Below are 286,946 nucleotides of genomic sequence, written 5' to 3' on the forward strand. Positions count from 1 at the left end.
AAATATATATATTATTTTTTTTATGGCTCACTTTTCGTGCTCCAATGTTTACAGCGTCTGGGGCACACCCAGCCTTTAGGGGCTCCCCCAGGCTGGGTGCCGAGGGGGGGCTGCTGCAGGGCAACCCCATGGGGACCCCCAATTTCCTAATGCAGAGTGGGGGGCAGCAGCATCCTAGAGGCACAGCGGCGGCAGGGGGGGGTGCGACACAGCCACAACCTTTCGGCAACCCGAGCCGCCGCTTGCGCAAGGCGGTCGGAGATAAATATATATATATATTTTTTTTTTCCTCTCCCGGAGCGACACGGTGTCTAGACGCCCACGTGATGGGGCCGGGGCCGGGCCGGGCCGGGGCTGTGCCGCTGCGCACTGCGAAGGCGCCAGAGGGGGGGGGACCGGGGGGGCGTGCGCGGCCGAGCGCGCAGGCACCGCCGCTCCCGGCTCCGCTCCGCCGGGGCTCCCCCGCAGCAAGGGAAGACGGAGGCGCTGGTGCGGGGAGGGCGCCTCTTCGCAGCCAGCGGAGGGAAGAGGAAAAAAAGGAAAAAAAAAAAAAAAAAAAGCAGGAGGAGGAGAAGGAGGAGGGGAAGGAAGGAAGGAAGATAGAGGAGGAAAAAAAATAATAATAATAATAAAAAAAAAAAGAGCCAGACGCGCCGGCAGCACGGAGAGGGTTCCCATGTAAGCACGGCGCCGGGGGAGGCAGCGGGTGGCAGCGGCCCCCCGGTACCCGCGGAGCAGCGCGGAGAGCAGCACGCTGCTGGGGAAGGAGGGACACAGCCCCACTTTTTTTTTTTTTTTTCTTCTTTCTTTCTTTTTGTAGCAGCCGGATCAAGACTCTGTGTGTGCGTGTGGATTAAAACCTTTGGGAAGAAGGAGGAAAACCCCAAACCCCGCATCAGGACGACCTGGGCTTTCAAAAGGGATACAACACTCTGGATGCGCTTATTCTTCTCTTTTGTGACAGATGCTTAAATCGATTCCGACGGCCGAATTTTAGGGTCGGTGGTGTGTTTTTGTTTTTTTTTTTCCTTTTTTTTTTTTTATCTCCACCGTTTGGGCTCGCTGTTTTCTTTTTAATTCATTCGTTCTGCCCCGCGTCGCATCCCTGACGCCCTCCACCCTTCCCAAGGTGGCGGCTTGATGGGAGCCGCAGCACCGGGGAGGCCGAGGATCCCCCGCGGCTCCAGGCGCTCTCCGCAGCCGCGTAGGGCTGCGCGGCGCCGGCCAGCCCAGCCCGCCTCCCCCCGCGCGATGCGCTGCGGCCCCGCGCTCTAAGTGGCATTTTCGCCTTCTTTCCTTTTTTCTCCGGGGGGCGAAGCGAGACAGAGAGACGGCTCCCCGCTCCTCTGGTTCTCTCGCTCTTCCTCCGTTTTTTGTCTCCTTTTCCTCGCACCCTTCGCGGCGGGCGGCGGAAGAAGCCGGCGCGGAGCCTGGCGCATGCCACAGCCCTCCTCGGCCCCGCCGCCTCCGCTTTCCCCCCGCCGCGACCCGGCTGCCGGCCCCTTCATGCGCGGCGGCCGACATGCCCGTTCTGTAGCCGGGGGCCCCTCCTCTCGTCCCGCATGTTCAGGACCAAACGCTCGCTGCTCGTCCGGCGGCTCTGGCGGAGCCGTGCCCCCGGCGGCGAGGAGGAAGCGGGCGAGCCCGGCGGGGCGGCCGAGGGCCGGGCGCATGCTGGCGGCGGGGGGCGCGGGTGCTGCCCCGGCAAGGCGGGCAGGGGCGGCCGGGCGGCCGCGGAGGCGGAATTGAAGGCGCTGACCCACTCCGTGCTGAAGCGGCTGAAGGAGCGGCAGCTGGAGGGGCTGCTGCACGCCGTGGAGTCCCGCGGAGGGGCGCGCACCCCCTGCCTGCTGCTGCCCGCCAAGGGCGACTCGCGGCTGGGCCAGCACTGGTACCCACTGCCCGTGCTGCTCTGCAAGGTGTTCCGCTGGCCCGACCTCCGGCACTGCTCCGGAGTCAAGAGGTTGTGCTGCTGTGAGTCGTACGGCAAGGCGCACCCCGAGCTCGTCTGCTGCAACCCGCACCACCTCAGCCGGCTCTGCGAGCTAGGTGCGGGACGGGATGGGATGGAGATTGGGATGGAGAAGGAGATGGGGATGGAGACCGGGATGAAGAAAGGGATGGGGATGGAGACCGGGATGAAGAAAGGGATGGGGATGGAGAAGGGGATAGGGATTGGGATGGAGAAGAGGGTGGGGATGGAGACAGGGATGGGGATTGGGATGGGGTAGGGAATGGGGTCAGGGATGGTGATCAGAATAGGATAGGGATAGGGATGGGGATGGGGACAGGGATTGGTATAGGGATAGAATAGGAATAGGGATGGGGATGGAGATGGGGTTGGGGACAGGGATGTGGACAAGGATGCAGCCACACGCCCTCCCTGCCCAACCCCCCCTCCTTTAACACCCCCCCCCCCCAACTAACTAACTGGGCAACGCGGCATTTTCTTTTTCTTTCTTTTTCTTTTTCTTTTTCGGGTTTGGGGAGGGGGCGGGGACCCCCCCGGCGCTGCCTGCCCGCCGCCCCGCGCGGTGCCGGGGGATTAGGGGCCGCCTGGCACAGCCGGCCGGCCCCGGCGCTGCCGCGGCTCCGGCGAGCCAAGGAGGCCCCGATCAGACAGCCCGAGCGGCAGATAGCAGGGAGACTGGCGCCAGACGGCCCCTTTTGTTTATCTGACAGCTAAATATCAAGGCAATCACCGCCTCGCTGCCCTGCCTCCAACCCCCAGAGCTAAGACAAACAGTTTTGCTAAAAGAATGCAACTGTTATCATAAGTTCCTATCTTTTTTTTTCTTTCTCATGGCTCTGCCTTTATTTTTCTCTGTACTTTTCTAATTCCAGAGTCTCCCCCTCCACCCTACTCCAGATATCCAATGGATTTTCTCAAACCAACGAGTAAGTGGACCTTTTTAAATGCAGGCTGCTGCCTTCAGATAAAAAGGGAGAACAGCCCTTTCTCAGGGAAAAGGTCTTTGTTACACTGATGCATTTCGCTTTTGGGCTACTTGGGTGCCGGGGCGCCTTCCGATCCCCCCGGAAGAACTGAGGTGTAATTTGTCTAAGAGAGGCATTGCACAAAGTCTGATTTTACGACTCTGCCAGGAAACTCGAGGAGGGATCATGGTGCGGCTCAGGCCCTCGGGCTGGCCTCGGGAGCGAGTGGTTTGGGAAGGCTGTGATGGGAAAAACACGAGGCTGGGGCTGCTGCCGGCTTCTCCCAGTCAGCAGCCCCACGGGGGCCATGCCCAGCCACGGGTGGCTCGCGCTGGTAATGGCAGTTGTGCAGCTCGCTCCTGTGCCTGTCCGGATTTTGTAGGAATTTGGGAAACGGTGCAGTTCGTGCAAGCAGCTCCTTGACAGCTGGGAGCCCAAATGAGACCTGACAGCTGGGCTTGGCGGAAATCTTGCTGTGTTTTAAGGGAGCCTAATCCCATGTTGTCAGGCTGAGAAAATTAGGAAGGGGTGTGTGTGTGTGTGTCAGAAAATTAGTATTTTTTTTTAGCACCATTCTGCATGCCTGTTGATTGTAACTGAATGTCAGGGTGCCAGGGGAGAAGCCCGTTTGAGGCTGGCACCAGCTCTTTTGCGGTTGTCTGCATAAACTCTCGGTTGGCAACGAGCTCGCCAGTGTTAGATAAATAGGGCTGGCACAGGGCAGGAGGAAAGGTGGGGAGAGTTGGAAGTGGGGTGAAGCCAGAGAGGGGCAGCTGCTGTCTCCCCAGGGATTAGCAGATCTGGAGCGCGGTGTCTTTGGGACAGTGCCCCCCTGTCATGCCTGGCAGCTGGGGGACAGCAGGGCAGGGAGTCAAAGACAGATGTGTTTCTGCAGACCAGCTCTGGGTCTTTTTTTTTTTTTTTTTCTTTCTGCCAGAAGAGCAGTTTCCCTAAAATTACTGCTCTGCAGTTTCTCGGGACTGTCTGCTGCTGGAGTCTGGATGAGTCCCATGGGACCGCCTCGGTGGAGTAAGTCTTTTCGTTTTCAGGCTGCCCTCAGTTGGTTCTTAAAAAAGGAAGGAAAGGAACCCCAAAATTGGGGTGCCTTCGGATGTCTGGGGTACCGTGGTGGGGTCCCATCCTGCCCAGTGCTCCCTTGGAGCACAGTGAGGCAGGACGTTGTAACACTGTAGACTTTTCCCCTCTGCAAACTCTTAGAAACAATAACAAGCCTCTCTATGCCATGTGGAAATAAGCAATGCTGTTTAATAAATGATTGGGTTGCAAAGCATGAAATATTTTGCCTCATTGTGAAAAAACACAAGATAAAGTCTGACGAATGAACGAGGGTATCGGGAGGAGGCTGAGCATCCCAAGCACGTGCTGCTCGCTGCTGGGTTGCAGAAGGGTTGTTCCGTGACAAGCAGTGAGGCCCTGCTGGGTCTCAAAGATTGGTGGGTTTGGGCAAAATTGTCATTATTTCACCTGCATGGTGGCTGGACAAGGGGGTGGTCACCCCAAAGCATGAGGTGTTTAGATTTCTTCCTTTGTTGCCCTTGTTTCTCCCCGGAGATGATCCCGGCATGGGACGCAAACTGCTCTGCAGAGGGTTCAGAGGATGCCTGCAGAGAGAGCTGCAGGAGAGAAGGGTTAACGACTGCCTTCAGCTTCCTGTAAAGATGTTAGGATAAATCTATTAGCAGGGTTTAAACATCCAATCTGCCTTTGCCAGGACCTCATTTTCAGTTAGTGGAGTGATATATTTATTCATTAGCAAGTGTTGACATAAGGTAGCAAAATGTGTGTAAACAGAAAAGCCGCAGAACATGAATGTGCCATTTCGAAAGGAAAAGTTATTCGGATCAGCCAATAGGAAGTGATTAATGCTGCCAATCGGAAACGCAGAAACAACTGGGTTACTCACCAAAAAGTCCTCCTTTTTTTCCTTTTTGAAAGACAAATCCATTTGGCAGTTAAACTGACTACCGGGGCGTGTAGGGCCTCAGCAGGCACCGCCGGAGCCTCTTGGTCTGTCAGCGCAGGTAACTTGCACAAGCTCAGGCTTTCCATGCACTTCCTCTGCAGCCCGTGCCGAGGCGGGGAGGGTTCCATGTCTGAGCATCCCTTCCATCCCCATGGCAGGGCAGGCAGTGCCGTGTGACCGACATTTCCCACCTGTACGTTCAGTAATGCTAGCCACGGCTGGGAGGGATGGTAGCTGGCGGTGTCCTGGCAAAGTGGTATGCTGGCAAAGTCCTTCACCTACCCGATGCATGCATCTTCGGATGCCGGTCCACCCCAGGGACCTTGGGTAGGAGCAGTGCCTCCACTTAACTTGGGCGACTTAGGAAAAAATGACAGTGCCAATGGAGCTGGGAATGTGCACCCAGTAGGAAACTTGTATTTTTCTATCAAACCAGATAGTGGTAATAAAAATATTTAGGTGCCTAGTGCCATGTCTTATAAGTGCTTCATGTGAACAGCCATACCTGTGCCAGCGCGGGGTCCGGCAGTGGTCACCAGTGTGCTCGGTGAAATTATGGCAAACGTCTTCTGGTGGCAGGGTGCTGGGGAGGCTGTGCCATTTGCCTGAGGAAAGCAGGGTGCTGGGGTCTGCTGCGGCTAGTGAAATGCTTCCTTGGCTTCTGTGTTGATTTGATGTTCGTATGCTTTTGGGGTTGGACTAGATGATCCTTAAAGGTCCCTTCCAACTCAAACTGTTCTGTGATTCTGATTCCCTGACTTTGCACAGAGCACAAAGGTCTGCTCTTGACAGACGTGTTACCTGCGGGCAGGCTGTAGGTGTGAGCCAGCTTGCTTGGATACATTCATCAAGGAGAAGCTGTAGGTGAGGACTTTGCTTGTTCCTTACCTGGGATGTCCCCAGGGGCTGGTGACAGTGGCTGGCATGTGGCTGAGCCCGCAGGGCAAAGCTGAGCTTCTGGAGGCGCATGGCAGCTCAGCGTCCCCTTGCCCCTGCAGGGGCTGCTGCCTGTGGCTGTGTTGGAAGTGAGAGGGACAGTGGTGCCCTCAAATAGTTCAAGCAGATATTCTGACCCACTGTTAAGTGGGACAGGAGCTGCGAGGGGCTGTCCCCGTAGCTCACTCATAGCCTTGCTGAGCCTGGCTCAGTGCTGGTTCTGCTGCGCAGCCATCCACGGCATCCTGTGGGCAGCTTTGGAGGGGCTTGGGCTGGGCTGGTGCTCACATGCTGTCGTGGTGGTGCCGGAGCATCCGAGGGCAGGAAACCTACTGAGGTTTTGCTTGCAGAGCCAAATGCCCACCTGTGGCATTGATTTTCATGGGAGTCAGAGGTTTGGCAATTTCCAGGAAACAGTCGGCACCTTGCAGGGTTGGGCTGGTAGCCACCAGGAATAATTGGACATCTCCGCAATGGTTTTATATTGCAGTAAGGGAATTGGGAGAGGAGATTCACAAGCAGTAGGCTTGTGTAAACCTCCGATCCGGCGACCTCTCCAGTGCCGAAAATAACACAAGCTTGAGTACCTCTTACTAGCAAGAGCCCTTGGCTAACGTGGGTGATAGGAAGAGTGCGAGGCTGGAACCAGCTGTGTTTTAGTACAGCCTGCCAAGGATTGTGTGAATTTTATGGAATTTTCCTCTTGCCTTCATCTCCGCTCAGGCACAGCATGCCCCTGAGCTCGTGTTGCATGCAGTAGTGACCAAAAAGCTGGAGTTTGCCTGTAGGAGCAGGGGACCGGTGGTGGCTTCTGGCTGTCACCACCTGGAGCAGGGGAAGCAGATGCTTGGGTGGCTTGGGATGGAGAGGCCCAAACCCTGAACCCAAAAGCTTCTCGTGTGTCACGGGAAACTGCGGACGGGACAGGTAATCTCACCCTGTCCCTTTGGTTGGTGGTTGGAGGGGTGGGCCCCATGGATGCACGCTGTGCTCCCAGGGGTGGCCAGCGGTGGGTGAGGTCTGCGGCAGCCGGTGGTGACAAAAACTGAATGGGGCAGTACAAGCTTAGACTGTTTGTGGCAACAGGGCAGTGAAGAGACTTTTCCGTTTCATTTCCCGTTCTGGTGAGTACAGGTGTTGACTGCATTAGGTGCATAAAGCTGCAATTTAAGCATTTTGGGAGCTCTGTCAGCTCCGTCCTAAGGAGGACAGCCTTGATTTCATTACCTGGTGACTTGGATGGAGAGGTGGCAGCCAGTCTGTAATATTTGCCGGTCTATAATCAGCCTGGGCTGGTGATTAAGTGCAGCACGGAGCCTTGACTGAGGCGATGAGTTAGGGTGGATGCATCTTGATGAACTACCATATTAATAATTGCTTCCTGTTAAACGCTTTGGAATGTGTGTTCCGCTCATGGTGGCGCTGGGAGCCTGCAAAGAATCGCATGTATACTGATTTCTTCTTCTTCTTTCCCTCCGCTGCAGCAGATTGTCCAGACTCTGTGCCTTCCTCCACTGAAACAGGGGGAACTAATTGTCTAGCCCCTGGGGGGCTTTCAGGTAAGACGCCTCTCGTTGACCTTACTTCTGCCCACAGGTCTCTCCACCGCACCCCTTTGGGTCTCCTCGGCCGAGGGTCCCACCTAGCTGAGAATGGGTGCGGGGGGGTTCAGGAATGCAAGTCGCTGAGAAAGGCATGCTCAAAGGGGGAGTTGGATTTCGTTTCAGTAGCAGCTTCGCTCACAGAGGATGTCTTGAAATCCCAGGCAAAACTGTCCCTCCCCGAAAGCCTGTATTTCCTTTGAACTCCAGCCTTACGCTCCATTAATTTCGGAGCGAGGCAGGAAGAGCTGTGTCGGGGAGGGTTGAATGATGTTGGCCGTCAGTTTGGTCGTATGCGTGGTTTATCGGAGCAGGTGTGGGTGTCCCTTGCAGAAGGGGTTGATGTCGAGCTGTCTGGCCCGGTTGGCGGCGGTGGCACCACTGTCTCATCCCTGGGACAAGAGCTGTGCCTGGGCACTGCTTCAGGCTTTGCTGGTTGGGGTAACCGGCACCCAAAGTTTCATGTGTGAGGCTCGGCTTTTAAAGAGTGTGCTGCATTTCCCTTGTTTTCCCACTTCCCACCTCCTTCAGCCATCATGGGATGGGGGTTCGGAGGGTGGCTTCCCCACCCCTCCTTGGGTTTTTCCAAGGTGCAAAGCCTCCACCAGCCCTTCTCCCTCCCCGGCCAGGTCAGTCCTGAGGCTAGGCTCTACGCGTTGGTGCTGCCAGGATGAAAGCAGTTGTGCATGCTCACTGAGTGTCTGAAACCACGTACCTGCATGTACTCGCTGATGTTGGAAGGTGCTCTCTTTGTTGGCATGTCTCCCTGATTTATGGTTTGTGAAGCAGTTATGCAGCTCATTGCCCTGAGACTGGAATTTCAGAAATATGTCACCAGCAGCCATGCGTGCGCACGGGTCTGCATGTCTCTCTCTCTCTCCAGGAATTGCATTTGGTGTGGATGTCTTTAAGTGAGCCTTGTTTGTTTTTCTTTCGGTTTAATATATACCTTGTCTGTTATTTGAGAGGGGAGCATAGTGTTTGTTCAAAGGCCCTAATGAGAATTAATCAAAGGGAGGGGGAGAGGGAATGGAGCAACTTGTTGCTGCGCCTTTTTTTTTTTTTAGCATTGTGGGATGTTGGGTTTTCCTTTTTTTGCCTTTGGAGCCTCTAGCTTTAGGGAAGGCAGGGAAGAAAAAACGGACTGGAAAAAGAAAGGAGACAAGGAGCAAAACAACACAATAAGGATGTTGTTAGATTTATTTTTTTTTCCTCCTGAAATATGCCCGTTGCAGAGGGGAGGAGAGAGTTCAGTTCCACAGGATACCACATGAAATACGCAGAGGAAGTACTCGCTTTTAAAAGGGGGCTTTCTGAAAGGTTCAGGCTATTGATAACATCTCGTCTGTCTGCTCTGCTTCTGAAGGGAAGGAGGGAGGTGGGGGCCAGGGCTGCAGGAAATCAGTCAGCTCGCTCCGAAGGGCGGTGGGAAGGGAGCTCCAGCGCTGTGCCTTGGGGCCAGGGGCTGCTCCGAGGAGCTGCATGAACAGAGCCCCCCCTGCCCCCAAAAGAAAGCACCGTCCCCCCTCCAAGGGCATTTTTTTTTTATTTCATGTGATTGGATTTATTTTTCTTCTTTTGGTTATCAAAGGTTTTCCCCCCCCAAAAGCCTGGAAACAGAACCTTTTATGATCATTGACCACTCTTTTTCCTCCACAAATGTAATTGTAGCCATTTAGTTTAATGAGGAGCTGATAGGAGAGTTGACTCACGGAGGGATACGGTTAGCTACACAAGCTATGAAACAAAGCCAAATGCTTCCACATGAAAGAGCATTTGTTTTGAATTTGGTCTGATTTACTGGCATCTCCACTCCGTGCACAGAAGTGCAGCGCTGAAAATTCCCAACTGGAGAAACCCAGTCGAGAAAGGAAAATAAATGCAGTTTGCAGCATTTCTCTAAAGCTAACCTTCTCCTTTTTTCTTTTTTTTTTTTTTTTTCCTGGCATATTTTAGTTAGCAGAAGAGTGCATGTGAAGAGGGCATTAATGAGTCAGGGTGTGCTTGGAGCGCTTCACCTCAGGGATGGGCGCTCATCTGGGTTTGGGAAGGTGCGGGCCACAGAGGCCTAATGGAAAACCCATCCTCCAGTCTGCCTTACAAAAGCTTTAAGAAAAGCCACAAGACTCCCATTTCTGTCAGTTCAGAAGCTGAGGAGGACGTGGTGGAGGGATGGTGGCCGTGTAGATCTGTAGCACCATGGGCGCCTGGAGTGGTTGCTTTGGGCAGCAGATGCCCATGTTGTAGTCACGTTCAGAACCAGTAGGCTTGGCCTAGCTTCTCGAAGGCAGACGGGTAGGTTTGGTGAGGCAGATCACTATCGACACGGAGAATTTGGGCAGCAGGCCAGCCCAGGGTCGACATCCATTCTGGCAGGAAAACTGCATGGGGCTTTGAGAAGACGAGGGCGTTGTCAGAGGAGCATGAAGAAGGGAACTGAAGCGAGGATCCTTTGATGAAGGGAGCCGCAGGTCTGGCTGCCGGCAGGGCTGCTTTCTCCTGGAGGCCGAAGGCAGTTTCATTAATGAATACCAGAGGTGCTGGGAGAGCAGAGGCAGGAGGAGGTGGGAGGGCATGTGGCATGGCACAGCATGGCACAGCATGGCATGGCCAGGGTGATGGATGGAGAGCGGCATCTGCAAGTGTTTCCCCCGCACAACCACCAAGCTGAGCTGCTCCTGCCCTGCCTCCATGAAAAAAAAAAGGGGAGGGGAGCCTAAAGTCAAAATGCAGTCACGGGGAGTCCCCCACAAAGGGACGGGCATCCCCAAAATGCTCGGGGTGACCTCCTGTGTAGTGGAGTTGTGCTTTGACGTCATCAGTGACAGCGTGTGGAAGGGGGCAGAGTGCGAGGGATGGGGACCCAGCCACACGACACCTCTGTGACCTAGCCGGCTTAGTTATAAATGGGGGGGGAAGAAAGAAAAAAAAAAAGGGTGGGGATGAGGTTTGTTCCAGAGGTCAAAATCAGAGCAGAGAAGCCCATGGAGCCTGCATGCAGCTTGGCTGGATATTAATGCAGTGTCGGCTCATCCTTGACCCTGTGCCATTCCCCTCGCCTCTTCTCAGGGCACCTCTGCTGTCTCTCCCCATCTGTCCCATCCTCCAGCTCATGTCCCCCACCTTACTACCACATATCTCTCTTTATTGTTATCGGTGGTCACTGTGTGGGTAAGCCAGGGTGTCGCCCACTGAGGTGGTTGTGTTCAGGTGCTACCAGCCCAGGTCCTTTGTATCCCTGATGTGGTCGAAGCACAGAGAAAAAATATCCCATTGGAGATAAAAATTATGTCTCTAAATAGGAGACAGCGTGGTTTTTCCTATGTTCTGAGCTGACCTGTTCCCAGCAGATGTGTTTGGTTATGACTGTGCTTTCAAACAAGCAAAGCCGCACCCAGAGAGCCCGGGGGTGGCCAGTTGTGCGATGGGTACAACCCATGGAGCAGCTCTGCTCCAGGAGCCATCTGACAGCGCTGGCTGGTAGTGGGGTGGTGCTGGGTCTCCATGGGATGTGGACACAGCGTCCGCCTGTCCTGGACATGGACATCTCCCTCTTCCAGCCCTGCTGGTGGCTCTTGGCCGGCGCAGGGTTGTGGTGCCCATGGTGGGTGAGAAGGCAGCTCTCCTGCGGGACAGCTGAATGGTGCTGGATCTGCCAGCAAAAAGAAGCTCTCCAAGAAACCCAGACCGTGATGCAGAGAAAGCAAGATGAGCTGGCTCGTATCCTTGCCACCTCCACCGCTTTTTTTATATTTTTATTTGGGGTTATTCATAAAATACCAAAGGCAAGAGTTTACTCAGCCTTCAGCCTGCGCTTGGCAGCGCCTGTTGACTCGCCCGGACTTTGGAGTCGCCTCAGAGCCTCCCGCAGCCAGCGGACATCACGTGATGGTGCTGGGTGGGTGCCAGCCCAAGCCTGCCGTGGCTTGAGGCTGGGTGAGTGCAGACTCAACCTCTCCCTCCCACCTCCTCTGCTCAAGGAGTGCGCTGGAAAGATGGGGAAAGACCTGGAAAGTTGGTTGGAGGCTGGAGAGGCACCAGCGTTGCTCACCTGGGAACGGACCGTGCCGGGTCTAATGGGCCGCTTTCACAGACACAGACACAGACACAGACACAGATTTCTAGGTTGGAAGAGACCTCAAGATCATCGAGTCCAACCTCCGACCTAACACTAAGTACTCCACTAAACCATATCGCTAAGCTCTACATCTAAACGTCTTTTAAAGACCTCCAGGGATGGTGACTCCACCACCTCCCTGGGCAGCCCGTTCCAATGCTTAATAACCCTTTCGGTAAAGAAGTACTTCCTAACATCCAACCTAAAACTCCCCTGGCACAACTTTCGCCCATTCCCCCTCGTCCTGTCACCAGGCACGTGGGAGAACAGACCAATCCCCACCTCTCTACAGCCTCCTTTAAGGTAACTGTAGAGAGCGATAAGGTCGCCCCTGAGCCTCCTCTTCTCCAGGCTGAACAAGCCCAGCTCCCTCAGCCGCTCCTCGTAAGACTTGTTCTCCAGACCCCTCACCAGCTTGGTCGCCCTTCTCTGGACTCGCTCGAGCACGTCCATGTCCTTCCTGTAGCGAGGGGCCCAAAACTGAACACAGTACTCAAGGTGCGGCCTCACCAGAGCCGAGTACAGGGGCACAATCACTTCCCTAGACCTGCTGGCCACACTGCTTCTTATACAGGCCAGGATGCTGTTGGCCTTCTTGGCCACCTGAGCACACTGCTGGCTCATATTCAGCCGACTATCAACCAATACTCCCAGGTCCTTCTCTGCCAGGCAGCTTTCCAGCCACTCATCTCCCAGCCTGTAGCTCTGCTTGGGGTTGTTGCGCCCCAGGTGCAGGACCCGGCACTTGGCCTTGTTGAACTTTTCCTTCAGGTTTGATTCAGCTTTGCTGCAGAGGCACTGCGTGACGCTGAGTGACATTTCATTATGGAATAGCGGGCAGGCCTGGAATGTTTCACTGTGCCTCTGATCCCCGCTGGTATCTGCTCGCCGGGGAGAAGCACCTTGCCTAAACCCACAGTTATTTGTGAGCAGGTCCCTCCGCTCCCCCTGCTGCAAGCAGGATCCCGAGTGGCTTCTCCGGCCCAGCCATGGCTGTGCTTTCCTGTTCCCAACCCAGTCCATGCTTTCCCATTCCCAACCCTTCTTCCACCTCCCTGTAGTACAGAGTTTATAACCTCCTGTGAAATGCCTTTATTTACAAATTGGCATCCTATTATAATCTGAAATTGAGACATCTTCCTGTGTAGCTAGGATTGTATATTTGTTCCAGGGATAAACAATTGCTTGGGATTTTTTTTTTCAAATCACTTATTCTGGGTTTATTTTTGAGCATATGGCCCTTCAATTTTTTTTTGGTTGCTTCCAATGCCTCTCGCCGTTGCACCCTTTCCTTCCGAGCCTTGCTGCGGAGCAGTTTGTGAGCAGCGTGAGCCATCATGCCTGGAGCAGCTCCCCAAAAAGCACATCCCCATCCTCCGAAGGACAAGGCTATCAGGGGTTAACGCATGGATGACAGTGCTGGAGCCTCTGGAGCGGAGCAGGCTGCCTGCCAGACTAGGAGCCTCGCGGCTGCCTCGCACATCATCTGACCATGGCAGAGCATGGCCGGGCCAGCGGCACGGGGAGGGGGGAACTGGTGCTTGGCAGCAGCCCCACGGCTCTCGGCCCCTTGCCTCCTGTGGGCTTTTGAAGTGGGCTCTCACCCTGGGGGCTGCCCAAAAGAGAGTGGGACCTGTTGAGTAGTTGCTTTGAACTGCTCCGGGGCCCAGGGAGGAGTTTCGGTGCTAGATGTTTAGATGTTTAGATGTTGTCCCAGGAGGGGTTAAAAGCCAAGCGATGGCAGGAGCCCTCAGCCCATGTCACTCCATCCCCCTTCCCAGCAATGATCCCTGCTTGATCCATTTGCGTCGGCACCCTGGGATTTTTCCAAGCAAACGGTGCCTTGGGAGCAGTCGGCAATAAAATGCAAAAGAAATCCCGCCGCGAGCGACGTCTGCGTGGTGTCCGGGGAGGGTCGCTGCCTCTTACCTTGCTCGTCGTTGCCACACCGAAGGGGTTTGCGGCTCATTTCAGTTTCAGGCAGCTGGCTTTTGGGCCACTGGGTTTTCTCCCGCAACCTGGGGCTTTTGAGGGCAGGAATGAGAGTAGAAAGGTGAATTTGGAAGCTCGGTGCCAGGGAGGGGTGTGCCTGCAAGTTTGCCGGAGAGCAATCCAAACCGCTATCTGCTTGCAAAATAAAATGTACCAATAAGCGCCGGAAACCCGATCACTGGGGACATTTAAAACTAGACAGGACAAAAACACTCGTACGGGAGCAGTCCTGAGCTGGCAGAGACGGGGCCTGAATCTTTTCCATCTACGCTGTCTGTGATCGGGTATCAGTTACACTATAGGAACAAGTAATATTAACCACATGCATTTACCCACTGTGGGGATGGGGGGACACAGCGTGATGCTGTTTCTAAATACGGAGCCCACGAGCACCAGCATTGGAGCATTGTGGTGGGGGGAAAATGGGGTGTGCACCGTCCGGGGGGGACAAATACGGGGAATATGGGATGCACCGGCCCCCCTGGAGCCGTGCAGGAGGCAGGTGGGCTGACGGCCGCGCTCGGTGGGTACCATATGAGGCCAGGCGTGGGTCAGTGCCAGCCCCACCACTGTCCCCGGCAGGACTGAATGACCCACGCCACAGCCTGGCCACCTGCCTACTGTCACAAAGTAGCTTCCTTTCCAGTTTATTTTCAGCGCCAAGATATTATTAATTGCTGATGCACGCTCTCTGTTTTAGTGGCGGCGCGCAAAGAAAGGCGAGTTCAAGTTGACCCCCCCCGCCCTTGCTTTTTGACGAAATCCCTTTGTTTTGCCTGCACCTGGCTGAGGATGGGCTGCATGCCGCCAGTGCAGTGCTGTGTCCCACCGCTCTTGAGGAACGGGGCAGCACAAGCAGCGCGGCCTCATCCTGCGTGGTGCGGGGTCCAGCAGGATGGGAAGGTGCTCAGCATCGCACAGGATGTGGCGAGGGCTTGTGATTAGCCTTTTTTTTTTTCTTGTTTTTGTTTTAAACTTTTAATAAAAACAGCGTGCTGGGTGTGTTGGGAAAGCGGTGCTGCCCATCAGGCTGGGGGGCGGTGGGTGACCATGGTACTGGCAGCCAGGCTGCCACTTTCTCCACTGATTAATTTATTTTATTTTATTTTATATTTTTGGCAAGAAAGGAGCGGTGCATCCTTGCGCAGGGAAGGCTGGGGCTTCTCTCTGTGCTCCAGACCCACACAAAAGCTGCTCCTCCCGGCCCTGCCTCCCGGGGGACATGCAGGTGGCCCCTGGTTGAGGAATGGAGAAAGAAGGTGACGAGGTGTGCCCCAGGATGCATTGCTCATGGCCAGCCATTCTCTCCTGTTGCTTTTATTTTTATTTTTTTAACCCTTTTTTAGGTAGCCTTTTAAATCTGTGGTGATAACTTTCACCCTGTTAACAGGAAACATTGGGACAAGACAGGAAATTACATCAGTCTTTTATGAGGAAAGAGCCAAGAAAAAAAGAAAAAAAAAAGAGATACAAGAAAATGTAGTTTAGTGAAGGGGAAGAAAGTGCCGGGGGAGGAGGAGAAAGAGAAGAAAAGGAGAGAAAAGGAGAACCCCCCCCAATCTTGTGGGGTCCACCTTTCAGAGGGAGGCAGTTCGAGTGCTTTATTTTATTTTTATTATGCTGAAAAATATTTTAACAGCAGGGTCACCTTTGCCTGAACGTTACGCTCGGCCGTGCTTCTTGACTTACTGAAGAATCTTTTCATGACTTTTCTCAGCTTCCTTCCCCAAACTGTGAGGCCTAGGAAGCTTTTGGCTTGGAGACTAATTTTGATTTGGCTGCTCAGCCCTCAAAATTGTTCCCCACCCAGTGTCATTATCCTGGTTTTAGCTTGAAAAAAAAAAAAAAAAGAGCAGCTCTGTAAGGGCTGGCTCAGCCCTTCTCTACCCTTTTAACCTCATTACACAAAAAGTGTCGCAGCTCCAGCTCCCATCCCTGTTCCCTGGCTCCTGCCATGCCCCGGGCTCTTTCAGGGCTGCCAAAGCCCCGGGGGGTTTGCAGGATGCTGGAGGTGTCCCCGGGTGCAGGGCTGGAGCGCGGCTCCCTCCCTTGGGGCTCCTGTCCCCAGTGGTGCGCAGAGACTGACCGTGGCTCATTTCTTGCCCATTTCCCCCCATTCCTCTTCAGTCTCCTCTCCTGGTTTCTGCTTGCCACTGTGCATGCCCACAGCCACCATCATGCCCGTGCCCTTCTTCATCCTCGAGGACAGAGCAGGTGCTGGGTTTTGGCGACTGAAGGCTCAGTTGCCTCTCCCTCACTTTCTAGTGTAAATCACTGGCCCCCAGCATGCCCACATGGCTTTCCAGGGCTTTTCCTTCCTATCGGGCAGGTGGGCAGGCAGATTTCTGCATTAAGCTACTCGCTCAGGAGCGCTCCAGCTGCTAAGCCTTCGGAGTATTGTTGCAAATATGTACATATATGTGTACATAATAAGCGAGCAGGAGTCTATGAATGGTAATTTTCTTTTTGAATAGATTTTGTTTGTAGAGCTGCCAATGCTGATTAAATAAGCACTGGCTCGCAGCGGCGAGCGTTGCGGCGGCGTGGCTCCATGGGGCAGAGCTGCCCCACACCCCGGCAGTGCCGCCACCACGCCCATCCCTGCTGTCCCCTCCTGCTCAGGTGCTCCTTAACCTCCAAAACGGGCTGATTTACGGCTGAGAAACCCAGGTACCGGGGAGGTGGTGAAAGTTCAAACATCCTCTGCTTTTACAACCAGTGGAGTTGGCTCCGGCCCTGGTGACTCGTGCTGATGAAACCGATGGCTCTGGCTTAGAGATACTAAAAATTCCCGGGCTCTGCCACCGAGGGGGAGCTCCTGCCCAGGCCACCCGCGCTTTGATGTCTGCCGTGAGGTTGGCAGTGCAGGGAGGTGCCGCAGCTATCTGCAACAGGGCCTGCAGGAGAAAAGAAAAAGGCAGCCCCGCTGCGGGGCACTGAGAAAGTGGGGGGCGAGGTGGGGTGCAGCTCGGCCGCCTGGTACAGCCACTGGGAGCCCCGCGGCTGGGTTAGGGCACCCCGCGCCTCCCCAGGCCAAGTGGGTAAATAACCCCATAAAGCCGTGCTGCGAGTGGCAGCACGGGAATCGAGAAACAGCAGTTTTATTTGAAAAAGGAGTCGGGAGCCTGAAGTTGCATCACTGTGTTTGAACTGATGAATTCATTTTCTTTGGAAGCCAGGCTGAGACTTTTTAGCTCATTATAAGGAACAAACTCATAAATCTCAGCACGGAGAGGCCTGTGGTTTTTCTGTTCTCTGTCACAGCCCCGCAGAGCGAGCGTGGAAAATGTGTCGCGGGTGTCACCAGGCTGGTGTCACCTGGGACGGCGCAGCAAGGTGATTTTGGGGGCAGAAAGCAAGCATTTTGGGCTGGGGGAGATGCACCGATGCGTGGCAGCAAAGCAGGGCTTCTCCTGGGCTGGTGAGGATGCTGCCTCAAGTGTCCCCTGTGCCACCATGCTGCTGGAAGAAGCCACCTCCTCCAGGAGCAAGCAGCTTTTTGGAGCTTTTCACCTGGGTGTTGCTTGCTTTATAGCTCGGGGCAAAGCGCCGAAACCTCCGATGGCCCTGGCGCTCCGTCTGCGAAATGGGGGTGCCAGCTCCGCCGGAGCGCCGTGAGGGTTAATTACTTAATGAACGTAATATTCTCTATAACTGCTCAGCATTATTAATCCAGAGCAAAGCGAGAGGCGAGGGGAGGGGTGTGTGCGTGACGGGGCAGCTCCTCTCTTGTGAACTCCATCCAAGTGCCCTTTGCCGGCCCTTGGGCGCTTGGCTTGCGCCCTGCCTGGGGGGCACCGGCCAGGGGGGACTGTGCCGTCCGTTTGTCTTGTCCACGGCGATCCAGCCCCGGCATGCCTGCGCGCGAGTAGGCTTTGCTGCATGCTCTTAGGAATAGGCGTGATTAGATTATGAAGGCAGACAGAAGTAATGATTAACTTTTTCAGTCTGCATGCTGTCTCCAGTCTGGCGCTGGGTGTTTTTTTTCCCCCTAAGTAGGCCCTGGCCCCGAGTCGACAGGGTATTAGGTTGTAAAGAAAGACAGAAGGAATGAAGGCAGGGAGGGGAAGGGAGGGAAGAAGGGGGCGCGTTTTCCATCAGATCCGGGAATGGAATTTATTGGCAGGAATGCAGTAAATGCTCCAAATGCCATCCCAGCTAAACAGTTTTCATAATTGTTATGGAGTGGGGCCGTGGGGGGCACATTGGGCATGAAAAGGACTTTTGTTCCAGCCGTGCTTTTCCATGTTTTACATCCCTGCGAGAAGCCTTTCCCTGCCCTCCAGGAAAGAGCTCTGCACAGGATGGGTGGTGGTCTTTTTTTTTTTTTTTAGGGAAATGTCTGTTTTTGGTCTTGTAATAGCTTTGGGGAGAATTACAGGTCAGTGTGTTGCAAGGAGAGGATTTTTTTTCATTATGGAAATGAGAGCGGCAGTGATGCCCCGTGTGTGTGTGTGCGCAGAATGCACTTAGGAAAAAATCGTAGCACACTTCTGGGTATTAGGTATCAGTTTGGAAATACTAGCTTAGTATGCATCAGTTTTTATTAAGGCCTTTACAAGCCCTTTAACATGTAACCCACATAGCTACATGTTGTCAGTGGGGAGAATAAAACGTGGAGAGCCGTGGCTTTCCTGGGGGCTGCATCCCTGCTTGCTGGGGCATCACCGGGACCAGATGGCAGCGACCGTCTTATTGGTTGAGCTGTGCTTTTATTTTGAATTGCAAAAGCCTTTCAAGGTCTTCATCTCCCAAAACTGAGCTCTGAGGGCTGTGTTCAGGAGGGCCGTGACCCCGCAGCTTGCGGGACCTGGTGGCCTCTGATGGCTTTGGTGGCAGTGGTGGTGATTTATCCCCACGCTGAGAGGGTGATGGGCAGGTTGCTGTCACCGGAGAGGGGATTTTGGCAAGCTCAGCCTCGGGTCTGCTTTGCGTGGTTGTAACTCGGGAGCCCTTTGTGTGCTGGTTCCTCCTTCTCAGGTTTCTGGTTCAGCTCTGGGGTGAGCTGAGGTGGAGAAGGGGTGTGCCCTGCTGAAAGCCAGGCAGGGAGGCGTTTGTTCATCACCACCGCCATCTGGGGCCGGGACCAGCCCTGAGTCACTTGGCGGGTGCATGGCACCGCTAAGGCTTGCTGGGGTTTCCTGTGTGTTCAGGAGGAGCCTCTGAAATCTCCTGAAACCTCCCTGATTGTCCTTAAAATGGGATCACACAGACTTGTATGAAATGCACGCAGACAGGGTGCAGGGACACGTGGGAGCGAGGGCAGGGGCTGTGGGAGCATCCAGGAGCAAGCTGCTCCTCCAGGGAAGTGTCCCTGCCACCTGGGAGGAGAGCAGTGGGGATGTGTGGTAAAAAAGGGGTCTGGGAGGGGTTTGCATTAGGACTTGGGGGGCTCCGCATGCAGCATCTGCGACCTCGTGCTTAACCACAGCGCACAGCCCACCCGGCTCCCGCACGTTGGGCAGGATTTCTCTTTTCCTTTTGGTCTTAAAATCCCCCAGGATATTTCCCCCCACCCCGGGAGGGGTCTCCCCTGTCCCCCTGGAAGGCCTCCTTCTTCCCACCCCATCACGGGCAGGGCTTGGTGAGGCGCAGGGGGAGGGATTCCCATTCTGCCGCTTTCTGAAAAAAGGGAAAAGTTTCCCACACCTTTGAGGGGTGCAGAAAGAGAGGCAGATAAAGAAGGTTCTTTAAATTAAAGCTTCAAAAATAATTAGACTGACTGTATACTAAACAACAGCAAAGAGGCCCATTTACTGTAAATATTATGAATGGATTTGGCTGGCTTCTTCATCCCCACCCTTCCTCTAAGGCTTTTCTCTGAGCTGAGCTGAAATTCGGCCTTCAGACAGCACGGTACTCTATAATTTGCATGGCTGATGAGGCCCAAAGCCTGGTACAGAGGAAACTGGAGTCAGCTGGCTCCTCTCTAACCGCTGGAGACAGGCTGACAGGCATTTTTGGTGTGTGCATGTGTATTTTTTTTCCCCCTTGCAGCTGCAGCAGACTCAGACGGGTGGCTGCAGCCTTGCTGGCTTTTAAAGAAAGTGGGCACAATAAAGGTTCTTCTCTTCTTGGGTAATTTTTAGCCGTGGTAATTGATTAATCACCGTAACTAGACAGTAGCAATGACTAATAAGATGTTTGTGAATCAAATTTCTGGTTTGGTGAACTCCATGAACCCAGCAGTTTCACTTCGGTTCTTTCTTTCCTGTCCCCGCTCCCCACTGTCCCATGCGTGTCCGCACCTGGCTGCGAATCACGCTGTACTCCTCACGCCTCGGCTGCCCTCCCAGCCCTGCCTTCCTTCTGCCACACCGCTGCCCACCCTCGGGGCTTTGTAGCAAACCCTTCCTCAGTTTGCTCTTGTGCCCCATCCATGAATTAAGCCCCACGGTTTGGGGCTGGGTGCCAGGTTGGGCACCCCAGGAGAAGGCTGGCCCAAGGTGCCACCATGCTGGGCTGGAAACCGTAGGGGATGTCCTCGGGGACCTGCTATCTCCTCTTCTCGCCATCCAACCCCACCTCATTTTGGTGCTGATTTCACAAGGGGGTTTTGCAGCCCTGCTGGAGGTGATGGGAATTCCTGCTCGGGTCCCCAGAGGATGCCTGGACTGAGCAGAGCACTCCCATTAATGCAGGGGAGAGCCACATCAGTCACTGCTAAACGGGTCTGAACCAAAGCCCTGGTTACAAACATCAAACACCATTACAATCCCGGACTCCTTCCCATGGTGGCTTCTGCCAAATTTTATCCCCTGCATCCCCATCAGACTCAAAAGACTTCAAATCTGTTCACAGTGACTCGGCTTCTAGACACCAGCCCTTAGAAAAATGGACGAACGGAGTGCAAAGGCTTTCCACCCTTCCCCAGGCAGTGAAGATGGCTTGTGATGGAATAGAAAGTTGGGGTTTCACCAAGAGAATAGAGATTTTCATTTTCCAGGCAGGGAGATTTCGTGTTGCTGTTGGTGCCAAAGTAAAGTTTTTGGGGAAAACTCAGGACATCAATTTTTACTCAAGGTTGACTTATTTTGAGGAGCAAGGAGACATCTAAGTGATTGGGTGGGCAACTTGCTAATGAATTAAAGAAATAATTTTAAGGCTCTTTGGCCAGCATGGTTACTGTATAGGTTGAGTAATAAGAAACTGCCTAATTAGACATAGACACAAAATTAAGGTCTAGCCTGTCGATCCGCAGATTAAGGACTCTGTAAGTACCTACTGACAGGATGGGCTGTAATGGCTCCTAAAGAGATGTTATGGTCTATCATGTCAATAATCCACAGATTAAGGGCTCCCTAAGCAAGTGTTGACGTGACCGACTGTCTTTGGAGGCTCTCGTGCTGGCAGGGGGCACATCCCTGGGGTTATTTTCTCTGCAAACAACAGGAGTTGAGCACTTGACGATCCCCTAAATTAGCCTTTCAGAAATCATCCGAGCCATCAAAAGCAGGGGAGCGAGGAAGCCGGAACTGTCTCGCCCTGGTGTGCAGTGAGATATAAAAGGTTTGGGGCAAACATTCCCATGGGTGGTGTCTGCAGGCTGCCCACAAGCTCCAGTAAAGGCACAAAGACCCTTTTCTACAGCAGGGTACGCCCTTTAATTTGGATTTTTCTTTGCTTTTGCAAGGCATACCCGGAAATCTGGCTTTGAAGGTTTTTTCTGGACTTGTTTTTTTTTGTTTGTTTGTTTGTTCCCCCACCCAAGGACCCTGTGAATTACCCAAGAGATTAGAAGGGAGGTGACATTTCCCTGTTTCATGCCTGTTTGTCTTCGCTTTGATTAGCTCTGTGGTTGCACATCATGCTCACTGTTCTCCTCACCTTGATGCAGTTCCTGGTCCCTTCTTGAATAATAGTTCAGTCACGTGTTTTTCCTGAGATCCTGCAAAAAGGTACTTACAGTGACATGAGGGGCAAAATTGCAACTGCAGTGCCCCGAGCTGGTCTGGGAGACTCTCAAGAAAACACAGAGGAGCATGCAAAAACCTGTGCAGAGCCAACATGAACCACTCCTGGCATTTTTTAAAGTGTATTTGCTCGTAAAAGGGGAGGCTATAATCAGTTGTGGCAAGTACATTTGCATCCAGCTCGTGGTGCTGCACGCAGTGAATTTGTATGTGAACCATGAAAGCCTTGCACCTTTTACGCAGGATTTACTGCCTGCTTTTGGGTGTGTGGGAAGAGATCTTGCAGGCAGTGGCCGCCTTTTCTCCGTCTCCATCTCAGTGAGCAGAAAAAGATGGGGGGCACGGCTCTGCCCCGCGCTCGCAAAAGCCACTTAAGGTCAGCCAAGAGAGATTACGGCGCGAGATGCGCTGAACTCGGTCTCAGCCTTGGCCCTTCAGCGCTCGGTGCATGTGGACTTTAATTTATCCACCGCCTCTGCCTATTCACGCTGGGTTGTCAGTCATGGATGCAGGGTCACCACCGCGAGTGGCTTGGCGAGGGTACCCAAAAGAGGAGCCCTTCATGGCCTTGCCAGGGGAGGTGATGGCATGGCGAGGTTGGGTGGGAAATCCCAGCCCAGGCCTCCCAGAGGAATGAAGGAGGGGAGGACATGTGATGGTGGGAAGCTTAGGAAGAGCACCAGGAGACCCTGCAGGGCGAAGCTGCTGTTAAAAAGAATCAAGACATGTAAATCTCTGTGGTTAAAACACTTCTGCAGTCAGATAATTTAATTTACTTGTAGTCCTAATATCACTGATAAAAGATCCAATTACAGGCATTTAAAAATCTAATCAGGAGCGCTGTTGTATTCCCATTTTCAGCTAAGAGCTGTTCCTGTCACAGATTCCAGTGACGATCTAGATAGCTCCTGACTGGATCAAATGGGAGTAGTCCGGGTGGGTAAGATAGCGCAGTGTGTGCTCAACTTGCTGTTTTCCTTAGAAGTCGGTTGATTACAGGAAAACCTTTAGCTATGTCAAAACAAAACAAAGCAAAACAAAAGATCCCCTTCACACCTCCCCCCTGATGTTTATGAACTTGGCACCAGGACAAGGCTGAGATCTGAAAACCCGCGAGAGGCTTTGCTGGCCGCAGTGTTGCTGCCTCTGGGCAGAGCCTGGAAGAAGTACACAACTTTTGGAGGAGAGAGAAAGGGGGACCCGCTCTTTCTTCTCCTCCACTGCCAGGCAAATGCTGTGAGCAGCAGCGAGTGCTTGGTCTCTGTCTTCTGCAGGGCTCGGCTTTTGCAACGGCTTCTAGCACTCCTAATACCAACTCAGAGGGTATTAAGGGCTGGATAGATGAACTGGAAAACATGAAAACATCTAGTGATGAACAGGAGGGATGGAGAGGGCCGATGCACATTTTTAAACCAAAAATTATGTTCAGTGTATTTTTTTTCAATACAAAATGGCCTTTAAAAAAAAATCAGACAGAAACCTCTCCTGAAATTAGCTGAAATGGCTCAGTTCCTGAATGAAAAAGAACTTTTTCTTCCTGGTCCCCTCATAAAACTGACAGAACTCTGAAAGAAAAAGTACAGCTGCAGGTGACACGGTTTCATCATCCCGAAGCTGTTGATGTGTCGAGGAGCAAAGCTGCTTCACAAATTCCTTGCTGCTTCCAGCGCAGCTGTGATGTGAGGTGTGAGTCTTCTGCTGCATCTCGCAAAAACCAAGCACAGGGCTCTTCCTGGGGCACTCAGGTCCCTCTGTGGAGTCAGTCTCCCTCACCCACTTTCCTCCATGGTGCCAAAGCAAGAGAAACCCTGGCTCTGGCCTTTCATTGAGCAGTTTTAGGCAGGACTTGACAACTGCGAGTGTCAAGGCAGGCGGTGGGAAACCTCACAGTCTGTCGAACTGGTTTGCATGTTGGAAAGGAGCTGGGGTGATGCCTTCGTGGAGCAATGCTTCCTTCCCCTGGGATGGGCTGGTAGAAGTCAGGATGGCCCTTCTGGAAAGTTTAGAGGGTGTCATCTGGCTTGGTAGAATAAATGAGAAAAAAATGTGGTTTTCCGTGGGAATGTGGTGCTGAGTCAACAAAATCTTCTTCAAAGACATCGGCACCAAACTGCTGAGAAATGTTGCCCCCAAAAGTCTGGGGTGCCACACTGTTGCCTTGATTTCACCCCTCCATGCAGAAACGTGCTCTGCTTCAGCCAGTGGTTCTCTGTAGACGTGACTATGAGTGATCAATATGACTAATTCTCCAAATTCCTGCGGGCAGAGGCTAGCTTTCTTTTCAGTTATTTTTTCTTTACAATAAGTTTGCACAATGCACTGGGGGGCCCTTGATCCTGATGGGGCCACTAGGCAGGCTGCCTTGCAAACCATAGAAATAATAATAAACTAACGATAGCAGCAAATGGAGGGGTGCTTAATAAGAAAATAATGGTGCGCATGTTTCTAGCATTAAGCATTATCATTGCTGGGATATGGGAGCGCTCACAGCTTGCTGGGACTTTTCCAGGCATTTAGAAATGGATGTGTTTGCTCTGAGGAGCTCATAAAAACAATGCTTTTAACTCAAAGTTAGAATCCCAAAGCATTTCTCAGCCGTTTATGTACTGACCCACGCAGTGGCCCTGGTTCAGCCGGTGCACGGCACGCTGGCAATGGTAGCAGGTGGCCCATGAGGACATGCTGCGGGAGATGTGGCCCCCAAATTTCCCAGGATCTGGGGATTTGTGCAAGTTTGCAGCAGGGCTTTCTGCGGGAGGTGGCACGGGACCATGAGATGACCCTGACAGGACGTTTTGGGACTTTTTGGAGCATTTTGCCTCATTTCTGTGCCTAGCCCAGCCTGTGGGCATTGCCATAAAGTGGAGCCTTTTGGGGAAAAAATTTCCATGTCCGCTGGAAGCGTGCCTGCGTCACTTTTTCCTTCTCTCCTGCAACTTCTTCTCCTGCCTCCGCTGCCCAGGCAATGCCACTGGCTTTTCCCACCCATACTCCCTGCTGATGCCAAAATGGGGGGAGTGGGGGAGCTCCGCCGGGGTCCCAACAATCGTGAAAAGCGGCTTTGGTGGTGGCTGGCTCACCAGGCTGGCAGGGAGGCCTGACCCTGTTTATCCAGGCTCAACCCATATATTCTAATGGCTTTTTGACTAGACATCCAGTCAACAACCAAATCTTGCAAACAGAAGATGCTCTGGCATATTTATACTGTGCGCTGGCACTGGCTTGTTTAAAAAATCACGGATTACCTAAGACTTGTCCTTGAGGTCTGGTCACTCCATGTCATTGAAAACCCTAGTGGGATTCATTCATGAACTTCCAGCCCTCCATAAAGGTCTGTTCATTCATAGCCAAGGCAGTTTTCTTTTTCTTTTTGCGTTTTTTTTAACATACTGGCAATTAAATAACTCTTTGTAAGTTGCAATGAGCTACTTGTTAAGTGGTCTTCACTAATGCAAGCACAAACATGAGGTGAAAAAAGCTTTTTTTGCCACCCCCCCCCCCAAAGGGATGCTTTAATGTTAAAGAAAATAAATCAAAACTTACAGGAATTTCAGCAGGGTTCAATGGCTGTTGCTGCAAAATTCCAACTGCTGTAAAGCAAAAAGACCTGCAGGCTCTAGGCATTGACGGCAGGCTCTGATTAGGTGGGTTGGTTGCTTGGGTTGTGCTTTTTTTTTTTTTTTTTTTTTACAACCTAGCTTTACTTTCACTAGCTCTTTAAACAAACAGCTAGTTAAACCATCTTTAGAAAAAAAACACAAATCCACTCCTTTCTCTGCGCATGTACGCAAACGGCAGTTTTGCCCCCCCCGCCCGAGCAGCACGATGCCTGATGCTTCTCTGGGGGGAGGCTCCTGTGGCTGCCCCCAGCTTGCCTCCAGGACCAGGGCTCAGGGCCAGCCACTTTTTTAACAATTAACTTTTTTTCTGCCATCAACCAAGCTCGTTTCTTTACTTGGGCAAAACTCCCGCTGGCAGGGAGGGTGCGGCAAGGCGGGGGGGGGGGCGCAACACAGCGGGACACCCGGGCAGCTTGCATTACCCCCAAGTTGTGCTTTTTTTTTCTATGGGAAACGCAGTCCCAGGGGTGTTTCTTGATAAACACCCTCTTGGGGCATCCTCTGTCAGCGGAGGGAAGAGGGGTGCTGGCACCCCGTTCACTTAGGGCCGAGGTAACCCAAGCCGGGCCACCCATTCCCTTGCTCGTCCCCTTTCCCCAGTGGTGCCAGGTTTCAGCAGGATTGAGTTAGAGGAAACAAAAGTCCTGGGAGGCACTGGCAAGGGGAGGTGGATGGACAAATGGTGGCACACCTCGACCCTGTGGCGTGATGCTCTGTGAAGCTGTCCTCCCATGGACCCCTGGCCCTGCTGGCTCTGGGGGCTGGTGGCCGAGTGACCCTCCTGCTGCTGGCTGGGTGCGCTCAGGCCCAGTTTTAATAACTGCCTCCAGCAACTGCAGAAATATTTTCCTTGCTGGCACAGAAATGAGGAAATTAAAAGTGTGCGGCTGGAGGTATTTTTTTTTTTTTAAGAGCACAGTGCTGTGCTTTAAACAGGAGGCCAGAGGAAAATGCCTGTGCTGGGGAAGCAGGTTTATTAATAGCAAAAAAGTACAGAAAAATACAGAAAATAAGGCGGGGGGCTGAGTCGGCACTGTGGTGCCTCACAGTGCTTGGCTGGGGAGGCCTCTGGGTGCTGCCCCCTGCTCACCAACCCACAGTCCGGGCTGGATTTTTGTATTATTATTATTTTTTAAAATACAATTATAGAGATTAATAGTTCCCAGGTCTTAATATGCCTGCGAAGGCTGGGAGGAATTGCACTGGGCTGGTACAGATACTCCGTCAGGGAAAGGGGTTTTTCACATTTCTCAGCCCCCCCACCCCATTTTCCTCCTCTCCCTCCCGTGCTGTACCCTCGCTGCTCGCACAGGGTTAGGCAGAGAAGAAGGAGTTGAAAAAACGGGTTAAGGGAACTAACTTCGGGGCTGCTCTTGTGGGTTTTTGTGACCGTTTTTGTCAACAAACGCAAGGCTTCCGGTCTCCACCCTGCCACTGCAAGCCACTGTCTGCCTGCGCTTCCTGCAGGCTGCCTTCTGCTGAGGGCCCGGCCTGGGCGTCCATCGCCTGAAAGAGCCCCCCCCAAGTGGGGCAGCCTAGCCCTGGGCCCCCTGTTTCACTGGGGTGACCTTCCAAGTGTGTCTGTTGGGTGCAAATAAAGGTTTTTAGGGCACCTGGTCCTGCCGGACGCAGCTGGCCGAAGCAGGAAGGGTGCTGCTCGGCCCTGGCAATCCCACCTAGGGTTTGGGCGAGGGACGGAGGCGCTGCGGGTGCTGCTGGTGCCTCGAGCTGCTTTTGAGGAGGGGGAGCTGGTGCTTTGGGCCCTTGTCTCCCACCAGAACCAGGTGCTGAAGCATCACAGCAAACACCCAAAAGTGGGTGAGTGTAAACGGGCTTAACTGTGGCTGTCACACATTGCTTTCGGAAGCGGTGGCTCTGCTAGGAGTGCTGGTGCACGCATGGAGAGCATCATGAAAGTGAGAGCAGGCAAGCAACCTCATGGCATTGCATCACTTTTGGGTCATATTACCCCTGCGGCACTCAATTTCTCCTCTTCTTCCTTTTTTCTCACCTCCTTTAGATTCCCAAGTTCTTCAGGAGCTGGGGGATCAGTCACACTGGTGCGTGGTGGCATACTGGGAAGAGAAAACGCGCGTGGGTCGGCTGTACTCTGTCCAAGAGCCCTCCCTGGATATCTTCTATGATCTACCTCAGGGGAATGGTTTCTGCCTCGGACAGCTCAACTCGGACAACAAAAGCCAGCTGGTGCAGAAGGTCCGCAGCAAGATCGGGTATGGCATCCAGCTCACTAAGGAAGTGGATGGCGTGTGGGTGTACAACCGCAGCAGTTACCCCATCTTCATCAAGTCGGCCACACTGGACAACCCCGACTCCAGGACGTTGCTGGTGCACAAAGTGTTTCCAGGTTTTTCCATCAAGGCTTTTGACTACGAGAAGGCGTACAGTTTGCAGAGGCCGAATGACCATGAGTTCATGCAGCAACCATGGACCGGATTTACTGTTCAGATCAGCTTTGTAAAAGGCTGGGGCCAGTGCTACACGAGACAGTTTATCAGCAGTTGCCCGTGCTGGTTGGAGGTTATTTTTAATAACCGATGACTCGAGACAGAGTGGACTCATGACATTTATACTACTTTGCTGCTATTATTTCCTTCTGAGTGCTTGCTTTTCATGCAAACTTTTTGTTTTGTTTTCCTGTTTTGAGAAATAGCTTATGGAAAGATTTTTGCCTTGGTATTTTGATAAATATATATATATTTTTAAAGTGTGAATGACCAATAATTCAGAAGGGCAAGAGAAGGGTGCGGGGGGTGGGGGCGGATCGCATACAATAATTGTTTCCCACCTCTGAAAGGATTATCCTATGCGATCGAGGATCGGGAAGCCACTTGCTATTTGTTATGGCTCCTTCTCTTGGATAACACGACAGGAGACCCCTATTTTTCACACACCACCTTCCCCTTGCCTCCGGCCGTCCCCAGTGGCGGTGACACCCAGCTGAGACCCCTTCCCCAGCGGTGCTTACCCCACCTAGCCGCAACCAAACGATGGTGCAAAACCTTCCCAGCCAAGTCTTTACCCACCCTTGTCGATTTTTTGTTGTCGTTGTTGGGCTGGTGTCTCGTCCCTGTGTTCATCTTGTCCACCACAAGAACGTGGGTGTTGGGGGAAGTCTGCCCATCCTTCCACTGCTTTTTTTATTGTCATGGATTGATGCAAGGGGAGAAAACAACCGTGAAGAAACCATGCATGGCCCGTGTTTTACAATTTGAGCTGAGATATGACATGACAGAAGCATAAGCTTAAAAAAAGAAGCGAAGCAAACAAACAACAACAACAACAAAAGAAAAACAAATGGGGAAAAAAAGAAAAAAAGTGTTCATGATAGTTGGTCTGTTATAACCTGCTTAGATCAGGTTATCCCGGTACCATCGTATCTGGAAATGCAGTTGTGCTTTCATTTCTTCTTGAATTCATACACAAGTATGATACTTTTACACTGTTCTTAGCTCAATGAGCATGTTTAGACCTTAACATAAGCTATTTTTCTAAATATAAAGGTCTAAATGAACAAGAGAGCATTCTCATTGGAACTTTAGCATTGTAGTGCTTTGGAAATAAAACACACAAAAAAGGACTCCTTAAAAAAACCCTGAGATTTATTAAAGAAAAAAATGTATTTTATGTTATATATAAATATATTATTACTTGTAAATATAAAGACATTTTATAAGCATCATTATTTATGTATTGTGCAATGTGTATAAATGAGAAAAATAAGAAAGATGCACTTTGCTTTAATATAAATGCAAATAACAAATGCCAAATTAAAAAAAAACAAAAACAAAAACCCCACAAGATTGGTGTTTTTTTCTATGGGTGTTATCATCCAGATGAATGTTTTTTCTAAAGGAGTTTATGTTCCATTGAAAAATAAAAACATACACTTGACCGAGGCTGTGCAGAGTGGCTTTCTTAGTGGCGGGGAGGAGGCAGGCAGGAGGGATGCTGCTCTGCGCGGGTCTCGTGCAGGGTACCCACCTGGCCCTTGCTGGACAAAACCTGATGGGCTTGTTTTTGTCGGTTATTCCTGTTTCATATAACTCTGGCTTGAGCAAACTCCCGTGCCAGCTCCCATCCGACACCACAGCAGTGCACGTGCCCTCAGCCAGGGAGATGGGCCCTACAGCTGGTTCAGCTCCTGCCTCTTCTGGAAGGAAACCTTTCTGGAGTGAAAACCACCAGCGTCCTGGAGTCCGGAGGCTTTGGAGATTTACCGTGGGCTTGAATGTGACTTCCAGCCTCTTCTGCCCTTCATGTGGCTGATGGCCCTAGCAGTAGATGAGGCTTTGCGAGCATCTGGACCAGGTTTACTCGACACTACGCCTTTCTGTTCAGTGGAGACGTGCCTTGCCCAAAGGGATTTACTGAGATACAATATCTGGTCTGCTCTGAATGGACTGTGCCTTCAGTTGGATTCATTCCACTGAGCGCACAAACCAGCTTCAAAATGGCTTTTCATCACATGTGAGATTTGCATGTGAGTTTCAATTTCCAGCCTCTCAGCTTCAAGTGGGAGTCAGCACCAAAAGCTGAGGGTATGGTGGATGTACCTGCCCTGTTCTGCTTGATGTGCACTGAATAGAGAGGGCAGACATCAGGGCAACTTCAGCTACACTAGTTTGGCTCCTTTCCTTTCCATTCTTTGCCAGCAGCCTTGAAATATTTAATAACCACCTCACATCTCCATGGGCCAGCAGTCGAACTAGCATGGATGGTTTATGTTGGAGGCTCAAGGAACAGTGCTCCTGAGATGACCTTGACACCCACCCAGAGAACACAGCACCAAAGGCCCTGCAGATGATGGATAAAGCAGACAACTTTATTGCAAAACTAACTCAACTCCTCCTTTTGTAGCACTTACCAGCAGGAGCAGGGCTGTGCAGGGACCTTGCTCTGGAAGGATTCCTCCAAGCCCAGGAGCCATCGGGTCGAGGGCCACGTTAGGCCTACAGTCAGTTGGCTTTTACTCTGGAGTAACCAAAGGTTACTTCTCCTTCTTACTTCCCCCCCCCCCCGCAAGTCTCCCTGCTGTGCTGGCAGCTGGACATGGGCCTTCACCCAGAAGAGCTGAGATGATGGTTTTGTCCCTGGTTTGTCCCTGGTTCAAGGTAGCACCAAGCCATGTGGGCACACCACAGGACTCTGCATTTAAGGGCTGTTTTGCTGATGTTTTTATTTCATTGTGTGAGGTTCAGCATATCCTGGAGGTTAAAGCCCAGAAGCCTGGAGATTTTTGTTCTTGTCCTTGCTCATCAGGCAGTGAGTGATCACCAGATCGTTTAACCTCACTGTTTCTCAGGACTTCCACTTGTGAGAAATAGAGGATACAAACTGTAGCTCCTCCTGGGAGCGGTGCAAAGGAGAATGGAAGGACTGTACCCCTAAATGAGCACACCTCACAGCAGCTTTCCAAAATACGTAATGCAAAGGGATAAAATGACCCAGCAGAGCCCAGAGGCTGCCTGTGGAGATATCCCCATAGGTGCAGCACTGGTGGGTTTGGCACTGCTCACCAGGAGCAGCAAGGGTCTGCCGGGGCCAGGAAATTATCTGCACACTCCATGTTACCCCTTGTCCTATGAGGCTGCCTCTGGCTTTGGCTGGAGACATGTTGCTAAGTTGGCTGGCCCTTGGGCTGGACGTGGCTTGCCAGGTTGAATGCTACGGTGCTCGGCTGGAGAGTGAGCTAAAATGCTTCACGGAGCGCTTTATTTTATGGGGTCTTTACTTGCATTCGTCTGTCAAAATAAAAGACCAGGCAACACTGTTTTCAGTAAGAAGGCTGGGAAAAAATCTGAAAAACTATGGCTTTTCAATACTACTGCAGCTTTAGCTAAAACATTCCAGACTTCACCTCCTGCTGAGCTAATTTTAGCCCTCATTCAATGCAAAAAAAAAAAAGGGAGAAGAAAAAAAAAGAAAAATAACATGACAGAAGGATGCTGAGCACTAGCTCATCTGTGTTCCCATTCACCCAGAGCTTGCTCAGCTCTAGGACTGGTAGATGCAGGTGGTGCTCGGGTAGGAAGCAGTCTGAAGGCTAAAATAGAGCTAGGAGGTTAAAGTGAGGAAGAATTTCCTCTTGGCTGGGGTTTGCCAATGCTGTAAATCCATTTGTAGGGCTCAGAAAGGCTGCAGCCACATCAGGCAAGGTGCTGACCTGGTCCTATTTGCTCCCGCCGGCGCCATGCGCTGTGGCCGGAGGCTTCTCCTGGTCATATCCCTCCTGCTTTGCACCCGTCCTGCTGTGGCTGGCACCAAGCCAGACTGAAACACAAATGCTCACATAAAGCCCAAGTGCTGGAGGTAATTTGTCAGAAATGCAGTTATGTGGCTGCTCTTGATCTGGTCGAATTTGGATGATCCAGTAATGCCCAGATTAAGGAGCAGAACCACAGCCCGGACCTGCCCTTGGATGGAGGAGCTGTGAGCAAGGGCAGAGCCGGCTCCTTCCCAAAAGAAGACGTGGATGTCCAGCCTCTAGGTAGCTCCTGACCAGCAATATGATGTCCTTCTTGCTCCATGCCCACTCCTTGCCACAGCACCTCCCCTGGGTATGAGCACCCGCAGCGCCATGCAAAGTGGCGGTGCAAATGCATGCATGCCGCATGCTTCCAGCAAAGTGGCGGTGGCCCCGGAACCTCATGTATCATCATGCTCTGCATGGCTTAGCTGCTGTTCCCACTCTTGCCTCCTTAGAAATCACCTTACCGAAAGCTCATTCACTTAAGAGGCTCAGACATGAGCTGGCTGAGACAGTCTCGAGTCCTGATTTCCCTGCGGTCCGTGTCTCCCTCCTTCCCTCCCTGCAAAAGGATTTCTCTGGAAATTTGGGATGTCTGAAATCAGTCTGTTCCAGTTAACTGTAATCTTGCTTTGTACCATGGCTCCAGCATAATCGGTACTAAATCTTCTAATGACATACTGCAACACAGTAAATTACAGCACGGTTGGGCCTTTTTTTCCGGTGTTGCTGAGCGGTAATTGAAGAGTGCAATAAAGTAGGGTCAAACCATGTCACTTTTTGATGATAAATCATACGTGAAATATGCTCAAACTGTCAACTGCTGATAAAAGATAGTGTCTACAATGTCCAATGTACTGCAAGGGACAAAGGTGAACCTCTACCATCTTGGGATCATAGGAACAAATGGTTTTCCATGGGGCAGAGCCATGACCCCTGTCTCACTTGGGTGATGCTCAGCATCAGACTCGTTTCCCATCCACCCCAAGGCATCTACAGGCTCTCATCTTGCAGGCTGTTTGAAAGTCCATGAGGTGAATGGACCCCTCTGTCCACGCAGCCCTCAGGATGATGGGATGGTTAGGGGCTGGTGGCTCCACACCATTCAAAAAGTGAGGCCTTGGAAAAGTATTTGCTTTATGCTAGTTGCACTTTGCTCTCAGAGTTTACCAGTGGAAAGCTGCCCTGGTGGGGCTTAACTCGGTGTGAAAGCAGTAGCTCGGCCACGTCTATGTATATGTGCATGTCTGGGTGTTGTGGTTTAACCCGGCCGGCAGCTAAACACCACACAGCCGTTCGCTCACCCTCCTCCCTCCCTCTCTGGGATGGGGGAGAGAAACGGGAAAGTGAAACTTGTGAGTTGAGATAAAGACAGTTTATTAAGACAGGAAAATAATAATAACAATAATAATAATAATAATAATAGTATTAATAATAATAATGTGTACGAAATAAGTGATGCACAATGCAATTGCTCACCACCCGTTGACCGATGCCCAGCCTATCCCCGAGCAGCCGGCCCCCCTCCACCCCGGCTAGCCACCCCTATATATTGTTCAGCATGACGTCAGATGGTATGGAATACCCCTTTGGCCAGTTTGGGTCAGCTGTCCTGGGTCTGTCCCCTCCCAGCTCCTGCTGCACCCCTAGCCTGCTCGCTAGCAGGACAGAGCGAGAAGCTGAAAAGTCCTTGGCTTGGTGTAAGCACTGCTCTGCAACAATTAAAACATCAGCATGTTATCAGCGCTCTTCTCATCCTAATCCAAAACATAGCACCCTACCAGCTACTAGGAGGAAAATTAACTCTGTCCTAACTGAAACCAAGACACTGGGTTTGCAAGGGCTTCTGGAGGCAAAGTAAGGAAGAACTGGCTTGAGATGAATTAATAAAAAACACCTGCACATGGAAACAGCATTTGCTTTGCGTTGTCTACACATGCTTAAAAATATGTTCTGGTTTACCGGGCACAAGCTTGGAGGCAAGGTGTCAAGCTGGGGGTAGATCCCTGGTGGTTTAGGGGATGGGGGTTGAACAACTGACTGGGGGGAATGTGTGTAGTACGAAGCGATGGATGGAGCTACTCCTGGCCATTCTTCTGCATGGTCATGGGGACACATGTTGGCCTGAGCCTTTTGGGGCCAGGCATTGCAGAGGGAATTACGTTGTCCCAAGTAATGTGGGGATGACAGCAAGGCCAGGATCAGGCCTGTCCCCCCTGCAGCCCGTGGAGAGAGGGGTCTGTCCCCCTGGTCCTGCTGTGCCACCAGCCCTGACACTGCAGCATGATGGGCATCTGTGCGTTGGCACAGCAGAGCCAGAGGGACATCCCTGGGCACTCCAGTGAGTTACAGCGTAACTCTTTGGGCGGCTTACAGATGAAATGAAACAAAAACCAAAACACTTGAGAGGCTCAGATAGTTCTAGTGGTTAGCAGGGAAGTCACCACTGTGTCACGTTTACCAGCCGAAGTCCCTGACATCAGCCCTGGGGGAAAACCCCAGGATGTTTTCCTCTTCATCATGTTGACTGGACCAGCATCATGGCCTGCCAAAGGACTCCTGGCAATGAACCAGACCATCCTCTTTTTTAGCACTCGTTTCAGAAAGGCGAGAGGCTCCAGTGCTCAGACGTCAATCTGTCTGTCAGCACGTTGAGTAACTCCTGAACCTTGTGACAGCGTTAATCAGACCTGAAAGCAAGGTGGAAATCTGAGAGGGAATTCAGTTTGTGCTTTCAGAGAAAAACAGGAAGTTGGGTGGAGGGAGAAGACCCCGATTAGCAGCTGCCCTGGGGCAGAGGCAGGTGGAGCTGTGCCGTAGTTCATCCTCCTTGAGGGTACAAGTGTGAGAAACAAAATTGTGTTTTTGCAATAGAAGGTGTTTTTGCAGTGGAAAATTCCACTAACCTTGCATATTCAAAACTGATTGTGCGGCACAGCAGTGGGGAGTATGTTAAGCAGATAAGGGAAGGTCCCACTGTCCCAAAATAAGGAGGATAGCTAAGGAAAACAGGATGAGCAGTACAAAATCAGTAAAAACAAAAATCATGGGCCCTCTAGTCACGAGAGAAGAAGGGAAAAAAAGGAAAAGGAGAAATTAACGGTTGGTCAAATCAAATTGTACATTTATGGTACAGAAGTGTGTCGAGTAGGTAGTGAACCTGTAGTACTCAGCCAATGAGGAAACGGGAGAAATCAGGTGTTGGGTAATAGGGAATATAAGGTTATGATAAACTTTTACTGTGCGCTCCTCCTTGCAGGATGCCCACCATTGCAATCACGAATAAAATAGCTTCACAGAAGACCCTGTCTGAAGAAAATTATTGAGATTTTTTTTTTTTTTTTCTCACACAAGGGTGGGCTTTGCTGCCCTGGGCTGGGGCACTGGAAGTAGCTGAAACACGACGGGGTCCTCTGATGTCCTCCACTCACCTACAGCCCACAGCTCAGGCCACGGGCACCACCAGGAGATGGGACTCAGATCTCCTCCAGCCAGCAGGAGCTGAGCCCCGCCGAGCCCAATGCTGCAAGCAGATGCTCGGAGCTCTTGGCTCCATCACTGCTGAAGGAAGGGAGATCCAGGCTTGTTGGGTGTTTCAGCAGCTCTGAGAACAAAACCTGGCTGGTCTTGTTGGCTTCAGTGGGGGACAGCTGTTCGCAGTGTTTCTTCGTATCAGACGGGAACACACCAGTGTAAGACAGACGACTGACTGTACGGGTGCTGCTGGTTACTAGGGTTACAGCACACACAAGGAAAAGGAAAAAAATCTCATATACAGCAAGCAACTAACTATTAATTTTGCTGGAGAGGCAATATTTAAGGCTGTCATTACTCTGGATGTATTTATATGTGTATGCTCTGTCCTGTAGAAAACACGTACAATACTCTGATACTGGTGGATAACTGGAGCTGGGCTGTGCTGGAACACCAGAGATCTGGGGGTGTCCCTGACCTTCCCTGCAGCTGGCCAGCTGAGAATGCCAGTCTGAATGTGCTCAAAATGAAGGAAAAATCCCATTCCAACCCCAAAAGTATCTGTTTTGCACAAAGGACCCTGCAAAATAAAGGAGCAGAAGAGCCCCATCACTCAGCCAGTGAAAGGACATAACTGTCCCCCAGTGTTGCACCCACTGAGGCTCATCAGCTCGTTTCAGAGACAACCTCCAGGGGAAAATGGGTCAGAAAACAAGTATTGCCTCCCATCTGCAAGGCAAACTGGGGCTGAGAGCTTGGAAGAAGAGGAAAATGGAGACATAAGCCATTGCAAGAAGGTGCCCGTTGAAAGCAAGCAGAAGCCAGGTGTCGAGGCATTTCTAGAGCTTGATGGATGTAAAGGAAGGGCAACCAACTTTCCTGATTGTGACGGGAGCTGGGGCAACAGAGGGTGGGCAGGACGTGTGGCCGAGGTGGCCAGGGGCTATGCTCAGCTGGTCATTGGGCTTGTCTGCAGAATTAAAGGATGCAAAGGTTTGGTGCAGCAAACCCAAACTTCTGGAGACGCCCCAACCTGGAAGTGCTGTTTACTCCTTCCCCTGCAAGTGTGGGCCCTGCGGTTTGATTTTCCTGCCCAGAACGCCATGGGGAAGCTGAAACTAATGTCATGGTGGGAAAACTCTCTGATTTTAATAACCGATCGAGGGGGAAGAGCTGGGCAGCGGCTCCCCGACCCGCTCTTCATGCCGAGGCTAGGACGAACAGGGCTGGAGGGAGGGCACTGCCCGGGGACGGGCCCCACAGGGTGCTGCGGGGGCTGTGGGAGCTCAGTGCCCCCCCCCATCCAGGCAGAGCGGGTTGCTTTCATCTTCCTGGCTAGAACATCTGGAGCCTGGACTCGTAAAACTTTCGTTGTTACTATAACCCTTCAGGCCCTTTCTGGGAGATGGGGCTGAGCACAGGAAGCAGCATCGCTGGTTGGAGGCACCATTTTAGGGGGCATCCTACGAACACAGTGCTTCTTGGGACCACTGAGGTCTTTCTCAAGGAAGCATCGTGATGCCCGGCAGAGTGGCTCCAGGCTTGGATGGCTATTTCGCACAGGCAACCCTGATGCTCCCCATCCAAAGCCTTTTAGTTCTGGGAGGTAATGCTGAGTTCAGAAGGCAAATTTCTCACCTGGGGCATATTCTTGTTGCAGGACAGCAGATCTCCAGATAGGGACCTGCTTTGTTACAGGAAACCAATCTCCAGATACAGACCTGCTCACAGCTTGGGAAACGCCAGGAAGACAGAGACGGCAATTTTGGTGTTCAGAGCTTAAAGTACATTCTCCTCCTTCCAATAGAGATGGACAGTCCAGTAAAATAACCTCAGCTGAAGCAACCAGGGGCACAGCATTGTGGTAAGGCAAAATTCAAGGAATGTCTAAAATGGGACTGAAAGTGGAGATGGTCAGCAGCAAGAGCAGCAAACCACAGGGAACAGTGAATCTCTGTCGTATGCTCCTGCCCCAAAGTCTCAGCTGCTTTTCTAAGCTCCGTGCGCAGTTCCCACACAGGGGCTCTGCCTGACACCCCTGGGTGCCCCCTGAAGCTCACAGATGCACCTCACCTTTGCTGAAAGCACACGTACGTATCCAGTCTCCTGACCACAGGAGAAATGTGAAAACATGAGCTAAGAGCAGGCTGAAGACCCAGAGGCTGGATGGCCAAGGAATGAAAAGGTTTTTTAGGAGCTATCCTGATGTTTCAGTCAGCCTGGGTGATTTAATTTTTTTAAAATAGGTGGGTTGTACTCTGGGACTCCTGATGAGGGCTTTCTGACACACTGGGTCAGCCCCAGGCTTGAAAAGCCCAGTGCTATGCAAAAGCTTGTCCACCAGACACCAGAGCCTCTTAACCTGAATGACGTGAGGGATTCACATGGCCCAAAGGAGCTGTGCTGTGCTGTGTGATGGGGCAGGGGAAAGGCTGGGGGACCTCCTATGCAGAGAAGTCTCGCTGCCTTATCATTACACAGCCACCTCTCTCCTTAAGCATCATATTCCTGCTTCTCTATGTTATTGCTGTGGCCAACACCAACCTGTGTGCCCTGACCAAGCCATGGGCTGGTTATCAGCACCTCTGGCAGCTGGGATGGCTTTCCTCCACCAGCAGAAGTTATTTATTTTAGAGACTCACGATCGCTTCTTCCCAGTCTATGTATACAGCCGTTGCCCAGCTTTGTGCTGGAGATGAAAGCTGACCAGCTTCCCGAAGGATAACGCGCCACGGGAAGGATGTCTTTAGAAGGCACCTTAGTGCCCCACTGCTGCTGGGGTTCGTGAAACCTCCACGCCAGGAGACTTCAAAGACGGCATGGCACCCTAGGATCCATGCAGCAGGGAGGTGAAATGCCCTTCCAGTTCAGGCATGCCTCCGAGTTTGCTAAAAAACACTTCTTAATAATCTGTGATTGAAACTGTAATTATGTCATTGCTCTGAACAACCCCATCCACAAGTCCAGGCACGGGGAGTGCCTGAGCAGATGAGGCTGGTGCGCTGCATGCTGTGCACAGCCCAGCCTGGCCCTTCCCTCCTGCGCGCGTGGTCAGCATTATTTGGGCTGCAGAAACTCGTTCTGGTCCCTGCTGCCCTTTCTGATGGGGCCAAATGTGTGCTGGGGTCCTGGGGCGTGCAGCTGCTGGAGGGAGGCTGATGGGGTCCTGTGGCACCAACCGCAGTGCGTGGCCTCTCTGTCCCCTGCACCACTGCTGCAGACGCTGCCGGTGGTCTGGTGGCTATCCCCGCTCTCTCCCCCCTGCCCTCGCCAAGGTCAGCTTGCTCCATTCTGTGCCTGAATTGCAAAAAGGAACTTTGATCCTTTGCAAATTCAGGTCTCAGCTGCTTCTGCAAGGTGCTTAATGCAGACAGCAGACCCTGAAAGCACCTGGCACGTCTGCAGGAGATGTCTGGGTCCTAAAAGGACCAGGGTTTCTGATACTGCTGGTCTCCTACCTCCCTAAATGCCACCTCACGGGGCCCTACACCATGCACAGCCCCAGGAGCTGGTGCAGGACCCACAGCACACATGGGGCATCTCCCACCCCGGGATGCTGGGGTCCTTCCTCCACCCTGGGCTGTTTGACCCAGCGATCTCCCAGAACATGTTCCTGCTCTGAGCTCTTCTTTCCAGAGGAGCTTCCACTCCTTCAGGTGCCCTCTTCCCCCTGGGGAAGCCAGGCCCTCTCCCCTAGCCCCCACTCCGTGAAATGTGGGATGCTGTTTTCAGCTTTCATTGTTCTCAGATGTTTTTGGACCTTATTAAATAACATTGCAAATGATGATGTTAATTAAAATTCCTCCAAACCACTCCCTGCTCACCCTCATCTCGTAGCCCCTCCTTAAAACCTCATTCATTTTTGAGACCTTCCCAAGCTGAGACTCTCCAGACCCAGCTTTGTAGGGTTTCTCTGTGCCACGCGCCTCCTCTGTAAAAAGCTCCGAAACGCAAAGAGCTGTCTGAACACCAAGGCTGCTTCTTCATCACCGTCTCGCTATCATCTTGTCTGTCCTTGGAGTGCAAGCCTGAGGAACATGAAAAGGATTTAGACAGGATTTATCTCACTTATACTGGTCTTTATCTGTGCCAGGAACGCAAGAGCCCATGCTATCGGCGGGTATATAACAGCTCACCAAAACAATTCTTCATCTCCCGCGTCCAGAGTTGTTACTGTGCATGTCTCTTTGAAAGACGACATTTTAGGAACTCAGCTCCCATCTTTTCTGCATGGACGTCAAATAGCTGGAATAATGTCTGTAAAATCCCCATCTTTTTTTAGTTAGTAATCTCTATCCTGTGTTTTTGCCTGCTGCACGTGCGGTGTATGTGTCCTTCGGAGATTTGTTAGTCTTGCTGGAGGAGCAGAACTTTCTCCTGCAGGAAGATGGGCATGCAGACAAGGAAGAAAACTGTCCTTAAAATTCAAAATTCATCCCAATGAAGGAAGAAAAATGAACCGAATACTAGAAAATGGGATTGGAAGAGATCACCAAAAATCAGCAAGTCCACCCCTAAACTGAAGGGCAATTCAGCTGTCTTTAAACCTCCAGTGATAGGTGTTTTTCCAACCCCTTCTTGAAAATCTCATTTGAAACTATTTTTTTTCAGACAATTTTTCCAAGCCTTAATTATTCCCTGCACTGGTAAATTGCCCTCTGTCACCCAGGCTGCATCTTCCTTCCTGCAGTTTAAGCCTCTGACTTCTTAGTCCTTCCTTTGTGATTATGAAGGGTTTATTTCCTTTCTCTTGGTAGCTATGTTTTAGGATTTACTATGTCCCCTCTCTGTTTTTTTTTCTTCTCTAGACTAAACAACCCCAGGTCCTTCAAACTCTGGGATATCTTCTAATTTTCTGAGCACTTTACAAATTGTCTTCCAGACTTCCCCTATTACTAGTTCACCACCTTTGTTATTAAATCATTATCTGTCATTTATCATATATTACTTATGGAGGTCAATGTTATTCATTACATTTTTTATTCTTATTATTATTGTAGAATTATTATTACAGAACATAACAGTTGTTGCCCAGCTATCAGCCAGCTCTGTATGGCTTTGCAGAGGTAGGGATGGTTGTGTTAAGGGCAGCTATTCCCAGGGCCAAACAGCCACAGGACCGTGGGGAGCCCTGGGATCTTTGTGACAGAGGAGCAAATTGCTGTGTGTGCATTGCATGCCTGTTAAAAATGTTTTGAGGGCAAAAAGGGATTTTGAAACATTTTTTTTTTTCTGCTTGAAAGGTGCATCTTCGGTGGAGATGTCTGCCTGGGTTTCTGTGAGAGCTCCATTTCCTCCCCTGTGGATTTTAATTCAGGCCATTTGATATGCACTAAATTACACCTAACCACATCTTCACTAGCATTTTTGGTGGCATCAGCTACATCTATGGTGGTGACCCCAAATCCAGCTGTTTCCAGCCCACTGCCATATCCCCTGCCCACCACTAAGGTGAGGGCGTGTTGCTTTCCACTGCCCCAGAAAATGACCTTTGAACAGAATTACCCCAGAACAAACCTTTGGCAGCTCCCCAGTCCTGTTTCCAGATCAGCCACTGCTCTGAGACCCTTTTCTGCACACAGTTCTGCTTGCAGCACAGGCAGGATCTGGGTGCGGGCCCCTCAGCCACCAAAAATGGGCAAATAAATCCAGGATTTCCTTGGCAGAAGGGAAAGGAGGATCTGAGTGAGCAGGCAGGAATTGGGATGCAGGCAGGAATTCCCTACGGAATGCGGGTGGCTGTGCTGAACCCACACCACAATCCCACCTCCACATCTGTACAGGGGCTTCTGGCCCTGCTGGGGGGCGGGCACCTATCATCTTATCTCCTTCCTCTGCCTTATCTGCTTCCAGGAGGAATTGGGGTGGAAACACACATCCTGGGAGAAGGACTGGGTGGCTCAAAATGGAGTGGGGGCTCCCTGGGGGCTCCCAGCCTGTCCGCAAAGCCATCTGGGAAGCAGCACCAAGATCCTATCCGGCACCTCAGAGGCAAAACAAAGCAGTGAGGGACACGAGGACCTGGGATGACCCTGCTGGGCAATGCCTGAAAGCTGCAGCTCCTGGGAAGGGGGGCAGCATGAGAAAGTGGGTCAGGGCTGGAAACCAAGCGAGGGACCTGTCCCAAACCACCCCGAGTCTGCAGGGCAAGGTGGCTGCCCGTGGGTGGGCGATGCAGGCACAGGGCATGCCCCTTGCAGGACCGGCAAGGCACACGGGATGGGGTTTGCACCATGGCAATGCGGGGACAAACCTGCTGCTGCACATCCTCATCCCACGCAACAGTGGTCCCACACAGCAGCGTGCAAATTGCTCCCCCCCCTTCCCCCCGGTGAGCCCCCGGGCTGACGTGGGGCTGGAATTTGTCACACAGAGGGTGGCAGGAGGGGACAGAGGCCACCGGCTGTCCTCCAGAGACCCCGACTGAGTGCCCTGCGATGGTGCCCAGCTGTCTGGGCTCCCTTCCAGCCGCGTCATGGGACTCCCAGCAAATCCCCCGGGGCAATCCGATCCGTTGGGCGCCGGCACCTATCGCTCTGACACCACGGGTTTTCCATGATTCAAGGAGCCAAAGTTCATTGATAATGGTCCTGGTGGCTGGGGCACGCCAGGGGCTTGTGCCACCCCTCGAGGGACAGCACGGGTCGCCTGGAGAGGTGGGGCAGAAACATGGCACTGTGGGGATGAGGCCACTCTGCATCCTCTGCATAAAATATTGAGTCCTGCTGCTGTAATGGATCAGGAAAAAAGAATAACCCTCATGATACATTCTATGAAAATAAAAGAGGTTATATCGCTGCTAGTGGATGTTAGCAGTTTTTATTTCACGGAGCAGTCAGACTTGATGATGAAACTCTGTCTGAAGCCTCATGGAGACAAATTACATGTTTCCCAGTAGTCCTTGAATGGCTATCAAATGTGTCATAGTTAGGAGCCAGCCTAGAGGGACTTTTTCTCCAGTAGCTCCCATTCCAGGAAATGAGTCTGCCCATGTGCATTCCCTAAATTTGTCAGTGATCTAGGAGGCATCTTTGTTAAAATTAGAGCGCTTTGCTAAGGTTTCTAATAACTCTTGAGTAATTGAGGAGGTGAAACAGCCAGGCGGTGAAGCCTTATGTCCGTTCCCAGAAGAGACAACCAGCTTGGTGGGAAGCACTGGGAGCTCTCCATTGCACTGGGGGCAATGCCTCGCTGGCCAGCCCTCCACCAGGGGCTGGCAGGGAAACCCCCACCTGCAGCACGAGGTAGGAGCCGCCTCTTGCACCACTCGAGTGCTGCATGGTGTGATATCCACCAAAAAAACACCAGAACTTCTCCAGTTTCCCCTTTGCCCTCCCTGGGCTGGGCCAGATGCAGGCTGAGCCCAGGGCAGGATGGGGAAGGGTTGGGAAGCCCTCTGCTGCCCCAAAGCAAATATCCAACATGAAATAAATGTATGTTCGAGCCACCACATCACCATTCCAGGCTGGCCTGGAGATGGCTTCGCAGATGTGGCACATCAACACTCATTTTGTTAGCAGGTTGCTTTGGATTTGAAGGCACAGGGAGATGGGCTGCTTGTCTTTTGTGCATTAAAAGAAGGGGGCCAGGGAGATGCGTGGCTGAGGTGCTGCAGGTCTGGTCGAGTGCCACTGGATGGAAATGCTGTGAGGAGAGCTTCTCTCATGACCTTCCAGCATTTCCCTGTGGATGAGGCTGGCCAACGCCAGCAAACTCACAGAAAGAAGTTAAAAAAATCCAGTGCCCCCCCTTGCCTCTCTCCCCATGAACTCCTTTGACCTTGGAAAAACCAAAGCAAAACAGGGCTGGGTTCAGATTCAGTTTACATTGTAGATAAAGTTCAGCCTACTTCTAATTTTGTCCCAGCAGTTCCCACCAGAAAACAGGCTCCGGCACGGTGCTGTGCGGGACAGCCAGTCCTGGCCCGCTCCCCTCCGCCAGCACCCCCTGTCTCCAAAAACCCCACCACCAGCCAGGGTGTCCAGACGGGACAGCGAGCATCCTGGCCATCCACAGGAGCATCTCCTTCACGTGGGGCCAATTTTCCCCCTGCTGTGTCCAGCAGGGCCACCCTGGGCTGTGCCAGGTCTCCAAGTGACACCTTGGTCAGATGTGCCTTCACCCAGGCTCCCCCTGGTTTCTTTTTTCCTTGGTCCATTTGGTCCAGCACTGTGGGGACAAATAGGTGGAGAGGAGGGGATGCAAACCCAGCATGCCCCAGGCAAGGTGTTTGCAGCAGCAGAAAGCATTACAGTGGGAGAAAGCTCTTGTGCAGGGTGCTAAATCAGAAATATGGGGACCAGGGATGTCCCCCAAAAAGAATGTGGTGGTGGGGACTGGCACAGAACAGTTTGTGGTCCCTGAGACATCCTCAGCTGGGGAAAGGGATGACAGGAGCTGCGGTGGCCAAATGTGCCAGCATGGAGCTGGGGGGGGGGGGGGGGGGGAAGGTTCATGCTGTTTGGAAACGCAGGAGAGAGCAAAGAGAGATTTAGTTAGAGGACAGGGAGCAAATGGGGAATAAACAGGTAAATGGGGCTGAAAAGTCAAACCTAAGGGTTATTTAGGATTAGCCCCTGTGAGACCTGTAAGCCCCAGCAGCACTGCTTGTAAAAGTGCTCACAGAAGCAGCAGAAGTGCAATTTTGGATAAAGAACATGCAATGTGTCTGTGCAGTGACTATAAAAACAGTAACCAGAAGGCAATTGCTACGCAGTCACTCTCCCAAATGCTTTTTCCTGTCCCCCCAAAAAATAAGACTGTATCTATCTTAGGAAATCGACACAAAGCCTGGTCTTCCAACAGTACCAAGCGTGCTGCATGCTCGTGCGCTACAAGAACTGCAGCCCAGGCCTGCAAACTGGGGTTTGATTTCTTGCAATAGCTGTAAAACACAGCCCTGGGGATAGAAGTTACCTTAGCTGTAAAACAATACGCAAGCTGTATTTCACAACCTTTGCTGTCTTTCTCTCCCCAGAGCAATATTTTACAGCATTTGCCCTCAAACCAGTTTTTCATAACACAACACGTGTAATTACCAGCAGACAGGTTTTTGTAACCCATCTCCCAACACACCTTTAATCCTCTCTGCCCCCCACCCCCTTCTCCTCCAACCTCTGCCTTACTGGAATGGGGCTCTTCCAGGCTCGCTCCAGAAGGTGAATTTGAGCTCTTTTGAGCTCAAAATCCAGAAATGTCAAAAACGCGATTTCAAAAGTGCAGTCTGAGCTGGCAGGGTGCTCTTCTGATTAATTTCGAGTAACCACTGGGACGTGCAGGGCACGGCTGGACAGTAGGAGATCTCTCCTCCTGTGGGGAAAGGATTTGGGGGATGTTATCGAAGCAGAGGTAGGGAATGCTGGTCAAGATCAGGCAGTGCTCTCGGCACCCCTTTCACGAAGCAGAAACATTTCCTGGGAACACTCGATGGGAAGTTATTGAAAAGGTCTGTGCTAATAAAGTGAAAACACTTTGTTTAAATGCTATTGCTACAGCAACATAACATACATTGAAATGAAGCACTTTGTTTGGTGAAAAACTCAGACGATTTAGGACAGAATGGAATTTGGAAATCTCGGCATTTCTCTTGAGGGACTTTGCATTTTTTCCCCATGAGTGCTATGGCATGGCTATAAGTGATGCTAAGTAGTTAGTCGGCTTTCATCCGGTGCTCTGTGAGGCACCAGCTTAGCACGCAACCCACCGAGCCTCTGCCTCTGTGAGGCACCACGCTCATGCTCAGCTGTAAGGACAACTATTGCAGCTCTCCAGGAGCCGTTTGCATCTCGAGAAATGCTTAAATTGTTAAATCACATGCCCGGATGGGATATATATATATATTTTTTTCAGAAGTTAGGCTCTAGGCATTAATTCAGAAAAGTCCTGTGGGCTGGGATAGACACAAAGCCTGGCTCAATAGTCACATTTAAGTAGCCACGAGTCTCCGGCTTTGTAATTGGTGAGCAACAGTGTAGGTTTCAAAAGGAAGAGGCCATATAGCCTTGTGGTGTATGTTATTGTTGTATCCTTGTTCTTTTTGTTGCACCCAAACCTTAAGAGCATGGTCCTTCATATATGGCAAAAATACTCCTTGCGTCCAAAGAGCCTAAAACCATCAGAAAATTGCCCCAAACTGCCCCCCACCGATCAGGGTGACTTTTGCAAGGCTGAGTGTCTGCACCCCAGGTGAGGTTGCACACCCATGCACGTGGATATGTCAGGATGCTCCGGCACCACACGCATAGATGGCCACACGTGCACACGTGGTGCCTGTGCTAGCCTAAAGCCCTCAACAAAACCTTATTTTCTGCAGGCTTTTAGACAAGGCTGCCATGGCAGAGCGCAGCAGGTTGGAGCCCAGCTGCAGCGGGGATGCCGGTGCGGCCTCTGCCAGATCTGAAGGCTCCACGCACCCCGATTCCGAAGAGAAAAATGCTGAGCGCAGCTCCGGCTTTGTCACCAAAGCTGAAGCAAGCTGCTAATGCAGCCTTGGAGAAGGATTTAATTACAAAGGCAGTGAACGCGGCCATCCCACCCTGCCGGTTAATGGCCTGTTTTTACTTTTGCCAAAGCAATAATCATTTAAGCTACATTTCAGCTCACAAAGACGGCAGCAATGCTATTATGTTAAGTGTGAACTCGCTTTGTCACTTAGATGGGATTTATCTTTGTTATCCATTTTGCCACTAGCACGAGCATTTAAAAACTCCACTCATTACTCAGTATTAGAAGTAGAGCTGCTGGAAGAGGAAAACATCCCTGTTATTTGCAGGTTTGCCATGCTTTAGGAAAGCAAAGCAAACTTGCTCTGATTCATGGGGTTCCTTTATTTGCTGCTGCCTGGGTTTTTGGCAGCCGCAAGGAATTCACAGAAATATTCCTGTGTCTCGAAAGCTTCAGACCCGCAGCAATGACCACCGATCTGCTCCCAAGCCTCCTGTTTGCTGCATGCTGTTCTCACTGAGGACGGCCTGGTGACCCAGGGCCTGGCCCTGCTTTTGGCTCGGCTGCCCTGAGCTGAAGCTGGTTGGGATGCTGCAGTGACAGTGAGCACGGACACGGTGATTGCTTTCTCCTGCACTGCCCTCAGAAAAACCCAATGGAATCCACTGAGTGTCTGCAGAAGGGCTGAGCAGGGTTTGCATCACCTTTCCCATGAGGATGCTCAACTCAACATCACTTTACGTCCGTGGATGGGAAAACAACAGCCAAAAGGAGTTTTTTTTGCTAGCTGTGCTCCTGCTGAGTGACCATGCTGCTGCAGACCCGCTGGTACAGGAGATGAGCCCAGGCCAGCAGCAGGACCCACCTCCTCCCACCCACTCCTCTATTTATTTTGCAACCCGGCCACACTGCAGCGAGCTGCGAGCACACACGCATGGTCACGTAGGGCGTTTCGCAAGAGACAGCAGGCTTCTCCAACAGCAGTAACTGGATCACCTGCAATTTTCTGTCCGTAGCTCGGGAGCCTGATGACACAAACCACTCACATCAAGTGACCTGCGGCTTCCTGGGTGAACACACGCATTTCAATTAGCTGAAAACCCTCTCTAATTGACTCCGGCTAGGCTGAGATGGGTTTTCCAGGGAAGACTGCTTAGAAAAACCAGAGGTTTATTTTTTTATTTTTTTCTTAGCAAGTTGCATTGAGTAAAAGCTGGAGTGGTTTGCTCCGAGCCGTGATGCACCGCGGGGTCGGTCCCATCCCTAGTGCCGAGCAGTGCCGAGTCGCCAAACGGAGCTGCAGAATCAGACCCAGGGGCTACATTTCGAAGCAGACACCACAATGGTTTTTTTGTGGTTTTTTTTTTTCCCCTCCAGCCTTTGTTCCAAGCTAAACAAAAGTCCCCCCAGACCACCAAAACTGATTGCACGTACCGACAAAGAGATGGGGAAATGTCAAGCTTTAAACATTTATTACACAGATGATGCGTTTTATAGCATACAGTGGGTTTGGATGTTCTATAAACAAGACTGAATTGCCACAAAGAGTTATTAGCTCCTTTGTTTTAACAGTCTTTGAAATGCTGAAAACTATGAGTTTTTGTTTTCTCTAGTATGAAGATCTAGTCTTTATTCTCCCCAAAACCTTTGTCCTTTTTTTTAAGCACTTAGTTTAACAAACATAATTAAAAATGTTGCTTTTTCGAATGCAAATAAATACATTAAAAAATGAATTGCTAGCATTAAATCCATGTTCTGCAGGACACCACAGCTCTGTTGGCCATCAACAGGACTTTGCAACCCTTTGCCTTTGCAAAAGTTGTTTCTCCTGAAAAATACTGCATCACCGGGACTGGCTAACAGCTAACACCAAGAAGAGCAAAATTTGTGTAAAGCCATAAAATGCCTAGCGGGGAAATAAAAATCGTATTTCAGATTTTGAGAGACTTCCAAGTGAGGGATGTTATAAAAATAAGCAGGAAAATAAATCATAAGTTATTCTCACAAGTTTTCCTTCAAAGCCATCAATCATGCCAAGAATAGATACTAATTAATCTCCTTCGGGGGAAGAGGGGAACCAGGCAAATCGCTTACTTTGCCTTTTTCCCCCCATTCTCATTTCACCTCTGTACAAACAAGACTTCTCCAAAAGGGGGGTCAAATCCCTCATGGGGAAACCAAGCAGGCTGCTTTGCAGACAGCCAAAGCCTCCAGTTTGGCAATGATTTGCCTGAGAAGGAGGGGACCGGGTGCTGGGAGCTCTGTGGGGAGCAGAGTCGGCAGCTCCGGGCATCACCACGTCCTTACACCAGCCCCAGATTTGGCCTGACATGGATTTGGCCAAAGGAGGGTGTTCTGTCCCCAAAACGCACTGCTGCCCCCACCCCTCCGCATCACATTGCCGGTGGCATCTTCCCTTCCCAACAGGCAGGCTTCCCACCGAGGGACTGCAGAGATGCCAGCATCCATACGTAATTCCAAGGGAAAAAAATACTTTTTTGGTCAACATCTAGATTCTCACACACCAACAGAGTGACTGACGTACCGAGTTACCAAGCGGTGAGTGGCTGGATGAACGGACCTTAACAGCAGAGACAGACGACAGACATTAAAAAAGACAGGTTTCACAGGAAAGTTCTTCCATGGGAGAAATCCCAGAATTGGAGGGCAAAGCCACAGGCCGAAGCTCCTCCGGGCTTTTCCATTTTTTTTTTTTTTTTTCTTCTTTTGCTACGTTCAGAGAGCAGGTCCCGAGGGATGCTGCGGTGTGGAGCGGGATGCAGGGAGGCTCTTCTGGTCTTCAAAAATCCCCCAACAAAGCTTTTTCTCCAGTCTTCTCCCCAAAGTCTGAAAGAGTAGCAGCACCTCTCTAGCCCCAGCTACCGCATTAATGCTTCTGACTGGTGGGGTCTAATTTACACCGATGGACTGCGTGCAGCTCGCACGTCGGAGGCTGTCATGACACTAAAGGTCCCTTGACAAATTGTCCTCACCACAGGTAATTTCACTGCATTTGCTCAGTTTAAGCCCTCGCTCCCCCTCCGTTCCCCACCTGCCTCTTGGCTGGGGCCAAGGCTGCTCTGGGGCTGCTGACGGCAACTTTCCAGGGTCACGCCGACATTCACGCCTCTGGTCCTCTGCTCTCCGCAGGGCCAAGCGGCTGGGAAGGCCAAGAGCAAGGGCACAGCCCTCAACCGTCCAACACCGACAGGCCTGATGCAGTCCAGCTTCGTGCTAACACCTCCCGACCTCTCTGCTCTTCTGCAGCAGTGCTAACACAGCTGCCGGGCCTGCATCCCCAGTCCAGGAATCAGTCTGTGTAGACATGGACCACTGAAGCTCCTCTTTCCAGCTCCTTTCCTCGTGCTCCACGTGCGGATTAGGAAATGCTCCCGCAGACAACCTCATGAAAAGTTCAAGTCATGCCGAACCACATGGCCAGGATGCTCAGCTCCTGCACACGTGCACGGGGAAGGTTTCTGCCCTTCAAGCTGTGTGGCAGGGAAGCCTCCTGCCCCTCGCACGCAGGCTGGTAGCTCCCTAAGGTACCCGAGATTGGGACGGCACCGCGGGGTCAGGGCTTCCTCTGCTCCTCTCCCAATTCACCAAAATGAGCACCGGCAGGGATTTCATGTGGACAAGCATCGGCAGAGAAGCAAATAAGGAAACACCAAGTCCTGACGTTTGCTGGTTGCTATTCACTTGCCATCCGTGCTCGGGGCACTTCCAGCTCCATTGGGCGAACGCCTCCCCAAATCCCCCATCATCTCCCCATCTCTCCCTTCTCCCCATCTCTCCTACCTCCCCAGCACCAGGCCAGCTGCCCCAGCACGCAGCAAAGCAGGGTCCCCCCGCTCCCCGCTTCGCTCTGCTCCCTCTGAACATGTCACCCTGCGCTCGGGGACATGGTACCACTTACACCGACCAGGGCACACAGCCGCCCCTGTACAATGCACACCTACAAATACTGGATAGGAAATGCAGCCAGTTAGAAGCCAGGCTCAAAACCTGTATTTTTGGCTTTTCATTGTTTTCCTCTTCTTTTTTCCCTTCTTTTTTGCCATGCACTTCTTGTCTTCTCTCTACTGGTTTCCCAAGAACATCAAGTCTTCATTTCTCCATTGCCCTGTACATTACTAGGCCCGACTACAATGGGCCTGGTTTTAAATGTATTATTACAACCATGACAGTAATTACAATAAAGCACTCTTTCAACAGAAACAAAAAAATTACAAAAAAATAAATGGGTTATAGTTTAGTGGATGGGGGATGCCATGGCTTTACCAGCCAGAACAAACAGCCGCAGCATCCCGCGTTTCTTGGAGCGCTCAGCTCAGGGCACACATTTTTCAGTTGATCTCCGAGGTTACTGGCAAGACAACTGTGGCTATGTTACTTCTACAGTGGCTTTTGGGCTCCTTAAAAATCCTCCTCCTACTTCAGCATCTTCACGTAAATCATTTGTGAGCTTGCAGGAAGGCGTCACTTCCATGTCTCCGCGCTTATCGCAATTGTCCATTCACAATAAAATAAAATAGAATAAAATACAAATGACCAAGAAAAATAAAACCCAGTGCAAATAAGAAAACCATCCTGCTTGCCAGTCGGCATCCAAAGGGGCGACGAATAGATGGAGGGGAGGTGGGGGAGCAGAAAGTCGAAGACAAGGGGGGGGGAAATAACAAAAGCTCCGCTTGACAAAAGCCGTCAATTATGAGCGTCTGGTGTAGTATGTGTTGCACTTCGTCCTCCTGGGACATCTGCTGTGTGCTGTCTCCTGCCAGTTGGCCAGGGCAAGCCAGGAGGACGGTGTGAAAACAATACTAGCCCCCACTCGGGCTCGCTTTTCCAACTCTCCTTCTTTCTAAAGCCAAACAATAACCTGGTGGGATGCACTGCTGCTGGAGCAATGATTTCATAAAAGAAACCCTAAAACAAAAACACAGCAGGGAAGAGGGGTGGCACTTGGAGACAGCTGAAAAGAAACATGCTTCTCCCTCCCCACCTCACGAACGAATTCTCAAGCATGCTGGGGTTTGTCTGCTTAGGTATTTAAATCAGAAAGGCGCTCGCCTGGCCGTGAGAGCTGGATCCCGCTAAGGTGCATGTCTCCTTCTCGCCCCTTCCCACCCCTCCCTGCCCTGCCCCTCAGGCTGTCAGTTTTTGGATTGTCTTGTTGTAGTACTGCGTGATGGTGGGCGTCAGCGGGTTCCAGTTGTTGGCGTGCAGCTCAATGACCTCCAGCAGGAGGGACCGCGTCAGCATGGACTCGGAGGGGCACAGCATCTTGTCGCGGGCTATGGCCAGCAGCTCCGTCATCATCTCAGGCAGCTGCTCCTCCAGCAGCCGGCCAGTGCTTTGCAGCTGTTGGGAGAGAGGGGTCAGAGGCGGCACGTTAAAGCGTGAGCCGCCGCCACGGCTTGCACTACTGTTGTGTTTCAGGGGGGCAAGGGTCAGGGGGATCCTCCTGGGCAGCCGGGACAGCTGGCCCCATGTTGGAGGGGTGGAAGGCTGCTTGGCACTGCTGAAAATGTGATGCTGGCAGGAGGGAAGCAGGACGCGAGCTACAGATGCTGCCGTGTCACGGCTTGTGGGCATGCACCGAGCCAACTCCAGCAACAGCGAGGCAATATTTACATAGTAGGGCTGTTTTCCAAAAATATGCAGCCTGCTCTTTTTTTTTTTTTTACCCTGCATTTCACACTCCCCCAGTTTTCCCCCGGCTGGGCAATGCTGAGATGCTGCCATTGGTGAGAAATGCAGGCACCCCGCAGCACGCTCCCCGATGCTGCCCAGAGCCGTGTGCTACAGGCGAGGCTTTCGAAAGCACTCGCGCCGGCCTGCTGTAGGAGTGAATGGTTCAGCTCCCACTGACTTCAAAGGTGGCAGCACCGGGTGCTTTTGAAAAATCCCACTTAAAAATCAAGCTATTGTCAAAACAAAGTGCATGCTGTGATGTGGTATTCCTGCCTTTTACCTGCTCCCTCATTTACGCGCTGATTCACAGCTGTCAGTGACTCCCAGTCATTAATCTGACTAAGCAGGGCTCTCCTGTATGCATAACAAATACTGCCCTTTGCACAACAGCAAGGTCTGCATTTCCAGCCATCGCACCTCTTCTCCAAGGACGGCCAAGTGTTTTTAAAGCAGCATAAACCCCAGAAAACCCCATCTCAGGCTCGTGAGGCATCAGGGATTTGAATGGAGAGTTCTCAAAAGTCCTGACTTTAAAAATGCAAACTTTCCTCTTCAGCTGCCTGCCACTTTGCTGAATTTCAACCATCCAGCTGCAATTTTGCAGCCTACTTCAACCTCTCTCTTCAAGGCAAGCATCAGTCCCCATGGGCCAATCACTTCCAAAAAGCAAAGCTAATGAAACTTTGCAATTTCACCCGTGCTATATTTGTACCATCGTTTCTCTGCAAAGCTTTCTGAGCACAGCAAGCCTCTCTGCGGGAGCCACTGCCACTGCATGAGCAAAGGCAGCGTGATAGAGCCTTTGCTCCAATACAAGTAGTTTTGTGCTTAAAAAATACCGCAGGGTGAGATCTGAAGGAATCTGGAAGAGATTCAAAGGAACCAGGATGATAGGAATTAGTTTTGTGGTGGGACCCTGGCTAGCAAATTTGGTTGCATCCATTCACACGCATTGGAAGCACAGTGACAGTCGCCTCCCTTATCCCATGGTGTTGTCTTTTGTATTTGGGTGTAATGCAGCTGGATAACGTGGCTCTGGGTTTGGGCACGTGCACAGCCAAGGACAGAAGGGGCAGAGCAACGAGGAGGGGCAGGTGGCATCAAAGCTTCCCTACCTCCATGGAGCAGCAAAGCACGGCGTCTTCCTTCACGTCCTGAGATTGCAACAACTGCAAGAGAGAGGAGAGAGGGGGTGAGTGGAAATGCGCGACCTCCTCCTCCCTCTGGATCTTTTAGATTAACAACTTTCAGGATACATTTCCATTAGTTTAACAAGGCTTTTTTTATCCCCCCGGCAGGCATTGAGAAAATACACTCGTTCCACGTACACGGCCAGGAAACACAGCCCTCAGATGACCGTACCCAGGCAGCAGAGCAGCCCTTTGGGAGGGAAGGGCTGTGCTGGGCTCCTGCCCAAGGGCTGCCCGCCCACGGCCGAGCCTCCCTGTCCCGCTGGGACGGTCTCCCAACAGCCACGAAATTACCCGATGGCAGAGCGCGAACATCCGGCGTGTTGTGAATATGGCTCCTTCCAGGCTGATTATATATGGTTGCAAGCACAGTGGTTCCAGTGAAACTGTTGTGTCTCAGGTGTAAACTTTTCTTCTGGAGCAATGCTGCTTGCTGAGAGCATGGGATTTTCCCTGGTCCCTTCTCACCATCTCATCCCCCGTCTGAGGCCTCAAAGCAGTGAAGGAGGATCTCCATCCACGTTTTGGCATTTTATTGGCTATGTTTTCAGCTGCTTCCCCACTTTGGGAACCAACTCCAGGCCCTGTTCTGCTCTCTGTGAGCTTTGCATTACAAAGACAAGCTTGTAGGCACAAGCAGCTTTCAAGAGAAAGCCCAAATGGTGCAGTAAGGTCAGACCATGATGGTGTGGGATGAGGGAAGATGCCTGTGCAACTCCCAGTCTACCAGTTCCTTGCTGTGTGTTGATGTCTTCCTGGGGGCTGCTACCTCGCTCTCCCCTCTTGTTTCAGACCTGGTGCATGTGGTCAGGGGGCAGCGTCCACCTGGCAATGGCAAAGCGCAGGAGCTCAGCCTCTCCAACCCCACAAAATCAGGGGCCATGAGCAAAACTGGATCAAAACCACTTATATTTTTGCTATCACACGCTTCTTTGTTGTCATCTTCGCTTTCTGACTTTGTCGTGTGCACGAAGATGCCGTTTCAGGCTTTCTGCTCAAACCACAGGAGATAAAGCACGGTTGTTTTCCAAGCAGATAAAAGCTGAGATTCTCAGCCGGCTGACCCAGGGAGCCGGGGTATTGTGAACAACACGCTATCGCAAGGTGCATGATAAAATCACAGGTGCTGGCAGCACTGGGAGTTACAGCCACTGCCACTCTGTTGGGCTTAGAAACCGGTGTCAGTGCAGCCACATACCGCTGGTCCTGAGCTGCTCCCTGGATGAATGCACTAAACATGGAGAAAATGGAGAAAAATTGGGAAAACTGACTTCACTAGTGTCTGAAATTCATCAGGGAAAGGCATACTTGGGAAAAGCGGCTGGACTAATTACAGCTGCCCATGCACAACACCGCTCAGTGTAACTGGGTTTGCTCTGAAGTCACACTTCTTAGTTAACACCACAGCTCTGCTGCTCAGCCTTAATCGTCTCTCCTTCCCACTCATTTTTTCCTCTTTCCCTTCCTTTCCAAATAAATGCCAATTTGTTTACAGGCCCACAACCGCTGGAAAAAGCTAGGAAAAAAGAGGTAACTTGAGGAATTATCATTGGTCTCAAAGTTTTGTCTTCACTCTCTTCTGCTTTCTGCAGACAGCAGTTTGTTTGCTTTGAAGCCAATGTTTACGGCATCTGCCTGAGCATGTGGTCCTGTCGGTTTTATCTCGCGTTAGCCAAAGGTCCAGCCAGGGCGTTGAATACATGCAGCAGTTCCCACAAGTTTATCTTCCTGCTGAGTTGTTTGGAAAAAGTTAGTTAAGCCCAAGCCGCATGCTCTGAGATAAGTTCTCACAAATAGTTCACAGATTCTTCACAAAAAAAACCCATGAGATTACTTTAAACCCAACAAAAAATATATATGTTTCAATCAGGGACAAATATAAACAGGCAATAGCCTGGAAACAAGCTCCTGGGGTATTTAACGGAGACTGGCTTGTGAGCATGGAATGGAGCAGGGGTGCAAGTTAACATACATTCATCTCTCCTATGTTTGGTATTTGTTAGTGAAGTACACAGCATGAAAATTAAAGCAAGAAATGTGGAGTTAAAGCAAGTTAACAGGAAGATGACTGCAGAAACTGATGCTCCCTTCCCATGGCTTTATGCAAACATACTCAGTCTGCAAACTGGGGGAAGATTTTCTAAAGGCTGAGGCAATTAGGAAGGTCCCATGGTGGCCTGATTCCCGTCCTTCCTCTGCTGCATTCTCCTCATGTGACCCTGGTCTACCCTGGTGAGATGCAGCCAGGGAAAGCTGCACCTTCACTTGGGCTTTCCTTGCCCCGGCTTCCCAGCCATGGAGCTGGGACACTCTTGCCTGCTTCAAAAAGTGGTTATGTGGGTGAATATGTCAAAGACTGTCCGATGCGCAGCAATTTGGCTAAAGGGTATATTTGCCTTATCTACCTGTGGCCAAAAGGAGACTGCAGTCAGATGTCACTCTCCATCCTGCTGGGATGTCCCTGGGACAGCCGGGGGGGCCGAGCGCCAGCCAGGTCACACAAGCAGGGCTGTGCCCAGACAGGCACTCTGCAGCTACCGGGGACACTGTAGCCCTGCAGTCGTGGCTTTTGCATGATCAAAACCCGACCCTCGTAATCAGATTTATATTTACTTAAAATATCTTAACATAAACAGGCTATACCTATTAACTTAGCGCTCCCACATTGGAATTGTTATTTATTTAAGTATTTATAGCCACTCCTCCCTGCTGCGGAGATGTGCCCGCACCCCACCAGGTCACTCTCCAGCAGGTTCCCACATCTTTCACCCCAGCTGCCCAGCGCGGGCGAGGGAGCTGGGGAAGGAGCACGAAGCAGAGGCAGCACAGTTGAGCAAGCCTCACATGCTGCTCGGCTCAGCCTGTAATCATCCCCCTGAGGCTCGGGCTGGCTGCGAGAAAACTTCCCTTTGCTCTCCAGCCGGTTCCCCATATCGGGCGAGTGAAAGAAGCAGTTCCTGCTGGAAAGCAGACAAAAAGTCTGCTTGATTTCCTAAGAGTGGAGGCTGCATGCCAGAATCTGCCCAGCCGGTCATATAATACCCAGTCTCGGCTGTGAAAGGCTTCTCACTTTTGTTGCTGGTGCCGGACTAACAGCTTTGCAGACTGGCAGGAGGCAGCAGGCGCTCGCGCCTACATCTCTGCGGAGGGAGGGCTCCCGCTCCCGAATTTCTGCGTCCCGCTGGGCGATGGGTGCTAAATTTTTTTGCGAACAAGCAAAAATAAACCTGAGGGGCTGTTCCTGGGAGTGCTGTGTGTAGTGGGGGGACAGGGATTACATGGGGCGCAGGGCATTCTTCCCCCAATTCCTTCCTCCCCTGCACTCCCAAGGGAAACAAGTGCTGCTGGCACCAGTCTTTGCAAAGGGAAGTCCCATGGAATGGGTACGCAACAGTGCTTGAGGGGGCAAAGAGGCCCTAAACCTGCAGCTGGGCTTCACCACAGAGAACTGGCTGGCTCTCTCCAAACGGCAATGGACTCGCACGCAGTCGGTGCAGACCACCAGGAGCAAGCCACGCTTCCCCATTACACATACCCGCGATTATTTGGGTTCATTACCTACTTTCTCCAGAGACAGACGGGGCCGCAGAGAGGCTGAAGTGCTTACGTGGCATTCTCCGGGGCGCGCATGCCACAAGCATGATGGAGAACCTGCCTTGCAGTCCCCCACTTATCACCAAACCACGCAGGCTGGATCGTGCTCTGCAGCTCTCCCCACCGGGAAAGGCAGTGGGAGCAGCCGAACATGTATATTACCCTTCACAACTGCAGCAGCATTCTTCCTGTAAGGCACAGCACTAATTACTGGATACGATAGCGCTTGCAAAACGGCATAAGCAGTGCTTGCCGCAAACTGCCTCTTAGCATGCAGTGTTTTGTGATGCTTCAGTGATGACTCCAGTGTGAAAGCACCAAACTTTCCCACCTCCCAGAATATTCACCCAGAGCCACGGGATGGTTGGGACTTCTTGGAGAGTGGTGAGACAGCAGAGGAGCCATCTCCTGGGGAGCAGCAACAGCAGCGGGACCAGCGCAGTGCGAACGCGTGCTCTGCTCGTAGCAGCTGCTGGGGGGCTCACGGCACTGGTGGGAAATAGGGCAAGGGCTGACAGCCTTCTCCTGGAAGCCCCACATCCTGCTAGATGGATCCTCCTGGCAGCAAAAGCCTCCTGCAAAGGAGAGGCTGCACTTCCCAGGCTCTCTGCAGAAAGACATCAATAGCAATTTGCTGCTTTTCCAGAGGCCCTTTATCAACCTACTGTTGCAAGTCTTTATGGAAGATGCCTGCAATAAGATCCATGTGCCTCCTCTGCTGCTTTGCATAGGGACAGTCACGCAGCTCTTGGAGCTAAAGGAGATTGTTACAGCTCCAGTTTTCTTATTGTCACTAGGCACGGGGTGGTGAAAACAACCAAGACTGGGGAAAATGCAAAGTACAAATGAGGGTGTGGGGGACGAGTAATTACAAAACACTCTACCAACAAGGCCAGTTTCAGGATTTCTACAATCTGCTCCCATCAGAAGTATCAGTTCCCCAATCCTGGGCATCAGAGTGTCAGCTGGGCTGACCCTGCACCCACCAACAAACTGTGCCAGTGCCACTCTCTCTATGGGGCACTGAGTACCATGCAGGGCATACCCTGAGCTAGGCAAGTCAGGTGAGTCCAGATTCTAGTGAAAAAACAAGTGAGCTCTTGGAAAGAGAAAACGTTTTGAAGGCCACAGTCACAAGCGGCATCTTCTCTGCTGAGCCATTTGATGCTGAGGGTGCCCAAAGGTTAAATGTGTTTGGGGAACCTTTCCCTTATGGAGCTGATGGGGGGGGGAATGCAGGAGGCACACTGCCTTCTTGCCCAGCCCCACTGCACTCTGAATCAGCAGCAGAGGGTGAGGCTGAACATGACTTGAGAAAACAAGAACAGCCACCCTAAAAGCTCAGCCTGTGGCCTCCAGGCTTGTTTTGGTGAGGTCTGCATGAAGACAGGTAGCAGGTCCTGGCACTCACCTCAGCACGCCAGGCTGTGTCCACCCTGCTGTAGCTCAACCTTACCATGTCCACACCATCCCTGGGGAGGGTTAATGGGATAACCCCATCTCATGAGACCTGTCTCACCCAACTCGTTGCCATCTAGCATTGAGCCGTCCGCTTGAAATGGTCCTTCTCTCCGCATGGCCTTCTGCTCATGCAGTGAAGGTTTCAAGCCCCCTGAAGATGCACAAGGTGCCACCAGCCCTTACATCTCATCTAGAGGTCCCTCTTCCCAACTCCCTGACAGGGGTGGCCTGGTCTCAGCCCCTTAGAGAAGATGCCAATGGCAATTCACACTTGCTCTGTTAGGAAGAGACCACCTGCACGGGGCACTGCTGGCCCCACAAGGAGCTATAGGCTGGAGCTACTCGTGCTGGCAAGGCTGCCATGTCAATGCGAGGCCTTTCCCTAACGTATTCGGGACAACTTGAAGGAATTGGCTTGGTGGCACCTACTTGTTTTACAGTGACGTGCTGCTTTTAGCTGAGGAGGAGACTTGTGTTCTCCTATTCCCAACCAGAACTCCCTGGGAGGATGGTAAGAAGAGATTAGTTTGTTTATTGCATCAAGTAAACCAAAATGTTGGTTATCCTCTTTGTCGGGCTCCTGAGGAACTCAAACAAGAGGTACTTAACAGCATATTAAATTAAGGCCAGAGGAACAAAACCCTGTACCCAGCCGTGGGAAACTCCTCCTACTCCTTTCCACTGCAGACAAGGGAAACCATGAAACATGACTCTCTCTCCCCAGACCTGGAACAGCAGAAGGGATTCCTACAAAGATGGAAACCATTACAAGGCAATTACTGGAGACAGTGACAAAGAAAATAGGGTCACTCACCAAGCCAGCCAGGGCAGTCCGGTGGCTCCCACTAGGCACTCAGGCTGGAGGTGGGGGGCCATCACCCTCACCTGCGGGACCACCGGGGCTTTCCGAGTGGGACCCGAAGGTGTGCACGTGGGTGAGGATGGACAGAGCCACCCAGTCTGCGCGCACGGGACACCGAGCCACCCAGACAGCCGGCTTCATCCTGCCTGTCTGAAGACATAATAACCCTGGGAGCAGAGGATGTGATCTCATCCCAAGGGTCCGGGGAAACACAAAACATGGAAAGAAAAAGCGGCGAGACCATCACGCTTGATTGCAAAGGGCTCCACCCTTGCCCGCCGGATGCTCTCCGCTTTCCTGGCTCTTCTGCGAGAGCATGGCAGTAGACGCAAATAGTTGTGTTTACATCCAGCTGAAAGGGCCTCGGGAACTAACAATGCTGGGTATGGAGGGCGAAAGACAGAAACAAAGCCACGCGAGGAGGAGGGACCATCCGGTGAGATGGTATCTAGCTTCGTTTCTTCTCCAACATAACTGCTTCTTCTGCCTTCTCCGTGGGTCCCCGAGAAATGAAGATGCTTCCCCACCTCTCCTGCGGGGCAAGGGGACACTGGTGGCCCTGGCTGTCCTTGGTGGCCTCAGCTCTGCCCTAAATGCAGCTCTGCCTGCAAAGCTGCTCCAAACCCATGCAAATCAGAGTAACTGTGATGGAAACCTACATGGAAGAGAGCAAAGCCCGGAGTCAGCAGTTGTGTGTATGGGAGCGCATTCTCTCCTTGGAAATTGTATCTCTGGCATGAGAGCCCTCCCCTATTTAAAATATGCCACTGCAGTTTTCATGCTTACCGTCTAGGGCCAAACAAAGTCCTGTAGCTTTCTAAGAAAACATGTTCCCATGCTCAAAACACTAAGCTGAGCAGTGGGGCTCCATGGCATCGCAAAGACCTTGTCAGTTTGGTGTCCCCGTCCCTTCTCATCATCTGCTCTTGAGGTGAGATGCCTTGCAAGTGCCCACCTCAAATGTTCTGGTTTGTCCCTGTCCAAAGTGGGGAAGCACAAACTGGAAGAAATCGATTTTCATCATGCCTAAAAGGCATTTGTCCCCATGGTCCGAGGGGACACCAAGGAGGACAACTGTGTGGGGACAAGGTCAGGCAAGGTGTCTCTTCTTGGGGCTCAGCTCAACGACTGGCACAGCTTTTTAGGTGTAACAACTTAACACTGATTTCCTCCTTTCTCCCCACCCCCAGTTCCTCTTCCATCAGGATTTATATTTTCATTATTTTCTCTGGTCAGGCCCGGCCCCGTGGAGCTACCTGGGCAGCAGGGTGGCACAGGGTCAGGATCTGGCCTTCTCGGTGCCTTCGCTTGTATGATAAAGAGGCAAATCCTGTCTCGCTCTCTGACTGGGAGCGTAATCTTAAAATCCTAGCATCGTATTATACTGTCAAAGACCCTCTTTCGACTCAAAAGCTTGATGCTTTTTAAAAAGTGAGAGCGATTAAAATAAAAAAACCCTCCACGTTAAAAGATACAATTTTCTTTCCCAAACAGCACCACCCTCCAGCTCGTCTGGCTGCAGTCGGGAAGGTTTTCCCTCTCTCTTCCTCTGAAGGAGACAGTGAAAAGGCAGTGCCCTCTTGAAGTTCAGACGTTAATTACTGTGTTAGAATATTTTTCTAAATTACACAATATGGCCCCAGGAGATAACAGGCACTAAGAGAAGGGAGGGGAGTGGATACCAGTCTGCATGCTGCACCGCAGACTCAGACGTGGGGGAAAGGCAATTAGACAGGGAGTATTTATCCTTCCTGCACCACCACCCTGAGGCTTTAAGTTAGCAGCGCGTACCAAGGCAGGGAAGCGATGGGACCGTGCCAGGATTTTAAACGATGCCGAAATGGGACCATCTATGCCAACCAGACTGGAGGCAGGAGACGCTCCTGCAGAGGAGCAACTGTCCTGCCCGCTGCCAGCCTGCCAGCTCTACTCCCCACTGCCTCCGCGGGCTGATTCACCGCGCCCGGACGCTGCCTCCAGCCCTCGGGGCTGGGAATAAGAACTGCCAGCAGCTACCGCGGGGCAGCTGGGTGCCCACGGACCCCCGATCAGTGGGGATGCTCGCGGTGACACAAGCCAGGGTGCCCTCCCAGCCCCGTCAGCAATAAGCACTCCAAGACAGGGGGGACCTCTGTGGGCTGGTCCTGCAGCCGCAGCCTCCCGCACAAGTAGTTAGTTCTGTGGTTTAATTAGTCTGTGATGAGCTGCTTCCTGGGATCTGCTCTGAACCTTCCCTGACAGCCCCATCTGATGCACCCAAGGGTGCCAAGAGCGGGATGGTGCCAGAGCAGGGCTGCTCCCTGTCACCCCTGGCAAGTCCGTGATTGGGAAGATGCAACATATGGGGAATTATGGGCCCACCGGCCCCACCTCAGGCCCTGGAAAAACCATGGAGCAAGTCATCTTCAAACGTATTTCTGGGCACGTGAGGGAGAAGAAGGAGACTGGCGTGGATGTGCCTCATCAGCTTGCTCACCTTCTGGATTTATGGATAGGGGAAGAGCACAGATGTCTTTTGCCTTGATTTTAGTGAGGGTTTTGATTCTGCCTCCCACAGATTCCCATATCCGAGCTAGGATATCAGGGGTGGACAACCAGGTAAGTTAAAAACTGGCTGGACGGTTGGGCTCGGAGTGTTGTAGTTACTGGGTTACAACCCAACTCCACCTGGAGGCCAGTAACGAGGAGTGCCATGGGGTTTATAACAGGACCTGCCCCATTTAGCATCCTTATCAATGACTGAGGAGGTGAGCAGCACACTCCTGCCAAGTCTTCAGATGACACCGCGTCAGGGGGACCACTCAGTGTGCTCGAGGCCCTGCCATCCCGAGGGACCTCAGTGGGCCAGAGCAAGGAGTCAACAAGGAAAAATACCAAGTCCTGTGCAGGAAACGAGCACGGGGCAGGGGGAAGGGTTGGGATCGGGTTAGTATGGGGGTAGGAGGGAGGCAGAGCCCACAGGCCCTTGTGGGACCCCAGTCAGCAAGGTGCCTTGAGGAACCCCAGCAACATCACTGCCTGGCACCTCTCAAGGCCCTGCAAGCCAGTTTTTCCACCTTCTCGCTCTGCTGCCATAGGCAACTGCTCAGGTTACCTGGATGTAAAGCCGGGTCTGGCTGCTGGATGGCATCATAAAAATAAGCAAATACATCCAAAGCAGCACTTGACACCAAACACCTTGGCTGGAAGCTGCTCCTGCTGGCAGAGGGCTGGCAGGAAGGTGGCAGCTCCCAGGCCCAGAGGCACCGCCTGGGTTGGCGTCCAAACAACATCCCATTGAGGATGGGATGGAGATGCGAGAGAAGCCAAACCTCCTGACACCAGTAGTCCGTCCTGGCTTCTGCAAAGCACAGCCGTGGCTCGGCACTGGCTACCACCCCTCCTTTCCAGAACACCTCAGCCGTCACCACGAGCTGTGCCAGGCCCCCAGGACCCAGGCCTTATGCTCCCCTTTGGGGACTAAGCAGGGAGGGCAGTGAGCTGGGCTACCTGCACCAACCCCACTGAGCACACACGGTCGTGGGCAGCAGGGTGAAGGACAGCCCAGGAGAGAGCTAGGGAAGGCGGAAGTGGTCAGATCCAGTTAACAACAGATGGCAAATGGCATTATTTATTATCTCAAGTCCTGCAGAGAGCCCTTCCCCAGGAACAACACCCTCCTCCAGCTCGCTCCCGGTTCCCCCGGGTGCAGAGGGATGGATAGGAGGAAAGCTCTTTCTCTTATTTATGTTTAACCTCAACACCTTATTATTCTTTGCACAAACTCCCCAGATTTGATGGCTGCAATAGTCCTCTGGTTCTCACCCGAAAAAGGGCTCTCCTTTCCGTACTCCCCAGCCACCTGCAATGCCAGACTTTGGCCTGGGCTCAGGCGACCCATTCTCCTTCTCCAGCTTTAAACCCCACAATGTCAATCCAAAGCACCACACAAGCTCACTGGGTTCTGTCAAACCATTTTTAACAATGGCTGCACCCATGTCTTACTTTTCTTGGCAAACCATCTTTGCCTAAAATCCCAATTTTGCCCCTGCTGTGAATACACCTTCCTGTCTGCCTGCACACCTCTTGCCCCCAAACCTCCCAATGGTGAAAATGAAATACTGTTGGTTCCTGGGGGTTCAGCTCATGGGATGCCCTGTCCCCACCTCGGACACGGTGCTGGTGGCCGTCCCTCCCTGCTCCACCCCACTCGGTGTCCCCTTCCCTGCCGTGCTGGCACCACGTCCCCGCATAGGGGCACCGTCACTCGGCTCCCAAAACGTTGCCCAGGCATGGTGGCAGCTCCGACCCAAATTTCCTGGGCTCTGATTAAATGTCTGCTCCCATGCCTGCCGCCACAGCTGCCTGGCTCCCCAGGGATGCGGTGCTCTCAGCCCATGCGGCACCCCGCTCCCATCGGCTAGCAGACCTGAGTGTTTATCACTCATACGTTTAGCCCGAGATGAACTTCAGCTTGGATGTGCTCAGCCCGGCTGCTGAGCCATGCAAGCAGCCCCTGCACACCACTGTCCTGCTGCATGATGTGTACCACCGGCACGCTGCCCTGCACCCAGGCACAGCCCCAGCACCTGTCCCCACCTTGCTTCACTGCTCCCAAGGCCAGCTCTGTCCCCGAGCCCAAGCGAGAGGGACAGAGCTGACGGGCAACAAAAAGCAGGGCGCAACCATCTTACGTGGCAGGTTCCCTCGCTGCCAGAAAAAACAAGTCCTGCTCCTCCTCCCTGGGCCACTGATGTCCTCACTGTCATCTTCGCTTCCTCCCCAGCTCCACAATTAGGACAGTGTTAATAAGCTTTTACTGGGGGGGGGGGGGGAAGGAAAGTTGCTGGTGAGAGGAAGCTTTGCAGGGGGAAGGGAAGAAGCATTCCTGCCGCAGTCATCAGGCAACATTCCCCTTCCTCTTGCTCACGCCCTTGCTGACCTTTGGCTCAGTCTGCCAAAGCTATAAAGGAAAAGGGGAAAAAAAAAAGAGACAGAGAAACTAAAAAGCAAGAAGAGCTGAAAGGACAGGCAGAAGCAGAGATGTTATCTCGCCTCTGATAATGATTTATCGCCAAAGGATGGGTGGATGGAGGCAGGGAGAGCTAAGTGCAGCGGCAGCAGCACAGAGGGAGCCACCAAGGAGGAAGGAATTAGGGGCAAGGGACTGAGATTGCACATGGGCACGTCTGTGCTGATGAGCAGGAAGGGGAAAAAGCCACAAAGAGCACTACTAAACCTCACAAACCCATCCCGAGGCAATGGAGGGATTCCCATGGCTAGTGGCCAGTCCCAAAGTGGCCAGGCCACAAGGACCAGCCCTGCCCTGCCCTGGGACACCAGCCCAGCTTCATGAAACCCACTAAGGGACGTGTATCCCAAGAGCTGAGTTCCAAAGATAGCAACTCTGGTACCGATGTGCTGGTGCACTAACACAGGAGAGCAAAAACCCAGAGTAAAGTGCCTGTCCCTGCTGGAGGCCCTCACTGTGGGTCGGGGACGGGCCGAGCGGGGTTGTGCTGGCAGCCACCTCAGAGCCTCTGGGTCCTGTTCTGGGCTGGCCCCATTGTCCTGGTTTCAGTTAGGACAGAGTTAATTTTCCTCCTAGTAGCTGGTAGGGTGCTATGTTTTGGATTAGAATGAGAAGAGCGCTGATAACATGCTGATGTTTTAATTGTTGTAGAGCAGTGCTTACACCAAGCCAAGGACTTTTCAGCCTCTCTCTGTCCTGCTAGCGAGCAGGCTAGGGATGCAGCAGGAGCTGGGAGGGGACAGACCCAGGACAGCTGACCCAAACTGGCCAAAGGGGTATTCCATACCATCTGACGTCATGCTGAACAACATATAGGGGTGGCTAGCCGGGGTGGAGGGGGGGCCGGCTGCTCGGGGATAGGCTGGGCATCGGTCAACAGGTGGTGAGCAATTGCATTGTGCATCACTTATTTCGTACACATTATTACTATTAATACTATTATTATTATTATTATTGTTGTTATTCTTTTCCCTGTCTTAATAAACTGTCTTTATCTCAACTCACAGGCTTCACTTTCCCGTTTCTCTCCCCCATCCCAGAGAGGGAGGGGGGAGGGTGAGCGAATGGCTGTGTGGTGTTTGGCTGCCAGCCGGGCTAAACCACAACAGTCCATTTGGCGCCCAACGTGGGGCACGAAGGGTTGAGATATCGACAGATTTGACCAGAGTGTGTTAAACTAAAATTGGTATAAGTATTCGACCTGCTTAATAGTTGCTAGTCACAATGTTGGTTACCTTAATCTCAAGTCTGCTGTGTCTGTTTCCCAAATTGAGTTTTATAGCACGTTACTTTCTGTATGTGCTCCCTGTCGTGCTGTTTATCCTTTCCGGGCCCTGGTTTAAGATTGTTATGGTACTGTGTGGTGTAACGATGGCTTATGAAATGATGAGATTTCTGGTCATGACTCTAACCTGGTATTTGTACTCAGCACTGTCGTCGACTCTATACTTCGGAAACCATATCTCAGAAACTCTTAGCAATTACACCTATTGCCTTTTTTCATCAGGGAGTCAGTCTCTGGAGGGGACAGGGGAAGATATTTTTTCCTACCTGTTCACTCTCCCTTCCTCCTTCACCACCCTCTTATCCCCCGAGCTAGTTACGGTAGCTCTCCAAGATGTTGAATATCCTTGGGATACTCAGACCAGCATGTTCTTGTTGTTATGTCTCCTGAATGCGCTTCAGGTTTTGTTTAAGGTTAAACAACTACTTAGGAATCTCATCCGGAGATCTGTCTTGAGGCGGGATAGTTGCGAGTGGCAGGGAGTGTGGGAGGATATGGGCAGGTTTCTAGGGCAGTGGGCACCTCCAGTGTTTTGGACATTCACCCCTGAACAACTGCAAAATCCTAAAAAAACTGGTAGAATGCTTGAAAAAAAGGTGTCATGACTGGCAGTTCCAAAGTGACACAAATCACTGTGGCGTGCTGGGGTCTGGCTTGTGCCTATCGAGCTGCAATTGATGCTACTATCAACCTAGTGACAGACCCCGCGGCCGTTCCAGTCCCGGCTCCCGCAGCCGTTCCAGCTCCCGCAGCCGTTCCCACTCCTGTGGCTGGGTCAGAGAAACGAACTGTAGCAGTGCAAGTTGCCCCGGCAGAGGGTATTCCAACCCCTGTGGCAGACCCTGTAGCTGGGTCAGAGAAGCGAGCTGTAGCAGTGCAAGTTGCCCCTGTAGACAAGGTGAAAAAATGGTATAGAGACTCAGGTCGTTTAGAACGCAGAAAGTCTTCTGCTAGGTCTAGGTATGGAGAAGACGGGCCTGGGCCATCAAGTGTGCAGGAGGATGAAGATGAGGATGAGGATGTCAGTAAGTCAACAGTAACTACCCGAACCCTATACCAGCGTGAGCTACGAGATGTGCGAAAAGATTTTCGTCGCTGTATAGGTGAACAGCTTGTCACCTGGCTGCTCCGGTGCTGGGACACTGGAGCCAATGGTGTGAAATTAGAGGGCAGGGAAGCCAAGCGGTTGGGATCCCTTGCTAGAGATGCAAGCATTGACAAAGCAATTGGAGATGGAGCACGATCTCACAGCCTCTGGAGGCGTCTCCTGTCAGCTGTGAAGGAAAGGTATCCCTTCAAGGAAGAACTTGTATGTCTACCAGTCAAGTGGACCACCATGGAGAAGGGAATTCAGTACCTGAGGGAATTAGCCGTACGGGAAGTAATTTATAAGGACCTAGACGACGCACAAATATCCACAGATCCAGATGAAGTCCAGTGTACTCGACCCATATGGCGGAAGTTTGTACGGAATGCACCATCATCATATGCCAGCTCATTGGCAATAACCTGGAAAGATGGTGACGAACCCACAGTGGATGAAGTGGCTAAACAACTCCGGCAGTACGAAGAAAGTCTCTCCTCTTCCCTACAGGCCTGCGTCTCGGCTGTGGAGAAACTGTCTGAAGAGGTCCACCAATTTAAAGAGAATTTATCTTCCCCCCCACCTGAACGAACCAGTGGCCACCAACTAAAAGAGAATACTTTGGAGAAACTGTCTGAAGAGGTCCACCAATTTAAAGAGAGTTTATTTTCTTCCCCACCTGTACAAACCAGTGTCTCGGCTATTAGGGGTAAACGTGCATCTGTGCAAAGAAGACAATATGGTGGGTACACACCCTGCGCCACCCTGTGGTTTTACCTACGTGACCATGGAGAGGACATGAGAAAATGGGATGGAAAATCTACTGAGACCCTAGAGGCACGGGTACGTGAGTTGCAAAAGAAAACAATCGGGAGAAAGGGGTTCTCTGAAAAGTTTGCTGCTCCAACTTCCAGCAGGCAGTCCTTTAAACACAGAAACGAAGATTCTGACCAGGACTAGAGGGGCCCTGCCTCCAGCCAGGGGGAGGAAAGGGACAATCGAGTTTATTGGACTGTGTGGATTCGATGGCCTGGCACGTCTGACGCACAGAAGTATAAGGCTCTAGTAGACACCGGTGCACAATGTACTCTAATGCCATCAAGCTGTAAAGGGCCAGAGCCCATCTGTATTTATGGCGTGACAGGGGGATCCCAGCACTTAACTGTATTGGAGGCTGAAGTGAGTCTAACCGGAAATGAGTGGCAAAAGCACCGTATTGTGACTGGCCCGGATGCTCCGTGCATCCTTGGCATAGACTATCTTAGAAGAGGATATTTCAAGGACCCAAAAGGGTTCCGCTGGGCTTTTGGCATAGCTGCCTTAGAGACAGAGGACATTAAACAGTTGTCTACCTTGCCCGGTCTCTCAGAGGACCCTTCTGTTGTGGGGTTGCTGAGGGTTGAAGAACAGCAAGTGCCAATCGCTACCACAACTGTGCACCGGCGGCAATATCGCACCAACCGAGACTCCCTGATTCCCATCCACGAGCTAATTCGTCAACTGGAGAGCCAAGGAGTGATCAGCAAGACCCATTCACCTTTTAATAGTCCCATATGGCCAGTGCGAAAGTCTAATGGTGAGTGGAGACTAACAGTGGACTATCGTGGCCTGAACGAAGTCACGCCACCACTGAGTGCTGCAGTGCCGGACATGCTAGAACTCCAGTACGAACTGGAATCAAAGGCAGCCAAGTGGTATGCCACAATTGATATTGCTAATGCATTTTTCTCCATCCCTCTAGCAGCAGAGTGCAGGCCACAGTTTGCTTTCACTTGGAGGGGAGTCCAATATACTTGGAATCGGCTGCCCCAGGGGTGGAAACATAGCCCTACCATTTGCCATGGACTGATCCAGTCTGCGCTGGAGCAGGGGGAGGCTCCTGAACACCTGCAGTACATCGATGACATCATTGTGTGGGGTGACACTGCAGAGGAAGTTTTCGAGAAAGGGAAGAAAATAGTCCAAATCCTTCTGAAGGCCGGTTTTGCCATAAAACAAAATAAAGTTAAAGGACCTGCACGAGAGATCCAGTTTTTAGGAATAAAATGGCAAGATGGACGTCGTCAAATCCCAATGGATGTGATCAACAAAATAACAGCTATGTCTCCACCAACTAGCAAAAAGGAAACACAAACTTTCCTAGGTGTCGTGGGGTTTTGGAGAATGCATATTCCAAATTACAGTCTGATTGTAAACCCGCTCTACCAAGTAACCCGTAAGAAGAATGCTTTTGAATGGGGCCCTGAGCAACGACAAGCCTTTGAAGAAATTAAGCAGGAAATAGTTCATGCAGTAGCCCTTGGGCCAGTCCGAACAGGACCAGATGTAAAGAATGTGCTCTACACCGCAGCCGGGGAGAATGGTCCCACCTGGAGCCTCTGGCAGAAAGAACCTGGGGAAACTCGAGGTCGACCCCTGGGGTTTTGGAGTCGGGGATACAGAGGATCTGAGGCCCGCTATACTCCAACCGAAAAGGAGATATTGGCAGCATATGAGGGAGTTCGATCTGCTTCGGAAGTGGTCGGTACTGAAGCGCAGCTCCTCCTGGCACCCCGACTGCCGGTACTGGGTTGGATGTTCAAAGGAAGGGTCCCCTCTACACATCATGCAACTGATGCTACATGGAGCAAGTGGGTTGCACTGATTACTCAGCGGGCTCGAATAGGAAACCCCAGTCGCCCAGGAATCCTGGAAGTGATTATGGACTGGCCAGAAGGCAAATACTTTGGGATATCATCAGAGGAGGAGGTGGTCCGTGCTGAAGAAGCCCCACTGTACAACAAGCTACCAGAAAATGAGAAGAAATATGCCCTGTTCACTGATGGGTCCTGTCATATTGTGGGAAAGCATCGGAGATGGAAAGCTGCTGTATGGAGTCCTACACGACGAGTTGCAGAAGCTGCTGAGGGAGAAGGTGAATCGAGTCAGTTTGCAGAAGTGAAAGCCATTCAGCTGGCTTTAGATATTGCTGAACGAGAAAAGTGGCCAGTTCTCTATCTCTATACTGATTCATGGATGGTAGCAAATGCCCTGTGGGGGTGGTTACAGCAATGGAAGCAGAACAACTGGGAACGCAGGGGCAAACCCATCTGGGCTGCTGCATTGTGGCAAGATATTGCTGCCCGGGTAGAGAACCTGGTTGTAAAGGTACGCCAAGTAGATGCTCATGTGCCCAAGAATCGGGCTACTGAAGAACATCAAAACAACCAGCAGGTGGATCAGGCTGCTAAGATTGAAGTGGCTCAGGTGGACCTGGACTGGCAACATAAAGGTGAATTATTTATAGCCCGATGGGCCCATGACACCTCAGGCCATCAAGGTAGAGATGCAACATACAGATGGGCTCGTGACCAAGGGGTGGACCTGACCATGGACACTATAGCACAGGTTATTCATGATTGTGAAACATGTGCTGCAATTAAGCAAGCCAAACGGTCAAAGCCTCTTTGGTATGGAGGACGATGGCTGAAATACAAATATGGAGAGGCCTGGCAGATTGATTACATCACACTCCCTCAAACCCGCAACGGCAAGCGCCACGTACTTACAATGGTGGAAGCAACCACCGGATGGCTGGAAACATATCCTGTGCCCCATGCCACCGCCCGGAACACTATCCTGGGCCTTGAAAAGCAAGTCCTATGGCGACATGGCACCCCAGAAAGAATTGAGTCAGACAATGGGACTCATTTCCGAAACAACCTTATAGACACTTGGGCCAAAGAACATGGTATTGAGTGGGTGTATCACATCCCCTATCATGCACCAGCCTCCGGGAAAGTTGAACGATACAATGGACTGTTAAAGACTACACTGAAAGCAATGGGTGCTGGGACATTCAAAAATTGGGAAACACATTTGGCAAAGGCCACCTGGTTAGTCAATACTAGGGGATCTGCCAACCGAGCTGGACCTGCCCAATCAAACCTGTTACGCACTGTAGAAGGGGATAAAGTTCCTGTAGTGCACGTAAGAAACATGCTGGGTAAGACAGTCTGGGCTACTCCTGCCTCAGGAAAAGGCAAGCCCATTCGTGGGATTGCTTTTGCCCAGGGACCTGGATGCACTTGGTGGGTAATGCAAGAGAATGGGGAGATCCGGTGTGTACCTCAAGGGGACCTAATACTGGGTGAGAATAGCCCATGAGTTGAATTGTAGTATGTTAATTATCATATAACACTGTATGTCATCGCTACCATGGTTGCTATATATCATAGATGAAAATGGTGATTAATTAGAAGGTATTGGAAAGAGTGTAACCTGAGCATGACATAAATGGTATGGAATAAGGGGTGGATATCTGTCCTGGTTTCAGTTAGGACAGAGTTAATTTTCCTCCTAGTAGCTGGCAGGGTGCTATGTTTTGGATTAGAATGAGAAGAGCGCTGATAACATGCTGATGTTTTAATTGTTGTAGAGCAGTGCTTACACCAAGCCAAGGACTTTTCAGCCTCTCTCTGTCCTGCTAGCGAGCAGGCTAGGGATGCAGCAGGAGCTGGGAGGGGACAGACCCAGGACAGCTGACCCAAACTGCCCAAAGGGGTATTCCATACCATCTGACGTCATGCTGAGCAATATATAGGGGTGGCTAGCCGGGGTGGAGGGGGGGGGCCGGCTGCTCGGGGATAGGCTGGGCATCGGTCAACGGGTGGTGAGCAATTGCATTGTGCATCACTTATTTCGTACACATTATTACTATTAATACTATTATTATTATTATTATTGTTGTTATTCTTTTCCCTGTCTTAATAAACTGTCTTTATCTCAACTCACAGACTTCACTTTCCCGTTTCTCTCCCCCATCCCGGAGAGGGAGGGGGGAGGGTGAGCGAACGGCTGTGTGGTGTTTGACTGCCAGCCGGGCTAAACCACAACACCCATGCAACAGGATTAGCTGAAACAGCAAAAACCAACAGCAGCGGCACGAAAAGCCAGCCCTAAGCCATTGAACGGGAATGGTGTGAGTCAGGGTCCCAGCTCTGCGGAGTGAGCAGGCATGGATCAGCCGTTTTGGGGCAGGAGAGCTGGAAGGCTCTGGCTCACCCACATCAGCCGTGCTACAGGGTCTTCATCTCCAATGAACAAAACCACTCGGACAGAGCTGTCCTCTTACGGAATAGATGTATTTTTAAGAAGCAAGTTTACGTCTTGGTATAATCAGTAAAAGCTTTTTATGGAGCCATTCTGTAGCAAAAAATATTCCCAATATGGGAAACTCACATCCTTCAACATGTCTTTAGATCGCTGCCGTGTCCCCACATAGTGGCAAGACAACGAGAACGACTGTGACAGCACGGTGAGGGCAGATGAGAGCGGGTTGGGAAAAATCCTGGCAGAATCAGGGCTGGATTGTGTCATGGCTGTGATGGGAAGTAGGGGGGAACGTGGGCTCTTCCAGACGCCAGGATCTTCCCGATGAGGTGACAAATACTGCTGTGGGCAGAGATTTTGGGGAAGTTCCACTATTCTTAGCACCCCTCTCCCACTTCCTCCGCTAGATGCGTGCCTCATCACGATGCCCGGACACTTTCTCACTGTTGCAGTCACTGTCTGTGAACTCTACCCACAGCATTACTGCGAAGGCAAAATGTTTATAATGTGTTTGCATTCAGAGAAATCTTTCCATGCGTGTAAAAAGTCATTACTGGCAATTTTTTCCCCTCTCCCTCTCCTTTCCTTGCCCAAGGTCTAGTGGAGAACTTATTTTGCAGTGAGTTATTTATGGCCCGACAGAAGTGCTACTGACAATTTCAGACTCACAGCTCCAACCCTGGGCGATGAGACAGACTTCTTCCTAAGAAAGTCCTCTACACGCACCAGCAGGAGACAAAACCATCTTTAAAACAGCATGGAGGAAAGTCCTCTCCTGCTCTTTTGAAGGTTAACACTTGAGTTTCCTTTCCCATTTGTCCCCAGTGAGGTTTCTGCCCCCAACCTGTACTATGCTCACCTCATCCAGCTCTGAAATGTCCCCAACCCTGATGGCAGGGCTGGGTTTCCACTGCATTAGGTGGTCCCCTATGTCATTACTCCCTCTCTCTTTCCTCCCCTCAGTCTGTCTCATCTATTCAGTTGGCTTCACCTGCTTTTAAGAAGCTTTCTTAGCTCCTTTGGTGGGGATTTTTGCAGTGGTGGGATTTGCAAACCTAAACATTGGGTTTGCAGTCCCAGTTGTCGGGCTTTGCAAACCTTTTGACAAAGGGGTCCTGCTTGGAGCACGTGCTTTTCATTACCAGAATCACACCAGGCAGGAAGAGCCAAGTGTCCCTGCAGGCATCGGTACTCTTAGGGTGAGAAGTGTTCATAGGGGTAAAGCAAACATCTGGGAATCACACAGCACGTATCTACGAATCACGGACACTGCAATTCAATGGCTTGTCCTGAAGGTGGAGAAGGAAAACCTCTGAAGGCATTACCTCCCTGAGGCAGGTATAAATGGGGCAGACGAGGACTCGAAAAGGTTCTCCGGTGCTGCTCCTCATGGTGCCGAAGACCTCGCAGAGGAAGGTGATGAACCCCAGCCAGCGCTCCACGTCCCGCTGCTGCAGCTCCTCCCGCATGGTGAAATCCTTCTGCAAGAGGGACAGAGACGACAGGCTGCATCAGCAAAACCGCATCGCCAGGGGAGAGGCAACGGCTGTCTAGATGGAGAATTAGGAGGAAATTGAAACTCAGGGTGGGGGGAGGAAGACAGACAGACTGACTCTTTAGTAACAGTGGGGAAATTACTCAATGCCAGTGGAGTGGCTGGAATTTAACTACAGCAAAGCCACCAGAAGCAGGTACTGTAGAAACAACGCCAGCCTCTGCAATGACTGCCACGGCTTCCCCCTGCCCGGCCCTTCCCCTTGAATGGACTTGGGGACTCTTTGCCATATGCGCAACCAAAATTGAATGAAAGTGACCGCAAGTGGCTCAAATGCAGTGCCTGGGGGATGCGATGGATGCTGGTGGCCGGGCTAGGCTTGGTGGTCCAGCATCTCCAGCAAAGGTAGCTCCGAGCTGGTGTCGGGCCGGGGGCTTTCCAACGCTCTGCCTGCTCCCTGGGGTCTCACAGACTTACAGCAGAGCCTGGCTGCCTGCCCACCCAGGAGAAGATTAGGGGAGCACAGAGTTGATATTAAAAGGTCACCCTGCTCCTGAGCTGATGGTTGCCATGACCAAGGATTATGAGGATGACGTTATTTATGGAGCAACACTGGGAGCGAACGAGCAGGGAGGCAGCTGTCTTCCCCATCAGTCCTCCAGCCAGGGAGGAAAAAAGGGTTTGCCCAAAGGCAGGACATGAAAAGGGGTATGTGTGTGTTGGGAGCATGTGGCAACGAGCAAGGAGGAACAGAGAAAAGCAAATAAAAAACTTTCCAGAGGGCACCACCACTACGTGGGATGGCACCAGAGTGTGCGCACCACTCGGAGCCGAGAGGTCTTCCCTGGGCTCTGAGCGATGCTGCGGAGCCTCTTGCAAGACGTCCCACATGAGTTCACTTGTCTGTCTCCATAGTGACCTTTCCTTGGTATTAAAAATTAGTAGGCACTAAGTAGGGGAAAATCAGAGACCAAGACAAGTTCGTTCTCAACAGCCTGTGTTCCCAGCACGGCTTGCACAATGTTTTAAATCCAGCAACTAAATAAATTATCCTGTATCTTTTTCATCTCAGTTTAGTCCTACTGCCCGAGACAAAGGCTTTGCTGCTCCCAGTGCTCCAACCTGCAGCTGCACTCTGTGGAGCCAAAGATATAAAAGCCACCACACCAAAGATCGCTCTCATGCCCCGGACAACACATGGGAGTCGTTTCTTTTGAAGCAAAGGTAAGTAAAGCAGCTACTAACGAATGTCAGGCAAAAGCACAATAATTATTTTCATGACAGCACTGTATGCATAGAAGATCCAAGAAAGGAGCTATTTATATGTTTCACTACAAAAGGAAAAAAAAATTTGCATATGCAGGAAAAAGACTTGTAAAATACCCAAGCCACTTATTAACCAAACAGTGATTACTAATTCCTCTCTACACCCATTTCTATAAGGCAATTGCCCAACTGTGTCTGTGACTGAAATCAACCTGCAGCCAAACACTGTTGGGTCTCTTCAGGCTCTCTGGAGTAGTTTGCAAAGCTCTTCCTTTCGTTACTCAGCTGCTCACAGGCCGGCGGTGGAGGAGAGCTATTTGCCAGCTCAGGTTATCACCCCAGGGTTATTGAATTGCTCATTCTGGAGTCTTTGCTTGACTTTTAATGGCAAAGAAAACCAAACCAAAACCAAAGAGAAATGTCCTCCTGACTACTGAGCAATTAAAGCCAACGAGAGCATCCCGTGCCCCTTGGCTGCACTGAGGGAGCCTCCAGCCCTGCTCCTCTGCATGGCCACTCTTGCTGGGTGCCAAGGCTCTTCCTTGATGCCCTGAGACCTCCCATGGCCATCCTCCAGCAGGGGCCGCCAAAAAAGTGCCTGGGCATCGCCTGTTTTGAGATCCCTGGTGCACACTGGGGAGTTCCTAGCTGCTCGGGATAACCACACCGGGCTTCAGGTGGATGAGCCAAGAACAGGTGAGGAAAAAACCTCCCCATGTATGTGACAGTCCCTCCGTCACCCCTAGAAGCCACCCTAAAGGAGCCTTGCAGGTTAGAGGAGGGATTTATGGTGCCGACGGGTGGGTTTGTTGCCAGTTCCAAGGCTGCAAGGAGAAAGCATACCTTTCCTGGTTGAGCCTGGCAGGGTGCTGCCGTTCACTGGAAGCAACCTGTGGCAGGCCGCTGGGAAGAGAAAAAGCCTTTCTGTGCTATCAGCTTCAGGCAGAGCCTCAGCCTTGCCCAGAAGAGCCACCGTGATGTTCCCATCAAGGCTGGGACAAGCTGCAGCCAGGGCAGGCTGCGGGAGGCCGGGGCATGGAGGCAGCCTCTGCAGAGCCTGCAAACTTTTGCTCAGTGCCCTTTGCAAACACCCATGTGACTACTACAGGAATGCTCCCAGCCTGAGAAAACAGTTAGATTTCTCTTCTGTGATAACCCCCCTTCCATTTCTTTGTTGTGAACTCTTCCCCCAGGGCTTTCCTGGAGGCCACCACCACAGGGGACCAGCCTCGCAGCCTCCACCAGTGCCATATTGTGCGAGCGCCTTTACTCGCAGCCAGTTATTTACGTGACTCCATCCCCTGCCGAGGAAAGCACGCCGAGTATTTCAGTGACATGCCACCTCTGAACAACTTTATTTAATGTGGTGACGGCCACGTTGCCAGTGCCCCAGAACCCTCTCCACAGCTGAATAATCTGTAACATCTGAGACGGAAACCTCGGTAGGGCTGAGATGGGGATGACGGCAGCCTCCAGGAGCAGACAAAGCGCAGGGAGAACATTTCAGGTTGCGTTAGCAAGACTCCCATGCCACAGCTCTGCGTGGAAATGGGGGAAAGCCTTGCTGGAAAAGCCATTAGCAGGCAGCCTTGGCATCTGTTTAGACAACTGGGCTCCACTGCTGCCTCTGGCTGCATAAGCATCGCTGCACCCTTGTGCCTGATGTGTCCCTCTGCAGAAGGAGGGATGATATGGATTCCTTTGAAAAAGTAGGAAAAGCACCTTGACAGAGGTAGGAATTAGGTGTTTTGGACCATGTCTGTCTACAGGCAAGAGTTGGGCTCCCCAGGAGCCAAACTTCCACGGCAGCTGGACTCGCTCTGGGCATGGAGAACACGCAGAGCAATTCAACCAGGTCCCCAAGGAGTTAGCCACCAAAATAGATGAGCTGGACCAAGGCAGTGGGAGAAGGGAAGAGCCATGGGGCTGCACAAGCAGGGACAAACCCCACGTCCCATGCTGTCAGGTCTGACCCACAGACCTCTGGATCGCAAAACCCTTCAGAAACGGGCTGAACCCAGACGGCAGAGTCACTGCCCTGCCCCGTGAACTTTATTTGCTCTGGAAATGCCTCATGGAGTTATACAAAAATAACCCGTGGATTGGCCTGCCCCATGCTTAGGTGGAGAAGTCAGTGCAGTAAGCAAATTATCTTTCATCAATTTGGCTGTATTTTTAAACACGAACTATATTACTAATTTGGGGGTGCCCTGGCCTGTAGATAGGCTGAGTGCATTTACTGGATGACCTTCCTCCAGCACCTATAGTTTAAAATAAAATGTATTCATACCAGGTAGCAGGGTTGGCCTCACTTCTCCGCCTGGTTTGGGAGAAGAGCTCATTAGGAAACCCTGCAGCAAGTGGGGGAATGCCAAGGAGACCTGTGAAGGGGCTCAGACAGGACAAGTTCGGGGCACAACCCAAAAGGCTGAGCATATTCTTCACATTGGGACCCTCCATGCATGAGGGGCAGGCCAGGGATGGCCCATGCCCATGCACTACAAGGATGGGCACACCCTCGGACACGTCTTGCATGGCAAGGAGTCCTTGAGCTGAAGCTCCTGCCAAGCTTCTGCCAGCAAGGGATGCAGAAAATGCTGTTGGTGTGCGGCTCTCTACTCTTGCACCCAAGTCAAAGCCCTCTTCTCATCTGGATGCACCTCATGCAATGCTATTGCTTCTTGGCCCAGGCATGGCATCTCCTAAAGACCAGGCTCAAGACAGAAGAGCCCCAAGGAGAGGAGAAAAATCCCTCCTCTGCTCCTCTCCTACTGTTGGTGGGCAGCAGCAGCAAGCAGGACGAGGAGCAGCGCTGCATCTTGACCATCGGACCTAAGCCCTTGCTCCAGCACCGACAGCTGCAGCCAAAACCCATCCCTGGGGAGTTTGCCATACTTTTTAAAGATGAGTCCCAAATAACTCTGCCCCAGAGCTGGGCCCACTGATGCATGGCTGGCTGTGTCAGCAGCGAGTTAGAGGGCAAAAGTTTACCATGGGATAAAAATGAGTTAAGTTAAGCATCACCACCTTCTGATGGAAAAAAACCCTACACATTTGGGCTTGTTGCTCTGTAAACACAGGGCTCTTCCTCTGGCAGCTTTGCTGTTTACTCAGTCATTGTCAAGGAGGCAGGAAATATTGAGTCAGAAATACTGCGCAAAAAGAAATATATAATGCTCAGGTATCGGCGCTATATAAAAAGCTGAGAGACGCTGCACTAAATAGTTGGTCTTGCTGGCAATGTGCTACAAAAGGTTGGAGCCTTAAAGGGCTGCGTGGAAAGGGCCTGAGATAAATAAAACGGGTTTGAGGAGCTCCTAAGCACGATGGCAGCAGAGGAGAAGATGTCTGCTCCCTCCCTGCGTCCTCCCAGAGAAAGCCATTGTGGCACACTCAGCACCACTGCCTTGTTTCCCTTGGATGTGGGCTGTAATTTAAATAATTCTTGCACTTAGGTCCCAGGTTGGGTCAGGCTCTGGAGCACAGCTTTGCTTCCTGGGGAATACAGCCCAGCTAGGTGTGCTTGGTGTATGCAGAAGAAGGTCAGGAGGCGCTTGGGCCCCACTGCCAAAGCTCCTGTGCTGTCTTCATCCCTGGTGACTGTGGGACATGAGGGGGGACCGGCAGCTCTTCCACGGGCTCTCTTCCTCTCCTCCAAAAGCAGAGCTCCTGGCCCTGCCTGTGCCCAAGGACCACACCAAAATCCCACCACGCCATGCCTGCCCAGCACAGACAAAAAGAAAAAGTGGAGCTAACAGCTTCCGAGCAGAGAGCAGGACTTGGCAATAGCAGCACAGGAGACTGAGATTTATTTTCAGTCCTGCGTGGGCTCCCATCACCTCTGTACCCTGATTTCTCGGCTGGCAAGTGGGAACAATTTACTCATCTTCCTCTGCACAGCACTTTGGGGTGTGTGACTGAGACATGCAAATTGTAACAATTATTATCACTCCAACAAAGGAGCTATTGACATTTAAAGCAGATAAACCCTTTAAATTACAGATGACACTGTAACCAGCCTTGCAAAGGTCTGGGCTTCACCCAGCCATGAGGTATTTCACTCCCATGGACTTTCATCACGGTGTTTCCTCGAGCTGGATCTGCAGCTGGGCGAGTGCGCACCCATCTCTTCTCGGGCAGTCCTGGTGTCCTGGTTTCAGCTAGGACAGAGTTAATTTTCCTCCTAGTAGCTGGTAGGGTGCTATGTTTTGGATTAGGATGAGAAGAGCGCTGATAACATGCTGATGTTTTAATTGTTGTAGAGCAGTGCTTACACCAAGCCAAGGACTTTTCAGCCTCTCTCTGTCCTGCTAGCGAGCAGGCTAGGGATGCAGCAGGAGCTGGGAGGGGACAGACCCAGGACAGCTGACCCAAACTGGCCAAAGGGGTATTCCATACCATCTGACGTCATGCTGAACAATATATAGGGGTGGCTAGCCGGGGTGGAGGGGGGGGCCGGCTGCTCGGGGATAGGCTGGGCATCGGTCAACGGGTGGTGAGCAATTGCATTGTGCATCACTTATTTCGTACACATTATTACTATTAATACTATTATTATTATTATTATTGTTGTTATTCTTTTCCCTGTCTTAATAAACTGTCTTTATCTCAACTCACAGACTTCACTTTCCCGTTTCTCTCCCCCATCCCGGAGAGGGAGGGGGGAGGGTGAGCGAACGGCTGTGTGGTGTTTGGCTGCCAGCCGGGCTAAACCACAACAGTCCATTTGGCGCCCAACGTGGGGCACGAAGGGTTGAGATATCGACAGATTTGACCAGAGTGTGTTAAACTAAAATTGGTATAAGTATTCGACCTGCTTAATAGTTGCTAGTCACAATGTTGATTGCCTTAATCTCAAGTCTGCTGTGCCTGTTTCCCAAATTGAGTTTTATAGCACGTTACTTTCTGTATGTGCTCCCTGTCGTGCTGTTTATCCTTTCCGGGCCCTGGTTTAAGATTGTTATGGTACTGTGTGGTGTAACGATGGCTTATGAAATGATGAGATTTCTGGTCACGACTCTAACCTGGTATTTGTACTCAGCACTGTCGTCGACTCTATACTTTGGAAACCATATCTCAGAAACTATTAGCAATTACACCTACTGCCTTTTTTCATCAGGGAGTCAGTCTCTGGAGGGGACAGGGGAAGATATTTTTTCCTACCTGTTCACTCTCCCTTCCTCCTTCACCACCCTCTTATCCCCCGAGCTAGTTACGGTAGCTCTCCAAGATGTTGAATATCCTTGGGATACTCAGACCAGCATGTTCCTGTTGTTATGTCTCCTGAATGCGCTTCAGGTTTTGTTTAAGGTTAAACAACTACTTAGGAATCTCATCCGGAGATCTGTCTTGAGGCGGGATAGTTGCGAGTGGCAGGGAGTGTGGGAGGATATGGGCAGGTTTCTAGAGCAGTGGGCACCTCCAGTGTTTTGGACATTCACCCCCGAACAACTGCAAAATCCTAAAAAACTGGTAGAATGCTTGAAAAAAAGGTGTCATGACTCTGGCAGTTCCAAAGTGACACAAATCACTGTGGCGTGCTGGGGTCTGGCTTGTGCCTATCGAGCTGCAATTGATGCTACTATCAACCTAGTGACAGACCCTGCGGCCGTTCCAGCTCCAGCTCCTGCAGCCATTCCTGTTCCAGCTCCCGCAGCCGTTCCTGTTCCAGCTCCCGCAGCCGTTCCAGCTCCAGCTCCCGCAGCCGTTCCTGTTCCAGCTCCCGCAGCCGTTCCAGCTCCAACTCCCGCAGCTGTTCCAGTTCCGGCTCCCGCAGCCGTTCCAGCTCCAGCTCCCGCAGCCACTCCAGCCCCTGCAGCTGCTCCAGCTCCTGCAGCCGCTCCCACTCCTGTGGCTGGGTCAGAGAAACGAACTGTAGCAGTGCAAGTTTCCCCGGCAGAGGGTATTCCAACCCCTGTGGCAGACCCTGTAGCTGGGTCAGAGAAGCGAGCCGTAGCAGTGCAAGTTGCCCCTGTAGACAAGGTGAAAAAATGGTATAGAGACTCAGGTCGTTTAGAACGCAGAAAGTCTTCTGCTAGGTCTAGGTATGGAGAAGACGGGCCTGGGCCATCAAGTGTGCAGGAGGATGAAGATGAGGATGAGGATGTCAGAAAATCAACAGTAACTACCCGAACCCTATACCAGCGTGAGCTACGAGATGTGCGAAAAGATTTTGGTCGCTGTATAGGTGAACAGCTTGTCACCTGGCTGCTCCGGTGCTAGGACACTGGAGCCAATGGTGTGAAATTAGAGGGCAGGGAAGCCAAGCGGTTGGGATCCCTTGCTAGAGATGCAAGCATTGACAAAGCAATTGGAGATGGAGCACGATCTCACAGCCTCTGGAGGCGTCTCCTGTCAGCTGTGAAGGAAAGGTATCCGTTCAAGGAAGAACTTGTATGTCTACCAGTCAAGTGGACCACCATGGAGAAGGGAATTCAGTACCTGAGGGAATTAGCCGTACGGGAAGTAATTTATAAGGACCTAGACGACGCACAAATATCCACAGATCCAGATGAAGTCCAGTGTACTCGACCCATATGGCGGAAGTTTGTACGGAGTGCACCATCATCATGGGCCAGCACATTGGCAATAACCTGGAAAGATGGTGACGAACCCACAGTGGATGAAGTGGCTAAACAACTCCGGCAGTACGAAGAAAGTCTCTCCTCTTCCCTACAGGCCTGCGTCTTGGCTGTGGAGAAACTCTCTGAAGAGTTCCACCAACTTAAAGAGAATTTATCTTCCCCCCCACCTGAATGAACCAGTGGCCACCAACTAAAAGAGAATACTTTGGAGAAACTGTCTGAAGAGGTCCACCAATTTAAAGAGAATTTATCTTCCCCCCCACCTGAACGAACCAGTGGCCACCAACTAAAAGAGAATACTTTGGAGAAACTGTCTGAAGAGGTCCACCAATTTAAAGAGAGTTTATTTTCTTCCCCACCTGTACAAACCAGTGTCTCGGCTATTAGGGGTAAACGTGCATCCGTGCAAAGAAGACAATATGGTGGGTACACACCCTGCGCCACCCTGTGGTTTTACCTACGTGACCATGGAGAGGACATGAGAAAATGGGATGGAAAATCTACTGAGACCCTAGAGGCACGGGTACGTGAGTTGCAAAAGAAAACAATCGGGAGAAAGGGGTTCTCTGAAAAGTTTGCTGCTCCAACTTCCAGCAGGCAGTCCTTTAAACACAGAAACGAAGATTCTGACCAGGACTAGAGGGGCCCTGCCTCCAGCCAGGGGGAGGAAAGGGACAATCGAGTTTATTGGACTGTGTGGATTCGATGGCCTGGCACGTCTGACGCACAGAAGTATAAGGCTCTAGTAGACACCGGTGCACAATGTACTCTAATGCCATCAAGCTGTAAAGGGCCAGAGCCCATCTGTATTTATGGCGTGACAGGGGGATCCCAGCACTTAACTGTATTGGAGGCTGAAGTGAGTCTAACCGGAAATGAGTGGCAAAAGCACCGTATTGTGACTGGCCCGGATGCTCCGTGCATCCTTGGCATAGACTATCTTAGAAGAGGATATTTCAAGGACCCAAAAGGGTTCCGCTGGGCTTTTGGCATAGCTGCCTTAGAGACAGAGGACATTAAACAGTTGTCTACCTTGCCCGGTCTCTCAGAGGACCCTTCTGTTGTGGGGTTGCTGAGGGTTGAAGAACAGCAAGTGCCAATCGCTACCACAACTGTGCACCGGCGGCAATATCGCACCAACCGAGACTCCCTGATTCCCATCCACGAGCTAATTCATCAACTGGAGAGCCAAGGAGTGATCAGCAAGACCCATTCACCTTTTAATAGTCCCATATGGCCAGTGCGAAAGTCTAATGGTGAGTGGAGACTAACAGTGGACTATCGTGGCCTGAACGAAGTCACGCCACCACTGAGTGCTGCAGTGCCGGACATGCTAGAACTCCAGTACGAACTGGAATCAAAGGCAGCCAAGTGGTATGCCACAATTGATATTGCTAATGAATTTTTCTCCATCCCTCTAGCAGCAGAGTGCAGGCCACAGTTTGCTTTCACTTGGAGGGGAGTCCAATATACTTGGAATCGGCTGCCCCAGGGGTGGAAACATAGCCCTACCATTTGCCATGGACTGATCCAGTCTGCGCTGGAGCAGGGGGAAGATACTGAACACCTGCAGTACATCGATGACATCATTGTGTGGGGTGACACTGCAGAGGAAGTTTTCGAGAAAGGGAAGAAAATAGTCCAAATCCTTCTGAAGGCCGGTTTTGCCATAAAACAAAATACAGTTAAAGGACCTGCACGAGAGATCCAGTTTTTAGGAATAAAATGGCAAGATGGACGTCGTCAAATCCCAATGGATGTGATCAACAAAATAACAGCTATGTCTCCACCAACTAGCAAAAAGGAAACACAAACTTTCCTAGGTGTCGTGGGGTTTTGGAGAATGCATATTCCAAATTACAGTCTGATTGTAAACCCGCTCTACCAAGTAACCCGTAAGAAGAATGCTTTTGAATGGGGCCCTGAGCAACGACAAGCCTTTGAAGAAATTAAGCAGGAAATAGTTCATGCAGTAGCCCTTGGGCCAGTCCGAACAGGACCAGATGTAAAGAATGTGCTCTACACCGCAGCCGGGGAGAATGGCCCCACCTGGAGCCTCTGGCAGAAAGAACCTGGGGAAACTCGAGGTCGACCCCTGGGGTTTTGGAGTCGGGGATACAGAGGATCTGAGGCCCGCTATACTCCAACCGAAAAGGAGATATTGGCAGCATATGAGGGAGTTCGATCTGCTTCGGAAGTGGTCGGTACTGAAGCGCAGCTCCTCCTGGCACCCCGACTGCCGGTACTGGGTTGGATGTTCAAAGGAAGGGTCCCCTCTACACATCATGCAACTGATGCTACATGGAGCAAGTGGGTTGCACTGATTACTCAGCGGGCTCGAATAGGAAACCCCAGTCGCCCAGGAATCCTGGAAGTGATTATGGACTGGCCAGAAGGCAAATACTTTGGGATATCATCAGAGGAGGAGGTGGTCCGTGCTGAAGAAGCCCCACTGTACAACAAGCTACCAGAAAATGGGAAGAAATATGCCCTGTTCACTGATGGGTCCTGTCATATTGTGGGAAAGCATCGGAGATGGAAAGCTGCTGTATGGAGTCCTACACGACGAGTTGCAGAAGCTGCTGAGGGAGAAGGTGAATCGAGTCAGTTTGCAGAAGTGAAAGCCATTCAGCTGGCTTTAGATATTGCTGAACGAGAAAAGTGGCCAGTTCTCTATCTCTATACTGATTCATGGATGGTAGCAAATGCCCTGTGGGGGTGGTTACAGCAATGGAAGCAGAACAACCGGGAACGCAGGGGCAAACCCATCTGGGCTGCTGCATTGTGGCAAGATATTGCTGCCCGGGTAGAGAACCTGGTTGTAAAGGTACGCCAAGTAGATGCTCATGTGCCCAAAAATCGGGCTACTGAAGAACATCAAAACAACCAGCAGGTGGATCAGGCTGCTAAGATTGAAGTGGCTCAGGTGGACCTGGACTGGCAACATAAAGGTGAACTATTTATAGCCCGATGGGCCCATGACACCTCAGGCCATCAAGGTAGAGATGCAACATACAGATGGGCTCGTGATCGAGGGGTGGACCTGACCATGGACACTATAGCACAGGTTATTCATGATTGTGAAACATGTGCTGCAATTAAGCAAGCCAAACGGTCAAAGCCTCTTTGGTATGGAGGACGATGGCTGAAATACAAATATGGAGAGGCCTGGCAGATTGATTACATCACACTCCCTCAAACCCGCAACGGCAAGCGCCACGTACTTACAATGGTGGAAGCAACCACCGGATGGCTGGAAACATATCCTGTGCCCCATGCCACCGCCCGGAACACTATCCTGGGCCTTGAAAAGCAAGTCCTATGGCGACATGGCACCCCAGAAAGAATTGAGTCAGACAATGGGACTCATTTCCGAAACAACCTTATAGACACTTGGGCCAAAGAACATGGTATTGAGTGGGTGTATCACATCCCCTATCATGCACCAGCCTCCGGGAAAGTTGAACGATACAATGGACTGTTAAAGACTACACTGAAAGCAATGGGTGCTGGGACATTCAAAAATTGGGAAACACATTTGACAAAGGCCACCTGGTTAGTCAATACTAGGGGATCTGCCAACCGAGCTGGACCTGCCCAATCAAACCTGTTACGCACTGTAGAAGGGGATAAAGTTCCTGTAGTGCACGTAAGAAACATGCTGGGTAAGACAGTCTGGGCTACTCCTGCCTCAGGAAAAGGCAAGCCCATTCGTGGGATTGCTTTTGCTCAGGGACCTGGATGCACTTGGTGGGTAATGCAAGAGAATGGGGAGGTCCGGTGTGTACCTCAAGGGGACCTAATATTGGGTGAGAATAGCCCATGAGTTGAATTGTAGTATGTTAATTATCATATAACACTGTATGTCATCGCTACCATGGTTGCTATATATCATAGATGAAAATGGTGATTAATTAGAAGGTATTGGAAAGAGTGTAACCTGAGCATGACATAAATGGTATGGAATAAGGGGTGGATATCTGTCCTGGTTTCAGTTAGGACAGAGTTAATTTTCCTCCTAGTAGCTGGCAGGGTGCTATGTTTTGGATTAGAATGAGAAGAGCGCTGATAACATGCTGATGTTTTAATTGTTGTAGAGCAGTGCTTACACCAAGCCAAGGACTTTTCAGCCTCTCTCTGTCCTGCTAGCGAGCAGGCTAGGGATGCAGCAGGAGCTGGGAGGGGACAGACCCAGGACAGCTGACCCAAACTGGCCAAAGGGGTATTCCATACCATCTGACGTCATGCTGAACAATATATAGGGGTGGCTAGCCGGGGTGGAGGGGGGGGGGCCGGCTGCTCGGGGATAGGCTGGGCATCGGTCAACGGGTGGTGAGCAATTGCATTGTGCATCACTTATTTCGTACACATTATTACTATTAATACTATTATTATTATTATTATTGTTGTTATTCTTTTCCCTGTCTTAATAAACTGTCTTTATCTCAACTCACAGACTTCACTTTCCCGTTTCTCTCCCCCATCCCGGAGAGGGAGGGGGGAGGGTGAGCGAACGGCTGTGTGGTGTTTGGCTGCCAGCCGGGCTAAACCACAACAGCAGCCAGCAGTAGTGGGGGGTATTACCCGTCTGCATACCCAAAATAACCCTGTCATCCCAAAATGAGCAACTGAGGGGTCACTTGAAACCCGTGCCCCCTGTCCCTCCACCACCCTTCCGTCTGGTCCCACACTCGGGACCTCCCACCTGGTGTGGGTGTCTCACGACTGCCTCAGTGAGGCTCTCAAGTCCTCGGTTAATTGTTAATTCAGTCAAGTTTTACAGCACCCGAGGGGGAGCCTAATAATGGCTTTGCAAACAGAGAAGCGTTGCTGTTAATCTGGTAGTTGCTGGAGATCCTGGATCACTGTCTGGGTGGATGCTCCGGGATGGCTCAGGGGGTGAAGTAGCCCTGTCTGGCCACGAGGAACAGCTAACACCATTTAGCAGTTGTCCTGATGTAAAAATCTTCTCTAATGAGCCTCTGAGTGGACACACGGTCTGCACAGAGAAGGTAGAGTGGGGAGGAGGCAGCCCAAGTACATCCCATACCTCTCTCCTTTTCTCTCGCAGAGGGAGAAGAACCAGAACTGAGATGCAGATGCTGTGTCCCGAGGGTCAGCGGAGTGCACGGTTCAACTGCACAGCATCCCATTTCGGGCACAAGACGTTAGCATCCCAGCAGTCACAAAGCCTCATACCTCGTTACTGCAGGAACATTTCTTCAGCCAGTTTTCAAGTGGGATAATGCCAAGAGCACAAATGCTCTGAAAATAGATAGAGAGAAGAGGTGGGGGCATGCTGGGCACCCTGATTGCTTCACCAGAGGGTATTGGCCAACCCATCCTCCAGCGGTACCCAGGTGACAGAGCTGTCTTCCTCATTACTTAATTTTCACTGTTGCCCTTCCTACCCAGCCCCTCTCTGGATTAAGGCTGGGTTCACAGACACCGGTGGGGTGCTAGCTCAGCTGGCTAACAGCTATTTGTCACTGCTGCTGAAAGCCCTGCTTCTCCCACGAGCCTGGACCTGGCTGGAACAGCTCATCTTCCTAAGGAAGGTCTTGGTAATGCTGAGACACAAAAATTAATTGACTCGCTGGGTGGTCATCAGAGCAGCTGGGGCACCCATTTGATCCGACCCTACAGGACACCCCACGGCAATGCCCGGAGGAGGCGGCTCCCGCTTCTCAGGCTTGCTCCCCTGGGATATTTCAGAAGAGCTTTGCCACACATCTCAGTCCTGCTGCTGCAGAAGCCCTGGGGCAGATCCCTGCCTGTCCCAGGAACCACAGCAGTGCTGGTCCCCACTACTCCATGGAAAAAAAATGAACATAACTCCCCCAGCAAGCATATATGGACTGTTTTGAATTGTTGTTGCAGGGGTGGATGGTTTGATGGGACTCCTCCAGCCCTCCTCTGTGCCGGGGTGAGGTTGGAGCCACAACACCATTCCTGACATCCACTCAGGGGCCACTTCTGTGCCTGAAAAAACACCCATGCGGGTGGGTTTTTTTTGATCCAGCTGGAGCTTGTCAGCAGGCTGCATTCTTATTTTAAGCTCCACGCATGCGATGTGGCCCCTTGATAATGCAGAGGTACCAAGGAGTCTATGGGGATGGGCCAAGCCTGCAAAGAGAGCCATGAGCGCCGCCAATGCTGCCGAGGGGGCAGGTGCAGGTGGGTGGCAGGGGCTCCTTCCCCACCACTCTGCTGTTTTGAGGCTTTTGGGACTTTCCACCTCATGGATGCAACCAAAGCCTGAGCTGACCTCGTGGCATGACGCCGTGAGCATGGTGCCATGAGCAGCCTCCGTCACATCCAGCAAACTGAGAGGCTCGGGCAGTTCGTGCCCCTGCTCACAAACCCCAAAAACCTCTCCAGGTGCAAGGGCCCGGGATCTCTGAACGTCCCCGTTCTCCCCAAGCACCGCCTCACCCAGCAAACTGCCGTGTGTCAGCACAGCAGGGGTACATAAACTGCACAAAATCCATGCCGTAAAAATAAAAAAATTGCAGAAAGGCTTGGGAGCCCACAGGCAGCTGGCCAGCTTGGTCCGAGGATGGGATTTTCCTCCTGTCTGCCCAGAGCCTGAACCGCACGGTGAGGAGGGAAGCGGAGGGGACGGGGTTAACAGGCTCCCAGCTGGAGATATTCGAGACACCCAGAGTTCATGTCAAGTTTCATTCCAGGACCCTTTTCTAAATTCTTTTGGTCATGGGAGAAAACGCTGCAACTGTTTAGTATGCAGGGAGGCGGTGGCTCTGGCCCAGCATGAGGACGTTGCTGAGCAAACACGCCGGGACTGACAACCCCCTTATCTTTGCTATCCACTTTTCACCCATCTCTCACCACCACGGCCAAGGGGACGGGCACGGACCCATGGTACCAGCAATGGTGTCCTGCTGGCAAGGCTGCTCGGGGCTCCCTGTGACAGGGACGAGCTGCATCTAACAGCCGCGGCCCCGAGCTGAAGTACCAGTCTGCTAAAAAGCGTCACCATCCAGCTCTGTTTACACAAAAGATCGCAGAAAATCTTTCTTTGGGGGTAATGTTTACAAATCCTATGAAGCCAGAGAGCTTCTACTATAGAAAATGTTGTTTTGACTAACATTTTTTTTAAAGGATGTAAAAGGATCTGCTCTGCTCGCCCCCTGAAGATGTACGTACCCTACATGCTTTGCAAGCTGTCTGCCTGCGTGGGAAAAGCTGAGCTTATGGAAAGAACCGGGCTGAAAAGCTGCAGAAAACATGACCTGAAAATCCCTCGGTCCCTCCAAACTTTCTGTCTTTATAGACACACTCATGATTACCACGGCACATTCTGCAGTGTAATACACAGCATCCCGGTGGAGCCTTTCTATAAAACAGCAGACGGCAGGGGCTGGGATATAGAGAGAGGCGGGACAGCACACCTCATCCCTAGGAGCAAAGCACAAGTGGCAGGTTTTGTCTCCCCAGCCCGGCACTATTTCCTTACCACTGTGGCTTTGCACTCTGTATCCAGTTTCACTTCCTGGTGCTCCCGGACCTGAGGCGATATTGCTGCACTGGGTTTCCAGCGTTGTTCCAAACGTTCCTCCCACCCCCTTATTAACAAAATAATGTGCAGAGCAAGTGTAATAAAAAAATTAAAAAAAAAAAACAGGAGAAGAAAGAAAACTGGAGCGATTTATCACTGAGAAGGGAAGAAGCAGCGTGGGCAAAGATGATCACACTGGTTTCGGATACTCAGCAAACAGGGCAAGGACAGGGGCTGCATGGGATGCAGTACGTTGTGCCCACGGGTCAAACCAGAGGATGTATCACAGCAGGGTGGTATCATCCAGCTGTCTTATGCTTTCCTGCGTCCTCAAACCTGACTGCTGCATTTCGCACCGGTAACAGACCTCATTTGCTGGCCAGGCATGGGACACAACCTGGAACACCTCTACTGTATCTCATCCCTCACCTGCACACACTGTACACCTGGTCCCGCAGTCACTGCTGCTGGAGTGAAGAAACAACCCCAGGAAGTCCCCCATGCTACTGCGTGCACAGCACCCTGTGTCATGGCTGCCCGTGGCCATGCCTACAGGGGGATATGGCCCGAGACCTGTGGGGTCTGCCAGCTGAGCGCGTCCCCCTGCACTCCTGCTCATGGGGAGATGCCCTGGACCTCCAGCTGAGTAGAGATGTCTCAGGAGCTGGGAGGTGCAATGGAGAGGCACCACGCTACTGCTGCCACTGAGAGCACCGACATAAACCGCCTGGCAAAGGCAGGGATGGGCCAGGCACAGGACATCCCATTTCACTCTGTTCCCACGAAAGAAAAAAGAAGTGCTGCCCCCTCCAGCGTCCTCCCCAAGCCTGACTGCCAGGCTGACACTGGCACCTGCGTCTGCTCTGGCCTTGGCGGGGACGGCTCCAGCTCCAGCACCTGCTCCCGTGCTGCATTCCCTCTGCAAAACGCGTAGCTCACACCCAGGAGAGAACTAAGGACAAACAGCCGGGGCAGTCGTTTGACACGTTTAAGGCAATATAGCACTGGTGTTGCTGTGCTACAGCCCATGGGTTTGGGGCTGTGGGGTTTGCAGGGGTGTCAGCTTGGGCGTGCTCCTACAGTGCACTGTGCTTTTGGGGGCCAGCAGGGCAGCTGGGTGAGAGGGGACGGAGCCATCTTTGGGCTTGCCTGGCCCCAGAAGGAGCTGGCGAGCTTGAGGCCCCGCAGGCCATCTGGGCTTGCACAGGCATTTGACCTCGGCTTGCTGCAAGCCTTCTCTTGCAAGGCAGGACTGGGGGGGCTGCAGGGTGACCCCAGGTAGGGCAATGCCTCACGGGGTGCTCACCCTGAGCCTCCATCCTGGGGGTGCAGAGCCACTGCCGCCAGCTTGGAGCCACCTCCCAAGCTCGCTCCTGTTTTCTGTGTCCCCACTTTGTGGATGGGGGTTCAAAATGGGCACCAGGAGCAGGAATTTCCCAACCCCGCAGCTGTCAACATCCCCAACCCCTGGCTCAGCATGACTGCAGCAGCCTGACCTGGATTTACGTGGGCAGTAGATGGGCTGGCAGGCTGGTGCATTAACGCTGGCTGAGTCCCGGGGCTGGCAAAGCACGCTGCCACGTCCCGGGGACAGATTTGAGCCTTTCGAGAGACAATGGGTCCTCCCTGCGGCAGAGCCAGCGAGCCGATGCCAGATTTTAAAACTCCATCCAGCCTGGTCAAACAGAGGGAGAGAGACCCTCGTGAATTTGCTTTAAGCAAATTGATTTTGAGGCTTTTTTTTCCCCACCTCTCCTAAGAAAGCATGCAGGCTGGGGGTACCCTTTCAGCCCTGAGCATCCTCACCCCCCAGCAATGACTGGGAGCAGCCTGGGGGCTCTCCTGGAGGGCAGCGGCTTCCTGGATCCGGCCGGGGTTGCAGGCAGGCTGCACAGTCCGCAGTCTCCACCTAGAGCCCGGCGGAGTCTCTGCTCAGCGCTGCATCCCTGCATGGGTCCATCCGCACCCCAGGGCTGATGGGGCCTGGCCCCTGTCCTGGCCCTTGGTCCCTCCAGGGTGACAAAGAGCCAGAAGGAAGCATGCACAATGTATTTATGGAGCAAAGGAGGCCATTGGTATTTTTTAACCATATGCCTGAGCAGTGCAAGATAAAATCTTACCAGTGCAGTGAATTTGAGCTATTCTTTAAACTCCTACAGCTTTTTTCTGCAACTTAGTCCTGCTTTCCAATCAATCTCTCAAATGGTAAACTACCTGGTGCCCTGCTACCCAAAACTGAACATCTTCCCCGTGCAGAAGCATCAGTGGGACTGCAGCCCCTGCTGCCTGGTGCCTGGGGGCTCCTGTCCACTTCCCTGCTTCCCCAAAGGCTATTTGTTGCCTTTTTCTTGCACGCCACTAAAGCCCCACATCCCAGTCCTCATCCCACTGTTAGTTTCTGAAAAGTGCTGATCCCTGGTGCATCCTCTCCCTGCTACCCCACTCCTCCCAGCTTGCTCTGCTTGGAAATGGGAAAGTTGAAAGCATGCAGCCTGACTTTTAATCCAGGGCTCCCCAGTAACTCCCAGACCTGCCTGGGACCTTCTGCGAGCAGCTCCCGTAATGCCAGCACACCAGCCCACTGCCACACTTGTGAGTGCTTCATTGGGCCCCAACAAGGATGCAAAATAGAATATTTCAGAATCGTGGTGCATCTTCAGAGACACTCCATGGGGAAGGGAAGGGAAGCGTGGTGAAAGTGTGGTTGATGCTGATCCTGCTGGGACTGCCTGCACAGCTTGCACAACAGCATGTGTGTCAGCTATACATACACACCTATACATACTATGCGTATATGTGTGTGCATTAATTTAGAATTGCCTTTGAATTCCCTGGGCATAAATAAAACAAATTCCACCTGCCAAGCTCTGGCTACAGGGCTTTGCATTTAGCAGGTGAGTCCCACAGCCATTCACAAAACCAGGACAGTGCTGCCAACATCTGTGCAGAAATGCTAGTGCCTTTCAGCACAAACCATGCATATTGCTTCCATGTCCCTATTACCACAGTACCCACTCACTTCACCATCTTCGGTGTCTTTATCCTCCCAACCCAAAAAAGTGCTCCCATCACTAGGAGGTTAAGTCATTGGCTCAAATAAACAGGGAGCCTGCAGGAGAGGAGGGATTTCAGCTCACTCTTCCCAAATCCCTGTGCTCAGCATGGTAAATGCTTCCCTTTGCACCCTGATTTATTGAAAGTAATCGATCAGAATCAGAATCATCTAGGTTGGAAAAGACCTTCAAGATCACCAAGTCCAACCATTGACTGTCAGTCAATTCTCCAGTACCTAATGCCTCAACATTTCTATCCCAATAAAGGATTCAAGCTAAATTTTACTCATCTGTCCTCTGCCTGGGCTGACAGCAACAGGTTTATGAGCTTTGCAGCCTTCCCAGCTAAACTCCTCCAGAAGCAGCTACCCTGAACATCTCAAATCCAGCTCAGTCCACCAAAACACAGGTGTGACCGGTGCCAAAACCCACAGGGTCTGAGTCAAGTATTTAAAACCAGAGAGCACAGCATCAAACCATGGAAATGTCATTTTTCGGGCATCAGGAGATTGCACTAATATGACTAATTTGAATGTCTCAGAACAAACTTCTGCATTTGAGCAAGCACCAGGCTGATGAGCATGGAGGAAACCCTGCGTGGGTATACAAGAGGGTATGTAAAAGAGGATGCAATAGAGTATGTAACTGGGTATGCACATCCCACAGCCCAAACCAGGGTATGTAACTGGGTATGCAATAAGGTATGCAACTGGGTATGTAATTAGGTATGCAATTGGGTATTTAATTAGGTATGCAGTTGGGTATGTAATTAGGTATGTAATAGGGTATGCAGTAGGGCATGCAATGGAAATAGTCCTGGCCACTGGCACCAAGGCATCTCCAAAGATGAGGACACACCAGGCTTCGCCTCTGGCTGGGTGCACGTGTGAGCCCTGCAAGGGGCTGTGCTGGGCTCTGTGCAGGGATGTGCCTTTCGTTTCTTCTTCTTTTTTTTTCTTCTTTTTTTTTTTTAAGAAGGTATCAGCCTTCTGTTTGATGTGTTGCTGGCCGCGGTTGCTAAGGGGAGCAGTGTACAATTACAGCCCCAGTGATGTCCTCTCTAATAATATACTTCGCTATGCATAGCTCAGATGCAGACACATCTTGGCTATAAAGAGCACGGAGATTTGAACAGAGGAATACTCCAACTTATGTTACATGCGAAGGGTCTGTGGCATGTTGCTCAACACCTCCCCATTGCAGAAAAAAGCACTGTGGCCAGCAGAAGCCAGCGACTGAAAGTATGACAAGCAAAAATCTCTTGCAGGAGGCCTCCTTGCGATTTATTAAATGCAGAGGGATTTGTAGAGGGGCAAAGAAACCATGCACATATCCACCAAGACATTTTTCATGCCCCTCTCCCTCCAAGGTCCCCAGTTCAGCTGTGTCCATCCCGGGGGCTCATGCAGCCCAAAATCACCCCTCGTACCACAGCGGTACGTACATCAAGGGACCCATGCGTGAAGGAACTACGTTTTTTTTTTGGACCTGGAGAAACAGAGTTTGTAGCTATGGTTTGGGTGGAAAGGAGGAGGAAAGGGGGACAATTGCCCCCAAGAGGAAAGCACAAAGGCAACTGGTGCTGTTTTGCACCAGTCTGCTGCAGCTAATGGTTTCCTGGTGAGTATCTGTAGTCAGATCAAGTGTCTCAGACTGAACCCCAAAAAACAAACTCAATGAGGAAAAATTCAAAACCCCAGCAACGAGCCTAGGGCCAGCAGCATCTCCCCAAGGCTGATCAGCCTGCCCCACAGCTGCCCTCCCTGCCTTTCCTCCAGCATCCCAGGTTCCCAGCATCCAGCTTCAACAGCAAGGCTGAAATCCGGGACTGAAACACGGAAAGATGGAAGAATTCAAACCAGGGTTTTCCTGACCCCAGTCCCCTCGTTTCAGGCCAGGATAGCTGCGCGTCTTTTGCACATGGAGCTGCTCCATTCCCAGCCGCGGCTGTGAGCTCTGTGAGGGCACACACTGCCCGGGGAGATGCTCTTTAGCAGAGCTGTCTGCAAGGAAGGGATGACACGACAGCATTCCTGCGCCACAGCGCTGGCATCTGTTTTGAGATCAAAACCAGTGCCATGAGATAAGCTGCGAACATGTGCAGCCCCCAGGAGCAACCAGTGCGAGCACCCCTCCGACGCGGGCATTTGTCAACAGCTGAAAATATAAGAGGAACCAGGTTAAAAAGACAGTTTGTTCAGCAGTGCCTAAGGGAGATGCTCCACCCTGCGTTTGGGGCTGATTTGCTGCAATTGGCAGGCGTTTTGCTCCTAGAAAGAGGGACAAACAAGTCCGCTCAGCCCCTTCAAAACAGGAGCATCTGCCGGCGCCATCTGGGGGGGGTGAGCGGCTCGGCCCCAGCCAGGGGGATCAACCGGGGGGGGGTATGGTGATCCCGATTTATCACACCCCAGTAGAGTAATTCCCCAGCTCGCCGGTGCCCAGCGAGCCAAGCTCCTTAGGTCCAGGGATTGGATTAGTCTGAAAGGTGCTGCAGAGACACAAATCCAGCTCCAGAGCAAGCGTTTTATTAGAGTTTTTTAATTAACAGGAAATTATCTGGAAATGGCTGTTGGAAAACATCTGCCTGATGGTGGAGAGGTCAGGACTGGAGCTGGGCAATGTTAGATTTTCCCTGATGCAGCCAACCCCCCTGTTTCATAGCTGTGACAAGTCTTCTGTGCTATGTACACGCATCCATCTCCTGCCAGGGCTATCGAGCCGGAATGTGCCACAAAAAATGCTGTTTTGGGGCTGATCAAAGTATTTCATAAATCAGTGTGAATACATCTGATTGTTTTGGTTGGAAAAAGAAACTGTGTTTGGAGAAAGTCAAAATGCTTCACTCCCAGAAATGAAATGTTAAATTATTTAATTTAACCTAACGTGCTTTTCATTTGTACTGACCTTTTGCCCCACCAGGATATTTTTAAAAGATGTGCAGTTTTGAGTGGAGCAACCCCTTTTGCATTCCTCTGTGCTGTTGCACATGAAAGCAGTTACCCACACAGCCTGCTCACTCTTTGCATTTGATTTCTTTGCAGCTTTCCAAGGCAGATGCACAGTGAGGCTGGTTACACCTTCCTGGGAAGCACTTAGGGACTCTCTGGAGAAATGAGATATATTATTTATCCTGCACTCCAGCCACGAAGAGCTGAATGTGAATCCATTCATTACTGCACATGATGCTGCACCATAAATCAGCTCACTAGGTCTGATGGTAGGGGTGGCGGTGCTGTGACAAGAGGGCAAGTTGGAAGGGTCCTCCCCAGCCCAGCGGGGCTGCCATCCTCCTCTCCTTTTGGGTAACGTCCTGCTGCTTCTGGCCATCGCTGCTGGACCCTGCTTTAGCTCTGCTCTTTCTATCTTTTTTATATTGCTCAGCCAAACCCATCTGTTGTGTCCAGGGCAATAAGAAAAGCAACGTGGAGTTACCCTAGCTTACAATAAATACTGATTTTAATTATTTTATTTTGTTTCTTCTTTGCCTGTTTCCCTTGTTGCTGAATGTCACCATCATTCAAAACCAAAGAACAACACAGGTTCACCCCGGCACAGCTGCTGTAACAGCCTGCTGAGCAGCTCCCGGCTGTTTCAGTTGCAGTAAATGATGAAAGCAAGGTGACACCGGATCTCAGGTCTGCTCTGTGACTTACGACACCTTGCCAAGGGGGTACCTCCTCCCAGCCATCCCTGGCAAAAGCAAGGGTTCTGCCACATCTGCACACAGCCTACTGCAAAAAAAAACAACAAAAAACTGATCTTGGTTGGGATTAGTGGTAACAGAAATGTGCACATTTCTCCTTGTAGGCTTTTGCCAACGTTTTAATGCACAGGGCTAGCCTCCCTGTGCTGTGCATGGCAGTGCACTGAGACACACAGACAGTAACGATCCCACTTGTTCCTGAAGATGCAAGGAGAAATTCCTGGTAACCCTGCCAGGGAACCCTGTGACAAACGGGTCACCAGAAGGCCAACACCTGAACTCGCTGTCTTCTCCTGCCACGCACAATTTCGCTCAGCTCTGGTGCAGACACCGGGATATTCCCTGGGAACCTATTTTTTAAAACCTATATTTAGGGCAAAATTATTTCTGCAGCAGGGCGATTATGTGACTTATGCACAGTTCTGTCGGTGGTTGAACTGCCTGAGTCATGCAATCCGTGTATCAGCTGTAGAGCCTTAAAAACCTCTAATCCCAGGAAAAGTAAAATAACATTAAAAAGCACTACTATTTAAAAAATGACAAGTGTATTGGGCAGTTATGTGGTGCTTAGCCATAAAACTGAACTTAAGAAGCCCTCCTCCATCATGGCCAAAGGAAATAAAAGAGATGGATGGTTTCCTTGAGTGTCTGGTGGCCACAGAGCTCCCTGTCCACAGATGCTCTGGCTATCAGGTGAGAAAGGACTCATCCTGCCCACCTCTGTGCATCCTAGGGCAGTGCTGCATGCCCACGCTCTCCTGCTTCCGTGCCCACGACCATCCTCAGCTGCCTCTCAAGGTCTTGGCTGCAAAGATGCTTGAGAAATGCTGTTCTCACCTAACTGCAATGAATTCAGGGATGGATTCACCCAGAGGGTGCTGGTCACTGCACACAGCAGCCATCCGTCGGGGACGAGCCAGTGCCAGGAACCATGTGCCTTGGCTGCACTCTTGTCTTCCACCAAGACCATGTTTTCCTCCTTAAAAATAGCTTTCTTCCCCTTAAAAGGAGATAACATCTTGATTTAAAGCCAATAAAAATGGGAGGAGCAGCCCAGTGACTCACCTGCTCCCCACTTTCAAACTGCTTTGCAGGGAGCAGGAGAAATGGTGGGCACGACTGCTGTGCCCCAAACACCAGGACATGCCTGGTAAGCAACATTTGGGATGTTTGGATGCCCTAAATGACACCCCCATTAGCTGGATCTGCTCCTCAGTCTGGGTTCAGGGCACTGAAGCCTTGGTTGGCCCAGGACAAAGACACAAGGGCTGGTGGGAAGGACAACTCCAGCCTCACCAGCAGGCTGGTACTTTTGATGAGCTGCCCCTGGCCAGGAGAGCCCTGAGGAGTTGCTGCTCCAGTGGTGACACGCAGAAATGTCTTCACCCCTTCTCAGCTCATCCAGCACCACAGCTCCCAGCAGCTCCATGGGGTGGGCACTGGCTCTGCTCACCCTGACAGCCCTGCAGGAAACAGTCCTCCCTGCAGGGAACAGTCTTCCCTGCACGCCTTTGCATCTCGCTAGGCTTCGCTTCCAGCAGATTAAATCCCTCCTAGTTGCTTACGAGTGAAGAGCATTTGTAGGTATCCGCCTTTTCCCTCTCTTAGTTTTACACATCTTGTTTTGGCCTTCACAGACTTTTGGAGAGAGCCTTTGACATTGGTCTTCACAAGAGGATGCAAACTCCTGTAATTTGGGCTCTGATCTGAGATGAGAGAACCTGGGCTCAGACCTTGCACCACTGTGGGTTGTTGCACAGGTGGCCTTGCCTGGAGCGCTCAGTCTCTCCACATCATCCCTCGCCTACTGTAAAGCAGAGGGAAAACTCTCACCCTTCTTGGAGTCACATCTCCTCAGACTTATGTGCAAGTCGGATCCAGGTGGGCTTTCTAAACCCTGCTCTACCATTCTGGCTACATCCTGGTTTCCTCCAAACTCCTGCCCTAGCAGCCTGCACGCCTGTTCTTTGTAGTCATGTAGCATCTCCCTGCTACGACATCATGTGAAACTGCAAATACTCCTCTCATCACCTTTGTCCTTCCCTCCCCATCCTCAGTCCTTCCAGCAGCTACAGTCGCAAAAGCAAGAGCAGGTGCTCAAATGAAAATATCAAGAGATTCGAGAAGAAATACAAGCTGGCTTTTGTGAGGCTTGTTTATGAAGCCACATCAGCTTGTGTCAATGGAAACAGAAAAAAAACAGCTGAGCACCCTGGTTGCAGGACCCAGAATTACTGCAAACAAGGGAAACCAAGGCAGAGGGAGATGGAAAGACCTGCCCAAGGTAAAAGACTGATCACTAGCACAGCAAACTTAAGAGCCCTGAATCTGGTAGACAACCAAACCTACCAGACAACTGGCTATCAGCTTTCCTCTCATTTCCATATGAAAATCATTTGCCAGAAACATTTTCCTTAAAATATGCATTTCTAGGCCAAGCTTCCATTTCTGGAAATAAATAAATAAATCCCAACCCAATCCCAAATCCCAATCCCAATCCCAAATAAATCCCAGTGAGCACCACTGTTCTGGATGCTGCTGCCCACAGACAGCAACATTGGTGGAGGTGGCAGAAGATGACAGCTTCTTCCCGCCCATCCCTGTAAATACAACTGGCAGCCCTTTGCCTACTGATCGGACATGAGAAGGTATCTGGAGGGCAGAAAGACATCTCCTTCCAACACCTCCTCCACAGCAGGATCAGAAGCATGAGTGGCTGCCACACGCCACTTGCCCAAAAGCTGTGTTTGGCCCCCACCAGGTACACACAGGCACAGCAAGGAGGGCAGGCAGGTGTGCCAAAAAAACGGCACAATTCTGAATATCAAGCATGTGTGGAGAACAGTCACAGAGAAAACGAGAGCTATTTGTATGCACATGCTGCAGATGAGCTGTGTGTGTGAGCAAGTGACCAAACAGAAATGCAAATTAAAGTGAAGATGCAAATTTGTGCTTTCATCTCTGCACACCCTGTCTCCAGAGAGGCAGAAAGATGGAGGTCTATGTGACACCCTCTCCAGAAAGCACGCTCCCACCTCAACTTTGCTGTCGCTGATGGTTTTTGGAGCAGAACAACCAACCAGTGCTGCCTATACTACTTAGCAAGTCACTCAAAATAATTTAGCAAATACACAAATCATTCATGTCCAGGGTGCAATGAGAAACCAGGAGCAAGCCCTTCCGCCAGGTGATGTGGCCAACAGCCTTCCCGGGGACCATGACTTAATGTGATACCCATGGTGCTGAGAGGTGTGGGGAAAACAGCAAGAGAGCCCAAAAGAGCAGCAATGACCCTTCACTTTAAGTGCCAAGCTCACTTCTCTTCATGTCACGAGGATGCTGCCACAAGCAACCCACTCCTTTCACAGATGGGCCCTGCCGTGACATACTGTATTTCCACGTACAGCTCCTGAAATGGGAATGAAGATCAACTGGATGATGCCTGCGGTGTAACAATGTCTACAGTAACTATTAAAGGTGGGCACAAATGAAATGCAGAAACACTTCTCTTCTCGTTACCTGGGCTTAAAAGGAATTTGGTAAAAGCTCAGCTCCTGCCCAAATGCATAGTAAGACCTGGCGGGGTGAAGCTGCAAGCGCCTAACCAAATAATTTCATCTAATTACCTGCAACATGTTGAGGAGCAGACTCCGGAATTTGGTTCCTTCCACCATAAAGAGGGCCATTTTGTCACAGAGTTTGGCTGCTGTGGAAGCAAAGCTGCGGTCTGTCACCGCTTTCTGGTAGATGGTCTTAACTATCTCCCCCAGCATCTCCTCAGAGTTGGTGGAGTTCTGGGCCTCCTCCATGAAGGTGGTGAGCTTGGAGTCAACATCACTGCTGTTGTTCCTCACGCTGTTAAGGATTTCAATTAATTTGTCCATTTTGTTCTTTTCAGGATTGGTGGTTTCAACCGTGACTTCGTCCTGGTCCGTGAAAAGGGAAAGACAAGGCGTCTGTTACACAAGGAGAAAACAGATGCATCAGCCCTTGTCCTTCCACAAACAGCAAAGGGGGAAAGGGGACTGGGGAGACATATAAACAGACCTAGAAAAACCAGAGCATCCTCTAGAGGTACAATGGTCTCATCTCAGCATTGAAAGCCACAAGTGCATGAGTCCTGACCCAGAAATCTTCTGTTTCCCCATTTCCCTCAGTACACAATCCCAGAGTCTTCCTCCTCAGCTCAGGGAGAAGATGTGCTTGAGGGTTCTGAGCCAGGATGCCAAGGTCAGATCACCCCGACTGCCTTCACAGTCTCAGACAGGTTTCTGGCCATGTCTGCTCAGCTTCCCATCTGGAACATGGTAGTAATGGTCATTTTTTTTGCCTCTATTTTGAAAGTGCATTCTTGTTTGCAAAATGCTCACATCGCAATCCCACAAAAATATCTACATTTTAATGTATATTTAATGATTTAAATTGGGATCAAAGATGTCACATGTTCCAGGCATTAGAAAAACTCTTAACTTTTCCATCTCTTGACTGTTACACATTTTACTTCATGTCATTACCACAGAACTAACTTACTGCTGCTTTTTAACATTTAATTAAGCATTTGTCCCTTCCTCTGCATCATAAGGCATGCATCCTGCTTGCTCTGGTCTGCTCCCTTCACCTCCCATGGTTCAATCTTAAAACAGATTATACCATACAAACCTGTAGCAATTGTTTGGACAACTGCAACACCAGCCGGCAGGAGCTATCAGGAGACCAGCAGGGTTAACTACACACATCCCAGAGTGGGTGCTTATGTGATGTGTTTCTTACCAGATTATAAAGTTGCAGGGCAGACACTGAAGTGAATACTCTGAAAGTCTCTGCTATACTTCCATTGCTTTAAATAACAAAACTAACTAACAAAATCTCTTCCTCCTCCTCATGGCACATACATAAATAGTAAATGCACATGCATTCAAAGGTATACATTTCCAACGTGCACTCCCATGGAATTGTATATGTTCAGGTTATTTTTGCTACACATTTTGAAAATCTCATTGGAGATACCCCCACGAATGCATTTTCCAGTCTGAAAAGAGAATCTCAGGAGAAAGAGTCTGGGTTGCACAGAGGGCAAATGGAGATCTCTGAATTCCTCAGAAATCTGAGGCTGAATATTGTTTGGATTCTCCTCCATCACTTGCAAGCAATAGTTTTGTTATTGTTGGGTTGCTGGAAGGAAGGGGGAAAGATAAGACCATTTCAATTAATTACCGAGATAAACGGATATCAACTTTTAAGTAGCTGACTACAAATACTCAGCACTCAAAAGTCAAAGCTTGGTATTTCGCTCTGTAATTGCGGAGAGACGAATTGCCTTTTTTAGACCTCTCTGCGAGGCAGATGAGCTCTGCAGAGTGGAGGCAGTCAGCTGGGATCAGCCGCCGGGGAGGGAGTGCCCGCGTTGCAGCTCGCATGTGCCCCAGCCTTCCCCGAGGGTGTTTGCAGGGATAGGGACGAGCTCCCAGTCCCTCCTGGAAAACTGAAGCTGGTAGCAACCTCAACCGCGGAGGCAAGCTAAGAGCCTTAGCACTGTGTCAGTAAAAAACCTCCTGAAGAAGCATGAAGACACTTCAAGAGAAGTGTTGACACTAGGAAGATTAAGATAAGTTGGGTGCATTACATGGAGAGGTCCCTTGAGCCCAGCCCATCCTGTATGGAGTATGTATGGCCCACCCTGTATGGCCAGCAGCCAGACTCTTGGAAAAAGGGTAAGTCCAAGTTCCCCTAAGAGCAGTACCTTTTCTTTTAGTCTCCTCCGCAGCCTGTCTTTGGAAGACTGGAGCAAATTGATCTTGGGTCTCTCCCCAATGCGCTCGTGAATACTGTCTTTCCGCTTGGTCTCTGGCTCCTGGATGTACTGCTGAGACTGCTTCTCCACCGCCTCCGGGCCCCGCTGCGTCTCCGCTGGACTATGCACCATGCAGACAGAGGTGTCCTCGATTTTCAAATTCTCAGTCTCTTTGGTGTTTCTGTGTGTTTCTTTGTCGTTGGGTGAGTGCTTCTGGTTGTGGTGCCATCTCCGGTTCTGGCTGTAGCCGTGGTGGCCCGTCCTGCTTGAGGAGTGAGGGGCCTGGCCTTCTTGGTAGAGTTTCTGGTGGTGGTGTTCTCCCCTGTTGTGTTTGGTGCCGCCTTGCTGATGATCTGTGTGCTGCTGAGACTTGTTCCCACCGGGAAGTCTCTGCTGTCGCCTGGGAAGTCAAAGAAAGAGGTCATGTATGCCAAGAGTATGCCCTTTTTTGCACGGACTAGTAGCAGAAGAGCAACAAAGATGAGGTAGGTCTTTTCTGAGCAGGCACCAGTAACCATATTTACTCACAAAATGGCTTCATTCATGTAGTGTCTGCAGTGTCATGGAAATGACATAAGAACAGACTACCTAATGATCTCAGCCCTCTGCATTCATATAAATTACTCCAGCAGCACCGTCTCATAGCAACTAACGTTTCTAAACCCCCTACATCAAATGCATCCTTCATGGAGAGAAGGAAACAAACCCCAGACTCAAGCCACATGACACCTAAAAAATCCCGTGCTACACTATGTCATGTTTGCTTGGCAGGTCAGTGTTATACCAACTGGGCCAGCACATCTGACTCACCAAACAGGCTGGCCCTTGGGGTGACTCTCCGGTCACCCTAGCGCAAAAGAGGAGCCAATTTAATGGTATCTAACACGACCCAGTACCAACTAGCATATTTCAGCTTAAAGTTTTCATAAGTAATTGGATAACATGACTTTGGTTCCCAGGAAAAGCTGCCCTGAGGTTCTCTGTGAGATGAAGACTTGCTTCCATACTAAACCAGGGAATATTTGGTTAGTTTCATAGCAGCAGCTGGAAGTCAAGCAGGGAAAAAATGTCAGAAGTCATGTTTTTCTGAAGTCCTCCCGATATGCCTGGCCTGCAGCATCGCTCCCCTGCATGCCTCCTCCGCTGCACCAGCTGGGCATACCGCTGTGCTCATTTGCAATGTGCCGTTTCCAGCCTACCAAGAACTTCTAACAGAGAAAGAAAAAAGCTAAAAAGTAAATTGCCAAGGAAAAGAGGTGCCCACACCAAATGGTTTTGCCCTGTCTTCTATTTCCCTTATGCATGTCCTTCATCATTGCTATGCAGGGGATGTGTATGAAGAAACTGAGGACCACGCTCAGCTCCAGCAGCACGGGGAGCCAGGACCAGTGGATCTGGACAGGAGGCAGTAAGAATGTGGCTCAAAGTGGGCAGCATGGACATTCAACAGGCACAAAGAGGAGGAATTGCCCATGAGTGGTTTGCTGGAGGGACTAGCATGGCTCAGAAGCCATCGCTCGCCCCTCACTGCAAGCAGTAGCTGAGACTGCAGGTCCCCTAAAACCCAACAGCTGAGTGGAAGAAATGCTTTGGCAGCCTCTTTGCTTTTGCATCCAAAAGCTCATGTCGTCTCCAGAAATACGCCTGGCGTGACAGGGCTCCTCAGAAGCAGACACCGCTGCACTGAGCTGCGAAAAAACAGCCCAAGGGCGAGGAAACTTTCCTCTTGCTTCCTCCTCCAGGAAGCTGGAGTGAGAGGAAATTCCTGCCAGCAGATGCGGCCAGAGTGTCTTGTACCCTCCCACTGAACGTGGACATTTCAGATTTCCACACAGGCTGTGAAGACAAGATTATCAGGGCTTGCAACACACACATACGTGCACAGAAAAAGAGCGAAGGAAGTTTAAAGGTCTCTCGTCACCCTGAAGGGCAAGGCTTTGGGCTGCTGACAGCCGCCTGGTGCTGCGCTCCTTTGGAGTGGGTTAACCCTGAGGCACCAAGCAGCAGCGACCGGCTTTGTTTAAAGACCTTGGCGCTAGGGCCAGCCCTAAGTGCAGTGGCAGCTCCCTGCGTGCCTGCTGCCTTTTTAATGCTTGGTATTTGCTCAGAGAGCATGTGGGATGCTCAAACGCTCCGCTCCTTACAAGACTCTTGGGAGCAGTGCTGGGGAGGCACAGGGCAGCCTCTCCAGGGTCCCACGAGGCAGAGGCACAGAATCACAGAATCACAGAATCATCTAGGTTGGAAGAGACCTCCAAGATCACCTAGTCCAACCTCTGACCTAACACTAACAAGTCCTCCACTAAACCATAGCACTAAGCTCTACATCTAAACGTCTTTTAAAGACCTCCAGGGTTGGTGACTCAACCACTTCCCTGGGCAGCCCATTCCAATGTCTAACAACCCTTTCAGTAAAGAAGTTCTTCCTAATATCCAACCTAAACCTCCCCTGGCGCAACTTTAGCCCATTCCCCCTCGTCCTTGCTGAGGCAAGCAGGCATAGGCACAGGGCTGCAGGAGCAAATGCGCCAGCACCGCAGTGCCCATACGGCGCCACATCCTTGCTGGTTTTGCAGCCGTCACAATCCCTTTTCTGTGGCTCAGTCTCATCCCTTACCCCAAACCCCCACCTTTGTTTGGGTGAATAGCTCCATTAATTTTAAACATCCCACATAGCAACTAGTTTTATTTTCACAGCAGAGATCTGCGCTGCTCAGCTAAGTGGGCTGGGGCGCAGGAAGCAGCCATTCACAAATACATTGCAATGGTCAGTGGCTAAACTGTCCCCAGCCTGGCCTGCCAAACCACGCTGCCCCTCAAATCTGTATTCCTTGGCAGCCATGGGAGTTAAAACCTACTTTGCGAGGCCAACTGGCTCTCCACCACAAAGAGCAAGGGCTCATGTTTGGCCAAGTCAGGCCCAATAGGCTTGTTCTTGGTAGCAGTGGAAGGAATTTGTGTTTAGTCTCAGACCATTGAATCCCGTTTTCTGAGATATTCAACATGCTTTTTTGCAAGCTGAATGGCAGGGAATTAAAAAAAAAAAAAAAGGAGATGGGGGAAGCTTTCCTGTTTGCTGGAGCCTACAACCATTTTATGAGTACAGATTCTCCATATAAAGTTTTCCTGGCATTTCTTTGTTTCCTCCCAGTAACGCAATCATATAAACCGCTTTATGAAATGCATAAAGAGCAATGCTTATTAAAAGGGGAATGTCAAAATAAAAGTTAGTTACACCCCTTATCTAGCTCTAAGCCCTCACATGTTTAAACGTGCAAAAGTTTTGCTGATACAACTCAGCAAAACCTTTCTGTGGTTTTGCTCTTTCATCTTCAATATCAGAGTTTAACTGTTTGGGTGCACTTCCAGTCTTGGGTGATCAGCCAAATAGACGGTCACTGTATTTAGATTGCAGATATTGCACAGAAATGATAAAAGCTGCACGCAGATGCAGTTTTAATATAAGAAGGGGTAAACCATAATGTCTGGAAAGGACCTGGAAGCCAACCTAGCTTCTTCCCACTGCCATAAATTCCTGCAAGAAACGTGTGAAGGGACATTTTTTTCTCAAGATAATGATACTATAAACCCAACAGTTTCTGTTTAAGGGCTGTGAAAGAAAAAAAAAAGTTTAACAGAAAAAAAAAGACACATCCCACTTAAGTCAATGTGGAATGTGAAAGATTATTCAGTTTGGGGCTTTAACAACAAGACAGGGAGAGCAAAAGCAGCTCTGTTCCCATACAGGATAGCTGAAAGGCAAAATTCACATGGCAAGGGGCACAGCAAACACTAATGCAAACCGAAGCTCTGCAGTCACTGACCACAGGACGGAAAACACCAGAGTTAAACAAGTTAGGAAAAAAATGCTAGAAATAAAAGGCAAAGGAAGAAGAATGGCAAGCAAGAAACAGTGTCCATGACTTGGCAGAAGGCTCGGGTCTAGACGATAATCCAGCATTCAGGCAAAGACTCGTTTTGTGCTATTATCTTCCCAACACCCCACTGAAGAAGAAAAGCCAAGAAGAAATAAGACTCTTCACAGAACAAAAAGCCAAAGGAGGGAGAACGGGGCCCAAATCTCGAAACTTTTTTTTGGTCTGCAGAGCGTTGCAAAGCCTGGCAGATTGGGATGGCCGATCCCTGATTCCAGATGCGGTGGAGGCGCTCCCGAGGCCGAGACCCCAGGAAGGGGGATGAGATGGGAGCCCCTGAGCCCAGGTCGCAGGCTGGAGCCGGCTCTGCCCTCTTGCTGGGGGTGAAGCTGATGGAAACAAACTCGTGCAGGAGCGCACACACCCAGAGCGTGGCTCGGCTCACTTGGGATAAGCGGCCGCGCTCAGGTAACCGCGCCGTGCGGGAACCCAAAGGCACTTCCAGACCCAGGGCTTTGGGCTTGCGATGTCCATCACTCAGCTCTGGTCCCCCACCTGCTGCCTGCATGGGGAGCAGCACCAGGAGGCACCAGGGCTCGGAGAAGGGACAAGTGGTAGACATGAGAATGGGGATCTCCCACCGCTCAGTCCCTCCTGTTGTTGGGACAGGGGTTCCCAACCTGCGGGCTGAAGACTTTGGGGATCCATGGGTTATTCTGGAGGACCCACAGGAGGTGCTGGTCCTGGAGACAGCAGCTCTCTCAGTGTGGGAAGATGCATTTCAACATTGGCAGGAGATGCCGGCTGTCCTCTTCACTCATCCCCCTTTGACCTTGTCTTAACACTGCTGATACAGGGCAGGACCAAACACTGTGGGGGGACCAAAAAGCAATCCTTGAAATATGGACTCTTGGCTGAGGCCATGGGACAGGCTGTGGTCTGCAGGAACATCCTGTAGAAGTGACTTCCCTGGCAGCAGTTTATGCACCAGTGACATGGGCCAGCCGTGGGGACAATACTGCACTGCTGGCATGAACCACAGCAGAAGGAGCCCTGGCACCTGCATTACTTTCAGGGCACATTTGTTCTGAAGTGTTGTATTATGGTAGACCAGCCTTGGTAGAAAATTAACCTCTTCCACCCTACCTCACCCAAATGTTTTGTTAAAATGCCTGGGTGAAGACACAAATCTTCCAGTGATGATGAGCATCGGCCTCTTCCCAAGCAGAGGAACTCCTAAAAACCTCAACAGAACATGAGGCCCCAGGGAAAGCGGACAGGCATCGAGGGACATGGGCATCCCTTTGCTCTGCAGACACAAAACCCAGATGCTGTTGCCCCACTCACTCCTGTGCTCCACTGCAGCACAATGGTCTCCTACCTGTTGCCCCTGTTTTGTTGAATAACTATTTTCTCTTGCAATTCTGATTCAGCTCAAAACTCCCACTGAGTTCAGTGGGACTGGGAATTTGGCCATCAGTCAACATGGAAACTAAAGAGACATTCAGAGTTACAAAGAAACTGTACAAGTACTAAAAATCAAGGGGAGACAGTCAGGGTTGCCAAGCTGGAAATAGGATTGTATCATTTGTGCTATTGTTTCTCCACTGATTTTTATTTTGTTTTTAATTAACAAAACGAGATACCTTTCAACAGAATTTAGATCTGACAAATGTTTGCTCTGTTGGAGGAGCCTATGCAAACAAATCTATGGCTTCAGCTGTCTCTGTGATTACCAGCCTATGTGCTCAGAAATATGGGATTCCTGCAAGTTTTACTGCATCGCTCACTCCCAAGGAAAGGGACTGGAAGGCACAAAGCTGGGGAAAATAACTCCAGACACGTGCACAGCTGTGGTCTAAAACACAGTTGCTCCCTCCCATCAGCTTTGCTCATATCCCTAGAGCTAGACAAGTCCTCCGAGAGCCCTTACCACTTGTCTGGCATGTCGAAAGCCAGAGGACAATGCGGGGTTACATTGTCCTGGTGGTTGCATGGAGATTTGCTTAGGCAATTCCTGTAAATACTGAGAAGTAAGCAGCTCTATCTCCAACGGCACTTGAGAAATTTACCCTGCAGTGCAGAGCACTCCGTGTGGTCGAACAGACTGAGATATTGCCTGCGGGCTCAGGGACTGGGTGCTCTGGACATCACGGCTCTTGCCTTTGAAGAAACTGCCTGGACATCAGGCTATCCCTCAATCCGAGGCACCTCTCCATGGGACAGACCCTCCTGGGCATGCTGCGCTCCTTGCAGGGGACGGACACAGGTTTTGTCCTGCTTTCGTGTAGCACCTGACAGCCAAGGGGCATGACCAAGGCTGGCCAACAATTAACAGCTAATACATACCTGCAGACACCTGGGCAAGAAGCTGAGAATGAACAGCAGTGCTGTGGCCAAGGTCAAACCTTCCCTTCACCCATCTGGTGTGTGAATGAACACGTTCCTCAGTGCATTTTGATACAGAAGATGTATTTCCATCCTTTCTCCTGCATAGTCAGTATCTTGTCTCTGTTGCAGCAGAGGCACAGGAGTATGATGCTGAGCCTTGCGAGTATCTCATAATTGGCATTCCTATTACCATGGCTGCAATCAATTAGGAATTGCCGTTACCCACATCAGCCACAGCACCAGATGAGTCGGCACAGCTCCTGAAGAGGTGCACCAGAAGCCTCCTTTGCAGCAGATCCCCATGTCCTCCCCACATACTCTTGCAGAGGGGCTGAATGCCACCACGGCCCCTCTACCCCAGAAGCGGTACGGACTATGTTGTGTCTCCGACCTCAGTCTTGTGCACCAATCTGCCCTAACCTGCAGCCAAAAATGCCCATTGGCACTGGCTTTGGGCACCTAAGGGACATTGTGGCTCAAACTGGAGGGCTTGAAGGATCCCAGGTAGGACCTGGGTACAGCATCTAAAACTGGTCCTGGAGGTCCATCTCAGCACTGGGAGCATACCGGGAATTTTGCTGTTAATCTAATGAGGAAAAAGGTCTGAATTTCTATTTTAGACCTCAACTTCTTCCAGGAAGTATTCTTCACCAAACTACTTCCATCAGAGGCCCTCTGATGTTGTATGTACACGTATAACGATAACTCAGCATTATGTACTGTTATCGTTTGGTGCAGGGAAAGTTACAGCCCAGCCATGGCTGCTTTCTACCCCTGCTATGACTGAGAGTGGGAAACAATCAAATAAGCTTGATGGTTCCACACAATTTAATCAAAAACCTCAAAACCCCACAGAAAGCAACAACCACCAGCTCCAAGCATGAAGAACACAGGACTTCTGTGTGTTTTCCCTTTGGCTTTCTCTCTCAAACTGGTTTTGCTTGGCTCCAGTTTCATTTTTGTTTGCATTTTTCTCAGATGAGAAGGGAACAAGATGTCATGTTCACTTCTGAAAACAAAAATGAAATTATTCGCACTTCTTTTACGCTTTTCTGTCACCAAGGTCAAAGTCTATCCCATCACTAGGAACAGCCCAAGTGTCTGGACAGACACAGCATTTTGGAAGCACAGAAAATCCACCTGTCAAAATGTGGTGATCAGGTTCTGCAATCATCTTTGGACATTTGAGCTGTAATGAGTCTTGTAAGTCTCACACGTACGCATCTCTGAAAACATGCAATGAACTCTAGAGGACCAGCACAGCCAACAAAAACGTTATGTGGGTAGAGATGTTTTTGATGAGGCTCACAGCAAAAGCATCTGGCTGCTGGGAAGAGCATTATGAAATCTTCAGAGAAGTCGCCTACCTGGGAACAACTCTCTTCGCCACCTTGGTTCTGGGGCCCAGTTGCAGCAGACAGCCTTCCCTTGGGCCTGGACATCACATCTTTCTTTGCTAGATATGATTTTGTTTGGCCCTTACAACATACATAGACCCACCATAAAAGAAAAGGGCAGTGTTGGAGGGCTTCAAAGAGGGAGCCCATGCAGTAATCTGTCAAAAAATGGTGTAGGACTGCTGCAAGGCATGGTCCCTCATGGAATGCCCTATTTCTGCTATGGGATGCCGATTGATTTGGCCTTTCCAAACACAGAAAGAGATCTGATTTCTCCCTGCACCTTCCTGCAGCATCCCTTCACATCATCGGGCCCCACTGCTGCTCCCACCACGGTGGTGGACACCCCATCCACAGGGACCATTCTGCAGGCTGGGCCACGGGAGCAGTGACAGTGCTGTTGGGCTGAAAGGACGCGGCACTACGTCCATCGGAGCAGACTCAGCAAAGCACTGAAGAGCAAACTTGTCTTCTGCTGAAGTCCAAAGAAAGTCCTCCCGTGCTGCAGTGCTTGGCTGCATGGGTGGCCTGAGTCAGCTATTTTCTTCTAAGCTTCATGGAAACGAATCTTCTGGAGGAATTTAAGTAGCTGTTTTGAAACACCAGCTTGGGAAAGACATCCCAAGTACAGATGGCATGTGAGATAGCTCCAAAACAGCACTTTAAGCGCTTTGCTGGATCTCCCACAAATCATTAGGGACTTCCAGACGGAGGCCCTTGTTGCACAGAGCGAGCGACCAGCTAGGAAGACACCCCCCGGACTTCAAGGCTGTCTGCCCAGACTGGTGTAGAAATCACTCCAGTGATTTCATGTAGAAATCGCTCGGAAATTGTTTTCTTCATAAATTGCTTGAAATTATGTTTTTGGATTCTTACTGTACTGTAAACATTATAGCAAAAATTACATGAAAACCACAGGAAAATACAGTGACAAGGGAATTAATCCATTTCAGTTGAAGTAGTTTAAAACTGAAACACACAACCACAGTACACAATGTTTCCCAAGAATCTGCTGAGTGCAAATACACACGGATCCTGGACTACTGGTAGGAATGTGAGTTGAATGAATATAGATTCATCTTTTACTGCTTTGCAGTAAAAGAGCTTATATCTCAGACTCCAGGCTCCCTCCTGTAAAAATACACCAAGACTGACCAGTTATCCCGAGATCGGATAATCCAAGAGAGATAAAACTTAAACCCGTGCCAAGATGCACAGGCTCCCAGATACAGCCCCGCTCCATCCCTCCATGGTCCTGTCCCTAAAGACACATCCTAAATGGCACGCACGAACCCCACCTGCTGCCGTTTTGTTCAGCTGTCTTCCTACAGACCTCTGTGACTCTTTGACCCGCAGCAAGGAAACATCCTAGGTTTTTCCATATCCTATTTATACCAGCGCTTTCTAGTGAAGAAATAAATATCTTTCCTCTAGAAGCTAAAGCAAGATTTAACACGAACTCCGACAGGATCTCCTAACAGCTGTCCAGACACATGAGCTGACCCAAAGTCCATGGTAAGCAATTACTTCCGACACGGGGATCTTGGGTTGTTGCAACCCAAGCAACAGAGATGCTTTAGACTTACATGTGCCAGAAGCCTTTATCGGGCACTTAACAAACTTCTACAAAAATGATTGTTGTGGTTTAGCCCGGCTGGCAGCCAAACACCACACAGCCGTTCGCTCACCCTCCCCCCTCCCTCTCCGGGATGGGGGAGAGAAACGGGAAAGTGAAGTCTGTGAGTTGAGATAAAGACAGTTTATTAAGACAGGGAAAAGAATAACAATAATAATAATAATAATAATAATAATAATAATAGTATTAATAGTAATAATGTGTACGAAATAAGTGATGCACAATGCAATTGCTCACCACCTGTTGACCGATGCCCAGCCTATCCCCGAGCAGCCGGCCCCCCCCCTCCACCCCTGGCTAGCCACCCCTATATATTGTTGAGCATGACGTCAGATGGTATGGAATACCCCTTTGGCCAGTTTGGGTCAGCTGTCCTGGGTCTGTCCCCTCCCAGCTCCTGCTGCATCCCTAGCCTGCTCGCTAGCAGGACAGAGCGAGAAGCTGAAAAGTCCTTGGCTTGGTGTAAGCACTGCTCTACAACAATTAAAACATCAGCATGTTATCAGCGCTCTTCTCATTCTAATCCAAAACATAGCACCCTGCCAGCTACTAGGAGGAAAATTAACTCTGTCCTAACTGAAACCAGGACAGATATCCACCCCTTATTCCATACCATTTATGTCATGCTCAGGTTACACTCTTTCCAATACCTTCTAATTAATCACCATTTTCATCTATGATATATAGCAACCATGGTAGTGATGACATACAGTGTTATATGATAATTAACATACTACAATTCAACTCATGGGCTATTCTCACCCAATATTAGGTCCCCTTGAGGTACACACCGGACCTCCCCATTCTCTTGCATTACCCACCAAGTGCATCCAGGTCCCTGGGCAAAAGCAATCCCACGAATGGGCTTGCCTTTTCCTGAGGCAGGAGTAGCCCAGACTGTCTTACCCAGCATGTTTCTTACGTGCACTACAGGAACTTTATCCCCTTCTACAGTGCGTAACAGGTTTGATTGGGCAGGTCCAGCTCGGTTGGCAGATCCCCTAGTATTGACTAACCAGGTGGCCTTTGCCAAATGTGTTTCCCAATTTTTGAATGTCCCAGCACCCATTGCTTTCAGTGTAGTCTTTAACAGTCCATTGTATCGTTCAACTTTCCCGGAGGCTGGTGCATGATAGGGGATGTGATACACCCACTCAATACCATGTTCTTTGGCCCAAGTGTCTATAAGGTTGTTTCGGAAATGAGTCCCATTGTCTGACTCAATTCTTTCTGGGGTGCCATGTCGCCATAGGACTTGCTTTTCAAGGCCCAGGATAGTGTTCCGGGCGGTGGCATGGGGCACAGGATATGTTTCCAGCCATCCGGTGGTTGCTTCCACCATTGTAAGTACGTGGCGCTTGCCGTTGCGGGTTTGGGGGAGTGTGATGTAATCAATCTGCCAGGCCTCTCCATATTTGTATTTCAGCCATCGTCCTCCATACCAAAGAGGCTTTGACCGTTTGGCTTGCTTAATTGCAGCACATGTTTCACAATCATGAATAACCTGTGCTATAGTGTCCATGGTCAGGTCCACCCCTCGGTCACGAGCCCATCTGTATGTTGCATCTCTACCTTGATGGCCTGAGGTGTCATGGGCCCATCGGGCTATAAATAATTCACCTTTATGTTGCCAGTCCAGGTCCACCTGAGCCACTTCAATCTTAGCAGCCTGATCCACCTGCTGGTTGTTTTGATGTTCTTCAGTAGCCCGATTTTTGGGCACATGAGCATCTACTTGGCGTACCTTTACAACCAGGTTCTCTACCCGGGCAGCAATATCTTGCCACAATGCAGCAGCCCAGATGGGTTTGCCCCTGCGTTCCCGGTTGTTCTGCTTCCATTGCTGTAACCACCCCCACAGGGCATTTGCTACCATCCATGAATCAGTATAGAGATAGAGAACTGGCCACTTTTCTCGTTCAGCAATATCTAAGGCCAGCTGAATGGCTTTCACTTCTGCAAACTGACTCGATTCACCGTCTCCCTCAGCAGCTTCTGCAACTTGTCGTGTAGGACTCCATACAGCAGCTTTCCATCTCCAATGCTTTCCCACAATACGACAGGACCCATCAGTGAACAGGGCATGTTTCTTCTCATTTTCTGGTAGCTTGTTGTACGGTGGGGCTTCTTCAGCATGGACCACCTCCTCCTCTGATGATATCCCAAAGTACTTGCCTTCTGGCCAGTCCATAATCACTTCCAGGATTCCTGGGCGACTGGGGTTTCCTATTCGAGCCCGCTGAGTAATCAGTGCAACCCACTTGCTCCATGTAGCATCAGTTGCATGATGTGTAGAGGGGACCCTTCCTTTGAACATCCAACCTAGTACCGGCAGTCGGGGTGCCAGGAGGATCTGCGCTTCAGTACCGACCACTTCCGAAGCAGATCGAACTCCTTCATATGCTGCCAATATCTCCTTTTCGGTTGGAGTATAGCGGGCCTCAGATCCTCTGTATCCCCGACTCCAAAACCCCAGGGGTCGACCTCGAGTTTCCCCAGGTTCTTTCTGCCAGAGGCTCCAGGTGGGACCATTCTCCCCGGCTGCGGTGTAGAGCACATTCTTTACATCTGGTCCTGTTCGGACTGGCCCAAGGGCTACTGCATGAACTATTTCCTGCTTAATTTCTTCAAAGGCTTGTCGTTGCTCAGGGCCCCATTCAAAAGCATTCTTCTTACGGGTTACTTGGTAGAGCGGGTTTACAATCAGACTGTAATTTGGAATATGCATTCTCCAAAACCCCACGACACCTAGGAAAGTTTGTGTTTCCTTTTTGCTAGTTGGTGGAGACATAGCTGTTATTTTGTTGATCACATCCATTGGGATTTGATGACGTCCATCTTGCCATTTTATTCCTAAAAACTGGATCTCTCGTGCAGGTCCTTTAACTGTATTTTGTTTTATGGCAAAACCGGCCTTCAGAAGGATTTGGACTATTTTCTTCCCTTTCTCGAAAACTTCCTCTGCAGTGTCACCCCACACAATGATGTCATCGATGTACTGCAGGTGTTCAGTATCTTCCCCCTGCTCCAGCGCAGACTGGATCAGTCCATGGCAAATGGTAGGGCTATGTTTCCACCCCTGGGGCAGCCGATTCCAAGTATATTGGACTCCCCTCCAAGTGAAAGCAAACTGTGGCCTGCACTCTGCTGCTAGAGGGATGGAGAAAAATGCATTAGCAATATCAATTGTGGCATACCACTTGGCTGCCTTTGATTCCAGTTCGTACTGGAGTTCTAGCATGTCCGGCACTGCAGCACTCAGTGGTGGCGTGACTTCGTTCAGGCCACGATAGTCCACTGTTAGTCTCCACTCACCATTAGACTTTCGCACTGGCCATATGGGACTATTAAAAGGTGAATGGGTCTTGCTGATCACTCCTTGGCTCTCCAGTTGACGAATTAGCTCGTGGATGGGAATCAGGGAGTCTCGGTTGGTGCGATATTGCCGCCGGTGCACAGTTGTGGTAGCGATTGGCACTTGCTGTTCTTCAACCCTCAGCAACCCCACAACAGAAGGGTCCTCTGAGAGACCGGGCAAGGTAGACAACTGTTTAATGTCCTCTGTCTCTAAGGCAGCTATGCCAAAAGCCCAGCGGAACCCTTTTGGGTCCTTGAAATATCCTCTTCTAAGATAGTCTATGCCAAGGATGCACGGAGCATCCGGGCCAGTCACAATACGGTGCTTTTGCCACTCATTTCCGGTTAGACTCACTTCAGCCTCCAATACAGTTAAGTGCTGGGATCCCCCTGTCACGCCATAAATACAGATGGGCTCTGGCTCTTTACAGCTTGATGGCATTAGAGTACATTGTGCACCGGTGTCTACTAAAGCCTTATACTTCTGTGCGTCAGACGTGCCAGGCCATCGAATCCACACAGTCCAATAAACTCGATTGTCCCTTTCCTCCCCCTGGCTGGAGGCAGGGCCCCTCTAGTCCTGGTCAGAATCTTCGTTTCTGTGTTTAAAGGACTGCCTGCTGGAAGTTGGAGCAGCAAACTTTTCAGAGAACCCCTTTCTCCCGATTGTTTTCTTTTGCAACTCACGTACCCGTGCCTCTAGGGTCTCAGTAGATTTTCCATCCCATTTTCTCATGTCCTCTCCATGGTCACGTAGGTAAAACCACAGGGTGGCGCGGGGTGTGTACCCACCATATTGTCTTCTTTGCACGGATGAACGTTTACCCCTAATAGCCGAGACACTGGTTTGTACAGGTGGGGAAGAAAATAAACTCTCTTTAAGTTGGTGGACCTCTTCAAAATTTTCTCCAAAGTATTCTCTTTTAGTTGGTGGCCACTGGTTCGTTCAGGTGGGGGGGAAGATAAATTCTCTTTAAGTTGGTGGAACTCTTCAGAGAGTTTCTCCACAGCCGAGACGCAGGCCTGTAGGGAAGAGGAGAGATTTCCTTCGTACTCCCGGAGTTGTTTAGCCATTTCACCCACTGTGGGGTCTTCACCATCTTTCCAGGTTATTACTGTCAATGAGCTGGCCCATGATGATGGTGCACTCCGTACAAACTTCCGCCACATGGGTCGAGTACACTGGACTTCATCTGGATCCGTGGATATTTGTGCGTCGTCTAGGTCCTTATAAATTACTTCCCGTACGGCTAATTCCCTCAGGTACTGAATTCCCTTCTCCATGGTGGTCCACTTGACTGGTAGACATACAAGTTCTTCCTTGAAGGGATACCTTTCCTTCACAGCTAACAGGAGACGCCTTCAGAGGCTGTGAGATCGTGCTCCATCTCCAATTGCTTTGTCAATGCCTGCATCTCTAGCAAGGGATCCCAACCGCCTGGCTTCCCTGCCCTCTAATTCCACACCATTGGCTCCAGTGTCCCAGCACCGGAGCAGCCAGGTGACAAGCTGTTCACCTATACAGCGACCAAAATCTTTTCGCACATCTCGTAGCTCACGCTGGTATAGGGTTTGGGTAGTTACTGTTGATTTTTCGACATCCTCATCCTCATCTTCATCCTCCTGCACACTTGATGGTCCAGGCCCGTCTTCTCCATACCTAGACCTAGCAGAAGACTTTCTGCGTTCTAAACGACCTGAGTCTCTATACCATTTTTTCACCTTGTCTACAGGGGCAACTTGCACTGCTACAGCTCGCTTCTCTGACCCAGCCACAGGAGTGGGAGCGGCTGCAGGAGCTGGAGCAGCTGCAGGGGCTGGAACGGCTGCGGGAGCTGGAGCTGGAACAGCTGCGGGAGCTGGAGCTGGAACGGCTGCAGGAGCTGGAGCTGGAACGACTGCAGGAGCTGGAGCTGGAATGGCTGCAGGAGCCGGGACTGGAACGGCCGCAGGGTCTGTCACTAGGTTGATAGTAGCATCAATTGCAGCTCGATAGGCACAAGCCAGACCCCAGCACGCCACAGTGATTTGTGTCACTTTGGAACTGCCAGAGTCATGACACCTTTTTTTCAAGCATTCTACCAGTTTTTTAGGATTTTGCAGTTGTTCAGGGGTGAATGTTCAAAACACTGGAGGTGCCCACTGCTCTAGAAACCTGCCCATATCCTCCCACACTCCCTGCCACTCGCAACTATCCCGCCTCAAGACAGATCTCCGGATGAGATTCCTAAGTAGTTGTTTAACCTTAAACAAAACCTGAAGCGCATTCAGGAGACATAACAACAAGAACATGCTGGTCTGAGTATCCCAAGGATATTCGACATCTTGGAGAGCTACCGTAACTAGCTCGGGGGATAAGAGGGTGGTGAAGGAGGAAGGGAGAGTGAACAGGTAGGAAAAAATATCTTCCCCTGTCCCCTCCACAGATTGACTCCCTGATGAAAAAAGGCAATAGGTGTCATTGCTAATAGTTTCTGAGATATGGTTTCCGAAGTATAGAGTCGACGACAGTGCTGAGTACAAATACCAGGTTAGAGTCATGACCAGAAATCTCATCATTTCATAAGCCATCGTTACACCACACAGTACCATAACAATCTTAAACCAGGGCCCGGAAAGGATAAACAGCACGACAGGGAGCACATACAGAAAGTAACGTGCTATAAAACTCAATTTGGGAAACAGGCACAGCAGACTTGAGATTAAGGCAATCAACATTGTGACTAGCAACTATTAAGCAGGTCGAATACTTATACCAATTTTAGTTTAACACACTCTGGTCAAATCTGTCGATATCTCAACCCTTCGTGCCCCACGTTGGGCGCCAAATGGACTGTTGTGGTTTAGCCCGGCTGGCAGCCAAACACCAGACAGCCGTTCGCTCACCCTCCCCCCTCCCTCTCCGGGATGGGGGAGAGAAACGGGAAAGTGAAGTCTGTGAGTTGAGATAAAGACAGTTTATTAAGACAGGGAAAAGAATAACAACAATAATAATAATAATAATAGTATTAATAGTAATAATGTGTACGAAATAAGTGATGCACAATGCAATTGCTCACCACCCGTTGACCGATGCCCAGCCTATCCCCGAGCAGCCGGCCCCCCCCTCCACCCCGGCTAGCCACCCCTATATATTGTTGAGCATGACGTCAGATGGTATGGAATACCCCTTTGGCCAGTTTGGGTCAGCTGTCCTGGGTCTGTCCCCTCCCAGCTCCTGCTGCATCCCTAGCCTGCTCGCTAGCAGGACAGAGCGAGAAGCTGAAAAGTCCTTGGCTTGGTGTAAGCACTGCTCTACAACAATTAAAACATCAGCATGTTATCAGCGCTCTTCTCATCCTAATCCAAAACATAGCACCCTGCCAGCTACTAGGAGGAAAATTAACTCTGTCCTAACTGAAACCAGGACAATGATATAGGTTGCTATAGCATTTAGTGCGGAGCTTTGGGAGCTAGGATTGATCTGGATATTGGCTAAGTGTAACCCAGTGACAATCCTAAGGCAGACTTTCCCAAATAGCACATGTAAATGCGTCCGTCCCACTGTCAAAAGAAGAGTTTCCTCCTGCTCTCCCTGCCTCCTCTCTCATGCTACCACTAATGCTTGTGAGCTGTGCCAAAAATTTACTTTCTCTTGGATGGGTTTCACAGTTTGGCTGCCATCGGGTTTGGATGGGAACACGCAGCCTGGGGTGAGGCACGGAGCTGGGTCACCTTCTGCAGCTCCAGTGTAGCATCGGTGCTAACCCTTGCTGCTTGGGCACCAGTATCCCATTTTAAATGGGAAACTGGGATGATCCGGAGCACTGGGAATGGACTCTCCTAGCACAGGGTGCATCCTTGCTTCAAAATGCATCAGAGGGATGCTCAGAACAGACAAGACCTCCACGGCCCCATACATTTTTCCTGTGTTAGCCCCAGTGACACACACAGAGAGGGTGACCTGTTGCCCGCTGTGGGTTGGGGCAAGCTGAGCAACCCAGCTGCCCCAGCAAACAGATTGAGCTTCAGAAAGGACACAAGGGTGGAGCAAAGGCAGTTTTCTGAAGAATCGCCTATCCAACCTCAATGACCGGGTGGCCCCCAAAAAAGCGATGCCACCACAAAAAGGGACAGGAGGGGAAGATAGCAGAAGGGAACGGGAACGAGATGAAGCTCCTGTATCATCAAGCCATGCCCAGACCGGAGCAAACCCGCTCACAGCAGCATAGATATTTGTGTTGGGAAAAAACACTGCTGTGGGTGGTTGTTCCTGATTTTGCTTTCACTCTGCAGTGACACATAACAACAAAATTAATTAAAATAGGTCAGTTTAAATGAAAGAAGCCTCTTGTCCACTCATGCCTAGAGGCCATCAGGCCAAACAAAGACATTATCAGAGAAAGAGTAGATATTCAGCACCTTCGTGCCTGTTATCGACCCCAGCACCGTCCTAATCAATCCAGGGACTGTCTTTCCCACAGATGGCCCCTTGGAGACAGACTGCTGTGGCTCTAGCAGGAATAAATGGAAATGAAACAGTTAATAAATATCCAAAAATAGAGTGTAGTTCACTTTTTTTTTTAATATGGAGATGAAAAATCCCTGGGTGATTTACGTGCCAGCAGAGATATTAGCTGCATGTAATAGATTCAATATTTTTAATACTAATATTTTGGGCTGAGACAGGAGTGGGAATGGAAAGTATTTCCAGTGCCTTGACTTCTTTATTTTTCAAACATCAGTTGCTAACTGGGGTCAGACAGAAATACTGTTTCTGCAACAAGAGCCCAAACAACTCGAGCTGGCATCTCCTTCATGCACCGTCCCTGCCAGGAGGCCCCACAGAGCTTCATCACGGCTCACAGGGAGGAGGGAAGGGTGGCCAACGTTCTCCAGCTGCACATTCATGGTCAGGTAAAAAAAAGAAAACACGTAAAACAGAACCATTTTCAGCCCTGAGTAGCCGTGCTGGAAACACTCCACCAAAGAGAAAGCAGATGGGTTTCCTAGTGCAGGGGAACCTGCCGCTATATTTCCTTCCCTCGATGCTGGCAGGCTGAACCAGCCTCACGGAGACAGTTACGTTTGGGCTGCACGACACGACACCAGCAGTCTTTAAGGGTGTGTTGATGGGTGCCAGGGGAAGCTGGTGGCCAGGGGTTCAACTCTGCTTGCCCACAGGACGAGGACTTTCCTGGCAGGCTGGTAAAACTTAAATAAGTCACACCATCACCTACACTGATACGACCAGGTGGCTTGGGGGGATGATCCCAGAGCAGGCGCTGCTGAATTTGTTGATGGTCTCGCTTTGAAAATTGTAAAACCCGTTTTGAATGCTGACTCCCACGTTGCTGGTACAAGTGGAGAGCAAAGGCAGGCACAGCACTTTGAGGGGCTAACTCTCGTGATAACAAAAGGACGGTTCAGAATAAATGAAAGGAGATATTTCTTCACATAATACACAGTTAAATTGTTATAATATACAGTGTATGCATGCTATATGCAGTCAGGCTACTGGAGCTGTGAGTATCAGAAGTTCACATGGGTTCCAAAAAGCACACTGACAAAACCCCACAAAGAAAACCCAAGAGGAGCTACTGGGCACAAGCGTGGCCTTGCCAGTCCTCCAGCTGCAAATTCCTGGAGAAGGGGAGAGCACTGCTGGATGGCAGCCTTGGACGTGTGCTGGGCAGGGAGTGGGGTGCTCCGGTGTGACCAAATGCAGCTCCCCTTCTGCTCGCACTCGCCTCCGGCTCCAGCCCACCGCCACCTTTGCTCAGGTGATTGCAAACGGGAAAGTGCTGATGTGCAAGGCACATGCCTGGCCTGTGGCACACGTCCGAGAAGGCCAGCCATCTCAGGGCTGGGTGCAGGATTTTCAGTGTAATGCACTCTGCGCCTACAGCCAGGAGCGCAGGCAATTACCAGCGACCAGCTCACGTGCGGCCATTCATTAAGCTGCAGTAACACAATCACCCAGCTGAGCCCTTTTAGGAACAAATGGCCAAGACAATATTGCCCTCTGGGGACCTGCAGTTCGGAGAATTAATTTAGTGTAATAACTCACAGCGATGTTGCGGACAATCAAAATGAATGAATCGATGATCTGTCTCTAAATTGCCTGTAACTAACACCTCGGCTGATGCATGGCTCGTCCACAGCCCCAGCACGGCCCCGCTTTCCGAGGCAGGTGTGCAGTTATCGCTGGCTGCTGCCTCGCTACCTTTCTGCGTACAACCTCTGCATCCTGGAGGACCCCTGCCTCGAAGATCCAGCATCTCCATGAGGGTTTCTTCATGTGGTTCTCCAAGATGTGGGGCTTCGGCCATGCAGCTTCCCCAACTTCTTTCTGAATTGCGCCTTCAGCACGGGTGTTCCTGGACACGGGGCCTGTCCTTCCCCGCTGCTTCAAAGTTTCTAAATGTTCAGCAGGACAGAGCCTGCTGATTTAACAGCACCCTTAGGTGCTTCTGGCTGCTAGAGGCGTTTATTGCTCTTGCTTGTATCATTGCAGTCTTAATACTGTGATTTAGCCAGATGCTCGTACCGCCTCCCATCAGTGCAGACGGAGACTTACTTCTGTCCTTAAAAATAAGGAATCATTGGTCCTAAATTTGCTGAAGAGAAGGGCTGTCCCACAGACACGCACCACCAGGCTGGCTTAGCTCCTCGGTGTGGGTGGCCAGGACATCCCTCGTGGGCTTGGGATGCTTCCTCTGTGTCCCCAAGGAGAGCCTCCTTGGTGGCTCCGTGTCTCGCCACCAGCTCCCAGGAGGGCACGGAGGAGACAGGAGGGCACGGAGGAGGATGGAAACCTGATTTCCAGACACCGCTTCAGGTGTTCAGCCCCATGTACTGTTAAGCCTAATTAAATTACACTTTGAAATACTACTGAGAAGGAAAAAGGTGTTTCAACCTTTTCGGCTCCTTCCCTTCCTCTCCCTTTCTCCTGTTCTAAAACTATTTACAGTAAAAGCACTGCAAATCATTTCGCTCGACACCAGTTTTCAGCAAGTTCATCTGAAACATTTTGCTTTGTTCCAGTGAGGAACAGCAATTCTGCACTAAAATAATGTCTTGATATTGTTGCTTTCGTTAATAAACATCCTCTCCACTCACTGCAACCCCCTCAATAAATGACCCTGTAAGAACAAAAGACATTTCTCTATTGTTTTAAGTTCTCTTCCTTTCTGAAAACCTCAGTTAAAATAGTGAAAAAGCAAACGCATCAGTTCTATACTCTGTAATTATGAACTCATTTCTATTCACTCTCCCAGCAGGAGAGATTTGTACTGCTGACCTCTGAGAACGGGTTTTCGAAGGCTTTTCCAAAATCTCCCAGCATTAAAAATGACACGTTAATATCATCCGTAAAACACGTTCACCTTCACATTCACCCAATATAGCTTGCAATCTTAAAATCCATGGTGAGTGACATTCCTGTGACTGTTTTTATTTGTGAAACATGCACTAGCACTGACCATGAATAGAACAGCATGGGAACGGCTCTGGAAATAGTGCAACTTTAATGACAGCGTGAAAAGTGCATGAATACGGGCTGCCAGCTTGTTGCAAAGAGTTTTCAAATAAATACCATGCATGGCATGCTACTGAGTGATGCTTGGGACTTTTCTTACCAACCTTATCAATATTCCCAGCACAAAAACTACCTGTCTGAAGAGGACATGCCATTGCGATCTCAGCCTTCTGCTGATATGGTGCTTGTGAAAACAAGTGTGTAGGTTTTTACTTGGTAAAATCCCACCAAGAAAACATTTTGCAAGACAAGATGCTAAAACAATGCAGTTATATATGTATCTCTGAGTAAAAAGTGAAAAATAAGGAGGTTAAACAAGAGGGAGAAGCATTTTTTATTAAGATATGAAATAGCAGATAAGGGGCTGATGTATGGGAACTCAGAACCAGATAGTCAGGAACGCAGGACAGCAGATTTTCATGTAAAAAAAAAGGCACTATCATCCTTTAAACACAAACTGGACAATAGGTTTAAAATTCACATGCAGAACTACAAGCCATACAACTCTAGGGTCCATTCCTGACCCTCCCACGATTTCAAGCGCCCATGACACACCTAGGTGTATGTATTTCTTCTTGACATTTAGGACCAAATCCAAGCGCACATACATTCACACCAGAGCTTAGGCAGACCTGAGGATCCAAGAGCTCAATGAGCATTTCCCCAAATCCCACATGACCGCAAGGGTTTGGGGAGCTCACACGTTGTCTGAAATGCAAGTGCCAGAAGTGTCCCTGCAATGCCCAACCTGAGATGCCACCACCTCATCGCAGACAATCCCCTGCCTTAGAACACCCCTGATTCAGGTGTGCCCACCTCCCAGTTGCCCACCAGTGGAGAAGACACACTCTAGAAGAAGGTGCTAATTGGTAAGCAGAGATTTCTCCTCCATGATATGGGAGAGGATGGGATGCTCGGTCTCAAGTCTTTGTTCTTGCTGAAGGGAGAACAGAAACAAATCCCCGACCCCGTGCTTCCTCCAGAGTGAAGTGGTTTGGTTCAGCTCCTCCCACAGCTCTTTGATTTTCAGACTTCCTTGGTTCTGGTCAACGTGGGAAGGTGAAATAAAGCACGGAAACCTGTTCTTGCAAGATGGCCAGACTCATTTTTCATTTGTAGGGGCAAGAAGATGTCTCAGCGTAAAGCTCTTCAGGGCTCTCCAAGCCCTTGCGATTGCCACCTTTGGACATTCCCGCTTGGGCCCAGAAGAAGGAGAATCCTCCCTTCTCTCCATGCAGCTCTGGGTTACTGTAGGGTTGCTCAGTCTTGTGCAGGAATTTACCAGTCCAGCCATGGTGGAGAGCCTTGGGCCCTGTGCTTGTGTTCTTAGAGTACAGAACTGCTCCCCCAACAGCTTACAGCAGCAAGAGAAAATACCACGTATCGCATGGAGAATATAGGCATGAGGAGAAGGTCACAAGCTTCACACAGACTGTGGGTTCAGATCATCCAATTTTAGGTGTCTGCCATGTCAGAGACCAAATGGGAGGTGGGGACTGAGGCTTCCATTATAGTCAGTGGCAGCCCAACCAGTACAGGTAGTGGGAACCGTGGCACCCAATCTGTATATGACCAAGTTAGTTATGGACAGATACGGTGCTGGTATCATTGGAAATGCTCTGTGGTGCTTTTCTCCCACCCACCTTGGTGCAGGTTTCACAAGGACTGGTGTCTGCCAGCTCCTTGCATGGAATTCATGATATGCTCTGGCATCTGAAGTAGCAGCTGTGATCATGAAGGTGAATCCCAGGTGTTTCTGGTAAAAGTGAGAACTGAAATGAGGTCTCCCATGTCCTCCCCGGGGCCTTGGAGACAAGAGCAGTATCTTTGCTAACCTTCTCCCTAGCTGTACTGCCACCATGAGCTTCTGCTCACCATTCTGTAATGCTCTAAAGAACAGGCAACAGCAGAAAAGGACAGAGTGAAGAGCTGTCAGAGTCAACAATTTACTGTCCACCAGCCCAGCCCCTGCTGCCACATGGGAGAAATATACTTAAAAATACTAAGCTTTGATGAAAGCAGGTGTCCCTCCACCTCAGACACCCACTGAAGTTCTCCTGGATTTTTTTGCTGGAGCAATTATTTTGCTTCCTAGGAAGTAACATCATAAAACCTTGAGCTTATCCAGCAGGCCATTACATTGCTGTTGAGCTTTCATAACAGTAAAATGTTCTGTCAGTGGCATGTAAGTCTTTCAATCAGCTGCAGAGATGGAGAAAAACAACCTGCAAAAGCCTCCTGATGCCATAAAGTCTACTGGCAGCTTGGCAATTCATATTAAATTTAGTCTGCAGGACAGGGGTCATGTCAGTCACCAACATCATAAAAAAAAAGAATAAGAAGTCTTGTGTTGTGCAGTTTTTATGTAATGACAAAGCCACTCTCAATAGAAAGGTGGCAACCCTGCAGCTGGGAAACACACCCGTCTCTCTCCTGCCACTGCCTCCTGGCATTAAAAAGAAGGAACAATGAAAGGAAAGGATTAAATTTGCTTAGATGAGTATCTTTTAACCCTTTTGTACCATGCCTTTAGCTAGGCACACAAGGATGATGGAGTATATATATGTGAATCTCCCAGCCCTGCTCATGTCAAGTGTCCTCTTGAACTCACAAATGTTTTTTTTTTTTACTCTTTAGGCTACTCTTGAGCTCACAGAGTGCTCCAATATTTACAGGAATGCATTTTCTCTGCATTGCATGAAATGCAAACCCTTGTAGTTGTTACCATTGGGGAAGGAGCTGTAGATGTGGCGTTGCCTTGCATGGCGCGTTTTCCAGCAGGACTGCAGCTGCACCATCTGCCTTCGGGGGTGCCTCAGGGCTGGACACACTCTCCTGACTTGCTCAGCACCTAAGGGCTTAGTGCTGGCCACAGAGGCAGGAGCAGAGCAGCTGGGTGGAAACCCCCTGCCACCCCACCGCAGACCGAGGCACAGGTGACAGTCAAAGCAAACTTCCCTACCAATGCTAAACACCAACTGCTCCACTCACTGCTGCTGCTGTTTTAAATGGACCACTTGGGTGATGGAAAAACTCCACACATGCCGCTCTGGGGACAGTACTGGGCCAGGCAAGCGGCTCTTAGATGAGCCTGTCCAGGCCTGATGCTAGATACAAACTTCAGATGGCTTCTGCGGAGCTATTCGACCTTCTGCTGGGATTGCTGCACAGGGATGGCGTTGGACCACCACAGTCCTCCTGCGTGTCCCGCTCACTGAACCCAGAGCATGCTGCAAGGGCAGCGAGGGGCCCCACGGGAGCCAAACCACCTCCAGAGCTCAGCTCCAAGAGGTCCCTCTTGACGAGAAGCTGCAGTGCAGCTCCAGCAGCTCCACCCATGGCTGAGTCACCCGCAGTGGATGCCCGCAGGTCATCACGAGCTGGCTTTTTGATCATTCAGGGGCCACTCCTTCAATGGGGAGCCCGGTGACGTCTTTGTTCTCAGCTCCCTCCTCCTGGGAGAGGGGTGCCAGCGCCGTGAGCCCTGGCAGAGCCTTCTCCTTGATGCCTGGAAGGAAGGGCAGCGGGGCCGGGCAATGCCAGCGTGTCTCGCCAGTGCTGCTCTGCCAGGAGGAAGGGGCTCCTGCTTGGCTCCTCCTGATAGCATCTCCATCCTGCTCCATCACTGCCTTGCCCATGGGCCAACCAGGTCCCAGTGACACCCTCTCTTTGTATGAATCTACCTGGTAGTCTGGTGAGAAAGGAAGGTACTGGGGTAACTACAAACATGGGAGGACCTTGTGCATTGCAACCCCATCCAGTTCCTTACTCCTGTTACCCCCTTGGTGGCAATCAAAGCACATCTTCCTCTGATTTCCAGTCTTTATTAGATGGCCAGTTTTCAGCTGCTTGCTTTCCATGGCGATGTGTGTTTTCAGCAGGAACAGCCCTTCTCCCCCTGCACCACGTACCCTGGGTACCTCGAGAGCATCCACATCCTCTCCAGTCTGCCTGGCAAGGCTGCACAACCAGAGATGTGCAAGGCAGCATTTCTTTCCTTCTCTGAGCTTTAAGTCTGTTGTTCGCTTCCCTAGGTGACCCTGGATCCTCTTATGAACAAACAACAACAAAAAAAAACAAACAGAAAACTTCTGCTTTACCTCTCCTTACCTCAGATCCCCCCTGCTGAAGGCTCCACCTCGCTCCAGCATTGTGCAGTCCTGCTACTCTCATCCCACCATACCTCCTCCCCACATGGGGAGATTTTGCCCTTGCAAATGGGGCAAAATGGGCAGCAAAATGGGGAGATTTTGCCCCTGCAGACTGAATTGGGCAGAGCTGATTCCTGTAATATTTTATTGCAGGGTAAAGTGGTGGAGTACCCTTTATGGTGTTTTGAAAGGAAATTGTACAGGAACAATGTCCCGGGCAGTGTGGCTATTGAAAACCCTTCACAAAGGGAGTTTGCCACAAGAGGAAAAGAAGCTTAATCAGTTGAACTAATCACTGTAGGTGGTTGAGAGTCCCTGAAGGTCTGTAAAATCAAATATAATGGGAAAAGAAATATATCAGCTTGCTTATGCTCCTCTGCAGAGCTGCCAGTGGATCTGGGATGCTCCCTGCCTGGCCCCGAGCCCGCAGTGACCATCCTTTGGGCTGTCCCCATGTAGGACCACACTCGCCCCAGCACGAAACCCCGGCCGGGGCCACGTGGACGAGCCCTTGGGATGTTCCTCAGCGAAGCGGTGGCCACGGAGGAGACCCAGATTGGTGTAATGGGGCTTTGGACTGTGAGTGGAGAGGCAGGGCAGGGGTGTCCGCCCTGCTGCAGTCACCCCAGATGACCCTGTTTTCGGTGTGGGCGCGAGCAGAAGGGGTCAGCAGTACTTACACAACCCTTGTGCTTCAGGAAGAGGAAACTGTCCCTGACAGCCACCCGCGGCTCTCTGGGGAAGGAGGATATTTCTGCCTCCCCCAGCTCTGAATCTCATTAAAACAAAACAAAACAAAACAAAAAAGGAAAGAAAAAAAAGAGCCAGATTGCTTTTTCCTGATCATTTAAGTGGAAAGCCAAGTTAACAGTAGGAAGCAAACTGGGACAGTGCAAGAGAAAACTTGGGGACATTTCTGTAATCCTGTTATCAAAGCAATAGGTATTTGGGGCATGCTGAGGAGAGATGGGGAAAGCTCCCACCCCTTTGCTTCATGTATCAGCCAAAAGGGGCTGAGCCTCTGCTCCAGCTCCTTACCCCCACGCAAGGGCTCTCTGAAGGATGGCAGAAATGCTCCTCCATCTGAGAGGAGAAGCCACTGCTGTGGGTGACAGTCCTCCAAGGACTCCAAGGCAGGTCCCTGCAGAACAGCCCCTCATTGCTCTGGTCATCCCAAAGACCTGAGACACTCCCATGCTGCGTACGGAGGAAGCACAAAGGATCCACACTTATTTTGAAAATAGGAACTTGGATGCCTTTTGGAAATAGGAGACTGATTAACTCTGAGGCTTTTACTCCATCCTCTCCAAGCCACAGGGTTGTGTTCCCCTCTGTAATTCTCTCCTGTCCTTTTCTCTAGACTGGCCACCAAAAGCCCTGTGAGATACCTGCCAGCATCTATGCACACATGAGGATTTCCTTCCACTAAGGAAATCAACCTGATCTGACCTTTGAATCGAACAAGATGGGATTGAACCAGTGTGATTACAACGGTGCAAACTTTTTAAGAGTTCCCCAGCAATCTTTTCGTGGTCCTTAGGTGACACAGAACAATTTCAGCACCCCATTAATCAGGAGACCAAGAAGCAGGTACAAACTCACCTGTCTTAACCCTGCTTTGAGAGAACCCCCCACAAACCCATATATTCCTTGTGTATCCTAACCAGACCAGGCAAGGTTTTGTACCACTCCTTTAACACTGGCCCAAGCGGCGTAACACAAACTTCTGTGAATGAGCCTCAGGGCCATGGCGTTTGGCCAACTGGACCTCCATCCCCAAACACATCATCCTAGGAGGCCACAGAGACTGGAAAAACCCTGTGCAGCAGCAAGCTGACTTGCAATGCTTTGATAGGTGTGCTGGGTCTGTCTGGGATGGAGTCACCTTTCCCTGCAGCAGCCCACACAGTGCTGTGCTCTGTAGCTGGAACAGCACTGGTATCACTCCAGTGCTGTGTCTATTGCTGCATAGTGCTGGCACAGCATCAGGACTCCCTCCAAGCCCCCAAGAGCCAGCAGGCTGGGGGTGGGCAAGTGATGGGGAGGGGACATCGCCAGGGCAGCTGACCTAAACCAACCAAAGGGATATTCCATAACACCTGATGTCACACTCAGCAATAAAAGGGGGGGCTCTCAGGGGGGAGGGGGCTGTCCTCCTGAACAACCGTTACGCGTTTCGAGGCCCTGCTTCCCAGGACGTGGCCGAACATCACTCGTTGATGGGAAGTAGAGAATAACTTTTTTTTTTTTTTCCCTTTCTCTCTGTGCTTCCACGCGGCCTTGTTTTTTTCTTTTTTTTTTTTTTTCCCCATTCCCTTTCCCTTTAATTAAATCATTCTGATCTGAAACCTCGAGCTCTTTGTGTCATATTTTCTCCCCCTTCCTCTTTGAGGAGGGGGGAGTGAGAGAGCAGCCATGGTGGAACTCGGCTGCCCACCTGAGTAAAACCACCACAGTAGGTACTTAAGAAGTGGTGGTTTTGGGAGCTTTTTGAAAACCAGTGGGCACAACTCAGAGCCCACCTTCCCAGGGAGACAAGTCACTAGCAGAGAAGCAGCAGGTTGAGATGGGATGGAGGAAAGGACTAGAGGACTCGAGAAATGGGTCTGCTGTGCTCTGTATCCCACTCCTATGGGACGCCAAACCAAATTGCCTTTAGTGTTGTCTACGTGAGGTGGGTCTTGTGGTAGCAAACAGTGGGTTAGCATCTGGGACAGTAAAACCTCATTGGTACTCAGCACTTGCTCACAGAGGCATCTACAAAAAACGTGTCCCCACTGTGCTCCTTCAATGATCCCATTAAGCAGTGGTGCCCTCCGTCGCTCCTATCCAACACAGAAGGTGACACACCTCGTGAGTCCAAACTGATGGAGAAAACATGGGGTGTGGGATTTCTGCCATGTAAGGTGGGGAGAGCAATTCCTGGTCTGCTTCCCTGCTTACAAGCTCTTTGCCCCCCCGCACGCTTTTACAAGACCTCATGCAGTCAAGCCCTGCACCAGATGTGGCTGACTTATCGCTGTTACTGAAAATGTGTCAAACAGATCAGAGTCAGTGTTCCTTAACTGTGTAAGTCAAAGCCTGTTTTAACACCTTTAATCCACTCTTTCTATCTTATGCAACAAATGAAGCTTGCATCCCATGGAAAGAGTACTCATGTAATGTGAAACATGCGAAGAGAGAGCTGTGTCCGCATGTGCACAGCCAAGGGCATAAATGCAGCTCTTTCTAAGACTGAGTTAGAAAAGCTTTTTTTTTTTTTTTTAAAATTTCTAATGGGAAAAATCACCTATAATTTTAAATCCTTGTTTTATCAGAAATTCTGCTGACAAAAGGTTTTGGAAAGCTGCTGTGCTCAGCTCTTGGGGCAACAGACGGCACTCACCCAGACAGTGGTACCCCGGACATCCAGATGTGCTACCCAGGAGCCACAGCTGGCTGTGCACTGCGATGCCACGGTCCTGGGGAGAACTGGGCAACAGTGGTGAAGATGTGGGAAGGCACAAAGCCGTGCAGGGGCTTGCTCCCTCCCCATGGGCTGCCCTGCACAAGGTGCGCTGCGGGGACCTGCGGGTAGGTGAGGTGCATTCCTGCACAGCGCAGTGACAGCATTTCCTGAAGAAAGGTGATGGGAAGGAAGCGGGGACTTGCCCTATTTATAACGTGGCCAGACGCAAGTGTCATTTCACATGAGAAACAAAAGGTGCTTCGCTGCCCTCAGACCTGGCCCCTTCTGAATTTCACTGTCTGTGAACAAGACAATTTCACTGCCTGTTTCTGTTTTACACAAACCCATCAGCATCATGCACATGAATGGGCATGACACGTTTTTCACAGCTCATCAACAAAGCTCACAAGCTGGACAGGAGCGGCTCTGGCAGAGCAGCCATGGCTTGGTTTTGCGATTTTGTGTCTCTCCACATCCAGACAATGTTTCAAACAAAAGCCTGTAACTCCCAACTGTTTTACTGGCCATAAAATCTCTCCTCCGCCATCCACAGACCAGAGGGACATTTATACCACCTGTGCAGCAACAGCAGCGATGAAATGAAGCCTTTCTCCAGCAGCAAGATGCCTGGGATATTAAGATAATAGCACTGCAATAAAGTGTGAACAGCTTTGTAACCAGTTTGTGCTCCAATACAGATTGGCATTTAAGCTGCAAAACAGTTTCATTCAGCAGGACTTTTTTTTTTTTCCATTCCCTTTTTTTCCCTATTTCTACAATGATTTTCACATAAAATAACCATTCTGAGATCTCACTTACTGCTAGGAATCAGTTTTAAGGAGCGAGTGCTCTCCAGGGGCACCTCAAGCGGCACTAGAAGTCCAGGCAGCCGAAATCCCCTCCTACCCTAAATGCACAAGAGGACCCCAGGTGCTTAACGCTGTTCAGTCAAACCCCTAGCACCAAACCACATGGGGTGAAGGGGCTGCTGGGGTCCCCTTTTTGTCTTTACAATTTGCCTTTTTGGCTTAAATAATTATTTAAGAGACTGTTGTTTTGCTCCAGCTCCCTCTACCCGTGCTTCCTAGCTTTCTGCAGTTAAAATAAGCATGATTTTCTTTCTAAGCTTTGACAGGCAGCACTACCAAGGATGGCAGTGTTTAGGGGGGACCTGGGCAGCTCTGTATACTCTCCTCCCTTTCCATTTTATTTCATTCACGACTACTTAGGGCTGAAGCAGACCCACATCTCCTCCTGCATGCTGCCATACTGACCCAGATTGAAGGCTTTTAAGTAAATCCTTGCGTTTTGTCCTAATCCAGCTCTCCTCCTGGGACATCACCCTGGTCCCCTGCAAAGCCTCATACTCAGCTATTTGCTCTGGGCTGTTCCTCACCCCGTATCTCCCAGCACCAGCTCAAGGCAGTTCTTTTTGCTGTCACTCGTTGACATCTACAGGGAGGGCAGCAATGCCCTAAACACTTCTATTTATTGTGATAATCTGAACCGAAGAGAAGAAATACATCTGGCGTGATCCCCACAGCTCTGCAGTGGACTGGCTGCACACATTTACACTGGCTGCAGCTCTGGCTCGACGCAGTGCAAGACCCATCTCCACCCTCCAACCGCCTCCTTGCAGGGCTGGCTGAGCCAGAGGCCATGTTTTGGGCTGCACACAGCCTGTAGCAAAGGCTGTGCTTGTGGGATGCAGACAGGCACCTGCAGGAGGGCTACAGTTTGCATTTTGCAGCACAATGTGCTGTAATGCTATGGTTTGCATTTTGCAGCCCCACCAGGTATCAGTGTGGAGCTTCAGGCACGAGACCCCTTTGCTCTGCAGATGTTGTCTCCTGCAGCAGGGAGACCTGAGCTCCTCTGGTGGTGGAGAAGGACACGCTTTGAGCTGGTGAGTCAGGCTGGGAGCAGCAAGCCCCAGCCTCTGCTGCCATTTCTGGGGTGCTCAGGGCTCCAGCACAGCACAGGGATGAAGCCCACCCAGATCCCTCTTGCAACACCAGCAGACTTCAGCATGGCTTTAATCCCCTTTCTGTGATCACAAGGCTGCAACCAAGCACAAACAAGACTTTTTCTTTCTTTCTTTCTTTCTTTCTTTCTTTCTTCTCTTTTTTTTTCTTTTTTCTTTTTTTTCCCTAAATCACAAAATTATCTTTTAAATTGTGTATGGTGAAAAAAGGAGGGAGCCCCAGTGACTGCTAGCCGCAGACTGGTCTGGTTTTCCTCCTGGCTTGCAACCGCCAGCTCACAGCAGCAGCACACCAGTACTGTAAGGGATTACTCAAACTCCCCTCACCTCTGTCACTCGGTCCTATTTATCCCTGCAAGACTGCTGTACTTAAACCGAAGAAACTGTAAAGCCCTTGATGGCGACATGAGAGCAAGCAAAACCAGACAGAAGCTGATGATGAAATGCTACACCATAACCATCCGAATTGCAGAAATGACACGTTAAATTGGAAAACAGAGTTTTGCTGGAGCCCCAGGGGATGCATTGGAGGACCCTTTGTAAGACTTGCTCGCTGCCCACAGACAATTTCTGGGCTGTCTGAGCAAGCTTTTATCAGTTGCTCTGTAAAACTGAGGGAAAACAACCCAAGCACAGAGGTAACTGCACCATGGCTCCTTGCAGGCTGTTAGCAAGTTGAGGAGCGGTGGCTCGAGTCATCTGCTTGGAGATTTGGGGACACATCCTGCCTGCCATTGCAGTCTCTGCAAGACTTCCCCCCCAAAATGAGGCCACGACGAGGCATTGCAACTGAGGCTCTGAGAAACCACTGGCCTCTCCTCCTCCTGTTCAATAACACCAATCCTGCAAACTTCTGGTTTTAGAAATGCTTTACTGCCCTGGTTTTGTTGTCTCTGCCACAGCAGAAGAAAAAGGCTGCATGTGTAACTGATTCGTTCATTCACAGCTTATTTTCACATTTAACCATAGTCACGATTCCTATCAAGGACTCTAGATGCCCTCATATAATTAAATATGCAATTTACACAATTAAATATACAATTTACCCAATTAAATTAACTAAATGGAATGAAACCACCAATGCCACAGGAACTCAGCTGCCTGCCTATTTAGCACATCCCCTTGTTCATGCAGAACGGCATCCGAGGCTTGCTGCAAACCCCTCTCAACCCATTTTGCAGCAAACCCTGAAAGTCAGCAAATTTTGCTTTTCTATGGAAAGAGAGGAAGCAAGTCGCAGGGACTCAAAGCCTTTACAGATAATGTCTTGCCAGCTGCCTCTTCTAATGAAAGTGGAGGGATCTGGCTATGCTGGAATATTTAAGAGGAAGAGGAGGTCTGGAGCAATACAAGACATACCCCAAATTTCAAAGACAAACTGGAGGGATGGACAGACAGCATTTTCAGGACATTAGCGCTCCAATAACAGTTTTTGCATTAATTCAATGGTGACAGCTGCTAAACAGCAATATTGTTCAAAGACACTCCATGAGACAGTGGGGGAAGATGTGCAATGAAGAAGAGAAGGCTAAAAAAAACATTAAAGAGAGGTTTCACCTACCTCCGGTCATTTTTCCTCCTTCTGAACAGCTTTTTGGTGTGTGCGATTTCAGCTTCATGAGGCAATGGATGGTAACCCTGTAACAGAGGGAAAAGCAACCATCAATTCCAAGATACAGGAGGCATCGATATGTAGGTGCTCAGAGTGAGACAGAGCTGTGTGCCCAGTGTGTGAGGCTGATTGAAGAAAATGTTCCCATCTGTACATCCTTACAAAACACAAACCAGGACAATACCTCAAACCCAATCAAAACTTTCTTCTCCACTTCTACTCTTCCTCTCTCCACTGAAGGTGCCAGGTTACCTGGCTCCGACTTGGGATGTTTGTCTGCTTAGAGGGGTGCTGTATTTACCATTCTGCTATGGGCATCATGAGGCTTCATTAATGTCAGCAAAGGGATTCGAGGCTCCTGGACAAAAGGCACTATGCAAGTGCAAAGTGTTATTTATTTCCCAGGGACTATGGAGTTGTCATAACCTTAATGATTATTATTTATGTAGCATTGTACTCCCCAGGCTGGCAATAAAAACCTTGTAAAAGTTAGTCCTTTTATTTCCACAGCGATCTATCTCACTGTTCGAGCTGGAGCTGCAGGTGGTGAATCAGCCTGAGCGAGGGGCCACGGGGAGCAGTAAGGTAAAGGCAAGGGCTGGGCGGGATGGGTTCTCGTTGAGCAGCAGCTTTGTCACATTGGCATGACAATACTGCCTGCAAAAAAAAATCCCTCTCCATGCACAGATAGCCTTAAAAATTATAGTTAATTTTGGTAGTGGTTACAGATATTTTGAGATCCTCTGGTGGAAGATGTAACAGAGGAGAAAGGTTGCTGTGGATGGCAAAGAGCAGAGCAGGCATCCCAGAGTCCGAGACTAGCAGGGCTTATCCTGACCATCCAGCCTGGAGAAAGGCACCCCGCAGGTGCTGCAGCAAACCCACAGCACTTCGGAGACCTTCACCCTTTGAGATTTGAAGCAATGCAGAAGTCACCAAGCCCCTGGGTAAGTCTTGCTGCTGGCTAGCCTGCCCTCATTTCAGCCTTGCTTTGCCAGCAGGGTTGAAGTGTGTTTTTTGGGAAGGTGGTTTCCCTCCTAACTTTCTTTTTCACTTCTACTCTTCCAGAGAGAATCACCCCGCACCATAAAGAGCTCTCCTCACGCTCCCTGCACCTTGCCACAGCCCAGCCTTGACTAAGGAGAGGTAGGCTGGGGACAGCGAAAGCTGGAGGCCTGCTCTGCCCGGGCTGCGGTGGGATTATCATTTGGTTAACTGGGTTTGACTGGGCTTTTCCTGCAGCCAAACACCTTATGGTTAATTCTGGGTGGCACCACAGAACCACAGAGACCTCCCTGAGGAGCCCCCAGCCCCTCTGGGCAGCCTGGGCCAGGGTTGTGGCACCCGCCCAGCACAGAAGTGTGGCCTGGCAGGCAGGGGGAGCCGCCAGGGCTCTGCTACAGGCCTCTGGGCCTGGCCCTGGGCACTGCCACAAAGAGCCTGGACACCACTGAAACGAGCCTGGAGATCTTTGAGGTCAAGCAGTTTGAAATTATACTGAGGCTTTTTCATTACTGGGGCTGCAGTCTGAGGCCTTCTCACCTATTTGATCGCTTCTTGTTCACCGATTGCACAGGAGGAGCTTAATCTCTCTGAGATCTGGTCTTCTGAAAATTCGCTTGCTATTGGCCAATGGGTACCAAAGCTAATGGGAAAAGGAAGGGAGGGAGCAGACACACAGCCCAATCGCATCAGCTGTACTAGGTTAGGAAACAAGGCTAAAATTAGCACAATACTCAGTGAGACCATTTCCAAATGTTGTACTACCACAGCAGGCTAAAGCTTGGGGTATTTTGAAGAATTTAAGCTGCATTGCAAAAACATGTGCAAATACAATTACCCTGAAAAACGAAACCATCTCTGCAGAGCACAAGCACCCAAAGTACCAATTTCCCATGAGCGAAGCCTTCATTAAGTGTCGGGAGCTCTAGTCCTGCCCATGCCCATAGGCAGAGCCGTGCACTGCTGCGTGGCGTCTTCGCAGCACACCGCTGCTCCTCCTCAGCCCACCGCTGCTCCTCCTCAGCCCTCTGTCCTCCAGAACAGACAACCCAGGTGTGAGAGATGGGTTAACGGCATGGGAACACAGCTCCTAACCCAAGGAGCACGCCTGGCCGCTGCCCGTGCCTGAGCAGAACTCGGCGTCCCCGCTAGGAGAAGCAAGCATCTCTCTTCTCCGGCCGAGTGGTTCCCTTCCTTAGTCCTAGCCATCAGACAATGTTTTGGAAAAAAACTGTCACTAGTTCCTACTCTTGTCTATTTTGGTGCCTAAGCAAAGCTAAATTTGGAAGGGAGAAAAGTCGACTTTTTTGTGCAGCAAGCTGATGTAAAAGGAAATATCAGCAACTCCCAAGAAGGGCGAAGTGCCTGGACAAGTCGAGGGCGCTGGGTGGGTGGGTGCAGGCCAGAGTCCCAAGGGCACAGTAAATGCATTTATGACATGGCTCTTTGATTTGTCTGGAGGCTGCTCCCCACTGCAGGTCACGCAGCGCGGCGCTGGAAGTGCCTTTAGCAGAGTTAATTCACTGAGGACAACGGGGATATGAAACACAGCTCTTCCATTTTTCAGCAGGCTGGCTCTCTATGAAGCTGAAATCCCCAAGCAGAACCAAAGGGATATGCTTCGCCGGGCAGAGGACCACCCTGTGCCCTGCAATGGGTCTCCAAGTACACCAGAGGGATGCTCTTCACTCCTGCCTGAGCCAGCAGACAGCAGTGAGCTGAGGTGCCCACGGATTTCACACACAGGTTTGTGACTTGTTCGTGGGCAGTAAAATCGCATTTGGTCTCTCTCCCACAGCAGTTTTATTTTGATATTTATTCACAGGTGGCTTGAGAACATAACAAACAACATTTCAGCGCTGCTGGTTCTGGAAGCGAGAGGTGTGGGAAAAGCAAAGAACAAGTAGTCCATGGTCTTCGGAAGTACCGCTAATAGAGGTCATTTTCAATCTTGGAGCAAAAGGCTCTGTGGTTTACATGGTGGTAAACTTGGAGCAGAACCTGAGAAGCCCATGGGACTTCTAATGTATGTGTATGTCAAATTTAAATTACAGACATGCACGCTGCTACAAGAAAGGCCAGCAGCTCTGTGAGAGAAGGACCAGCCCGCTCTCTGGCCAGTCCCCTAGAGATCAGCTCTGATGTGCTGACATCTTTTCAGATGTTTTTGGGAAAGCAGCTCTTGGAGAAGAGGTGGTGGTGTCTGGCAAGCTTAGGTGACTGTCATCTGGCCAGCTAGCAGGTGCCAAGGGAAAGCTGTCCTTTACCTTGACTGCTGCAAGCAGGCAGCAGAGCGGGGCAGGTTTGTCGCTGCTCCCAGGAAGCCGCCCCGAGAAGCAGCTCGCAGGGCAGATGGAGCCGGAGAGGAGCTCTGCTGCGGCAGGGATGCTCAGCAAGGTCACGGTGTGGCTGAAGCCTTGCTGAGCACCTGTCCTGGTTTCAGGTAGGACAGAGTTAATTTTCCTCCTAGTAGCTGGTAGGGTGCTATGTTTTGGATTAGGATGAGAAGAGCGCTGATAACATGCTGATGTTTTAATTGTTGCAGAGCAGTGCTTACACCAAGCCAAGGACTTTTCAGCCTCTCTCTGTCCTGCTAGCGAGCAGGCTAGGGATGCAGCAGGAGCTGGGAGGGGACAGACCCAGGACAGCTGACCCAAACTGGCCAAAGGGGTATTCCATACCATCTGACGTCATGCTGAACAATATATAGGGGTGGCTAGCCGGGGTGGGGGGCCGGCTGCTCGGGGATAGGCTGGGCATCGGTCAACGGGTGGTGAGCAATTGCATTGTGCATCACTTATTTCGTACACATTATTACTATTAATACTATTATTATTATTATTATTATTATTGTTATTATTTTCCCTGTCTTAATAAACTGTCTTTATCTCAACTCACAGACTTCACTTTCCCGTTTCTCTCCCCCATCCCGGAGAGGGAGGGGGGAGGGTGAGCGAACGGCTGTGTGGTGTTTGGCTGCCAGCCGGGCTAAACCACAACAGCACCTCTGCCGGATCCTCAGCCCTGTCCACCCGCCCACGGGAATTCAGAAAGGCGGCAGCCCCCTCTGTGCTGCCCCAGGCCCATTGACATGAAACTTTAATGGATGAACAAACAAAAACCTTTCAATGTCTCGTTGGCACTCTGCAGCAACCCCAGAGCCTCCGTCTCTCACCTAGCCTGCTGGGTGCTGGGAGGGACACGAAGAAGAGGGGCATAGCCAGTGAAATGCAGGGAAATGGGGAGTTTTAGAGCGACCTTGCTCCTTGCCGGAGCTTTTGTGCTGTTTTTCTAGTGCCTCCTCTGCAGCAGCACCAACTGAAGAAGTTGGAGCACCAGCTTTGTCTCTTTTTACAGGTGACGGTAACTCCCACCATAAATCAGAAGGCCAAGTTTAAGGGCATTCCACAAAGACTCAGTAAAAATCTATGGGCATATGAGAGTCTGGTGTTCATCGTTTCATCTCATGTTGCTGATGTCTGCCTAATGCAGCCTGACCCTTGGATGCCAAACCTCAGTCTGTAAAATGCCCTTCTTCACCGCTACCCATGCCATCAGCCTCTGCTACAGCCACTGAACAAGATGCTCGCAGCCCTGAGACAGTCAAGTAGGCAAAGGTGACCCAAAAGGGAAACTGAAACCCAGAACAAGCAGATTGAGAAAAAGCAGTGGGACAGATGGAAACAACCAAGGCTGGGGTGATGGGAGAAGTAAAATAAATGATTTGGTCATACTGCAGTATTGGTCCATAAGAGCTTTATCTCAAAAGCCTTTGTGCCCTCAAGAAACATCTCCACCCCTGCTTATCTTAAGAAAATGGTGGCAGAAGGCCTGAGCTGAACAAACAGGTTGTTAGGCCGCCAGTAGACGCCAGGAGCTTTGCTCCGTTTTATTACACCCAAAGTTCAGGGTGGGATTTATTTTCGGAGGCAGTGGGAAGTGACGGGCAGGGCTGGGTTTATGGCAGCACTGAAGACACTGCCTCTGCAACAGCAGCGACAGAAATACTGTGGCTGAAGGCAGGGCCAAAAGCTAAACAAATATTGCAGCTCCAGAAATGATCCACAGAAACCAGCCCAGAAACTCATAACATATCCTGATAAGGTTTCCATCCACCTATATGACGGGTTATTCGCTGCAGGCCTGGAAAGCCTGGGACAACATGGATCTATTTATTTAAATATGTTCAGCCAACGCTGAGCATGTTCAGGGTCAGGCTGCAAGGTGTGGACCAGGCGGTGCCTGCGTGGGATGAGCGGTTGGGGACATACCCCACCAGAGATGTCCCAATCACCTCTGCGGCCGGTGTTTGTAGGCACCAGGGGCACTTTGAGCAATGCCAGCTGCTGGGACACCACTTGCCGGTATCTCTTCCCCTTCCAGGAATTCCCACAAAAGTGGCCTGCCATCCACTCTCCTCTGACATGAGGGGAATTTTCTACCTCTTGAAAGAAGAGGGCTGTGGCACAACCCAAAGCCTTGACCTGATTTGGAAGCCATGAAAGAATACCAAACAATGGCAGGAAGGGGCCTGTAAATGATTTCCTCTCTGTTAAAATTTAAGTGATAAATCTGTTCCTTCAAATTGCAAACTATTCATTTTTCCTGGAAGGTGCTCACAATATTAGCTGCTTCTGAATAAGGAATCAGTCGGTGCTCCTTTTTTATCAGGACTCAAAGCCAACTGAATAGAAAGTGCAACGATTTCACACCGTGCTCCAAGCCCAAGGCAAAAGGTGGCTCAGTCGTTACAGCCCTGCGCTGTGGTGGCTCTCCCATCATGCAGCATGCACAGCACAGCACACGTGGCTTCTGGCCACCTCCAAGGATGCTTCTTCAGTCTAAATTCAGCTGTTGGGTTGGCAAAGGTGCCTGTGTTTCCAGCCACCCCAGGAGTACAGCTCTTCGGGCTTCGCCGCCGCCAGGCCCTGCAGCAACGGAGGAGGAAGGATGCTCCGTGGGACCTCGGGAATAGGACGTGCTCGCCCGATGAATCATGGCATGGCGCAACACGCCTATCAAATGGGAGGCATAGGAAGTTGTTTCTTGGGAGATGTCCCGGTTTGGAGGATTTCCTGATTAACTGCATCTTTGGGGAGTGTGCCATAAATGTACATTGCCAGCAAAGGCTGAATGTGGAGCTGCAGCGTGATTCGGTGGTGAGCACCTCAGAGGAGACTCTTTTCCCAAAGAAAGGGTGGGGATACAGATGAGCAATGACTGTGATGGCAAACATGATGGCCACAGTTAAACACACTTCTTCCTTGGTTATCATTAAAAGTACCGGGCTAATTTCCTACAGGGCTCTGCCCTCCCACATTGCCCTAAGGGTACAAACTCCTGTAATCCCATTTGCTGAGTGTTAACAACAGTTTATATGGCCCCTCTCCCAAAACCGTGGGCATTTTAATGAATTACAGACTCCACACACACAGAGTTCCAGATCTGAAGAAGCATCACTTTGACTCGTCTCTTCCCACCACTTTTCCCCAGCGTTTGCTATCAGCTCCCAGCAGAGTGGACACCCACTAGACAGACGATAGCGCAGACCCTGGCATTAAATACTTGGGGGCAGCTTCATCCCTCTGCAACCAGCCCTGGGATAAAACCAAAGACACAGAGAATGGCAGGAACAGCCTGGCATCAAGCTGCCCATGTGAGGTGAAGGATGCAAATGTAATTAAAGCATTAGAATAATTAGGCAAAGTACCTCCAGCGAAATGCAGCTTGAACCTTCCTCAGTGCTATCTGCTGATGACTGACAGCAAGTTTTCTGGGCTTTGTTTTAAACACTTGGCCCCATAGCTCCTGAATTATATATAATTCCAAGAATTATATATAAAAATCTTGGAGAAATATGTATAAAAACTTTGAAATCCTGCACAAAGTCTCCTCAGAGGAACCACAGACACATGGTACCCACCGACGCAACCGTGCTGGGCAGGGGCAGCAGCAGGAGCCATGGAGTGAGGTGCACACTGGAAGCATTGATGCCGGGTGCTCCAGATGCACTGACACAGACACGCGGTGCCATAGGAAGAGTATAAATAACAGACAAAAGAAATCCCCTTTGTTACCAGAATCCGCAAATCCAAAATCAGTCACAATCTGACTTAGGAAACGGAGTTTTTCCCATGTTAAAGCAAAATGGGAACAATACTTCACGAGTGGAAGTAACTTTAATTGTTTTAACTGATGTTATTTTAGTGTTGTTTAGGTTTATTGTTTATTTGTATGTATTTCCTCTAGCCCGGTCATGCTTAAAACCAAACCTTACTGTCAGCAGTAAAGCGTCCCATCCGTAAATAAATGCATTTATCCAGTAAATACAGATACAACCACAGCACTGCCTGGAATCCTTAAATGCAGAATATTTAAAGAATCAACGTTAAAATAAACAGTGTTGGTGACCTGGGTTTGCTTTCCCCTGGAAAACAGAGCCTCTTTCACCTATTATCGGGGATAAATGCTGCCTGCATCACATAGGCCCTGGTATTTGCCTTGTGGTCTGTTCAGCTCACGCCGTGCAAACACTACAGCATCAAATTTGGCACTAACCGATGGTCTCAGAGGTGATGGATTCAACTTGCCCCGTTCCTGCTCCCTTCAACTAGGGGTTTGCCCGTGGGGATGCTGGCTGGCAGTGGCACTCTCCCTGACTGACCGGTGCCACCAACGCCACCACTGGCCAGCAGGCTCCACGTCGCACTGGGTGATGGGCACTAAGCTGCTCTGCTGTGGGCTGGAGAGCTCTGGGCACAGACTGTCTCCCGGCTCGCCCAGGCTTACCCTGAGAAAGGGCTGCGCTGCTTGGAAAAGCCTTTCCTACATTTTGCTTGGCTGCTGCTAATTTGGGGGTGAGGGAGGAATTACTCTAGCTGGGACTTACAATGTTGTGACGTTGCTATGGGAATATTTGTAACTTCAGCTATTTCGGTCCCTCTGGGACCATGCATTTCTTTAAAGTACACTCCTCCTCTGTATTTTTCACATTCCCAAATCTGTTTTTCCTCATCTCTTGCCCCTTCAAAGCCTACAGCCCCCAGTCTGTAGACGTGGATGTGCTGATCCTGCCTCCCCGGCATGGCGATCACCCCCCAGCACCTCCCCGCCATGCATCGTGGGGCTGGTGGCACGAGGAGGACCTCCCTGATGGATTTTTTGTGATCTCTGAATGGATCCAATAGGACATCAGGGAGTTTTGGAGTAGGGCCCAGGTCACCTTCTACCCTGCAGAGTCTGTTGAAGCTCTGTGCAACCACCAGCTATTTTTTTTGGTACAACACCCTCTGGCAAAAGCAGCTTCTGCCCCATGTGCTCACCTCGGCATCACTCTCAAAAGAAGGTAGGGGTTGTACCCACGTATATTTTCATTTCACCCGTATTATTAACAAAAGATTGCCCAAACGGACATGAAAAACACACAATCCCCCAGAATCAAGTCCCTGCAAATCTACCCAACTTGAGTGGACCAGAGTTTCAGCTCATGCTCATGCAAACTCCCTGGGACAGTCCAGCAGCAATGAAGGCCCTCAATTGCAGACTGATAACTTCATAATCTTACAAACAATAGGTGGCTGCTCTTTCCTTTCAACATGGTAGAGACTTTCTCACCATGCAGCCCTTGGCACCTCCCTTTGGAGGCGATCCAAATGCACACTCTCACACCACCCTAAGATGGCAGGCAGCAGTTAGTAAGTCAACGCGCATTTCTCTGCTCTGCTACCTGGAGAGGGGAGGCAGGTGGCCTCAGAGAGGTGGCTTGTCTCACCATCATCCTTATCACTGTGATCCATGCACTCTGACACTGAAGTTGAGGGGAATTTCACCGCCACTTTCAATGGGGTCGTGACAGTAGCAGCCCCTTTTGGTCCACCAGGCCAAGCCCTTCTCGCAGGCTCAAAGACGGCACCTTCCTGGCTGAAACAAGCTGTGTAGAATATCAACAGCCTTTCCTTCTTCAAGGCCCTCGTATTGTGCTTGAAACATTTTCACACAACAGATATTCTTGTTTTCAGACTCCTATTCCCAAGACACAGCCAACACATTTTCCCTGGGGCTATACCACAAAGAAATGAAAGAAATGTTTTTCTCCATTCTCAAGTCTCCGCTTAGTCCAGCTCTGTGGGAACAAGTGAGGACCTCATGTCACTGCCACCCTAGCTCAAACATACCCCGGTATGTAAACATTGATTTAATCCTATAAAAACCTCATTCTTCCCTTTGAAAAGTCCCACTCCTTTGCCCTGACCCTCTGCTAGCCTACTGGTACTTTGGACTTGGGCAGAAGAAACTGTTTCTTGTCTGCTCCCTCCCAGGATCCTCCCTTTATGCATCAAGCCCTCCAATTCCTCCTGCTGTAACGGGTCTTAATGCAGGGACAAGTACAGAATCATAGAATCATAGAATATCCCGAGTTGGAAGGGACCCATAAGGATCATCAAGTCCAACTCCTGGCACCGCACAGGTCTGCCCAAAAGTTTAGACCATGTGACTAAGTGCACAGTCCAATCGCTTCTTAAATTCAGACAGGCTTGGTGCAGTGACTACTTCACTGGGGAGCCTGTTCCAGTGTGCGACCACCCTCTCGGTGAAGAACCTCTTCCTGATGTCCAGCCTAAACTTCCCCTGCCTCAGCTTAACACCATTCCCACGGGTCATATCACTGGTGTTTACGGAGAATAGGTCACCACTCCCCCTCGCGAGGAAGTTGTAGACTGCGATGAGGTCCCCCCTCAGCCTCCTCTTCTCCAGGCTGAACAGGCCAAGTGACCTCAGCCGCTCCTCATACGTCTTCCCCTCTAGGCCCTTCACCATCTTCGTCGCCCTCCTCTGGACACTCTCCAACAGTTTTACATCCTTTTTGTACTGTGGTGCCCAGAACTGCACACAGTACTCGAGGTGAGGCCGCACCAGCGCAGAGTAGAGCGGGACAATCACTTCCCTCGACCGACTAGCAATGCCGTGCTTGATGCACCCCAGGATATGGTTGGCCCTCCTGGCTGCCAGGGCACACTGCTGGCTCATATTCAACTTGCTGTCAACCACAACCCCCAGATCCCTCTCTGCGGGGCTGCTCTCCAGCGTCTCGTCGCCCAGTCTGTACGTATAGCCAGGGTTGCCCTGTCCCAGGTGCAGGACCCGGCACTTGCTTTTGTTAAACTTCATGCGGTTGGTGATCGCCCAGCTCTCCAATCTGTCCAGATCTCTCTGCAAGGCCTTTCCACCCTCAACAGAGTCCACAACTCCTCCAAGTTTGGTGTCGTCGGCAAATTTGCTCAAAACACCTTCTAGTCCTACATCCAAATCATTTATAAAAACATTGAAGAGGACTGGCCCTAAAATGGAGCCTTGAGGGACCCCACTGGTGACCATCCGCCAGCCAGATGTGGCCCCATTTACCACAACCCTTTGAGCCCTGCCCATCAGCCAATTGCTCACCCATCGTATGATGTTTTTGTTTAGCTGTATGCTGGACATTTTGTCGAGTAGGATCCTATGGGAAACTGTGTCAAAAGCTTTGCTGAAGTCCAAAAAGATCACATCAGCTGGTTTCCCTTGATCGACTAGATGGGTGATCTTATCATAAAAGGAAATCAAATTTGTTAGGCAGGACCTACCCCTCATGAACCCATGTTGGCTGGGACCGATGACTGCATTGTCCCCCAGGTGCACTTCAATAACTTCAAGGATCATCCTCTCCATAATTTTAACAGGCACTGATGTGAGACTGACAGGCCTGTAATTGCTAGGGTCTTCTTTCTTGCCCGTCTTGAAAATTGGCACAACATTTGCCAGCTTCCTGTCTACTGGGACCTCTCCGGATTCCCAAGATCGTTGAAAAATAACTGAGAGAGGTCCCGCGATGACGTCAGCCAGCTCTTTAAGCACCCTGGGATGAATCCCATCCAGACCCATGGACTTGTATGGATCCAGGTGGAGCAGCAAATCCCGCACACGTTCAGGGTTGGTTGGGAGTTTGTCATTCCCACCATCATGGTCCTCCAGCTCAGGGCACCCTGGGTCCCAAAGCCCATCATCAGTGTTGAAGACAGAGGCGAAGAAGGCATTAAACATCTCTGCTTTGCCTATGTCATTGTCTGTGAGGAGACCTTCCCCATCTAGTAGCGGACCTATGTTTTCTTTGGTTCTCCTTTTTCTGTTCACATATCTAAAAAAAACTTTTTTATTGTCTCCCACAGACATGGCCAGCTTCAACTCTAGTTGGGCTTTGGCCACACGAATTTTCTCCCTACAAACACGAACAGCATCCCTATATTCCTTCCTCGTCGCCTGACCCTCCTTCCAGCAGCTGTACACTTTCTTTTTTCGCCTAAGCTCCAGAAGAAGATCCCTGGTCACCCAGGCTGGCCTTCTGCCCCGCCTGCTTGACTTCCGATATTTTGGAATTGCCTGATCCTGTGCTTTTAGGAGGCAGTGCTTAAAGATGGACCAGCACTGATGGACACCAATGCCTTCAAAAGCAGTTTCCCAGGGGACCTTGCTGACTAGTTCCCTGAGCAGCCTGAAGTCTGCTTTCCCCATATCCAGGGCTGAAGTTTTGGTGGCAGTTTTCCTTCTGTCACCATAAATTCTAAACTCAACCACTTCATGGTCACTATGACCGAGACGGCCGCCAATTGCCACGTCTCCCACAAGACCCTCTCTGTTCTCCAGCAACAGATCTAGGAGGGCACCTTTCCTAGTTGGCTCCCTCAGCACCTGCACCAAGAAGTTATCATCTAGGTGCTTTAGGAACCTCCTGGACTTGCTCGTGTCAGCCGTGTGGTGATCCCAGTTGACGTCTGGCAAGTTGAAGTCCCCCATAAGGACAAGGGGAGTTGATCTCGAGGCATCTCTTAGTTCTGCAAAGAATAATTCATCGGCGTTGTCGTCCTTGCCAGGTGGTCTGTAATAGACTCCCACAACGACATCTCCTTTATTTGTTCATCCCTTAATCCTTACCCAGAGGCTCTCAACTTTGCCATGGCCAACTTGAAGTTCCACACAGTCCAGCCCATGCTTCACATACATCGCCACCCCGCCACCTCGCCTACCCTGCCTGTCCCTCCTGAAGAGCCTGTAACCATCTATTGCAACACACCAGCCACAGGATTCATCCCACCAGGTTTCGCTTATGCCGATGATGTCGTAGCTGTGGGACTGGGCCAAGACTTCTAGCTCATCCATTTTATTCCTCATACTGCGTGCGTTTGTGTAGAAACACTTCAAATGCGCCTCCCTACACACAGCACCTTGTGGAGCAGACCGAAGGACCTCACTAGAACACAGTCCCTCTGATTCTAGCGCGCCATCCCTTAGTTCATCACCGGCGTGCCTGGTTTTATCCCCTTCCCCCTTCGACTCTAGTTTAAAGCCCTGTCTATCAGCCCCGCTAACTCCTGAGCAAAAATCCTCACCCCTCTCTGAGAGAGGCACATCCCATCTGGTGCCAGCAGGCCCGGTATCGCGTAGACCTTCCCGTGATCGAAAAACCCGAAATTCTGCCAGTTGCACCAGTCCCGAAGCCACGTGTTAATGTGGTGAGTCTGCTTGTCAGCATCGATCCCCCCTATCGGAAGGACAGAGGCAAACACAACCTGTGCCCCTGATCCTTTAAGTAGTCGCCCCAAAGCCCTAAAGTCCCTTTTGATCGCTCTCGGACTTCTCGTTGCTACCTCGTCATTACCAGCCTGAAAGACCAGTAGCGGGTAGTAGTCGGTGGGCCGTACCAGGCGCTTGACTTTCCTAGTGAAGTCTCTCACCCGAGCCCCAGGGAGGCAACAGACTTCCCTGTGGGTTGGGTCTGGTCGGCATATTGGGCCCTCTGTCCCTTTCAGAAGGGAGTCCCCCATGACAATAACCCTTCTTTCTTTTTTGACAGTTGATGTAGCAATGTGGGGGGTAGGTTGCCTTGCCTTAGGCACCCCCTCCAACTGGGACGGGCTTTCATCTACTTCGTTGTTCTGACTTGTGTTCTAGACCCTCATACCTGTTATATAAGGGTAGATGGGAAGGTGAGGTGGGCAGGGACAGGGCTCGCCTACCACACCGAACAGGAACCTGCCTCCATTCCCCCCCTTGGCCTAGGTCTCCTCCTACTGCCTGGTGGGATGAGGGAACTTTTGTCTTCTGCGTAGCAGGAGACACCTGTGCTGTGGCAGGCTCGTGAGTCTGTCTCAGAGAGGGTAGAGTATGCTTCCACCAGTCAGTTTCCCTCTCTGACTCCCTGATGCTCCTGAGCCTGCTCACCTCCTCCCGAAGCTCCGCTACCTGTTTGAGCAGCTCTTCAACCTGGGCACACCTCCCACAGGCATACCCCTCGCTGCTGCTGTCGGATACCGACAGAAGACTCGGGCACACCCTGCAGCCCAAGACCTGGACGGCGGTGTGTTTCCCCGAGCCCTCCGTCTGAGTGGCCACATCGGTGACTGTGGCTGGAGAGGCCGCAAGAGATGCGGAGGCCACGGTTTTCTGCCTCGATACCATGGCCAGGTTCCTCGCAGGCAGATTACAGGTACCGAAGGGAAAGACCGCTGCAAAAGAGCGGCAAGGGGCCCTCCCTGCTCGCCCTGCCTGCACGCACTGCTGCGCCAACTGCCGCGCCATGCCCCTCTGACGCACCACGCCCTGTTTGCCCGCCCTGGTCGCTCGCGCTCCCTAGGGGCTGCTTTTGAACGGCCAGGGAGGGGACGCTGCTGGCTCCGCCTACACCTCGTCAGCCTCCCTCGCGAGGGCTGCCGGGTCCTGGCGGCTCCCTCGAGTGGCCTCGATGCCGGAAAAAAAGCCCTGCCCGTCTCGATCCCCCGCTCCGCTGCAGAACGCGTCTGCCCTGGAGCCGATCGCCTCGGCAAGTGGCGTTATGCACTTGCCACAGAGTATCGTTATGCACTTGCCACAGAGTATCAGTCATACCACCTCATTTATTAATTACACTGGTGGTTTTTAACTGGTGCTTTGCAGACCTCTGGGAGCCATGGACTACCTTGAACAGCAAAACGAGTACAAGTAGGTAAAGCAAGTTTGTAGCTGCTTCGCAGCAGTCTCTAAATGTGACATTTGTAAATGGATCTGGCATTTCCACAAAAAAAAATCCTAAAAAATGGCTTCTTATCTAAAATTTACTAGAGGACAGGAAGCAAGACAGCAGTATCTGCTCTCCCATGTCTTGCAAAGGATGAACCTCAACCATGACAACTCCAAAGATACAAGGAAACCTCATATTCTCCAGGCACCAGGCAAAGATCAGCCTTTCTGCCAGTAAAAACATGCATTATGGGTACTTTTGTGATGGCTGTCGGGAGCTGGGTGAAACCCGTTCAATTCATTTTGCATCGGACCAAGTTCCTCCAGGCTGTATTTCATCAGAACCAAGCAGGGACAAAGAAGAACCAGCAACAAAACATAGCAAACAAAGCATGCAACCCCTCCTTGCCGGGGTGTTTTTAGCTCCTTCGCTTGGGTGTACGAGCCCTTCTTGTTGGCATGTGTGGTAGGCAATACAGGGGCTCAATTCCAAAAGTTGGAGAGCTCTGAGAGATAGGTCACGGAGAGCTGTAAGAACCTTAAATTAGGTCGCTAAGTACTGTATCCAAACTGGTTTTAGACATCCTTGCCTCCATACATCTCTTTGCCCGCTGTGCACAGCTGCATGCAGGTAGAGGAGGCACATGGGGTCCCTCCTCCTGCCTGCACCTCTGTTGGGGAGGCAGACAGCCCGGTGAGGTGGCATGGCTGCAGCCTGCCCTCCCGCAAATCAACTCATCAGATGTCTGCGTGGGTGCCTGCATCTCCACACTTGGCAGCCTCAGCCTCTCTCTCCTTATCAACGCCCCAAATATTCACTTAAGATCCATGGCCTTTTGCCAGCCAGAACACCTCATGAGGAGCACAAGCATCTCTTCCGTGCCTCCAACAAACCGAAGGAACAAAAGCAAGGCTCTTCCTCAAGCACAAAAAAAAGTAATAATTAAAAAATAAAAATAATAAAAAAAATCCCACCAGCTAAGAAAAGCTGGAGGTTAATATAAATTCCATGGGTTTGAGGGGGAAATGAAGCTGCATTCAAAGACTCAATGGCTAACCACACTTCCTTCATCTGGCAACTGTGCGCTCCCCGAGCAGAGTTATTGAGGAAGTTAGACAAGCGCTATATTTGTTCTAGCTGCAGATTTCCCTTAACCCCTGGTAGTGGTGTTTTCAAAAAAACAGAGCTTGTTTTCCGATGCTGGCTTTTCATTTTCATGCACGCCACGGCCACAGCTATTAGCTTTAATCACTGCCATGCATAGAATAAAAATAATGAAAAAACCTTTGCCATTCTAAGAAGTCCAGGCTGGATGAGCAAAAGGGGGATTAAAACAAGGCTTTCAGGAATTAACTTGGAACAGGAAAGAAGAAGATAAAGCCATTATAAAAGCTTGCACTAATACAGGAGTCCTTTTTGTTGTAAGCGTTAATGCAGCCATGCAAATTCCTACCAATATTTATTAGTCAGGTCATATATCTGCCTTGCTTCCTCTCCTGATGATAAAATCAAGGCTCTTTCACTCCACTAGAATGCTTCTTTCTCCCAATTAAGAGGAAAAAAATTGTATATCTTTTCCAAGACTGTGTTTATGGTATGCATAAGACTACCTGTGAGGTTGACACCTTCAGAAAAATGAAATACAGATACACTGCCATCAAGATACCTGGTTAGAGACTAAATTGTTATGATTCTCTTCAAAAGACGAGTGTGCTGCTTTCGGTACCGTCCCCTTCCATCATCCCCATCCTGCCAGAGCACTGGCGGTCCCAGGAAGGCGCAGCACCCCACTCTCTCCTGACTGCCTCCGTGGGCCATCAGCTCAGTAGAGCATCTATTTTACCCAAACCTGCTCCCAAGTCGACTATTTGCCTTGGCCCTCGGCCAGCAAAGCACTTAGGCACATGCTTAAAGTTAAGCACAAGAGTAAACAGCTTGAAGTCAGTGGGACTTAAAATTAAACACATATTTCAAGGATTTGCTGGATAAGGGCCTTAGCCCCAGTACACCACGTTTAACTCGGATGATTCTGGGCTTATTGGCTCCACCCTTTCCCCGACCGCCCTCCATCAGACCAGACAACAAACAATTTCTGTTTTGCCACCACGCTAGAGGTTGGCTTTAAAGAAACCTTGTCTAGCCTACAGGCAGAGTATGTCTTTCTTTAATTATACCTGCCTGTGAAATACCTTCCAGAAATCCCCACCCAAACAAAGCCTCAGGAAAGGAAATAACGGAAATTCTTGATGGTTTCCACGGGGGAAGCGATCCCAACCAGTAAGACAAGGTGCACGTAAGATGAGGCTGATGACTGTTCCTACTGTACGCAACTCCCAGCCCAGGAACACTCCTTAAAGGACCAGGAGAAACCCCGTTACCGTCCTGATTTCCCAAGGCAGAAGCCTTGAAGCTGGCCCCTGGATGTGGCTCTCCATGAATGTTCAGATCCTGCCTCGCCACTCTGAAAAGCCTCTCGGTGGACACATGGGGAAAGAAGAGACACAAAATCCATGAGACTACCTTGCTTGTCCCTGTAGGGAAGTGCAGCACCCGATGATCAATCTTCCAAGAGGCCATGCAGCTTCTAAAGGGCTAGAAGTCTCCCCCAGACTCCTGCTTGATTCTCTTTGTCTTCCATGCCCTTTCATATGAGCTTTTATACTCTTTTTCAATTGCATCTGCGCTTGCTAGGGCCTCGGTGGCTGCAGGCAGGTGTGCAGTTCTGGCAGAGACAAAGCCCTCCTGCACAGAGGTAACCACTCCAAACAGGCAGCACAGAAGGACGTGGAAGACATGGGCAGAGGAGATGAGCAGAGGACTAGAAACTTGGACAGAGGATGAAGATTCGCTGTTGATTTCTCCAGAAACAGGACTGCTCTCATCAAGAAGCAGCAACTTGCCCAGACTTGACAGGAGACCCTATCCAAATTTTTAAAGACTCTAGATGAGCACTAGATCTTCAATCTTCTTCTGCACAGACTTCTTCAATGCCAAAAAAAACCTCTTTTTGTCCAACCTTACATCAGGTTGGACCTCAGACCTCCCAGAAGAAGGGCACAGCCACGGGCTGCCACACTTGCCCTTCCTGAAGCCCATGACTCTCAGAAGTTAGGACTGGCAGATTAAACTAAAGTACCGCCTTGCATGCAAACCTCGCCATGAAAAGATGCGAAACAAGGTGATCTGCTTCTCCTTCAGACAGGAACGGCAGGATGGTCAAATAGTCAAGGAACTCCACCTCTAACGCAGCAGGTTCCCAGCCTCGTGCACACTTCCAGCCCTCAGAACTACTTGTGAAATACTTCCCTGGCCTCGCTAGCTATGGTCAATTGTGCACAATTTCCTCTTCTAGATGAGGAAAAGTGGCAAAAAAGCTATATCTTGTAAGTCTGTTACACTTCACCTGCTCTCCACAAAGGCCAATGTAGCCCATTCTGTTATCATTCATTACCTGTGTAGCTATGCTGCTTGGAAACACAACTGAAATGTTAGATGCTGGATGAAGAGACTAGAAAGCTGCTCTAATACCTGGACAAAACCAGCAAAACACCAAGGCTGAAATAAGAACTCATAGCTTGCTTACTTCTACCTTTGAACACGGGCGTTTGTAAAAAATGAGTTTAAATAACAAACCTGTCTGTCTAAGCATTTATAAATTGAACCAAAGATACTTTTCCATTCAAATAAAGGATCCTTGCAGTGTGTGTGGCTGCAACCCACAGGGGTGGGTGGGAGACCTTGCATTTCTCCCTGGCCACGAGTGTCCCACCATGCCCTCAAGATTGAAATCAGGCAAGACATGGCGCAACTCCCCCCATCTCCCTTGCTAGCGTTGTGGTCTCTGACAGCTTTCTGCAGCCGGGCTTGGCTTCATTTCAGCCCCAGGACACCTGGCAGCCTCTCAGAGCCTTTGCAGAGGAGCAGGACCCATGCACATGCAGGCGAATGCACGCAGACCCTGCTTGCAGTGACCAGGCGGACGGGGGCAGTGGAGCCGCCGCGGGGCTCTCAGGACCATGTCAGGTTGCATGTACATTTGAAGTTGGCCACCCAGTCCTCAGCAGCGAGGTGCAATCTCCTACCAGCTACTTCCTCCTGCACTTGCAGAGCTGATCTCCAGGAAAGTTCTGTAGTGTGAGGAAATCCTGGTCATCGCCACTAAAGCATTATTGACACAGCAAAGGAGAAAATAACGACAGGAACTGCCTTACGGCAACATCACCACCGCGATTCATGCGACTGCCTGGTGCCAAGGTCCAGCGAGCTGTAACGTGGCAAGAGGAGGTCGCACGTGCTGTTAGCTGGTTATTGTGCAAAAGGAAAAAAACAGAGGTGCGCTCCTACAGTTTGATGAGCATCAGCCACTCTCCCTCTGACAAACGAATCAGGTCATCAGCGCACAATACTGTATTGACTCACTGTATTGACCCCACCTTCCCACAGGAGGCCACAGATCCCTTCTCCTTCAGGGAGGTAGGTTTGGCAGATAGCAAGTGTTATGGCTGTCTAGCTGACATCTGGAAAAAACATCACCATCCATGGTGGCAGAAACATGAAGCCTGCAATGGCACTTGGGACTGTTGTGTGAGTGCCCTGGATTCATGAACAAACCCACAGAAGGCACAGCAGCCCTGCCACCTGCTTACAGCCCCGGCCACAAAGAGATGCAGGTGACTTTGATGACCACCAAAAACACAGAAAGCACCAGCATGAGCAGTGCTGTGGGTCAGGCCCCACCAGCATTTCTCCCAAGACCTTTTACTGCAAGGAACACTGGATCAGACCTTCGTGGTCTGTGGAAGGTGTCCTGGAAGAAGCACACGCAGCCTGAAAGGTGCCAGCTTGAGAACCCAGCTGCTGGCAGATGTTAGGCAGGGCAAGCACCATGTGGAAAGCAGCCGTGCCTTTTTCAATCCCATCCTTGCTGAAGATGCCCACCCCAGTACACAGGATGTGTGCGCACTATGAGCAGCAGAAATTCCCCCACCTTGGACAACCAGGGGCACAGAGGAGGTGAAGGGTTGGGAGACACAAGGGCTCTACACGACCCTCCGCATGGATTTGGCTGCTCACGGAGCAGATGCAGGGGAAGAAGTTGCCATGGCACCACAGAGGAGCACCTACACCAAACCTGGGGCATGGTAAGCAGACAGATTTCTCCCCACTGTGAGAAACGCCCAAGAGTGTCTTCTCCAACAGGCTACCGCTACACCAGAAATAGAGCACCCCAGAGACTTCACTTTTTTTTACTTTTTTTTTCTTTCTCTCCAACTCAGTATTGCTACACTCACAGAGCTGTTCAAGAGTCTCTCTTTAATGTCACATGTGCAGCCAAAGTCCCTCAGGCACCAGCAGAAGCAGCTTGGGATATTTGCACATACCCGTTACAATGGAAGGAAGAGGGTGTAGGAGGGAGGATCAGGCTGCTGACCCCTTTATTGTTCTTGGGCCAGAAGAAAGCTTCCTCCTGGCTTAAGAACCACGGCGCAGAAAAAGTTTTCCAGCCAGAGCGAGTCATATGGAGTCACTGTTTTTTTGTTGTTTTTTTTTGTCTCTCTCCTTCCCCTGCCTCCCCCTTCAGCCAAGCGACGGGGAGTCACAGGGTTGTATTCCATTCACAAAATACCTGCTGCACATCACGTAGTCCTTCCCCCCGGCCGCGGAGAAAGGCGCTGGAACCCAAGCAAACAAAAATAAACCATTTTTCTCTGCAGATTTGAAAAAAAGAAAGGAAGAAAGGACCCTGCTCCCAGACTGACGCCTCCAGCGTGCGCACGCCAGGGAAGGGGTAGGCGGGGGGAAGCGAGACAACGATATGAAAGAAAACAAAACCAACAAACTCTGCTCAGAAAGGATTAAATGGAGTTCTTCCAAAAAAACACCCCACCGTTATATAATGAGGCTTAACTCGGAGTCACAGGGGTCACACGATGCAGCAGACTGGAAAAACCAAAGTGCAGTGCAGCCTTTTAATTGTTAAGCCAACCACAAAAACAGAAAAATGATATTGTGACTGTACAACAAGGTGGCCAATGGTTGTATTTCCCCCCCAACCTTGCTCTCTCTGGCCAAAACATCCCGTGTAGCCTTTCTGATGGCTGGCACTGATCTGCTTGGCTTCGTCCATGCCGAGGGCAGCAAGATGATGCCATCCGCTCTCTGGGAGGCAGCTAGTGAGGGATGTGATGTGCCAAGTACACATCGATCCACGTGTAGCCTGAGAGTTACCTGGGCAAGCCAGGGAATGAAAGCCATCAATCAACTGGCTTTCCAGGTGACAAATTGCATGCAAGGAGATGATCTTATAATTATTTTTTAAATGTTGGCCGCATTGAATAAACCCATCTTGCCGATGGTGGCCAAGCACCCACCTAGCCCCCAAGCCCTCCATGGCTCTCCAGAACCTTTCAGACGGGCCTGTTGTACAACCTCAGCCACCATCCTGAACCTAGTGCAGGGCATGGGCACTGCCTGGGCCTGATCCTGGCTCCACAGCACCTGCCAGCCTGCTGGGACTGTCTCCTCCTCACCCAGCACCTGCAGGTGCTCAGTTTGCAAAACTGGCCAGCCCAGGGACAGCCTCACGCATGGTTAAGTCCTAGGTATTTTATTAAAAAACACTGTTTCTTCCTAACATGTTTAACATTGGCTCTTTGGGAAAGGCAAGCCACCCATCCACTACTTTCCACGCTCCACGCATCCCAAAGCACAGCAACAGGGAACCCGAAGAAATCCTAGGCCCACGTTTTCCTTTAAAACATAACAAATGCAAATCTATGCTTCACTCCCGAATTTTGAAAACTGGCTTCAGTAAAGATCATCATCGCGAAGTGACCAGTAAAGACCAGGACAGGGCATCTCAGCTCTCAAGCTGCTGGTTCAGGTCACATCCTGGCAGCTGCTGACCCCAAACCTTGCTATTCTTACCCAGTGATATGCAGCAAGCCAAACTTCAGGAAGCTGGATTTCCATATTTTATTTATTCACAGTCCCAAGTGGAAGGCTGGCAAAGCTTAAGCATAGGCAGCCCCTGATCTTTCACAAATATCACCCACGGGCATGTGATGGAGTGTCGGGGGCTCCCTCCCCAGGATCTGCAAGTAGAAGCAGTCAGGGCCTGGTGCCATATCTGCTCGTTTTGCTCAGCTGAACGGAAACAAACCGTTCCTATAAGCTTACATATTTTCTTTCCGTTTGGATGGGCGACCTCAAAAGAACATACAATGAGAAATGAAATAATCAAGAGGACCACAAAAGCAAGAAGAAATGAAGCTTTATCATTCTCCAGTAGTTTCTCTGCTCATACATTACAGGAATTCAGGAAAAAAAAGGAAAAAGGAAAAGAAGAAAAGAAATAGAAACCCAACAATGAGCAGTTTCTCCATGGTGGTACCAGCAGGCAAAAACCAGAGAATAACCCTGCCTGGCCACAGGACAAATAGCCACCAGGACAGCATCCTATGGCTAAAGGACTGGGCAGCCCTCTCCTAGCTTCTCTACAGCCCCTCTGGGAGACCTCAGCATCATCTCTGTCCTCCCCACCCCTGGTTCTGCATGCAGATGCTGCAACACATGGCACCCACATGCTTGTATCACATGCCTTTCGCTCTTCCTATTAGCCCAGGCTAAAGCCTGCAGCAGCATCCCGGAGGTGGCACAGCCTTCTCTTCTGTGGACTGTCCCAAATCCCAGTGCTCGCCAGTTCTGAAGCCAACTAAATACACAAACAAACCCAGAAGGTATTTAAAAGTGTAATCTACAGAGAAAAAAATATGGAGAAGAGGTATGCAGAAGTAGAAAGGACCTCTTAGTCACATTGTATAGCTCCCTTCAGAAACAATCTTTATTTCCCCATGAATTTATTTCCCCATGAAAAGGACACGCAGGCATCATGTAACTCCCCCGTTACAGGACGGTCTGACTGAGCCACCTTGTATTGCCATAAATGCTTCTCCTGCCCCTACGTACCTATATTTACACCCACGGGTATATATACATCTCCCCAGGCAGCACATCACGTTCAGCCACCGCACACAAGGGGATGTGCTTACCTGCTGCCTCCAGGCAGGAAACTCGCCTCCTAAGAACTTCTGGTCTGATTTATTGTATTGCTTGCTATTTCCATAACATCAGAGGAAAGGCAGCAGAAGGGGGGAGCATCTTCTGGTCAAGAATAAATTTTAAGCGCTACAGGAAATATTAACCTCCTATTTTGTCAGACACAGGCTGATGGCATCCCACATTAGCAGAACTGCTACAAAGAGCTGTGTTTCTACGCTCCGTAGGCTCCTCTGCCAACAGAGATGTGTGCACATCTCTCTTCTTTGGTATGTCGACTTTTTAGAGAGAAATTCCTTCCTTCCCTTTATTTTATTAAAAACTCAGGCATCACATGCAGAATGGGGAAGGGGATTAGGATGTGGAAATAGCCAAGCCAGAAGAAATAGCTGCTTGACCAAAGAGGAACTGAGCTTTTATTTGGTATCATTAATAATTTATTTATTTATTTGTTTTTACTTCTGCTACTTTTAACAACTTTTTAATTTAAACACTACTCTACAACCAGCTTCAGGAAAATACTCAGCAAAATTCATGGCAGTGCAAAGAAAGACTTCTCAGATTTCTAATGAAGCCTTTGGGAAAACAAGGGAGAAAGAGATGTAACACTATTTAGAAGTTAAAATAAAATTCAGGCAGGATTTTGGGAGTAGGGAGTGGTGTTACAGTGTATTGAAAGGACTGGGAAAGAACGAAACAAAACCTTTCAGGCTTTATTTAGGTATTATATAGCTGCATAAAAACAAACCTTTTTTGAATGGAAAGTCAGCTAAAAGCCTGAGAAAAGCCTGGGATGCTCTTCACTGTGTTCAAGCCAGAGTTCAGTGTGGTGATGTTTTAGAGCCTCAAATGCCTCTTGGATTGTTATTTTATACTCCAGTACTAGTCCCCATATACAAATCAGTTAATTCCTTAGAAGACTGAGCTTCTCAGGTTTAAAACTACTTGTGAACACCTTAAAAGCAAAATAAAGCGTCTTTCTTCACTGTCCTGCCAAGAACACTTTCCCATTCAGCTCTCCCAGCCTCTCCGTACATCTCCTTGCAGCCCCTGGCTGTGAATCTCTGCTTGAGCTCCGGAGGACTTGCACATTTCCCTTGCCCATCCCTACCTGCCCAGTTTTCCCTCTTTCCATCTTCTCCTCACACCAGTGCTTTAGATGTTTCCTGCAGGGCTCCTCTTCTTCTGCGTCTCACCCAGCTCCTCCAAAACCCACCACCTCTTGTTGGTGAGCCCAGCCTAGTCCTGCCACTCAGCTGCTTTGTGTCTACCCTTCCGTCAACCTGTCCCAGCCTGCAAAGCAGCCCAAAACCCATTATTCATTTTTTTTTTTTTTTTTTTTAGCAGAAACCAGCATCTGGCAAACTGGGGTCCAAGGACCAGAGACAGTCCATCTGTGATGCCACCATGGTCTCCTCTCCCTCCTGCTGAGGTAGACACATTCTTCCACATGGTTTGGGGACGACAGGATAGATAAGGGACAGAGGGATAGTGTTCAGATGAACAGCCTATGTTCAATGGGGCAGCAACATCTTGCAGAGAGAGGGAGGACCTCTCAGTACACATGGCACCATTCTTTGTTGCGAGACCGAGCCCTGCAGAACAACAAAAAGTCCACGTTTGCAAAAGCCCTGAAATGGGCAAAAGGGCACATTTGTAGAAGTCAGATTTCCAAGGGGCGGGGGGCGGAGGGGGGGGCATCGCAATGCAAGCAAGGGAGACACGTGCTGTGGGGCATGACCACCCCCGGGCACCAGCTCCCCTCTGCAAAACAGGGCTGTGGGGCCTGGGCAAGGATGAGGGGTTCACAAGCACCTCCAGGTTTTAATCCTGCTTTGCTTGGGGCCTTAGTCTTGGTGTTTCCGTGTGGAGCTAGCCACGTTGCAGGGGAACACCTTCCCCCTCCGTGGGCGCAGCGGGATGGAGCTGCAGGAGGGGTGCAAGATGCAGCCACTACAGGGTGCGTTTTGCTGCTTTGAAAAAGCATTTGGAAACAAGCCTTTGGAAAAAGCCCACTTCCTCTGCATGGAGCTGGTTTCGGAGCTATGCAGTGATGCCGCAGTGCCCTCTAGTGCTGCAGGGTGCACCGGCCCCATCGCCACCAAACATCTCCACTGGTGGCTCCCCAGCCATCTCCGCTCCCCCTCGCACAGCCATTGTTGTCAGAGCGACTTCACCCTCCGTCTGCCAAAACCTTGGCCTCCTACAACCCTCAAGGCTGCAAGATCAGTCAAAGTCACGCTCATCCTCTCCACTGACACCCCCAAACCTGAACCCAGCTGACCCTACCAGGACATGAAGGCACCCCAATTTCTCCTGTCCTTGCAGGAGCTCACTGTAGGTCTGCCACTCTCCAAAAAACAGGGCAGCCTTGCCCCAACCCTGCCCAGCTGACCAGTACTGGCTCCAGAAACTCTATGTTTCAACAAGAAAAAATGAATCCCTGAGCCCATCTGTTTAGGGAGAAACCCCTGTGAATTAGGAGCCAATACCACTAAGTCAATACCACTAAGTCTGTGAACTAGGTAACAGCCAGAAAAATAAAAACAGCCCAGAGAAGTGAGAGGCTACCTCATTTCTTACAATTCGAAACCAGCTCCGAATCCTGATAATAATAATAGAAATGTCAAAGTTCTTGGCCATTTCCCTGGTGTTTCATTTGTGCAGTGAATAAGACCATTAAATGCTACAGAAGGCCATCATCATCTGAAAAACCCACTAGAAAAATCTCTTTTCAGCAGATCTGATAAAAAACATGACTTTTATAACCTGGATCAGGGCTTAGAGCAATTGCGCTCTATCGCCAGAGACAAGACCTGTCCCTTACCCTTACACCAAGGCCTTCGAACTGACGACCTGCATGGAAGATCAGCCCACACTGGTCCAGATGTCTCCTCTCCAGTTCCTCACAAATGATAGCAGCCTCACCTGCCTTCCTCGGTCGCTGGGGACCCTAACTCTGACCTGGGGGGCAGGCTGAAGGGGTTATGAGTGACCACGGCAGTTTGCTCTCAGCCTGCTCCTTTTCCCAAGGAAATGGTCATTGTCAGTTGGGATAAATGAAACAAAGAAATGGGCCAGGGTAAGAGGATATCTTACTGGAAGTCACAGCAAAAAAGGCTTTTTACTCAGCCGTGGAGATCTGACTCTCAATATGTTGTGACCTATGCTCAACTCTGGCTCTTTGACAGGGACTTTCCACAGCAGTTTGAGCAGTTACAGTATTGGAAAGACCCTTGGGAGATGGGAAGCTGGCTTGTGAAACTAATGAAACTAAAAACCTCCTCCGAAGGCTATGCCATGCCTACACACTGCTGACGGAGTTGGGCAGAGTCTCGGTGGTGGGGAGAAGTATGCCCAGCTTGGGGCTCCCAGGCAGCCAGCACGGCTTGTTCGGAAGTGCTGGGTGGACACATGGAGGACTTCAGTGTTACCCAGGAAGAGCACAGGAGTAGCAGGAGGGGTATGCAGCACAGGGGAGATTAGGGACACACCTTTTGCCTGGGTCCCAGCTCCATGCAACACACTCGGCCTGTTTGAGTCACCCACTTCTGCAGTTCCTAGGGTGGGCACGCACGGCATGGCTACCCAGTATGGTAGCAACTTCCCTCTGCCAGCTGCTCCCAGCCGAACCTCCTGCACTTCCAATTCCTCATTCAGCTCCAGTGGAAGAGCAGACAAGCTTTCTGAAGCTGTAACCCCCATAGCAGAGCCCCAGTTTTGCTCTTTCAAAGTCTGGCCGAGCATCGGAGAATGCAATCCCTGTACACGGATCGGAGAATGCAATCCCTGTACACGGTGACAGCTCTGTGAGCCAAGTTTGCTGGGCACATTTTGCTCCTGAAAAGTAAGAGCATCACACTCTTCATCCTCCTGGCAGCTCAGACATCTCATAGGACTCCTACAGCAATTGCTGGCTAAGCAGTGTGAAGTGTGTTTGCTAGAGTGCAAGGGAGGGCTGAAGAGTAAGAAGATGCTTAGCAAACTCAGATAGCCAGGAGACATCATCCAAAAAATCCTGCTCTGAAAGAGGGATCTGGGCTGGCTAGAGAGGTGGCTAAAATGAGAGCTGCCCAGGGACATGACTGAGTGGTCCTGGAAACCTCGTGATGCAGTAGGAGCAGGCAAGAAGGTATGAAAAGAAGATAAGGACCATGAAGCCACTGTATGGAGAAGATAAATAACTTCACCCCACCAAAGAGACCTGTGCCCCTGCCACCACCCACACGGGAAGGTCACGAATCTGCACTGCTCCTCAGTGAGCCTGCCTTACACCAGTGCCAGATGCCAAGCTTCTTACCCCGCACAGACAGTGGCAGCACTGGGACTGCTGGTCCATGGTTCACCCTTCTCCCCTGTGATGCCTGGTTTGGCTTGTTACTCTTTAGGCATCTACCACATCCAGATGTGTCCAGATGTGCTCCCAGACAGGGAAGGGAGGTGGATATCCTCAGATAGGCATCATCTGACCTTCTACAGACTTCTATGCTGAGATGCAGGGAAACACACAGACGTGTCCACACCTTCCCTACGGCAGGAACCCCAAGTGACCAGCCCAAGTGACACTAAATTGTAAGATCTGACTTGAAAGTACTTGTCAATGAGGAGAGACAGGAGAGAGTAGGCAGAGACATAAAGTAAGTGCCTAAATTCAGATGGGATCCCAGCACAATCAGGAGTCCTGGTGCTGTTGAGCCTGGTTTGGACAAAGTCAGGAATACAGTGGTGCTACAAGGAACACAAACAAGTTACTGAGTCTGCATTTTTCCTAAGGAGTTTTGTTGTTTCTCACCCAGCAAGAAAGCTAGAACTATAGCTAGAAGAGAAACAAGCAGGCTATTATAACTCCAAACACATGACAGAAAGGGTAAAAAATAAGGAAAGGGAAAAAGATGAGCTGCAAGGCAATTAAGATGCCCAATGAAAAGACACCAACATTGTTTCATAGCACCAGTGAAGCCCCATACCCCTTTCAGAAGTGCCACTTTTTTTTTTTTTTTTTTTTTTTTTTTTTACCTCCTAAGCCACCAGACCAGGAGCAGCTAGCCAGTAAAGGTATGGCTGCACCATTCAGAGGAGGGCAGACCCAGCCTGGAGGCATGCGTCCAGCAAACCCACAGCCAAAAGCTGCAAGATGCCGGTCCAGAAAGTACTTGGGATGCATCCCAAACCTCTCTGCTCATGTCTGTCAGCATTCACGTCCTTCTTGCGCATCCTTCTTGAGCTACAGCAGCCTCCCAGGGAAGAGATCTTGTAGGACATGGCCCCTTGGGTTGTTCTCTCAGTGTAGAGTGTGCCAAGGGCTCGGTCTGAAGACTGTATGTAGGGTTGGGGCATTCAGCTGTGACACGTCCAAGCCTGAAAGCCTTTCTTAGCATTTGCCAGAGGGAGAAAAAGCGGAACTCGCTGTGTTAGCCCTCCCCATGACATCTTGCACAATGCAGAGCCGGTTACGTGGTCTCCTCCGCCCAGCCAGCTGACCAGCAAGGCGAGTAATGGCGAGGCTGAGCAAAACTGGATCTGCATCTGAGCTGTGCCTCCCTAATGTGGCAGACGAGCAACCCTCCCCGGAGCGCCATAAAAACCACATCTCTTATGAATGGGGAATACTTATCTTCAAATTTTCTTCCAAAGCCACTTTTTGGCAGCGCTTACATGAAGTAGTGCCCAAATCCAACTACAGACTCTGATGAGTAAGGAGAGATGAAGAGGTTACAGCCCAGGAGCTGAGCCAAAGCAATGACTTCACGTGCTCCTGATCAGTGCAGAGGCAGAGCAAAAGGCACGGCACGCATCATGTGAATGAGATGCTCCAAGTGCCCCTCGCTACCCCGATCCGAGTAGCAGAAGAGGAGCGCAGATGCCCACCCCAGGCACAACGTGCTTTATAACCGGTTTCCAGCAGTGTCGGTGTTATCCTGAGCACTGTGCAAACACAAAGGGTGACACGGGGCCGCTCCCACTGTGTTTCAAACCAATTCATTTGTTTTTTGGAACCACCACAGCAGAAGATTTCAAAACAACATCTATTTACCAGTAAAAACAAGCACTCCAGTTGAGCCTTAAAAAGATGGGGCAAGGGGGAAAGCTTAAAAACTGAGGAGCAGGGCGAGCCCAGCAGCGAGCAGGTTTTCCTGCCTGCACACTACCACGAGATGGCAGAGCGCACCGCGCCGCTTCGGCTGCCCGCGGCATCTCTCAGCAGCCAGTGCTCGTCCTCCAGTTTCAAAACGAAAGGCTGGAGACAGGCATTTTTCTCACAGATAGCGATGAAGAAAGAGGGTTTGGAGAAGGGTGGGACTTTTTCCCTATTTTTTCCCCCCCACCTTTTAATCACCAGATAGGCACAGGCTTTCCTTGCAGTATTTTTTAAAATACTCCTGATACTCCTGACTCCAGCAGCAAAACTCAAGTATGGACATTAATGTCCACACATCCAGAACATTCTGCCCCACCCATCAGTGGGGCACTGAAAATACAAGTACAGATACGGACCCATGTGTATTCTGGAAACTATTCCTAGTTTCGTGCCCTATGTGAATCATACCTTACCAAAGGAAACCGAGTTTCCAAAGCAGCCCATACGTAAGGCTTGCAACCTCTCTGCAGCTTGGTGCTCTTAACTCTGCATTAGCTGCTGAAGCACATTCGGCAGTGCAAAACCTTTGCTCTGAGTGGCTCCGCATCATGGGGGAGACGATGCTAAAAGCAAGTCCTAAGAGATAAACCAGAAGCAATCAGAAGGTGGCTGCTGACAAACAACCCATGAGATCTTCAAATACAGATGGAGCAAGAGTTTATGCACCTCCAGTCTGACAAGTCTCTTTTCAGGATATGACACAAACATAACCACAATGTGGGAAAGGCCCATGGAAGGCAAAGGATTTTCTTTCATAGGCTCACACTAATATTTTTCCTCATGATCCCACATACTGTATGCCAAAGAGCCATTTCAAACAAGAAAGCGATAAAGAGCAGCACAACCACCACTGGCATTGCATGATCGCATTCAAATCCAGTTAACAGTGACATGTCAGGATTAAACCAGCTGTCAGTAAGCATTTCACTTATCAACACTGAACAAGATAAATCCTCACCAATAATGACATGGCTTCTAGTTCCCACATGCACTTATGACTGTACATGCCTAGGTAAGCGAGTCTCCAAAATAATGCAGTATTTTACTACTCTGCCCAGAGGCACAAAACACCAGATCAAGCATTTCCTCCACGAGGTCTTCCAGCTTAGAGTTGCCACACTTACAATTAAGATGTGATTGTAGCTGCTTATATGAGACAGAAATAGATCCCCCTTTGTTACAGGTATATATTAGAATTAATTCACTGAAGTCAACGAACTCGATCTGTGTTACAACAGGATGAGATAACCAGCCCTGGAGGAGCTGGCTTATTTAACAGCTGTTGATTATGAAGGAGGTTGAACTCTAAGAATACCAGCTCCTCACACCAAAGATGAGAGTTTCTTCCCCCAAACAGCCCAAGCTCACAGCAGCCTGCTGGTGCATAGCCCTTGGCCAGCAAGGGCTGAGCTCTGCACTGTGCTGCCCTGTGCCCAGAGTCACTTACCATGCCGTGTTCTGCCTCCCTGCCTGCACAAGCCATGCTGCCATGCTGTGAAGGGAGAGCATCATCCCAAAGAGAAGCCACTGTCCCGAGGCTCAGCGCTTCTCAGTTGGGTCACCCTGCATGACCTCCAGCAAATCCCTCACCCTCCCTGTGCACAACTTGTGCCCTTCCTCTGCCCTCCCAGGGGACGAGCTCATGAGCAAGAGTACTTTCCAGAACAGGGCCAGGGTTCACCAAGGAACATTTTAACCAAAGGTTGAAACACAAAGCACGTGATGCTGAACACGGCTGGTGGCCCTTCAAATCCAATCTCAGCACATCTGGAAACTCCCTTTGATTCTCCATGTAAAGCATTTCTAATTATTCCCCAAGGAAAACAACCTTATTTTGCAGAGTTACTGGGGTCTTTATCAACTGGCCCTGATATTTTTTCCCCTTGACCTGAAGTCCAGACTGAGCACATAAGAGAAAACAGCTGCAGGCAGTGCTTCTGCGTGCCAAAGTCAGCAGCACTTCTCCCTCTTTTCACTGGTTCACGTACTTAAAATCATAGAAACATAAAAACACAGGGGTGGAAGGGACCTACAAGATCATCTAGTCCAACCATCCTCCTATCACCAATACTACCCACTAAGCTACTAAATCATCTCGTAGCACCTTGTCCAGGCGCTTCTTGAACACCACGAGGGACGGTGACTCCACCACCTCCCTGGGCAGGCTGTTCCAGCACCTGACCACTCTGAGAAAAAAAGTTTTTCCTGATATCTGATCTAAATCTCCCCAGGCGCAACTTGTGGCCATTTTCTCGAGTCCTATCATTAGTTATCTGGGAGAAGAGGCCGAACCCCTCCTCATCACAACCTCCCTTCAGGAAGTTGTAGAGTGCAATGAGGTCTCCCCTGAGCCTCCTCTTCTCCAGACTAAACAACTCCAGCTCCCTCAGCCGCTCCTCGTAAGACTTGTTCTCCAGACCCCTCACCAGTTTTGTTGCCCTTCTCTGGACATGCTCCAGGGCCTCAATGCCCTTCTTGTAGTGAGGGGCCCAAAACTGAACACAGTACTCGAGGTGCGGCTTCACTAGAGCTGAGTGCAGGGGAACAATCACCTCCCTGGTCCTGCTGGCTACACTATTCCTGATACAAGCCAGGATGCTGTTGGCCTTCTTGGCCACCTGGGCACGCTGCCGGCTCATGTTCAGCCGAGCATCAATCAACACTCCCAGGTCCCTTTCCTCTTCACAAGTCTTCCAGCCATTCTGCCCCAAGCCTATAGTGCTGCACGGGGTTATTGTGGCCAAAGTGCAGGACCCAGCACTTGGCCTTGTTAAACCTCATCCCATTCACTTCAGCCTATCCTGATCCCTCTGAAGGGACACCCTGCCCTCAGGCAGATCAACACTACCTCCCAACTTGGTGTCGTCGGGAAACTTACTGAGGGTACCGCTCAATCCCCTCATCCAGGTCATCAATAAAGATATTAAACAAGATAGGCCCCAGTACTGACCCCTGGGGGACACCACTTGTAATGGGACACCAGCTGGACTTAACTCCATTAACCACAACCCACTGGGCACAGCCCTCCAACCAGCTCTTTACCCAGAGAAGAGTATACCTGTCCAGGCCACTGGCGGACAGTTTCCCCAGGAGAATACTGTGGGAGACCATGTCAAAGGCTTTGCTCAGCATGCAAAAGGGCAGTGTTGCCCTAGCACAGGAGGTGTCTCCATCCTTCCCTCTGAAGGAAGAGAGGAGCTCAGAGGTGCCTTCAGCGGAAGCATGCTAAGCACCTTAGCTCCTCGGGGGACTGGGGCACTGGAAAGTGAAAAATTAAGACACTGACAAATTAAGCTATTCAAACAGGACTGTTTAACTGAAGGCCTCACCCTGCCATTTCCCAGCACTTGAGCACCAAAGGTCATTTAACCAGAACTACTGAAAACTGGCTGTGGAGACAGATCTGGAGAAGAAACAGGCTGGAGAAAAAGTAGTCATTGCATCACACACAAGTGCATCCCATAGGGGAAACATCTGGATCAATACACCATCACTACTGGCTTCTTGGCAGCAATTTATTTTGGAGCTGTCAGGAGGCTTGGTGCTTTTCAGAATCTCCTTTCCTAAAACAGGAGCCCTGTGTGTATATGCACACGCATATGAACGCAATACACTGTCCTCAACATCTCACCTCCCAACAGAGCCCGTGCAGTACCAGCGAGGTTGAAAGCAAGGCTTGCTGAGACCACAGGCACAGTTCTTTGACTGCAGCTCAGCCCAGGCAGCCTGCCCACCTTCCAGGGATGGTTTTGTAAGGAGAGGTTGTGCAGGGAAGCTGCTGCCTTCAGCAGTGGCCTCAGCACCTACCTGCCACGCTGGGAGGACTTTCTCTATGTCGTTCAAGTTGATGCTATCACCGTCCTCGTACTTCCCTTTTCTGAGCCTGCAGCAGGAAGAAAAACAAAAGCATGATAAACCTTGCTGGAACCTACGTTAATGTTCTATTATGGCACACGGGAAAGATTAGTGCTTACTGCAAAGGACCCTCATAAAAACAAAGAGGTTCTCTGAAGCAAATATGTTGTGTCTCCAAAACACTCCCATGTGGGCACAAAGCCATTAATACCAAATGAAATGCTTTTCCCAGCCCTATCCCCTGCACTAGTGACTATCCATTTGCCACAGCATTAAAATGCTTTTGGTAATATCAGCAGCAAGAAAACCAAAGGCAGCCCTGAGCAGTAGTTTTAGATGATTCAATTCCCAGACTGAGCAAAGCTAAACAGCCCACCAAGAAGAAAAAATGGGGACAGAAAAACCTAATGAAAAATGCTTCTTTTGAACTGCTGCTCATTTGCCAGTTTCCCCAGGAGCTCCTGTTCCCCTGCTGGGAAAGGTGGCGGTGAGCAAGCACAAACACAGATCTCAAACAGGAGAAAAGCAGTAAACAGCAATCAATATGAATGTAAACATACGTTTTGAAACAAAAAAAAATCAGGGTGAGAAGCCAAGTATTAACAGACCAAGTACACAGTTGACAGGGTAAGGATAATTAGCAAGTTTTGCTTGTATCAAGAAATTAAAAAAAAATTGATCACATAAGGCCTGCTACTAGCTGAATGCAGAGAAAATGAAAACAATAAGAAAAGAGCAGTAAACATTGTTCATCTGCATTTATAAAGAATTTGAGTGATTTATTACACACAAATGATGATGTATTTTGTGGTCAATTAGCGACAAGATATTGTTCAACAACTTACAGAAGGCAGAAACTTTGACAGCTGCAGGTGCAAACGTCCAGTGTCTTTAAGTCCAAGGACAACCGATATCGGTGGAATTACAGTAAAATGAAAGAATGGAACGTGCTAAAACATCAAACCTGAAAAATAACAAGCTGAATGGAAACCTCCACAGCCCAGTGGGGCAGGCCGCAGACTTGCAAGATTGTGGAGGAGCAATAGGGGACTAAACTGAAGGTAGTGGAGGACTGGCATTTAACTAATGCCTTAATTGCTTTATGAAAAATCAGGTGTTCAACAGGTGACTTGACTTTCCATCACAAATGAAATTGCTGCTGTACATAGCTGGTGTCTCTGGCAGGACCACCTGGCAAGTGCCATGAACCATGGAGCCCATTACATCTTATTTTATAGAGGGCCCCTCATCCCGTGCTTCAAAACCATCTCTAGGGGTAAACATGAGCTGTTGCCTACTGAGGCACTTAGAGACTTTGAAATTCAGTGTTACTCATGTTGTTTCAAATATTCTGAAAATTGCAAATCATAAATATTTACAGGGCAGAAAAAAGCCTTATATGGTCATGTGAGTTTGCCTGTCACAAACAGGTATGGGAGCCTCCTGCAGGTGCTGAACCTGGGCTGGGGTAGGATTGTGAGCCCAGACTGGCTCATACTTTGGCAAAACCAATTTACCAACAGAGAAACTTTGCTGAAAGATTTCTATCCCTATGCCTAAAATGACACTGAGAAGTCATTTGTAGCCTTCTCAACCCCATCTTTTAGACCCATTTTTATTTTTATCATCCTCTATGGGCAAGAAATGACTAATCACTAGGAAAAAAAAATCAGAAAAAATATTAGATAAAACGTGGATATGGCACTTCCTCTATTCTTTCTTTAGCTGAGATGTGCAACGAGTTCCATCAGCAATGAGTTGAAGCCCTGTCATAACTTGGGATAACAGAACGGGTAACACTGCCCATATCTGTTAACAGCACCGCCAGTGCGTTAAGCACCAGGACCGAGTGACAAGGAGAGGGGAAACCAAGCTGTGAGCGTTTCTCAAGTGGCAGAATCTGCAGAGGAATGTCTGTCTCTCATCAGCACTGGTGAATCTCTTGGTGTCTTATATGCATGACCAACGCATAGCCAAAGAAGAATCCAGCAACACTGTGAAAGCCCCAGGAGGCTGTAACCACCAAGATGAGCTACTTAATGTTCTCATAGTTACATGCCTAGCAGGTAGGGAATGAACATTTCAATCTAGATGGACCATGTTGATGCTCTGCTCTTCCCTCAAGTCTTGCTGGGGAGAACAACAGAAGCCCTTTCACTCATTGGAATTGTAACCAGGATCTTTCGCCCAATATTCAGAGATGCTTAAATCTAGGAGACATAGCCTGGAGCCCACATAGTTTAAAAGCTGAACTCTTTCAAACAATACAAAATACAGCAAACAGCTCTGCTCTAACCCAGAGCTGGTTGATAGAGAAGCCAAAGAGACTGATCATGAAGTTCTCAGCCCCCATATGTGGTCCAACACGTCTTTTCCAGGTCCTCTGTGTGGGCTATGCCATCAAGCCAGCATTCTCACTGCAAAGGGGAGGTTATACATCTTGCTGGAGAGCATCATATCACTTATCTCGGGATAACTATGCACATGCACAGCACTCACCCTTCTCTGTCTATGTGAGGCAGTGGGTGTTTGGTGGTGTTTTGGAGCTTCCTGTGAAACTGCGTGAAATCTAGTTTTTCAGGCTGCAAGTCCCACGTTGCACCACTAGGAGAGGAAAACCAAGGAGAGAAAGAAAATCAGTGCCCTACTAATTAAACGCAACCTTGCTGAAGAGCAGATGGCTCGCACAAGACTGTAGATGATGAAAGCTGGTACTTTGGAGGCATCACTCTCTGCTGCAGAGCATGCTGCCACAGGCCTCCGACCTTTACGCTGCTGTGTTATGCTAAGCCCATAGTTTTGATGTAGACTTATGATGCATCATGATGCAGCATACGCCTTGCTAGCTGCACTTGATTTTTATAGAAAGTACAGCTAGCACTTTTTATTGCAGCAGATGCTGGTCCAGTCCATGCAATGCAGATGCTTTAGGGGCCTGGAGCAAGTCCCAGGTGGGAACACAACTCCTGCAGTGCTTCAGGCACGGCACACAAATGCATACAACCAGACAGAAAGCATGTTTCACTGCTCAAGCTGGGCTGCACACTTGCTTTTCCCATGCTGAAGCAGCAGCTCTTCTCAGCAGCTGCAGAGCAAGGCGTGATCACACTGCCACTTCATGGAAGAGAAAGTCCTGGAGCAGGAGCTCACAGCTGCCTCCGTCTCACCGGTGCAGCTCTGAGATGCCTGCAAATAATCATATCAGTACCTTTTTCAGATGTTTGGACTGCAAACCTCTCCTAAGCAGACACGATGCTTTGAGTAGGTTGTTGGTGCTTAGCACCATGGACTAAATGGCGAGGAGGAACGACGTGAGGCCAGCGCCCAGCTGGGCACACCCAGGACAGACACGTGCACAAACCCTCCTCTCAGAGCGCTTTCAGATCAGCTTACCTGAAGGAGTCAAAGGTGTTGGCAGCCCAGATGTCGGTGCCCAGCATGTCAAGGGAGCCCTCCTTGTTGCCATTCTAGGAAGGAGGGAGAGACGGTTACTTGGCAGAAGGTGCCCAGCCCTGCCCAGCATCTCCCATGCCAGCCAGTAGGTGGCACAGCTCTGTGCCCAGCCTTGCCACCTCCATGCCAGCCCAACACAGCCCCCTCGCTCGCCACAAGAGTGCACTTGGAAGACAGGGAGTGACACATGGTTTTGGCCTTTGGGACACAAAGCTGTGGACGACACAGAGCAGGCAACGCATTGGTTGATGTTGGCCCCATCCTTCTATCCCCTGTCCACAGTCAATGTGGGTACAAGACCTCCAAGACCCAGTGGGCAGGTTGACATGCTGGCCACAAAGATGCTCAGCATCACAGAACTCCAGACTGCTTGAGCTGGGAAGGGGACCTCCAAGGTCATCTGGTCCAACCAAGGTCAAAAAGGGCCACCTAAAAGCCAGTTAGTTGCTCAGGGCCACATCCAGGTGGCTCTTCAATATCTCCAGGGGCTGTCACCAACAAGCACATGGAAAGCCAACCATCAGTGATGCACGAGGCAGAGCTGCCCAAGGAACCTCCAAACACCTCTGGATTTCACCACAGCAGTGACTGCTTCTTCAAGAAGTCATGGTGACACAACCTGGCCTTGTTCTATGAAAGTCTCAAGGTAAGATATAGCACTGTGCTGAAACTCCTGCCAGCGCTGCAGACTCCAGTTGCCTGGGTCCCCAAGACCTGGTGTTACAGAAGGGAGGGCACAAGGTGCATGTAGGTTGTAGGCGTTAGGATGGGAGGAATTGCTAGGAAGCTGCTACACAAACCGTCAGAAAGCATCATGCTGAGCTTGCAGGAACATTTTTTTTTAATCCCACCTGAGAAGCAAAAGCCTTATGGTATAATCAGATGGGAATTATGAGAAACCTCCAATAAACCACAAAGCGCCTCTAATTTTGCAGTGCAGCTGCTTTTTGGAAAAATGGAAAAAGAGCAACGCAAAAGGAAAAGCATCTAAAGCAAAAGACCCCAGACTGCTTCTCATCCTTCACAGCCCCTTTACACTCACCAGCCTCCACATATCCTCCCCACAAAAAGCAGGCTGCCCTTATTGAAGTATTCCAGCCCAAATGGTCCAGCTCTGGCAAAAAGTAGTGCTGGAGAACGCGGCTTCCAAATGCTCCCCCATCCTATGATTTCCAGAGGACACCACACAGCCAGACTCTGCCAAAGCAATTCCAGGCTGCTTTCAGCCTCAGCACAGGCACAAAAAGCAGGTTCGTCTCCTCATACCCACAACACCCTTGCAATGAGGGCCCAACCAGCCGCAGTTACACCATCAGGTACTGGGAGCATCTTCAAAGCTGTCAGCCATCACAAGCACGAGTGAATATAAGCACTACCCTGCTGTAGTATTTCTGGTGGCTCTCCTCAAGGCTGCTGTTTCCAGCAGACAAACTATATTTACCAAGTTCACACACACAAAATCGTGATAAACTGTCATGCAGACAACAATTATCAAAGATTACTACGCAAAAATATTTCTTCTGTCCAGATACAGCTTTCCTGAGGAACTGCCATACTCAAATATTAATAACTGAGACACTGAAAAAAACAAAAATCTAAATGCTTCTCAGTGAAGTCCCAAACCCCAATTTGCCATGAAGTAAGCAGCCTTTTCCCAACATGGACACACATTGTCATTGCACGCCACAGACAGATTACAGAGCCATTCCCAGCACAACAAACAAACAGATACTCAAACAGGTGCATTGCTCCTCCCCCCTTCTTTTTGGTCTCCTTTAAGGGGTGTATGGATTATGATTTTTAACCTCCAGCGATCTACAGGTCAACATGTCTGCACAGAAATAAACTACGAGTAAAGTATAAAACTCCCAAGGACAATTATGGAAGCAGAGATTTTATTTTAAGCAAATGTAAGCAAAAATTCTCTCACCAGAGAGAGAGAAATTAATTCTAAATACTTAAAGGCATTGTTATGCAGCATAATGAAAACACAGATGTCCACATCTTTATAGCATCTTTGGTCTTTATTTCTTCTTTGGTCTTCACCCAAAGCAGAAATACCTCTTCCTGCAGACAGATTCATTTCTCTTCCCATTTCTACAGACACTGGATATTTTAAGTACTTGTTAATGAACTACCTACAATAGGATGTCCTAGGAGTTCAGTATTGTGGCTCAGGGAAAAAGCGTGTGAGTGTGTAACTAGTTGCAATGAGGATGAGATAAATCAACCACAACAACTTTAAACAGCCAAAATTTAGGAAAACATGGGAATGGGTTCCTAATGCAACAGGTTGTGTCATAAAACTGTCACCCAAATTCAGCTCAGTGTCCCTTCTTGAACCCTGAAACAAAGCACTTAATAATTAGCCTCCAGAGTTCTGCTTCAAACCTGTTTGGAAGCAGCTGGTTCAGCCCCGATTCCCAGCAGCTGGTGGAAATGCTTCCTGCAAAGTGGTGCAGGAGGTCAGATGGGTGCAAGCTTTTGGGCAGTGGCTGGATGCTCCCACCCCAACTGGGCTGCAGCTCCTGGCCCTCCCTGTGGTGGTTTTACTTGGGTGGGCAGCCAAGTTCCACCACGGCCACTCTCTCACTCCCCTTCCTCTTTGAGGAGGGGGAGAAAATATGACACAAAGGGCTCAAGGGTTGAGATAAGGACAGGGAGATCACTCAACAATTATTGTGACGGGCAAAACGGACTCAGAGTAGGGAGATAGTAAGATTTATTACCTATTACTAAGTTTTACACCATAACCCCATCTCCTCTGGGAGATGCTCCAAGCGTCAGCCTCACTCCACAGAGACTACGCTGGGGCCAAATGATAACACAGTTTGCCATTAAGTCATGAGTCACTACAGTCATTTCAAGACAAACACCCTTGCCACCTGCGATGACCACCTTTATCCTGAAGGAACAAAGCCCAAGCGAGCTGCTGAGGGAGTGAGCAGCACCCACGCCCTCTGCAGGCAGGACACTTGCTACCCAGCTCCAAGCCCGGTGCTGAGACTCTATAAAAAGGCTTTAAAAAAGCCAATTCTCAAGACTGGGGGGGGGGGGGGGGGGGAGTATTTAGGAAAAGAAAAGAAGTTACTTGCTGTCAGTTCCCCCAGGATTGCAATTATAACAGTGAGCAGTTTTAACTTGAAGCTCCCCATGACCCAACCCTCAGCTTTAGATAATAATTTTCACTGCAAAAGGGTTAGGATTGCTGAAAATTAATTAAGCCACTAGGAAGGATGATTGTGAGAGATGGTGGTGAGAACATCACAAGTGCTCAGATGCACCCTAGCTTCAGTAAGGCAGCTCCTACCCCCAGTATGGTTTAAACGCGTTTTCATAATCTGCATCCTGCAGACCCAGTGAACATGCCCAGGTGCCTAAAACCCACACCCATCACTGCCCAGTCCCTGGGAGCACATGCACAAGCAGGGACAGAGCATGCCACCAGCTGCGTGGACTCCGACTGTTCACTTATGCATGCAACTTCAGCAAATTCCCGCAAAGTCAGCATTGAAATGCATGCAGCAGCTTTTCAAAAGTCAGCTCAGTGTAACACTGGTTTCTCTCACCACTCCTCATTACCATTCTGCAGCAAACCACGACAAATAGAAAACCATGCTCATCATCCCACAATTGCAACAGCGTACCTCATCATCATGCTTTGCATTAATGTAGAACAGCACCAAGTGGTCAGCCAAGTCTCAGTGCTGTCTGTGGTATACATTCAGGGATTATCCTGTGTCATGCTACTTTTAAGAAGGATTTTGAAGTTGCACAGATTCCCCCACGTTTCCTCCTTTTCAGCTACCTATGACTCCTGGATGCATTTGGTAAAAAACAGAGAAGAGCCCACAGACACCGAGCTGCCCACAGACAGACATCGAGCTGCCCAAAAAGGCTCTGCTTGAAGGCTTTTTGTTGAAAAACACCAGTTTATCAAAACTGAGAAAAATACAGACATTTTGAGCAAGACAATGCTATCCCTGGTCAAAGACACAGGGATATGGCGAGCCTCATTCCCCCCAGAAAGGCCCATGGCTTTTCAACAACAACCTGCTTCTGCAAGTTGGGGAGGCTGTGCTTTCGTCCATCCCAGCCCTGATCTCCGTAGCACCACTCACGATTTCAGACTGCTTTCTCAGTTTCCCCAGGATGCTTGAGATGGATGGATGGACCAGGAACACTAGCCCAAACCTCCCAAGCCTGTCCTCCACTTCTGGTACACCCAATGTTTGTATGTGCAGAAGTAGGTCCCTGCTCGGAGTTCAAGCAGGGAATGGCCCTAAAACCAAATCAAAAGCAAATTCCCCACAGATTTTGCATGGCAGGAAGGTAACTCCCCATCTAGCCCTGCTGACGGCTCTCATGGAAAGCAGCTGGACTCAAGGTCATCATTTGTCACTGCCCACATGGCATTCAGTCATATACCAACTTTCTTTAGAAGACTCACCAAAAAATAATTACAGGCATCTCTTCATTTCCCCAAATAAAAGTACTCCACGATTTCAAGGGAAAAAGCACATTTCCTCTGCACTAAGCCAGCTGGCTCGAGACTTCTTTCCCAACAGTAAGGCGCTTGTCATGCTTGAACAGCCCTCGGGGCTGAAGGACAGACAGCTACATCCCTCAGCAGCCAGGTCACGGGCTATGCACAAAGCAAGTAGGTCTGGCAGGTACACTCCCCCATGGCCAGGCATTCACACCCTACATGTAGGCACACACACAAGCCACGTAATCGGGAGGACGCCAGCGATGAACGGCAAGCACAGGATGCGACTGGAGCACCCCGCAGTTGGCTCTCACCATGGCCACCAGGAATACCTTGGTCGGTTGCCTGAACTGGCTGTTTCTGCCGCAGCTGCCAGACCAGGATCCAGACCCGCGCCTGGAGCCCGACCCCAGCCGGGATCCTGCGCTCTCACCGCTGCTGTGACCCCACTCTTCCTGGAAACAACAGCTGGCTTTAGTCAAGGGCAACACCATCCTGCACCCACAAAAACAGCTGAGCTGGCAGAGCTCGAGTCCCCAGGCCATGTGCACAAGCACCTGGAGAAACATGCCCATGCCTAATGGCATGGGGGGTTTGGGGGTTTCTTTGAGCCCTTTAAAGTATCTGAATGAAATTTTCTCATACTTACACCTTGCAAAGAGATGGCATTGTGGGAAGCTGAAATGGTAATAAGTTTTGGCTCTAGTGCTCTAGTTCACTAGTGTATAAATGGGGAAAAATACTACTTACCTCCTATGGCTTCATGACAATTAATTATACATATTCAGCAACCCTCTAGAACTGCTTATATATCCTTAATCCCCTCACAACCCAAATCAACTCCTCTATTTTTCCCCTCTGTTCAGCCCACAGCTGGAGTCCAGCTATCCAAACACCTGAAAATACTTGGTGCTCACCAGCCAGATGTTCTTAACTAACAAAAAAAAATTACTTGGTTAAGGACTTGTCAAATTAAGGGCCTCATGTTCTCCTTTCTTCTCATCACACTTGTCCTGCTGTCAAAAACAGGGCAGGTTTCTTGTTCAGTCAGCAACCCCCAGGGCAAACTGAGTCACCCCAAAACCCAAATAACTGACCCAACCAGCCATGCTTACCCAAACAACACACTAGGTGCTTGGGGAGAAAGGGCTTTTTGTGTCAGGGTAATTGCTCCTACAGCCTTCCTCAGAGGCTTGCAAAAGACTTTTGAAGTGACCTGCAATGGTTAAAACACCCGAAATCACAGAGCGCGGAATATTCGACTCTTTTGACTTCTCTGAAAACGTGGGAAATGAAAGTGGCAGTCCATGTTCCCAGTGTGAGAGCTGGCATTTGGTGTCTCAGACACTCGCTGGGGTTATGTGTCTCTCTGCTGGCACTGCCACCACTATGGCAGGGCCACCTCAGCCTTTAGGAGGCAGCAGAACTCACCCACAGTGTAGGACACACAGTCCAGGTCACTGATCCCAGAGGACTGACCCAAGGTGAGGGACGGGAGGCAAAATGCACCCCGTTTCCTCACTGCCCCACTGCATGTTCTCCAGCCTCGAACACAGCAAGTCCCAAGCAAGCTCAAACATCTTCTGGTTGCTACAGCCTACAAGCAGTATCAACTCTGAAAGGGAGGGAGAGGTCAGCTAGTTTCCAGGCTGTATATAGATGAAAATTGAGAATTTGTGGTTATTCCCACAAGATGTTGCCCTAACGGCAGAAAGCACCTTTCCTCCTCACCACAATTTGGCAATCCAAATATCCCAATGGCTGAGAAACACCGAGTGACACAAAGTTAAGGGAGTTGTTAAATTGGCAGGGAGGTGGGAAAAATAAAACTATCAGCATAAACTGAGAGACACGGGGAGATGGCCACTTTGGGAAGCCGTGGGAACAAGCAAGCCTTGCAGGCATCCTGAGAAGTGAGAGTTCACATTTGACACAGAAAAAAATACATGCACCAACTGAAAAGGCAACTGGGAGAGATGACTTCACCACCTAGCTGTTCAAAGGCTTAACTACCAATTTACTCTATCCTACATATTGAGCATCTTGTTCAGCTACATCTGAAAAATGTCTGTGCCAAATGCTGCCATGGGAGCGAGCCAGCATATGCACTCTTCACTTTAAAAGAAACGTTGAAAATAAACACTGCCATTTGGTTGTATTTACCCAACTTTTGGTCATGGTTGCCTGCAGACAACTTGAAGCTATGCAAATGCCAGAAATGCGGCTGACCACAATAAAACCCTAGGGAGAAACAGGGAGATTGGTGCCATCGTGCACCGATGTCTGAAGGCGCCAGACAAGCCTGCAGAAATATCACGAACGAATTGGGTAAAATCAGGGATACTGCTCTTACTAAATGAGTTTGTCTCCTGGCTCTAACCCATGGCCTGGGACCTTTCCCTGTTCACATTCCCCATCTTCTGTGCTTTCTGCCCTCCTTTATCTAGCCCTCTTAATATTTACATTTTAAAATAAACTATTTTAAAATAAAATCTGCACTGAAAATTGTTGAAACTTCCCAGGGTTGAAGACAGACCGATCAAGTGCAGCCTAAATTCATCATGTTCAAACTCACTGGCACAGCCAAGATCAGAATTTTACCTGAATTTCTGACTAATTGCCAAAGCTGAACAGCTCTCTACTGCTACCAAAGCAAAAGCTCCTCCACCAGCAACTCTCCCATGCACTTCCAGCAGCTTTGTGTTGTCTAATAGTCTTCTGTGCTGAAATGAACCCTCTCTGCAGACCTCCTTTCTATGCGAGCAGAGAAGCTCGCACCAAACCTCACAGGTGATGCTGGAGGAACATGCAGGTAAAGATCTTTCCTTAAAAACCAACCACGGAGCAGGAAAAACCCTCCACCAGCATCACCAGGCACAGCAAAACCCTCCTGCTGCATAGCGAGATGCCATACTGCTCACCCTCCAGCCAGCAGCACAGCCACCAAGTTGTCTCCATACATTTTTGTTAAACTAACACAGCAAGGTGCATGAGGAAATTTGCCTGCAGCTCTGACAAAACTTCAAGAAATGGCTGTAACAGCACAGAATTCCCTCCCTTGTCTGTCTCCTGCCAATCCAACCCTCCCAAATCTAGCCCCATTATTCCTTGCTATGCATCCCCAGAAGACCAAGACTCTCCTTATCTCTTCCCACACCCCAAAGGCCCTTGAGCTCCTGTTCCCAGCTCTTCCCTGGGCCCCAGCTACCTTACTAGGTCTGCACTCACTGCCAGGAGAGGGGACCTCTGTGCCAAGCTCTGGGGCCTGGAGGCAAACATCACCCCCTCCAGAGAGCGATTCCCAGCGGCTGCTCTCATCCATGCAAATCCTTCTGGCCAAGCTCTGCACCCCCTTGGGAACGGCGAGGCTTCTGCACATCAGCACTGCCAGACACCCTCCTTTGGAAACTAGCTGTCAAATCTAACATTTACATTTTAATTAGCAATAATCATATGTTTCACTTACACTGCAGTTTTCACCTTTGCAGCATTTTGAGGCATGAACTAATTAATCCCGATCCCTCTGCCAGCTCAAGAGTTATTTCTTTCTGGTGCTTCAGTGCGAGTTTGAAAATCTCATTTGCAGAAAAAAAAAAGGGGGGGATAGCTTTTCCTGATAAGCAGGCAATAAATGGAAACGCAGCAACCTCCCATGTGGAGATAAGGATGGGCAAAGTTCGCTCTGCTGGCAATGCCATGAGCTTTAAGTGAGCTTTTTTTTTTTTCCCAGTTTCCAAGGAATTTGCCTTGAGGTAGAGTGTTTTTCGATTGATTGATATCTGATAAGGGGATGCTGGGGGGGGGATGCTGGGGGTAGTGGCCACAGCCACACGCTCTCCTGCCCTCTGCTATGCAAGTCCTCTGCACAACAGCTGAGATGGGTGAACCAGATACCTCAGCACAGGCACTTCGGGAGCTCAAGCCCCCAAATCCAGGCTCCCAAGCACACTGCAGCTGCAGCCTCTCCCCCAGGAAGCCCTATGCTGGTGCAAATCCATTAGCATCCTCTGCTCCCTCCTCCTTCCCCCAGGTACATGACCTTACAAGGTATGGTACCTGCTCACTGTTTTGGTGAAGGCACAGCAGACGCTCGGAGCTCTTCTCCCAGCAGGAAAAATAAGGTTTTGCCTACACCTGTGCCACAACACAGGACCAAAGGGCCCAGGGCTCCTGATGGGTTGGACGCAGGAGATCAAGCCTACAAGATCTTCCTGGACTCCCCAGGAAAGTGCCCGGTTTGTGTGCTTACTTGTGCTCCTCTGGACAACATCACAAGACGTGTTAGCCAAGGATAATGTGTTAGATAGCTTTTTTGCTCACATGGATGGAAACGAGATGGAGCACTAGTAGCACTCAGGATGGCACTGAGAACTTCGGACAGGCCACAGAAACCCAGCAGCAAGCCCTGCCTGAGCCTCACAGGAAACAGCTCATACCACCCCTTCCCTGCCGAGGGCTTCGGCACTTGTTGGTCTCTTCAGCCAGATTTGGAATAAGAACAGAGACCTCAGAGATAACTCAGCTACCGCAAATTTCACAGAACTAGAGCATGGGAAGCTCTCCCTTCAGTGGGTAAACCCCAGCTGGTGTCTGTGCTGAAGGGCAGCGGCTGACTGGCAGAGTAGGGTAGGTGTAAGTGCTGCCCAACCCTGCTGTCCTTTGCCCTACAGGGACGTGTAGGGGTATGGCAGGGGTCTGCACACAAGGCGTGCAAGGGAGGGAGCAGAGGACACAGACCTGCACAGCACAAGCACCGAGGGAAAGCCGGCTGTCCTCTCCTCCCGCTCTACCTGTTCGACACAAATGGTGACCCAGGGTGATGAGACGTCCTCCAACCCAAGCCACCGGTGACACCAGACCTTGGGGATGCCTTCCTCCATCCTCTGTAAGCAGCACCAGTTCTTCTAAAGCAGGCAGCAAAGGTGAGAAGCATTTCACTCCTAGCCCTTCTGATGCCCAAGCAGGGCACCGAGGAGTGGCCCTAAAGCTACGTGCATCTCACAGGCTCCCCCTCCCCAAAACCTTCCAGTCTGAGACAGCAGCCTAACAGCACGAGTTGCTTCAGAATATCTCTAAATAATTTGATGTTCAGAAGGGCAGAAAATTAGCACTGAGGTGGAAATCCCTCATTTCATTTACCACCAGCCAAGGACAGCATGGTGTAGACAAACACAGATACAGCCCCTTAGTTCCCTCCCGGCATGAGCTGCGCTCATTGCAGCCCCCTCTGCAATTAACCTGTTTTTGCAGAGCACATCTAGCCCGACCCCAGCCTGCAGCGGGATGCTGACAGCCTGAACTGAGCAGCACCACGGGCCAGGAGCACGCATGGTCTTGTCTTGGGTGGAGATGCTGAACCTCGGGGGTTTCTGGCTTACTCTTCTCCCTTCTTTCTCCACACACCACTGATGCACTGCCATGACACAGATGTTTTGGACAACGAAGATCACCCTTAAAGCAGCTATTGAGCTTGTACAGCTGAAAAGTAGAACCAATCTGCCAGAAGAAACACCATAAATATATAGGAAATGACAGAGCAAAGGTCCATCTAGCCTTGTATCTTGTTTCCACCAGCAGTCAGTCGCAGATGGGAATGGAAAGCACACAGACCCAAAGGTCACAGTGACCTCTCCCTCCCATATATTTTCAGTATACTCATGTCCCAGATGAACATGGATGTGGCAAAACCTGAAGAGCATGGAGAGCAGAAATCAATCACCAAACAATACATGGCTGTTCCTTTTTAAAGGGTGCTGCTGACTCACAAGGCAGATCCCAAACACAAGTCCCAGAGAAAGTTACACCTATACATCAGCTAAATGATTTCATTCCTCTCTCAGCAGTCCTCCTCTCAGACCAGAACCGAGCAGGGCTGTACTCACTGTACAGAGGGAGTATCAGCCAGCAGTCACAGACAGAAAACGATTACAAGACAGGTTTTCTCAAGGCTGCTCTTTGATCGTGTGCTGGTCACCTCACTTGGAAATTTAATTTCTTCTTCTCTGAGGCAGGGCTACAACAACCTGTTTTTCACTGGCAACACCCCAAAGTCACTCCCTGCCTTTCGCTTTCTCTTTCTTTGTTGGAACCGAGACAAAGACAACTGATGTGTCTGTCTGCAGCCGCTCATCCCAGCAGCTCCTCAGTATGGCAGCCACAACCAAATCCAGTGGGAAAGCCAAGTCAAAGGCCAAAAAAACCCTAGAAAATCACATTTTGGTGCTCACTGCACCTGAGGATGACTGGCACAAAACAGCTAGCCACACTGCTAGCCTCCTACCTGCCAAAGCAAGGTGACGACACACAAATTTTGCTGCCTATAATACACAGCATTTGGCACTGTAACAGCCTTTCCAGCTGTGACTTCATACAGTTGACCAAGTGCTCATCACCAGAGGGGGCTCTGAGGTTCAGGTGAGCCACACAGTGACCTACGGGGCTTAAGGGGACCTTCTCTAATCCCACCCCACCACAGCAGTCAGACACCTCCCCAGGTGCAGGCAGGTGAGATGTCCTCTGCCTCCAGCTCGAGCTCACACAGCACGAAGCATCTCCCAGGACAGCAGCACAGCACTCAGCAGCTGAGTCACGGAGACAAGATTTCACAGGAGATTAGCTTAGATCTCATGGAGGTGTGGGAACTTCTCAAGCTTTTGTTATTAGCAAGGCTTGGGTCCAGATATCCCTTGGCAGGATGTGCCAGGCTCAGCGACAAGAACATACAATCCCTGCAAAGCACTTCACAGCTCCACACTCCCAAACAGTGCAGGACACCCAATATCACGCACTGTGAACTTGTGAGCACCATCCTGGGGATGCTCCTAGGGCTAGTCCTTTCCAACCAGCACCCTGGAGTGGAAGCCCACCACCTCCACCTGCCACAGACGTGCTGCTGTTTCTGCTGGCTTAACGGGAAGGCCAACCCAGTCACCTGCTCCACCAGCAGCCCCTCAGGGAGGGCAGCAGAGGGCAAGAGCAGAGGGTGCAGGAGAGTTCAGCTGGTGCCCATGATGTGACCTAAACACCGTGCTCACTTCTCCACCGCGCAGGAGGCACACAACATGGGCATCAACTGGAGGAGCTCCAAGGCTCCCAACCACACAACAAGTTCCTGGGAAGTGTGGCAGGACACAGATACTCACGCAAAGCAGCAGTAAAATAAATCGCAGTCCCATCTGCTGCCAACAACACAGGCTTTTGCTTGGTGATGACAGGGGACAGCCACCACAGGGAGGGACGGGCCTTGCCAGGAAGGAGTTTCAGCCTTCCCTCTCCCTCCGCCTGGAGAAATGGGACAAATCCTCAGAGAAGCTCTGTTTTTTGTTAGTGCCCTTTCTGTGAGCGGAGCCTGGGATGGAGCTGCTGCCAGGCCTTTCATGTCCGACAGCCCTGCTGGATCCCTCAATACATACCATACCAAAAGCATTTCACTTAATGAATTGCTCTCAGAAATGCATCAAAATTTCCTACTTGCCCCACAAAGGGAATGCAAATAAAGTATTTATATAAAATCTTCCCACTTCCCTCCTCCTCCAAGAGGAGGAAGTACTGTGATGCTGAGTTGGCAGCACGGGCAGGCTTAGCACCGGGAGACACAGTAGAAGAATAGAGGCAATGCTTGGGGAGGAAGAGCTAGACACAGCCCTACCTGATTGTGTTCAGGAGACGATGAGCCCTTTGCTCTGGATGGGGAACAGCTGCCATCAAGCTGCTCACTACAGTCCGCTGTCCACTGTAAAAGGGATAGAAAGGCATTGTGTAAAATAATAGCTGGGCAGGGGAAACTGCTGTGTCAGCCCACAGCACGCAACAAACACCGTCCGGGCCAAGAGCATCCCTGTACGACTGTGGGTAAGCGTGTTTTTAGGAGGGACTGTTAGCAAAAGGCAGTGTGACTCGTGCCCCTTGTTCTGCCGGGACACGGCACAGCCCAAGCCTTCCCTCCGTGGCACCATCTCTTTTTCCAGAGAAACAGGGCTCCCTTTTACAGCAAAGGATGATCTCAAAAGCTTTGGCTAGGAAACACTCCACCCATGGATGGTGAGCAGAGGAGAGATTCATGAACAATTGCAGGAAACTCCAGGAGAAGCTGTCATCACCGAAAGCCACGAGAACCATCCCAGCACGCCGGCCGCAATGCCGTTCTGCAAGAAAAATGCCCTCTGCTTTTCCCTGCAGGCTCCAAACTCGGTGGCTTGGGGCCAACGCAGCCAGCCTGCCTCAGCTGCACCTTTACAGAGGATTGGGGGGGGGGTTAAAAAAAAAAAAAAAAAGTGATGTTTTTATTTTTAAATGAAACAGAAAATAGTGCTGCAGGTTTAGCCAAAACATTATACCACAGCTGCAGCAATGCATCGAAGCATTTCAATTTGGGGCCATTTGATATCCACCTCCCAAAGAAGAGATGAGCTACAGCATATTGTCAAAACAAATAATAAAGCAACTTTCTCTATACAAACAGGAAAGATACTGTTTAATCCTAAAGTCATTTTGATTTCCCTGCCACAGCTGAGACCTAACCTTTTTGACCATTCCCATTTCTGAGGTCTTTCATCCTGGAACTGTCGCTGTGCTGGTGTACTCATACCATGGAAAATAAAATAAAAAAAAGGGTTCCCTCCAAACAGCAACTAATTGAGAGCTTCTTGGCAGACACAGATAAAGCCATGGAATAGGACAAGGAGTCTAAAAGCCACATAAAGTGATCTCTGTGTTGGAAGGGCCATGCCAGGCACCCAGCAGGCTGTCACACCCCACCTCTGCCTCGCACTACCCCTATCATGGGCTGCTTCCCCGATGTGCTGCTCCTGGCAGCACGTCAGAGCCTTCTGCCAGACTCACTGGGCATGGGAAGCAGCTATTTAGGATGTGACACCAGACACATCCCCTCTCTGGCAGGGGAAGCGTTACCGCAGGCACGAGGAAGTACACTGCGGAGACACTGAATAACTTGCCCCAAGTTAAAGATTAAGTCTCCAGCAGAGCCTTGCAGTTAAAACAGTTTTCTTGGTCTCAGTTCAGCACCTTAGCCATAAAGCCATCCTTTTTCCTCCAGCTCTCATTGAAAGGGAGCCTGCTGCCTTCAATCAGGCTGGCAAACCAATGCACCCCACACCGGCTCCAACACAGTTACTCCAGCAAGGGGCAGGATACGTGTGTGTTTATGGCTTGCTTTGATAAGGAGCAATCAGGAAGAGAAAAACAGAAATAAATGATTCCTGCTCATTTCTTATACAAGTCTGGAGTATTGGGCAGGTGGGAAAGTAAACACCTTTTGGAGACAACAGGTAATTCCTTCTTAGTCCAACCCTGAAAGCATGACTTGACAAAAGCAGGTGATACATCTAGAAGCTCAACCTCACTTGTCCCATGCGCAGCCCTGAGTAATACAAAATACTGCATTTCACTGGAGTCACACAGAAATCCTATTTCCAAGTAGACACCCATCGTCTGAGGTACAACCACATCTAGCTGCTTAACTTGAGATGCCTTTAAAAGTGGTCTAATTAAAAGGTTCACTGTTCAGATCTTCCGTTACTATTTTTCCTCTAAAATAAAATCTGTCTTTAAAAGCAGTATCCCTAAAACTGACAAAAAAAAAAAAACAACAACAAAACAGCAGCTCCTTTCGTGAAGGCAGGCCATGGAGAAAAGTCAAAGCCCCATTTCCACAAAAACAAGATGGATTTGGTTGTGGCAGCCAGGGAAGGATCTTAATGCAAAAACTGTAAATGGGTCCTCACGAGAATTAGCATCTTCTGTCCTGAGGATGCAGGGGGATGCAGACTCCAGGGCAGAGGTTTGGGCAGACCAAATCCCATTTACCAACCATGCTCCTATCTCATGCTCAGTCTGGGTAATAGCTTTTAAGTGAGTTCCCAATTTCATTTACCTTTTCCTTTACATTAAAGAGCAAATCAGGATGAGAATTTTCCTACTGTTCAGAGTTAAGCCTCCTCTGAATTGCAAAGTGGTTATAAAACTTTGACTATTAATTTATTTCTAATTCAATAGTGATTCTCAACTTGACATGTTAAATAAAGCAGCGCTTGTCTGTTTGACCTGATGCCCCTCCAAAGCATCACTTCAAACACAGCCATTTTCCAGCCTGGGGTTACAAAAAAATGCATCATTGAAGTGCTTGGGATCACCTGATTTTTAAATATATTTTTCCCCACTTATAATGGCTTTGATCATCGATTCACAGAAGACCTCTCTTCAGCAAAACCTATTCTTTAGAAGGTTCCTTTTGCTGGTAATTTCTTCATGCCAATACATCATACTAATACATAAAGCACATCCCACAGCAAGCCCGGTTTGGGAAGAGGTGCCCTGGCCCCCCTGCAGCCATGGGGCAGAGGGAACCTTGTTAGCCACGCAGCACCGGTGACTGAGGATTGCTGCCCATCTCCTGGGCAAAGGGAAGAGACTGAGCCCTCCTGCAGGACTCTGCACCCCATCCATTATTAAACACCTCCAGTCCCTTCTGGAAAGCCCTGGCAAGGCTTAATGGGTATTGCTTCATTAGCTAAGTGCCCCAAGAAGGGAGCGCCTACCCTGGCTTCAAGTCCTTCTTACCCAGTCCCCAGGCCCAGCGTGCACACGATTTATAGCCTGCATCTGTTCTTCTACCATTCTGCATGGCAGGATAGCAGCATGCCCAGCACCCCACTGCATGGACCCGGGCTCACTGCAGCCTCACAAACCCAAGGGCACAGAGCAGAGCCCTCCAGCTCCCCGCTGCGTGAGCCCCGTGCCATTTGGCCATCCCATCTCCAGGAGCGCTGGCTCCATGATACGGAGGATTCCCCTCAGGACAACAACATCAGTTCAGGAAGTTTAAATTTCTCCTTGTGTGGAAGCCAAAAAGCCAATTTTTAAAGTTTTTTTTTTTTTTTCTCCTAATGACACCACCAAATCTCATCTCCCCTAAGTGATCGCTCTCTTTGCTGGGTATTCACATCCTCTGTAGCAGAGCAGTTTGCTTCTCTGACACAACACTCAGGAAGCAAGCAAACAGGTTATTGTACATATTAAAATGTGCAGTGGCATGACACACTGTTAGGGGGCACATGGGGCTTTTAATGCCTTTAGCATCTCTGTCTCTTCACTAACATCCCTGTGCACATGGAGAAAAGCAGCACAGGCACATAGGGATGTGGGAGCACTTCTCAGTATTTGGATACCCCCTGCTGGGTTTCCGCAGCTTTTCCTAAAGCTGGTGGGATTTTTTGGGTGAGGCAATGCATTGTTTGAGGCAGACTTCACTCGCATGCACCCGCTCCTAAGGGACAGCGTGGAGATGCCACCCAAACAGCACCCATTGCTTCCAGACATGTGCACCCTGCCGGCCCCTGTGTGCAGGGCAGCCTCTCACCAGTGTCTTTCACTTGACAAAGGAACCTTGGAGAAACCAAAAAAGCCTCAAGGCACACTCTGAGACAACTTCATGATAAATACAAAGCACAGCTGGGGAGTGCTCACACCTGGCTGAAGCAGAAAGCTGCCCCAAATCCAGCATTTCACTGCATTTCTATGCTAGGAAAGCTGCTTTGGCATTGCCCAGCCCTGCAGTCCCCCTCAGTCCACACTCCCCACCAACCTGCAAGATGTTGGACTGCGTCTTCTCGCTCTCCCCGTCCCCCTCCATCTTGTTGGTCAGCAGCCCCTGCACCTGGTACTCCAGTACGTAGCTGTCGATGAAGCGCTCCAGCTCCTCGATCTCCTGCGAGCGGCTGCTCCCCGCGTCCGAGGAGGCCGACACCACCGACGAGTTTTCCATCACTGCAGTTGGGACAGCGGGAATGGAGGGGGCCTGGGAAGGAAAAAGGATGGAAATTGAGTCCTCGGCCACCTGCTGAGCAGTGCCTGCCTCTCCCACCAGCACAGATGCCCCCTTCTTCCTTCATGAGCAAGAGGCCCATCTTGTGATCCTACACCTAAGGGCCACAACAACATTTGCCTATCCTCCCCACAACCAAAGCTGTAGAAAACCTCTAGAAACACACCCAAGAAATTAACAAAGCTTAATTTAAAAGGCTCGTGACGTTGGCTGCACTGGAAGCGGGAGGATGATGAGTTTCGGGTTGTGGCTGGGGACATGAAGAGGACAGGAACTGCAAAGCTTCTCTAGGACCGCGACAGTAAGCAAGGTGCTGAGTCAGCAGTGTGCCTGCTAACAGTCCAGGGAGGAGGTTTGGATGTGGAGGTGAAACAGCGATCACACCAGAATCTATTTTTAAAACCTCCGCTTGTTAAAAATGCATTAGGAAAAGGGAAAAATTCCTGCAGAGCACCACAGTGCACTCTGCATCAACCGGCTGGCTGGCAGCCCCGGAAGAAGCCACAGGCGATGCTGTGCCCAGTGCAGGGATCACATCGCCCCCAGGGATGCATAGCAGCGGCTCTGCCTCCACAGGGATGCTGCTCTGCAGAAAACAAGGACTTTGGGGGGCTTGTACCTTAAGGTGTGCTCAGGGTGCAGACTAGCAGGTAGCCCAACCAGGATGCAAACCTTCTGAGCAGCAGCAGTATGGATCACTAGGTGCTCTCTGTGCAGATTTTAAACGTATTTAAATGTATTCTTACTGGTGAGAGTCAAAATACAGAGCAAAGGAGGAAAAGGCTGTGCAAACACAAATAGATGCAGGTACCAAATTAAAGACTGGCTCTCAGGGCTTGGTTCAGCTACCCCTCCCTCCAGTTCCTGCTCCAGAAGCACAGCCTTCTCCTAAAAGCTCACATGTAGACTACTGCTAGCACAATAAGAAGCCATTACCCGGGGGCTTATGTTACAAACCCTACTGGGAGAGTAGGACAGTCTCATTCAGGGCACAGATCACCAAGGAATTAGGAGCTCTGCTGCAAAACAAAACCAGAGCCCTGTGCATTCCCAGCAATAACCCCTGCCCCCCTCCAAAGCCAACACGTGCAAATGGATGCACCCCTGAGTACTTGTACACCTCTGCAGGAGATACCAGGGACTGAGTTCAAACCCCTTTTATCTCCTCTGATCCATAGAGGAAATGAAGAACTTCAGCAAAAAAATCCTGCAGTTGTCCCTTAGCCAGTGAGTGAAGCTGTAAGGAACCCAGCAGCTGGCACCCAGACTGTTTGAAGGGCGTGCATCTACTGAATAGAAGCCAACGAAACCTCAAACGTAACATCACTAGTAAGGGCAGCTCTGAGGGCGTTCGAGTGGATGCTCCTGTGGTCACCACGTGCATCTACCCAGTGCATCTGTCCCAGAATACTGATCTCCTTTGAAAGCCTGCCAGCTTTGCTTTCTGACAATAGGTCACCTCCTTCATGTCACCGAGACGCTACCTCCTCTGGTGCAGGACAAGGCAACTGCTGAAAAAAACATGCCGCCAGCAGGGCCAGAAATGAAAGGCATGGAGAGGTCCTCCTGTGGTCCCCTGAAATGGGAACTGCACAAGGACCCCTCTGCCCCGATGACAGCAGCCATGGACACTTCCTCAAGAGAGATCAGGGTTTACACAACTCCCAGAGCACACATGGGAGCCAGGAGCCACCGCTCCTGCATCCAACAGGCGATGCCAACCCCCCCAGTCTTCCCTCTGCCTCTTTCCTAGGGTCTGAAGCAGGATGGAGCAAGCAGCCCACCAGCTACTCAAACACCACCTTTCTCCCCAGCCACCATGCTCCTCTTCCATCACATGACCAACAGAGGAGCTTCCAGCTCACAAGGACCACACATCTGACCATGCAAGCAGGCTACTGCACAACACAATCACTGCTCACATGATGAACCTGATACTGCCATGAAACGTCAGATTTTGTGCGTGCACACTCACGTGGAGGACCAGCATGGCTGCAGGATGAACCCACACATGGCAGGTCCCCCAAGGTACTGACCCCAGCGGGAGCTGCTTGGGCTACAAGCAGCAGCTCGTGCAGCTGCAGGCTCCTCGTTAATCACACAGCAGCTCCACATCTCCCAGCCTCTGGGGAGCCTTCGCAAATTAAAAATGGAAGCAGCACGGGGAGGATTGACAGTTACTGGAGATCACTCACTACAGCTGCGAAATAAACATGACAAAGTCTGAGCACAAACCTCTTGTAATGGCAAACATGTTTAGCTCCCCCAAACACCCCAGCCCCAGGAGCAGGCTCCAAGCATCCTGGCTGGCATGCGGTTAAATGCCAGCAAAAGCCACGGGGGAACACGGGCCCAGCTCCCCTGACTTGGGGAAGGCAGGTAGCCACACCAAAGGACCATCAGAGAGGGGCCATCAAAATGAAGTATTTTGCATGTGAGGCAAAAACTGTGGAACTTGCTGCACGATGGGGCCAGGAGGAGCCTCAGCCAGGAGCTGCAGCAGGCTCTGAAACACGAGCCCATCGATGCAGCCCTGCAGCAGCCACAGGAGGGGAACCACACAAACGGAGCCCTCCTCTGCCCTGTGCCCTGCTACTCCAACAACCTCTTTTGGGGAATGAATGCAAAATTGCATCAACCAGCTATTAGCTATTTCTAGTGCAACTGCAAAGCCCTGTGGTGTTTGCATATGGCTTTGAGCATCCGGGGAACAAACACATTCCTATTTCTCTGTGGCTGAATGCCACTCACACCTTAAAGAAAAGAAACCACCAGGCTTTTGCACCTGGGATGGAAAGGGGCTTGTTTCCACATGAACTAAACAGGATTTAGGACCAGAGTCTTGCAGCAAGGCTCATGCTCCTCCCTCCCTGCTGGTGGCGGGGTGAGGAACCGGGAGCTCCTGCTGCATGGCAGGACACAGAGATTTCATCCCTTGCCCTCCCCTGCTCCGGCAACTGGTATTTACAGCCTGGTTGGAGAGGAGTATAAAATTACCAAGCAAAAACTGAATGAGTCACATGCCAACCAGATGGGAAGAAGAAAAATCTGTTCCCAGCTTGTGTAATTTCCAGCTCTTGAACTCCTTCTCATCTGTCACTTCAGAACAATTGCAGCTTCATTTGGAAACTGCCAAGAACAAGCAGTTCTGGCCTAAGGATTTCATCTGCCCAAGGAATTCCCAAATGTGCCCAGACTGTCAAAAAGGCTCATTATGTAGATCAATATCACACATTAGCTCCCAAACAAAATCATGTGGCATGTTAAGAAAGAAAAAAAAATAAAGAAGAGCCCCAGAGAGCACGGAGTCCTGGTGGAGGGCATGCTTCTCACCCCTTAGCTAATTAGTGCCAATTATCAAATGGAAAGCATCAATTATTAAATAGGAAGTGCTAAAGAAATTGTCAAGTCCTGAGATGGAAGCACAGGTGACCACAGCACATCCTGGAGGACACGGCAGCACACGGAGGTGCCTGTGCATGGGGAAGGGGACGGCCAGTACCAGTGGCATCGCTTTGGAGTGGGGCTCAACTGACAGGGCCAGAGGGTGGCCTGTCCCCAGGGCCACAGCAGCACAAGAGGGCTTTTTGCCTTTTTTGGGGGGGGTGATGCTGGAAGGCATGGAGCCAAGGGAAGGTCTTGCTGGGTCGCTGCCCCAAGACACTCCCACTCGCACCCCACACCTGGGGTGCTCACCCCTGTACCTGCCAGCGCTTTGCACACTAGCAACAGGAGAGACGGACTGAAAGGGAACAGATTTGGCTGAAGTCACAAAGCGCAGCAAACAAGCCCAAATCTCATGTTTGAGACATCACTGTGTCTCTAGCAGAAAGCTCCAAAGATGAGTCATTTACAGGACCTCCGTCTCCCTAAAGGAAACCAGAGCTCAGCAGGAGTAGAAGCGCCCCGCATTTACAGGTGATTAATTACCACCTACGCTTGGTTCAGGATCATCGCTGCACACAGAGCTCACTAGAGCAGGTGGCCAGGCACTGACAGCAAAGCAAGTTGGTCGACAGCTAATGCTCACAATAAAATAAGAGACTAAGAAGTCGCAGCACATAACTTTTATGCACTTAGTCTGCGCAGAGCTGATGTGAGTCATGTAACAAGAAGGACCAGCAGCCCCACGGGGTTGTCATTGTCCCCACAACTCTGTGACGGGCCGGAGCCACTGCTGATGGGCTGCTGTCACCAACGTGGGTGTCAGTGGAGAGGCACAACAGCACAGGCACTGCCTGACCTTGCGGCACTGCCTGGTGCTTCAAGATAACTTGCGGCTCTGAGTTTTTTGCATTTGTCCTTTAAGTTTCCCTTCTGACCCTACTCCCTCCCTACTGGGCTTCTTGGTCAGAGCATGCTTGCCTGACCAATACAGCAAAAGGTTAATTAATATCCAAATTCAGCAAAGGCCATGCTCTGGACAAACGCAAGGTCATGCTTTGGACAAGTGGCTGAACTAGAGACCTCCTGAAGTCTTCTCCAACCCAAATGGTTTTATGGTCCTGGGAGATGACGTTCAAGCACTGCACCGTTCATCCTCCTGTAGTGGGTTTACGTGGCAAGGTTTTGGTAGCAGGGGGCCATAGGGGTGGCTTCTGTGAGAAGGATCCAGAAGCTGCCCCATGTTTGATAAGGGCCCCACTGCTGACCAGAGCCGAGCCAATAAGCGATGTTGTTTTGTGCCTCTGTGAGAGCATATTTAAGACAGGGGGAAAAAAAAAAAAAAAAAAACACTGTGCCACACAGCAGCTGGGAGAGTGAGAGGAGTGAGGAACAGCCTTGCAGGCACCAAGGTCAGTGAAGAAGGAGGGGGAGAGGTGCTCCAGGCACCGGAGCAGAAGTCCCCTGCGGCCTGTGGTGAGGCCCATGGTGAAGCAGGCTGTCCCCCTGCACCCCATGGAGTACCACGGTGGAGCAGGGTTCCGCGCTGCAGGCCGTGGAGGAGACCACGGTGGAGCAGGTGGACCTGCACCGATGGAGGCTGCAGCCTGTGGAGGACCCCCACTGGAGCAGATTCCGGGCCAGACCTGTAACCCGTGCAGAGGAGACCACGCAGGAGCAGGTGACCTGGCAGGAGCTGCTGCCCGTGGGGGATCCAGGTTGGAGCAGTTCGCTCCTGAGGGATGGACCCCGTGGTACGGACCCATATCTGGAGCAGTTCTTGAAGAGCTGCTGCCTGTGGGCAGCCCACGCCGGATCAGTTTGGGAAGGACTGCATCCCGTGGGAGGGACCCCACAGCACAGGGGACGAGAGTGACTGAGAAGGAGCGGCAGAGAAGAAGCACTATAGACTGACCATAACCCCCATTCCTCTGCGCCGCTCAGGGGGAGGAGGTGGAAGAGGGTGGATGGGGGGGGGGGGGAAGGTGCTTTTGGTTTCTTTCCTTTGTTTCTCACTTCTCTAGCTTGTTAGTAATAGGCAATAAATCTTACTATCTCCCTACGCTGAGTCTGTTTTGCCCGTCACAATAATTACTGTGCGATCTCCTCATCCTTATCTCAACCCTTGAGCCCTTTTCATCGTATTTTCTCCCCGTTCCTCTTTCAGGAGGGGGAGTGAGAGAGCGGTTGTGGTGGAGCTCAGCTGCCCACCCGAGTAAAACCACCGCACCTCCTCTGCTTTCTCAGCCTGCTCTACCTACTTCATTCTGAGCTCTCTCCCATTTCAGACAAGTCTCTCCCAGTTACCATGTAACTGTCTTCCCCCCTACCACCAGAGATGTCCCAGCACTCCCCAAAATGTGCTCAGGTGAGGGCTGGTTTGGCCGCCATCCTCAGGAAGCCTTTTCATGCAGGGCTTTTTCAGCTGATATTATGGATTTCTGGGTTTCCACCAAGTTTTCCACCAACTTCCACCAAGTGCAAGATGATGTTTGGTTTTGTTTCATTGCAAAATAAAACCAGAAAGGAATCACAGGTTCACAGAGGTGCTGCTGCTGGTTCCTACAAGCACCAGCTCCCCACATGAGCCGTTCTGGGGTTCAGATGGTGGCCCTTCCTCCTTGCAGGAGCCACCTCGGGATGAGAGGCAGCTAGCTAGACCTGGACCAATTCAAGCCCCCCAGCAAAGCTTTACCCTCCACACTGATGTCTGAAGTTAAACCTTCTCCCTTTTCAAAATTAACCCTATCCAGCTACCAACCAGGGAAGTACTTCCTCACTGCCTGCTTCTAGGAGCCACCAGGATGTTTCCACTTAAACACAAGTAAACGTCACTGCACAAACAGCCACCACCACCGTCACCACACCCCACTGCCCCAAATCACTGTTTCTCCTAATGGAACGACAGCGCAGAGCCCAAAGCCCAGATGCATGGGACATGGATCACATTGCTGGTCGTCCCATCCAGGTTTCTCAGGTGGCTTTTGAAGATCTCCAAGGAAGGGGACTCCACAACCTCTTAATGATGACCTCCTAATGGGGCAGGTGCCACAGGACCAACCTGCCCCGTTCAGTACAGGTGAGTCACATCTCTCAGCCTCCCATGCCCACCACAACAGGATGGGAACAGGTTTCCCATCTCGCCTCACCCTCGAAGCATGTACAACAAGAGGTTTTGAACAAAAACCCAAAGCCACATCCAAACAACAAAGGGGCTGATGCCTTCACAAACCGAGCCAATGTGTGTGCTTGTGAGATCCTTGGGGAATGGCCGTCCTTGGACTCCTGGTGGCACGGTGCCTGCTGCCCAGGATTCCTGACCCAGAGGTGTACCCTGTATGATAATTAATAGAGATTTGAGGTTGTTCCCTTTTTTCCTGTCTCCCCCTCTGTTGTCAAAGCACAAAGGCTATAAGCTTCTGGGGTCTACAAACTACCTTCCAAACCTTTGCCACAAAGCCTAAGCCTTGCTCGTTGTTACCATAAGGCAGGGAACCAGCAGCAGAAAAAGTCTATAGATGTGCAAACCCATTATGACGACTTAGTAGTGATTAATAATAATTATATATTACAATGAAGTTAATAGCTGTTATTTTAAAGAGTGATCTAAATGGGGTTCTTCCTTTAGCCCTCCTTTAGCACAGTTTTAGCCTTTATCAGCAAGTAAGCTCAGGAAGAATGATCATTTTTTTGGCATCTGGACGTTCATCCAGCAGGCAGGGCCAAAGCAGCATCCACCCAGCAACTAAGCACCAAAACATCTCAAAAAGGTTAGTGGTTACTGTTACTGCCTTGGCAGAGAATGAAACAAGATAAAGAGGATGTTTTCCATTTGTTTTGCTTTCATAGGATGCATGCCGAAAGCCTAATACACTTTCTCACGCATGATGAGTTTCTTGGAAGATTCTGGCACAGAGAGAAACAGAAGCATTGCACTACTGTGCACACCCAAGCGTGTGAAATGCATTCCCCCCCCCCCCCAGCTACATTGCCAGGAGTTAATATGCACTTCATACTAACATCTAGGCAAGATGAGTGTAAAAGAGTTCAGGCAGAGCTCCCGAAGGCAGTACTGAGCTTCTGCAGATTTAGGCACCTGTATCAAAGCCCAGCAATGAAAAGGACTAGCAGCCACCAAACCCAGCAAGTTGCAAGTGCGCAGCCCATCGTTCCAACCATTAGGCCACGGCTGTTCAGACATGGGTTGCGAAACTCACATTAAGGTACCAAGCCTGAAAACCTGAGTCTCTGTGTTACTTATCCCCCAGCTAAGTGCTGGAAGAGCTCCCATGCTGATCCTCCAATATGAAAATGGAGGGCAGGAGGAACAACCACCAGCCGGACACCTGCAGAACCTTTGTGCAGGACGCATTGCTCTCTGGCTGACGGTCTCCCAAAAGTCCCACAGCAGGTCAGCCAGCACAGCAGCGAGTTGCTGCGAGGCAGGCTCTGACAGCCTCCAGAGCTGCTCTGATGGATCACTGGAAACCATTTTGCCATGTGGGCTCTATCACACCACGTTTTCCTAGGAACAGGAACTGCTTCCTATAAAAGGAAGTTGCGGTGCAAATTCTTCACGTACCAGTGCAGCCACCTCCCTCGCTGTTGAGAGCCTGCTGCAGCTAGGCTTCCAGAGTCCCCATCACCTTCCTGGGTGGTTTTCCCTGTTTTGGGAGCACTGCAAGCGTTAACTGTGGCACCTCTGCAGGAGGACCCTGTTGGCTGCATCTCACAGCCACACAGCTCGTGTCTCACTCCAGCAATGGGAACTTGCGCTCAAGGCAAGCTTTCTCAACAGGTACCCTCATACCTTGGAGCTCCTGGGGTTATATCCTCAAAGTCAGCAGGACAGCCCCAACTGGAGGTCTCACGGCTCCTTTCAGTCAGCTGTCGGTGAGAGGACACCTTCCTCGCCTGCTCACACTTCTTGTTGGGGCTGGGCAGAGAGGCAGGGCATTTGGGCAAAGCCTCCATCACCTCCCTCACCCCATGTGTCCGCTGTCTCGTCCAAGCCATATTTCAACTTGTATGGTTCTGGCTATTGTCTGGCTAAGTTCTCAAATATTCTGTTTTATGTCTCTCTCTCAGTGCTCAGGTCAGGCAGTAAAACCAAGCCCTTTCCCCTCTGTCACCATTTCAGGCATAGTATAAAGCAGCCAAGAGGCAGGCACCAGACCCAGAGCTCCCCCCCGCTGCTGCTGGGGCCACAGCTCGGTGTAGCGGTCCTGCGGCACACCAGCCTCTCCGAAGCTGCTGCCAGCACAACGGCAGTGCATTCGGGACGACCTATGGCTCCACGTTTGGGGTCTGAGCTCCTGCCAAGCACCACAGCCCCAGCTCACTTCCCACAGCCTCCTTCTAATGAGCTCCAGCAATATTTTCTCTCCTAACCCAGCAGATTTCCAACAACAAGCAATTAGCAACATGTCTGTCTCAAATGGCAAGAGCATCTCAGCAGAAGAAATGAGCAGTTCATTGCTGCTGCCAAGGGCTAGCTTTGACACGGAGTAAACCACGGGAGCAGTTCCTATGGGGAAGGGAGCAAGCAGGAGGAACCGCCGCTCCCCATGTCCAGGCACTACCGCAGCTCTGCCAGCATCACATGCATGGTTTGGGTTTGCTGCTCCCTAGCTGGTATCTTCCTGGATAAGAAAAGGTAAAGCACAGCAATATAAACTATTATATCTTGGATCTGACCCTTTTCTAATTAAACTCTAAACACCTTGCATCGAGCGACTGCTGCTGGATCTAGCCTTAGGCTTTTCAGATACTTGATGTATCCACAGCTGGCTGACCATTTTATATATTTCATCATCCTTCCAGGCTCAGGTCTAGTTTCTGCTACCTGGCCATGCAGAAAAGTCTGAGTGACAGGCCAGGAGTCCAACAGCTGCCACATTTCCGTGCCGCCGATGTGCCTGGCATGTCACAGAGCGAGCAAATGCCATGGCAAATCAAGATGGAGCCATCTCATTAAAATAAATACAAATAAATGTAAATGTCAGCCACGGGGCATCCCCAGCTGCACCCTGGTACCCTGCAAGGCAGGGAGCCCTCCTGGCAGCACTGAGCACCGTGGGGTACCCCATCGCCAGGATTTGGGTCTGGAAATATCCCAAAATGGCCCAGGATGCAGACAGGACAAGCTCACCTCGCCTGGCTTCTCCACCAGCTGCAAGCAGGGTTACGTCGCTCAAGTTGATGCTACCAAAAGCTGCTGACCTCGGTAACAGCAAGCAAAAGCCAGGAGACTGCCAAGTGCAAAAGGCCACAGAATCTGACCCCAAACAGCTGTCTTGACACAGTGATCCAAGGAGGAAGGGCGAGGAAGCCACAGAAACCAAGAAATCCCTCGTTCTCACCCAGGCAGTGATTTGCTGTGCAGCTTGCTTCGCTGCCCTAAGAAATCTGCAGTTGGGAGGTGGATTTTTTCCCCCTGTTAAACAAAACTAAAACCTCTACACCTTTAGAAAGAAAAAGCCTTTTGTTATGTCAAATCTGTGCACTAGATACTTTCCCAACAGATGTGCTTCCTTGCCTGGGGGGAAGATGTTACCTTTGGTTTGTGACTGATATTGTCAAGAAAAATAAAGGGAAAACCAGCCCATGACCAATGCCTCATGAAACCTCTGGGTTTCATGAGGTGAGCGGAGGTGGGCTTATGGGGCATCTGAGAGGAACGTCAGTCCCACCCTGCAGTGGGATGCTCCATGATACGGGACAGGGCTGGCTGGGCATCACTCTGGCTACGGCATGATGGCAAGGTGCACTCCCCAGCCCTTGCTTTTATACAAAGACAATGCATGGAAATACGTTGGTATTTCTATAAATAGAATTTCTAACAGGTCATAAAAAAGAACCAACGACCCCTGAGTCAAGAACAGCCTGAGTTTTGTAACGTATATTAGTGGCTACTACAAGCTGTGACTTAAGTTGGACAGGATCTGTTTTCACATTCACTTGTTTCTACTAAAAGCTACTGGAACAAGAGCCCGCATCACATCTTACTCTTGTTATTATTCAGCTTTCCACATGAAACAGCACCAAAAGAATGGAAGAAATAGCAAAAACAGAGCTTTCACATGCGCTCCTCTTTGGAGCTGCACCGCCTCTCCTCCAAGAGCTAGACACCACTGCCACACACTGTGCTCATACCAGCCAGCGGGTAATGTGGCAGCACCATAAGGCTTACGTTTGAAGAGCATGGAAAGGGAGGATATCCTCTTTGCACGCAGGGACAGGGCGTTGGCACCCTCACGGTGCAAAACTCCTCAGTCAGCAGAGCGTGTCCCCTGTCCCAGCACCGCACTGCTCTCAAAGCACACCCTGCCATGACGAACGAGCTGATCCATGCTGTTTGCGAGCACGTTTCCACCCCATGGAAGAGCATGGGTGAGCACCGGCACCAGCCAGCACATAGGGTCTTTTGCGAACAACCGAAGGGAGACCATTATCAGGAAGTAAATCTTTTCAGGCACTGAGGCAACATAATGTGCACTTGTGCTGTGAAAAGCCCCGTAATCCTAAAAGACACATCCAACCCAAGCTGAGATGTTAGCAGGCTGAAGTAATCCTTGCAGCAGAGCACTGGGGAGGGGAGGGCTGGGGGCAGCAGCATCCCATGGTGGGCAGCAGCAGCCATGGAGGGAGCTCCATCCCCTAAAACCCCTGCTTCTGGCACCCTCCAGATTTGAAGATGACAAGCCAAGAGCTTGCAAAGATAGGGGAAGGAAATCAACCAACCAACCAAAAAAACCCCAACCATGAGCAGCATCTCCCACATCCTACCTATTTATTTTAACCTTCCGCTGGGGACAGGACACATGGCACCATGTCTGACCCTTGTGTATTTGAGCACAGGTGTTTGACCAGGCCTGAGCTGGCTGCCGAATCTTTCCCTTCCCTGAGGCTGACAGTGTCCTCCTTAGCTGCTCCCAATTCCCACCATGGTCAGGACGTGGTTCAGGAAGCAGGTTGCCATCCAGAAAAGCGATCACATTTCAGAGAAGTGACATTTATTCCAACCAGATAGACCATCCCAATGCAAACCAGCACCACCTGAAAGTCTTGGCTTTGCCATCGCCCAGACGTCTGGCATAAACCTTCCCTGCATAATAGGGGAATGACAGTTTGATTTACCAGCTGCATTATTTTCTCTACTGCTACATGAGGGGGACCTCACACTCACCAAGAGGGGCCAGTGAGGCCGTCACCGTGCCCAGCAGCATCCACCTGTGCCACCAGGCTGATGCACCACTCTGTTCCCCGCAGACAACAAGTGGCCTGTGGAGACATCACACCACCACATCGCTAGTTACCCCCACCCAGGCAGGGGGTCAGTGCTATCAGCAAAGCCTGGCTCTGATGAGCACTGGAGGACCCCAGGGCACAAGAGGAGCTCTCTGGAAGGGATCAGTGAGGACCATACCAGCAATGCCAGGTGGCAGAGCTCACTGTCATCTGCAAGGTGGTGGCACGCAGAGCAACTCCTCTCACTTGAGCCAACCCACCATGACAATGTGTCCTTCAAGAACCCAGCCACACAAACACCAAGCAGAAAAACTCCCCAGACAGGAATTTTAATGCGTTACTGGCCAGCCACCAGCCTCAGTTTTGAGGCTGCAAGAGCATTTGTGCAATCACTTCCAGACTCACACTCAGCAGAGCAGCCACCGCACGTCTCCCCAAAAGCCACCACGTCCCCACAGTGACACCTCCAGTGCTGAAGGGCAAGCGAGGGGACAGGAGTGACAAGCAGCTCACTGAATCCCAGGTGTAATGATGCTGCATTTGCGTGGCAATGTTTATCGATAGCCCAGGGGATCATTGGCTTTGATTGCTAAAAGGTAAATGAAGCTCAGCTCGGATAAGCCCCAGCGGACAGGAGAGGGACAGGAAGGTTTCATTAATATGAAGCAAATGGAGGTGACAAACAGGTTGAGCGCATTTTGCTTGTCAACATCATTATTGCCACTAACCGGTTAGAAGCATGTGTGTCCCTACAAATACATCTTTGAGGCCATTTGTTGTTGCCTGCAGTCCCTGCTCCTGGAAGGAGGCACCGGCAGCCACTGTTCTCGCTGCAGATCTTGCCATGTCACCCTCTGTCCTGGCCACCCTGTCACTAGATGCCCCCTTCCTACAAAGCTCTGCTTCAGCTTCAGCCCCAAGCCTCACTTTTCTCTCCCAGCACCATTATTTTGGCACGCATGGGATGGGCTTAGCCCATCCAACCAGGGTGACATGCCACCCTGAGAAAGGTACTTCCAGGACATCATGAGATGAGCATGAGATCAACCCGGTTGGGGTTGATAGGAGTGATGAATTCTGTTTAAAAACTCAGATTTCAATTCTGTTAAAAAAAAAATAATCAGATTTCACGACGCTGGACCATGCCCAGACTCAACGCAGAGAGGTTGCGGTCAGACCACCAACACAAACCCCAAAGACCCTGCAACGGTGCATACACACAAAGCTGCACAGACATCACAACTTCCTAAAAACAATGGGGTTTAGGTTTGGTGCTGCTCATGCCAGCAGCTTCCTTCCCAGCAGGGTCAGAGGTGCAGCCTGCCCTTTGAGCTTCCTACCAGGACGGGACCATTGGCAAGAGGACACCCACTCCCTTCCAGTTGTCCTCCAAGGACGGGCTGAAACCCATCCGGCCAAACCCCGGTGCCAGAAGCAAAGGGATCAACACTGGGGTTGGGGACTCTGTACTGTGAGCCACATGTTCACCTCTGCAGCTGGACTGACCAATGTAAGTGTCCCAGAAGACATGAACCAGCAGCTTTTTTGGCTTCACACTCACACGGATGTGGCTCGTGGTGAGGAAGGAACAGGCAGAACCATCACCGTGCCTGGGCACCCCCTCCTTGTTTGTTCGCTGCACAGCCAAGGTCAAGTCTGGCAGGCTTTGGGAAGCAGCTCTGATCGCCTCCAAGCAGACTTTAACTCTTGAGTGGAAAAAGGAGCATTTTGGGAAAGGCTGAGCAGCCTAATGTGGGTGACACTTGGGATGGGTGCTGCCAGCCAACTCCGCAGCTGCACCCCATGCTTGTCAAGAGAAGCATGCACTTCAGAGCGCGGCTGGAAGGCATTTACCTGCCTTGCCCAGGGAATGCCCGGAGACAGCCCAAATGGGCTGCCTTCCCTGTTCACTATTGTTTTTTCCACATTTTGAGTTGTGTGCTGGGACAAGAACCCCAAACTTGCCCATTTTGGGGGACAGAAGAGCTCACTCCCAACTACTTCTGCAGCCGCACACTCCATTTCACAGGGACCCAAGCACCCACTGCACCTGTGCTGCACACCAAGCCCCATGCCCAAAAACCCCAGAATCAATTTCAGTCTGCAAACAACAGCCTCTGCCCTCCACACCACATGCTGACTGCCTCTGAGGGCATAGATGAGCACCACAAAGCCCAGCCACAGGGAACGTGCCGGGGATCCTGAGGGGCTTGGTGAGAGCAGAGGAGCACCACAAGTTTGGTCTTAGTTTTCAGAGTGCCTCTGGGGTAACTGCATTGAGTAAATACCCTGCAGCTCAAGAGAAACAGGATCAAGAAAAACATGACAAGAAGGCACCGAGATTGCCCCCCCCCCCCCCCCCAAACACAGCCTGGTCAGGAATAATGCCAGAAATAGTTATTTTGATAGCTGTGCCTCATGACCCAACCAGATACGCAATTCCTACAGGGCTGGGTAAGGACTGGAAGACCCAGGACCACCCGCAGACATCTAAGACCAACAAGATCCACCTTCAGGACAGCTGTGGCCACCCCGAGGAATCTGACCAATACCCAGCCATGCCCAGACCCACTCCCCACACAGTGACTGGGGGACCTGTCAGCATCCGAGGAAGTTCCCTCCCGAGCCTCACTGCCCTGGCCAACCTCTGCTTACAGCCAGGGATTAACAGTGCTGAAGTTAATCATAGCAAGAACGTGGGGGGATGACTGTGACTGCAGCAAAGGGGAGAACCATCTGCAGTTTCAGCAGAAACACTGCAGCAAGAAGCCTGCTATTCACATACCTTTGACCTCAGAGAGACAAATAAAGAGCCCAAACTATTTAGCTTTGGATAAAATTAAAAAAAAAAAAAAAGGTAAAGGGTAATTTGAGTCAAACAGCTGTATTAACACCAGACACGCAGGCCACAAATGAAGCAGCTGAGCTTAACAAGAGTGGAGAAGGCACTTTTGGAATAAATTACACTGTAGGGATGGTCAAGAAAACAAACCCTGCACCTAGCTGCACAGAGTTCTTATAAGCTCTTGGAGACTTTACGAGAAAAGTGGGAGTGATGCTAACAAATGCCACTGCTGAAGTAGTGCCTGGCGTACTGGATGGCGCACAAAACACTGGGGCTTGGTGCAGGGTTTTCCCACTCCCACTGGAGTTTTCTTCTTCAGCCAGCAAACGTGATGCCCTACACCATTGTGGGGACCGGTTTTGGCTTTCTAAGCAATTCTTCCCCTATTCCTCCACAGGAGCAGTCCTAACAACCCCCATGCAGAAGGAGGATTTAAATCCTTTCCCCAGCCTTCACATCCCACACCTCGAGCTCAAGGCACCTTCCTGAACTCAGTCTCTTTCACCAGAAGTAACTGTCAGTCCTGTAACTTCTACTAATACACCCCCCCCCTCCCCCCCCCAGTAAGCGTGAAGTTCATTTCCTTCTCTTTTCCAAGATGTGCTTCCTATTCCCTCCTGGAAGGGGTCTGCGGCAGCGCTGAGCTCAGTTAGGACTCAGGGTCCGTGGGAACACCCTGCCCCAAACAGCCCCCCAGCCTCTGCGCCCTGACACAGCGCCCCTATACCGCAGTGCCAGAAGATGTCCAAGTTTTTCCAGGACTACAGCCTGCTGCACCAGAAAAAGAGAGGTGAAACTTGGCACCGAGTAGCAGATGTTGACTTACCCTACCCAAGACGACCAAGAAATGAAGACAGGGTAGGACCTCACAGCCAGGACCCCCACATGCTACACAGTTCAGCCTCCACAGCTCCTCTCCTCCAGCATGGGAGAAGGTTCGTGCACCTCTGCTGCCTGTGGTCACTTGAGGAACCAAATCCCCTTTTGCAGAAGCAAAAGGCTGAAGCCATTAACCTATCTTAATCCATTCCCAGCAAGTCAGCACCTGGAAGCCACACAGCCTCTGACAGTCACATTGCAACAATCACAAATAATTTAATGGCACAGAGCCAGAGAGGGAAAAAAACAAACACCACCGTCACTTGTTTGCCAGAAACCCCAATTTGGCTCTGTGACTTTTAAATAGTTTTGGTCAAGTCATTTCAGCCAAAACACTGGGAAGAAAATGTTGGAAGGAGTTTTCTTTTTGCAGGGTTTAGTATTTTTAAACAAAGGATTTTTGCTTTTGTTTCACAGTGATATACACAGTTTCCACAGCTTTCCATTTAATGGTGTGAAAAAAACATCAAAACATATTTTGCTTTGGATTGAATGAAGCATCTTTAACTTGACGTTATCTGGTTTCCTGTTTTAATGAAATCAAACAGCTCTATTCTGATTGACTGCAATTAAAACCCTCTTATTCCTCACAACTACCTTTGTTACCACAGTTTTTGTACAGACCAAGTAACTGAAAAAAGTCACCATCACTTATTTTTTCTATAGGCAGCTATTTAGGAGCACTCAGAACAACTGAGGCTAACTTGGGGTACCCCCAGTCCCCAGCACACTGCACAGAGGGCACAGCAGCGCCAGCACAGAACACGTCATTCAAAGCATTACTGTAGTTAGCATGTGGTAGCAGTTAGACACTTACAGGAACCTCAGGCATGCATCAAATATTTCCCTCTTATTTAAAAAATAAAGCGACATAGGAACACCCACACTCCCCCTCAAAGGGCAGGAGAGCGTGCGGACTGACGCAGCCCTGGCTATGTGGAGCGGTAGCGATGCAAGGAACCCTCCTGGGCCAGCTTTTTTGGGCTTTCTGCTCCTCGCAGTGTTTTTGGTTTAGCTTTTAAGAGCTCCTACATGGGATGCTCCACCTGACTAGAAAATATTTACTCTACAGAGACTGCCAGACCTTGCACCAGATAACCCCAACAGCCGCAGAAACCCCAACGCAGATAAAGCCCTGCTGATGCCTCCACGCTGCTCCTCCGATCCTCTTCACATCAAACCAAGATGAACTGGATATAGAAGAGGGCAAGGCGGGGGGGGGAAACAAGTTTTCAGGACAGCGGTGCTGAACTGCTGTTTTTCAAGCCCTCTGCTAACCCCATCAGGTGCTTTAACATGAGAGCTTAGCAGTAAGCCCTGCCCCTGCAAGAGGCACCAGGCTATAAACGGTTACTGCCTGCCAGGCAGCCGCTGCCAGGCTCTCAGACCACACCAGGAAACACCCTGCTTCTCCAGTTTTCAGACATTTATGAATGAAGAGAACTCACCCCAAGATGTGATGTTTTGTTGTTCTGTTCCCCTCCCCCCCCCCCCCCCCCCCGGCTTCATTTCATTTATCCGTGTTGAAGTTGCTCTTAAATCCTGTTGATGTGCTGCAAATCCCTGTCCTGCTGGAGTACAATTTGGCACCTTTAAGAGTTAACCAGCCTATATCTGTATCCAAATAAACCCTTCTGCAAAGGAAAGGGGTCAGGTAGGGAAGGCAGCATCCACAGCAGGGAGGGCAGGACAGCAGCAGGGGTCTTGCAGAAGGCACAAGAAAATGGATAGCAAACAGCTCTACATCCATGAGCAGGGCAGAGGGACAATACATGATTTCTACCTGTAACATGGGCAAAGAGAGGATTTCCACAATGAAGATGTACAGCTGGGGCAGGGGGAAGAGGACAGGGTTGTGACAAAGAGCAGGACCACAGGCAAACAAACACAGGGGGGCTGCCTGGAAGGCTGGACACAGTGGAGCTCCAGGGCCAGCCCAGCGAGGTGCCAAGAGTTGCAGCTGAACCACAGCAGGATGGCAATTCACAAGTATTTCAATGCATCTGGCTTGCATAGCTTGAGTGAATGAACGATGTTATTAAAAGAGAGACAAGAAATCAAAATACAGCTTGGAGGAACTGGGAAAGCCTCATGAGAGCCAAGGAAACCTGCACTAACTAGGGAAGAGTGATATTATAATAATTAGGTCAGTTGGCGATAACCTTTCTCAAATGCACGCACATGAGCACTGTGGTGTTTCTGAAGAGTGGCAACATCCCTGGCTGGCCACAAAACCCATGGTGAGGGCCAAGAGCAGCGCACGGGGCACCGCTAAAACCAGCAGCACAAAGCCTCCTCCAGCAGCAACCCATGGCAGCTGCTCACCCTGTGCTCTGACCATCGGCAGCTGCAGCACGGGAAACTGATGGGATATAAGAGAATAAGGGATGGAAGAAAATAAATCCTTCACTGTGAGCGTGACTTAACACCCAACAGATGACCCAAGAGGGCATGCAGTCTCCATCCTTGGAAAGAGCACCAAAGCTCAGCTGGATGAGGCCCTGAGCAGCCAGGTTTGACTCTGAGGCCAACCCTGCTCTCAGCAGAGCTCCCTGCTGAACCAAATCAACTCCAGGACCTTATGCAAGGAGACCTTCCCTCAGCCCAGACTTCCAGGATGAGGCCACCAGGTCTTACCTCCAGCTTAATCAAAACCAGAAGAAAACTTCTTCCCAATGGCAAGCAGCCTGGAAGCCCAGGCTGAGCTTTCAGAGAGGTAACTCAGGTCAACGTGACAATACACGACAATTAACCATGGTAAGTGAAGGCTGCTGCTGCTGAAGACAAGGAACAAAGAGAACAGCCCCACACTGTGACTACTATACAGGGTACACATGCACTTTTCTCCATACAAAGGGAGCAGGAAGCTTTGTATTACCTGTCTCTTCCTTCCAGGTTGGTCTGACATCAGCTCTGCCCACCCTGGCAGCCTCAAGGCACAGCACAAGGAGCTAGAAGGGCTCCAGCTGCAGCCCCAGAGCAGGAATTTGGCTGAGCTCACATCCAGATGTTTGACACCAGAGCAAGCAAACAGGAAGGGGAGACCAAAGGGGAGGATGTGCTCACTGTCCTGCCTCCTCCCCTCTCTTCCTCACCATCTGTACCAAGCAAGAGCCATCATCTGTCTCCGATCTGGCCATCCAATGCCACAGCCCAACCTCCAAGCCCTCGTGACTCTGTAGGAAGCAAGTCTGATATTGCAGGAGCAGGCTCCCAGCATTTCACAGTTTGCAGCCACTAAAAATACCTAAGCTATGCTTCATGCCAGCACAGCAGGGTGGCATCAGCGCCAGAGCAAAGCAAAATGCTGTTCTCCAGGGTTTATATGGGAGCAAAATTCAGAGCAGATGCTTGCACAGGGGTATGGAGGACATCAGGCAGGAGCCTGGCTTTCAGCTGCCTCACCAAGCACTCATTAGTGCTGATATCCTGCTAAGAGGCTGGAGGCAGCTGGCCATACACTGCACATACAGCCTGCTTGGGATGAGCCACACACAGACTGAAGCCACAAGATGCTGTTGTGAACAAAGCCCTGTGCTTTGGGACCATCCAGCTGTGCCTCTGCCAAGGCAGGCTGACACCAGTGAGCATTTCCACCAGCCAGCTGCTCTTCACCCCAGAAGAGCATCCTACAGACTCACCTGCCCTGCACATTCTTCATGCAACCACTCAGTTCATACAGTCACTGCAGTTTACTACCCAAAACCCAGCATCCCCCTTAAATATGCACAGATATTTTGCCACACTCCCCGGTGGTGCAAAGACCTCAGGCACAAGGCTCACACTCAGCCTGGAAACTCCTCCCTTTAGATTTCCGAGCAATGCTCTCATTTTGTCACGTGCTCCAAGCTCTCTCCAGCACGTTAGAAAGCAGCAGCTACGGTTTCTCACGTACTTCAAATCAGAAGGGACAGGCAGCACAGAAGGGGTGGTGGTGTGGCTCTCTATATTAGAGAGTGTTTTGATGATGTGGAACTCGAGGCTGGGAATGATAAGGTTGAGTCCCTATGGGTTAGGATCAGCGGGAAGGCCAACAAGGCAAGCATCCTGGTGGGGGTCTGTTATAGACCACCGAACCAGGATGAGGAGACGGATGAAGAGTTCTACAGGCAGCTGGCAGAAGTTGCAAAATCATCAGCGCTTGTTCTCGTGGGGGACTTTACCTTCCCAGACATATCCTGGACATGCAACGCAGCCCAGAGGAAGCAGTCTAGGAGGTTTCTGGAGAGCGTGGAAGATAGCTTCCTGACGCAGCTGGTTAGAGAGCCTACCAGGGGAGGTGCCCCGCTAGACCTTCTGTTCACAAACAGTGACGGACTGGTGGGAGATGTGGTGGTCGGGAGCTGTCTTGGGCAGAGTGACCACAAAATGGTAGAGTTCTCTATTCTTGGAGAAGTCAGGAGGGGGACCAGTAAAACTGCTGTCTTGGACTTCCAAAGGGCTGACTTTGAGCTGTTCAGGACTCTGGTTGGCAGAGTCCCTTGGGAGGCGGTTCTGAAGGGCAGAGGAGTCCAGGAAGGCTGGGCACACTTCAAGAAGGAAATCTTAATGGCTCAGGAGCAGTCTGTCCCCACGTGCCCAAAGACAAGCCGGCACAGAAGAAGACCGGCCTGGCTGAACAGAGAGTTGTGGCTCGAGCTTAGGAGAAAAAAGAGGGTTTATGATCTTTGGAAAAGAGGGCGGGCCGCTCAGGAGGACTATAAGGATGTTGCGAGGCTGTGCTGGGACAAAATTAGAAAGGCCAAAGCTCATCTGGAGCTCAATCTGGCTACTGCCGTTAAAGATAACAAAAAGTGTTTTTACAAATACATCAACACAAAAAGGAGGACTAAGGAGAATCTCCATCCTTTACTGGATGCGGGGGGAAACTTAGTGACGAGAGATGAGGAAAAGGCTGAGGTGCTTAATGCCTTCTTTGCCTCAGTCTTTAGCGGCAAGACCGGTTGTTCTCTGGATACCCAGTACCCTGAGCTGGTGGAAGGGGATGGGGAGCAGGATGTGGCCCTCACTATCCACGAGGAAATGGTTGGCGACGTGCTACAGCACTTGGATGTACGCAAGTCGATGGGGCCGGATGGGATCCACCCGAGGGTACTGAGAGAACTGGCGGAGGAGCTGGCCAAGCCGCTTTCCATCATTTATCAGCAGTCCTGGCTATCAGGGGAGGTCCCAGTCGATTGGAGGCTAGCAAATGTGACGCCCATCTACAAGAAGGGCCGGAGGGTAGACCCGGGGAACTATAGGCCTGTTAGTCTGACTTCAGTGTCAGGGAAGCTCATGGAGCAGATTATCTTGAGAGTCATCACGCGGCACTTGCAGGGCAACCAGGCGATCAGGCCCAGTCAGCATGGGTTTATGAAAGGCAGGTCCTGCTTGACGAACCCGATCTCCTTCTATGACAAAGTGACACGCTGGGTGGACGAGGGAAAGGCTGTGGATGTGGTCTACCTTGATTTCAGTAAGGCTTTTGACACCGTTTCCCACAACATTCTCCTGAAGAAACCGGCTGCTCATGGCTTGGACTGGCGTATGCTTTGTTGGGTTAAAAACTGGCTGGATGGCCGGGCCCAAAGAGTCGTGGTGAATGGAGTCAAATCCAGTTGGAGGCCGGTCACTAGTGGAGTCCCCCAGGGCTCAGTACTGGGGCCAGTTCTCTTTAACATCTTTATCGATGATCTGGATGAGGGGATCGAGTGCACCCTCAGTAAGTTTGCAGATGACACCAAGTTAGGTGCGTGTGTTGATCTGCTCAAGGGTAGGAAGGCTCTGCAGGAGGATCTGGATAGGCTGGACCGATGGGCTGAGGCCAACTGTATGAAGTTCAACAAGGCCAAGTGCCTGGTCCTGCACCTGGGCACAACAACCCCAAGCAGAGCTACAGGCTGGGAGATGAGTGGTTAGAAAGCTGCCTGGCAGAGAAGGACCTGGGAGTACTGGTTGACAGTCGGCTGAATATGAGCCAGCAGTGTGCTCAGGTGGCCAAGAAGGCCAACAGCATCCTGGCTTGCATAAGAAGCAGTGTGGCCAGCAGGTCTAGGGAAGTGATTGTCCCCCTGTACTCGGCTCTGGTGAGGCCGCACCTCGAGTACTGTGTTCAGTTTTGGGCCCCTCGCTACAAGAAGGACATGGAGGTGCTCGAGAGAGTCCAGAGAAGGGCAACGAAGCTGGTGAGGGGTCTGGAGAACAAGTCTTACAAGGAGCGGCTGAGGGAGCTGGGATTGTTCAGCCTAAAGAGGAGGCTCAGGGGCGACCTTATCGCTCTCTATAGGTACCTTAAAGGAGGCTGTAGCGAGGTGGGGGTTGGTCTATTCTCCCACGTGCCTGGTGACAGGACGAGGGGGAATGGGCTAAAGTTGTGCCAGGGGAGGTTTAGGTTGGATATTAGGAAGAACTTTACCGAAGGGGTTGTTAGGCATTGGAATGGGCTGCCCAGGGAAGTGGTTGAGTCACCATCCCTGGAGGTCTTTAAAAGACGTTTAGATGTAGAGCTTAGTGCTATGATTTAGTGGAGGACTTGTTAGTGTTAGGTCAGAGGTTGGACTAGGTGATCTTGGAGGTCTCTTCCAACCTAGACAATTCTGTGATTCTGTGGGCTGCCCTGTAGGAGTGCAGAGACTGAAGCAATGGCTTTCCTGAAGCACGAGACTACTCCTCGTCCACCTGTGGTCTCTAAAGCCTTGGAGCTCCATGGACTACCTCAAAGGAGGCCCTGAAAGCTAATGTGGAAAAGCAAAAGATCTCACATCCATTATAGAGACACCATCTCCATTACTAGCCATCTTTTCGGGATCTCAGTTGGAGCACAACAACAGTAGCTTTGCAGAGCTGAGAGGGAGTTAGGAGAATCTTATCAAGTAGAGATAGAGCGCTGACAGCATTAAACTAGGATGCTACTTAGTGTCTTTGCTAACTATGGTGCATTGTGCAAATTAACTAAAGCAAGAAGCCTTGGGCCCCTTACCGAGGTCAGTCTCCTAATAAGAGAGTGAGCCTATCTTAAGAAACTGGCAGAAACTGGTCCTGCGGATGGACAAGAGCCAAGGAGCAACCGAGTCTGCGCAAAGACAAGAGGTCAACTAGCGGTGACGAGGAAGAGTCATCAACCTTCATCCCCACGACTCCCGAAGACCACCACCAGGAGACACTGCGCAAGCGCGGATGGGAGGAGTTTATGGAAATGACCCTTGGAACTAATTTTAATACGAAGCGGGGACAGGTTATGAATATGTATAGGCGTATTGTGAAACGTCATGCATATGTAACTCTTTGCTGCATATAACCATGGCAAATGGCCGCGTCAGGTGCGCACGACTTTGGCGGGACTACCCCCCGTGCTGCCCAGCGCTGAATAAACATACCTACTTTACAATCTTACTGATTGTGGAGTCCGTTTTCCGCAAGTCAGAGCCAGCAAAGCCAGACCAAACATGGGACAGCCCAAGGCAGATGTGGAAGAAACAAAGCCTCTCTTTCCAGCATGGAAGCTGGTAGATAGATGCTCAAAAGCTTTAAGAACACCCAATGGCATCCCTGTTTCAGTCTGAACTGACCAGGAAATGTATTTCTCTTATAATCGTTAGCAAGGCATTCATTTTATAACTGACTATAGATACATACATTTATATATATATAATTTATATCAAGTGTAAATTAAACAGTCACTCTCGCAAGTAAACATAAAATTACTGGCTAGCTACACTAGCCCTTCCCTTCTGAAGGCTCAATAAAGCACTAATTGCACTCCAGTAGCAGAACTGTACTTTCTCCAAGGAGTTTCACAAGGATATCCTGAAGCGTTTATGGACACTACTTGCCCATAAGCTTCAACATTGCACAGATTTTCCAGATGGGAACAGTTGTCCTTTCCCCAGCCTGAAGAAGAGCTACCCCAAACACACCAGCAGACTGTTAACTCTGAAACTTAACAACGTCATGTGTAATGTAAACATCTGAATGCTTCTGTTAAACTGAAGAACAATGAGGCAATTTGCAGTATTCCACTGCTCTGCATTTTAGCAGAAATATTCCAACAATATGCTAAGTGTGCCCAAAACAGCTCCTGAAATATAGGATCCCAGCCCCCAGCTTTCACAGAAGCCACAGGCCTTGCTGTACATTTAGATACAGCTCCTCACAAACACGCAGGGCCTTACTGAAGGCTCACTGTGGAGAACGTTTCCACGCTTTGCACATGATCTGTCACAGCTCTCAGGAACCCTCCACAGACAATTCCCAGCCCAGTTGTGCACAAGGCTGACTCGGCTACAGGAACAAGCATGTGAGAGCACGCCAAATGCCTCAGACAGCTCACTCCTCTCGCAGATCCCTCTGCAGAGGCAGGGCTGGTGTTCAGTTCATCTCCACAAATGATATCGCCAGCCTCCTTCAGCCCTGTCAGCTGGGGAGCCCCTGGGGGCTGCTCACCTGAAACTCATCATTTACCACATCACCTTCACCATCCAACCATCAAGTTCCATCCAACCATCCAGTTCCTTTGCTTCCCTTTAAAAGCAATTTGAGATTTTATAAGTGATAAAAAATGTTTCCTCAGAGCTGGACAACATTATTAGTCCCACAGTACTTTAACTGTGACACAGTCAATTCTCAGAGTGCTCCAGTGCAGGCTCTGCAGAAGGAAGGCCCAGAGCTCAGAGGGAAAGAGCTTTAAATACAAACACAGCCCAAGCTGCCCAAAACAGAAAACATGTGCATCTCTGCCAAAGAAAACACAGGCTACAAATTTTACTCTGGACTTGAGGGAATAAAACCCAGTGCAAGGCTTTGCTTTTGGACCTCAGGATCAGCTAAGTGCAGAATTAAGCCTTTATGGTCGTTACAAGGAAAAAGAACATGAACCTACACCACACAATGTTTTTTTCCATGTGGTGGGGACAAAGCATGAACATTTGCATGCCAAGACCAGAGAAACCATAAGCAGAGCGTGATGCTTCCCTCTCCAACACGCATGACATCCCCTGCTGCGCTGCTAGTAACTGGATGCTCTGATGGCACCCACCATCAGAAAGCTTTCTTAGGTTTGTAGGTGGAAGGAGCATTAAACCACCAGAGGAAGAGCCTGGAAGCTCGGTATCTTGTGTCTCCTCCCATACCTTTTGTTGCTGTCAACAAGGCTGGCTTTTACTACAGCAGTCCCAGTGGTGGCTGTGACTCCTGGCAGCAGTTTGCACCCCTCCAAGCGATGGAAGAGGAATGGCATGTGGGAGCAAAGGCAGCACAGACAGACAAATGAACACAGCCTACTATTTCAGAGGAGCAACTGTTTCTGCAGGAAGGTCCCTTCTGCTTTCCACCCTGACAAAGCCATCCCCAAAGCTCAGCCCCAGATTTGCACCATTTCAGGGCCGGGGACACCCACGGCTTGCCCTCACATCAGATTACATGCCAGGAGCAAGCCGGCAGCCAGAAATACCACCGTACGTGTCTCCCCAGGCTGGCATGACACACGCCATGCTGTGGCGAGCTTGGATGCAAAAGGGGCAAGGAAGGTTTTGCACTGCATCCCTCCTCCTGTAGGGCACATGTGCGTCCTCCAGGGATGCCTCAGCCTCATTTTCCAGAAAAACGACTGGAGGCACTGATTTTTGAGGTGCTGGGACCCCAGGGCCGTCCAGCAGCCGTGCCTCCAGGCTTACAGCACCGCTCACAAGAAAACTGCCGGCGTGTGAGCTCTCAGGTGCCAGGCACGGATCTGCAGCCGGGCTGGAGAGCACAAACACCGTACGAGCACATGTGATCCCGCAGCCACCGAGGCCACGCACACTGCCACCTCGCTCAAAGGGAAGCTTTGGGTCCAAATCCTTGTCCTGCTGTGGATGCCACCGCCACCCACCCATCACCTTGGCACCCGGCTGCAGGCAAGGGCTAGGGCAGGGCAGGTGTTGGGGTGGATGCAGTGCCACGGGGGGGATGTGGTGTCATGGGGGGGGGGGGGGGGGGGGGAAGGACGACGACGACGACACAGGGACAGCAGGGAGAGCAAGCAGCAGGCGGAGGGCGCCCTAACCACCACCCGGCCCCAAACGCTGCCCACAGGAGCCAGGCTCCATTAGAGCCACAGAACACCCCCGCAACACACACCACCCCCGCGGCGGGAGCCGGCAGGGCCCCGGGGACCGCGACCCCTCCCCGAAGGCCCTGCAGGTGGCGGCGGGGCCCCCCCCGGGGCCCGGCCCGGCCCCGCGCCCCCTCCCCCGGGGCCCGGCCCCTGCCTTACCGTAGGCGCTGCGGCGGGGCAGGGGGCGCCGCCCGGCCGCGGGCAGGCAGGCGGCCGGCTCGGCACGGCTCCGGGAGGCGGCCGGGCCCCGGGCCCCGCTGCCCGGCCCGCTGCCCGCCCCTCGCCCCGCCCGGCCTCGCCGGCCCTGCCGGGAGTTGTAGTCTGGGAGCCGCCGGCTTGGCGGAAGCCTCAGGGAAGCTCCCCAGGGCCAGCAGGAGGACCCTAAAGCCAGGAACGATGCGCAACCTTGCTCCGATTTGGGCGTTAAATCGGATTAAAAAGGCCTCCTTCCCCCCCCCGCCATGCTGTATTTTTGGCTGTGCGGTTGCCGCGACAACCTTGTGCGCACCCGAGGGCAGCTGGAAGTGGGGAGCACGGTGTTGGTTTAGCACCAGGTTTCTGCTTTTAGTCTCTTTTCAGCAAGGGGAGCAGCCTGGAATTGCGTGGTTTTATCCATGGCCCTACTGGGGTTTCATTATTAATCCAGCAGCATGGGAGCTGAGCTGAGGAGAGGCAAGGCCTACTCTGTCCTGCTAACGAGCATGTCTTAAAAATGGGATTGGGGTTTTAAACCTGAACCTGATAACAGCTCGTCTCACCTCGTTATTGAGAACATGTTGCCCTCGTTTGGGAACATGGCCCGTAGGAGTGACACTCTCCCCATGAACGTGCTGATGTGCATCCAGCATCACAATGGCTGCGGGACTGTCCCATCCCGTCCCGTCCCGTCCCGTCCCATCCCATCCCATCCCATCCCATCCCATCCCATCCCATGTCAGGGCTCATCCCGCTCCCCTCCAGCCCCTCAGATGTTCACACTCGGCCTCACCTCCCTGTCTGCTTCTGGGCTAGTAGCATGGACAGGAGGGAAGCTGGGAGGGGAAGGGGCTCCCCGTTAAAGGAAAAAAGAGAGTTGTGAAAAGCCAGAGGTGGGAGAGGGAATTGAAACATCCTTCTGTCAAAGGAAAGATGCCATGGCTGCTGTTCTGGGTACCATATGCCAGGTAATAACACAAGATGGCTCGGTGCTTGGGAAACTAAACTGGCTCTTTATTAAAAGCATGTATTTAGGGATGTACAGAGGTGTCAGGGGAGTTTCTCAATCGCTATAACACAGACAACTGAGGCTGGCTGGCTCCTGCAAGCCAGGGAGGCTGTCAGGAGCCTCTCTCAGCTCTCTGCAAATTCAGCACAAACCAGCAGATCCCAGCAGCGCTGGGAAATCGAGATTTTTGTTGCAGGAATTCAGCTGGGCTGTGGCACCAGACCCAGCCCGCTCAGACCGCTCCAGGGCCCCGAGCCACGTGAGTGCTGCAGTTTGGGTAACAGGTCGAGGGCTGAAGGCTGCCCCCAGCACCAGGGAGAGGCTGGCTGCCTGAGCTGAAGCTCCCGAGGGGAGCACGGTGCTGGTGCAGCTGCTGCGAGGGAAAGAGCAGCTGGGGACACAGAAATATTTAAGAGCAAAAACTATGACACCAAAAAGATGCCATGCCAAACTCTGCTCTCACCCTGACAACAACCTTTAAAATTGCTCAGCAGGGATGGGAACCTGCTGCTTTGGAGGGGAAGTATGGAGTATTTACAAAATACCTTGATGGTAGCCGTGATGTGCTGGTAGCCTGGCCCTCCCTCACTAGCTTTGAGCAAACATTGACTTCAGAGTGTAGCTGGAGGCAAAATTCAGCATCCTGCGTTCTGCTCAAATTATAGGTCCCCCGTGTGGAAAGCTCAGTTATAAAAACAGATAGGCATGGCAAAAAGAGAAGAAGGGGGTTCCTTTGTTCTTCCCCAAGTACTTGGGGCGTACGTGGGCGATCTCCAGGGATGCAGACACAGAGCTGCCCTCAGCAGGTCCCCGAGAAGTGACCAGCCAAGTGCTCGCGCAGCCGTCGAGTGCTTAGACTCTCCATCGGAGGCTCCTGCAGGAAAGGAAACCCTTGAGCAGTTGGGTCCACAACCCCACTACGCAGTCAAAGAGAGCATTATTCCGGTTGGGGTGCAGTCAAGTTGCAAGCAAATAGACCTCCTTTAAAAAAACAAATAATGGACCTACTGTGGGAGCAAGGAGACAGACAAGGTCTTTATTCTTCCTCCCAGGCGCAGAGCTGCTGAGCCATCTGTTTGTCCCTCCGAGGCTGGGAACGTTTTACACAGGGCTCTGGCGTTTCCTCCTCTGATCCCCAGTGCAAATCCTTTGGGATGAAATGGCCTCACTGCCAAGATGGGGGGAAACTGAGGCAGGGAGGTGATGGGACGTGCACGTGGCCAGCACAGAGCTGCCAGGGGCCAGCACAGAGCTGCCAGGACTCCCTCCTGTGTCTAAGTCAGATTTTGGGGCAGGGCACCCACTGGTTGAGAAATGCTTTGCTGCGGCAAGAGGAGGAGCTGGTCTGGAGGTGCCAAGAGCAAGGACAGGCTCCCCCTGCACTTCTCAGTTATTTTTAGAAGGACATTTGTAGGCAGCACAGTGGTCAGTGCCAAGGCTGTGCTCAAGTCAACGCCAAATTCACTGGGATTCAATGGAGGTCTGAGACGGGATGGGGTGGGACACCCAAGGAGATATTTCTTTCCTTTTCTCTTCCTTCCCTTTGCGGGAAAAGCGGGAGCAAAGGCAGCTCACCTGGTGCCCATCAATTCCCTCTGCGTTTTGGTCCCAGGAGCCCAGCAGCTGCCCCTGGGCTGGGTGGCTCATTGTGCAGCCCCAGCGCGCGCCATCACCTGCTGTGACATTGTCTCTTCCCCCTCTTCTGTGATGGCAGGGGTGACATCCATCCCTGCTTCCCTTCTAAATCCCTTGTCCCAGTCCCTCCCAGTCTAACCAGTTCCTTCGGGCTCTCCATGCTGCCAGAGACAAGGTGTGAGCCAGAGTGTTTGGATTCTCTCCTTGACCTCCCGTGTCGCTGAAGGTAATAGCCCTCATTTCCTGGTATTTCTCATAACTCAGCTGCATAATAGGGCTACCTGGACATAATTCACGACTTTCCCATCCTGATTTAATTTGCAGCTACATCTTGGGATTAAAGAGGCCATAGAAATGCAAAGCATGATAATACAGGTAAGAACAAATTACTGCTTTAAAGGACTGCCACTCTGACAGCCCCGAGGAAATGCATGGGCATTTGCCAAGGTCAGGATGTTTGGAGGAGGAGGTGTTGCAGGGAGCAGCAGTGGGTGGTAAAGGCTCTCCTTCCACACCAGACAGTGCTGGCCTCCTCAGATGCCTCCGCAGGCTGACAGACAGCATCCCTGGCAGCAGCATCCATAACTCCAGCTCTGCTGGCAGGAGGATTTGGTTCAGTCACCGACAACAGACCAGCTCTCCGCTCAGCTGGCACACGGCAGGCACAGCGTGGCTGTGCCATGGGGTACTGCTCCGTGCCACCTGCCATTGGCACAATCTCACGCAGCACCCCTGGAAATGCACCTCTCTTCCCCTGCTTGCAGATGCAACTTTTTTTTCCACAATCCCTTATTGTGGCCATTAATCGCAATGCTGCTCGGAAGGGAGGAGGCACAAAGGCTGACAGTGGGGAGGGGATTGCAAATCTGCGGGCTGGGAGAAGGGAATTTCACCCCCCTTGGGTTGAAAAAAGCCTCCAGTCGGGGCACTGGGTGCAGGATACGGCCTCACGGGGTGCAGGATACAGCCACACAGGGCGGAGGACTGCAGCAGCACTGCCGGAGGAGTGCAGCCATCGGGCTGGATGACACAGCAGCACTCTGCTCCCGATGCACAAAGGACGGGTGGTTTGGTTTGGTTTGGCTTGGCAGTGCCGGGCCTTTTCATCACTCCATATCGCATTACCCACAGGCAGCTTTATTGACACCAGTGCCTTTAAGCAAACTACAACCCCGACAGGCTACCTGAATGAAGTAGCAGAGAGAGGGCGTTGCAGCCTGTGCCTTGTCTCCTTTAGGGTTCTTGCCTCACCCTGAGTTCCTCCAGGCACTGGTGGGGAGGAGCAAGGGGCAGAGTGATGCTCTCTGGTTTGCCCATCCCCACCAAAGAGGCTTTTTCCCCAGGCTCTCACCACACACCCATTCACACCAGCATCCCAGCCTCATGCTTCTCTGGTTCCTGGGAGCCCACATCCTTCCAGTCCCCTTCTTGCACCCTCTGTTATCTCCCTCACATCTTCTAACCATACTTTTCCTGACTCTGACTCACCTGTGGGTGCAGAGGTCCCCCCTTCGCCCCAAATCCCCTCTCTTCTCCACCCTCCAGCCAAGCTGCCATGGACAGGAAAGCAGGTGGGCAGCAAGCAGTACTCTCACACCATTTGGAATGGGTAAGCGTGGAAAATTGGCATGGTTTTGTCAAATAAATACATTCTGTATGTTACATGCAAGGGGGAACCTCTCCAGCTGGCTTCACAGTGGAGGAATGATTTACCAGGGAGCTGTGGTGTTCAGCCGGAGCACCCCAGGGTTATGCTTTGCCCTGATTTTCTCACCACTCACACTGAGCACGTCCATGCCATCAAATGACAGTCCTCCACTGCAGAATGAAACCTTACTCCAGAGAAGGTTTCCACATGCTGGCAGGTCAGGCTGAGCAATGAAAAGAGCCCAGGATGTATCCTTGTTCTGCTAATAAAACAAACAAGCTTATCTTCACATGGGCTTTACTTCTTATCGCACCGCTTTGGTGAAAGTATGCCAGCGGGGCCAAGGGCTGGGGACTTGGTCTCCCTTCCCCAGCAGCAGACCGTGGTTTCGGCAAACTGGTACCCCAGTACAGACCCCTCTGCCTCCCCAGTAAGGTGAGTGGGAGGGAAGGGAAATGCCATTGCTGCCTGCTCACTGCAAAACCTCTTAGAAGGAAAGGGTTTGACACGTTTCTGCTTTAATAGGGGGAAAGGTGATAACAGTATCAGCCCACAAGCATGCCAAGCATATGACAATTATTTATTATTATATTTTATGAATCAAAGTGGTGCACATTTATACTTACCATGCCTGGATGTTATTGCTGCATTCATTGAACCCACAGAAATCTATACCTGCATATATACATGCTGTGAATAGCCTCCTGTGTATACACAGGATAGCATGTGCACATGAGGTGGAAATTTACAGCTGCCAAATAACCAAAAAGTTCTCTGCCTGCCTCTGCTACCACATCGTACATGAGCTGGCTGGGGGCAGCCCGCTGCTCTGGGGGAGGCAATTCCCCTTGTTTCAGAAACGTCAGCAAAATCTGGGAAGATGCTGAGTCCGTCTCCCCTTGGGAGCACTATGGGGCTGGATGCCCGAACGCTTGGCTCCTGGGAATAAATATCGGCGGGTCTCTGGAGCTGGGCTGGGGATGAGCAGGCACACCCCTCGCACCAGCACCTATTCCAGTGTCCCCTCTTCTTCCACCGCTGAAATAAAGTGTTTAACTTCATTGCTAATCTACCCTAATTAAAAAGGGCTAGCAGCACAATTAAGTGCACTCCACAGAGAGAACCTGCTTTCTTGAAAAGAAAGTAATCATGAAAGACCTGCTTTTGGACTCCAGATAATGTGATTTCCAGCAGATAATGTTTAATTTCTGTGTAATAAACCCATGTTCCCCAGCTGGGCTTCATTCACACAGGCTGAAGTGCAGACACATGGTAGCAGTGGACTCAAACTTTGGTTAGCAACTTTCAGGTGCTGGAGCAGAGAAAAACCTTGTTGATGAGAAGGCCATGATGTTTGTCTTCTGACTTCCTAATTTCTTGCTAAAGGAGTCATAGCACGCCTGCATTTTGCACGTGATGGCTATGTTAAGACCACTGCTCCTTTCTCCTGCAATGCAGTTGCGTTTCAATGCCAGAGGAAACTGCTCTCCTGATAAACCACAGGTCCACTCTGCTAAAGCTGCCAGGTTTTGCCATCCCAGACACCCAGTTCTCAGCTTTCTGGAGTGCTCACCTCCAGGACAGAGGGAGAGAAATGCAGCAAGGCTCTTCTAGCCTTTTTGGGAAGCACAGTATCACAGACCCAGGCACTTCTGAAACAAAAAACCATGAGATTTTAGGTTCTCCTTCCCACCTGTCCAATCTCTGAGCATATATGGGGCACTCAGCAATCACAGCAGGTAAAATTCTTTCTTAATGACACATTTGATCCATTTCTGGATTCCAGCAAGTGGTAAGGAAAGGCACCAGATGTTGCCAGGGCCATGCTGCAAATCACAGGAGAGCAAGCTGATGGGAAATGATGCCTCCAGTTGTAAAGAAGAAAAGCCTGGCCACTGGCGGAGCGGTTTCCTTTCCTCCTTGGCCTGCCTGGGTTTGTAGTAGGGTTGTACCTCAATGGCTACGCTCTACGATGCAGAGCAGCTGGTGTAAAATGCACCGACTGCTGTGGTTTTTGAACTCTGCTAAATACTTCTAAAAATGCCACGTGGAGTTCCAACTTCCCTAAACCCTGCTCACACTGCAAGTCCTGAAGGAAGAGGATGGCCAAAGCCATCAGCACATCACCAGTTTCAGTTTCACCATCATCAGTACAATCAAGATGCTGAAAATCATCTTTCCTGTTATAGGAGAAGACAGAATAATCTCATGCTATTAATTCTGCAGTAGACGGAGATTGGGATTGACAAGAAATTGTCCAAAAATGCCAGGGTTCATGGCAGGACATGGAAGATGGACAAATTCAGTGGCAAACATTTAACAAAAAACGTGTGGGACCTGGGGCTGTGGTGGATTCCTCATCATCCCGAGTCTTTAATCAAAGCTGTTTCCTTATTTTTAAGTACCTAATAGAGGCTTCTAAAACAGGGTGCTAGAGCTGAAGTGGTGGCTGTAGTACGGGGACCGCTGGGTGCGGCCCCCTGGCCATGTCAGCGGGCATTGGATGAGCGTGTCCTGCCCGGCCCCGCGCTCGGCAGGTCTGGTCCTGCTCGCCTTGGGAAATCGCTTCTGAACGCCTGGAGGAAATCTCTGGGTGTGCTCGGATGCAAAGGGAAGCGCCAGGCCTGGCGGCACACCGGGTGCCATAGAGCTGAGCTGGTGAACAGCGTGCGCAGAGCCCGCAGGAGTTACGGGAGGACGTCGCGAAGGTGCTTCACGGCACGGGGCACAGCACTCCCCCATGAACCTCTTTGCTCTCGGCCACACTGCCCTCCTTAACCAGCTCCATGCTGGAGCCAGGCCCGTGTCCATGGGAGTGCCATGAGCCCCGTCCTTCCCCTTCCCTGCTCCTAACACCCCGACGTACTCAGGACAGCCGCAGGGACATCCCTGCTGTTCTCCTGTCCCAGCAGCACCGCATCCAGCCGGCAGCCTGACTCAGCGCTGCTGCAGACAAAGCAGGAGCCGGCCTTTGAAACCATCGCCCTGGGCTCCTGCTGCAGTTCATGGAAGGGGAAGCTTGGCAGTGGCTTGTGAAAAGCGTCACCAGATGGAGATGGGTCTCTGAGCCTGAGCCATTGACCCGCACAGTCAGTATTTTGTCGGTTGTGTATGGCTTTGTGCAATAGCCACTCTCATGGAGTGCCAACTATGGGAGTGCTCATGACCAGAGCGAGAGCAGGGTCCCATGCCGTGATCCCGATGTACCAGTCACCTCCTCCTTCCCTCCCTTTTCTCACATCCGAGCATTTTCCAGCACCACCAGCGATGTCCAAACCCCAGTTCAGGCAACCTGGCTCAGGCCCCAACCAGAGGATGCCCGGCCCAGCGGGCAGAGGCTCAGCCTTCCCCAAGCAACCTGCTGTGCAAGCGTCCACCTGTGACGCGGCTCCCAGCCCCGTGGGTGGCCACAGCTGCTGCCATGGGTTAGCCCCTCTCGCCCTCTGGCTTGAGGCTGCTCTGGCTCCACAGAACAAAGTCACACTGTACGAGCCCAAAACAGATGTCTGAGCACACCAGAAACCATGGAAACATCAGAAAGTCATGTCTAATTCATGTTACGGCATCCAGCAAGCAGAGACGTGGGATGCTACGAGACACCTATGAGCATCCTCTGCTGTCTGCCTGCCACGAAGCTTGCTGCCCCTGTGACCTCGGCGAGCTTTAGGATTTAGGATACACAAAGTCAGCTGAATCCTTTCACATCCCAAGCGTCCGGACCCCCGGCTGGGTTAACAACAGCACCATTGCACAGCTGCTTCAAAACGCTTCACAGTCAGTCATGGCCAAAGGCCAGGGTTTAATGTTTACCCTACAGGCTGGGGGGACAGAAGATCAGGAAATGGGAAATAGAGACAATAAGCTTCGATATTCAGCTCCTTAACATTTACTGGTTAGGGTGGGGAAGAAGCATTTTTTTCTTTAAGTGAAAAGGAAAACTCCACGGTTTTCCATGAGTTTGTTCTTGTGCAGAAGCTGGCATTAAAATGCAATGAAATGTAGAATTAATATATCTATATATGAGATAATATTTAATGAAAATACTAAATGTAAGAAAAAAAAAGTTCACCAAGCAAAGTGACACATTCAGGACAGGTTGTCTTTAACTGAACTGAACGATCACTTCTATGATCACATCTTCTAGGAATTTGGAGCAAGCAGATCCTGTGCTCAACCCTCCCTCCAGTCTTTGATATAAACAGGATGACTCGCTGCCCCATGTTTGCTGCTCACATGGTGTCCTGCTCTGAGCAGTCCCCGGGTTGCGCTGGCTGAGCTAGAGGCAGGCAGACACACTCTCGCTGTCCATCACTGCTGCAGACCTGTTTCTGTGTGCACTGAGCCCCGAGAAGTGGCAGCAGCATGCAGCTCATGCTGCCAAAGGAGGTGAATGGATGTGGAGCTGAATAGCTATCTCCCACCTGGAGCAGATGTTTTCAGAAACATCTTAAAATACAGTGTTCTTGGTGTCATGGGGTCTGCTGTCACACTGCCACCACTGTCTTGGCAGAGCTTGATGCAGGTCCTGAGAAACAAAGATTGCTACAGGCAAGCCCCACGCTGCCCAACCCAGCCTCATGGCACTGCGCTAGCACAGTCACATGCACGCTTGCCCGCTCTGTTTAGGGCAAACCTGAAGATGCACTGATCCTGCTGCAGGATCCTGCTGCAGGAGCACATTTGGCACTGCCACCACACGAGTGGTGCCTTTGGGCAGCACACGCCTGCAATTGCACGCCTCAGGTCATTGCCAGGTTTTGACGCCACAACGCATGCCCCAAGCCCCCAGGACTGAAAGACAAGCCTCGTTTTTTAACAAGTTTGGCAATTTTGGGGTGAGGTGGTCGGGAAGGTTTGGGGTCCCAGGGCTGCCTGGGGAGCCGGGGGGGTGAGCAGAGCTGGCACACGGCCTTACCCCACCCGCAGCATTTGTAAGGGGCTGAAAAGAGGGCTGCGTGCGCTGCTTCTGCACCCTGCTGCTCCCCATCCCAAGCTCCTGCACCCCAGCAGCCCCCCCAAAGCCCCGCTCCCCCCATCCCTATCCCCATCCCTGGCCCCGACAGCGGCTGCAGGCAGCGCTGCGGCGTCACCTGGTGGCTGCGGGGGCTGCCTGCACCCCCAGCACCCCTACTGGGCTAGGATGCAGTCCTGCCTGCACCCCCTGCACAGCTGGCTGTACCCCTTGCTCCCCACCCCCTAGCCTGCACCACCGGGCTGTGCGCCCCTCTGCGCCCTTGCCCGCACTCAGCAGGAGCGACAGCAGCAGCTCTGCTCTGGGGAAAAGTTGGGGAAAAGTTTGGGAAAGGAAATGGTGCGAAGGGAAAAGCACCGGGAATGTGCTTTTCCCAACCTCCCAACTGCCTTCATGCATTTCTCGGGGGTTAGAGGTGACAGCAGCCCACCTCTCCAGCCCAAGCACCCGCAGCACATGAGGAAGGTGTTTAATTCCCTGCAGGGATGCAAGCATAGATCTGCCCCGAGCCTGGTGCCTGCCTGGCTGAGACAGACGGTGGTGAAGCTCTGGACAGTGCAGCAAGCTCTGCTGGGCCAGATCCCACTGTTACAGCCCCACGTGCTGGACCAGGGGATGGAGACTGCTTGGGGAGATGATGCCAGGAGCAGCACGGCGAGGGCTGGCCCTGCTCTCAGCAGCCAGGAATTGCAGGGCTCATTTGGATGCAGCTCCCGAGCCACTTTCTTCTGTTATAACTGAAGATACAACTCAATCTGAATTTAGTAATATTTATAAAAGGCAAGTAAACAGCACTGGGTGCGCGGGGAGTCTACGCTCTACCAACACGCACACACAACCGTCGAACTTTCTAAATATATAGAACATTATTTTTACATATTCATAAGAAACCCGAGTATGCCTATACATATGTACAATCAGAAAAGGTATCAATTGAAACATAAACATGGCAAAGTTTTCCGAATTCTGGCAAGTGTTTAACAAACAATCCTTTAAGTCTATTACTATTAATGTCCATGACTGGGGGAGCATAGTTGGAGTTGGTAATCCTGGTTGAAGTGCTCCCATATCTTCCATGACTTCATTAATTTTTCTCAGATCATGTAACAGTCTCCATTTTCCATTCCTTTTCTTGATTACAAACACTGGAGAATTCCAGGGCTAGTCGTGGGAACAGTATGTCTCGCTTTAAGTTGTTAAGCAACTCGGCCTTCGGGCCCTATGTATCCTATTCCTCCCGGATCGAAGGGAAGCAGATCTGGCTCCTTTTCAGGGCCTATAGGGCCTGGATCAAAAGGAACGTCCAGGTCACCAGGGGGCGTAACAGCAAAGGCCTGCGATGGCAGTAGCGGCGGGGGGGGGGGCGACGGTGTAGCAGAAGGATCGGTGGACGAGCCCGCAGCTCCCTCACTGTCTGGCAAACCACACGTTCCTGATTGTGGTCGCACATGGCTCTTTAAGGCCTCAGAGATTGCTCGCCAGGTGCCGAGCAATCCCACCGCAACCTTGTCGTTTTTAGTAGCAGAGTCCCACACCTGGACCTCAATTTGGTCCCATGTTTCAGGATCATAAATGGTCTGATTGTTAATAAAGGGAATAAGCTGTAAGGTTATGTCCTGGTTTCAGTTAGGACAGAGTTAATTTTCCTCCTAGTAGCTGGCAGGGTGCTATGTTTTGGATTAGAATGAGAAGAGCGCTGATAACATGCTGATGTTTTAATTGTTGTAGAGCAGTGCTTACACCAAGCCAAGGACTTTTCAGCCTCTCTCTGTCCTGCTAGCGAGCAGGCTAGGGATGCAGCAGGAGCTGGGAGGGGACAGACCCAGGACAGCTGACCCAAACTGGCCAAAGGGGTATTCCATACCATCTGACGTCATGCTGAACAATATATAGGGGTGGCTAGCCGGGGTGGAGGGGGGGCCGGCTGCTCGGGGATAGGCTGGGCATCGGTCAACGGGTGGTGAGCAATTGCATTGTGCATCACTTATTTCGTACACATTATTACTATTAATACTATTATTATTATTATTGTTGTTATTCTTTTCCCTGTCTTAATAAACTGTCTTTATCTCAACTCACAGGCTTCACTTTCCCGTTTCTCTCCCCCATCCTGGAGAGGGAGGGGGGAGGGTGAGCGAACGGCTGTGTGGTGTTTGACTGCCAGCCGGGCTAAACCACAACAGGTTACCAGGACAGTCTTTGTTTCTAAGGACATATGATTCCCTATAGTACGCAACTCCTTACCTTCGGCCAGCGAGGGGCAGTTGTGTGCGCGGGTCAGCTTCTCTCAGCTTGAGCTTCCTTCCAGCTCCGGTGTGCCTATTTCCAGCGACTTTCTATACGAGCTTCTTAGAGCGGTTTGCTGAGTTTGGCCGAACCCATCTTCATTAGGCGATCAATGTCCCTGTTCCTGTCCTGGTCCCTGTTCTGTTAGCCTGTCCCTGTTCCTGTTGTTCATGTCCCTGTTTGTTTTCATCATCGAGGATGGGCTCCCTTCTTATACTATTCGCCCCACAGCAGTCCTTTTCCACTAACTCTTCATTGGCCAAACAACTTTGCCCGGCAACCAGCAAACCCCCAGCAACTTCTATGCCTTAACGGCGGGAGAAGAAGCAACCTGAGATGGCATGGCATCTCCTGAATCACCCTTCTTTGTTTCCTCTAAACTCTTTACATTCCTGATGGCCTTGTTATAAATGACTGAGTCCCAAATAGGACTGCAATCAAAGTTTACAATTTATTAAACGAATAGAGGCAAGCAAACAGCGCTGGGTGCGCCGGGAGTCTCTGCTCCACCAGGACGCACACCCGTTACGTAAGACGGCTGATTTTTTATGCTCCTAGGCTAATACATATTCATTACTACTTCTGAAAGAAGCAGGGTTATTATAATTGGTTTCCCGAATCCGAAGTCCTCCCAGGTGCGCCTGCTTATCAGTCTCTGGTAGTCTCTCGGGGGCCGCTCGGACGGGGAGGCTCATGGTCTTCCTCCTTATCTGGTGGTCTCTTGGCCGGGTGTCAGAAGTTACTGCACATCCGTGCAGAGTCAGCAGTTTTTCTCTGAAGAAATCCCTTTGTTCTCTTATCACCTAAACCCAGGCCTCAATGTTAACCCTTCAAATCCCTTAGTGGCACGAATTGCTGGACCATTCCTTACAATCCCTCGCCTTCTTTTTAAAATCATCAATTCGTGTCTCTTCTTCAACCTTTGTTAGTAACAATTGGATTTCATCAGTCAGTTCTCGGGGAGTCCATTTCTTAAGCATCATTATTGACACATCACCTTTTTTCTCTACCGAAGTCATCACAAATTGGGTGCTATTTATTATTCGCCATACCAACAACGTAAAGCAAGGTATCATACAAGGTATAAACAATAACGTCATTACACCACATAAAAATAAAAATAGCATCCTTTTAACCTATGGTCCACCAGGCAACCACGAAAAGAAATCCCAATCCATACCCTTCCAAGTTTGTACTGGGACGTGGGCTAACTTCCTAATTTCCTTTGTTATCTGTTTAACCACTTTTCCATTATCATCAATTTGTAAACAACAATTAGAATCGTTCAGTTTTCCACACACTCCCCCTTCTTCTGCTAGTAAATAGTCTAAGACCATTCTATGTTGAAAGATAGCATTCCTCATCTGAGTGGATTGATCAGCCAGAAGATCCAAGGCCGTCGCTGTTTGATTGGTTACAACTTCGAGGATAGCTTGCAACCTAATTATTCGGTTCAAATTATAAATAGGCTCTCGGGCTCCTGATACCAACTCATTCGGGTTCCAGGTAGCTGGCCCATAATGCTGTATGATTCTTTCAGGAGGCCATTCATCCTTTCCCCATTTTTGGGCACTACCCCCGGCTAAGGAAGTATCAATAGATCGTTTCATTCTGTTCAGGTCATCATATAATCTTATTCCTAAATGATTTCCTTGTGTTTGTGACAATAAAAAGAACAAGGGTCTTATGTACTCCACATAGCATATTCCCGACCAGTTTCCGGGTAGCCTCTTGTAAGCATGTTTGCCACACACCCAATAATGTCCCTTTAGGGCCCACGTCCCGTTTGGAAAAGGACCATCCCATCCCTTTTCAACCCTTGGGGCGTGATAATACAGAGTGTCCTCGTTACCGAGTGGTCCTGTTACAATGTCTGCCCCATTTGTACTCGTATATGCGCACTTCCAAGCTCCCATGTTGGGTTTCCACTTACAGTCACAATTCAGTTCTCCTTGGCGGCCTGTCATATTATAAGCTGACCAGAAATGTTTAAAGAACACTCGCCTCCCATTCTCATTCTGCCATCTCCAGCGATAGACCCGCACCACATGCTGTTCCTTAGTGGTGTTATCACGCTGACAGCTCAAGATTTGACCATCGAATTGTCCCCCCGCTTGTGCTCTTGCCACAGTTTCACATCCGGATCCAAAAAATTCTCTATATGAGCATTTCAGCCAAGTCCCGTTTCTCAGCTGAACATGTGTGGCGTTCCATTTCCCACTACGTGCTGTACAGTTTATAGGACTACATCCAGGATCGGTACAATCATATCCGGGGGACAGAGTCCAATTGCAAATGCTTTTTCCCACCGCCACTGTTCCTGTTCTGTTCAAGCAGTATACACCCCAAGCTGACGAGTGCAACTGCCATGGGCCTCCTTCCTCTTTCCAAAATTGCGTCCCATTATGAACTTCGCTCAAATTACTGACCCACCACTTGGGTTCGACCAGGCCTGCTACCCAGGGCCAACTTTCAGTTCCCCCCCGGTCCTCCACAAATCCAGCAGTTACTAAGGTTAAAGGCCTTGGCCACTTCCTCCCCCAAAGTGAAAAAGTTATTCCTCCATTCCTGCCCATGGCCCAATTGCCCCTGTAAAAACAATACCAGGAAGTATAGCATTTCTTATCCTTTTTCGCCGTCCAATCTTGAGAGTGTGGGAAACGCCTTCAATCATGGGGTTGGGCCCACTTTCAGAGCTTGTGTTACCATTCAGCCCTTTGGGGTGATCCAGCTCCTGGAAAAACTAATCACAATTTTATTATGGGTTTAAAAGGTTCTCATGTTATTTTTCTCAGGACAACCTGATCTTAGCGCGGGAGAAGTGCGGTCGAGGCACTCTCACTCGGCGGTCAGTAGGGGTTGCCTCCCTCGGTAGACCATACACACCGCAGTGGAGGGTCCTACCCCGGTCTTGCCTTCTCCCTTTCCTCCCTTCAGCCTTGTCCTCTTTATCCAGTGCCCTTCATTCATGCAGAACCTCATTGCTAGGATATTAGTTCCTCTTTAGTCTCAGTTTCAGTTCCACAGGAGTGGACTCAACCCTCCAGGCTTCGGTAGTTATTGGTCCTTTTATTCTGGATGCGTGGGTCCAACCCCTTTCTGCTGTTCTCACAGCTGTTTCAGTAGTAAGTAAAACAAGGTACGGTCCCTCCCATCGGGGGTTCAATGATTCTTCTCTCCAGGTTTTTATTAAGACCTTGTCTCCTAGTTGTATTTTATGAATAGCAAATCCTAAAAGTGGTGTTTGAGTCATCATCCCATTTTCTCTTAGCTCCTGTAATCTCCTTCCAATGGTAATTATATATTTCTGGATACTATGATCCTCAACTACATTGTTCCCTAGGGGCATCCCTTGAGAATAAGGCATACCATATAACATTTCATAGGATGATAATCCAGTCTCACTGTGTGGTTTAGTTCTTATGTTTAAAAGTGACAATGGTAAGCATTTCGTCCAGGGCAGCTGTCTCTCGATCATTAACTTAGCCAATTGTTGTTTTATTGTTTGATTCATCCTTTCTACTTTCCCTGAGCTTTGTGGGTGCCACGGAGTGTGGTATTCCCACTGAATACCTTTCAAGGGGTACATCCTTCAAATCTTTGCGGCTGGTGTATGTTCGATTATTTCCACGCAATTGTGTTCCAACGGTCCTTCTTCTGGAACAGTTCCTAGAAATACTGCTGGATATAACAGGTTAGTTGTTTTCAAGGTTACGTCATCTTGTTCAGTTAGTATTGCCTGATATTTCATCATCCGGCTGGGTGATAACCAGTGCCCCCCCCCCCCCTTTTGTTCTAAAACGGTTGTTACCATATGTGGTACAAAAACTTCAATATGTTTTCCCATTTGAAGGCAAATAATTTTCTACTATCTTTATCAAGAGGTGTGCAAAAGAAGGCATCCTTTAAATCTGTTACGGTAAACCATTTATATTTCTCTCTCACAGATGTTAACAATGTGTAAGGATTAGCTACTACCAGGTGAATGTCCTTTGTTATTTCATTTATTGCTCTAAGATCTTGTACTAATCTATACTCGCCATTCGGCTTCTTTACTGGAAAAATTGGAGTATTGTATTCCGATTTACATTCTTCCAGAATCTGATATTTGAGAAATTTGTCAATAATTTTCACTATCCCCTGCCTAGCTTCTATCTTGAGTGGATATTGTTTGATTCGAACAGGTTTGGCTCCTTCCTTTAATTCCACCTTTACCGGTTGTGCCAGTTTCGACTTCCCTAGTACATCTGTTTCCCATACTGCTGGTATAACTGCATTTTCTACTTCTCTTGGAATATTAACAAAGGGTTTATCTTTGATCATCAGGATTTGTCCTACTTTGGACTCAGGTACCTTCATTATTAATTCTCCATCCTCAAAGGTTATTGTTGCATCTAATTTGGCTAATAGATCCCGTCCCAAGAGTGGAATCGGGCATTCTGGTACATACAAAAATTCATGGGTTAGTTCCTTACCCCCAAAACGCAAATCAAGGGGTTGTAAGAATGGCCGTTCCTCCTCCTTCCCTGTGGCTCCAATTATTGTAGTTGTCTTAGTTCCTAATCGTCCTTTTAAACTATTTAACACTGAATATGTTGCTCCTATTACATTTACAGCCTAATTAACACAGAGAAAGAAGCTCCCATAACCAACAAAAAATTCAAGCCTCTGTCTTCGTTTCCTATCTTTATTTCAACTAGTGGACCTGCTAGGGTAGATGCCCCAGGTCCCCGTCATTCCTGACTGTTGTAAGTTTGTCCTGCAGCCTAAGACAATTTCTTTCTGATATCAGGGGCCGATTGCCCTGGAAAGAGGCTAGCCAATTGCCTCTATTTGTTTTTGTTTGTTTTTTTTTTTTTTTAAGCTAGGTCCATTTTTTTTTTCTCATTGCATTTCAAAGTTGGTCCAAAAATTCAAAAATTCCATAGGGGTTTCTTTTGGACTTTGTTGGAACAGATTCTCAATTCCCAATTTAACCAGATTTTGGTATTTACATAATTTCCGGGGTGATTAGGGTCTCAGTGCGGGGGGTCGGTCAGGGGAATGCAATCGTTGACAGTTCCCTGAGCGGTCCCATTGGCAATCTGAGCTCACACATGAACTCAGGTTGTTTTAAGAGTTAGCTGCTTTTCTGTTTCCACGACAACTCTCTCGGACCCATCACGGTCCCTCTGCCCCAGAGGGCTCACACCCGTGATTTAGAGATCTCAGCCTCGGGTTGAGGCGGAACTATTAACATTTCTACATCCTCTTTCCCTGCTCATTCAACTTCAAACAGCTCTGTCAAATACTACATGCCACACAACATTTAACACCTTCAACAACCCTTTTAACACTTCCTTTATCTTTCTCCAGCCTGTACTTTTCTAATGCCAACACCAAAGGCTCAGTCAGGGGCCAACTTAATTCCATACCCTTTTCCCTCCAAGATGCTGAAACAACATATCAGTATACAACATTTCATCCTATTTTCCTTCTCTCCTCAAAAACAACATTAATTGCAAGACACTGTTATAGTCGATTGATCCATAAAGTGGCCATTTAGCTTATATAGTGGCCACCATTGAGTGCAATACTTAGTGAAAGTCCTCTTGCTTTCTGTGCCCCCATTTCTAACAATACCATTCCAATGTGCCAATATGCACCCAAGGAGGCTTTCTTTAAAACGTCTTTGTTTTGGATTTTACCCATTTCCTTGATTTCCCATTCCCTTTTATTTATTTATATTAGTTACTGTCCCTTGTTTCAATTTCCACGCAAACCTTTTTATTGCAGGTTTTAACTATCTTTTCCTAATCTTCTTCCCAAATGTCCCAATTCTCTGGGATTAAACTCTTCTTTCCACATACAAACTTTACTATTTCAGATTATTAATGAGCCCCGTTCCAATCATAAATCCACAGGACTTCGGGAAAACACCTGAAGCACTCAGCCTTCCGTCTTCTAGACAAACAATACCACCTTTTTCACAAAATTTACATTTCAACAAGACCGAATTTCAAGCCGAATGCTAATTTTTCTCATGCACTTTGTTAGTAAGCCCCCACAAAACAAGGAATCACTCCTGTGTATCTGTCAAGATGGGGGTTTAAAAAGGTATTGAGGCCTAAATAAATTCGCTCTCCCCCTTCTTACCAAATTCCCAGGGCTCAGGCCCGAACCACCAAAGAAGTGACTCTCCGTTCTACCGCTTTGATAATCAGTCAGCCCCCCTCCCCCGAATACTTGGGAAACTGACCAAACACCACCTCAAATATACCGAAACTTCTTAACTGTTACTTAGATAATGCTCCCACTTTCCTCCTTGACACACTCAAAACATTTAAGAACAAAATAGGATTACAAGATGCACCACCGGGGGTGGATTGTTAGGATATAGAGGTGGTAGGTTATCCAATGACTCCCATTCATCATCTTTTTCTTTTTCCTTTTTTTTTTTTTCTTTTTTCTTCTTCTTCAAACTTCTCGTCTGCTTTTAGTGTAAATATTGAGGCTGGAAAAGGACGTGAAGTCCTGATCCATAATCCTGCATAATCACTTTCCTCCTGGCTAAAAAAGTTCCTTTGAATTAACATGTATATTTAAGGCCTGGCAAACCCAGTCTTCAAAGGATCCAAAAACGGGCCAAAAGACATGTGGTCTTAAAGGCTCCTTCGGCCATTCTATCATACAATACTGGACCATTTTTAATTTACTTTTTTCCTTTTCTGGGGCCCTGTCCTGGTTTCAGTTAGGACAGAGTTAATTTTCCTCCTAGTAGCTGGCAGGGTGCTATGTTTTGGATTAGAATGAGAAGAGTGCTGATAACATGCTGATGTTTTAATTGTTGTAGAGCAGTGCTTACACCAAGCCAAGGACTTTTCAGCTTCTCGCTCTGTCCTGCTAGCGAGCAGGCTAGGGATGCAGCAGGAGCTGGGAGGGGACAGACCCAGGACAGCTGACCCAAACTGGCCAAAGGGGTATTCCATACCATCTGACGTCATGCTGAACAATATATAGGGGTGGCTAGCCGGGGTGGAGGGGGAGCCGGCTGCTCGGGGATAGGCTGGGCATCGGTCAACGGGTGGTGAGCAATTGCATTGTGCATCACTTATTTCGTACACATTATTACTATTAATACTATTATTATTATTATTGTTGTTGTTATTCTTTTCCCTGTCTTAATAAACTGTCTTTATCTCAACTCACAGGCTTCACTTTCCCGTTTCTCTCCCCCATCCTGGAGAGGGAGGGGGGAGGGTGAGCGAACGGCTGTGTGGTGTTTGACTGCCAGCCGGGCTAAACCACAACAGGCCCCTATCGTTCCAATTTCTAATCATTATCCCTAATGGACTTTCTGGTGGTATGTCTGGTAATTTGCTCCCTTTTCTCTGGTCCCGGGTCTTCAATTTTGTCTGACCCATCTAGGAATTTTACTGTGGCAATTCCTACAGCCCTTGGTTGCCTTAGTGAGAGTGTCTTGCAGGGGGTTTAGGACCTATCACCCACCCACGAATCCTATAGGAATCGCTTCGGTCCTTCACCGGCCAAGTCCCTCACGGGAGATTGGAACCGCGGTTAGAAGACCTCCACAATCGCTTCGGAACTACGTTCCGTCTCAGTCACACTCTCACACACACACAGGCAACCGAATCCCACCCAACCGAACGGTATACGCCTTAAATACTTATGACTCCGTCGTCTTCGTTCGGATCTTCGCACGCAGAATTACGGGCAAAATATAGTGCTGCAGCCGGCAAAGGGAGCTCATAAAAAATCTAAATCTTTGCTTGCCCTTATTCAGGTTCAAGATGGCGTTAGTCCCGACCCGACTCGAAGAGGAGCCACCAAATGGTGGGGGCGCCCCTCCTAGATCAAGTCAGAATTCAGGAACCAAGACCATCCCGGACGAGCCCCCAATTGTTATAAATGACTGAGTCCCAAATAGGACTGCAATCAAAGTTTACAATTTATTAAACGAATAGAGGCAAGCAAACAGCGCTAGGTGCGCCGGGAGTCTCTGCTCCACCAGGACGCACACCCGTTACGTAAGACGGCTGATTTTTTATGCTCCTAGGCTAATACATATTTATTACTACTTCTGAAAGAAGCAGGGTTATTATAATTGGTTTCCCGAATCCGAAGTCCTCCCAGGTGCGCCTGCTTATCAGTCTCTGGTAGTCTCTCGGGGGCCGCTCGGACGGGGAGGCTCATGGTCTTCCTCCTTATCTGGTGGTCTCTTGGCCGGGTGTCAGAAGTTACTGCACATCCGTGCAGAGTCAGCAGTTTTTCTCTGAAGAAATCCCTTTGTTCTCTTATCACCTAAACCCAGGCCTCAATGTTAACCCTTCAAATCCCTTAGTGGCACGAATTGCTGGACCATTCCTTACAGCCTCATCGTTAAGAGTCTGATGTTATCACCAACCATGGGGCTTGTCGACCCCCATGGCCACACTCCCACATCTCCCCCTTCTTTAACATCAACCATCTTCTTGACACGAATTATTACTCCATATATCACACTTCTGATCACCCCTCCTGCAAGTGCAGCCCAGTACCTTCCTGCAGCCAGGGCTGGGGATGGAAAGGCAGAGGCACCCTGCAGGATAGTTTATAGTTTGGAGTTTGTTTTAGCTTGCTGCTTGACCTTCTGTGGATGGATGCCATCCAGCTCGTTCCAAGCACTGGCAATATTAAAGAACTGCCAGAAAGCAGAGACATGGACGCAGGGGCGAAGAGGGGAGGGTCTGGGGTCAGACGGGAAGGACCCGCATGCACAGGGGAAAGCCCCGGGCTCTACACACCACAGGGGCCCATCAGGTGTTGCGGTTTCTTCCCCCAAAAGCCTGGTTTGATGAGTCTGCTCGTGGAGGGGTCTAGCTGCCCCCGCTCCCTTTACTCCATCCCGTCCCTGGAGGCAGAACTGGCCTCGACCCGTGCAGCCACAGCACAGACTGAGCCTCCCTCAAGGCTTGGGAACCCTGAGCGAGCAGAAGGTAGCCCTGCACAAGGCCTTAAGGTCCCTCCAAAACAGTTCCGTCAGCCTGTGATTGCGCGGCCGGCCGCGGAGGGGTACCAGAGACTGCCGGCTGCAGCTCGCCTCCCTGCGCGCCGGCACAGCCCCCAGCCTCCCCTTCCGCAGCCTCTCTTTCCACAACCTCTCCTTCCTCAGCCTCTCTGTCCGCAGCTTCTCCCAGCAGCAGCTCCGTGCTGAGTGCTGCTGGCCTCGCTCCTGGCCCTTTGGAGCCTCCCTGTTGTGCTGCCAGCAGGTACCTGCAGCATGGCGGGTACAAAGGCCTCTTGGAGCAACCCGGGGTTCTGGGGAGATCCTCAGCCACCAACCCCAGCCTTCAGGGAGGCCTGAGGAAGAAAAGAGCTTCTTTTTCCCTTTCCCTTTTCACCCCATAAGGAGTTAAAAACCTCACATCATGCCCCATAAAGGAAGAGCAAAGCAGTCCCTGGTTTTATAGTATGCATTATAACCATAGGCTGGCAATGCCCCAGCTGCAGGCATGGTGCGATTATTGCACCTGAAAAAGCCACTTGCCTTCCCTTCTGCTTCATTTCACCTGGAAAAGGAAGAACACCTTTCCTGGGCCACATTTATTTACACACACCGATTTTAATGGTATGCCCAGTTCCCGAGCAGAGGCATTGCAAAAGGCACCTCACAAAGGAAAGGAAGAGCAGAGTCAGGCGAAGGAGCTGAGCAAAGGGGAGTGCAGCTGGGTGAAGAAGGAGGGCTCATGTGGGGGCAAAGACCTGCTTTATAGGATAAGTATGCATCCACAAATCATGGAACTACTGCCGGTACCTTGACCTCTGGTGTTAATGACAAGGTGGGATCTGCAGGCAATTAAATAAGGAGCCAGGCTGAAGTGCTGCCAAATCTCACAGATTTATCATAAGTCGCACAACAACGTTACTTAAGGCCCTGCTCCCAGCATTGCATCTCCTCCTCCTTTTGGAAATCCCCCCTCCTCCGAGCAGCAGCCCGGTGCTGGCCCTCCTACAAGGGGAGGGGAGATGTGGGGAGAGACCTGGAAAATACCAACCCAGCTTACCCTGGCAGTTCAGCAGACCCAGAAAGGAAAGGAGCCTCGGAGAGCCAGGGAGAGGGGGCTGACTCATGGGGTTTGAATGCTTGGGGCTGGCAGCGCTGCCTATGGCATTTCTGTTCGAGTCCAGCCCGTGAAATCCTGGAGGTTTTGTAAGACACTGTTAGATGGTTTCTAGACCAAAACTGTGCTTCAGCTTGGAGAGCCCGCCCAGCCCTGCTCTGGCTGTGGCTTGTGACACCAACCTGCAACCTCTGTCCGGGGACTAAGTCAAAGGGATTTCTGAAGGCAACATAAGCAAAACAGCCTTCAAGCTTTGATTCACTTTGCAGATACCGTCACCAGGAAATTTTAGGGGAGCTGCACAGCCAGGAGAGCTGAAAAACACAGCTCTGCGGTGACTGCTCCTTCCAGAGCACTGTTTGATGATGGCTGTCCCCCGAAGGGACATCTCTGCTGCTACACCCATCCCCTAGCTGCCAGCAGGGACCCCAACCAGCATTTTGGGCACGGTCCGACCTGGGGACAAAGCCACAGCAAGTCTGCATCCAACGAGCAACTTGTCGCTCCAGGACCAGGGCAGGAAGAGGCAGCCTCCTCTGCCTGGACTGGGAGGTGTGCAGGAGTGGGATGCCACCACCCCAGCCAGGGTGGCACCCATGTCCCCACGGCCAGACTCTGGATCGCTTGTAGGGCATCGGGGCAAGGCTGGGGCTATGCCAGGACCCTGAGCGCCGGGTTTGGAGATCCCCATGTGTGCTGCTGGGGTCTGGTACCCCAGCTGGGACCCTCAGGAGGAGCTGGAGGCACCGTCAGAGGGAGCAAGATGAGCTGGGGAGAAACTACTGAGCACAGACTGCCTACCTGCGTAGAGGATGGCTCCAGGCCAGCCAATTAGGTCTGGAGATGCAGATCTCCTAATGCTACTGAGTTGTTTTGCTGACCGGAGACAGCTAAAAATAAAGGCAAGCAGACAAAACATCGCCTGGTTTACTGACCGGGCACGTTGCTCACCAGGGGTGAGCCTGGGAGACCCAGACCCAGTGGCACAGCTGCCCAGGTGCACACCCCAGGGACTCAGTGCCCGTCTGCCCTTATCGATGTTTGGGGCTTTCTGCTGGCAGCTTTCCCCTCACTGGGGCACCGAACGAGTCCTCCTCTCCCCCCCAGTGCCTCATTTCCACATAAGGCATAAGTGTATCTGGGACTTGTGGAGCTTTACCAGACTGAAACATACCTCGTAGCTTTGCGGGGGGAGGCAGGCAAAAGATGGAGCTTCGTTAGGAGGTGGGTCGGACCCTGGAGCCCCTGCCTTGCCGCACACCAATAACCACAGAGCACCGGGGTGCTCCCAGCACCCTTCACAAACCCACATCTGCCAGCCTTAAGTGAGTCTCCTCCCTGGGAGACACCAGCACTTCTCTCGTTCCTCATGAAAGGGAGAGGCAGTGTGCAGGAGCAACCTGCTCCTTTTTCCCCCAGACTTTGCTCTTTGCTGGGACTCGAGGGACCACGGGGCTCCCCAGTGCCTCACTACAGAAGTGGGAAGCTGCCCCAGCCTTAAGGGGCTCCTAAATCCCACTGGAAACTGCTGGGAGTAAAATTTCCACTGGTTTGCCTCTGCTTTTTTTGTCCTCCGCCGGAGCAGTCTGCCTCTGTCCCTGCTGCCTCCAACTATGCATCTCCTCTTTATTCCTCTCTTTCTGCTCCTCCTGGGCCTCCGTAGCCAGCCGCTGCCGAGCCTCCTTCTCCAGGCTGGGGCTGCAATTAAAAGGCCGGGTCTCTTCCATTTCCTATGGCGAGAGCCACGGAGAGTTACCCCCGCCAGAGGGGGGATTTCAAACCTCCTCTGTGATGTGCCTCACCTCGGGTCCTTGGCCTTGCCTAAACTTTCTGAGCTCTTTCTTGTGGCGAGAAGGAAAGCTGTTCTTAGGATGCATCATCAAGAGACTTGGGTAAATCTGGAACGCAATCACTGTTTCCAGCAGTGTAGGCTTCCCTGGAGCATTTGGCTGCCTCCTAATGGGAAAATTGTCTGCCGGGATGAATCCCAGGGCCCAAAGCTCTGAGCACTTTCACAAACATTATGCCCGAGTCTACCATCTGAAGCAGGTAGGTAACAATTTTTGTTGTTGTAGGAAAATAAGCAGAGCTACAAAGATCCTGAGCTACACAGCACACCCATAGCAAAACTTTAGATCTCCCAGATCTTCTTGCTTCTGTCTTCCTTTCCCATTTCTTTCTATTCACTGCAGAAATGTCATATGCAGCTGGAATACAGCTCTCATGAAAGATGCTGTGTATAATAACCTTCCTCTGCACACCAGCACTCGCCAATGTGACCTTGGCTAAAATTGGAAGCCATCCCAGAGCTTTCTTCTTCACTAATATATTTAGAAGCCTGCACCGAGCCTGGCAGAGCAGCACTAACCTGCACACGCTCAGGGTGTCAGTAGAAATGTGCTGTGATACATAGCTCAGGAATCACAGGGCTGCAGAGGAGCAGCAGGCATGGAATTGAACTGGGCGTAAGGATCCCAGAGTCTTCTCTGGACCTCAGGGAAAGCTCACTGAGAAGCAATGCCAGGCTGCTGGTCTGGGGTGCTGGCCCAGGGCACAGATGCTGGCTTGGAGGGGCTCTAATGTACTCTGCTGGTGGGAAGGGCTCAAAAACACGTCCTGAGCTGTACATGCTGATGAAGTGCCCAATAACAGTTAGGAGAGGGACACTTTAGGCTATCAGGTCCCAGGGGAAACCACCTCCAGCAAGACAGCTAAATCCCTGCATCGCCTTCCTCACCCTTGCTCAGGGTAGATGCCATCTGACAAGAAGACAGCTTCTCTCGCCTGCTTCTCCAGCCCCTTCTGGCAGTGCGGGGCTGGACACAGGGGAGTGGGTGCCCCATCCCCTGAAGAAGACCCATCCTACTCACCTCCATCCCTGCTGTTGCAATTGTCATACAAACAGGGACACAAGGAATGGCAGAGACTGGAGGAACAACGCCCTGGGCACTGCTCCCTGCCACACGGGCAAGGGATGAGGCACAGAGACATATGGTGCAACTGCATCTCAAATAAAGAAACTAAGAGCTCAGGCATAGCTAAGGAGAGAAGCTTAATGGTATCCTATGCCAGCTGAGCAGCAGTAACTGTCCTCACCATTATCTAAGCCCATGTCAGCTGCCAGCTATTTCTTCCTGCTAACTAGTGGCCCCTAACCAGAGAGCTTGCACACAGACATTACAGCTCTGCTGCTGAGTGGGATCTCACGTCTCAACAATCGATCCTTTAGACCACTGGGGATATGCAAGGGATATCAGGGTGCTGTCTCCCTGGAGAACCTCACTGATTCCTGCAAAAACCTGTACCTGTAGTCACTGGTGATGCAATCCTTCATGGATAAGCTTGGAGGACTCTTCCACAAATAGGGCCTGCCTGGGTGATTGGGGATGACCAAGACAAATGAATTTCCAGGCCATATGAAGTAGATTTGCAGAGGGCTTTTTGTAGATGGTGTTTTATCAGTGATGAGAGGGAGAAGCTTGGCCCAGGCTGCATGCAGTTGTGCTGCTGTAGTGACACACACATGTGTAAGAGCACAGAGCTCCTCGGTGCTGGTTACACAGCAGGTGCTCAAGGGAAGTGCTGGCTTTTACACTCTGTAGCAGCAATCAAGCTTCAAGAACCACCCCAAAGCTTGAGGTGTTCATTTCCCTTGTCTTTTGGTTCTTTTTCCATGAACACCATCAGTATTACCCCCAAACCCAAACCACTTGGCATGCTACTAGCCTGTTCCTGGCTGTGGCGAAGCAGCCACCCAGCCCTCTCAAGCACCTGGCAATCCGTACAATCAGTCCTTACATTGCCAAAGCTCATCTGGTTGCTGCCGTCCACTGGCTGGTTTTCTTTGGGATCCTACTTGCATTTTATCGACATACAACAGAGAACTTCCAGAGGTGTTCGCACCGCACCAGGCAGGTCCCTGGCTGAGATCTGCTTGCCTTGCACTAATGCTACATCCAGCTGCAGAGCAGCAGTGCTGGGAAAGTGACACCAGTGATAATGTGCTTTACAATGAGTCATTAATAAAGAGAAAAGTGCTCAGAGGTGATAAAGTTCCTATTAAGCTTAACAGCATTAGGCCTATTTTGTTAAGTTTAAGAGATAATTGCTATAGTGACATGTTCACATTTCTGAAGTGCAAAAACAGTAGTTCAATTTTGCAAATGTTAAGACATTTCTCTTGGAAAAAAAGAAGGGGGAAGTCAAGAATGAATATCAGCTTGAGGAAATGAAGGTACATGCATCACTGAAGAAAAAACTCCCAAGCACATTTAAAAATAGAAATAGGAAAAAAAAATCCAGAAATCTACTCTGTCTGAGGTGGTGCTCCTGCTGGAAGGAGGGCCCTGCCTGGGAGGTATCCCTGATGCAGAGATGTCTCTCCTGAGCAAGTCGTCTGGTGTCGGAAAGCCCCGAGGCCCCAGCTGCCAGCCCCAGCACCCTGCTGGTGCTCAGCGTGACCTTGAAGGACCGTCTCGTGGCAGCCTAAACTGACCAAAAGGGAAGCTGCTGTGGTCCCACCCATGGCCATATGCCCCCCTAGCTGCCACGTGTCGAGTCAGGAGCTGAGCAGGTCCAAAACCAAATCCCTCAGTGCCAAGCCAGTTGCCAGCCACTTCGCTCGAGGCCGTCCTGGCCAGCTGCGTACCCCTGCCATCCTCTCATCCCACGCTGTCCCTCCTAGGACATCTCCTGCCTCTCCTGCCATCAGCTGGCCCAGATGCCTCACTGGCCTGAAGAAGGGTCGGTGTGCCTCAGAGCGTGTCCAGTTTTTCTGACTCTACCAGTTGGCCTAATAAAAGATAGCATCTCTCCACACATACCACTGACTTCAAGGAGACCTTGCATGTAGCTGGCTCTGCCCGAGATAACCCGTCCCTCCTCCGGCTTTGTGCTTATCTGTGGGAACAGGGTGTGTGCGGCAGGAACCTTGCCTGGGTCCCCGCATTTCCCTCCCTCTCTTGCACCTGAATGCGCTCATTGTTTTTGCGCCTTTGTCTGTTGGAGGGAAAGAAGGAGGCCTTCAATGAATTGGGTTAAACAAGTTTTTCAGCTGTATGCAGGTTAGGAGAGGCCACAAGAAAAGAACCACAGCCCTTTGAAGTCAAGCTGCTCCTTTTCTTTTCATGGCTTGTTTTTGAATTCTGACAGTGAATGATACTTTCTCAGATCAAGATCAATTCACCAAACACGAGAACAAAGGCTCGCCAAACACACCACTAGCTACAGGCTTGCGTGGCGGTGGTGTACCACTGATAGAGGGCCAGGGGGCAGCTCCCACTAAATCCTGTTTGTAATAGAGCAAGCCTTTCTTCCAGGGACTTTCACACTAAAAACAAGGGAACTGGGCAAAAATGAGGGTATGTCCCCATTCCTAAGAAAGAAATCTGCCATCATCAGGCATTAGTAACTAGGAAGAAAATGGATGAACCATTCCAACCAAGCAGGGCTGGTGACACACCTTGCTTCTCTGGAGATCAGCTTTGCCATCCAATAGCACACCAGGAACCCCTGAGCTGCAGGGCGGCGCTGCATTTAGGTTTCATCATATCACTGGGATCCCTCCTACCGGCTACTACTCCATTTTGCTTTGGATCTTAAGCTGCTGCCCAAGAGGACAGAGAAAATTTACCCATGTGGTTGTAGAGGTGTTGTCACAGGAACACCCCTGCTCCCTCGCTTCTGTCATATTCTGCGGAGATCTTATTATAGGAAACTAAAAATTTACTTTTAGTTTTATCACTTGCATTTAGGTGTCGAGGCGGCAGGTACTTTAGCAACACCTGGCTATGCTGATGACATTCAATGCTTGAAAAGTCTTAGGGTTCAAGGTCCACAAGTGAGAGATGTGATCTCCAGGTGTCACCGATCCCTGGGCAGGAATGTTGAAGAGGCTGCTGTTGACTTGGAAACTCTCCTCTCATCTCTCCTCACTAGTCTTGGTTTAATTTTCTGCTTTCCTTTGGGTACAGAGAAGGTCCCTTGGCAGAGTCCATGGAGTTATGCAGTGTTTTGTTTAACTTAGTCTTAAGAGCAGGGACTGGATCTTCCCCTTCTGGATAAATGCCTAGGCAATGAGCTGTAAACTCACACATTCCCTCTGTCTCACTCTCTCCATCAATTATTTTATACAAAACAGAGAAAGAAGCTGAACAAGCCCCGCTCCAAAATTACTTGCCAGGTGGCTAATCTCCTCGAATCTGGGAAGGGGTTTGCAAGGTCTCCTCGAGCACTTCCAGATGGGTGCTCTAACCCATGGGCTTCTCAGCGCCCAACTTCCCCATGGCAGCGTTTTGCCAGAAAGGATGAGCTCGTACACCAACGTGCAGGAGACAGTGCAGCCCAGATGCCCCAGATGGAAGACTGCACCTCCTGGCAGCCTGCTAGGGATCTGCTCCCCATCCTCACCCTCTCCTCCCAGCCAGCCAAGGCAGCTCATGCCAGCAGCCACTGCGGCCACTCTACCATCATCTCAGCACACGTCCAGACCTGGGCTCGGGATTAGCTTTGCCCGTGGTCTCTGCTGCAAACGCTGAAGCTCAGCCTAAGTTGGCATCTGGAGCCTTTCCCTTTGCCGTGCAGATGTAGCCCAGCTTCACCCACGCAGACCATCTTACTCAGGGTCACCTACAAATGCGGAGCAGCAATGCCGAGCTCTCCTCTAAAACATTTCCATGTGTACAAATGAGGCTCTGCAGTCTTGAGACAGGCTGAAGAGTGGCATCAAAAAACTAGGATTTCTTCCAAACTGCCACTGGGTCTCCCCGTGGACATTTTGGAAATGCCAGACCTCTTCCTTGGGGGTTCTGAAGAGCCTTTCTGGGATGAACAGCAGAATCTGCAGAAAGGTTAGCATCAAAACAGCTGTGGAGCATGATCCTCTGTAGGGGACATGCAGCCAGAGGTTCGGTGTCACAGATTCTGCAGCTGTCCTATGGCTAATGCAAAAGACTGTATTCTGAAAAAGTTAAAAAGGCAATTAAAGAGACACAAGACCAGCTCTTCTCAGTACTAAAGCAGGTGCTCAGCCAAAACATTTGCCTGCAAAGATTGTATTTCCTTAAGGTTTATTAATCATTAAGTGTTTTTAGGGACAGGATCATAAAGATAATGAACTGAAATACAAGTATAGTCAGGATTCCTTTGCAAATTATTCCCATTGGGTTAGGCAAGTGTTTGAAAAGCAAAATGCTTTGTTATGATTTTGCAACAACAGGGGACTCTGAGCTTGTGCCTGGCAGCTCGCCTCCGCTTCAACTTGCTGGTTAAGCCAGGAAACTTGATGCATTTCTGCGGGGAAGCTGAGCAAAGCCGCCACATTGGACCCACAGCGGGATCATTTGCAAGGACTTTCTCCTCTGCAGCAAAGCCAACTTGAGAAATTTCTGCTCTTTCCAAACTGACTGCTTACTACATCACTGCAGGCTCTTCAGTTGTCCTGGCACCAAAACAGATCAGTAACTAACCCAGGTTAAAAATAACTAGAGAGGGGTTTTGGGGTGGGGAGAGGAGCAGTTTTTGTCTTGGGTCTGTTCACTGATCTGGTTCACCGCACAGCATACAAAGCGTGATTCCAAAGCTGGTTTGCACCCAGCAGCAAGCCCACCTGGGGAACTGGCAGCCGGCCCTTTGCGTGGATGAACCTTAGAAGAACTCTCAGAAGAGCTGTGCTAAACTTTTTCTCCTGGAGGCAAAATCCTCATTCCCAAAGTACGCTGCAGCCAATTTACCCTGGCCTAGAGCCTGGGAACAAGAGACTATTGCTAAACTCAGACAGCCTCTTGAACTAGGGATGCTGCTCCATGCCATTTCCCCCAAAGGCACTTTGTGTCAACGCCTCTGCTCTTAACCTTGCCTCCACTGGCAAAAGGGTGTTTTTGGCATCTGGTTTGCAGCGCTGTAAAGCAAGACAACCTTCTTGCCAGGACAAGAGAGAGCCAGATGCTATCTGCCTCTGAGGCCACAGGGCACACTGCGGGGCAGTGTCCAGACACCCAGTGTGAGTTTTAGACAGCGCTCAGCTTGCCTGGCCTCTGGATGGTGAATGCACCCAGGGACACAGCAAGGCCTTGGATCACTCACCCTCACCTCCACTGCAGCAGTTCTTGCCAGCTGGAAGTCCCCTGGACACGCTCCTCAGGCATCCCTGCTTTCCCCCTGCTGTTGCCCCTGGGACAGCAGCATGGCAGCCAAACTCTGAACCTCGGACTACCATCCCTGTGGCAGCTGTGAGAAGAAACTCTTCCTCCGTGGGAAGGATGCTCAGCTCAGGAGGCGACCTGAGGGGCAGTGCTGAGGCCACCTACCTGTGCCACCAAGGGGAGGCATTTCTGGAGGAGCAGGAGAGGACATCTGGCCCCACACCTCTCATGGGAGCGGCTTTGTTGTTATTCTTTCTAGGCCAGCTTGTGCCACCCCATTCAAAGATCCCCAGCAGCACCTACCCGTTTCTGACCCCGATCCAACACCTCCTACCCTCACCTCTGAACCCTTCTGCTCCCCCTCAGCTTTTCCCACCTCCCCGGCTCCTATTTGCAGTGCTGGGCAGAGCAGTGCTCCAGGCTTCACAGCCGGGGCTGGAGCGCGCCTGCTGGAGAGCAGGGCGTTAAGTCTGTGACCAGCTCTGTTCAGCACTTACAACGAATTCAAAATTAAACAAAATTTCATGGAAGTGGCAAACGGTACTTTTTGACAGCAGGGCCAAATTTCATGGTCTTTCTCCAAAACATGGAGGCTCCTCTCTCTCTCAGCAATTTCATGGAATTATTTATTTTCAAAATCTGGGCAAAACACTGTGTTTTCCCCTCATTCTTGGACATGGTTAGAATAGTTTGGCTGAAACTTTCCAGAAAACTTCAGCCTAAGGCAGACATCTGGTGTGGAAAAATTTTAGCCCAAACAATTACAGTTTGGCAAAGCTATAAGCAGAATGACCAGAGTCTCAAGTGAGCTGTTGCGCTGATGGATCTGGATACGCAGGGGACTGGCACCAGCCATGGGCATGCCCTGTAAACATGGTGAAGCTTTAGGGTGCTTGGTCTTCTGCTCCATGGAAAGACAGGGGAGAGCACAGCCACGAGAGGGAGTGCATTCGCTTGTTCTCACCGCGCAGCTCGGTCCCGGAGCTGCTAACCGCAGCAGCCCTCCGGCTACGTGCTGGCTTTTGGCTGTGCGTGGCTTCTGGTGCAGGCCCTGTGCTGTGGCCAGTCTCACCCAGGGAGAATTACGAAGAAACTAACTAAGCAGCAGGGTATGCTTGTGTCACATCCAACATATGGCCTGCCCACATGCCAGGCTGTTTCAAAATCGGGCGTTTTGTTTCTGAAACCACAAATAGTAGGTGAAAATTTATGCGGAGATTCAAAGGGGTCTCAGCGCTGGTCCCTAGACCCTGAATCTGAGCACATAGATGGATCCTGAAGAGGACATGGAGCACAGACTATCTGTCCCAGCTCCTTGCAGCACCAAAGGAAGAGGGTTCTGGTCTTCAATGGCTTGACAGCCAGCAGAGGAATTCAGTCCGCAAAGATCCTGGCATCCCTGAAGGCCCTGGAAAACTGTGGGATGGCCTAGGGGACTCAGATCCCCCATGCCACAGCTCCCAGCCCTACGTGGACGCTGGGCTCAGGCCTGTTTTCAAAGCACCCAGCTTAACGAGATGAGAACTGCAATGTTTTTGTGCTCCACAAGACGTAGAGGGCACCAAGGGGGGGGTGGGGGGGTGGTGTTAAAAAACCCATTTACACCCAAGCAAGACTGCAATTGCTGTGTCCTGGGCATCTTCTTTTCTCTCAGGGCTCAGGCCAAATCTCAAACATGCAATCAAAGTGACCAAGTTATTGTACTGTAGTAAGTTATGGCCCATGATGCAGGCTGCTAAATTGTTCCTGTGAGTGCTCGTAGCCTGCCCATGTGGTGAAGGAAAATATGTCCGCTGATCCCACCATGAACGTGGATTAAACCATAAGTTTTACTTTACAACTGGAGCAGGTTAAGAGCTTACACAGGGTCAGCAGCTTCAAGCCAGGTGGTAACGGAGGTGCTGGGCCAACAGGAGGGGCTGGAGCCAATGCACTTTACCTTGCAGTTTGGGATGCCCATCTGAGGGGCAGCTACCCTATTGAGCCACCCTATTTCAGCTGCATTGCTCCAGGAGCCTGATGCAAGTGAGCCTCGATGGGCAGAGGCAGTGCAGGCGCAGGACTGGCCACAAGATGGAGAGCGCAGTGAATGCAAGAGGTGCTGAAAACTGCAGGGGAAAGGTATCGCAGCCCCAGACTTGGAGTACCTTCAGGGCACAGAGCTCCCTGCTCTGGCAGCTTTAACTCCCGGTCACAGCCAGTTTCCCCAACAGCCCCTGATGCTTCGCTTAAAATTATGGTGCAGGAGAACTGCACTCGGGTCAGTGGAAAACCAGGAGCATCTCTTGGTACAAAGTACTTCAAATACAGCCCTTGAAAAACAGGTATGCTTCCATTGGCCAGAGCACACAAGTCCTTACCTGGGAGAAGTCTCCCGTCCTATATGCAACCAGGCCAGAAGATGGGCTTTATTCTCATACCCCGTGACTTTCATCACTGACTTGCAATCAAACTCATGAGTATCACATACGTGACCACGCAGGATTACCGCACAGCCATTTTGGTGAGGAGGACAGATGCCAGTGACTTGAGCTATCACCAGCACCATGAGCTGCTGCAGGCATAGGATTATGTGGCACAGCTGAGCAAAACCTCCTTTATTTTTTTCCCTCTTGCAGGGGTGCCACACAGACAAACTAGTCATGGCGACTGTCATCTTGGGTGCGATCAGCCAGGCTTTTAATTATCTTGCAGATGTTGTGACCTGGCCATATATATTATTCTCACTTAAGTTTATGTCAGCAGGAACAGGGCTTTACTAAATTTATCCCCTCTGCTTGAGATGAACTGCACAGGCCTTGAAGGGTATTTTTAATAGTAGGTAAACCTCACCCACAAACAGTCTCTCATTTCAGGCCTACAAATGAGATATTTTCCAGTCCAGTTTAACTCCAACCCTGCCCCTTCCTTCCACAAGCCCCAAATGACTGTTTTCTCCTGATTCTTTGGTCATTGTGTGTGATATCCCTTGGCAGAGACTACAAAAGAGCTTGGGAGGAATATGGTTCCTGCCTATTTGGCTCCTTTTAGGGTTAAAGCCAGGATGGGTTTTGTGCCTAAAGCAACATCCTTCATGCAAATGCCAGTATAACATAAATTGTGCTGGGCTCTGAGGAGGAGCAAATGTCAAAAATTAAGTTATTCTTCTGCTTGACTCACAAATCCAAGTAGCATGCAAATAAAGAGGAGCCATCTGTTCAGTCCCTGGGCAGTCCCGAGTTAAGCATCCAGCTTCAGATCCAGCTCCCAGTTACATCGAGTCAGTCCTGCTGGCTGGCCTCCACCCTACGTGCTCAGCCATGTCCAGGGCTGCCTGTCACGGCACAAGTGTCCATAACCCTTCATGCTCCTGCTGAGCTCAGCTGGCACCTTCTCCCCCAAGATGCTTTCAGCTGCTCACACTCGGATGCAAGGTGTCCCTACTTCCAGGCAGGATTTCAGGGCTTCTCCTGTTTCAGTTCCTTCTCTGCATGCATCAGGCCAGGTTCCTCACTGCGCCATGATGCTTCAGTGGTACAGCAGAGCAGCTGGCACATCGACCTGAAGTCGGACTCGCCACTGGTTTCAGTGGAGTCTGCCTGCATCTCCGAGGACACTTTGCTATCATCAACATTTATGTAGCTTCTGCATAGCACATGGAAAATGCAGATTTTGGGGGCTAAAGAGCATTAGGATGGGGAAGGCTCTAACGGGAGATATGGTTAGGAGAGGGGTTGGAGTATGTGCTGGGGACTGGTAGGTAACCTCTGAGAAGCAGTCCAGGATACAGTCATCATGTGAGTGCCTCTACAGTTGGAGCAAACTCAAACTCAACCCGGGTGGTTCAGGCCGTTGCTGACTCAAGACCTCAAGAGCCCCAAGGCCAGCTGCTGTCTTTCCTCTGTGCTGCCCTCCTCCAAGGCCTCACTCTGAGCTCCCCATCCCACCCAAACTGACAGAAAACCCAGGATAGCTCTATGAGAACAAGTGGAGTCAGACTGCTGTCAGACCAGTGCACAGGGAGAAAAGGAGTTATCAGCGAAGGAACTCTCCCTGCATCCTCAGCGTATAAATAAAGGAGGAAAAATTCATATCCAGCTCTGTCACTTGTTGAACAGGCAGCTCCAGACTAAAATCAGTTATCAAGTTATTGGACTAAAGCAAATAATGTTACAATGAGAAGAGAAGGACCGTTAGGTTTCTTGGCAGAGCCCCGCACTCAAGCAGGAGCACTCAGTCAGCACAGTGTGCTCAGAACCCAGGCGGACACTCCAGAAGCACTGGTGGGTGCCGCCACCAGCCTCTTCCAGTAGGAATGGCCAGGCACCCTGGGAACACAATGGAAGCCAGGAGCTAGGTTTGTCTCTCCTGCAGGACGGAGTGGGTTGCCACAGCTTGAGCTCGCCCAGCTGTGGGCTCCCTGTCCATGCCACAGGCTGTTTGGGGCTTCGGCATCCCAATGGGATGCCCCCAGGTGGAGAGAACTGCATCACCCTCATCCAGGCTGGACCTAACCCAGACTGTGAGTGTCTTGACCCTGGCAATAGCCCCACATGTGGTGTGGTGCCATCCCTCCAAGGTCTGCGCTTAGGGATTTCCCTAACAGGGCCTTGGAGGCTTACAGAGCTGGAACGGAGAAGACTCAGATGTGCTGAAGCAACCATGACCCACTTGCCAAGAGGGAGCACCAGGAGCTACAGGAGAGCTTTTACGATGTGAGTCACTCACTGAGCTCCATCTCATGGCACATTAAACCATATGAATCAAAGAATGAAAATGGGGGCCAGGTACTGGTAAAAAGGAACTGCCAAGAGTCCAAGGAAAGGTGAGGGAAAGAACTAGGTCTAGGGTCCACTTGGGAGCAGCAGGAGACAGGACAGGCTACAATATAGATGTGACACTAAGCCAAGACACAGGGCCACAAGTAGGACTGCAGATGGGTGCTCCTACAGTACAGCTCCCACAAGGTCTGGGTGCCTAGACCTGGGTGGAAATAGAGACCCTGGACCAAGGAGTGGAGGATGTGTGGGTAGGGGAGAGGTTGGTCAGGGCAATTAAAGCCAATTAGTCATGACTTGATGCAAAGCAGAGCAGGAAGAGTTGTGTTTCTATTTCATCCATACCTAACCTCAGGACAAGGTCCTCTTTGGTGTGGGCCCATCTCAAGTTTGCCCGTGGCTGGGCAGGAGAAGAAAACAATGATAAGCCGATACTGGCGGCACCTTCTTTCTGCCTTGTGACACGCCTCGTCTCAAGCTGCCCCCTCCTAGCCTCTTGCCTGCTGTGCTGGTGAGTGTTTACCAGATGAAGGCGTGCGGGAGTCACAGAATCACAGAATCGTCTAGGTTGGAAGAGACCTCCAAGATCACCTAGTCCAACCTCTGACCTAACACTAACAAGTCCTCCACTAAACCATATCACTAAGATCAACATCTAAACGTCTTTTAAAGACCTCCAGGGATGGTGACTCAACCACTTCCCTGGGCAGCCCATTCCAATGACTAACAACCCTTTCTGTAAAGAAGTTTTCAGTAAAGCTGCCCGAGGCCGGGCGGCGCCCCCTGCCCCGCCGCAGCTCCCACGGTAAGGCAGGGGCCGGGCCCCGGGGGGGGCCCCGCCGCCACCTGCAGGGCCTTCGGGGAGGGGTCGCGGTCCCCGGGGCCCTGCCGGCTCCCGCCGCGGGGGTGGTGTGTGTGCGGGGGTGTTCTGTGGCTCTAATGGAGCCTGGCTCCTGTGGGCAGCGTTTGGGGCCGGGTGGTGGTTAGGGCGCCCTCCGCCTGCTGCTTGCTCTCCCTGCTGTCCCTGTGTCGTCGTCGTCGTCCTTCCCCCCCCCCCCCATGACACCACATCCCCCCCGTGGAAACCTTCTCTGGAGTAAGGTTTCATTCTGCAGTGGAGGACTGTCATTTGATGGCATGGACGTGCTCAGTGTGAGTGGTGAGAAAATCAGGGCAAAGCATAACCCTGGGGTGCTCCGGCTGAACACCACAGCTCCCTGGTAAATCATTCCTCCACTGTGAAGCCAGCTGGAGAGGTTCCCCCTTGCATGTAACATACAGAATGTATTTATTTGACAAAACCATGCCAATTTTCCACGCTTACCCATTCCAAATGGTGTGAGAGTACTGCTTGCTGCCCACCTGCTTTCCTGTCCATGGCAGCTTGGCTGGAGGGTGGAGAAGAGAGGGGATTTGGGGCGAAGGGGGGACCTCTGCACCCACAGGTGAGTCAGAGTCAGGAAAAGTATGGTTAGAAGATGTGAGGGAGATAACAGAGGGTGCAAGAAGGGGACTGGAAGGATGTGGGCTCCCAGGAACCAGAGAAGCATGAGGCTGGGATGCTGGTGTGAATGGGTGTGTGGTGAGAGCCTGGGGAAAAAGCCTCTTTGGTGGGGATGGGCAAACCAGAGAGCATCACTCTGCCCCTTGCTCCTCCCCACCAGTGCCTGGAGGAACTCAGGGTGAGGCAAGAACCCTAAAGGAGACAAGGCACAGGCTGCAACGCCCTCTCTCTGCTACTTCATTCAGGTAGCCTGTCGGGGTTGTAGTTTGCTTAAAGGCACTGGTGTCAATAAAGCTGCCTGTGGGTAATGCGATATGGAGTGATGAAAAGGCCCGGCACTGCCAAGCCAAACCAAACCAAACCACCCGTCCTTTGTGCATCGGGAGCAGAGTGCTGCTGTGTCATCCAGCCCGATGGCTGCACTCCTCCGGCAGTGCTGCTGCAGTCCTCCGCCCTGTGTGGCTGTATCCTGCACCCCGTGAGGCCGTATCCTGCACCCAGTGCCCCGACTGGAGGCTTTTTTCAACCCAAGGGGGGTGAAATTCCCTTCTCCCAGCCCGCAGATTTGCAATCCCCTCCCCACTGTCAGCCTTTGTGCCTCCTCCCTTCCGAGCAGCATTGCGATTAATGGCCACAATAAGGGATTGTGGAAAAAAAAGTTGCATCTGCAAGCAGGGGAAGAGAGGTGCATTTCCAGGGGTGCTGCGTGAGATTGTGCCAATGGCAGGTGGCACGGAGCAGTACCCCATGGCACAGCCACGCTGTGCCTGCCGTGTGCCAGCTGAGCGGAGAGCTGGTCTGTTGTCGGTGACTGAACCAAATCCTCCTGCCAGCAGAGCTGGAGTTATGGATGCTGCTGCCAGGGATGCTGTCTGTCAGCCTGCGGAGGCATCTGAGGAGGCCAGCACTGTCTGGTGTGGAAGGAGAGCCTTTACCACCCACTGCTGCTCCCTGCAACACCTCCTCCTCCAAACATCCTGACCTTGGCAAATGCCCATGCATTTCCTCGGGGCTGTCAGAGTGGCAGTCCTTTAAAGCAGTAATTTGTTCTTACCTGTATTATCATGCTTTGCATTTCTATGGCCTCTTTAATCCCAAGATGTAGCTGCAAATTAAATCAGGATGGGAAAGTCGTGAATTATGTCCAGGTAGCCCTATTATGCAGCTGAGTTATGAGAAATACCAGGAAATGAGGGCTATTACCTTCAGCGACACGGGAGGTCAAGGAGAGAATCCAAACACTCTGGCTCACACCTTGTCTCTGGCAGCATGGAGAGCCCGAAGGAACTGGTTAGACTGGGAGGGACTGGGACAAGGGATTTAGAAGGGAAGCAGGGATGGATGTCACCCCTGCCATCACAGAAGAGGGGGAAGAGACAATGTCACAGCAGGTGATGGCGCGCGCTGGGGCTGCACAATGAGCCACCCAGCCCAGGGGCAGCTGCTGGGCTCCTGGGACCAAAACGCAGAGGGAATTGATGGGCACCAGGTGAGCTGCCTTTGCTCCCGCTTTTCCCGCAAAGGGAAGGAAGAGAAAAGGAAAGAAATATCTCCTTGGGTGTCCCACCCCATCCCGTCTCAGACCTCCATTGAATCCCAGTGAATTTGGCGTTGACTTGAGCACAGCCTTGGCACTGACCACTGTGCTGCCTACAAATGTCCTTCTAAAAATAACTGAGAAGTGCAGGGGGAGCCTGTCCTTGCTCTTGGCACCTCCAGACCAGCTCCTCCTCTTGCCGCAGCAAAGCATTTCTCAACCAGTGGGTGCCCTGCCCCAAAATCTGACTTAGACACAGGAGGGAGTCCTGGCAGCTCTGTGCTGGCCCCTGGCAGCTCTGTGCTGGCCACGTGCACGTCCCATCACCTCCCTGCCTCAGTTTCCCCCCATCTTGGCAGTGAGGCCATTTCATCCCAAAGGATTTGCACTGGGGATCAGAGGAGGAAACGCCAGAGCCCTGTGTAAAACGTTCCCAGCCTCGGAGGGACAAACAGATGGCTCAGCAGCTCTGCGCCTGGGAGGAAGAATAAAGACCTTGTCTGTCTCCTTGCTCCCACAGTAGGTCCATTATTTGTTTTTTTAAAGGAGGTCTATTTGCTTGCAACTTGACTGCACCCCAACCGGAATAATGCTCTCTTTGACTGCGTAGTGGGGTTGTGGACCCAACTGCTCAAGGGTTTCCTTTCCTGCAGGAGCCTCCGATGGAGAGTCTAAGCACTCGACGGCTGCGCGAGCACTTGGCTGGTCACTTCTCGGGGACCTGCTGAGGGCAGCTCTGTGTCTGCATCCCTGGAGATCGCCCACGTACGCCCCAAGTACTTGGGGAAGAACAAAGGAACCCCCTTCTTCTCTTTTTGCCATGCCTATCTGTTTTTATAACTGAGCTTTCCACACGGGGGACCTATAATTTGAGCAGAACGCAGGATGCTGAATTTTGCCTCCAGCTACACTCTGAAGTCAATGTTTGCTCAAAGCTAGTGAGGGAGGGCCAGGCTACCAGCACATCACGGCTACCATCAAGGTATTTTGTAAATACTCCATACTTCCCCTCCAAAGCAGCAGGTTCCCATCCCTGCTGAGCAATTTTAAAGGTTGTTGTCAGGGTGAGAGCAGAGTTTGGCATGGCATCTTTTTGGTGTCATAGTTTTTGCTCTTAAATATTTCTGTGTCCCCAGCTGCTCTTTCCCTCGCAGCAGCTGCACCAGCACCGTGCTCCCCTCGGGAGCTTCAGCTCAGGCAGCCAGCCTCTCCCTGGTGCTGGGGGCAGCCTTCAGCCCTCGACCTGTTACCCAAACTGCAGCACTCACGTGGCTCGGGGCCCTGGAGCGGTCTGAGCGGGCTGGGTCTGGTGCCACAGCCCAGCTGAATTCCTGCAACAAAAATCTCGATTTCCCAGCGCTGCTGGGATCTGCTGGTTTGTGCTGAATTTGCAGAGAGCTGAGAGAGGCTCCTGACAGCCTCCCTGGCTTGCAGGAGCCAGCCAGCCTCAGTTGTCTGTGTTATAGCGATTGAGAAACTCCCCTGACACCTCTGTACATCCCTAAATACATGCTTTTAATAAAGAGCCAGTTTAGTTTCCCAAGCACCGAGCCATCTTGTGTTATTACCTGGCATATGGTACCCAGAACAGCAGCCATGGCATCTTTCCTTTGACAGAAGGATGTTTCAATTCCCTCTCCCACCTCTGGCTTTTCACAACTCTCTTTTTTCCTTTAACGGGGAGCCCCTTCCCCTCCCAGCTTCCCTCCTGTCCATGCTACTAGCCCAGAAGCAGACAGGGAGGTGAGGCCGAGTGTGAACATCTGAGGGGCTGGAGGGGAGCGGGATGAGCCCTGACATGGGATGGGATGGGATGGGATGGGATGGGACGGGACGGGACGGGACGGGACGGGACAGTCCCGCAGCCATTGTGATGCTGGATGCACATCAGCACGTTCATGGGGAGAGTGTCACTCCTACGGGCCATGTTCCCAAACGAGGGCAACATGTTCTCAATAACGAGGTGAGACGAGCTGTTATCAGGTTCAGGTTTAAAACCCCAATCCCATTTTTAAGACATGCTCGTTAGCAGGACAGAGTAGGCCTTGCCTCTCCTCAGCTCAGCTCCCATGCTGCTGGATTAATAATGAAACCCCAGTAGGGCCATGGATAAAACCACGCAATTCCAGGCTGCTCCCCTTGCTGAAAAGAGACTAAAAGCAGAAACCTGGTGCTAAACCAACACCGTGCTCCCCACTTCCAGCTGCCCTCGGGTGCGCACAAGGTTGTCGCGGCAACCGCACAGCCAAAATACAGCATGGCGGGGGGGGGAAGGAGGCCTTTTTAATCCGATTTAACGCCCAAATCGGAGCAAGGTTGCGCATCGTTCCTGGCTTTAGGGTCCTCCTGCTGGCCCTGGGGAGCTTCCCTGAGGCTTCCGCCAAGCCGGCGGCTCCCAGACTACAACTCCCGGCAGGGCCGGCGAGGCCGGGCGGGGCGAGGGGCGGGCAGCGGGCCGGGCAGCGGGGCCCGGGGCCCGGCCGCCTCCCGGAGCCGTGCCGAGCCGGCCGCCTGCCTGCCCGCGGCCGGGCGGCGCCCCCTGCCCCGCCGCAGCGCCTACGGTAAGGCAGGGGCCGGGCCCCGGGGGAGGGGGCGCGGGGCCGGGCCGGGCCCCGGGGGGGGCCCCGCCGCCACCTGCAGGGCCTTCGGGGAGGGGTCGCGGTCCCCGGGGCCCTGCCGGCTCCCGCCGCGGGGGTGGTGTGTGTGCGGGGGTGTTCTGTGGCTCTAATGGAGCCTGGCTCCTGTGGGCAGCGTTTGGGGCCGGGTGGTGGTTAGGGCGCCCTCCGCCTGCTGCTTGCTCTCCCTGCTGTCCCTGTGTCGTCGTCGTCGTCCTTCCCCCCCCCCCCCCCCCCCCCCCCATGACACCACATCCCCCCCGTGGCACTGCATCCACCCCAACACCTGCCCTGCCCTAGCCCTTGCCTGCAGCCGGGTGCCAAGGTGATGGGTGGGTGGCGGTGGCATCCACAGCAGGACAAGGATTTGGACCCAAAGCTTCCCTTTGAGCGAGGTGGCAGTGTGCGTGGCCTCGGTGGCTGCGGGATCACATGTGCTCGTACGGTGTTTGTGCTCTCCAGCCCGGCTGCAGATCCGTGCCTGGCACCTGAGAGCTCACACGCCGGCAGTTTTCTTGTGAGCGGTGCTGTAAGCCTGGAGGCACGGCTGCTGGACGGCCCTGGGGTCCCAGCACCTCAAAAATCAGTGCCTCCAGTCGTTTTTCTGGAAAATGAGGCTGAGGCATCCCTGGAGGACGCACATGTGCCCTACAGGAGGAGGGATGCAGTGCAAAACCTTCCTTGCCCCTTTTGCATCCAAGCTCGCCACAGCATGGCGTGTGTCATGCCAGCCTGGGGAGACACGTACGGTGGTATTTCTGGCTGCCGGCTTGCTCCTGGCATGTAATCTGATGTGAGGGCAAGCCGTGGGTGTCCCCGGCCCTGAAATGGTGCAAATCTGGGGCTGAGCTTTGGGGATGGCTTTGTCAGGGTGGAAAGCAGAAGGGACCTTCCTGCAGAAACAGTTGCTCCTCTGAAATAGTAGGCTGTGTTCATTTGTCTGTCTGTGCTGCCTTTGCTCCCACATGCCATTCCTCTTCCATCGCTTGGAGGGGTGCAAACTGCTGCCAGGAGTCACAGCCACCACTGGGACTGCTGTAGTAAAAGCCAGCCTTGTTGACAGCAACAAAAGGTATGGGAGGAGACACAAGATACCGAGCTTCCAGGCTCTTCCTCTGGTGGTTTAATGCTCCTTCCACCTACAAACCTAAGAAAGCTTTCTGATGGTGGGTGCCATCAGAGCATCCAGTTACTAGCAGCGCAGCAGGGGATGTCATGCGTGTTGGAGAGGGAAGCATCACGCTCTGCTTATGGTTTCTCTGGTCTTGGCATGCAAATGTTCATGCTTTGTCCCCACCACATGGAAAAAAACATTGTGTGGTGTAGGTTCATGTTCTTTTTCCTTGTAACGACCATAAAGGCTTAATTCTGCACTTAGCTGATCCTGAGGTCCAAAAGCAAAGCCTTGCACTGGGTTTTATTCCCTCAAGTCCAGAGTAAAATTTGTAGCCTGTGTTTTCTTTGGCAGAGATGCACATGTTTTCTGTTTTGGGCAGCTTGGGCTGTGTTTGTATTTAAAGCTCTTTCCCTCTGAGCTCTGGGCCTTCCTTCTGCAGAGCCTGCACTGGAGCACTCTGAGAATTGACTGTGTCACAGTTAAAGTACTGTGGGACTAATAATGTTGTCCAGCTCTGAGGAAACATTTTTTATCACTTATAAAATCTCAAATTGCTTTTAAAGGGAAGCAAAGGAACTGGATGGTTGGATGGAACTTGATGGTTGGATGGTGAAGGTGATGTGGTAAATGATGAGTTTCAGGTGAGCAGCCCCCAGGGGCTCCCCAGCTGACAGGGCTGAAGGAGGCTGGCGATATCGTTTGTGGAGATGAACTGAACACCAGCCCTGCCTCTGCAGAGGGATCTGCGAGAGGAGTGAGCTGTCTGAGGCATTTGGCGTGCTCTCACATGCTTGTTCCTGTAGCCGAGTCAGCCTTGTGCACAACTGGGCTGGGAATTGTCTGTGGAGGGTTCCTGAGAGCTGTGACAGATCATGTGCAAAGCGTGGAAACGTTCTCCACAGTGAGCCTTCAGTAAGGCCCTGCGTGTTTGTGAGGAGCTGTATCTAAATGTACAGCAAGGCCTGTGGCTTCTGTGAAAGCTGGGGGCTGGGATCCTATATTTCAGGAGCTGTTTTGGGCACACTTAGCATATTGTTGGAATATTTCTGCTAAAATGCAGAGCAGTGGAATACTGCAAATTGCCTCATTGTTCTTCAGTTTAACAGAAGCATTCAGATGTTTACATTACACATGACGTTGTTAAGTTTCAGAGTTAACAGTCTGCTGGTGTGTTTGGGGTAGCTCTTCTTCAGGCTGGGGAAAGGACAACTGTTCCCATCTGGAAAATCTGTGCAATGTTGAAGCTTATGGGCAAGTAGTGTCCATAAACGCTTCAGGATATCCTTGTGAAACTCCTTGGAGAAAGTACAGTTCTGCTACTGGAGTGCAATTAGTGCTTTATTGAGCCTTCAGAAGGGAAGGGCTAGTGTAGCTAGCCAGTAATTTTATGTTTACTTGCGAGAGTGACTGTTTAATTTACACTTGATATAAATTATATATATATAAATGTATGTATCTATAGTCAGTTATAAAATGAATGCCTTGCTAACGATTATAAGAGAAATACATTTCCTGGTCAGTTCAGACTGAAACAGGGATGCCATTGGGTGTTCTTAAAGCTTTTGAGCATCTATCTACCAGCTTCCATGCTGGAAAGAGAGGCTTTGTTTCTTCCACATCTGCCTTGGGCTGTCCCATGTTTGGTCTGGCTTTGCTGGCTCTGACTTGCGGAAAACGGACTCCACAATCAGTAAGATTGTAAAGTAGGTATGTTTATTCAGCGCTGGGCAGCACGGGGGGTAGTCCCGCCAAAGTCGTGCGCACCTGACGCGGCCATTTGCCATGGTTATATGCAGCAAAGAGTTACATATGCATGACGTTTCACAATACGCCTATACATATTCATAACCTGTCCCCGCTTCGTATTAAAATTAGTTCCAAGGGGTCATTTCCATAAACTCCTCCCATCCGCGCTTGCGCAGTGTCTCCTGGTGGTGGTCTTCGGGAGTCGTGGGGATGAAGGTTGATGACTCTTCCTCGTCACCGCTAGTTGACCTCTTGTCTTTGCGCAGACTCGGTTGCTCCTTGGCTCTTGTCCATCCGCAGGACCAGTTTCTGCCAGTTTCTTAAGATAGGCTCACTCTCTTATTAGGAGACTGACCTCGGTAAGGGGCCCAAGGCTTCTTGCTTTAGTTAATTTGCACAATGCACCATAGTTAGCAAAGACACTAAGTAGCATCCTAGTTTAATGCTGTCAGCGCTCTATCTCTACTTGATAAGATTCTCCTAACTCCCTCTCAGCTCTGCAAAGCTACTGTTGTTGTGCTCCAACTGAGATCCCGAAAAGATGGCTAGTAATGGAGATGGTGTCTCTATAATGGATGTGAGATCTTTTGCTTTTCCACATTAGCTTTCAGGGCCTCCTTTGAGGTAGTCCATGGAGCTCCAAGGCTTTAGAGACCACAGGTGGACGAGGAGTAGTCTCGTGCTTCAGGAAAGCCATTGCTTCAGTCTCTGCACTCCTACAGGGCAGCCCACAGAATCACAGAATTGTCTAGGTTGGAAGAGACCTCCAAGATCACCTAGTCCAACCTCTGACCTAACACTAACAAGTCCTCCACTAAACCATAGCACTAAGCTCTACATCTAAACGTCTTTTAAAGACCTCCAGGGATGGTGACTCAACCACTTCCCTGGGCAGCCCATTCCAATGCCTAACAACCCCTTCGGTAAAGTTCTTCCTAATATCCAACCTAAACCTCCCCTGGCACAACTTTAGCCCATTCCCCCTCGTCCTGTCACCAGGCACGTGGGAGAATAGACCAACCCCCACCTCGCTACAGCCTCCTTTAAGGTACCTATAGAGAGCGATAAGGTCGCCCCTGAGCCTCCTCTTTAGGCTGAACAATCCCAGCTCCCTCAGCCGCTCCTCGTAAGACTTGTTCTCCAGACCCCTCACCAGCTTCGTTGCCCTTCTCTGGACTCTCTCGAGCACCTCCATGTTATTCTTGCAGCGAGGGGCCCAAAACTGAACACAGTACTCGAGGTGCGGCCTCACCAGAGCCGAGTACAGGGGGACAATCACTTCCCTAGACCTGCTGGCCACACTGCTTCTTATGCAAGCCAGGATGCTGTTGGCCTTCTTGGCCACCTGAGCACACTGCTGGCTCATATTCAGCCGACTGTCAACCAGTACTCCCAGGTCCTTCTCTGCCAGGCAGCTTTCTAACCACTCATCTCCCAGCCTGTAGCTCTGCTTGGGGTTGTTGTGCCCCAGGTGCAGGACCAGGCACTTGGCCTTGTTGAACTTCATACAGTTGGCCTCAGCCCATCGGTCCAGCCTATCCAGATCCTCCTGCAGAGCCTTCCTACCCTTGAGCAGATCAACACACGCACCTAACTTGGTGTCATCTGCAAACTTACTGAGGGTGCACTCGATCCCCTCATCCAGATCATCGATAAAGATGTTAAAGAGAACTGGCCCCAGTACTGAGCCCTGGGGGACTCCACTAGTGACCGGCCTCCAACTGGATTTGACTCCATTCACCACGACTCTTTGGGCCCGGCCATCCAGCCAGTTTTTAACCCAACAAAGCATACGCCAGTCCAAGCCATGAGCAGCCGGTTTCTTCAGGAGAATGTTGTGGGAAACGGTGTCAAAAGCCTTACTGAAATCAAGGTAGACCACATCCACAGCCTTTCCCTCGTCTACCCAGCGTGTCACTTTGTCATAGAAGGAGATCGGGTTCGTCAAGCAGGACCTGCCTTTCATAAACCCATGCTGACTGGGCCTGATCGCCTGGTTGCCCTGTAAGTGCCGCATGATGACACTCAAGATAATCTGCTCCATGAGCTTCCCTGACACTGAAGTCAGACTAACAGGCCTATAGTTCCCCGGGTCTACCCTCCGGCCCTTCTTGTAGATGGGCGTCACATTTGCTAGCCTCCAATCGACTGGGACCTCCCCTGATAGCCAGGACTGCTGATAAATGATGGAAAGCGGCTTGGCCAGCTCCTCCGCCAGTTCTCTCAGTACCCTCGGGTGGATCCCATCCGGCCCCATCGACTTGCGTACATCCAAGTGCTGTAGCACGTCGCCAACCATTTCCTCGTGGATAGTGAGGGCCACATCCTGCTCCCCATCCCCTTCCACCAGCTCAGGGTACTGGGTATCCAGAGAACAACCGGTCTTGCCGCTAAAGACTGAGGCAAAGAAGGCATTAAGCACCTCAGCCTTTTCCTCATCTCTCGTCACTAAGTTTCCCCCCGCATCCAGTAAAGGATGGAGATTCTCCTTAGTCCTCCTTTTTGTGTTGATGTATTTGTAAAAACACTTTTTGTTATCTTTAACGGCAGTAGCCAGATTGAGCTCCAGATGAGCTTTGGCCTTTCTAATTTTGTCCCAGCACAGCCTCGCAACATCCTTATAGTCCTCCTGAGCGGCCCGCCCTCTTTTCCAAAGATCATAAACCCTCTTTTTTCTCCTAAGCTCGAGCCACAACTCTCTGTTCAGCCAGGCCGGTCTTCTTCTGTGCCGGCTTGTCTTTGGGCACGTGGGGACAGACTGCTCCTGAGCCATTAAGATTTCCTTCTTGAAGTGTGCCCAGCCTTCCTGGACTCCTCTGCCCTTCAGAACCGCCTCCCAAGGGACTCTGCCAACCAGAGTCCTGAACAGCTCAAAGTCAGCCCTTTGGAAGTCCAAGACAGCAGTTTTACTGGTCCCCCTCCTGACTTCTCCAAGAATAGAGAACTCTACCATTTTGTGGTCACTCTGCCCAAGACAGCTCCCGACCACCACATCTCCCACCAGTCCGTCACTGTTTGTGAACAGAAGGTCTAGCGGGGCACCTCCCCTGGTAGGCTCTCTAACCAGCTGCGTCAGGAAGCTATCTTCCACGCTCTCCAGAAACCTCCTAGACTGCTTCCTCTGGGCTGCGTTGCATGTCCAGGATATGTCTGGGAAGGTAAAGTCCCCCACGAGAACAAGCGCTGACAATTTTGCAGCTTCTGCCAGCTGCCTGTAGAACTCTTCATCCGTCTCCTCATCCTGGTTCGGTGGTCTATAACAGACCCCCACCAGGATGCTTGCCTTGTTGGCCTTCCCGCTGATCCTAACCCATAGGGACTCAACCTTATCATTCCCAGCCTCAAGTTCCACAACATCAAAACACTCTCTAATATAGAGAGCCACACCACCACCTCCTCTGTGCTGCCTGTCCCTTCTGAAGAGCCTATAGCCAGTCATTGCAGCACTCCAGTCATGAGAGTGGTCCCACCATGTTTCCGTGATGGCAATCAAGTCATAGTCTGCCTGCTGCACGATGGCTTCCAGCTCCTCTTGTTTGTTACCCATGCTGCATGCATTAGTGTAGATGCACTTCGGTTGGGCCATTGCCTTCTCCCCTGGCCCTGACATTGTTCCCCCCAGCACACCTCTAAAAAGCCTTATTTCAGCCCCGTCCCCCTTCTTACCTAGTTTAAAGCCCTCTCAATGATCCCTGCCAGCTCCTGGGCTAGGATCCGTTTTCCCCTTAGAGAAAGGGACCCATCTGTGGCCATCAGGCTGGGTGTCGAGTAAAGCGTCTCATGGTCAAAAAAAACAAAATTTCTGTGTTGGCACCAGCCTCTGAGCCACGTGTTAATCAGGTGGGCTTTCCGTGTCCTCTCTGTACCCCTCCCTGCCACTGTAGGGATGGACGAAAACACCACCTGTACTCCCGCTCCATCCACTAACCGTCCCAGTCCCCTAAAGTCCCGTTTGATAGCCTTCAGGCTTCTCTCTTCAATATTGTCACTGCCAGCCTGGACTATCAAAAGAGAATAGTAGTCAGAGGGGTGAACCAGGTTGGGAAACTTTCTGGCCACATCCCTGACCCTGGCCCCAGGGAGGCAGCAGACTTCCCTACGGGTAGGTGAAGGCACGCACGACACGAACTCCTCATGGCTCTTCAACAGCAGGACCTTTATTGCCATTTTTCACCACTACATATACTTTTCCCGTAGCCCCACACACTGTCCATGCGCCCAAATCTGTCTTACAATTGGTTAGAGACCCTCAGACACGCGCCTTGAGCCAGCCAGCAATTGGCTACTGCCCAAAACTCATCTTTAACACTGTAGCCAATTTACTTTATCTTGACCTTGCTCAAGTTTTTGGTTCTACCGCTGTTTTCCTCATTATCTCTAACTCAGGGACGTGTGAAACAGCATGAAGCCACCTGCGAATTCCTTTCCCACAAAACAGCACAAAGCTCCCTGCGAATTCTTCTCCCACAGTTCCCCCTTTTTTATTTTCAATCAACCAAACGCTTTCTATAGATTTTTTTGATATTTTTTTGATTGATATTCTATCAATCACCGCAGACACTGCAATAAGCAAGGTACAATAAGCAACAGGGTGAAAATCACATGCAGAACTATGATTGTAAAGTAGCGTGCCTACTAGAATCTACATCAGTCAACAAGCCACTAAGTGCTAGGAATGTTGCTTCGCAGCGATACTGCTTCTTACTCGCACAGCACAATCACACAATCATGCAAAGAGGCCTCTTGCACTTCTCATTCATACCACAAGAAAACATCACCTAAAATAATTTGTGTGCGGCTTCAGGAGGTCCTTGTCTGCTCCCGTGGTGAGCGGCTGAGAGTGGAGACCCCTCCGAGGAAAAAATGCTCGGGGTGCACCTAGGGGCGTCCGTTCCACAGTCGATCCCACAGCCGAGCAGAGCAGCTCCTGGCGCAAGGAAGGATGCTATTATAATTTGTATAATGACAGCAAAGAGATGCATTGCAATAAGGAGCAAGTGTGGCGTTGACCTTTTTTTTTTTTTTTTTTTTTTCCCGAGCAATTAAACCTTACACATGCTATTACTGTTACACATCTCAGGATATCTAATTCCTGTGGCTCTAGGGGCGCTTGCCATAAGTAGACAGTCCAGTCTTTGTTATCCGCCGGGTTCCCCACCAGACATGTCGTAGATGGGTCGTTTCATTGGCTCCACCAGATCCAGGAACCTCCTCCCATCTAACCTTTAGTGCACTGCTGTATTAATCAGCTCCAGATTATCACCGAATGGGTCACCCACAGTCTGGGCTGGACTGAGACCCAGGAGGCGCCGAAGCTGCAGAGGCGGACGAGGATGATGGTCCCAACCATGGTCGCACGCCACGAGCCAGCACCCATCGTGGTCCTTGCCCTGTGGAAACACAAGCGTACCCTCGCCCCCAGGTTATTAAGGGATATGGTCCTTCCCACCCCCCAGTATCCAGATTTCTCATCATAACCATCGCTTTTCCTGTTGGAACGGACGTTAGTCCTGATTCCATTGATTTAAAATGCTTAATTACAGGCGGTACGTCTTCGTATTGAAAAGGTAGTGTCAAATGATTTATGACATATACCACTTTGTTCAATCTATTCTGCGGGGTCTCCTGTGTCTCCCCCTTTTTCTGTTTAGCCAATAAGTCCTTTAACGTGCGGTGAACACGTTCTACTATTGCTTGTCCTGTGGGTGAGTGTGGGATGCCTGTCTTGTGAGTGATGCCCCAGGTATGGAAAAAAAGTCGCGTAGAGCGGCTTGCATAAGCTGGGCCATTATCAGTTTTTATTTCTTTAGGGATTCCGAGGGCGGCAAAGGCCGCATGGAAATGCGCCTGTGCGTGACGGCTTGTTTCGCCCGTCATCGCAGAGGCCCAGAGCGCGTGCGAAAAAGAATCTATGGACACGTGAACGTATTTTAGCCTCCCGAACTCGGGAACGCGAGCAACGTCGGTTTGCCAAAGCTGAAGAGAAGAGAGGCCCCTAAGATTAACTGTAGTCGGTGGGCCTGGTCGTTGTTGACAATCTGGGCAGGTCTGTACTATGAACTTAGCATCTCCTATGTGGATGGCAAACTGTTTGGACAATGCCTTTGCAGCCTGGTGGAAGAATTGATGTGATAAACGAGCCTGGGACAATGTATTTGGCACTGGGACTTGCAATGCAATGTTAGTCAATTGATCTGCCCGGGCATTTCCTTCTGCAAAGAATCCCGGGAGTGTCGTATGACTTCTAATGTGGATCACGCAATAAGGGTGGGTACGGTGCTCTACAAGAAATAACAACTCTTTAAATTTTAAGAATAGTGCTTCATTGTGGATGTATTTGATCTGAGATCTTTCAATGCGTTGTGCTATTCCTACTGCATAATGTGAATCAGAGACAATATTTAGTGGAGCCTGGTCCCATTGCTTGAACGCCATTACTACCGCATGTAATTCTACTATCTGAGGGGAGCCCTGTATTGTTTCTATCACATGTTGCCAGTGGCCTCCTTGTTCCCACGTGACTACAGCTTTTCCCATTCTCCCTGACCCATCTGTAAATACTGTTTGTCCTTGGACTGGGTGCCATCGATATAGCGGCTTGTCCTCAACGTGTACATTATTATAAAAGGTAAGCATTTTATGAGACGGGAGATGTATATCAAGTTGACCATTGAAACCCGAAAGGGCTGATTGTAGCTCTAAGCTATTCTGGAGGCACCAATCAAGATAGTCTTTAACTATCGGAATGATAATGGATTTTGGCTCTTCTCCGGCCATTTCTATAATTTGTTCTCTTCCCTTCCTAATCAAATCCGAAAACATTTCAATGCGGGTGGCAAGTGTCTTTGTCGGTTGGTGGGGTAGAAACACCCATTCTAATAGCAGCAACGGGTCTGTTGCATTGGAGTCCCATTGCGCAATAATAGCTAAAGGTTGTGGATTCTGGTTGCATATGTAGAGCAGAATGGGTAAATTTTCTGCTCGCCGCTGGCATTGTTGGGCAGAGATCTTCTCCTCTATGCGGTGTAGCGCCGCCCTGGCTTCATTAGTCAGCCAGCAGGGCGCATTAATATTAGTGTCCCCTTTTAGCAACTCGAACAGGGGCGCTAGTGTATTCCGCATTGCGTCCTTATCCAATTGATATTGCCTATAAGCTTCTGGACATCATCGAGCGTGCGAATTTCCGTTGTAATGGCTACATTCTGGGGTTGAATACTGTGCTGCAGTATCTTCCAGCCTAAATATTTCCAAGGCGGCTCGATTTGAATTTTCTCTGGTGCGATTTGTAATCCCCATGTCTGGAACTCCTGCTGTAGAACAGGCAGTACTTCTTGCGTTGTCTGTTGGACTGGAGAGCAATATGTCGTCCATATAATGATAGATGTATACGTGCGGGAATCGTTTGTGTACAGGGGGTAGCGCTTCTGCTACGTATGTTTGGCAAATTGTTGGGGAATTTTTCATCCCTTGAGGCAGCACAGTCCAATGATACCTATCCATTGGTTTGGTCTTATTGATTTTTGGGACCGAGAACGCGAATCGAGGAGCATCAGCAGGGTGAAGTGGAATAGTAAAGAAGCAGTCCTTTAAATCGATAATCAAGATATTCCAATTGCGAGGGAGCATAGCAGGAGAAGGTAATCCGGGCTGGGGAGCTCCCATGTCCTCCATTGCATTGTTTATTTGACGTAAATCGTGAAGGAAGCGCCATTTCCCGCTTTTCTTTTTAATAAGAAACATGGGTGAACTCCAGGGACTGGTTGTGGGGGTAATGTGTCCCAATTGTAACTGTTCTTGGACAAGTTCTTGGAGAGCAGCGACCTTTTCCGCAGGAAGTGGCCATTGATTCACCCACACAGGATTATCAGTTCTCCAGGTGAGTCTCATGCGCGGTCGCTCATCAATGGCCGCTATTGAAAATTTTCCGGAAAGCTCAGAGTGAACTCGCCCTGCCCCATCACATCCCTCCCCAGGAGACTGACAGGTATGAGGGCAGCATACGGCCGGACGTTATACAGCGAGCCTTCATGAGTCTTAATGGTAAGCATATACCGGCTCTGAAAAGTACCAGAGACACCACCGACTCCCACAAGGCCTTTTGTGGTGGAATCTAAAGGCCAACTTTTGGGCCAATCGTGAAGAGAAATTACTGTGACATCTGCCCCGGTATCCATTAATACTGTTATTTGTGTGCTGGAGGGGTCAGCCTGCGGGTGATGAAGTGTTAGGGTCAGCGTAGGCCTCTTGATGGTAATGGCCGAGGCCCAAAAAGCTGACGGGGGTCCCGTTGATCCAAACTCCGCGTCGTGTCGGTCGCATGTCTCTGCTTGTGGAACTATGGCTTTAAATAGTATTAACTGTGCAATTGTAGTCCCCTTGGGAATGAGCATCGGTGGGGAGGGAGTCCATGCCATTGCTTGTATTATGCCTTCATAATCAACGTCAATGACTTCAGGCAGTATAAAAAGACCCGTTAGTGTGGTGCTAGACCGCCCTAGCAAGAGGGCGCTGCATCCCTTCCCTATTGGTCCTTTTACGTTTAGAGTTATTTTGCGGACCCGAGTGTCCCAAAGGGTGCAGCTCGTTACTGTGGAGACATCCAATCCGGCGCTTCCTCGGGTTCTGGCTGTGAGGGAATCCACCGTGACGTACTGGGCGGGATCGCTGGAGCAGTGGGCGGCTGCGGTCGCAGCCCGGTAGTCATCATCGCCCAGGGCGGTGACTTCCGCGAGGACGGCCCGCCCACGACGGAGGGCCGGGGCACTTGTGTCGTCGCGCGGCCCCGCCCCGCGCTCTGCTTCCCGTTTCCCTGCCGCGGTTGTAAAGGTCGTCCCTCTGCATCATGCGTAGAACGGCACTGTCTAGCCCAGTGCCATCCTGTGCCGCACCGTGGGCAAACAGTGGGAGGGGCAGAGTTACCGCGTTCCCCCCCCGCTCCTCGCTGTGGGCATTCGGTAGCAAAATGTCCCGTGGCTCGACAGCGAAAACACCGTTTTCGCCTGGTTTTAAGCGCAGCAGCAAAGGCTCCGGCCAAAGCGGCAGTGTGATGTTCTATGGATCCGACTCGATTGCAAGCCTCTAGCATTTGTACCAGTGTAGTATTAGCAGGCAAGGCTTGGAGTATTTTCTTACAGTCTGTGTTTGCATTTTCCACTGCCAGTTTTAGTATAAGGGCCTCTTTGGCCTCGCGGTTGTCAATTTGTTTGTCCAAAGCGTCTCGCCATCTATCAATGAATTGCATATAAGGCTCGGTAACTTGTTGCCTAATGCTGGTAAATGATGGCTCGGCTTTTCCAACTTCAGGCAACTTCAGCATAGCCTGGAGGGCCAGAGACGCGGACTGCCGCAAGATGGCATCGTCGAGCCTAGCCTGCAATCTCGGATCAAGTAACGGCTCAGTCCCCATCAACTGTGGGATCCCGGCTCCCAAGAGGGGGTCGCCGGGCTGCCGGTCCAGGTTACGCAGGGCGGCCAATTCGCACGCTTCTTTCCATTTTTGCTCCCACAGTAATTTTTGTGTTGGCGTTAAAATCATCGCGGCTATCTGACGGCAATCGTACGGCACCAGCAAGTGACCAGTCATAACGTTTTCTAACAATGACTGAGTAAATGGTGCATGTAATCCATATGTAGTCAGTATTTCTCAACTCTTTAATTAGGTCCCATTGGAAGGCATTATATTCATTTTGACCATTGGGTCGCACCTGCACCGGGAAAGCCATTCCCACCGGGTCCCCGTCCTTTAGCGTTTCCCGGCACACCAGCTCCCATCGTTCCCGCGGGTCGAAAGCTCGGGCCCCCAGGGAGGCATTATCGGGGGCAGGCAAGGCGGGAGCCTAGGGGGTCAGCAGGGAAGGGTTCTGTGGCATCAGCGGGGAGGGGCTCTGTGGCGGCGGTCCACGGCCCTCTTCCTTGTCATCCCCCAGGTCTAATCAAATTGCACTGCTCTGGTGACCTTGCAGGCTCTGATCTCGGTTCGGCTGCTTTTATTGCCTGGGCAGCGGCATTCTATACTTTCTTTTCTGCCTGCCACGCTCTTAAAGTCTCTGTCACCAGCCGCCACGTAGTCATCACCTCAGCAGCATTAGTATCCCCACGGGACGCTGCTTCCCATATTTTTCCCCCCCTTGATCCCAAGTTTTTACATCAAATACTGTGGAAGCCATTGAGGGGAGCCCTTGTTTTTGCAAAAAAATTCAATAATAGCTTTATCTTAAACAGATCATTTTTTACTCCCTTGTCTATTAGGAGTTGCGTTAGTAGTTTCACTATAGCCTCTTCCTCTGCCGGAAGGCTAGCTCCCATGATTAATGCCCAGCTGCTCACCTGTCCTCCAGGTGATGTCCCAGGGTTGAAGCTGCAGTCCAGCTGCAAGCTTGACCCGTTCTGCTGGGTTCCGTTCAGACTCTCGTACAGTGCTGCTCCTTCCTGATCACGTCGGGGTCACCAATTGAAGGCACGCACGACACGGACTCCTCATGGCTCTTCAACAGCAGGACCTTTATTGCCATTTTTCACCACTACATATACTTTTCCCGTAGCCCCACATGCTGTCCATGCGCCCAAATCTGTCTTACAATTGGTTAGAGACCCTCAGACACGCGCCTTGAGCCAACCAGCAATTGGCTACTGCCCAAAACTCATCTTTAACACTGTAGCCAATTTACTTTATCTTGACCTTGCTCAAGTTTTTGGTTCTACCACTGTTTTCCTCATTATCTCTAACTCAGGGACATGTGAAACAGCATGAAGCCACCTGCGAATTCCTTTCCCACAAAACAGCACAAAGCTCCCTGCGAATTCTTCTCCCACAGGTAGGGTCAGGCCGACAAATAGGGCCCTCTGTTCCCCTGAGAAGGGAGTCGCCTACAACGATCACCCTTCTGTCTTTCTTGGTGGAGGCAGTCTTGAGGCGTGGAGTCGACTTCCTCGCCCTAAGCATCCTCCTGGGTAGACTTTCTACCTCATCCTCACCCACCGGTATCTCAAGATCCAGGGCCTCAAATCTGTTGTGTAAGGGCACCTGGGAAGGTGGGGCCGGTAGGGGGGAGTGTCGCCTGCGAGGTCGAGCAGGGACCTGTCTCCATTCCTCCTCAACTCCTAGGTCCCCTCCCTCTGCCCGCCAGCAATAGAGCAGGGGGTCCACCCCCATTTGGGGTTTCTTACCCCGGTACCTCTCCTTCAGGCCCTGCAGGGAGTTGCTCCACCAGTCTATCTCCCGCTCACACTCCCTGATAGCCCTCAACCTCTCCACCTCCTCCTTGAGTTCTGCCACCAGGCAGACCAGGTCATCCACCTGCTCGCACCTCACACACACAGTCTCTCTGCCTCCCTCACGTGGCAGCAACAGGCTCAGACACTCCCTGCATCCAGAGACCTGAACTGCCGCATTTTTGAGCAGACAGTCAGTCTGGGTGGTTACAGACTTTCTAGAGAGAGCACTCTGCCTGGTGTAGACCATTGCAGCCTAGCTAGCGGTCGACAGCCGTTAGAGGAGTTGTTCGTATGGGCGGGTATGAACGCTCTGCCCTCTCTGCCCTCCCTGCTCGCCCTGCCTGCGCGCACTGACGCGTCACTGCCTTCTGACGCGCCGCGCTCCCTAGGGGCTGCTTTTGAACGGCCGGGGAGGGGACGCTGCTGGCTCCGCCTACGCCTCGTCAGCCTCCCTCGCGAGGGCTGCCGGCTCCTGGCGGCTCCCTCGAATGGCCTCGATGCCGGAAAAAAAAAAGCCCTGCCTGTCCCGATCCCCCGCTCCGCTGCAGAATGCGTCTGCACCGGAGCCGATCGCCTCGGCAAGGTGAGTCCTTAGCACACATTTTTTGAAAGCAGGATATGCCCAGGGGAGATCAGGGGGTAGCATCACATTGTTGCTGTCAAGAGTGTTTTACATGAGGTTGTTATTTTAGAAATAATCAGGTGTTAAACCTGTATCTGCACAACAGGATAAAGCTTGAGGTTTCTCCATATGGGCCAGAGTGGACTTTCCCTGGGGAGGCTTTCAGCCTCTTGCCTGCTGTGCTGGTAAGTGTTTGCCAGACCTCAAGCTTTCAGCCTCCCCAGGGAAAATCCCCTCCGGCCCCTTTGGAGGTTTTCTGTATCTGGATCACATCCTTCCTCTGGATGGAAAAGGATCCTTCTTCTGGTCCTTCCTCTCCAAAACCAGGAAATACAAAAGAATCATAGAATCATAGAATATCCCAAGTTGGAAGGGACCCATAAGGATCATCAAGTCCAACTCCTGGCACTGCACAGGTCTACCCAAAAGTTTAGACCATGTGCACAGTCCAAATGCTTCTTAAATTCAGACAGGCTTGGTGCAGTGACTACTTCCCTGGGGAGCCTGTTCCAGTGTGTGACCACCCTCTCGGTGAAGAACTTCTTCCTGATGTCCAGCCTAAACTTCCCCTGCCTCAGCTTAACACCATTCCCACGGGTCATATCACTGGTGTTTACGGAGAATAGGTCACCACTCCCCCTCACGAGGAAGTTGTAGACTGCGATGAGGTCCCCCTTCAGCCTCCTCTTTTCCAGGCTGAACAGGCCAAGTGACCTCAGCCGCTCCTCATACGTCTTCCCCTCTAGGCCCTTCACCATCTTCGTCGCCCTCCTCTGGACACTCTCCAACAGTTTTACATCCTTTTTGTACTGTGGTGCCCAGAACTGCACACAGTACTCGAGGTGAGGCCGCACCAGCGCAGAGTAGAGCGGGACAATCACTTCCCTCGACCGACTAGCAATGCCGTGCTTGATGCATCCCAGGATACGGTTGGCCCTCCTGGCTGCCAGGGCACACTGCTGGCTCATATTCAACTTGCTGTCAACCACAACCCCCAGATCCCTCTCTGCGGGGCTGCTCTCCAGCGTCTCGTCGCCCAGTCTGTACGTATAGCCAGGGTTGCCCTGTCCCAGGTGCAGGACCCGGCACTTGCTTTTGTTAAACTTCATGCGGTTGGTGATCGCCCAGCTCTCCAATCTGTCCAGATCTCTCTGCAAGGCCTTTCCACCCTCAACAGAGTCCACAACTCCTCCAAGTTTGGTGTCGTCGGCAAATTTGCTCAAAACACCTTCTAGTCCTACATCCAAATCATTTATAAAAACATTGAAGAGGACTGGCCCTAAAATGGAGCCTTGAGGGACCCCACTGGTGACCATCCGCCAGCCAGATGTGGCCCCATTTACCACAACCCTTTGAGCCCTGCCCATCAGCCAATTGCTCACCCATCGTATGATGTTTTTGTTTAGCTGTATGCTGGACATTTTGTCGAGTAGGATCCTATGGGAAACTGTGTCAAAAGCTTTGCTGAAGTCCAAAAAGATCACATCAGCTGGTTTCCCTTGATCGACTAGATGGGTGATCTTATCATAAAAGGAAATCAAATTTGTTAGGCAGGACCTACCCCTCATGAACCCATGTTGGCTGGGACCGATGACTGCATTGTCCCCCAGGTGCACTTCAATAACTTCAAGGATCATCCTCTCCATAATTTTACCAGGCACTGATGTGAGACTGACAGGCCTGTAATTGCTAGGGTCTTCTTTCTTGCCCGTCTTGAAAATTGGCACAATATTTGCCAGCTTCCAGTCCAATGGGACCTCTCCAGATTCCCAAGATCGTTGAAAAATAACTGAGAGAGGTCCCGCGATGACGTCAGCCAGCTCTTTAAGCACCCTGGGATGAATCCCATCCAGACCCATGGACTTGTATGGATCCAGGTGGAGCAGCAAATCCCGCACACGTTCAGGGTTGTTTGGGAGTTTTTTTCATTCTCACCGTCATGGTCCTCCAGCTCAGGGCACCCTGGGTCCCGAAGCCCATCATCAGTGTTGAAGACAGAGGCGAAGAAGGCATTAAATGTCTCTGCTTTGCCTATGTCCTTGTCTGTGAGGAGACCTTCCCCATCTAGTAGCAGACCTATGTTTTCTTTGGTTCTCCTTTTTCTGTTCACATATCTAAAAAAAACTTTTTTATTGTCTCCCACAGACATGGCCAGCTTCAACTCTAGTTGGGCTTTGGCCACACGAATTTTCTCCCTACAAACACGAACAGCATCCCTATATTCCTTCCTCGTCGCCTGACCCTCCTTCCAGCAGCTGTACACTTTCTTTTTTCGCCTAAGCTCCAGAAGAAGATCCCTGGTCAGCCAGGCTGGCCTTCTGCCCCGCCTGCCTGACTTCCGATATTTTGGAATTGCCTTATCTTGTGCTTTTAGGAGGCAGTGCTTAAAGATGGACCAGCACTGATGGACACCAATGCCTTCAAAAGCAGTTTCCCAGGGGACCTTGCTGACTAGTTCCCTGAGCAGCCTGAAGTCTGCTTTCCCCATATCCAGGGCTGAAGTTTTGGTGGCAGTTTTCCTTCTGTCACCATAAATTCTAAACTCAACCACTTCATGGTCACTATGACCGAGACGGCCGCCAATTGCCACGTCTCCCACAAGACCCTCTCTGTTCTCCAGCAACAGATCTAGGAGGGCACCTTTCCTAGTTGGCTCCCTTAGCACCTGCACCAAGAAGTTATCATCTAGGTGCTTTAGGAACCTCCTGGACTTGCTCGTGTCAGCCGTGTGGTGATCCCAGTTGACGTCTGGCAAGTTGAAGTCCCCCATAAGGACAAGGGGAGTTGATCTCGAGGCATCTCTTAGTTCTGCAAAGAATAATTCATCGGCGTTGTCGTCCTGGCCAGGTGGTCTGTAATAGACTCCCACAACGACATCTCCTTTATTTGTTCGTCCCTTAATCCTTACCCAGAGGCTCTCAACTTTGCCATCGCCAACTTGAAGTTCCACACAAAAGACTCACAGTTTATTGTGCAAAAGCTCTCTGCAGTTTGCTGGGTAATATCCCAAATCCTGCCTCCATTTTCTTTTGGGAATGTACATTCCTGCATCAGCAGAGAAAAGTCACAGCAGCTTCTCCCTATCCTTCATAATTCAAACCTTCCCTTTAAATAAAACAATGCAAGAGTAGGGAAGGATTTCCATTGAAATTGGAGTGTTTTGACCACATAAGGCATTCGGAGCCAGATCCCAGGTAGGATCAGTGGTTAGCAGTGGCTGGACTCGGTCTCAGAGCGGAGATCCCAGGCTGAATCAGAGCATCGCCATTCCAGGGTCCTCCACCTGAAACAGATGGGCTGCAGAACAACGTACCCTGAAGGAGCAGCTTGAAACTGTGCTTCACTGAAAACATTTGATGCAAGTTTGCTGTGTCTGCCACAGAAATCCTGGAAATGGGTGTGTAAAAATTCTGGAAATGCTCTTAACGCACATATGAAGGGCATCGCCCACTGGGGTGGCTGGTACCAGGGGTGAAGCCTCAGAGGCACGCAGTTTGGGCTGCCAGCCTTCCTCCATGATCAGCATCCTGCCAGCGGCACTTGGGGACCTGGTGGGATAGCACGGAGACGTGATGGTGGGGCTGGCTGCTAGGCAAAATGGAACCTAACTGTCCTTTTGGCTAGGTCTAACTTAAAAAGAATAAATAAAGCAAAGCAACAACAACAAAACAAAAGCAGAATTGCCCAAACAGCAGCGAACAAAACAACCATCAGTAAAACCCACTCTTGGGACCTGAGTATTTCTTCTAGGACTAGAGGGAACGGCCTCAAGTTGTGCCAGGGGAGGTTCAGGTTGGAAATTAGGAGACATTTCTCTCAGAAAGAGTGGATAGACATGTGAATGGGTTGCCCAGGGAGGTGGTGGCATCACCATCCATGGGGGAGAGGTTGGACATGGTGCTTAGGGACATGGTTTAGTGGGTGACATTGGTGAGAGGGGGAAGGTTGGACCAAGTGATTTTGGAGGTCTTTTCCAACTGTAATGATTCTGTGATTTCACAGAATCACAGAATCTCAGAATTGTAGGGGTTGAAAAGGACCTCAAGAGATCATCGGGTCCAACCCCCCTGCCAAAGCAGGTTCCCTAGAGCAGGTTGCCCAGGTAGGCGTCCAGATGGGCCTTGAATATCTCCAGAGAAGGAGACTCCACAACCTCCCTGGGCAGCCTGTTCCAGTGCTCCGTCACCCTCACTGTGAAGTTCTTTCGCATGTTGGTGCGGAACTTCCTGTGATCCATTTTGTGGCCATTGCCCCTTGTCCTGTCCTCACAGACCACTGAAAAGAGGTTGGCCAAATCCCTCTGTCTCCCACACTTAAGGTATTTATAAACGTTAATAAGATCCCCTCTGTTGTGGTTTAGCCCGGCTGGCAGTCAAACACCACACAGCCATTCGCTCACCCTCCCCCCTCCCTCTCCGGGATGGGGGAGAGAAACAGGAAAGTGAAGCCTGTGAGTTGAGATAAAGACAGTTTATTAAGACAGGGAAAAGAATAACAACAATAATAATAATAATAGTATTAATAGTAATAATGTGTACGAAATAAGTGATGCACAATGCAATTGCTCACCACCCGTTGACCGATGCCCAGCCTATCCCCGAGCAGCCGGCCCCCCCCTCCACCCCGGCTAGCCACCCCTATATATTGTTCAGCATGACGTCAGATGGTATGGAATACCCCTTTGGCCAGTTTGGGTCAGCTGTCCTGGGTCTGTCCCCTCCCAGCTCCTGCTGCATCCCTAGCCTGCTCGCTAGCAGGACAGAGAGAGGCTGAAAAGTCCTTGGCTTGGTGTAAGCACTGCTCTACAACAATTAAAACATCAGCATGTTATCAGCGCTCTTCTCATTCTAATCCAAAACATAGCACCCTGCCAGCTACTAAGAGGAAAATTAACTCTGTCCTAACTGAAACCAGGACAGATATCCACCCCTTATTCCATACCATTTATGTCATGCTCAGGTTACACTCTTTCCAATACCTTCTAATTAATCACCATTTTCATCTATGATATATAGCAACCATGGTAGCGATGACATACAGTGTTATATGATAATTAACATACTATAATTCAACTTATGGGCTATTCTCACCCAGTATTAGGTCCCCTTGAGGTACACACCGGACCTCCCCATTCTCTTGCATTACCCACCAAGTGCATCCAGGTCCCCGAGCAAAAGCAATCCCACGAATGGGCTTGCCTTTTCCTGAGGCGGGAGTAGCCCAGACTGTCTTACCCAGCATGTTTCTTACGTGCACTACAGGAACTTTATCCCCTTCTACAGTGCGTAACAGGTTTGATTGGGCAGGTCCAGCTCGGTTGGCAGATCCCCTAGTATTGACTAACCAGGTGGCCTTTGCCAAATGTGTTTCCCAATTTTTGAATGTCCCAGCACCCATTGCTTTCAGTGTAGTCTTTAACAGTCCATTGTATCGTTCAACTTTCCCGGAGGCTGGTGCATGATAAGGGATGTGATACACCCACTCAATACCATGTTCTTTGGCCCAAGTGTCTATAAGGTTGTTTCGGAAATGAGTCCCATTGTCTGACTCAATTCTTTCTGGGGTGCCATGTCGCCATAGGACTTGCTTTTCAAGGCCCAGGATAGTGTTCCGGGCGGTGGCATGGGGGCACAGGATATGTTTCCAGCCATCCGGTGGTTGCTTCCACCATTGTAAGTACGTGGCGCTTGCCGTTGCGGGTTTGGGGGAGTGTGATGTAATCAATCTGCCAGGCCTCTCCATATTTGTATTTCAGCCATCGTCCTCCATACCAGAGAGGCTTTGACCGTTTGGCTTGTTTAATTGCAGCACATGTTTCACAATCATGAATAACCTGTGCTATAGTGTCCATGGTCAGGTCCACCCCTCGGTCACGAGCCCATCTGTATGTCGCATCTCTACCTTGATGGCCTGAGGTGTCATGGGCCCATCGGGCTATAAATAATTCACCTTTATGTTGCCAGTCAGGTCCACCTGAGCCACTTCAATCTTAGCAGCCTGATCCACCTGCTGGTTGTTTTGATGTTCTTCAGTAGCCCGATTCTTGGGCACATGAGCATCTACATGGCGTACCTTTACAACCAGGTTCTCTACCCGGGCAGCAATATCTTGCCACAATGCAGCAGCCCAGATGGGTTTGCCCCGGCGTTCCCAGTTGTTCTGCTTCCATTGCTGTAGCCACCCCCACAGGGCATTTGCTACCATCCATGAATCAGTATAGAGATAGAGAACTGGCCACTTTTCTCGTTCAGCAATATCTAAGGCCAGCTGAACGGCTTTCACTTCTGCAAACTGACTCGATTCACCTTCTCCCTCAGCAGCTTCTGCAACTCGTCGTGTAGGACTCCATACAGCAGCTTTCCATCTCCGATGCTTTCCCACAATACGACAGGACCCATCAGTGAACAGGGCATATTTCTTCTCATTTTCTGGTAGCTTGTTGTACAGTGGGGCTTCTTCAGCACGGACCACCTCCTCCTCTGACGATATCCCAAAGTTCTTGCCTTCTGGCCAGTCCATAATCACTTCCAGGATTCCTGGGCGACTGGGGTTTCCTATTCGAGCCCGCTGAGTAATCAGTGCAACCCACTTGCTCCATGTAGCATCAGTTGCATGATGTGTAGAGGGGACCCTTCCTCTGAACATCCAACCCAGTACCGGCAGTCGGGGTGCCAGGAGGAGCTGCGCTTCAGTACCGACCACTTCCGAAGCAGATCGAACTCCCTCATATGCTGCCAATATCTCCTTTTCGGTTGGAGTATAGCGGGCCTCAGATCCTCTGTATCCCCGACTCCAAAACCCCAGGGGTCGACCTCGAGTTTCCCCAGGTTCTTTCTGCCAGAGGCCCAGGTGGGACCATTCTCCCCGGCTGCGGTGTAGAGCACATTCTTTACATCTGGTCCTGTTCGGACTGGCCCAAGGGCTACTGCATGAACTATTTCCTGCTTAATTTCTTCAAAGGCTTGTCGTTGCTCAGGGCCCCATTCAAAAGCATTCTTCTTACGAGTTACTTGGTAGAGCGGGTTTACAATCAGACTGTAATTTGGAATATGCATTCTCCAAAACCCCCACGACACCTAGGAAAGTTTGTGTTTCCTTCTTGCTAGTTGGTGGAGACATAGCTGTTAGTTTGTTGATCACATCCATTGGGATTTGACGACGTCCATCTTGCCATTTTATTCCTAAAAACTGGATCTCTCGTGCAGGTCCTTTAACTTTATTTTGTTTTATGGCAAAACCGGCCTTCAGAAGGATTTGGACTATTTTCTTCCCTTTCTCGAAAACTTCCTCTGCAGTGTCACCCCACACAATGATGTCATCGATGTACTGCAGGTGTTCAGGAGCCTCCCCCTGCTCCAGCGCAGACTGGATCAGACCATGGCAAATGGTAGGGCTATGTTTCCACCCCTGGGGCAGCCGATTCCAAGTATATTGGACTCCCCTCCAAGTGAAAGCAAACTGTGGCCTGCACTCTGCTGCTAGAGGGATGGAGAAAAATGCATTAGCAATATCAATTGTGGCATACCACTTGGCTGCCTTTGATTCCAGTTCGTACTGGAGTTCTAGCATGTCCGGCACTGCAGCACTCAGTGGTGGCGTGACTTCGTTCAGGCCACGATAGTCCACTGTTAGTCTCCACTCACCATTAGACTTTCGCACTGGCCATATGGGACTATTAAAAGGTGAATGGGTCTTGCTGATCACTCCTTGGGTCTCCAGTTGACGAAGTAGCTCGTGGATGGGAATCAGGGAGTCTCGGTTGGTGCGATATTGCCGCCGGTGCACAGTTGTGGTAGCGATTGGCACTTGCTGTTCTTCAACCCTCAGCAACCCCACAACAGAAGGGTCCTCTGAGAGACCGGGCAAGGTAGACAACTGTTTAATGTCCTCTGTCTCTAAGGCAGCTATGCCAAAAGCCCAGCGGAACCCTTTTGGGTCCTTGAAATATCCTCTTCTAAGATAGTCTATGCCAAGGATGCACGGAGCATCCGGGCCAGTCACAATACGGTGCTTTTGCCACTCATTTCCGGTTAGACTCACTTCAGCTTCCAATACAGTTAACTGCTGGGATCCCCCTGTCACGCCATAAATACAGATGGGCTCTGGCCCTTTACAGCTTGATGGCATTAGAGTACATTGTGCACCGGTGTCTACTAGAGCCTTATACTTCTGTGCGTCAGACGTGCCAGGCCATCGAATCCACACAGTCCAATAAACTCGGTTGTCCCTTTCCTCCCCCTGGCTGGAGGCAGGGCCCCTCTAGTCCTGGTCAGAATCTTCATTTCTGTGTTTAAAAGACTGCCTGCTAGAAGTTGGAGCAGCAAACTTTTCAGAGAACCCCTTTCTCCCAATTGTTTTCTTTTGCAACTCACGTACCCGTGCCTCTAGGGTCTCAGTAGATTTTCCATCCCATTTTCTCATGTCCTCTCCATGGTCACGTAGGTAAAACCACAGGGTGGTGCGGGGTGTGTACCCACCATATTGTCTTCTTTGCACGGATGCACGTTTACCCCTAATAGCCGAGACGCTGGTTTGTACAGGTGGGGAAGAAAATACACTCTCTTTAAGTTGCTGGACCTCTTCAAAAAGTTTCTCCAAAGTATTCTCTTTTAGTTGGTGGCCACTGGTTCGTTCAGGTGGGGGGGAAGATAAATCCTCTTTAAGTTGGTGGAACTCTTCAGAGAGTTTCTCCACAGCCGAGACGCAGGCCTGTAGGGAAGAGGAGAGATTTCCTTCGTACTCCCGGAGTTGTTTAGCCATGTCACCCACTGTGGGATCTTCACCGTTTTTCCAGGTTATTATTGCCAATGTGCTGGCCCATGTTGATGGTGCATTCCGTACAAACTTCCGCCATATGGGTCGAGTACACTGGACTTCATCTGGATCTGTGGATGTTTGTGCATCGTCTAAGTCCTTATAAATTACTTCCCGTACGGCTAATTCCCTCAGGTACTGAATTCCCTTCTCCATGGTGGTCCACTTGACTGGTAGACATACAAGTTCTTCCTTGTAGGGATACCTTCCCTTCACAGCTAACAGGAGACGCCTCCAGAGGCTGTGAGATCGTGCTCCATCTCCAATTGCTTTGTCAATGCTTGCATCTCTAGCAAGGGATCCCAACCGCTTGGCTTCCCTGCCCTCTAATTTCACACCATTGGCTCCAGTGTCCCAGCACCGTAGCAGCCAGGTGACAAGCTGTTCACCTATACAGCGACCAAAATCTTTTCGCACATCTCGTAGCTCACGCTGGTATAGGGTTCGGGTAGTTACTGTTGACTTACTGACATCCTCATCCTCATCTTCATCCTCCTGCACACTTGATGGCCCAGCCTCGTCTTCTCCAGACCCAGACTTAGCAGAAGACTTTCTGCGTTCTAAACGACCTGAGTCTCTATACCATTTTTTCACCTTTTCTACAGGGGCAACTTGCACTGCTACAGCTCGCCTCTCCGACCCAGCCTCAGGGTCTGCCACAGGGGTTGGAATACCCTCTGCAGGGGCAACTTGCACTGCTACAGTTCGTTTCTCTGACCCAGCCACAGGAGTGGGAACGGCTGCGGGAGCTGGAGCCGGGACGGCTGCGGGAGCTGGAGCCGGAATGGTTGCGGGAGCTGGAGCCGGAACGGCTGCGGGAGCTGGAGCCGGGACGGCTGCGGGAGCTGGAGCCGGAATGGTTGCGGGAGCTGGAGCCGGGACGGCTGCGGGAGCTGGAACGGATGCGGGAGCTGGAGCCAGGACAGGTGCGGGAGCTGGAGCTGGAACGGCTGCGGGAGCTGGAGCCGGGACGGCTGCGGGAGCTGGAACGGCTGCGGGAGCTGGAGCCGGGACAGCTGCGGGAGCTGGAGCTGGAACGGCTGCGGGAGCTGGAGCCGGAACGGCTGCAGGAGCTGGAGCTGGAGTGGCTGCAGGAGCCGGGACTGGAACGGCCGCAGGGTCTGTCACTAGGTTGATAGTAGCATCAATTGCAGCTCGATAGGCACAAGCCAGACCCCAGCACGCCACAGTGATTTGTGTCACTTTGGAACTGCCAGAGTCATGACACCTTTTTTTCAAGCATTCTACCAGTTTTTTAGGATTTTGCAGTTGTTCAGGGGTGAATGTCCAAAACACTGGAGGTGCCCACTGCCCTAGAAACCTGCCCATATCCTCCCACACTCCCTGCCACTCGCAAATATCCCGCCTCAAGACAGATCTCCGGATGAGATTCCTAAGTAGTTGTTTAACCTTAAACAAAACCTGAAGCGCATTCAGGAGACATAACAACAAGAACATGCTGGTCTGAGTATCCCAAGGATATTCGACATCTTGGAGAGCTACCGTAACTAGCTCGGGGGATAAGAGGGTGGTGAAGGAGGAAGGGAGAGTGAACAGGTAGGAAAAAATATCTTCCCCTGTCCCCTCCAGAGACTGACTCCCTGATGAAAAAAGGCAATAGGTGTAATTGCTAATAGTTTCTGAGATATGGTTTCCAAAGTATAGAGTCGACGACAGTGCTGAGTACAAATACCAGGTTAGAGTCATGACCAGAAATCTCATCATTTCATAAGCCATTGTTACACCACACAGTACCATAACAATCTTAAACCAGGGCCCGGAAAGGATAAACAGCACGACAGGGAGCACATACAGAAAGTAACGTGCTATAAAACTCAATTTGGGAAACAGGCACAGCAGACTTGAGATTAAGGCAATCAACATTGTGACTAGCAACTATTAAGCAGGTCGAATACTTATACCAATTTTAGTTTAACACACTCTGGTCAAATCTGTCGATATCTCAACCCTTCGAGCCCCACGTTGGGCGCCAAATGGACTGTTGTGGTTTAGCCCGGCTGGCAGTCAAACACCACACAGCCGTTCGCTCACCCTCCCCCCTCCCTCTCCGGGATGGGGGAGAGAAACAGGAAAGTGAAGCCTGTGAGTTGAGATAAAGACAGTTTATTAAGACAGGGAAAAGAATAACAACAATAATAATAATAATAATAATAGTATTAATAGTAATAATGTGTACGAAATAAGTGATGCACAATGCAATTGCTCACCACCCGTTGACCGATGCCCAGCCTATCCCCGAGCAGCCGGCCCCCCCTCCACCCTGGCTAGCCACCCCTATATATTGTTCAGCATGACGTCAGATGGTATGGAATACCCCTTTGGCCAGTTTGGGTCAGCTGTCCTGGGTCTGTCCCCTCCCAGCTCCTGCTGCATCCCTAGCCTGCTTGCTAGCAGGACAGAGAGAGGCTGAAAAGTCCTTGGCTTGGTGTAAGCACTGCTCTACAACAATTAAAACATCAGCATGTTATCAGCGCTCTTCTCATTCTAATCCAAAACATAGCACCCTGCCAGCTACTAGGAGGAAAATTAACTCTGTCCTAACTGAAACCAGGACACCCTCTCAGTCTTCTCAAGGCTGAACAGACCCAGGTCTCTCAGCCTTTCCTCATAGGGAAGATGCTCCAGGCCCCGTACCATCTTTGTGGCCCTCCGCTGGACTCTTTCCAGGAGATCCCTGTCTTTTTTGTACCGGGAAGCCCAGAACTGGACACAGTACTCCAGGTGAGGCCTGACCAGGGCAGAGTAGAGGGGGAGGATCACCTCCCTTGACCTGCTGGCCGCGCTTCTTTTAATGCATGCCAGGATCCCATTGCCCTTCTTGGCCACCAGGGCACACTGCTTGCTCATGGTCAACCTGTCATCCACCAGGACCCCCAGGTCCTTCTTCTCAGAGCTCCTCTCCAGCAGGTCATCCCCCAGCCTGTACTGATACATGCGGTTGTTCCTTCCCAGGAGCAGGACTCTACACCTGCTCTTGTTAAACTTCATTTGGTTTCTTCCTGCCCAGCTCTCCAGCCTGTCCAGGTCTTGCTGAATGGCAGCACAGCCTTCTGGCGTGTCGGCCACTCCTCCCAGCTTTGTATTATCAGTGTACTTGCTGAGGGTGGACACTATTCCCTCATCAAGGTCATCGATGAAGATGTTGAACAAGACCGGACCCAGCACCGACCCCTGGGGAACACTGTGCTGGGTCTGTCTGGGATTGAGTCACCTTTCCCTGCAGCAGCCCACACAGTGCTGTGCTCTGTAGCTGGAACAGCACTGGTATCACTCCAGTGCTGTGTCTATTGCTGCATAGTGCTGGCACAGCATCAGGACTCCCTCCAAGCCCCCAAGAGCCAGCAGGCTGGGGGTGGGCAAGTGATGGGGAGGGGACATCGCCAGGGCAGCTGACCTAAACCAACCAAAGGGATATTCCATAACACCTGATGTCACACTCAGCAATAAAAGGGGGGCTCTCGTGGGGGAGGGTGTTGTCCGCTGTCCTTCCAAATAACCACTACGCGTTTTGAGGCCCTGCTTCCCAGGACGTGGCCGAACATCACTCGTTGATGGGAAGTAGAGATTTTTTTTTTCCCTTTCTCTCTGTGCTTCCATGCGGCCTTTTTTTTTTTTTTTTTTCCCATTCCCTTTCCCTTTAATTAAATCATTCTGATCTCAGACCTTGAGCTCTTTGTGTCATATTTTCTCCCCCTTCCTCTTTGAGGAGGGGGGAGTGAGAGAGCGGCCATGGTGGAACTCGGCTGCCCACCTGAGTAAAACCACCACAGTCCTTTTTGGCGCCCAACGTGGGGCTCGAGGGTTGAGATAACAGTAGAATTGATTAAAGTATTTACGACTAACATACTTGCTAGTCACAATGTTCGGTTTGCTGTTAATATTCTTCTGTGTGACTATGTTGTATGTAATCCATCCTCTGTTCTATTTTCTCCTCTATATCCGATCAGAAAACGTGCTAAAATCTGTGTTTATTATGGTATCAGTGTATGATATCTTATTATGGTATCAGTGTATGATATCTGTGTATATTATGGTATCAGTCACCCTCATAGTCAAGACAAAACAATAGAAACAGAAGTCAGCTCGTTTAGTAAGGGAAGAAGCTCCTCCTAAGGAGGAGGGAGAAGAGGAAAAGGCAGGCAGCTCTAAAGCAGAGTCATCACAACAACATCAGGGAGAAGAGACAGAAATCATAAATGAATCAGAAACCACCCGATCTCTATCCTTGAGTGAGTTGTGAGGAATACAAAAGGATTTCAGTCGTCATCCAGGTGAGCACATCCTCACCTGGCTGCTTCGATGCTGGGACACTGGGGCCAATAGCCAACAACTAGAAGGCAATGAAGCCAAGCAGCTGGGATCCCTCTCTAGAGAAAGGATCATTGACAGAGTAATTGGGAGAGAGGCACAGGTTCTCAGCCTCTGGAGGCGACTCCTGGCAGCTGTGAAAGAAAGTGTGAGAAAAATCTCAAATAATTTTCTTCAGACAGGGTCTTCTGTGAAGCTATTTTATTCGTGCTTGCAATGGCAGGCGTCCTGTCAATTAAGACCCCCACTCCCGCCCCCCCCCCCCCCCCCCCCAGCGCCACTCAGAGCAGGGAAGAGGTGGAAGAGAGTGGATGGGGGAAGGTGCCCCCAGCTTGTTTCTCTGTTTCTCACCAGTCCAGCCTGTCAGCAATAGGTAATAAATTTTATTAATCTTCCTATGATAAGTCTGTTTTGCCCGTAACGATAATTGTAGAGTGATCCCCATTGAGGTACACTTGAGGAACCCTTCAGGTACACTTTTTCCTTTATCAGGGAACTAGCTTTCTGAGAAGCCCTGACTCCCCTATTCTGAATTTGTAACAGCAATCTCTCCTCCTTCTTTTGAAGGCATGCACGACACGGACTCCTCATGGCTCTTCAACAGCAGGACCTTTATTGCCATTTTTCACTACTACATATACTTTCCCCGTAGCCCCACACGCTGTCCATGCACCCAAATCTGTCTTACAATTGGTTAGAGACCCTCAGACACGCGCCTCGAGCCAGCCAGCAATTGGCTACTGCCCAAAACTCATCTTTAACACTGTAGCCAATTTACTTTATCTCGACCTTGCTCAAGTTTTTGGTTCTACCGCTGTTTTCCTCATTATCTCTAACTCAGGGACGTGTGAAACAGCACAAAGCTCCCTGCGAATTCCTTTCCCACAATTTCCCCCCCAGGAATACAAATTAGGCCTTAGAAATGGATTTGACTGTTCTGCTAGGCCCTCAATTAAAGACTTCATTTCCTTCTTAAAACTCCTAACCTCTCTGCTGGTAATGGGGGAGTGGCACCAGCCCTGTGTCCCCCGAGGCCCCCCCGCCCCCCCCCCCACCCCCCCCCCCCCCCCCGCCTCTGCTGCTGCACTCTTGAGTTTTTCCAACATTAAGGTGCAATATTCTTCTTCGGATGTCATGGGGGATGACAGATACACAATGCCATTATTATTACAATACCAACAAATAGTTGTTTGAGCCAATTCTGTTTGATCTCATTTGATCTACATATATACAGCAACTAGTATTAATTACAATGCACGCTCTTCCTTATGAGGTTATTAATAAATCTAATACTATTTGATTCTAGAGTACTATTTTTGCAAACTTATCAAACTTATTTTCTAGTTCTTCAATTATAGCTGAGATATTTACAATAGTGTTTTCTAATTCACTCACCCCTAACCAAGGTAAACACCACCTTGCAAAACTGTGAAAAGCTAAAGGATTTTACTAGAGGATTATCTGGAGTCTGCTTAATTCTGCGTGTGGTCTCAAGGGGGCTTTGGCTTTGTGGGTCTTCAATAATAGTTACATTTGGAATTATTGCCTCCAGGGTGCGAGCTCCCTTCCATCCTAGGGGCATCACCTTCCTGGCTTTATTGCCACATAGCCAGTACCACTCCTTGCCATTTGGGACAGGCCATCCGGTTACAGGATTCTCATGTTGTATCTGGTGTGCATTATGTATATTAGCATTCCCGTGGCTACCATATTCGGTACAGTATGGATTATTCCCTATTTCATGGGTATTTCCACACCCAGGGTCAGTACTATTGCCCCCTGAGTTTTCTATCAATGTTGTTTAAAAGGCACCTTTGGTAACACAGTATGTTGTAGCCAGGACTATGTGTAGGGAGCTCAACTTCAAAATCTATTCCTTCCCGGGACTGTGTATGATCTGTCATTTTTAGAAATCTAGAGAATCCAGACACAGTTGCTGCTGGAAATAGCAATCAGGGACAAGGCCTTTTCAATCTTTCTAGGCATCTGGGTGCAAATCCAACAATTATTTTGAGATAGAACTCCAGGGATGTTCTGGATTAATTGGAAATGCTGGTTTTTCCCTCCATCCTATCGCTAATCCATTGAGAATAGGTATTACTAAGATAAACCTAACATACATCATTTATATATATATATATATATATATATATACACCCCTATAATAATTAAGAAATAATAATTAAGAAAAACAATAAAAATCACAAACTAATAAGGATTCTTCTGGTGGGGATTAAATACCCCCCTTTCTCCCACTTCCAGGGAGCGTTCCCTGGAAACACTCCAATTCTGTGTAATTCAATCCCTTTTACTCATTAATTCATTAAGAATTCTTCTAAGGAGAAGTTAAAGGTTTACAATAGATAGTTTTAACCTTAAAAGTCTTTGTTAATGCAGTCTCTCAGGTATCAAGGTTAACTGATGCTTCTACCCAGGTATGAGTCCACCCTTTCTCAGCCGTTCTTCCTGTCATCTCAGTAGTCAGGAGCACTTGGAACAGTCCGTCCCACTCAGGTTGCAGTTTCAATTCTCTCCATGTTTGCATCAGATCCCAATCTCCTGCTCAGAATAGATGGATCAGGACTTCCAAGGGTGGGGTTTGAGCTAACAGTCCACGGGTCCTGAGAGATGACAAAGAGGACGACAGCCCGAGTATATAGTTCTTAAGAAAAGCATCTTTTGTCTTATTTTGAGGTAATTCATTCCCTTTGTCCATGTACAGCAATCTAAATAATATTTCATATCGTGCAACTCCCACATCTTTTCTTGGTGCGGTTTGAATTTGGAGAAGTGCCAAAGGTAAGCACTTTGTTTGGGGAAGCCGAGTTTCCAGAACTTAGTCAATTGCTGCTTTACTGTCTGATCCTCTCCACCCTTCCAGAAGAGGAAAGATGCCAAGGAGTGTGAAATTTCCACTTAATTCCTAGAGTCCACATTAGCCCTTGCAATATTTCTGACATAAAGCGATTTCCTTGATCAGAGTCAATATTTTCAACAATTCCATACCTGGGAGTTATTTGTTCTAGAATTACTTCAGTTACTATGTTCGCAGTCGCAGATACTGAAGGGAAAGCTTCCACCCACCTTGACAAATGATCGACCAAGACTAATAAGTATTTAAATCTACCTACTCTAAGGAGTTCTATAAAATCTACCTGTACATTTTGGAAGCGTTGAATTCCTGGTTCTCGCCCCCTTTGGGCTGACTGCAGAAAATTTTCCTATTTACCTTTTGACATACTATGCAACTCCTGCGTACTTGTTCAGCCAGAGTATATATATATTCCTACACATACATATTTCCATAGCACCGCGTCACATGTTGCTTGAATTCCCCAATGACCCTCTTCTCCTTATTATGACTACACAACTGCCTTGGAATACAGAAAATTAGTTCTCTACTGCAAAAGCACAACTTAGTTTCTCACAAAAGGTATCCCCACAAGGAAGATATTGTATATCAAGTAGGCAAGTGGACCACTATGGAGAAAGGTATCCAGCAACTGAGAGACTTAGCTGTGCTGGAGATGATTTATAGTAATTTGAACCATGAACAGACACCTAAAGACCCTGATGAAGTCCAGTGCACAGCATCCATGTGGCGGAAGTTTGTATGGGCTGCACCCCTATCACATGCCAGCACACTGGCAGCAGTAAATTGGGATGAGGGGATTGGGCCAACAGTGGATACTGTGTTCAACCAGCTTCATAAATATGAAGAAAATCTCTCTGTCCCAGTACGGGCCTGCATTTCAGCCGTGGAGAAACTGTCCCAACGGTTAGAAGAACACATAACTTCCTCCTCACCTAGATGGAAGAATCTTTCAGCCATTAAGTGCCAGCATTCTCCAGCGCAAGCAAGGGAGAATCCAGGACGCACACCACGGGGTACCTTGTGGTTTTATTTATGTGACCATGGGGAAGATATGAGGAAGTGGGACGGTGAACCGACCTCAGCCCTAGCTGCTCGGGTACGTGAACTGCGGAAAGATACAGCAGCAAGAAATGAGGCCCCTAGGAGGATTGCTGCCCCAGTTTCTGTTGGGCAGTCCCCCAGAGGCAGTAGAAGGGCTAGCATTACTCCTGACCCTGACGAAGAGAAAGGGTACCTTAGAGCAGGCTAAGGAACCTGCTTTTGCAGGGGGGTTGGACCCGATGATCTTTCGAGGTCCCTTCCAACCCCTTCAGTTCTGTGATTCTGTGATTCTGATCACTCCTTGGCTCTCCAGATGATGAACCAACTCATGGATGGGGATCAGGGAGTCTTGGTTGGTGCAATATTGCCGTCGGTGCCCAGTTGTAGTTGCAATTGGCACTTGCTGTTCTTCAATCCTCAGCAATCCTACAGCAGAAGTGTCTTCTGAGAGACCAGGCAGGGTAGACAGCTGCTTAATCTTCTCTGTACTCAAGGCAGCTATGCCAAAAGCCCACCAGTACCCTTTTGGATCCTTGAAGTACCCTCTCTTGAGGTAGTCTATGCCAAGGATGCACGGAGCCTCTGGGCCAGTCACGATGGGGTGCTTTTGCCACTCATTCCCAGTTAGACTCACTTCAGCTTCCAATACAGTCAATCAGCAAGACTCACTCACCCTTTAATAGTCCCATATGGCCAGTGCGAAAGTCTAATGGCGAGTGGAGACTAACAGTGGACTATCGTGGCCTGAACGAAGTCACGCCACCACTGAGTGCTGCAGTGCCGGACATGCTAGAACTCCAGTACGAACTGGAATCAAAGGCAGCCAAGTGGTATGCCACAATTGATATTGCTAATGCATTTTTCTCCATCCCTCTAGCAGCAGAGTGCAGGCCACAGTTTGCTTTCACTTGGAGGGGCATCCAATACACCTGGAATTGACTGCCCCAGGGGTGGAAACACAGCCCTACCATTTGCCATGGACTGATCCAGACGACACTGGAGCAGGGGAACGCTCCTGAACACCTGCAGTACATCGATGATATCATCGTGTGGGGCAATACAGCAGAAGTTTTTGAGAAAGGGAAGAAAATAATCCAAATTCTCCTGAAAGCTGGTTTTGCTATTAAACAGAATAAGGTCAAGGGACCTGCACAGGAAATCCAGTTCTTGGGGGTAAAATGGCAGGATGGACGTCGCCACATTCCAGTGGATGTGATTAACAAAATAACAGCAATGTCTCCGCCAACTAAAAAAAAATAAACGCAAGCTTTCCTAGTCCTTGTGGGATTCTGGAGAATGCATGTTCCAGGCTATAGTCAGCTTGTGAGTCCTCTATATCGAGTGACTCGAAAGAGGAACTATTTTGAGTGGGGCCCCGAGCAACAACAGGCCTTTGAACAAATCAAACAAGAAATAGCTCGTGCAGTAGCCCTTGGGCCCGTCCGTACCAGACCAGCTGTGCAAAACATACTTTACACTGCAGCTGGGGAGCATGGCCTCACCTGGAGCCTCTGGCAGAAGACCCCAGGAGAAACTCGAGGTCGACCTCTGGGTTTCTGGAGCCGGGGCTATCGAGGATCAGAAGCCAATCACACCCCAACTGAAAGGGAGATACTAACAGCATATGAGGGGATTCGAGCCACTTTCAGAAGTTGTGGGTACAGAAGCACAGCTCCTCTTGGCACCACGGCTACCTGTGTTACACTGGATGTTCAAAGGGAAAATCCCCACTACACACCATGCAACCGACACTACGTGGAGTAAGTGGATAGCGTTAATTACACAGCGGGCTCGAATGGGGAAACCCAACTGCCCAGGAATCCTGGAAGAGATCATGGACTGGACGGAGGGCAGGGATTTTGGAGTACCGACAGAAGAGGTAACTCATGCTGAAGAGGCACCACCATATAATGAGTTGCCAGAAGACAGAAAGCAGTATGTGTTGTTCACTGACGGATCCTGCCGTGTGGTAGGGAGCCATCGGAAATGGAAAGCTGCTGTGTGGAGTCCCACACGAGTTGTGGAGGCCATGGAAGGGGAAGGTGAGTCGAGTCCGTATGCATAAGTAAAAGCCATACAATTGGCCCTAGAGATTGCCGAAAGAGAAAAATGGCCAGTACTGTATCTCTACACTGACTCATGGATGGTGGCAAATGCTCTGTGGGGGTGGCTGCAGCAATGGAAACAGCAACTGGCAGTGCAGAGGTAAACCTATCTGGGCTGCTACCCTGTGGCAAGATATTGCTGCCCGGGTAGAAAACCTGGCTGTAAAGGTACGTCATGTAGATGCCCACATGCCCAAGAGTCGAGCCACTGAAGAACATCAGAATAACGCAGAGGTGGATCGAGCTTCAAAAATTGATGTGGCACAGGTGGACCTGGACTGGGGACGCAAGGGTGAGCTGTTTGTAGCTCGATGGGCCCATGAAACATCAGGACATCTAGGGAGGGATGCCACATACAGATGGGCTCGTGATCGAGGGGTGGACCTGACCATTGAGGCCATCACACAGGTTCCCCATGATTGTGAGACCTGTGCTGCAATCAAACGAGCCATGAGGGTAAAGTGCCCCTGGAATAGGGGGAGATGGCTTGGATTTCAATACAGTGAGGCCTGGCAGATTGACTACATCGGACCACTCCCACAAACCCGCCAAGGCAAACGTTACATACTCACCATGGTAGAAGCAACTACTGGGTGGCTGGAAACGTATCCAGTAAACCATGCCACGGCCCGAAACACTATCTTGGGCCTAGAAAGACAAGTGCTGTGGCGTCATGGTACACCAGAGAGAATGGAGTCCGACAATGGGAGTCACTTCCAAAACAATTTGGTCACCTCCTGGGCCAAGAGACATGGCACTGAGTGGGTGTATCACATCCCTTATCACCCACAAGCCTCTGGGAAGGCTGAGAGGTACAATGGACTGTTAAAGACTATGTTACGAGCATTGGGTGCTGGGACGTGGAAACATTGGGATATAAATCTACCAGAAGCCACTTGGCTAGTTAACAACAGGGGGTCTGACAGCCGTGCTGGTCCTGCTGAAACAAAACCCCTACACACTGTGGGAGAAGCTAAAGTCCCTGTAGTGCATGTAGGAAAGTGGATGGGGAAGGCGGTGTGGGTTGCTCCTGCCTCGGGAAAAGACAAACCCACTCATGGGATTGTCTTCGCCCAAGGACCATGGTACACCTGGTGGGTAATGCAGAAGGATGGGGATATCAGGTGTGTGCCTCAAGGAGATTTAACCTTGGGAGAAAAATAATCTGTAATCTAAGTTATGTGTTGTAGGAGGACACTGCAGAACCAATGACAGGTCAACTTCGCAAGGAACCGGGCAAGTGCAACAGTGACGTGAGCTGAGCTGGTGCTGGCGTCAAGAACACCAACTCCGCCTGCCCTGAGTGACCACTTTGACAGATGAAGCTGAAACCATCGACAGTTTTTATGAACATTTTGGGGAAAGGCCTATGGAATGAAAAGAAGTACAGACCTATAAATACTTTAATGGACAGGGAACAATGGTGATGAGAATATCTATATACTAAAGTATGTGGGACCTGAGTGTGACACAAATGTTATGGAATAAGGGGTGGAGGTTGTGCTGGGTCTGTCTGGGATGGAGTCACCTTTCCCTGCAGCAGCCCACACAGTGCTGTGCTCTGTAGCTGGAACAGCACTGGTATCACTCCAGTGCTGTGTCTATTGCTGCATAGTGCTGGCACAGCATCAGGACTCCCTCCAAGCCCCCAAGAGCCAGCAGGCTGGGGGTGGGCAAGTGATGGGGAGGGGACATCGCCAGGGCAGCTGACCTAAACCAACCAAAGGGATATTCCATAACACCTGATGTCACACTCAGCAATAAAAGGGGGGCTCTCGTGGGGGAGGGGGCTGTCCTCCTGAACAACCGTTACGTGTTTTGAGGCCCTGCTTCCCAGGACGTGGCCGAACATCACTTGTTGATGGGAAGTAGAGAATAACTTTTTTTCTTCCTTTCTCTCTGTGCTTCCGTGCGGCCTTGTTTTTTTTTTTTTTCCCATTCCCTTTCCCTTTAATTAAATCATCCTTATCTCAAACCTTGAGCTCTTTGTGTCATATTTTCTCCCCCTTCCTCTTTGAGGAGGGGGTGTGAGACAGCGACCGTGGTGGAACCCGGCTGCCCACCTGAGTAAAACCACCAGAAACAGCGCTAGTCACAGGTCTCCAGACGGACCCTGCGCCGCCAATCACCACCCTCTGAGCTTGGCCAGTCGGCCAGTGTTCAACCCACCTTACTGTCCACTTGTCTATCCCATTCCTTGGTGCTGGGAGAAGCTGATTAAAAGGCTGACGTTTAATTTATCCATTGCTGCTATTCTGGTTCCGGCCTCCCCAAGGGCTTGGCCCTCACAAGAGCAAGCCCAGTGCACGCAACACCCTCAGCCTGTGATTTGACCAATTCAAGCCAAAAACGAGACTTGTGAGGAAATTTATTTTTTATTTTTGCTCGAAGACCGTTACTCCCGACCCCATTCCAGCGGCGGGATAAATAAGCTGGCTGCGGACCGGGGAGGAGCGCAGCAGCACCACACTCCCCCCGAGGCCGCCCGCCAAGAGCGGCCGTTAGCGGGTTCCTCACAGCGCTTCCCTGAGGGGCCTCCAGGGGGCGGTCTCCGCGCGTAGGCCCCTCCCACCTCACCCCACCCCTCCTCTCCCATTGGCTGCAGCGGTGAGGCGGGGAGGGGCGGGCCCCCTGGGGCGCCCCGACGGGCCGGCGGCGGCGGCGGCGGGTTGTTGGACGGGGAGTGATCGGCGTCGAGGGGAGGCGGGGGCAGGGCGGGAGTGGGCACCGACATCCGGGCCCTTCGCCCGCCGCTCCGACCCGCCGCCGGCAGACGCCGGCTCCGAGCGCCGCTCCGCAGGTGGGTCCGCGCCCCCCCCCCACTAATTAGTTTCGGTAATTTTCCGACGGGGGCTTCGCCTTCCTGGTGCAGCCGCCCCGGGGGTGTCACCCGGGGTGGGGCATCCCCCGCTCGCCCGCCGCCGCTGTGCCACCACCAGGCTTCGCCCCGACGGCTCCGCGCCCTGCTTCGGGCAGCCCTAAGTCCCCGCCCGGGGTCCCCGCGCCCCCAAATGCGCCGGCAGCCTCCGCAGCCCCCCGTCCCGCAGCCCCCCATCCCGTATCCCTCCGCCCCCTATACCCCCATCCCGTATCCATCCCAACTTACTTATCCCAATTTATTTATCCCATATCCATCATCCCATATCCATCGTATCTGTCCCATTTATTTATCCCTTTTATTTATCTCATATCTATCATCCCATATCCATCCCTTTTATTTATCCCTTTTATTTATCCCTTATCCATCATCCCATTTATCCATCTCATTTATCCCCCCCATTTCTTTATTCGGGTGCCACCTGATGAGATTTTACCTCCTCCCATGCCCCTGCCCGCTGTGCTGAGGACCCCCCTTTGTCCCCCCAGGTGCTACCCGGGGCGAGGCACGGGTGCAGATGCTGCTGTGCATCTCCCGGTGTTACCATGTCCTGTGGTGGGGTTCCCCCGTGTCCTGTCCTGCTGCTGTCCCCTGCTGGCAGGAGGGGAGCCCACAGAGCGCCTGGGGACCTCCTGCCCTGAGCCCCCCAAAACGTGGGGCTGGGGGAGCAGCATGTGGGCACTGAACCTGCTCGTCCTGCTGCCCGATCGTGCCATTGATCACGCTGCTGAACTCCCTCCCGAGATCGTTACAGCTTCAAAAACTGATGGCACAATGAAGCCCTTTATTATCAACATAATTTTTCTTCCTTTCTTTCCTCCTTTTTTTTTTTTTTTAACCCAGCACAAAGTGCAGAGCCTGTGCTTGGCCATGTCCTGTGGGCATGGTCTGTCTCTCTGCGGGCGGCCCCAGCTACCTGCCAGCTGGGCTGCATGGGGAGATGGCACGGGGGGAATGATGTGCGCAGAGCTGGCTGATCCTTTAACCTGTGCCTCCTTGCTCGCAGCCTGCAGATAGGTCTGTGCAGTTCCATGCTTATAAATAAAAGTATTTAGTGGTGACTGTAATATTTTATTCCCTGTTGTGCCCACCCCAGGTCTAGCAGCGGCTACAAGTTCTTGCGAGGCATTAACTTGGCATTTTGGTGTCAGCCGGGTTCTCCTG

At 50.6% G+C, this 286,946-nt stretch overlaps 2 protein-coding genes and 1 long non-coding RNA gene across 7 annotated transcripts; 2 read left to right on the plus strand and 1 right to left on the minus strand.

The window, feature by feature from the left end:
* The first annotated feature begins 425 nt into the window (after positions 1 to 425).
* On the plus strand, positions 426 to 28,905 carry LOC121062952 (mothers against decapentaplegic homolog 7-like). 2 transcript variants are annotated; one of them, XM_040543256.1, is made up of 5 exons: positions 426 to 678; positions 821 to 2,049; positions 2,845 to 2,898; positions 7,342 to 7,416; positions 27,121 to 28,905. In XM_040543256.1, exons 2-5 carry the CDS (start codon positions 1,563 to 1,565, stop codon positions 27,657 to 27,659), a joined length of 1,155 nt encoding a protein of 384 aa, XP_040399190.1. In that variant the 5' UTR covers positions 426 to 678; positions 821 to 1,562; the 3' UTR covers positions 27,660 to 28,905. The 2 variants fall into 2 exon arrangements, with proteins under 2 accessions (XP_040399190.1, XP_040399191.1); XM_040543257.1 differs by having other exon boundaries at positions 7,345 to 7,416.
* A 17,544-nt stretch (positions 28,906 to 46,449) lies between these two features.
* Positions 46,450 to 208,878, minus strand: LOC121062928 (CBP80/20-dependent translation initiation factor-like). 4 transcript variants are annotated; one of them, XM_040543225.1, is made up of 12 exons: positions 208,802 to 208,878; positions 182,970 to 183,182; positions 179,016 to 179,099; positions 166,819 to 166,892; positions 165,925 to 166,029; positions 163,378 to 163,453; positions 131,294 to 131,370; positions 99,924 to 100,374; positions 97,810 to 98,139; positions 71,886 to 72,041; positions 52,098 to 52,151; positions 46,452 to 50,649 (listed from the first exon to the last, which is right to left on the minus strand). In XM_040543225.1, exons 2-12 carry the CDS (start codon positions 183,147 to 183,149, stop codon positions 50,434 to 50,436), a joined length of 1,803 nt encoding a protein of 600 aa, XP_040399159.1. In that variant the 5' UTR covers positions 183,150 to 183,182; positions 208,802 to 208,878; the 3' UTR covers positions 46,452 to 50,433. The 4 variants fall into 4 exon arrangements, with proteins under 4 accessions (XP_040399161.1, XP_040399159.1, XP_040399160.1 ...); XM_040543226.1 differs by having other exon boundaries at positions 97,810 to 98,109; positions 208,802 to 208,874; XM_040543227.1 differs by lacking the exon at positions 71,886 to 72,041 and having other exon boundaries at positions 46,450 to 50,649; positions 208,802 to 208,859.
* Positions 208,879 to 243,966: 35,088 nt separating this feature from the next.
* Positions 243,967 to 252,861, plus strand: LOC121062931. Its single transcript, XR_005815742.1, has 3 exons — positions 243,967 to 244,131; positions 244,864 to 244,865; positions 252,834 to 252,861. It is a non-coding gene; the product is annotated as an uncharacterized LOC121062931 (long non-coding RNA).
* The last annotated feature ends 34,085 nt before the right edge of the window (positions 252,862 to 286,946 follow it).

Source organism: Cygnus olor (genome assembly GCF_009769625.2).
Source record: "Cygnus olor isolate bCygOlo1 chromosome W unlocalized genomic scaffold, bCygOlo1.pri.v2 SUPER_W3, whole genome shotgun sequence".
NCBI lineage: Eukaryota > Metazoa > Chordata > Aves > Anseriformes > Anatidae > Cygnus > Cygnus olor.

Excerpts from the sequence above, each read along its gene's own strand:
- LOC121062952 (XM_040543256.1), top strand. The coding sequence starts at position 1,563 with ATGTTCAGGACCAAACGCTCGCTGCTCGTCCGGCGGCTCTGGCGGAGC. Across the intron at positions 2,050-2,844 it reads CAGCCGGCTCTGCGAGCTAG|AGTCTCCCCCTCCACCCTAC; the intron begins GTGCGGGACGGG and ends TTCTAATTCCAG. Across the intron at positions 7,417-27,120 it reads AGCCCCTGGGGGGCTTTCAG|ATTCCCAAGTTCTTCAGGAG; the intron begins GTAAGACGCCTC and ends CACCTCCTTTAG.
- LOC121062928 (XM_040543225.1), bottom strand. The coding sequence starts at position 183,149 with ATGGAAAACTCGTCGGTGGTGTCGGCCTCCTCGGACGCGGGGAGCAGC. Across the intron at positions 179,100-182,969 it reads CGCAGTCCAACATCTTGCAG|TGGACAGCGGACTGTAGTGA; the intron begins GTTGGTGGGGAG and ends TCCCTTTTACAG. Across the intron at positions 166,893-179,015 it reads CGTCTCCTGAACACAATCAG|AATGGCAACAAGGAGGGCTC; the intron begins GTAGGGCTGTGT and ends CCTCCTTCCTAG.